Source organism: Bicyclus anynana, chromosome 21 (genome assembly GCF_947172395.1).
Source record: "Bicyclus anynana chromosome 21, ilBicAnyn1.1, whole genome shotgun sequence".
Lineage (NCBI taxonomy): Eukaryota > Metazoa > Arthropoda > Insecta > Lepidoptera > Nymphalidae > Bicyclus > Bicyclus anynana.
Window position 1 is genome coordinate 8,216,586 of NC_069103.1, and position 288,358 is coordinate 8,504,943.

Below are 288,358 nucleotides of genomic sequence, written 5' to 3' on the forward strand. Positions count from 1 at the left end.
GTCCTACGAAGTGGAAGAGATTTATATTTAGGTACTTACATTATAGACAAAGCAAATCAAAGCATACACATATTTTATTCTGAGAAAATAAGGGTTTTTATTTCACTTTACAAAGATTTTAACATATCACACCGATATCACTCAAAAACCTTCTACCGTTACAACGAACAAAGAAAATGGTTTATTTTTATTATCATCGTACAGAACACAAAGGTCGACACGAGGCCTCGCTGACATAATATCACACAGATTCGAATGATAAAAAAAACTCTACAACAGAAACTGACGTCGAAAAAAACCTTAAATCTCAAGCGATTCACAATAAACCTAACAAATGAACAACATTATTGTTGCCACCGAAAAAATGATTGTTTATTTAATAATGGCCCTTATTAATTATGCAATAGAGACTTTGTTGTAACATTTAATAGATGAGTAAGTGTAAATATTGGTTTGTAAACGAGGTTTGATGACTTGTAAAGATTTTGAATGGTCGTTATCGAAGTGTTTGGACGTGGTGAAGCCCGGTAGCATGGTGGGTAACAAGATGAATGGAGTGACACATTAAATCAATAAATGAATATATAAAAAGCGCCCACACGTGGGGTTGGTTTCCATTTTAACAGTATTTTAATTTCTGTACAAGCCAAGCGATTTAGCGTTTCGATACGATACCGTATAGAAACCGTCAAAAGTATGGATAGAATAAAGTTTTATCACTTCTAAGTAAGCCTGGCTTTTATCTTAAACTGCATCGTCACTTAACATCAAGTGAGGTCGCAGTCAAGGCTCAACATGTGATTCAATAAAAAAGTAATACAACCACTAATAACCTATAGACTCGCAACACATAACAATTTTACCTATGTGAGCATAAGAGCTAAGCTAATTACCTTCGCCTCCACGTACACAAGCGTACTCATCGTAGTATTGCGATGTGTCAAGTGCTCCCATTTCGGGGCACATAAAACGACTTACGAATCCTGCGACTGCACACTATCTATGTGTTATAAATCTATGAATACAACTTATACAGAGGACAGATTTTTTGTTTTCAGACGCACCGAAGTCTGGAGAGTCGGAAGTTAAGTCTAGTTAGTTAACTCTACTTACACTAACAAAAAAATAATACATTTACATAGAAGTCTGACTCATCTTTTAGGTTTAGATGAGACTCATCTCATACCATGTCGGTAAGGCATGTCATTCTAATTTTGAATGGTAATAATTTGCCTGAACTGGTCGTCCATCAGATGGACGTGGAAACAAATAACTTTTTTTTAAATCAAAATAGACATTTCAATACTAAATGGACTTCATTCAGTAGTTTCAGAGTGATACATATAGAAAATGCTAGTTTCTACCTTACTTGTGTATTTTTAATATTTGTGTACTATTAATGTGATAATGTCATGATTAAACATTGGATATTCTTAATAAAACAAACAATAAAACTGATACAATGAATTTGTTCAGTCCTATATAGTCGACACCAAAAGAGGGTAGGATAAAAAAAAGTGGACCAACAAACCTCCTCGCAACATGCAGAATCATAATTTGCATTCAAAACTGTTAGCACAATGCGGTCCTCGATTTATGCACACTCAAAGCGACTGCTCTAAAATTACTACATATTTGAAATCACTTTTATGTCGACAAAGTGACGTGTGTCAATGTACCCGAGTCATCAGTTCCCAGTAGAAATGGCCAGTGGGTCAGTCGAGTGGTTAGGTTTATGGCCGCTGTAAACCACCCGCGATGCCTTCGGCTGTGACGTCACTCGGGACACTGTAGAAGGCTTCTTTCATTATATTGTATTACCACTTTTGATCTTAGTGTTTTTTTTTTTTTAAAAGATAGGTATCTTATGCAGTTTGTATGACTGCGGTTGGAAGAACTTTCAGTTTTATTTAATAGTATTTTTTATATGTACTATTTTTTTTATTTCCAAATGTATTGTAGTTGCAAATTTTGTCTAAATAATTCACAAAAATTTTTCAGGAATCAAACGCATCTAATTAAAAGTAAAAACAAAATCATCTATTAACGACTAATTTTCACTCCAGTTTTTAATCTGTATGAGCCCCGACCATAATATCATCATTATCAGACCTCATAATCATCAGCTTGTTCTTAATGGACTTAATCTATTCTAATATTTAAGGCTGAAAAGTTTGTTTGTTTGTTTGATTGAATGCGCTAATCTCAGGAACTACTGGTTCGATTTGAAAAATTATTTTTATTTCAATGTTAGATAGCCCATTTATCGAGGCAAGCTATAGGCTATATATTATCCCCTTTTTCCCACGGGAACGGGAACCACTCGGGTAAAACCATGCGGTGTCAGCTAGTAATTAATAAATACAAGGCATAGACACAGTGGAGGAGGTATGGAAGCTTAGATAACTATAGTGATGAGCTACATCGCACTGTTCCAAAGGTTATTGAGCTTATAATAATTATATTGCTTGATATTGTACCGATCACTATCCGGGATCATCGATTTAACGTACTCTCCTAATAAACTCTTCCGTAATAAACTATCTAACGAAATTAACTAATTTCCAAAGTGATTATTATCTCTCAGAGGTAAAAATAAGAGGGCATCGATGAAGTCTACAATTCAAACTAAAATCCAATTATTAGTGTCGTGGCAATTCGGTCCATTGTCTCTTCTTTCCTATTTGAGAATCATTTGTTTTCATTTGCATTATATTTAATTTAAACAGGCTTATGCCATGTTTAAAATAAATTTAATATAAGCAAGTTAAATTGAAGAAGTAGAAGTTTTAAAGTTGTTCTAACAAACATGCGGTAGTATACTACAAAGTCCCCAAAAACAGAATTAATTTATAAGATTAGCACTCGTGTCAAACGTTGTTATAACATGGAAACAACTTTAGCGTTTCCTCTCCGCGGCATTGGGGTCCATTAACATTAGTTTCGCAGTTTCGCCGATACCTTTAAACAAATTAACACCACGCCGTGTTAACCCTTTTGTTACTTTATGGTTTTATGAATGTCATTGTAAGTTAAGGTAACCCGGCGACTGGAGATAAGCCTTGCGCAATGCCGACAAAAGTGAAAATATTCGATAGTAAAAGTTAAATGATAAATATTTTTGTTTTTAGGGTTCCCTACCGCAAAATTATAACTACCCGCTTTTAGACTAAATAAGTACCTAATTTATTAGGTATTATAAAAACTATTAATTTATACTCATAGATGTAAGTAATACTTTATTAATTAATGTATTTCTCAAATAAGCGAATTTTATGTAATTCTTCTGAGAAATAAAGATCTTAAAAGGAATAAAATGTTCGTTGGATCACTATGTTGTCTGTATGATTGTCTGTCCGTTTATCTATATCTGTCGTTTGTCAAGACCCTTGTCTGTAGGACCTACACAGTAGCTCTATTTCTACAATGTTATTACTGTAATTCGGCACTATGTTTGTCTATGATTAGCCTCTATCTCTCTTTGTCTAAAACCATATTGAAGATAAAGAGATACAGAGTACAACATTGTTACTGTAACTCAACACTGTTACTCACGAATTCATCTCTATCTCTCTCCTTCTACAACCATAATAAAGATAAAGAAAGATAGAGATGCTTTCGAAACTCACTTAATCGAATTCTAAAAACATAATTAAATTATAGCGCTAGTCTACAGACCCTTGAATCAAAAATAGTATTTATAAAGTACATCATTCAAGTACCTAAAAATTTATCCGGAACCCATAGTGGGCGAGTCTAAATCGCACTTCTCCGGCTTTTTGTTACAATATCGACCTCATAGCGCCAGGTATTTTTAGGTATTGTTTAGACCGGAAGGGTTAAGCCTTTTTAATATTATCTACTATTGTGTTCATGGGAATTTTTATGACAATGTGTTAATTCCATAGTGCAAAGTCTTTAAGGTAGATTAATGCCTATTTAGTTACATGTTGTTGGTTTTAAAGTAAAAATGTAAATATAAATAAAGTGTTAAGTAATATTTTACTAATATACCTACTAGGATACTAATGTTGAATTGAAAAAATATGATAAATTTTGAGTCTTGTACTTATTATCGTTATAAGCAGTTAAAAAAATTTAGAACGTTTCAAATTACCTAATCCTTTCCAACTACCTGCTAATATTATAGACGGGAAAGTTTGTACGGATGTTTGTTACTCTTTAACGCCGCAACTACTGAACCGATTTGGCTGAAATTTTAAACGAAGATAGACAATACCCTGGATTAACACATAGGCTACTTTTCATCCCGGAAAATCAATGGTTTCCACGGGATTTGTGAAAAATAGAAGTCACGGGCGTCCGCTAGTAAACCATAATTTGTTTTGGAAATCTTTTAAATTAAAATCGATGTGTCTGAAGAATCATGTCTGAAGTGTGAATAAAAAACATTAATTTTTGTAAACTTAATTTTATTTAACTCTGGAACTAACAGATGATATCATAAGTGACCTATCTAGGTCCGAGTAAAACATTCATATGTATTTATCGCTACAAGAATGAATTTAGCATTACTAATTATGTTTACATAAAAAATGGGCGTTCGGCAAACGTATGTGAAATACGAGTAGATAAATATCTTTTTAACTTATTAATTATATTTTTTTTTAATTTTCTTGCCATTACATCATTAATACTATTAGATACACCATTTAGTTATTCTAGTATAATATTGAAGTGCAATTGATTTGGAAATTAAAGTATATATAATCTACACTAATATTATAAAGCTAAAAGATTTGTATGCGGGTGAAAATGAAAGGTTCTGCTATTATTTAATAAAATGGTACAAAATACGTATCAAACTTGTAATTTTTATAGGAATAATTAGCTTATTTCCAAAAGTTAAATATCTTTTCTTTTTTTATTCTTTACAAGTTAGCCCTAGACTAGAATCTCACCTGATGGCAAGTGATGATGCAATCTAAGATAAAAGCGAGCTAACTTGTTAAGAGTAGGATGAAAATCCACACTCCTGTCGGTTTCTGCACGATATCGTACCGGAACGCTAAATCGATACGTGTTTGTCGGTAGGGTGGTAACTAGCCATGGCCTCCAAGCAGCTAAAATAACACACCAATACTCGCAGGGCATGCAAAAACCACTTCAAACATGTTAAGATAGCGTAGGTGCTGTTAGCCTAAAACCTGATTACAAGGAGTTACTTATATTACACAAAATTTTGAAGTTTTTTACTCTGTGGCTAAAACCAGCATGACTTTAGAGAGACCGTAAACTCAAAGAGTAGTTGTAGATAATTATGTACTCTACTAGTTGAGATCTACTGTATGAACTGGATCTGCGAATATTCTGTGATATTATTTCGTCGTCATCAACCCATATTCAGCTCACTGCTGAGCTCAAGTCTCCTCTCAGAATGAGAGGGGTTAGGCCAATAGTCCACCACGCTGGCCCAATGCGGATTGGCAGACTTCACACACGCAGAGAATGAAGATAATTCTCTGGTATGCAGGTTTCCTCACGATGTTTTCCTTCACCGATTGAGACACGTGATATTTAATTTCTTAAAATGCACACAACTGAAAAGTTGGAGGTGCATGCCCCGGACCGGATTCGAACCCACACCCTCCGGAATCGGAGGCAGAGGTCATATCCACTGGGCTATCACGGCCTTCTCCACTGGGCTATCACGGCCTTCTGTTACTTCTGTTGTTGTGATATTGTTTACAATATTCATTTTTGTTTCATCAAAAACAGTTTAAATATTTGATGGAAGTAGGCACATTTTGCAACAGTTAATAATGAAAAAAAATAGATAATTTATTTACCTATTCTTCGCAAAAGTCAGACATATCCAAGAAACAACGATTTTTAGACTGCAGAAAATTCCTACGTTTTATTTATTCTTTAGGATTTTTTGACTCTAAACATTTATTGTTCAATTTGTAATGTGTAAAATGAAATGATTTGTAAACTAAATCATCGTTTAATTATTACTCATAATTTAATTCCCGTTGATTTTGCGTGAAAAGGTAACAAAGATATAGATTTCATACTTAATTTATTATGAAACACGGCTAAAACTCACGTGATGCAACGTCGTACAACCTATGTCTGACTTAGTTTTGCATACTCCGAAGTAAAATCACGTGAGTTTTAAACATTTTTCATAATAAAATATTATGTATAATACTTACGATCGTTTTAAGTAGAAAATTTCAAACTTAGGTATAAAATTTTAACTTATCTGACATTAACAATTAGATCATCACATTTCCGCGATTGCGATGTTTCACTTCAGGACACTCTGATCTGAAGCTTTTTTTCTTACTAATTGCAGAAATATTTGTATTTTTCAAAAAAAAACATGTGCACAATTTTAATAATAGGCAACAAACAAACAATAAAACTATTTCTGTTGACACTCTACAAATAGACATGACTATTTGCAAGCCCACAATTACTAATAATATGTGAGCATGTGGGCACTCAAATGTCCTGCAGCGGGAGAGTTGTTTTTTTTTTATTATAAATTTTTAATAGTGTTTTGTTTTATATTAAAAATATTGTTAAAAATTAAAAAAAAGGATAAACAAATAAATGAAGGATAAGCATGTACATGTTATAAAATTTGAAAAATCTGTCCTCACTAAAACCTACCTAAAAGTACCTACTGGTATATTTACCATCTACTTAAATACGAAAAACAATTTAATTACTAATAATAACGATGTTTTGTCTGAGAGGTATAATTATGGGTTTTAATGACGGTATTTTTAAAATATTTTTTAGTTAAATCGCTAAAAAGATGAGAGCTCAAAACACAGTACCTACTATTTTTGCAACAACGTAATTTTGAGGATCTCAAAATGTGTAACCTTCATTAAATCTTCATAAACTGTAGAGTGACAAACTTGAAAAAGCTTTAACCTAATTAAATAAAATTTCAATTAAATTCAATAAAGCTTCGGCCTTAACTTTCACAAACTTGAATTTGTGCTTTAAAAAGTGACTTGATGATTTATCCCAATTTCCTTACTTATGCACTGCTGTATCCAAAAAATCTGATTGAATTATTTATTGTCCCTAACTTTCTAAATTAGAAAATTTGAGACTTACAATTACAATTTAAGCATTTTTTTTAATTTAATTCCGTGTTAGTTACCGTATCTGATCTTTAACTTAAAAACATTTATAAATAAGTGTTTAACAGGTAATTTTGCTTGTTTGTTACGCTTTCACGCCCTTACTACTCAACCAAACATCGTGATGTTTTTATATATAAACGTTTTATGGAATAGATGAGAAACCTTTACCTTTGGTCAAGAAAGTGTTATACATCTCCCGAGGAAATAATAATAACTTCTAAATAATAAATATTATTTGATAAAATACCAAAGCTTCCAAACGACTGCCTTGAGGTCACCATTGACGGTCAATTGTTCTCACGTTTCTGAAAAGCAAACGGCAGTACCACGCGGCATACTATAGAAGTCATGTACGCAGTGACCAACACACGATCAATTATATGGGTGCTACAGAAACGTGAGAATAATTGACAGTTTGTGGCTAGCGTTAAATAAAGACTATTCGTTAAAAAATGAATTTTACACCACGACGTTCATAACCAGAAGGAGGCCACATCTGCAAGGTTGTTTACGACTAATTCAAGGCGATTCACTTTAACAGACGTAGGTATTTAAGACGTAGGTATGTATAATGTACATACTATTAAGTATATTTAATTTAGTATACTGACACTAACCTGCGAACGACACGAAACCGATTATTACATTTTTAAGACGTGCGCATATAAACTAGTAGAATAAAAGAGTAAATAGGATTTTAAGAAGTTTTTTCTTTCAAAATCTGATTTGGTAATCTTCGTAGCACTTATTCATATTCAAAAATTATTTTGATTAAAACGAAAAACGTATAGTGTGCAAGATTTTTTAAATATCGGTTCATTATTTTAACACTAATTCTGATTCAACTGTCTTTTGACACTTCGATATTTGTAAGGGTAACATAACAAGCATACAAATCTAGAACTAGTAGTTTGTATTTAAATTTATTGAATTTTCGCTCTAACCTATTACCGTAGCACGTAAAGAATTATAGCCCTCACAAAAGTTGTCTTAACCAATCACAGCGCTTGCAGTAATATAATGCGACTGAAACGAATAGTCCAATCAGCATGCGTTGTTCATTTGTGCAAAAACGCAAGTAAAATTTATGTGTGCTTATCAATTCGTGACGATTTTTAAAAACACAATTCCATATTGGTAAAATTTTGCCCATTTCATTTTTAAAAAACAGGATAAGAATCATGTCGAGTCGAGTCAGGACGATGTCATAAAGAATTTTCAGATTACTGGAAATAAAATGCGAAAATAATAGTCTAGTTTAACCCACGATTCTTTATTTTAATATAAACAATATATCTATATTTCCCTAATCAAACTTAAACATAATAATATCATGTCATATTATGTTTATTTTACTATTTTAGAAAGAAATTCATGTTATGTTCGAATGCATTCAAATAAATTTAATTAATTATATGGTGTTCGTAAATAAAATAACAAATAAATTACTAAATTAATAAATAATTATATTTTTCTCATAATTACACGCGAAATACGACTCACATACGTTTGCCAAATATAATATCATAACATTAAAGATGCTAAATTGACACTTGCATATAAATATATATTTCAATGGAATGTGCAGAAGCATAGATAGGTACCCTCTTTACACCAAAACACCATTATTTAGAAGATATATCTTAAAGTATTTATATGTACAAACTTAATCAAACTCCTAAATGCGATGGTCATAGGATAATTTCGTTTTTCTCCTATCTATTCATTATAATTACCTATTGCCTATATTTATTTATACACATTTGTTACACAGACATTGCACTGTTCATTTATTTCGATATGAAATCACTTCTAGCGCATTCTTATACCAAATCTTTAAAAATAAAATAAAATGTACTTATGAATATATATTTACAATAAAATAAGCGACATTAAATAATAGTATCTCATCTTGTGCAAAAGGAACGGTATAAAATTTCATTTACTATTTAAATACATATTTTATTTTATGTTAAACAACTTTTTAATTTATTTTTTTCAGTGAAGTAAAATTTTCTTTACTTTGTTATTAAGCAAGTATTATACAATATATTATCTACAAAATATAATATTTAAGATGAATGGGTAAAGAACAATCCAAGTAAAATAATATTGCCACTATATTAAGTTAATATTTTGTTTATGTTTAAACAAAAGATTTCAACGCGCGCACGTTGCATTTATCGGAATAGGAAATTATGATAAGGGCGATATCGATCGTTTTATCGCCGCGATTACGAGCATTATGTCACACGATGCGATCATTGTTTTGGGCGGAAAAGCTTTGTTTATTATGCTGATTATGGTAAGTTTTAAGTTTATCCCAAAATAAATTCAAGAAGATGAGATCGAAGAAGCTTCATCGCAACATTTCTCGCTATAAAATTTTAGGTCAGTAAGCACTTTTAAAACGAGTATTTCATGATTATTTCTAATAAGATTTGGTATACGAATGGTTATCAGTTCAGAGGACTCGCGAGAACACCGTCGGTGGAGTCCCACAGTTCGAGTTAGGCCTAACTTAGCCGCCGCCCGCCGTCGAGTGACTACCTACTGATCAAAATTATCACACGACGGATCAAAATCATTAAAAATATGTACACAATATACATCGGGCGGGCGGCGTATCACAAGAACACAACACGCTCACGTGAGTCCGGGCGGCGAGGCGGGCGCGCCTACGCCAGCGGGTACTGTCACAAGGGCGGCTGCGCGTGGTGATGGTGGTGGTACAGCGACGACTGGTAGTAGTTGTCGGCGGGCGCGTGCCCGTAGCCGTAGTTCACGTCGTACATCTTCAGCTCGGCCTTAGAGTCGGCGCCCGGCAGCAGGCGCGTGATGCTGAAGGGGTGCGTGGCGGGCGCGTACCCCGCCGGCTCCTGCTTCAGGTGCGCGTAGTGCTCCAGCGCCAGCGGCGTGTGCTCCGGCAGGCACAGCTCGGGCGCGTGCAGCTGCGCCAGCAGCTCGTCGCGCATCTCCTTGTCCTCGGGCGGCGGCTTGTCGTGCGCCAGCTCGCGCTTGTCGTGCCCGTGGTGCGTGTGCGCCGCCTTCTGCGCCTGCCTGATCGTTTCTTTCTTCTCGTCTTTGAACCGCTTCTGGCGCCGCAAGAAGCAGCCGTTCTCGAACATGTTCCCGCTGTCCGGATGCAGCGTCCAGAAGGAACCCTTCCCCGGCTTGTCCGGCGTCCGCGGCACCTTCACGAAGCAGTCGTTGAACGACAGCGAGTGCCGTATCGAGTTCTGCCAGCGCTGCTGGTTCTGGCGGTAGAACGGGAACAAATCCATGATGAACTGGTAGATCTCGGACAGCGTGAGCATGCGCGACGGGTTGTTCTGGATCGCCATGGTGATGAGCGAGATGTAGGAGTAGGGCGGCTTGGCGTGCGTGTAGGAGCGGCGGTACGTCTTGTCGTTGCGCGCGCGCTGCAGCGCCGACGTGGGCGACGCGGCCTCCTGCTCGCGCGGCAGGCTGCCGTAGGGCGCGCCGCCGCCCATGCACGACGCCATGGTGCTGGGCGGCGAGTAGCCCACGCCGGGGGAGCCCATGCACGAGCCGCCGGCCACCATGTTGTTGGCGTACAGGTTGGGGTAGGGCTGCGCCGGCATGCAGCCCATGCCGTTGACGTAGGGCGGCGCGAGCCCCGGCGACAGCGACGAGAGCGCGGCGGACGTCGGCACGTCGCCGTACGACAGCTTCTGCGAGATCATGGCTAGCGCATCACCCGCGCGTGCACGCCGGCCAGGGCAAACACTCGCACTGATTGAAAGAGTAAATAGAGGCCGGGGGCCCGCGCGCCCCTCCACCGGGGGCCGGGGGCGTGGCCGCGCGCCGCCGGCCCCCTGCGCGCGCACCGCCCCCCGCGCCCCTGCGCCGCCCGCCCGCTAATAATACCGCAGCTCCGAGAGATAAAAACATGGAATAATCATAAGTGCGTTAGCGGCGACGTGTAGTTGTGTGAAGCTCGAGCCGACGCCGACGGCGCGGTACCACTGCAGCATACAATTAGCTTTAATTGACGTTTTTGTGTTTAAGTGCTCAAGTTATATCCATACACAAGCCATTCCGATATTTTAATGACTCTGTTTGTTAGGAAAATTCGACGTTTTAAAGCTCTACGTTGAGCGTCTCGTGAAAACTTACGGACGACCTAATTGTATTCGGTTGGCACGTCTAATTATTGTGATTATTTCTTATAAAAAAACAGGTTCTAAGGTACCTAAGTCAGGTCTATATACATATATCAAGCCTATTTTACGAGTAGAGTATTAGGTTTAATATACTGAGCGTATAGGCCGATTTAATTGCCTATGCTACGTTTAATAGTATTTTAATGCGTACGTATAGTAGCAGTAAAGTAGTAGCATGTACTTTGTAGATTAGTAAGTATCTACAACAATACAAATAACAATCCATCTAATTACCTTGTAGGCCCAATGGTTAGCCTATCTCACTTCGGATCACGAGTCCTGAGTAAGCTTTGAAATACCGAGCTTTTTTTTCTTCTAAGAATTTTTCAGTAAAAGTTCTCAGCCCGGAGCCGGAGCCCGGCAAGTTGGGTGATGTTACATCCCCGTGTCTCAGAGAGCACGTTATACAGTTAGTCACACTCGTCATTATTATTAACATCCGATAGATAGTGATTGCTAAAGAGTTGTCTCCCTAAGCCCGCTTAACCACATTTCAGCAGCGTGGTTGATCTATAAGCATCATATAGGGGGGGCCCTTTAGAGGAAGCCAGATCTTGTAGTAGGCCTTTAAAAATAGGCTGATAATGATAATGAGTACCCATCTATATTAAACTTAACTAGTATGTACTTTCTTAGCCATATAGGTACGTAAGTAAATATTGGATGTTGAGGCTACACATCAACCACAACTATACCTATACTAGAAATTAGATAGGTACCTATTTACCTAGAATAAGTAGGTAGGATACTTTTTAATAAGTAGGTAGATAGGTACTTGCTACTTAAATTATTAATTTCGTATGTTATGTTTTCCACACTAAGATTGATAATGATACCCATTTTGATGATTTTTTCTATAGGAATAGAAAGAAAGAAAGAAAAATGCGTTTATTTCAAAATTATGCCACACATCACAATATCTCCAGTACACCATGACAAATGAATAGAACCTTGAAGAAGGAGATACGCTACTTTTGGTTGTAAATATAAAACTTGGAAGCTGAGAAAAATTGAGGAGGAAAATTCAAGTAAAAATACACTATCCAATTCTGCAGGCTAATTCACTAATTTTGACGTATCATCATCATTATTGGCAACCGATATTCACCTCACTGTTGAGCAGGAGTCTCCTCTAAGGATAAGGGGGCCTTAGTCCACCACGCTAGCCCAATGCGGATTGGCAGACTTCACACACCTAGAGAATTGAGAAAATTCTCAGGTATGAGGATTTCCTCACGATGACGTGTTATAGGTACATATACGAAATTGAGATTCTATTTAATAAAAATAGTATAGGCAGATGACATTCCTCAATTGATTTGATGTTTATTTTAATAGATTGATAACCAAAATAGTGAATAGGCCACCTGAACCTGAAATAGGCATCAAGTCTTTGACGAATTCCACACGAACTACATTAGTATTTTTATAAAAAAAAAACTCTTTCCAAGGTTAAAAAAACCTACTGAAAACCGAGAAGTGCTGAGGTCAGTAACTGCCCCTTGATCTATTTTATGTCTTTTACTTGGTTGGAGTCTAGAAGGGACTTCCAAAATGCATGGCTAATTCTGGCTAAATCTTGTACTTTTAAAAAGCATAGCTGATTGTTTATTAGAAAAATATAGGTAAGTATATATTTGTCACAAATAACTGAATAGTTAGGTAAGTAACTGTACCAATAATGATGTTTACCAAAATCAACAAGGATCGTTAAATTAAGCTCCTAACAAACAACTTAATTTGTTTACTCGAACGAAGCACAAAAATACATTACAATGTTCCTTTAATGTTACACACTTTATCTGCTTAACGATTTTCTTAATGACGCCACATTAGTAGATCTTATATAACAAGTTGTGCCCCGCGGTTTTACTAGCGTAGATCCTGTTCTATAGGGATACAAATAGCCGAGGACTATTCCAGATTATAATGATGGTTTTAAAGAGCAACTCTTGAGTTTATTGGCTTTTCTCGGCAAAATTTGCCTTCCGGACCGTGGTAGAGTCTCAATAAACATTCAAAACTAAAGTTAGGTAGGTAGGCCTAAATGACATTTGCTCTGTTCACGTGAAATTCTGTTTTTACAAATCACGCAGGAACCATACATTTTTCCGAGATAAAAAGTAGGTTAGGTATGCTCCATGTTCCAGTTTATCTGTAATATTAGTATGGATTTCTGAATAAGACACAGTCGTGCTCTCTGCCTTGCAGTGGGTCAAATGGTTACCGTGTTGAGTTAGGGGTACCGGGTTCGAGTCCTAGTTCTAGTCGAGGAGTCGGGTTCGATAATATCGTAATTTTCTTTTTTCCAAGAAGTTCTTAATAGCCACTAGCACAAAGCTGGTGATTTTACATCCCCGTGCGTCGAGGAGTAGGTACTTACGTTAAGTTATTGGACCCAGAAAAGCATCACCCCAAGTTTAACTATCTGTGTTGCAAATTCCATTATTTTATAAGAAATCCCTGAATGAAGTAAAAGCCCTGAAGTGAAAGTGTATAAAAAGTAACCTATGTGTAACTTATGCTGTTTTTTATACACTTTCATACCTATTAGGTTTTTTTCATTTTATAACTTTTTCAGCCAAAGATTACCAAAACTTTTTTATATTTTATTTTGGTACTAGATTACTTTATTTTGGTATGTCATATACCAAAATAAAGTATGAAAACAAATGAATAGGCTACTTGAAAATTTTTGAAAAATGTCTTGAATTGTTCATTATTGGCCTATTAGATCGTAAAATATCGTGTTTTTGTGGCTTGAATAATCTACATATACCTACTAATATTATAAAGCTGAAGAGTTTGTTTGTTTGGTTGAACGCGCTAATCTCAGCAATTGGAAAAATTCTTTGAGTTTTAGATATCCCATTTATCGAGGAAGGCTATATTATATTTTATCCCCGTATTCTAGCGGGAATGGGAACCACACGAGTGAAACCGCGCGGCGTCTACTAGTCGACTTATAAAAGTTATGAGTTACAATTACCATATTGAGGAATAGAACCCTGGACCGATCAGAAAGTCACAACTGCACCAGAGAAGTTATCACAACTGCACCCAATGAGTTTTATCTACTAAAGAGAAATACACTCCCAAGTACAGGCAACCCGATACCGGATCCGAGCTAATGGGCGATCCGTGTATGAGTAGGTACCCTCATGTAACGCGATGCATTGCCTCTATACATACCCACTTACAATAAGGCTGTCTACAGACTTGGACTCTTTTTTTTAAGAATAGAGTAAATTGGAAAAAATGAAGATCAAATTGTCACAACATCCCGTTTATTACTAGGTAATTCCTTTCACAAAATATTGTCTAGAAGTTATTGCTTTAGCAATAAAGCCGCCATTGAAATTTATTAGTTGGGAAGAAAATTATCGTAACTAACTGCTTACTATTATAGCAGATCCAACACTAAGTTTGTAAATCTGAAATTTGGAACGTCGACATAAGATAGTTCTTAAGAAATTGATGTTTCAAAAATTCATATTAGTGTGTAGAGGAGTGCGAATCGCGAAGCTGAAGTGGCATTGGGCAGGCCACATAGTTCGAAGAGCCGATGGACGTTGGGGTCTCAAAGTGGATCGAGGTGGATCGAGGATATCAAGCGGGTTGCAGGGAGCCGCTGGATGCTGGCGGCTCGTGAGCGTTGTGCTTTGAGGTCCGTGCAAGAGGCCTATGTCCAGCAGTGGACGTCTATCGGCTGATAAGGTAAGGTAAGGTGTAGAGGATGCAAAATTTTGTTAAACTAATACACATTAAAATCGTGACACGTATCTATCAGGATTTTTATGTGATTGTGATTTATATTTGTTAAGGGTCTGAAGCACTTATTCTATAATTTCCGTGAGGAAGTACGTACGTTAAGACATCGGATCCAGATCATTATCACCGCAAGTAGAACTATTACGAAACACTCGAATGTGTGAGTTCGTCTCTATCCCTCTGTATCTATAATATCGTGTTAGACTGATATAGATAGAGAAGAATTTGTCTTACTCATACTCATACTGGATGGACGTTGGGGTCCCCAAGGTGCTGGCGATCCCGCACCGGAAAGCGCAGTGTTGGTCGGCACCCCACTAGGTGGACCGAAGACATCAAGCGGGTTGCAGGGAGCTGCAAGATGCTGGCGGCTCGAGACCGTTTTGTTTGAATGTCCATGCAAGAAGCCTATGTCCAGCAGTGGACGTCTATCGGCTGATAGTGATGATGATGATGATGATACTCATACTGTCGACTATAAAAACGTCTTTACAGAGTAACTTAAGGCAATTAAATAATATTATAAAATTATAGGTATGTTCAATTCTAGACATGTGAGTGTGACACTCACAAAAAAGTGAATAAGTTTGTAGGAAGCCTTATTATATTCATTCGTATTGTATGTCCATTTACCTACTCCCCGATGCATTTGTGAAAGATTGGAGGCCCATTTGACCACTTTACTGTATATCATAATCATATCTAATGTTTATTTATAATGTACTTCAAGTTTAATTAATGGTTCAAAGGGCTGGTAAAAAAAATATTCGAGTAGGTTCTCAATCTCGAGAGGCAGGCACCTCATAAGATATCAGTTATGTGCATTTAAAAAAAATTAAATATCACGTGTCTCAAACGGAAAAGGAAAATCATTGTGAGGAAACCTGAGAATTTTCTCAATTCTCTATGTGTGTGAAGTCTGCCAATCCGCATTGGGCCAGCGTGGTGGACTAACCCCTCTCACTCTGAGAGGAGACTCGTGCTCAATAGTTAGCTAAATATGTGTTGATAACGAATGAATCCTTAGGGTAAGCAGTGCATTTTTGCATCTTTGAAGTACATGCCACTGCATTCCTAGTACCTACTTACGGTAGCTTATTACCTACGGAGTTTGGACCGTGGTTTGGGAGGTAATAGGTTTCAAGGATGCAGATTGTCCAAGTCGGTAGTAAAGTAGCAAAGTACGTTTTAGGTAAGTATCCTATCATTATCTTGATGTTTTAATATTATTAAATATAAGTAATGTTTTTATCATCATCATAATTAACAGCCGATGCGTCCACAGCCGTACATAGATAGGCCTCTTGCATGGACTTGGAACAAAACGGAGTCGAGCCGCCAGCATCCAGCGGCTCCCTGCAACCTGCTTGATGTCTTCGACTGGTCGACTACCCAACTAGGTGGACCTAGTTGGGTAGTCGACCAGCACCTTGGGACCCCAACGTCCATCAGTGACTTTGGTTCGTCTGCGGATCTACTCATTTTTGAATCGATCACGCAGAGAAACTACAAGCATAGCTCGCTCCATCGCTCGGCATCCATAGGCAGGTTATACAAAAGACCGAAGAATATAACCAGCAACTTTGCTTGTGGACTATGAGAATGCTTTCGATTCGGTAAATACCTGGGCTGCGCTGAGGTCTTTGCAGATATGCCGAATTGATTATAGATAAGTAATGTTTTAGAAATCATAATCATCATCATCATTATCAACCCTTATTCGGCTCACTGCTGAGCTCGAGTATCCTCTCAGGATGACAATCAAAAGAAGAAGAAAGGGTCACTGGCAGAGATCTCTTATAAGTGTTTCCTCTCCACTGTTTTTCTTTTTTTTACTTTTGTGACTAATATTGGTACTAAATAAATTAAAAAAAAAGAATCCCAATGCGGATTGGCAGACTTTACTCACGCAGAGAATTAAGAAAATTCTCTGGTATGCAGGTTTCCTCACGATGTTTTTTTTTCACCGTTTCAGACACGTGATATTTAGTTTTTCTTAAAATGCACACAACTGAAAAGTTTAAGGTGCACGCCCCGGACCAGATTCGAACCAACACCCTTCGGAATCGGAGGTAGAGGTCATATCCACTAGGCTATCACGAAGGCGCTTTTAGGAATAGAAAAATAAAAAGTTTCTAAGTTCCATATCCCCACTCTAAGTATCCAGGCCTGGTGTTATATTGGGCTAACGGCTGATAAAGATGATGATAAAAAAATAAAGAATTAGCAAAACATGTTATTAGGAATTTAAATATCACGTGTCTCAAACGGTGAAGGAAAACATCGTGAGGAAACCTGCACACCAGAGAATTTTCTTAATTCTCTGCGTGTGTGAAGTCTGCCAATCCGCATTGGGCCAGCGCGGTGGACAATTGGCCTTACCCCTCTCATTCTGAGAGGAGACTCGAGCTCAGCAGTGAGCCGAATATGGGTTGATGTCGATATCCCCACTCCTTTAAGCATCCAGGCCTGGTCTTATATTTGGCTAACGGCTGATAAAGATGGTGATAAAAAAAATAAAGAATTAGCAAAACATGATAGGTCTATACTGTTGTAGTTTGTTGCTGATTACGCGGCCCGGTTGCTAATTAGCATTGTTTGAGTCTCAAGACGTGGATCGCTGGCTGTTTGCCTCATTAACTGTTTTGTTTACTTCTGATAACTCTTACTTTGCTACCCAGTACCCTCCGTCACAAACACCGAGCGAGTGTTGAAATAACTTAAATTGGCTTCTACTTTACAAACCACTCTCGAAAGGATTCACAAACATCATTCAAGAAAAAGAGTAACTCCTACAACTTAAGCGTAAAATATAATAGTATATTTAAACATAGATTTATGAATTCAAAGCTATTTTTGACTGACCTATAACGTAAGTTAGAGAAATCCTTTCTTACTCTATGTGATGTATTAATTTCAACAGATTTTTTAATATATTTTGCATTTTATTACAAGACTAGCTGACTGTGTTGTACTAGCTGACGCCGCGCGGTTTCACCCGCGTGGTTCGCGTTCCCGTAGGAATATTGGGATAATATATAGCCTATAGCCTTCCTCGATAAATAGGCTATCTAACCCTGAAAGATCAAATCGGACCAGTAGTTCCTGAGATTAGCGCGTTCAATCAAACTCTTCACCTTTATAATTTAGAATATTAGTATAGATTAAAACATTTAATTTTATTACACGGTAATAACATTTAATTTACTCATCTCAAATAGTTAGACACCGAATAGTCTCAAATATAACTTAACCGGAAATCGAACCCGGAACCTAGTCATTACAATGTAATACAAAAATATTCATATAAGCTGTGTGTGTAGCAAAAGAAAGTCTTATCTATAATCTCATTAAAACCATAAACCTAACACCTTAACAATCCATAGACAAAGGCGCATAGAACAATAGGATGAACCTGACAGCACTACGATAAGCTCAAGCCCAGGTAATGTAAGCCGGAGCACAACACTACGATCACGTAAAGCCGCCCATTCATGAAGTTGTCACTTTTGTGGTGATCGAGCTGAAATTGACGTGAGAACTCGCACTGGCGACCGCTGACGTGTTTAGTGCAAAAAGTGCTCAATAACTTGACCGATGACTTTGTTTTTTTTTTAACGGACTTCAAAAAAAGAGGAGCTTCTCAATTCGACGCGTATGTTTTTGTTTTTTTTTTGTGTGTTGCCTCATAACTTCGTCATTTATTAACCAATTTCGAAAATTATTGTTTTGTTTGAAAGAGTATACTTTCAGATTGGCCCTATTTAATTTCCATGAATATCGGTGTAGTAATTTTGTGTTAATATCAAAATAACTTAAATTATAAGACAGTCTTTGAAGTCGGTTCCAGTTTTTTGTTAAAAGGAATATTTCTTATTATGGCATCGCAGTATTTGCATACCAATAGCCAGTCCTCAAGTTTATTACTATTTTTATCAAATCATTTGATTAGAGCGAAATTGGTCAAATATAGTCCATCGTCCATCAATGGCTTAGTCTTAATAGCTCATAAGTAAAGCGGTCGGACTCATCAGCGAAGGGTGATGATGATGTGGGTGAGAGTGGTTCGATCTTCGTCCCGTTCGGTCTATTGTCGTACCCACTCCTAATACAGTCTTTTCCGACTAGTTGGAGGAAAATGGGAGTATTGGTCATATTTATAAATATATATTTTTTTTAAAAAAGAATATTTGCCATAACTTTTAGATATGACCAATATTCCCATTCCTCTCCAACTAGTCGGGAAAGACTATGCTAGGAGTGGGTACGTCAATAGACCAACGGGGCGGGGATCGAACCACCACCGATATCCGACCGCTCTCACCGTTGAGCTATTGAGGCTCAATATGGCTAATATTTTTTATAAAAAAATGTTCGTTAGTCAGTCATAACCTAATCGTAAGTCATGTCATACTTTAGTACGGCGAAGTACACCGATAAAATAGAATGAATCACTCCACACACTCCTACTCAACCTACACTTCACACTTCACACTTCACTTGTTCACCTTTACAGAACTATATTGAATAAAATGCATTCTACTTTAAGCAATGCAGCATTTCAATGAAAATAAAACGAGAGCGACGTATTCGGCTCATTGTTGAGCACGAGTCACCACTGGCCAAATACGGATCGACAGACTATATTTATAAGCGTTGCGCGTTAAAATTTGTGTGATATACCTATACAAAGGCGTTTGACTTTTGTACGAAGTTTTATGTTTTTATGTGATTTTGGTAGGTATCGTATGCCGACTAAACTTTACCAACCCCCTCAACCCTATCTATCCATAAAAAGTCCCGCATTAATTTTTTCAGAAAGTTGGCCGCCTTATCTATACTAATATTATAAAGAGTTTGTTTGTTTGATTGAACGCGCTAATCTCAGAAACTACTGGTCCGATTTGAAAAATTCTTTCAGTGTTAGATATTTTATCCCCGTATTCCTACGTGAACGGGAACCGCGCGGGTGAAACCGCGTGGCGTCAGCTAATATTTATTATAGGTACCTACCAGCGGCGATGAGTTCATTCAAGCCGATTCCCGTCGGGTTACCTTTAAAAATCCATGAATTTTTACTGTATCTAGATATATGAGAAACCGGAGTTTGTATCACACTGTAACTCATACAGTATACACAAACGGCAGGATGGCTTACTTTCATCTAAATTCCATTCTTCGCTACTGGTACCTAATATAATTTTACTTTGTATCCCATAATCAGCGGAGTGTATTATTATAGAATATTGTAAAATTTAGCTGATTCCGAGCTGAGTCAGTCAACACTTAAGTTAATGGAAGGCGCGGGAGTGTTAATATCGTTTGTACGTATTTACAACTCCTTTTTGGATCGATCCTTATATGGGAAGGCTCAGTGTGGTCTGTGGAGACATTTAAAACAAATACATTTAATGTGGCTCATATTCTTTTAAAAATTAACGTGGCGCTGTACCAAGTCAGGTGGTTAACATTAGGAAGGTGTATACCATTCTTGGACTACTATACTTAGAGGAACAATTATCCGCCAGTTTTAATATGATGCGAGTATATAAAAATGGGCGGATAATTGTGACTCTGACTACCTATACGAGAGTTCTGCTGGCCTATTCACCTGTGTGGTATCTACCAGAAAGAACCGAATGACATTTTTACATAGAATAGTTATCAATTTCGTATAATATTTCATTTATCACATATTATAAAGATAGTGAATTAGCCTGTAGTTAGGTTATATAAAGTGTTTTTTTTTTAATGAAATCTTTAAAAAGTAGAGTTCATGATTATTCTACTCATGGTTTTGTTTTGTTTTTGTAGGGTTAAAATTTAATTAACATTAGTTAAATTAATTTAAAATCAAAACAAAAGAAACTCTCTTCTAGAGCTTGAAATTATATTTCATCCCCGCTTTACTTACTACACAGACAAACTTTTAGATCAATAGTGAAAAGTGAAAAAACACGAGACAACAATCCTAACTATACGTTTTAATAAATATAAATTAAACGCGTTTTTTTTCCTAAATTTTTCGTCAAAAGTGTCACACTCAAAAATATTGTTACGAATTTGATAAAAATAAACAAACTTAAACTTGGAGTTTTTTTTGTAGTTACTCACGGACCCGTGTTACCGTGGTTTTGACGGAATGTTATTTCATTATCGTATGAAAAGGTAAAGGAAACAAGCTCTTAACTCCGAGGTGGAAGGGTAGGCGGGGGGAGGGGGAGGCTTTCATCGTACCTGTGCGCAGGCGCATCGTACCTGACCTAGGAAAACATTGTGCGTTGAGAATAGGAAGGATAGGACATGTCCATACAATAATTATCGCCAATACAAATCTACACTAAAACTATAACGTTTAAAGATTTGTATGTAACGAAAAATTCAAAACTACTTAGTGAAATTGTTTCAATTACAGAATGCTCAGGGAGCATTAACAGTAACATAGATTATATTTTATCCCCGTATTTCCACGAAATTGATTTATTAATCTATGTATTTAAATTATAAATAAGATAAAATTTGTAACTTTAATATACCTATTTACTTATATAAATAAATCACAAACGAGTAGATATTACTAAATTGACATAAAGACATAAAATAAAATTAGATTGTCATACATATTAAAAATTGTATAATTTATTGTTATTAAAATAAAGGCTATTATTATTATTATACCACGAAGTTAAAATAAAAACAAATTATTAAAAAAATATTACCCCCACGAAATGAAGGGGCTATGTTCGACTAGCCCTTGCAAGACCTGCCAAGTGTTTCTCTGTTTATAGGCGACGGTTTTTCACCTATATTTGTTTTTTTTCATGCAAGCGGTAGAATATTTGCTTGGTCTGTGAATAATTGTATTAATTAACACTTAAACCTACATCTACTTTCAATGGTTCTTTTTACATCATTCAACAGTAAATACTTGTTTACTCGTTGACCTTTTACCATTGCGCACTAGACTATTTTTACACCTATCAGTACTTATTACGACACTCACATATGGCATTAACGGAGTAATAAGTAAAAAATATGAACAAAACGTACATGTACAGTGTGTACAGTGCTAAATAAGTATTATAATTTCAAAGTCAAAAGAACAAGTTTGCATTTGCAGCATTAGATTTGTATAAAAAAATATAATTTTCATTAATGTTTTATTTAGGAACATTTTTAATGTTAATTGACAAAAAAAAATATTAAAAAGTACGATATTGATTATTAAAATCGATTAATAAAAATATAGAACTTTATTTTTTTAATCGATTAAACCCATTCGCAATACATTTCTGTTTTAAATACGAAAACTAATGTTGATTAAAAAAAATAAGTTAAAAATGAATGGAATGGATGGAAATAAAGAACATGTCCAAAGGCATATCCACGTTCACCTTTACGTGCGGTTATGAGTTTGATATTTTCATATTTTGGTGGTATTTTTTGTGACACGCTAAGTGGCACGATGGGACCACCCACGGCGATGGAAAACCTGGTTTTTATCCCGACACCTTACGGTGGTGGTGGAAATATGGATTTGATTTAATTTACTAGGTCGACTTGAGAGTTTGGCGGGAAAATCATAGGATGATTTGCTGTATTTTAGAGTTTTATTGCTTAAGTAGAATGCTTTTTACTTAATATCTGTACTAATATTATAAAGCTGAAGAGTTTGTTTGTTTGTTTGATTGAACACGCTAATCTCAGGAACTACTGGTCCGATTTGAAAAATTCTTTCAGTGTTAGATAGCCCACTTATCGAGGAAGGCTATAGGCTATATATCATCTCCGTATTCCTACGGGAACGAGTACTGCGCGGGTAAAACCACGCGGCGTCAGCTAGTAATTACCTATGTAAATGTGAATATTTTAAGTGATCAATTCTATTTTCTCGGTGGAATATTGACGGCCTCCGTGGGGCAGTGGTATGCGCGGTGGATTTACACGACGGAGGTCCTGGGTTCGATCGCAGGTTTGGCCGATTGAGATTTTCTTAACTGGTCCAGATCTGGCTAGTGGGAGGCTTCGGCCGTGGCTAGTTACCACCCTACCGGCAAAGACGTACCGTCAAGCGATTTAGCGTTCCAGTACGATGCCGAGTAGAAATCGAAAGGGGTGTGGATTTTCATCCTCTTCTTAATAAGTTAGCCACTTCCATCTTAGATTGCAGCACCCCTTACCATCGGGTGACATTGTAGTTAAGGGCTAACATGTAAAGAATAAAAAGAAGTTCAAGGGAAGTGAAAAGAGTCTTAATGGTACATTTAGGTTTACCTTAACTTAATGGAAATTTTATTTTTGTTTTAAATTTTACCAAAAAAATAAAAGTTTAGGAAGTATTTTCAAAACAGACTCTTTGTCGAGTATCAATAAAAAAGGCCTTGGCATTTTTAAAACTATGTTACAGACGAAATGTGAAATTATTGCAGTGAGCAATATTACCTATTTACATACAATTTTATTATTTAAGTCTCATTTAAATATGGATATAAGCACATGCGTAAATTGAATTATTATTTAATTCAATCAGATAGTTACCATATTAATTAAATATGTTTTGAAATTACATTTATGATATTATTACATTCAAGGTTATTGCAAATTCTATTCATGTCTATCAATGTCATATGTTTACATTTTATCCATTTCAAACAAAAATAAACCCCGTCCATTCGCTTATAAGTTACGATGCCACAAACATACAGCCAAACTAAGAGACATGTCAATTGTCGAATAAGTTACAACCTCTATTTTACGGGTTAAAAATGAATTTAATGTGTACTTATAGTTTTGACGTAATGTCGTACTGCATCAGCCACTGTAGCCCAGTGACACGTTGATTTTCTTTCTACAATCGCAAACGCTTCGAAAAGTAGAAAAATGTATGCAAATGGCAGATCTTGATCACGTGACCTATCGATAGCAAATGTCATTTCCATACCTTTTTCTAGTTATCGAAACGTTTGCGATTGTAGAAAGAGAATCGCCGTGCCACTTGGCTAAAGGGGCAGGGCTTTGAATAGTCAAACGTCGATTTCGTAAAATTGAGTTTCCACCTTTCTCTGATAGAGTTTGCTTTTGTCTGATTGCATCAGAATTGAAGTTTCAAGGTTTGGCAGTTGAAATAACCTACGCTCAGGGATATTTCGGCTTTTTATCTATAACACAATACAATGATGACCATTTTATAGCAGCACAAGCGGATGCCCGCGACTTCCCGCGTGACAATCGATGTAAACTTTCAACCCCTATTTTGCACCCTTCTATTTATATTTTTGCAAGTTTTTTAAAGTATAATAAATAGATTTAAGATGAACTAACTACATCAACTAATTTTACATTTACAAATGTACCTTGAAATCTGAAATCTGAATTTCCATACAAACTTTCTACCCCTAGTTCACCCCTTTTTGAATTTATTTTCGCGACAAAAAGTATCCTATACCCATCTTCGTATCATGGCATCAAATTTATCGAGCCAAGTTTCATTTGAATTTATTCAGTAGTTTCAGTGTGATGTTCGGTAATAAAAAAGACGGACTGTCAGACAGACAGGCAGACAGACAAAAAATAACAAAAAAGTGTTTTGTCAGTATCGATCATATTATAAAGCTCTCCAACAAAATCTTTCAAAATATTCGACTTTCAAAATATTAAATTTCATCACCTCATTTCTATTATAGACTAGCTGACACCGCGCGGTTTCACCCCCCGTTCCCGGAGAAATACGGAGATAATTTTATATCCTTGATAAATGGGCTATCTAAAACTGAAAGAATTTTTTAAATCGGACCTTTAGCTCCTGAGATTAGCGCGTTCAAGCAAACAAAAAAACTCTTTAGCTTTATAATATTAGTAGTTCTAGATAGCAAATAGATAGGTAGGTACTTACTATCTGTTCAAAATTAACATAGTTAGTTATTGTTCTTTTTTTTTTTATTCTTTACAAGTTAGCCCTTAACTACAATCTCACCTGATGGTAAGTGATGATGCAGTCTAAGATAGAAGCGGGCTAACTTGTTAGGAGGAGGATTAAATCCACACCCCTTTCGGTTTCTACACGGCATCGTACCGGAACGCTAAATCGCTTGGCGGTACGTCTTTGCCGGTAGGGTGGTAACTAGCCACGGCCGAAGCCTCCCACCAGCCAGACCTGGACAAATTAAGAAAATCTGCCCAATCGGGGATCGAACCCAGGACCTCCGTTTTGTAAATCCACCACGCATACCAACGCGCCACGAAGGCCGTCAAAAAATGTTCTCACAGAAATAAACGAGATTTTACTTTAAAATATTTCCACATTCAGACATTATCCATAATATCTGATTACCCATATATCCAGTAACACGCGCGTATAATTTAATAGTCATTACAGCGTATACAAATAATTGCCGTGCCGTATAGTGGCCCTCTCGGCACTGTACATACTCCACACAAGCACCACTCGCTAGGTATACGAATGTACACACAACACTATATTGTTTATGTTTTTTGGTGAACTAAATTTTTTTTTTTTTAATTTAGTAAACGTGGCGCAAAAATTACGATACGGTTATGGTTTTATTATTTTTCTTTCCCTGGAGAATAGAATATTCTTATAAATACCTAGGTTTTGCACTTTATAGGTGCAAAAATATCTACTACCTACCCTCAGTACGGACGGCTTCTGTGTGCTCGTGGCGTTCGAGCCACATCTCTTGTGTAATTCTTTATGAGTTACTTGGGATAGGCGGGAGAGTGACTTGAATGGAAAAGGGGAGTGTTTGTTAACAGTCCTTTTCCAAGGTACCTTTAACCCTACACACAACGTTCACAAGTGCGTGACTTCACTCAAGGTCATTGTCTGCCATTCTAGGGTCTTATTTTGGTTACAGTTTGTATTGTTAATTTGTTAATTGTCCTGACAAATGTTGTGAATCATAACCTTTGTTTGACATTAGTTTTCTTATTTTTGTAATCTGCTAATAATTGGAGAAGGGTTTTGCATTTTGTACAGTTGTCTATAGTGCTTACTCTAGTTGAAAACCTTGTGGATGCCATTATCTAGATACCTAGGTCCTAGTTATAAATAAATAATAATTATACTAACTATACGGGGTCCAAAGTGCTGAAATGGCCTCGCACTAGGAAACCCAATGTTGGTCGACCCCCACCAGGTGGACCGACGACATCAAGCGAGTCGCAGGGATTCGCTGGATGCAGGGGGCTGAGGATCTTGATGTTTGGAACTCCCTACAAAAGGCTTATGTCCTGCAGTGGACGTCCATCGGCTGATATGACTGACTGAAATATAGGCACAATTATCCGCCCTCTTTAATATGACGCGAGTATATTAAAATGGGCGGATAATAGTGCCTCTGAGTATATTTTACAGCTCTGGGAATCGAACCCACGGCCGTGTGTGGAGAAAGCAGGGTCACCCGAGAGTAACAAACATCCATAACCTTACAATACCTCTGTATCTGGCCTTCATTGATTACAGTAAGGCCTTCGACAGTATCAGCCATTGTTCGATATGGAATGCCTTACGATGCTCAAATGCAAATCAAAAATATATTAACATCTTAAAATATATATATACAAACAGTACAAGTAAGGTCAAACTGGAAAAAAGAGGAGAAAAGATAAAAATAGAAAGAGGAGTTAGACAGGGAGACCCCTTGTCACCAAAGCTTTTCATCGCTGTACTCGAAAATATATTCAAGAAGCTAGACTGGTCAAACAAGGGGATGTTAATAAACGGGTGCTATCTAAATCATTTAAGGTTCGCAGACGACATAGTCATAATAGCTGAAACCTCTAAAGACCTAGAAGAAATGATGAGATCACTTGATGATGAAAGTTCCAAAATTGGCTTGGAAATGAATGTAAGCAAAACAAAGATAATGACTAATAGCCATAAAAGGCACATTGAAATAAAAGGAAATAATATGGAATATGTAAACGAGTACCTATATCTGGGGAAACAGCTAAACTCATTTAACAAGTTCAATAACGAAGATGAAATAACAAGAAGAATCAACATAACTTGGAAAAAATTTTGGTCACAGAAAGAAGTCCTTAAAGGAAATTACGACATGCATTTGAAAAAAGTAGTTTTCGATTCGTGTCTTTTACCATGCTTACTATACGGTTGCCAGACCTGGATATTTACAAACAAAACAAAACAACAAATTAAATGTACTCAGAGAGCAATGGAAAGAAGCATGTTGAAGATTAGGAAAATTCATAAAGTGAAGAATGTGACCATCAGACAAAAAACTAAAGTGGCCGATGCTCTTAGCCATGCACTCACACTTAAATGGAAATGGGCCGGCCACATCTCAAGATATGTAGACAAAAGATGGACTAATGAAGCAACACGATGGAAAGGTCCATTAGGAAAAAGAAATGTAGGGAGACCAATCCGACGGTGGGCTGATGATATCATTCAGATAGCCGGAAACGAATGGATGAAATCTGGCAAAGACAGGGAGTTGTGGAAGAAGATGGAGGAGGCCTTTACCCTTTCAGGGGTCCATATTTAATAAGAACTTACTAACTAATATTACTAACATAATTTAAGAAAACTTGCTAACAGACTACTAACAACTTTTGAAATGTAATTTAGATATGTAAATTTAGATATGTAAAAACGGCTTATTTATTTATTTATTTATTATAACCTTACAAACTTTCACGTTTAGAATAAGTATGATTTAAAAAATTACCAAAGGAATCAATCACACGGGGCGCTTAAATGTGGGTTGGCCTTTAATTTAGCAACAAATTCATGGGTACAGTACACTAATTTTAAATAAAACAAAACATCAACTCGTAAACAGCCAAAAATTACAAAGCGAAATACCTATAGGCAATACAATTGAGCTACCAAGTGCTTTTATGCCCAAGTATTGTAACTACTGTTTTGGCTATAGACAGTTTTTGCGTACAATAAGTCTCCCACACACGCGAGGCCCTCTTAAAACACGTGACCGCGTGTGCGTAGGTACTTTAAAAACAATTAAAGTTATGCTATGGACCTCCGTATTCGGGTGGTGTTACATGGTGCTTACAATATTAATAATCTTTTTTAAACCGACATCAATGACGTATACAAGTTATTTTGAATCTAACAGCAGAAAAAGCTGAAACCGGTAAGTGGCTCAAGTATGCCTCTCTGACAGAGAGTTACATATTTGTACCTTTTGCCTTTTGTGGAGACCCTTGGGCCATGGAGTCGCAGTGCCAAAAAATTTTACCGAATAATTTCACCGCGACTGGTGACAGAAGGGCTGGCTCATTTTTTGCGCAAAGGATCAGCCTGGCTGTCCAGCGCAACAAATGCAGCCAGTATTATTGCCACCATTCCACGTGGGCATGATTTGTATAGTTATTACTATTAGGATAAGTTAGCTTAAGCTCCACATTGTATTCTTTCTTAATAAAAAAAAAATTCTAACACAAAATTAGTAAACCAATTTGCATGAAAATGAAATGGGACCAATCTAAAAGTATACCAAATCCTTCAAACAAAAATAGAATTTTCAAAATTGGCCAATAAATGACGAATTTATGAGGTAAATACATTTAAAAAATCATACGCGTTAAAATGAGAACCTCCTCCTTTTTTTGAAGTCGGTTGAAAAGAAAGTTTTTATTACTTGCATTCTTCCAGCTGTCAGACATTAAATGAAATCTTACCTTATAATATTAATTTACATTTAGTTATACCTTGTCCTATACAATTACTAGTAATGACTGTGATAAGAGAAAAACAGATTGTCTGCTAGCCCACTATTTTAAGGAACAAGTTGAAAAATAAATCATTTGCACCATTCCACGTATATATATGAGTATAGTTAATGAGTAAGATATATGACTTGTTTATGACAATGGTTCAGTTAAAATTAGATCTAAAAGAAAAATGTTATAATTTTTTTACTAATTTTGAGAGATGTTTAGTAATAGAAATAACTTTAGTTCATACATCACAGCTTTTAACACCGCCATGTAACCCCGACAAAAATCCCGTTTGGCAACCAGCAAAACCGAGCATGACATAATCCCGTACAAGTGGCTGCCTCAAGCGATGGCTGGGAACTCTGCGACCCTTGCGCGAGCGGGGCTTAAGGTACCAGCGAGGGTTAGCTGTGAGACCCCGGCCCATTGATATTATACCTACTGCAAATGATTTTTCTGGGCGAACACAGAATATCTGCCAAGAGAAATTCTAGCTCACAAACTCGATTGTGAGCTAGAATTTCTCTTTATTTGTTATACATAAGACGTCTGCGATTTCTTCCGCATCGAATTCTAAGACAACCCAGATGGAATATTTAGTCTATAATCTTCGTGATGAGAATGAAAATTGATGCAGAAATGTTTTTTATTCAGACAATAATTAACTAGCGAGCGACGTTTAAAAATAATGGTTTTTTAACCGACTTCCAAAAGAACGTAGAACACGTTCGGCTGTATGTATGTTTTTATTTTATTTTTATGTATGTTTAAATAATATTTTTGAAATTTGTTAAAAAACGATCGATGAACGATTAATTTTATTATTTTTTGGATATTTTCTGTAGTTTAATTATTGATTGAACTAATTAAAAAAAATACGAAATCAAGCTTAGAAATAGTATTTTTATTAAATTGTATCTTAGTTAATTATATATCAGTGGCGTAAATCTCTGAGATTGGAATATTTATCAGCCAAAATGCGGAATTAATTAGCAATAGCCCGGGGATAGCGTATCGCTAATCCACAGTGTTTTGTGGTTATGAGGTACGAATGCTTGCGTCGTGCTGGTCTCGGCTTAGGGGTTGTAAAACTGTTATTCATGGGGATGAATCGCTTTTTTATTACGACATCTATACTTGCATACTAATCTATACTAATATTATAAATGCAAAATTTTTTACAGGGCAATTTTTTGTCATTGAGTTATCTTAAAGAAAGAAAAATAATTATTGCACTTAAAGCTTCATCTACAAAACAAATAAAACATTATTTATATAAATTTATTTATTTATTTTATTTATTTATTATTCAACAAACAACACATTGAAATTAAGCCTAACCATAGTGCAACACAAACCACAGTTGGTTTTACTGTGCACTGGTTATTATTGCATAATACAATATTTAGGAACAAACATTAGCATTAAAGTACGTTGGTAATTTATTTCGTAGTATTTAACAAAAATCAGATCTTTAAAATCATAATTACAGCAGCTACAGCATTGAAAAAACTGATTTAATATAGAAATTTTTGAAAAATCAAAAAAAAAAAATATAACTTGGCTACCCTAGGGATTTTTGGAAAACTATTCAAATCTGTTGTAGATAATTAGGTGATGTAACTACCATTTGTGTTTTATCCATTAATTATGGGACATCCTGTATTTGTATAATAAACATGCGATTTATACAGAAGAGGGTGAAATAAGGGTCGAAAGTTTACATCTATTTACGAAGTCGCGGTTGTCCGCGAGTATAAAATAAAGTTCAATTGCAATCAACTGATAGAAATAATGTTATATAATTAACTAGCGGACCATGGATTTTTCCGGATTTTTCATGGAAAAGTAGCCTATGTGTTAATCCAAAGTGAAATCTATTTCCATTCCAAATTTCAGCCAAATCGAGGAACAAACATAAACACACACAAACTTTCGCCTTTAAAATATTAGTGTGATAGCGGACCCGGCCAAGGTTCGCTTTTACTTATGTGCACATCTTCCCTACCCCTATCTTACCCTACTTCCTACCTAAACCTATCCAACCTTACTGTACCCCTACTTTAAAGGTACAATTAGGAAAGTCATACATTGATTTTAATTTTACACAATGGTTAAGGCAGCGCATGCGATTAAGTCTGTTTAGGAGGAGTTTCGGTCCGACCTGTATGACAAAAACTGTGATAACTCTGCTAATATATGTGATACCAATATAAAATATAGCCTATAGCACTTCTCGATAACGTAGCATTCTACTGGTGAAAGAATTTTTGAAATTAGATCAGTAGTTCCGAAGATTTCCCCTTTCATAGAATGTTTCAAACTTACAAACTTTACCTCTTTATATTATTAGTATAGATTATTGTTATTCTGTTAAGCCTGTCACGAGATGGCGCTTTAACATTTTATATCGCGCTTCAAAAGTTTTTATCGAATACCTATAAAGAGCGGCTGACCAAACCTCGAGATTAAGCGTGATCTGGACCCATAACCTGTTGCTAATAACAATTAGCGAAATTTTTGATACAGATATCCTTTCCTTTTGGTATCTGTTCTAGTGATCAGTATAAAATTATTGATACATATTACAAATCGTAATACTATAGCTATACGAGCTTTATTGATACTTGAAGACTAAAGTATCTAATATCAAATAGTAAAAACATTAAGTTTGACGTCGAAATTGATTTGAATATTATGTAAATTGAAAATTCTTTACCACCGGTCCGGAAGACAGATCCTGATGAGAATGAGAGCCGGCAAGAAACTCAACAGTTGCTCTTCTTACAAAATAAAACAAATTGACAATTAGTTAAAATCATTACAATTTCTTTTATTTTTACTTCTTGTGTGAAGGCACAGAAAACATATAATTATATACAAGGTGAAGGAGCTGAAGGATTCCAAATATCTTTATAATTAAAAAATGTATTGAAGGGAGGGGGTCGTGTATAGCAGAGTGTGCGGGTATGCGGGGGGCGAGGGGGAGGAGTGCACGGTAGCCGCGGCGGGCGTTAAGTGGCTCTCGCAGTAAAATCATCATAAACTTGTGTCTTGCTATAAGTGCACAGGTGAACGGGATTTTAGATATATTTAACTACTTCTTAATACAATGTTTTTATGAGACTTTTTGGGACATTATTTTTTATTCTTTACAAGGTAGCCCTTTAGAATCTTATCTGATAGTCAGTGATGATGCAATCTAAGAAGGAAGCGGGCTAACTCTTTATGAGGAGGATGAAAATCCACACTCCGTTCGGTTTCTACACGACATCGCTCCGGAACGCTAAATCGTTTAGCGGTACGTCTTTCCTGGTAGGGTGGTAACTCTTTAACTATTACTAAAGCGATTTCGCTGAAATTTGAAATGGAAATAGATTTTACTCTGGATTAACACAAGACCGAAAAAATCCATGGATTTGCGTAAACCGGTTTATTTTGATGGTATGAATGTTTGTTACTCTTTCACGCTTCGGCTACTGAACCAAAACACCTGAAATTTGAAGTAGGAATAGATTATAGTCTGGATTAACACATAGGTTACTTTTTATCCCGGAAAATCTATGGTTCCCGAGGGATTTGTGAAAAACTAAATTCCACGCGTACGAAGTCGCGGGCGCCCGCTTGTAAGTCCATAATAATAATCAAATATAATTACTTACAAAAACAAATATTCTCAGGACTTTTGTAAAGTAAATAAGATTCGAAAATTTCAAAAGCAATCAAATATTTTTAACGTTGATTTAGATAAAAACAATAGCATAATGTGTTTTCCATTATAGTAAATTGAAATGAGATTTTGTATCCTTGGCTTAGAAGAACCAAAAGGACTGGTCACGTTGTGACATTTATGAGATATTAAGATAAGTAACACGCATAAGAGTGAGAGCGTTTTTGTCTACATTTATTAAAACGTAGAGTCACAGCTCACACATGTCTCTAGACCAGCTGATTTTTAACGAATTTTGAAATCCAGGAATAGAAAATATTTCGATTTTCTATTAAATAACGTATTAAAAAATATATTCTAAGTCGTTTAAAAGAAAACTATTTTAAAATATTTATTTAAAACTACCAATTGAAACTTTCACTTGTGTAAATGGGAATGACCAGCTGGATTATTCACTATTTTGGTATTTATCATCAACTTACCTAAAATAAACATCAAATCAATTGACAAAATGTCATCTACATATTGCGTGATATCCACCAGTAAGCGTCGGATGACATTTGTTACATAGAATCTCAATTTCATTTAAGTCAACTAGCGTACGTCAAAGATAGTGAATTAGGCTGCTGATGTCAAATCAAAGTCGTTTATTATAGTTTATCAGCCAAGTGACTCTGTTACCAGGCCAGGAAGTAAAAATCTATCAAAACAGTTTGCAAGAAAGACTTTTTCACTTTTTCAATTTCAAAACAACAATTTCTATTTCTCACAAATAAGTATTTATCATATCTACGAGTAGGTATAGTCAGAGGATTAATTCTAGTCAGTAAAATGACTAGTGCAACTGTCACTGAAATGTTATTTTACTAGTAAAATGACATTTGACACTTGTCAAATTTATATTAATTGTGTAAGTGCTTGATTAATGTAGATGTTCCAAAATGTCCTGCGCCTGTACTGGACCACCCGAGCTCAAGTATTCTTAGACTTTTCTAGTTCATTCTTCTGGCTACTTTGAGTTATATTAAAAAAAATATCGAGTGTTTTTTAACAAAAACCAAATTTAAAATGAAATATCACATATCATTCAATCATTAGTTTTAAGGAGGGTTTATAGAATTGGAAAATAATTCAATTAAAAAAGTTTACTCTCCACGTGCGTATAACACTACGAAAATAAAAGAGTTATTTAAGTCTTTCATTAACCATTTTTGTGGTGAGTAGGTAATTCACTACTAAGTTTCATTGTAATTAGCTTTTATTGAATTATAAACAAAGTAATTAGCTTAAATAAATAAACTTATATTCTTCAAGAAACTAAGTAGGTACTAATAGGTATAATAGTTGTAAGAAAATATAAGTAAGTCTATTTGAAGACTAAGTTCCTATACCTACCTATATACATATCTATAGTACTGTTTTTATACGTGACGATTTTTGCCCTTCACTCCACCGTGAGCCGCTTAAAAGAACTTCGTTCCAAAAAAAAAAAACACACCTACGAAAGGCTCAAAAACACAACTCTTCTCCTTGCAGACGTATAAAAATCACAAGCTCCTCAATCTCCTAAAATGGGTTGTTTGTTTTGGCTGACCATATAATCAACCCTTGATAAGCGACTAAGAAATCCATAGACGTTTGTGTTGGCAATTAAATGGGGGCAGAACTAACAGATCGTGTGTGGTCCATTCTGTAGCGGGGTGTGAATCAACTTACCTATGCGAAGTGATGTCAATTTGACAAGATTTTTTTGGTGTTTCAAATGGATTTGGATTTCATTTATGTTTGGTTTAATAGCGATTTTGTTTTTTTCATTACCTTAGCTGATATTATTTGTTTTTTATGTAGATAGATTTTTGTTTAGAATTGAGTGATTTAGTTTAGAATTTCGATGATATTCATTGATGGTTATGAGGTTTAATACATGAGTAGGTAGTTTTTATTAGTAGGTATCTTCTTTATAGCTTTTGGTCCAGAACTCATCTGACACCATACCCAACTTATGTGGGTGGTTTGAGGTTGATTAATTCCAACTCTTTTTAACAAGAAAAAAAACTGTTTGTGGTGTGCGCGGTGGATTTAAAAGACTGAGGTCCTGGGTTCGATCCCCAGCTGGGCCGATTGAGGTTTTCTTAATTGGTCCAGGTCTGGCTGGTGGGAGGCTTGGGCCGTGGCTAGTTACCACCCTACCGACGAAGACGGTGCCGCCAAGCGATTTAGCGTGTAGAAACCGGAAGGGGCGTGGATTTTCATCCTCCTCCTAACAAGTTACCCTGGTTCCATCTTCGATTTCATCATCACTTACCATCAGGTGAGATTGTAATCAAGGTCTAACTTGCAAAGAATAAAAAAAACATCCATAAAAATTTTTTATAGAGCTATTCAACGCCATCTCACATTATGGGATAGTAAAGTTAAACCAACTTCATCCCTAATTTACATGCACGGAAAGTAACCCCAAAACAAATTATTATTGGTACTACTTTCTCAACGTACTGTTCATAGGTTTTGCTAAATTACCTACAGCTTTTTGTACTAATAGTCTAATAGTCTCCGAGCTAAACCACGAACAAACGGAAATGGCGAAACTTTATGGGTTCCCAGTTGACTACGGGGCCTTTAAAAGGGAAATAATTATATTAAATGATTTTCAAAAAAAGCGATTCGTCATATTATACCTATTTATTAATGAAATTAAGTCCAAATAAAAAGTAATAAAAGAAACGCGTGGCCGGCACCGCGCGCTCTCTTCAATCGTTACGTATGAGCGATTCCTCAATTGAAACCACACTACGAATACACAACATATTTTATAAAACTAAAAAGAAATTGCATATCACAATAATAATAAAGTTCATTATCGCGCAATATTTTGCTTCAATTGTGGGAACACTGCGGTTCTGGCAACATTATCGGTAAAAAGGGTCATGCAAGTAATTGAACTGCAATTTGTTTATGCTAGGGACTTAAAGAGATAATGGACAACGCTTTGATTAAAATTGAAGAGCCTTGATTGATTTTCCCATGGAAACTCTCCGAATGATTATAAATATTTAACTACTTTCATTTTTAATTTATGGTTGATAAATTTAGAAAATAATTTATTAATTTTTTTGACTATTAAAATAGCAATGATTTATTACAGGTAAGTAGGTATCCAAGTTTGATATAAATGTTTCATTAAATGTCTCCAAGATATATAGGTACACAACGCAATTCTCTGATGATATGAAGAACATGGAGTTATGTACTCATAACTATGAGTGCTAACATCATTTCTTTTCCTAAGTAACTTTACTTTTTATTTAATAGGTGAAGTAATAAGCATACAGAAACGCATCAAAATTATAAAAAAACCTATAACCTATTAATCGCATCAATAATCACATTACAAGGTACAATTTACGACCGTTACGAATCTCTTTAAACCAACCACCTGGCAAGCTAAGCACATTACAGTACCATCACGCTCATCCCTCATATAACAATACCTGGACCCTCTCGATCCCACACAACCCTAAACTGCTCGTAAAAATATTATTATAATTACATGCGCGCGTTCGGACTTCCGCAATTTTTTTTTGTAGGGTAGAATCCTACTAAAATGCGGCTAACTGCGTGTTGTTAGATTCTAATTTGTCAAGGAAGTTATAATGCTTGTAATTACAAACGAAAGTAACGAATATTATAGAACATAAATTAATCTTTAATTTAACTTAGTAATAGGTTAGTAGTTTGGATAAACACATTTTATTTTATTATTATTTTATTAACCATGATTTTAGTTACCTACTCTATTTTTAATTTTTTAGTAGGTAACTAAGAAATGTACCTGTACCGACTCGTAAATCTATGAATGTACCTAATGTTATTTAGAGAAAAGACATCTGCGTTGTCTTGAATTATTTATTTATGCAACAAGTACCTAGGTAATATAAGTTTTTTTTTCAAACTGAGAAATAACTAAAAACTTTGCTTATGTATTTATTTCACATTCATCATACATGAAGTATTTAAAAAAGGAAAATACACACTCATGACCTATCTAACCATCAATTACTTAAAAATTACAATGTGTGACTTAGCAGCTTTTAAATTATTCGATGGCAGTATAACTGTCAGTTTGACGTGAGCTTTTTAGTGTTGCCAGTATTAATATGTAATTTGCCGGGATGGGTATTTTGATAAGCGAGGGTGAGTGATTGATTAAATAAGTGTGCGAGGCAGATAGGTGGTGTTTAATGTGCGAATGATAATGACGCGATCGTATCGCTTAGCCGAAACCATGCTTCCTCGCCTACTTGTGTGAATAGGGACATTTTTAAGGGCGTATGACAAAGTAAAATGGTGATGTTTGATTTGTAATAATCAGATTTAATGTTGAATATTGGCAGAGAACTAACTTCCAACTTCGAGTTGAGAACTTCTTAGAAGGAAGAAAGGTCAATATTTCATACTCTACAACCAGATGCCTTGGTGGTCCAAGACTCGAAACAACCGACAATGCTTCCCAGGTAACACAATCACAAGCTATACAGCGTCTTCGCCGGCGAAGACGAGGTCCCCGATATCTAACGTCACCCGGACGTGGGTTTTCTAACTCACGATCTTGGGGGCGTCCGGACTGATTCACTCAGGTCACGGTTACCTCCTCCAGAATGGCCCTCTAAGCCGAGGTCCGAGTCTCATAGGAGACGCCCTTAGAGAGCCGTTCCGTCCTCTATCTTTCTTTCAGCCTTCGGGTCACATCAGGCGATGCTTCTGCGCTCGCCCAACACCCCCGGTGACGCCGTAGTGGTTCCACAGGGAGCTATCGGCACCTACTCAGACAGGAAAAAAAAAAAAAAAAAAACGAAAACTCGAACATAGAGGCACCTACTATTGTTTATTTAAAATAATGCCAATTCGGTACACAGCCCGCTTTGTCGGAAAGCAGACCTCCTATTGCCCTATTGGGAAATCTTTTTTTTTGTTCTATTATCCTATATACTATAATAGCATATATACTGGGAAATCTTACGATCAGAAAAAAATAATAGCTAAGTAGGTATAGTAACTAGAAAGATATAAAAAAGTTATTACCTACATTTTTTTCCCGCATCGGATTTCAAAAATAGAATACAGAGTTTACCCTACTAATCAATATTAAAACAACGATTATAATAATTTAATGAAGAGAGTCAGACGATACCCGTAGCGCGACGCATCGCCCACCGCACAGGTGCGCTTAATCAAATTATACAAATTGCAACATACAATATTCATCACGTAGGGATGTGCCGACTGCTGCTTGTCGACGATACTCAAGGGGCAGTAAGACACCACATCATAATTTCTCTCCACCGAATGTTAGCTGAGGTTATTCTAATATTGAGACATACGGCGGAGATATAGGGTAATTCCAGGATAGATGCCCCAGTGGGATAGATGACTTGATTTGTATTTCATTATGTTAGGAGCACTGTAGGAGGAAAATTTTACTGTAAGTAACGAGTCCTCCCCCTGCAAACCTTAGTGTCGGGAGGAATTTCGACCGGAGTCCATGCGCTTCGTCTGTGTGAGTAAAAATCATCCGCGGTGAGACGACAAAAGGCGCCAAAATAAGATTCGTAAATACTTTCAACAGTGTATTTTTTCTCCCGCTTATAATGTCTATTTTTTTTCTATTTGTCTGCTTGCATTGAAGATTAGCCTATGTATACTGATAGATTTTATAGTAATTGAAACCCATCTTTTGTTTTTATTGATAAGGGCATCTATCCCCTACAAAAAGTATAGTTGCCCCGTTTTTTATTAGGATAGATGCCCCTAAGGGCAACTATCCCCAACTGTTTATTATAAGTGTTGTGTTGTTGCAGGAGAGCAAAATGCCTCGTAAATATAAAAGAAAACAGGGTGTTGTACTTCGTACTGTAACCTAGACCGAAGATAGTAAGCTAGCAGCGTTTAAAGAGATGAAAAAAGGAGAGAAAGGCGTAAATAAGATTTCTAGAATATAAGGAATACAATCTAAAATATTAAGATGAAGATTTGCTATTAATGGCAAAAATAAATTGACATTAAGTACCTATATTATAACTTATTTTCAAAATTACTGTATTTTTACTGTTGTTTTTAATTTGATTTACTTTTACTTTGTACTGTATTGCATCATATAATTTTAGTTACTGTATGGCATAATTATTACTGAAAAACAATATATATCCAGCATTTATTTTTATTTATTTCAGGAAAACATCCTATGATAACGAAAAACGACTCGTGGCTCTTACATTCAAATTAGGAGAAGCTGGATTTTCACCGGACTGAACACCAATACGTCAGTTAGCATACCAGTTCGCTAAAAAGCTAAAGCATAACTTTGACGAAGATGGCCAAGAAATGAAAATAAAAGTTATATAAAACACCATAAAGACTGATTATAATAATATAGTTCTTTCATTTCAGAACAAACCAATCACAATGTTTAAACTAAGTCGTCGGTCCCCACTAGGGGCACCTATCCTCGGAAGTTTTTTCATGATAAGTCATCTATCCGCCACAGTAGGCGTCTATCCCATTTTTCAGAGGTCCAAAGAAATACAATTTACACAAAATCTACACAGTCTATATCAGAACGATTCAGATAATATAGAACATTAAGAAATATATTTAATATCTCCCAAAGAACGCAATGCTCTAAGATTCTAAATTTCGGAGTTATTTGGCATTTTCGAAAAGTGGGGTATCTATCCTGGACTTACCCTAGCTAGAACTAGAGCAAGTTGAAAAGGCAGCGTAGTTAAACTAAAAGTGGTCGTCGGTGACATCCATCATAACGTTAATTTAAACGAGCTGCATACTTTAAGCCTTGCCAGACAACAAATCTAATGCTAGACAACCAATAACGCAATGGAAACTCAAAATGATCACCTATTAATTAACCCACAGAGTAGGTACAATATATACCTATTTATACCTACAATCATCAGGTTATAATCGCGCATATCTTGAAAATAAATGTACGTACAGTTGATTACTAGTAGTAATAATCAAAAATACTGCTGTGTAAATTAGGTGACAGGTATGGTATACCTACTTACTTAATTGCAGGTAACCAAGGCAGCAGGTACCTACCTACCAACACTGGCGAAAAGACACCTAGGTACTAGATGCTGTTTATCGAGCAGATGTCGACACGGACGTTCCCATCACTATAGACAATCGACAAGTGTGATTAATTCATGTTCAATAATGAGGTCGAGCTTTTTAGCTCGCCGCGCCCGCCATTGATTTGTGCCCAATTTGTCGCTCTGCGGTGTCCTGAATATTTGATCTGTCTGCGTAACGTTACATTTACTTAATTATTTAAATTATAAGTGGGAAACGCCGCGGCTGCGTTGTGCGGTACAGTATTTCTTTTTATGTTATTTCCCATTCAAATGTTTGCTTCCACTAATAGATGAGGGTAAATGATTGTTTTAGGGAAGCGTATACTCGTATTAATATAATTATTAACCTAAGGTTTTGCTTTCACAAGTCGTGATTTCAGTAAAGTAGAAGCCAACCTTTATAAATAAAAAGGTAGCTTAAGTAGGTACTATTTTTCTCGTAAGTATAAGCAGCCAAGCCCGCTAATCCGAATTGACGCAGTGTGGTGGTCTAAGCTCCATATCCCATATTCTGAGCCTGGTAGGGAGGCGCCGTTAAAATAGGCTGATGATTGATAGCCAACATATGGGGGGGGGGGGGGGGGCAAGATTATAATTTTTCATGAGTGGCAACATTATGAAACCCTAATGTCATGGCTTAGGTACGTAGTAACTAATATCTAGCTCCAACCAGCTCGTGAAGTTATTAAAAAGGAGATATTAATAGCCCACCTTCCTTTTACATGATGATGTCATCAAGAGTATTATGGAGCCTTATGTTTGACAAAATTACTAGAGAAACTTGCCATTTTCATTAAGGCACGCTGTAAACAAAATCGCAGAAGAACAAATAATTATGTTTGATTTGGTGAAAAGGGTTTTCTGTTGGTAATGACTTCTACCACAGGTCCGGAAATAAGATCTACCAGCCGACAATAAATTGAAAATGCCTCGCTTTCGGTCTAGTTCTTTATAGACCTCAATAATCATGAAGAAACTTTTTTTTTCACATGACCAAATATCCAATCTTCCGATACCAAACACTGATATTAAAAAAAATAGTATTACCTTGTCAAGTATTCCCACACGTCCGCGCGGAAGTTCCCACCCATCACGCGAGATGGCGCGCGCGGCGGCACGTGTCACTTGCCCTTGCTCATTTACTCGATGTTTTTATTGAAATCGCTCAAAATAATGGAAACAATGCGTACCCCTCGCACTCACGAATAAATAACAAGGGTTAAAAACCAATTGAACCTCATTATTCACGCGTTTTCAATATGTTTGCGTTACATTCCTTCCTTTTCCTATTGTTATACAAAGTAAAGTAGGTACTTATAACCTTGAAACCTTAATAGCCGAACCGTTGAGAGGTTTTGGACTAAATGAAAAAAACATGGATTTTTTTACCTGCTACTTATTGTTTTACTAGATTATTTTTATTATAGTATAGTTAATTACTCGTAGTTGACGAAACAAGCCGTTGGCTAATCAACTTGAAGTGGAAACATCACTTAGCAAAGCAACTTCCTAACACACGTCCATGTAGGAAGTGTGTTTGGAAGTTGCTTGCTTGCATCATCATGCTACTCAAAATCACGACCTTTTAACGGCAGCTACCGAAGGGCCCATAACCTAAAATATTGAATTAAAGGCTTTAAACCCTAAGGCTATAAATTAAATATATTATTGAAAAATAATTATACGGACAAAATTGTTAGAGCACAATTCAAAGTGGTAAGTATAGAGAGAATTGTGGCATTCCTGCCTGGCTGAAGAAATAAGTATGACAGTACTATTTCACTTTCTAAGGGTGCTTTTCCACCACAGATGTGCTACGTTACGTTGCTATGGATGCGTTTGATATCGACCAATCATAATCATTGGTGCACATAGCTTGGCACTGGTTCAAACGGATTCAACTAAGAAATGTTTTTTATATGGAAGGATGCGTACTTTGGATGAGCGCTATAGATGCCTGCTATCGATATATCGCATACTCGTAGCTCGAGCTGCGCATCTTTCTCGCGCAGCTACATAGCTTAGTATTGGTGGAAACGGTCACATACTTTCATAGCGTAGGTTCCACATCTTCGCAGCATAGGTGCATAGCGCATTTCTGGTGGTAAAACACCCTTAACCATGGAACCATAGAGGGGTAGGGTTATAAATTAGACAAATAGATACATTCGTAATGATTTATTAAAACCTTACACCAGTCATTGTTCGTATATAATTACAAATTGTGACAATCAAATTAATTAAAACAATAATTATGGTAATAATTGAGTATTATAAAATGTTCTGTGCACATTAATTATATTGATACATATATGTGCAATAAATATTGCTCACGTAACAGAATTAAACTTAAGGAGACCATTCGAAAGGCTAGCATTAACATGAAGCAAATATTTATTTTTCCGTACTATTTCACCGCGGCTTGTTGTCTCGACTGGTGACAGAAGGGCTGGCTCATTTTTTGCGCAAAGGATCAGCCTGGCTGTCCAGCGCGGAAATGCAGCCAGTATTCTTGCCACCATTCCACGTGGGCATGATTTGTATAGTTATTAGGATAAGTTAGCTTAAGTTCCTTATTGTATTCTTTCTCAATAAAAAAAAAAAAAAGCAAAAGATTTATTAACTTTATTTACGAGTAGGTAAAACCAGGAAAAACATCAATCAATATCTATTAAACTGCATAATATGCATCAGAAAAAAAAAGATTTTAACATATTAATATATTTTATCACATTATTGCACTATGCAATATTTCACTAGTTTTTTTTTATTTTCCGTAGCATAATGTTTATGAATGTTTTTCTACATGATATGATCGATTTCATTTGGGCCAATCCTATTTATTGTGTGGATTGGTCAGTCGAAAAAGGCGAGCACCTCACTACATACCTACAATTTGTTATTGTAGTAGTGGTGTGTATGAATGAACACAAGTAAATTTCAATAAATTTTCACACTATTCAGCGTGACGTCATGTCTTAACAATAAATTGAACAAAATGTTAAAATTAATTGACATCCATCAGTATTAGTACCGAACTAAGTAAAATAATGAAAAAATTAACAACTTGAAAAAACATTACAATTTGATGTAAAGTCAGGCAATGAAATAACATTTCAAACTGGTTTTTTTAAAATATATTTTCTACCAAATCAAGACACATTGACTTTGATTTTCAATAAAAATAGAAATATCAAATCTGTCTAAACTAAACGAAGACAACCAAAATTTTTAAATAAAATAAATAATTATGTAATTCGACAGACTTAAATCACCTAAAAATTAGTACAAGCACACTGATATTTAAAGCAAATACAATAGTAGCAAAGAATGGCACAAGTACACGTCCCGGCAGATAAATTGAACAATTTTAAAGGATATTTTGAATGACTTTTTTTAATATAACCAATATTCCCATTTCCCTCCAACTAGTCGGAAAAGTCTGTTGTAGGAGTGAATACGACACTAATTCAGCGGGAGGGGATCGAACCAGAACTTCTTAGTGATGAGTCGGGCCCCTTTACCGTGGAGCTGATGAGGCGTTTGCAGTAATTTTACTATTGTAAAATTTTCCTCAAAGTAGTTTAGTATATTTCAAAGATTATATTGTCTATTTACCGTGACAAGTGGATCAGACAAGGAAGACGAATATTGTTTGTTGTGAGATATAGTTTAAGAACTATTAAAAATGAAGTATATTTTTTTTAGTTTTAATAAAAATTCCATTTTTATTTCAAAGTTCTGCATTTTGAAACTTGTTAAAAAGCGATATATATTGTAGTAAATTGCTAAAACTTAACTTGGATGTCAAATTGTGTTCAAGTTATTTGCCGGGTGTTATACGTAACAGCTTTTTACAACTTTATATTATGGGCGGACATGATTACATATAAGGCACCGTCATTTAGTATATTACACAGTATACAATAGTTATTGACTTATTGATAAGTATACAATGCTATTTAGTTGAAATATTTATATTAAAATGTTTTGAAACATGAGTAATCCATAGAGTAGGTAATCGCACCATAAATTTCAAATAAACGTAGCTGTTATTTTTGAGATAACTTTAATTGAAATAATTTAAAAAAAAATAGGTAAATATAATGTACTTATAATAAAATCAAAGTTAAATATTAATTTATATTGTGTTAATAATTTAATAAAAACTAAATCACTACAACTTACAATTAATTTTACATTTGGTATATCTTTAATGGGTAATGTAATAAATTAGTAAAATCAGTCTAGACTATGTGACGTCGGTGGTTAGGTTAGAAATATTACAGGGCATGCGTTGACTCTTGAGAATATAATCTATACTAATAGAAAGCTGAAGTTTCTTAGTTTGGTTAAAAGCGCTAAAATCGGAAATTTATTTTGAATTGAATTCAATATTTTTCGTGTTATAGCTTGGCAAGTTCGTTCGTAACACCCCCGATGGTCCGCGCGTTGTGTAGCGATAAATGAGAAATCCACGAGTGTTGCACCTCACTTCCCCGCACGCACAATTTCACACCCAAAAGAATACGCTACGACCAATAGGAGCAGAATATTAGTGATAAATGTGGAAAAAACAAACAAAAAATATAACTTTTGAGTGATTCCGCTGCGTATTTTGCGTAAACGGTAAAAGTTACGCAAAAATCATGTGTGACAGCTTTGTTCACATTTAAAATTTCAAAAAAAAGTCTGCGACAAGATATGTTTAATTTTTCAAGGTTGAGGTTTATCAAGTGTTTTTACGCGGACGAAGTCGCACGCGTCTGCAAGCGAACAAAATAAATAAATAGTCGATACGATTAATAGTTTCAATGTAAAAGCAGACAGAAATACTTATTATCGAGACAAATGTTACGATGCAAATAACGAATATTTTTATTTACATCCTTAACTTTATTATATAAAAAAAATTGTCGCTTTACACTTTCGGCGTGCTACCGAACCTTTCGCGTAATTTATTGTCTCCAATATAAAATTTAAACAACGCTTATAAGTAGTTGGACAAACATCAATAACTAGACACTATTTGAGTATTTAGACAAGGTATTAGACAGCAAATATTCACACTTTATAGGTACGAAAAATAATAACAATATATGTACTGACATAATAATAACAATATATGTATATACAAAATGAAGTAGGTATACAAAATAAAGATACATATATTAAGTACAGTCCAAGATCCGATTTGAAATGACCGTCACACATCTGTTATGTAGTATCAAATGTTGCAAGTAAAATATTGCAATCTCCCTAAAAACTCCTGGCCAAATTATGATTTGGTAATAATAGTTAATTTTTGGGAACTTACTCGCAATATATTTTTTAGGTTTGTTTTTATTCTTTACAATAGCCCTTGACTACAATCTCACCTGATGATCAGTGATGATGCAATCTAAGATGGAAGCGTGCTAACTTGTTGGGAGGATGAAAATCCACACCCCTTTCGGTTTCTAGACGGTATCGTACCGACACGCTAAATCGCTTGGCGGGTACATCTTTGCCGGTAGGGTGGTAATTAGCAACGGCCGAAGCCTCCCACCAGCCAAACCTGGACCAATTAAGAAAACCTCAATCGGCCTAGCCGGGGATCGAACCCAGGACCTCCGTCTTGTAAATCCACCGCGAACACCACTGCGCCACGGAGGCCGTCAAAAATTTAGTATCACCTATCTAGATCTTTTCTAATTCGGATTCAGTCCCATATATGTGGCATAGCCAGAAATTTTTCAAGTCTGTCCTCAGAACTAACCATAGCAAATGCTCTACCATTGTTAACCATTAATATATGTCTAAGTACTTTAAAAACAATATTTTTATCCACAGACAAACAAGGACATTAAAAACTTCAAGTCGAGATAATACCGGTGACCGTAAAACCGTTCTCTCTCAGCAATAATATAACAAGTATTGACAAATAAACGCGGCCTTTGAGACAACATTGACAGAAGTGTCGTTAAGCTGGAGGCACATTGTTAACGATATCGTTGTTTTTTTTTTCAAAAAGTAAAACTTTTTTTCTTCATACAGAAAATTCTATTATTACCTGCTAACGTGTGTAATAATAAAGACTAAATTACTTCTTTTAATTTAAATTACATATTTAAATTATTTTTGAATGAAAAAGAATATCACAATAGGGATGATGACAGTTTTTTAAAATTGTATAAGTATAAATTAGGAGTATGCTAATAGTAAAGTAATTTTGTAGTAATTTTGTAGAAGTAACAGGATATCTGCGATCATTACTTTCGGAGCAACAGGAATTTAAAGGGTCACATTTGCGGCATTAGCACGGATCCCTGAAAAACGCCCCATACAAAATGGCACGTATTAATGACGTCGTAAATCATAATGATCGTTAGATGTGTATGGGCGGTCAAACAAAATTACAAATGTCCTTGTTATTTATGCGTTTATGTTATAAGTTCATATATTGAAAAATGTCACGTTTAATGTAAGGAAGCTAAACCTGTATGAATTTTCATCTAATTACGATAAAATATTTTTAATAGATTTTGAAATTTTATAATCTTATTTATTTTGCAAAAATCCAGACAATATTTGCTTTTAACGTATAAATTAGTTAACATTGACCTTATTTTGATTTTCAAACCTAGTCATCATCCCCATTGTATTTTACTTAAAAAAAAAACATTGTAATGAATTTATCTACTAATGAGCCCAAGATGGAATTTTCAGTAGCTTTTCAGTGCGATGTTACATATTTCACTGCATAGACTAGACACAGAGTGAATGGGTTAGATGTCAAATATAAATAATTAATTTACACATGATTAAGAGTTAGGAGATACTATATAAGTTTATAACAACAGTAAGATATTGTCGGATTAAAAATCACAGATAAAAAAATTCGTTAATTAATTCCACTTAAGTACCTAACCCAGTGCTTACTTGCTAAATCTCAATTGAGAGATAAAACACACATAAAATTATTATTTTAAAGTAAAAGACGGCACTAACGTGAGAAAATAATAATAATTAAAACATATCAATTCCCACTTCTTAATGTATTAATGAATATATATTGTAAAATTACAAAAAATTAAACAATCACATCTGAGATTCCACACAACACACTGCAATAGTCACTCGACGAATTAAATATTCTTAATTATATGTCTTATTAATATAATTAATTATTAATTAGTAATTTCACAACAGTTAGCACAACTCAAACTTACACAAATACGCGGCAAAAATATCAATCGTAGACCTAATAAGTGAGTATGGTGTTCTCACATAGGTAAAATATCGTAGACTTAAATCTAAGAGCTGGGTGTTATTACACCCACACGATTTACATATAGTATCGATGATTGCGTTTGAGTTTTTATTTTTCTAGAAATCGTACTGTCAATATTTTTTTTATAATAATAACTAATAAGTCATTGTCTAAGCAGAAGATTGCTGGTAGAAGATAACTGTTATGTGTTATGTTAAATAAGTTTGTAAAATAATGATAAATAAAAAAATTAAATCTTGGCTGAGTTTGTTGTGGGTTCTTCTCAGACCAAGGCGCATTTGGAACCCTAGTAACTTTAATATTAAGTTTGCGAATGATTATTATCACCATTATCTTAAGTTTAATATTATTACATGACGTTTCGAAAGAGCTTGTAAACTAAGCCTATTTGCAATAAATGAATTTTGACTTTGACTTAGACTTTATGTATTCAGGATGTCCCGTAAATAGTACTTACGACATACTTTAAGATGATCAAGGCCTACCAAAATAACGAAATAGATGTTAGCCGAAATTTTACGGTTTATAAGTTACATATTGATTTTTCTACAATCCCTACCTTCAGTGCAATTTAGTTAACTAAGTTTACAATACTATGGGTGTAATAACACCCCAGCATAACACGATTATTATATAACTTAATCAATCAGTCCGATTTACTAAATCTGTATCGCACAGACTTGAGGAAGTCAGAAATGACGTAGCATATAACATGCCCCAATTCCATTCGCTACAAATCTGTGACGGGTCCAAAAACGACCGTCGAGTTGGCTGTCGTGTTGTTCAAGTTGTTTGTCAAGTTGTTGGGCAAGTTTGTCAAGTTGTTGGTGGAATTGTTGGTCGAGTTGCTAATGCGGCGAATGCGCGCGTCGGGTTCGTTGTCGCTGGGCAGTGAGTCCGGACCGTTGGTTATCTGGAGGCCGTTGAATTTGGAACGCAGCTGGGTCACTAGGCGTTCGAGTCTGCAAGTGAGGTTAGCCTTAAGATATATACTCAGAGGCACAATTATCCGCCCACTTTAATATACTCGCGTCATATTAAGTTGAGTATAGTTAAGTAATTTTTAATTAATGAGCCGCAGGTAGGCATTACTTTGTCGTTGGAAAGTATTATGTAAAGCCGATTCCGAAGAGTGTGGGTTCGAACCCGGTCCGGGCATGCACCTCCAACTATTCAGTTGTGTGCATTTTAAGAAATTATATATCACGTGTCTCTAACGGTGAACGAAAAACATCGTGAGGAAACCTATATACCAGAGAATTTTCTTAATTATCTGTGTGTGTGAAGTCTGCCAATGCGTGTTGGGCCATGCGTGGTGGACTATTGGCTTAACCCCTCTCATTCTGATGATGTAAAGCAATAATCTTTAAAATGCGTGCCACCGTTGGTTTAACGTGAGCTGTCTATCAATCGGAATATGTCATTCCCACACATTTTTTAGTTTTCAAAGCGTTAGCGTTTGTAGAAAAATAATTGTTGAGTAACTTGGCTATAGGCCCTGTTGGCCCATTCACTAATTTGGTCTTTATTAACAACCTATTAAATAAAACATCATATCAAATAACCACCGCATGTTTGGTATTCCTTAAATTCCATTGTTAACAAAAATCACAATGTCAACCGGGCCACGGTAATGTCATCTACCTACTCTATGATATTCACTAGGGTTGTCAGGATGACATTTTATCCCTGTAATCTCAGTTTCGGTCAGTTAGCATTAAATATATAAAAGGAAATCATGTGAAATAAGAATTACTAACAATAGATAGCAATAACATTATGACAAACTTAGTAAATTGGCCTGCAGGTCATGTTTCATGAAGTATATAATAAATAGATATACCTATAATAAAGGCATCAACACACTCACTTAAGGGCGTGCTCCTCTGCGTTTATCTTGGCTCTGCGCGCGTCCGCTAAGTCTTTGCGCAGACGCAGTCTTTCACACTCGGCGTCTTCCGCAGAACCGTTCAAGCGAACTTCATTGGGGTCGAACCTACAGGTAGACATATAATGTGTTAGAGCATGCGACAAACTTCAAGTCCGGTCTGAGACTGCGCAGTACACTAAAACATAATAGCTGCGCGCTACGGCATATAGAGTTCTTTTCATGAAAGATGTTCTGCAGCTAAAACCAGCGCCTTACACAAATGACAATAAGACCGCCATTAAGACATTAGCGCCGCGTCTACGAGACTTGTTTCATGAAAAGGACTTTAGTAATGCCAGGCCAGGTTTAGTAATGTTTTCTTATACAGTACTAGGGCAAACAGTGTGAAATATTTCAAACATTTTTGCATTACGTAATGTGGCTGAATATTTAAAAAGTTATGTGTTGATGTATTGTTAGTCCAATCAATGACGAACGCACTTCTTTATTATTCTGTGAACAAGGTACACGAACATCGCCGCGCGTTAAATCTAGTAGTAAGTACTTATTTTTTATTAGAAGACAACCCTAACGTTGTTTGAGTAGATTTAATAAAAATAAAAACTGTAGGTAAATAAAACGGCTTGCTAATAATTTTGTTCGAACTGAATTGCGCCGTATTGTGTCGTAGCGAGAGTCGCTATTTATTTTATTGACGTTGCGGAGTGAATCTTCTGTACTTGTACATATGTTTTCTGTGGTAATGTCAGAGTGGACTAGAACTTTGCATGGTATACCTGTTTTTGTTTTTTTTATACAAACCTGACCCAGAAAATGTTGTTTTGACGTATAAAGTTATTTCAAAGAAAAATATAAAGCATTTTACGACCTGGGGCTGTAGCCACTGCACTGTAGCCATGTGGTACGTCGATTCTCTTTCTGCAAATGCCAACGATTCGAAAACTAATTCGATCGATAACTTGATCACGTGACCTGACGATAGCAAATGTCATTCCCATAGGTAGGTATATTTTTTAGTTTTCGAAGCGTTAGCGTTTCTAGAAGGAGAATCGTACTGCCACGTGGCTACAGCCCCTGTTTTATACAAAAAAAAACATACAAAACGCATTTACCGTATACTGTTATTAGTGTCTCCGTTCGCATTTACCGTATACTGTTATTAGTGTCTCACAAGCACAGCCTGCCCCGCATGCTGAACATTTGTTTGTAGAAGTGATTTTTTCTAATCTCAAACTGCTTCTTGGAGTTTATTATAACCCTAGCCTGTCTATTGACTTTTTTCCACAATTCGAGGTATTATTAGATAGTTTTGTTCCACTATATAAGCATTCGATTATAATGGGTGACTTTAATACTTGCCTTATAAAAAATGACTCTCGCGCCACACGTCTAAAATCTATAGTACAGGCGGCTAATTTGCACCTTCTTCCTCTGTCCGCGACTCACTATTTTCCAAACTGTTCCCCATCACTTCTTGACATTATTCTCGTTTCTTCTAGTGATCATGTGGCTAAGCATGGCCAATGCCCTGCCGATGCCTTTTCATATCATGATTTACTTTATCTATCTTATAAGATCCGCCCCCCTAAAGCAAAATCAAGAATTCTTCTCCAGCGTAATTTTGGTGGTATGGATTTGGATCGTCTGAGGGATGATGCTGCGAATTTAAACTGGGATGATATTCGTGTTGGATCGAATATAGACGAACAAGTAGAGATTTTTAACTCCCTTTTAATTAAATTGTATGACCGTCATGCTCCAATTCGTCCAGTCAGAATCAGGCATCTTCCTGCTCCTTGGCTTACTGAGGAGATCAAAACCATACAACACAAAAAAATGTTGCAAAGTCCAAGTTAAAATCAAAGGACACGGAGGCTTACCGGCATAAATATAAAGTTATTCGGAATCAGTGTAACAGGTTGTGTAGAGATATGCAACGACGCCATATTCATAAATCCATACTCGAAGAGGAAGACTCTGGTAGAGTATGGAAGTTTCTCAAATCTCTGGGAGTTGGGAAAGCAAATAGGAACAACCATACTAGTAATGTTAATTTAAACCAGCTTAATCAGCACTTTTCCTCATCTTGTACCATTGATAGTACTATAAAAAGTAATACAATAAATCATATTTCTGCTTTGCCCACTCCCGACGATCCAGCTTTTATCTTTAGTCAAATCGACTGTAGTGATGTTAAGAGAAGTATCTTGGAAGTCAACTCTGATGCTGTTGGAACTGATTGCATTAGTCGTAAAATGATCATACCTCTCCTTGAACTTCTAATCCCTGTAATTTCTTTCATTTTCAATAATTCCATTCTTACTGGTGTTTTTCCAACATCTTGGAAAAGGGCACACGTGATTCCAATTCCTAAAAAACCTAATCCCTCGAGCTTCTCTGATTATCGGCCTATATCAATTCTCCCATTCCTGTCAAAAGTCTTTGAACGTATAGTTCATAGACAACTAACTCTTTTCATGTCTCGGTGTAACCTTTTCAACCCATTTCAATCTGGTTTTCGTTCCGGTCATAGCACGACTACTGCTTTAGTTAAAATAACTGATGATATCCGCTCTGGTATGGATAACCAGTGTGTGACAATCCTGACACTGTTAGACTTCAGCAATGCTTTCAATAACGTTGATTACGATCTACTTTTGACCATTATGCGTTCTCTTAACATATCTCCTTCAGTCATTGACTGGTTTCATAGTTACTTGCATGGACGCCAGCAGCGTATACGAGTTGAAGATTCACACTCCGACTGGTGTTCAGTGAGTGCTGGTGTACCACAAGGTGGCGTGTTGTCTCCTCTCTTGTTTTCAATTTTTATTAGTACAATAACTCTAAATTTATCTTCTTTCTACCACTTGTACGCTGATGACCTTCAATTGTATGCCCAAGCTAAAATAGAAGACTTACCCCTTAAAATTAATTCAATGAATAAAGATTTACAGGGAATTGTTGAGTGGGGTAGATCTTATGGTCTGCAGGTAAATGCTTCTAAAACACAGGTCATCATTATAGGCAGTCACAAACAAATTGCCCGTATTAACTGGACAACACTTCCTTGTGTTGTTTTTGATGGAGTTCAACTACCATTTAGCGATACAGTACGAAATCTAGGTGTTGTATTTGATAAATATCTCTCCTGGGTCCCTCAGGTTAGCGAAGTGAGCAGGAAGATGTTTGCAGCAGTACATTCTTTGCGACGTCTCAGTAACTTCCTGCCTATACCTACTAAAATTACGTTGGCTCAATCTCTCCTTTTACCAATTCTTGATTATGCTGATACTTGCTATCTAGATTTAACTACTGAGCAATTTAATAAACTTGAGCGTATTCAAAATCTCTGCATTCGGTTCATATTTGGACTTCGAAAATATGACCACATTTCTGAATTTCGGACTAAGCTCAAGTGGCTTCCGATTCGTCTTCGCAGGAATACTCATATTCTGTCTCTTTTATACTCTATTCTTTTCCATCACTATACTCCTTTTTATCTGAAAGAACGGTTTGAGTTTCTTAGTGATACTCACTGTCGTTCACTCCGTTCTGACGATAACCTTATCTTAAAAATTCCCACTCATAGTACTTCTTTTTTCTCTAGATCCTTTGCTGTCGAATCCGTAAGGCTGTGGAACTCTCTCCCTCCTGATATAAGACGTGCGAAATCTTTACCAATATTCAAGGGGCTCATTGGTAAACATTACTTTCCACCTTAAATTTTGTATATTTTTTTTTTTTTTTTTTTAATAATTATCGTCATGGTTTGTTGTGTTTATGACATGTTTATATATATTTTTTTACATGTTTATACATTTATATTTATTATTTATATATCTATATTTATATATATACTCGTATACGTATGTATAAATATTGTAAATATACAATTTGTATTATATGGTATATGTATCGTATTGTATATTATATATGTTGATATTTCTTAGTATTTTGTTACATAAGTATTTAACTATTTTTCTTTTTTATGCGTTATTTTCTTTTATATATTACTTCTGTACACCCTAGCCTATATCTTTATAATTTTTATTATTAGTTTCTTCGTTAGGTTGCCTGGAAGAGATCGCTTTTTAGCGATAAGGCCGCCTATTGTGCATTTTTCTTTCTTTCCATTATTTTTCTGTATCGTATGTTTCTGTGTGGTGTACAATAAAGTATATTTTCATTTCATTTCATTTACAAAACTTAACAAATACGCGAAAGTCTAGCGAAGGTATGTTATGGAATAGGGAATTGATTTAATTTGCTATATATTTTGCTTAAAACTTAAGTTACCCAGTGGCGAGCCTAAAGACGCGAAGTTCGTCCTCCAGTTTGAGAATCCGGTCCATCATGCGCCGCTTGTCCGCTTCTGAAGCACGCAGAGAGCTCTGAAACAACAACACGATAAAGGCGCCTTCACATAAAGAACTGATGGGATTTAGATTAACATGGTAACTCGGTGTCTTTCGAACAGCTTCCGTAAGACACCGATTATCGATTCTATAGAAACGGTTTTTATAAACGCGTAAGATCGTTGATCTTATACCTACTTCGACAACGTCTAGCGAGGCAGGTCCCTTAACATAATTTGTCTTGAGGTTTCAAATTCGTGATAGTGGATATGACCTCTACCATCGATTAGGAGGGCGTAAGTTCGAATCCGGTCCGGGGCACGCACCTCCCTCCAATTTTTCGGTTCGGTTGGTTCTCAAATAGTGAAGGAAAAACATCGTGAGGAAACCTGCATACCTGAGAATTTTCTCAATTCTCTACGTGTGTGAAGGCTGCCAACCCGCATTGGAACAGCGTGGTGAACTAAGGTCTAACCTTTCTCATTCTGAAAGGAGACTCGTGCTCAACAGTGAGCTAAATATGGATTGTTAATGAGGTCACAACAACCATTACTGTGGAAAAATGCTTCTACTCGTAGTAGCTGGATTATTCGACGCGTAAGTGACCCCACTTAATAGATATTTTCTTGTAAAGCCAGCGTTCAAGTCAAGAGTAAAAGCTCGAGTAAGCGCCCGTAGCGTTAATATATTCGTAGACACGGCCGGGGAGTGCTGACCGCGTGCATCTTTTAACGTCCTACAGAATAGATATGGGGCCTACAATTTGCACTTAAAAGGACATCTATACTAATATTATAAAGAGGTAAAGTTTGTGAGGTTGTAGGTAACAGTAGCGAAGATTGAAATTTTCGTAGGTAACCCGTCCATGTAGTTTTTTAGTCTGAATGTGTTATTTATTTATTTATTAAGGAAAATCAACCGCTAATCCATTAAATTCATGCTTACATTTAATTACATTGATAAATTAGGTTAATGCTTAGCTATTAAAAGATTTCCACAACTTTTACAATTTTTGGATATTATGTACACTTCTTAGTTATAGATATCCATTAATTCATAGGTACAACAAACTCTAAGATATCAAGTATATACTATACATAGAGAAAACAATTATAATCTAATTCACAAAAGTAATAAGTAATTTAATTTATAGGTACAATATCTTACAAGTTTGGCACGAGAAGTCCAAATACTATTTTAAGTAAAATTATAATTAAAATTAAGAATAATTAAATTTAAAAATGTCAGTTATATAATATGATTAAAAGATAAAAATGATAAAAATGTCAAATGGTACAATTCAGGTTGCAAATAAAACAAAAAAATACAATTGAAAAAAAAAACAAAAAAAAGAAATTAAGAATTAAATAATAAAAATGTAAAAAAAAAAATACGATCAATAGTTAAAAATTATAAGCTGAGTACATCATCATCATTCATCATTATCAGACGATGGAAGTCCACTGCTGGACATAGGCATGGACCTGAGTATCTAGACATGGAGCTGAGTACCTACGTTAAATTATTTACGTCCGTAAAACTCGTGGAATTTTATAAGGTAACCCGATTGGAATCGGGTTGTTTGGAACCATCGCCCCTGGTAGGTAATCTCTGGCTTTACTAAAGCGATTTTGAAAAAGCTTTTATCACTAGAGAAACACGTTGTCTATAAGTGTTACAGGCTACATTTTATCTCCGTGAGAATACGGGAACGGGAACTAAGCGAGTGAATCTGCGAGGCATCGTTTAGCCTCTGATAAGAAATTAAATATCACGTGTCTCAATCGGTGAAGGAAAACATCGTGAGGAAACCTGCATACCAGAGAATTATCTTCATTCTCTGCGTGTGTGAAGTCTGCCAATCCGCATTGGGCCAGCGTGGTGGACTATTGGCCTAACCCCTCTCATTCTGAGAGGAGACTCGAGCTCAGCAGTGAGCCGAATATGGGTTGATGACGACGATGGGAAATTGGCACACAAAATTTTATCCAATTTAGGAAATATAAAACCCTTAATTAAGCCTAATTGAGATTCGCACTTTTGATCTGTCATTATGTAGGTAAATATACCAGATAAGTCATTTGTTTCATTTCTTCTTTGTTTTGGCCGTACGCAACTTTTTTAACCCTTGAGCTCCCAGACATTTTTTTTAATAAGCGCGACGTCTAGCTGGTAGCTTATGAATTAATTGTTCAAAGATCAATAGGTAATACCAATATCTTATAGCTAAAGATTTTAAATACTACTTAGATATGTTACTAGCGCGTCGAAACAGAGGCGCACAAAAGTGGCTAATTGTCTTAATTTCATTTAAGTTGTAAACAACGATGGTTATTTAAACAAATAATAATTAATATTGTCTACAATGTCGGGTTGTATGTTCAGGAAGCGTAAAAACTATCTATACTCGCATCAGTGGCGTGCACGCCATAGATGCATAAACACAATGCATACCCTGACGATTCGTTACATACCTGTATTGGAGGAGGAATTTTCCGTTTCGTACAATTTGTACCTATAGTGCATACCCTAGTTAAAGCCCTTGTGCATGCCACTGACTTGCATAAATATAAAATGTAAGTGAACACAAAATTGTGCATGTGTGCTCAGCTGAGTAGCTAAATTCGGATCAATTTTTGCGGTGGTTTTGTATGCACGTCGTAAATTTTTAAACTATTGCATAGCTTCTATCGCGGGCCTTGAGCGCGGGGACCGAATCTAGAAATTCCGTAACGAAAAAACCTCACGCTCCCCACTCCGACGGGCACGGGGGTGTGGCTTGAAGGCCGTGCATCGTCTAACGTCGTTTCAGCTCGGCAGTCTTCGACACGGCGTTGTGTGCGTGCGATTAGACGTACTGTACGACTCTACGAAACTCGCACGAATCGAGACGAGCTGCTCCGAAATCGGACGAATACATAAGCAGCTGTTTATGAGAAAGTATATAGGTGTATAGGTATTTATGTACAATAATTATAATTATAATTGCACAAGTTGATACAAAATGCTATGCAAATAGCTTTACCGCGGCAGTGCCAGAGTGTCACTCGGTTTTTGCTTAAAGCACACTTCTAGTTGCTACGTTGTTAGGGATGTTCGAGATTCGCGATTCTAGATCGATAGATCTAATAGTTTTTTTATACCGTGATAAGTTAGGGTCTTTGGAGGAGAACCTAAGGATAATTTTAATTTTATTTTTTATTTTATTTTATTGAGGGCTTACAAACACATCATAGTACACAATCATATTATCATATTAGTAATATAAATAAAAATTATAACTATGACACCAGCTTCGGAAACCACAGATTACAATACTATAAAGTAGACTACTACGTACCTAAATACTTTATACAAAATTATTACAAACAAATTAAAAAAAAAAAAAGTTAAAATAATAAGTGAATAAAAAAAATAGATGAAAGAAAAGACTAAAGACTAAAACTAAATTATTATTGAAGCACTCATTGTAAGATTGCGTCATTCTATATAATGGAGAACGTTTGCCCGCATTTGTACGGCAGTTGGTGGTAGCAAAGAGCTGATGCGTTCGAACACTTCGCATTCGAGCCCTGAGTGGTACTTTGTAACAAATTTTGCGCGTTAGGGCTACACAATCGTACTTATTATTACATAAATCATACAAGAGCATGACTTCGAGTTGCTTTCGTCTACACTTTAAGCCTAGTATATTCCGGAAAAATTTATGATTCCTGCGGCATTTGTCAGAATTTCACAGCTAACGGAGTCGCGGGCATCCGCTAGTTTACCATATACGCAGTCGCAGGTTCTTGTATAGTGCGGATATTTAACCACAAGACCTGGGAGGCTATTCTGTAACGATATTTTTATTACTTCGACAGTGTGAGCTTCTAACTCATATCTATCGCTCTCTGTCTATAGTATCATGTTAGACAGAGAGAGATAGAGGTGAATTCGAGTTATACAGAACATAATTACAGAATAGGCCGCCTGGCCTAGCGACGTGTCACAGAGATTCAGCAAACACGCTCGGTCACGTCCACAACATTTCTCTGGGAAAGCGTTTCCTGTAACCGCACGTGTACGGACAACTATAGTACGCGCGTTAACAACTGAGTCTTAGGGCCATAAATCATTTCTCTATATCTATCTCGCTTGCACTTATGGGTCTTATGGAGCCGTCTAGTGAAGGGTGTAACAATGAAAGACATATTATCGATAAGTAAAGTTTATTATCGTATCTTGTTCACAAAATTATCTTCTCTTCTTCCAAGCCACATCCTCTTTCTTGCATGGTTTTGATTAATCCATGTTTCGTCTAGATAGAAACGTGGTCGCTGATCGTTAGTTCTTCTAAGTAAATCCAATTTCCTTAAAAAGTCCATTCTAGCACAAACAATATCAGTTCTTTCCATTAAATATTTACGTCCTTCGCTATTTTTCTTATACTGGAACCCAACCTCCTTCAGTAGTATTCTCATTGAAGTGTTGCCGCATTTAAAATCGGGTAATTGTTCACGGAATTTTTCTAAAATTTTCGCCACGGATGGATACTCTCCATTCTCATAAAATGAAGCTACAGTTCGCTTCAACACACTTTTATCAAAATCGTCAATATTAGTGACGGTTTGTGGTTTCTTAAAATTTGTTCTTGGTATACAGGTACTGCCTGATTGTGATACTTCCGTCTTGATTCGGTCCACTGTCGCTCTGCTCACACCACAAACAAATGCGGCCATTTCACGTGGTTTGTTGAAATTTAGAGAAGCCACTTTATTCGGATCACTTTTCAATTCATTGAGAAACAGGAATACGTTGTGAATCAGTGTTCGAGCTTGAGGGCTAATATCGCCATGTAATTTCTTCAGATCAACGTTAGAAAATAAAGTATCCATAGTGCGCAACGAGTAACACATGAATGTATTTATTTAATTGCAGTAAACACATTTATAGCAAAAAAAATACGCAATGCAATTACATTAGAAACCGACCAATCAGAATCGTCCAAATCATTATTGACTCATCATTAGCACGTGCGCAGGTAGCCGTTTATCGATAATTAGGGTGCGCAGGTAGGCGCGCTGCACATTCCTATCTTTTTTGACTTTTATGACCGGACGACTCAGATGATAACGCGCATACTATAAAACTAAACGTAATGGATACCATCAGTGCATCCGGTGGTTATCGAGAGAAAGCAATGTGGAAGATGACTATTATAAAATTTCAAAATCTTTTAAAAATATAAGATTTTTATATTAATAAAAGATATCGTTAATAGTGTTTTGTATTATTTATTATATTATAATGAAAAAAAAGGTAAACAAATAAATTAGAGAAAAAACAAAAAAGAGATCGTAATTAGATGAAAATTCATACAGTTTTAGCTCCCTTACATTAAATGTGACATTTTTCAATACATGAACTATAGACATAAACGCAAAAATAAGAATTATATTAGTAATTTTGTTCAAACGCCCGTACAAATCTAACGATCATTATGCACCTACGACGTCATTAAATTGGAGGAGGATGAAAATCCACACCCCTTTCGGTTTCTACACGACATCGTACCGGAACGCAAATCGCTTGGCGGTACGTCTTTGTCGATAGGGTTATAACTTCGGCCACGGCCGAAGCCTCCCGCCAGCCAGATCTGGATCAATAAAGAAATCCTCAATCGCCGGGGATCGAACGAAACGAACGAAAGTATCAAGCTTTTTTTTTCAACATTTGCACAATACATTGCCGGCTACAAGCGTAATAGTGTCTGGTTTGCTACGTATTTTAATTATAAGTATGGCAATGCATCTTTTCTCAGTATGGGATTTTGTGAATGCCGTGAACCCTTTACACAGTTTATGCGTCCAATGTTAGACACATCGGCCGTAGCTAAAGCTAACACGCAGAATACAATTCCCAAGCGCTAACTTGTTTGTTTAGCACTTAGCTCGCATAGCAACATTAGCCGGCGGTGCTAAGCGCGCGTTTTTGCACGTCAATTAACTTATTACTATCGGTACGTTGAAGGTATGACGCTAATTCAACGCGCAAATGCTTCGCTGCTTTTACGTCCGCCCGTATTTGGTTAGAGCGTGATTATCGCGAGGGACTTCAGATCGGTTTGGAATAATTGAGGTATATAGATACCTGTCTATACTCCTTGAGGTACCTACAGATACCTACATATACCAGTATAGAGGGAAGGTATTAATAATTAATATATATTCAAACTAGAGCTGTAATAGCCCAGTGGATATGACCTCTGCCCCCGATTCCGGAAGCTGTGGGTTCGAATCCAGCCCGGGGCATGCACCTCCAACTTTTCAGTTGCGTGCATTTTAAGAAATTAAATATTACGTGTCTCAAACGGTGAAGGAAAAACATCGTGAGGAAACCTGCATACCAGAGAATTTTCTTAATTTTCTGTGTATGTGAAGTCTGCCAAGCCTATGATATTCACAAATAACATGGCTTTCTAGCGGTAAAAGAATTGTCAAGTTTGTATTAATATTAATAAGTTTGTTTGGATGTTTGTTTGAATGTTTCCTACTCTTTAACGCCGCAAATACTGAAGCTATTTGGCTGAAATTTGGAATGGAAATACATTTTACTCTAAATTAACACATAGGTTTATCCCAAAAATTCCACGGTTTCCCGAGATTTGCGTAAACTGATGATTTTGATGATATGAATGTTTGTTACTCTTTAACGCCTCAACTACTGAACCGAATTAGCTGAAAATTGGTATTAAGATATATTATAGCCTGGATATAACACATATACTACTTTTTATCCCGGAAAAACGGCCTCTGTGGCGCAGTGGTAAGCGCGGTGGATTTACACGGGAGGTCCTGGGTTCGATCCCCGGCTGAGCCGATTGAGGTTTTCTTAATAATTGGTCCAGGTCTGGCTGGTGGGAGGCTTCGGCCGTGGTTAGTTACCACCCTACCGACAAAGACGTACCGCCAAGCTATTAAGCGTTCCGGTACGATGTCGTGTAGAAACCGAAAGGGGTGTGGATTTTCATCCTCCTCCTAACAAGTTAGTCCGCTTCCATCTTATATTGCATCATAACTTACCATCAAGTAAGATTGTAATCAAGGGCTAACTTGAAAAGAATAAAATAAAAAAAAATAAAAATTCATGGTTTTCGAGGGATTTGTGATAAACTAAATTCCACGCAGACGAAGTCGCGGGCGTCCGCTAGTTAGGTAATATAACAGTGGTAATAACCTTATATGTTGTTATAGCGAACGATATCATAAGTCAGTCGCACGTACGAGCGGGCGGCCCGGTGACGTCACGCAGGGGTGGCGCCTGCACGCCGCATCCACTCACATCTGCCAATATTTACCCAGCGCCCCTCCCTACGCACCCGTTCATATTTCAAATGCTAGGGGGATGGTAAAGACTACAAAATACCGGGTGAACCGGTCCGACTGTTACACAGAACCGTAATAAATCATAATGATGAACATTTTTTCATTTGTGCAATAAAAATTAAAAAAAAAACAATTAATTATTAGATGTAATTATCACGAATATAAATATGAATGGCTTATCGTGACACGTGTAAGACAATGTCTCTACGATCTACATAAATAAATGAAGAAATAAACCAACACCTTAGAAAATTAGTCAACTATTAAGAAAAATGAACGCAAAGTAAAAATGGTAATGTTGTCAAATCAATGTATGAATTGATATTATTAATGAGAAATGAAATCTGCTAGTTCTTTAGGTTGTCACACCTAAACTAGTAATCGAATTTTGTTATTGAATGTTGGCATTCAGAAATAAGATTGAATCTCGTAGTATTATGTCCGTATGGGCCAAAACGAACAGTTGTTTGTGATAATCTACGAAATTTTCGGAAGTTTTAATATGATATACATATGCATTATAAATTAATTTATGATCTACTTATTTATGTGGCTGCCAATCAATGGCTTTCTTATAAACGGGGTTTGACGTCACTGCTTTCCTCTGAATTACATTATACTTTAAATAATTTAACAATGATTTTCTGCTTACATGCTGACGTTCCTTTACTTTTACACACAAATGCCTTTGTTTTGTCACTTTACTACTACATCTAAAGCCTTTTTTAAAAAATAGAATATCTATAATGATTTTCATCAAAATTTCATAGGATTAAAGCTTAGAACAACTTTTGTTTTATTAAGATAATTTATAACCCAGAAAACACGACGATGAATCCGCAACCAACACAAAGGTATAAAACTAAAAAAACACCTCTAACGGAATGTAATGTTACGCGTCGGTGTAACAGGCGGCCCCGTCAAACTATTGGATCGTACGAATGCCCTCGTATTCGAATGAATCGATGCGTTTCGCTCTTTACCGACTCACGGTGATTTTATAATCCGCAGTGCGAGCGGGTGCGCCCCGCCCCGCCGCGCCTCACCCCCCCGCGCACCATAATCGAATAACTTGAATACGATTATTTAATAGAGACATTCGCAGATAAACAAGCAACAACGAATATGCGATGTAGGCACACGATAGAAGTAAAAATACTTTTTTTATAATCCTTCACAGTTAATAGAGAGTTTTAACTACCAATAAAACTTACCTATTATTTTTTCATCAATGTCCGGAATCCATCTTGAGAGAAGCACTCATCTTTCCTTGCCGGATGTCAGCTAAAATCACCTCTCCGATGGTGGCGCCCCCTTGCCGCAACCTAATACCTATGTACAAGTGACCGTAGCGAGCCGAGTGAATGTTCGCCATTATTATACTCATGATGCACCAGGTAGGCCTTACCTGGATTCCGGACATTGATGAAAAAATAATAGGTAAGTTTTATTGGTAGTTAAAACTCTCTATTATTTGTTTCGTATCAATGTCCGGAATCCATCTTGAGTGAAGTGTTTGTTATCACCTGGTGCTCGCAAGGTTGACGCTTTAATGTGAATTATACTGAAAAGTATTTTTGAATAAATGAAAATTCTCAATTTTGAAGAACAAATATACTCTTAATATGTATGTTAAGGAATTTGATAGTGGCCTAGGTAATCCAGTTATGTATACCTATTTTGGAATTCATAACCAGTGATTTTCTAGAATTCTAGATGTTAGTAATTAAATCTGACTTCCAAATCCGTCCGAATTTCTAGAAATGGATAGAATCTGATGAAAGATTTGCTTTACAGATCTTGTAAAACAATTTTATTTAACCTATTATTGTTCAAGATGCATGCGTAACATAGCTCCTAGTATTATTAAATTAGTTATGTTTTGTCATTCAGTTACAGCAATACAAAGCAGTTGCTTAAACCCATAAACCATACTTGGATTTTTTACCGATTATATTTCAAAACTCTATATGAATTGCTTCTTAATGATACTCTGCACTTTCCAGTGTCCAAATATGTTAGCCAACAGTGACACGCCCAGGAACTAGGATATGTACCTATAAATAATCTACTTACCACAACCCATCAGACAGATTGTGCCACATCAAAATGTAATTTATTATCATTAGATTCATCATTCTGGCGATAAATGAATTTTAATTACTTTTATTTAAATAATAGACCTCACTGTAGCAGCATGGTGGATTCAAGCTCCATATCCCATAAGTAGGCAGGCCCGGCTGATTATGATGACAGTAAATGAGTCCGGTAGAAGCGAATCCTTTGCATGTATGAGGTGCACGTCACTGCTGTTCATTGTACTAGTATCTTGATTGATAAAATTATGACAATCCATGTTCAACGGTGAAGAAGCCCTTGCTAAGCTGGGTGTAGAAATTATTGATTTTGTCAGGATCATGTGAAACTATATAATACGGTGGTAAGTTTAGGATACCAGTTTAACTTCTCTTCCGATACTGAAATAGCTTTGGGTATCGATACCAACGTGAAGAAGCATTAATATAAGCCCATCTCACCTACTAGTCAAATTTGTAAATTTTTTATATTAGGTACCGATTTCTGTATTGGCATACTTTTGTCATCCAAGACAGATAGCAAACTATTTGTCCAACATTGTAGAATATAAATTCAATGGTTTGTGGGATACACCATTTCTTTACATCTGCCTCAAACTGGCTTTATCATATGATTGTAGCGCCGGCTGGATATTGATAACTGCTGCCCTTGATCAGGTCAATGGATCAACATTTCTAGTCACGCTAAATCGGTGAGGCTCAGTAATTATAATCTTGAATCACTGGGGCATGTGCATCTGTTTGTTTTGTGGTGTGTGTGTGATCGCCATATTTAAAAAATTAAAATTTAATAGCTTTCCGCTCGAAATGACTGGAATGATTCCGGTGGCCGTGTACGATGAGGTTTGGTGGAAGAGACAACCAGTTGTGCTTCTTTAGTACACATAACGTGTTGTTGTGTATAAGGCTTACTAGTCCTGATCATCTGCTCTCGAAAGGCTATTCAGCATGAGTAGTTCCTACACAAGACGCTTGTTTTGGGCGTGTCTCACACTTGAAATAATATAGCTGTCGCACGTCAAAAAGAAAAATCATTCTGACTAAGTTTGCTGACTCGAGAGGACAACTCTGTATTAAACCCGTCCAGGAAATATTGAGCTATTATATAAATATTTTATTTGTCTAATTTTGTTAGGACCTGATGTGACTGCTAGATAACTCTGTTCTATTTATATAAGCAATCCACGTATCGGTTATAGATCTGAAGAAGCATCTAAGCACTTTGCAATCGACAATGCTGATAAAATATCGCAGTACATTTTCTTGTGGTGTGCGTACCATGCGAGTCATTCGTCCAAGACATCGTGAATTTCATGTCATTGAATTGCGTTTTCAATCCACATCTGAAAGCCAATATGAGTGTGTGTTGGCATGGCCAATAGGTGTTTTGCCATGTGTTCTATAGGTATTCTTGACCTATTAATCTATATCTGGGCACAACGGTATAGGAATAGTCGCCCTGCTCCACCTATGTTGACTTATCGGCAGCAGTCGGTTGTAGTATTGCATTGTCCAACTGTGTAGCCTGCTTATCCGTCCTAGGCAGTGCAACAGGCGTGTTGTAAACGTAACCTGTTGACTTAGCTGCTCGAAGGACTGTGGCCCAACACACACAGGTCGCAAAGGTCAGCCTCTCTTTAAGAGATTGATATTTGTCAGAGAGACCACCTACGACTAAGAAGCTGTTGCTGAAGCGCTGTTGCGTAGCGTTAAGCACTTCGACTCCGACAAGGGGACTTTGCGTTGCGTCTTGCGTCCCAGTTTGCCAAGAAACTTGAGGCAAAGTATCGGAGTCAGCACAGACTTCTCGGAGTTGGTTATTCATTCTAATGTTTACAGTCCTTATTGTGAAAGGGTCAGTCCAGTCCATATGAGATTAGCATTGCTTTACCTCTTACGTTTAAGAAGATGTCGCTCAAGTGTCTTGCATAGCGTTATGCACATACGCTTTTGCGTAGCGTTAAGCACTTCGACTCCGACAAGGGGACTTGGCGTTGCGTCTTGCGTCCCAGTTTGCCAAGAAACTTGAGGCAAAGTATCGGAGTCAGCACAGACTTCTCGGAGTTGGTTATCCATTCTAATGTTTACAGTCCTTATTGTGAAAGGGTCAGTCCAGTCCACATGAGATTAGCATTGCTTTACCTCTTACGTTTAAGAAGATGTCGCTCAAGTGTCTTGCATAGCGTTAAGCACATACGACTCCTACAAAGACTTTACATTGCTTGTATCCAAGTTATGCCGACAATCCCGAGGTATTGTGTCAGTACCAGGACTGACTTACAGTCTAAGTCTAAAGGGTGTATTCTAGAAAAGGTACACTTGTTCCTCGATTTCTTGGAATCGTGCCACCCAATTCGTTGTTATTGCAAAGGTTTTTAGGTGCTTATAGACCGAATGTCAATTAGGCCAGCTGAAGTAGCTGCTGTTTGTCTAAACTTCAGTGCTAATCGAGCCTTAGAAATATGCGGTGCAAAATTGGTTGCATAGGCGAAAGCGGTTTTTCTCTTTCCATCAGTTGCGTTCAGTTAAGTCAAGTTTAGGATTGGTCGGAATGTTTGGTTCAGTCTTGGTACCAAAACCAAAATGGACAAAGCTGTGTTGCGCCAGTTCTAAAATAAACATTACGTATACCTGTGTAGCAAAAGTTAATAGGTATTGAGTATAATTACACAGTGTACGTTTTATTTCTGAAACGCTGCATGAGTAGAAACTAAAACTGAAATAGGTATACGATATGGTCTGAAGATATGAACACCATTTAAAAATGTCTGATGGTCCACATGTAATGTAATGTTTTCGTTACGTTAGCTTGAATTATCGGTAAGTATAATAGATGTTGTTCTTGAAATGTCACGATGAAGAAACAAGACAGTTTTGCTCTGTTTCTGGAACTAAGTGTATCAAGGGTAAGTTTTTTAGCCACCCCCCCCCCCCCCCCTTGTTTTGAAATCGCTTTGCACTTGGGAGGAATTTTATACAAAACATCATATTTAAAATTTTCATTTCACGTAAAAATAAATTGATAAAATCATTTCACCTACCATTGTTTTGTACTTGTATGTATAGATGACCTTTCGGAGTAATAAGTCTAAAGTCTACTAATATTTGTCACGCTTTCTTGTAAAACAACTATTTCGCAAGTTAAGAAGTTTTACAAAGCTGCGAAAGAACATTCCAGTATATTTGAATGCAATTCTTTCACAATTATGTACCTCTGAATGAATGAATGAAGAATGATAAAATGTGGGTACCCACATTTTTCTTTTAAGTGAAGAAAAGTCGTAACAAAGGGAAAATTAACAATATATAGTTTATCAATACTCGTATTTAAAACGATGTTTGAATAAATTCATGAGGTTTATGACTCGCTTTAGTAAATAGATTCCTATAAAGTTGCAACAATTTCGTACTAATTTGCAGCCAAGATCAATCGTTACTACCGTCGCTTTGTCTGTAATTGTACACGTATTTTCACTATTTCTATTCATAGGATTTGTTGAAAATGTGACGTGTTGTAATAAAATTTAAACTGTACGTAACTCACGGTTTGCAAAGCCTTACATGCTCTGCTCTTTACTTCTCGTAGGATCACAGCCACCGCTGCCGCTGGAACTCGACGATGGAGAACGTGCATGTTTTAATTTCACTTTTAACAAAATCACTTACGTTCTCCATTTTCGGAGAGGTTTATTCACACAGAAAATATAAAATGTGCACCTAATATGTAGGTATAAATTGTTTTTTCCGTGATCACAATGGCTGACATGTGAACGGCGTGAAAAAACGACGCTTAATGGCGAACATTCACTCGGCTCGCTACGGTCACTTGTACATAGGTATTAGGTTGCGGCAAGGGGGCGCCACCATCGGAGAGGTGATTTTAGCTGACATCCGGCAAGGAAAGATGAGTGCTTCTCTCAAGATGGATTCCGGACATTGATACGAAACAAATAATAATTTAATTTTTGTCTAGTCTTTTCATATAGGTATAAGGAAATGGAAAATGTTGAATGATGATAATATAGTCGGATTGGTTTACTGGATCTTCACTAGGTAGGTATAACTGACGATCGTTTTTTCTACAAAAAAGTTCCTCCCAAATAATAACATAATTGTTACTATATATTGATACTATAATTTACCTACTTTCTTTTAAATTTAGTAGGTAGGTACTATCTTTGTGTCAGGCGTTAAAAAGTGTGGCGCGCTAGAGTACATTTTGTGTTACGCTCTGCCGGGCTAGCATGGGCAAGGGATAAAATTTTTATCCACCCATTATATCCACTGACTAAGGATATAAATCCACCCGTCATAGCATGACCACAAGGGAAAGACAAATTAATCCCCGATTGACATTACGCGTGGAGATCTTTTCCTCGACTATGGCATATGGAGTGGATAAAATGATATACTTTGGGACTTTTGACATTTAAACGCGATAAATTTATCCCTGTGAAGTTGATGTGGGGATAAAACTTTACTTAAAAAAACAATTATGTCTCGCATGTTTTGGTCTTTAACAATTGCTTCGCAATATGGGGTAGAGTAGGGGTAGGGTAGCGGTAGGGTAGGGGTGGGGTAGGGGTGGGGGTGGTGTAGGGGTGGGGTAGGGGGGGTGGGGGGTGGGGTAGGGTTGGTGTAGGGGTGGGGGAGGGGTGGGGTAGGGGTGGGGGTGGGGTAGGGGTGTGGTAGGGGGTGTGGTGGCGGGGGGGGTTAGGGGCGGGGTAGGGTTGGGGTAGGGGGGTAGGGGTGGGGTAGGGTAGGGGGGGGTGGCGGGGGGGGGGGGGTAGGGGGGGGTAGGGTAGGGGTAGGGTAGGGCAGGGGTAGGGTAGGGTAGGGGTAGGGTAGGGGTAGGGCAGGGTTAGAGGTAAAGAAGGGTAGAGTAGGGATAGAGAACAAGTGCACTTATGTCAAAACGAAGCTTGACCGGGTCCGCTAGTATGATAGATACTATAGATACCTACTACAAACCACCGCAAAAAACAATCACCAAACAAAACAATGCCAACAGAAAACAGATAAATAATATGCACAAAAAAACCAAATATTATCAAATTTACGTTTATTTCGGACTATTAATATACCTAATGCCAATTTATAAGATATATACAAATGGGTTGACAAGTCTTTCCCTCCGTTTATCCACCGGGAATATTATATCCACCGACGTGCCCATGCGCGGTGAGTGGATAAAACGAGTGTGGGGGATAAACGTTTTATCCTCTCCCCGTGGATAAATTTCTCCCTTGCCCGTGCTAGCCCTGCTGGTAGAATAAGAATCATGGGTAGCGTAGGTAAAGGCACTCAATGATGTCTCTTCTTAATAGAGCCGGTATCTATACCTACTCATTGATCTATACATGAATGCTGAACTCCGTCCGTGTTAGGAGGTTGACGAAGTTTGGAGATTGGTGGCTTTGGAAGGTTTCAAGTTCAAGCCTAATTAAACTAATTAAAAATCTGAAAAATCAGTTTTTAAAAAAAATCAATCTGTCAAAAAACCAATAAGTAAATTTTTTGATTGATTGATTGATATATTGCAAACCGTCTGTCAAGAGGACTCGTTACATTAAGTACCTATTGAAGTAGGAACGTTCCATTACGTGTACCTTTAGTGCCTACCACACACAGTCTAGCTCCAGGCCGAAGACCTTTACTAAATTGCAAGATACGGAACTTAAGGAGTAAAGGAGTAATTCAAAGCCCCGGCTCGAGGTGAACCACCACAATCGGCGGAGTGATAAATTTTTGTATAGTATCTCTGGCAAACAGTCGCGCACAAGAAGGTGCAACACCAAAGAGCTTATCTAGACAAAGGTAGCCGCTACCCCTGCCCCCCACCCCTCAATTGAACTAGCCCGGAGAAGCTCAATAACTTCTATAAAATCTCACAAATATTTGCAATTGAGCAACTGCTGCCCAAAGTAGGTAAACCCGGTTTTCCCTCCTCTACATCCTCTACATCCATATCCAGCCCTGATAGCCATAAAGAGCCACATCTAATCTGTAACATACGTAACCAATAACTCAAAGCCCCAGCTCGCGGCTAGCCACCACAATTAGCGGAGTGATAAATTTTTTAACTAAGCATCATCACAGTGCGTCAGTAGTTTCGCGGCAAAACACTCGCGCACAAGAAGAAGTTGTGACGTCAAAGAGATTATCCAGACAAAGGTAGCCGTAGGTAGTCTATTGATCTATGCCTAAGAGACTCAATAACCTCAATAAAATCTCCAATCTCCTCTCTACATAGAGCCCTGACAACCATAAAGGCCCACACCTAAACTGTAACATACGGAACCAATAACTCAAAGCCCCGGCTCACAGTCAGCCACCACAATCGGCGGAGTGATAAATTTTTGAACTACGCATCACCAGAGTGCGTCGGTAGTTTCGCGGGCAAACACTCGCGCACAAGAACAAGGTGTGACGCCAAAGAGCTTACCTGACAAAAAGGCATCCGCAACCCCCCAAAATTCTGCTACCCTATTTAGCCCCCCCCCCCATGATTTACCCCTGCGAAACAACACCCTAAGCCCTAACTAAGCAAAACCCGGTTATCCTTCCCCTAGATCCAGCCCTGAAAGATATTTATAAACTGCAAGATGCGGAACCAATAACTCAAAGCCTCAACTCGCAGTTAGCCACCACAATCGGCGGAGTGATAAATTTTTGAATTACGCATCACCAGAGTGCGTCGGTAGTTTCGCGGGCAAACACTCGCGCACAAGAAGAAGGTGTGACGCCAAAGAGCTTGAGTGCACTCGACGACCACCCAGCGCGCGTGTAAATAAACTTTAATAGCGCCGAATCGAAAAAACGCAAAAAAATACGTGTCGATGTGTTGATGTGTAGATATGTTTTTATATGTGTGTGTGTTTGTGTTGTGGGTGGGGAAGGAAAAGTGCAAGTGACGTGCACTAAAATCTTTCTAATGTATCTAAAGGAGGAATTCTTGTATTTAAGTAGGTGTGTGTATTTTGAGATCTGAAAACGGGGTGACAATAAATTCATCTATAAAATCATCATTATTAGTCACCCATTTTCGCCTCACTGTTGGGCTCGAGTCTCAGAATGAGAGGGGTTAGGCCATAGTCCACCACGCTGGTCCAATGCGGATTGGCAGACTTCACATACGTAGAATCCGAAATCAGAGGCAGAGGTTTGGGCTCTGGGCTATCACGGCTACATACATCTATATACAAAACAAGATATGTGTATGCTAAATACATAAGCCTTTGTACATTTGTACGTTTTGTAAATATAATATATAAAGGTAAGTAATACAAAAAAAAATCCCCACACATTAAGTCCCCTATAGCGTTTGCCAGTCTTTCAGAACACTGAAACATTGGATCAAATATTGTTACCTTTTTCCAACCGATTTCCATCATTGAATGTGAGAAATCGTAAGAAAGGTTTGATTTATAATTAAGGTTTCATGTAACTTGACAGAAAAAATGTTGATTATTGTTGAAAATACCGGAAAATAACATGCAGATTGCGTGTTTTGTGCGCGTCTTAGGTGCGTACCCTACATAGATTTATTATTACATCTCAATTGGGTCTTAGATCTCTACATCTAAAAAGAATACCTAAACTCGCACTGCTACCCCTGTTACACCAGGATGGGTTATTTTAATATGCTTAAAATAATATTCTAGTTAAAAACAATATTAACAATATTTAAAAAAAATATATAATATCTATGACGCTATTAATATGGAACAGCGCCATCTATCCAAGTAAACAAAGACTAACTCAACAAATTTACGCAAACTTCGTGTAGATGGCGCTATATAACAACACTTCAAGCATGCAACGGTCGCAGCGTTGTAGGCTTTGGCGGAGCGCAACTGTTTTATAATATCGCCCGGAAAGTATTATAGATGGCGTTGGTTCAAACAGTTAAATGCAATGTCTATCTTTAACAAAGTCAGAAATTCACTATCACTGCGAAGTCAGTTTTAATATTCAAACTTCCAAAAATAAAGAAACAATAATCAAATCTTACCCTGATTTCTTCAAGAGTCCTCTCCGCAAGTTTAACCTCAGCAGACGCCAGGCCGTTCTGAAAGAGAATGCATGGTTAAAAGATTGTAAGAAACAAAAACTATGGAAAGATAAATTTGCTACAACCAAACATTTTGTTTTAGGGTTCTGTTTTAGGCTCTGAAACTACTAAACCGATATGAAAACTTCATTCGCTCGAAGCTACACTATCCTATCCCAAAGTGCTGTATTATTTTATCCGGGAACGCGAACCACGCGGCGTCTGCTAATATAGTATTATAAAGCTGCAGAGTTTGTGATTGATTGAACGCGCTAATCTCAGGAACTACTGGTCCGATTTGAAAAATTATTTCCATGTTAGATAGCCCATTTATCGAGGAAGGCTACAGGCTATATTTTATCCCTTTAATCCTACGGGAATGGGAACTACGTGGGTGAAACCGCGCGGCATCTACTAGTATCATATTTTTAAATTTTTTGACTTTTCTAACTATAGTTTTAAAGTGGTTGTAAATTAAGCCTACTTGAATTAACTGAATTTTGAATTACTTAAGTATGGATTTATGAAAAGGTACAATTAATATATAGTTTGGCAACTTCGTTCGTAACACTACCGATGGTACGCGCGGGGCGGGGGGCCTGTAGCGATGAATGAAAAATCCACGACTGATGCACCTCACCTCCCCGCACGCACGATTTTACACGCGCAGTCTTCCCCCCGTCGCCCGCATATCATGGGAGTGTCATCAACGAACTTGCCAAACTATAGTAAACAAACTTAATTTAAGCTAATTTTGAAAACAATAAATATAAGATTGGATCTGCCGTTTCAAGTGTTGTTACTATCTAAGCAGATAATTACGTTTATGTGATAATACCTACTTATCTTCGCATATCAAGGCCTTTGCAGCAACCTTGTTGTGCTGAACTTAGATGAATCGATATCCAATACGACTTTGTAATATCGCATTAATAGGAGCTAGTTTCACTTCGAGTGGTCGAAATTCAACACTAGTTCATATATTTTTTTATGAGTACCTACAGATGATGATGTTTTAATTGCAGTTAATAAGAAGAATTGAAGGAAAAATTGATGCAGCTGCATAGCTCACAATAATTTATCTATTATACATAATAAGTAGGTGTATATAACAAATAACTATGGTTGTTAGTACGTAAGACTTAAATTCAATAACAACCTAATGAAGATGAATAGGTAAATATTCTTTATATTTTGTTCACTCTTATCTGCATAACAAAACAAACAAAAATAAAAACGAACAAAATAAAATAAAGATCAACGCTACTCCTTTGACTGATTTAGAAAAAAAAGTATCCCATTCCCAGAATAGCGAGAATCTCGAAAAATAATTTTGCATGGGAATAGTCACTTTAATTTACTTTTTATAGACAGACAGAATCCTTCAAACTTCGTACCACTCACTCGAAATGCTATCAAGGCTCACAGAAAGACATCGCCGATCATATTTTATAAATAGTTTAAAAAAAAACAATCAAAATTCGTTTATTTTAAATATAGGCTTAGAGTCATCTCCGCAAGTTTAGCCTCAGCTGATGCTAGGCCCTTCTGAAAGAGAATGCTTGGTTAAAATTGATTGATTGTAACAAACAAAAATTATGGAAAGATAAATTTGTAACAACCCAAGATTATGTTTTAGGGTTCTGTTTTAGGCTCTGAACTACTTTTTAAGTATAGGCTTAGTTTACAAGCATTTTTGAAACGTCAAGTTTGACTGTTTGTAAAGACTTTACCACCAGTTCAAAAGACAGGTTCTGCTGAGAAGAGCCAGTAAGAAAGTCAACAGTTGCAGTTACAGTAGTTATTTATTCATTGAAATTGGCATTGACATCATAGCCTTAGAAGTATAGATCGATACAAGTATTTGTCCTAGATTTGCTACGTTTTACCGCAATACACATTGAAAGTAAAATTAACTAAAGAAATATTTCTTTCCAACAGCAATATAAATGTGAAAAATGGGACAAGTTCTACGCAATAGAGGATTGTGGTGCTCCACGGTATTAAAATGAAGCAAAGTATCTAGATCATCATACCATTTAAATTAATTTAGGTAAACTTCTGTATAAATAAAAGAACAAAACAGCTTTTAGAGAAGTCATGATTAAAATGTCGTTATAGTTTACATATTTTTACATTTTATAACTCTTAAAACTATGATAATTATGACCATGAATTTTAGGATTTCAGTTTAGGGAACAATATACCTACACTTTAAATTTGACATGTATTAGATGTAGGTTTTGAAAGGGACTGGCTTAGTCGAGTAACAAACGTTTGTATGGTTTAGATTTTGGCGAATGTTTGGCTTGCTTTATTCGTTCACGCACAGTAAGCATCCTTAATAACAAATACTCATCGTATTCTTTTTAGAACTTGGCTGGTACACTGCCGTGTCTAGACTCTAGATACGGCTGGTACACTGCCGTGTCTAGACTCTAGATACTCTCCTCGAGTTTTCGTGGTGCCACGTGCTGTATTGGTGAAATGTAAAGAGAAGAGTTGACATTCTTGGACCAACGCCAAAATATTTTCCTACAGACTGTCGCTTGTTTTTTATGTACTTTCATAATGTACAATGTACATGTGCATGTTGCTTGTCAGCTTTTCATTAAATAGCGATAAATATAGGCTATGTTACGTCACACAGGTCTTCTTTGTATCTACGTGCGTCCAAGCACTGCTTGCTTGAGACCTTTTTGTACACCTTAACTATTACAGTTACTGTTAGAAAAGTTGGATCAATAAAGAATTTTATTATTGAAGTGATAACGTGAAACCGCTACGTTTGACACTTGCAATTGACAGAGCGAATATTGGACTGATTTTACGACGATGTTTTGAAATTCACGTTGTTGCTGTCCAAATGTTCTTCACACCTCTCCCATGATAGAGAATTATTAATTAAATTCAATAATTAATTAGAGAAACTATTTAAATTATCACTTTTTTCGAGCGTCCCGTTTTTATTTCGTTATATTATTATGACTATTGCGAACTCTTCTAATCACGTGAAAATTTCAAACACAACACTGGGCCACGTGTATAAGCGTATCGCCACAAGGGCCGTTATCTTTTGGAAAAGAAAAGTACTATATGACTGTCTACTTAAATATTTTTAAATAGTGATACACAAAAAATAGTCTGGCTGTGGGCTCTTCTTGCACTAATGCGCATTTGGCACCCTTGTAAATTTAATTATAATTTTCGATTATTTTACTATTTGATAATATTACCTGACATTTCAGAAGTGCTTGTAAACTAAGCCTAATCGAAATAGATGAATTTTGATTTTGACTTTGACCTTTAATGTGCGGTCATAAACCGACAATAACGCCATCATTAATAGATTTTGTGCAATAATGTTTAGTTTATTGATTGTGTTTTGTGTTGTTCATAGATAACATGTCGGGCAGGGAAAGTGAGTGTTTATGCATGCTGAAAGGATGGCGCGACTAATTTCCGTAAAGAGTAGGGATTTAGAGACGGGTATAGATCGGTTGGCGGAAACAACTTGCGATATAAGGAGTCGTCATACAGTCGGCTTCAGTATGCTCATGGAAAAGGGAGCGTTTGTTAACAGTCAAGGGCGCACTAAACCCTACACACAGCGTTTACAAGTGCGTGAATTCACTCAAGGTCATTCTCTGCCATTCTAGGGTCTTATTTTGGTTACAGTGATATGTTAATAAAGTTGTCCTGACAAATATTGTGAATTATAACCTTTGTTCGATATTTCTTTTAATTTTTTTAAATCCACTTTTGAAAAATTCTTCTAAAAATACAATCACTGTCGTCGCAGCTACCCGTCATGTCACAATAGCCCATCGTATAGAGCCATTACAAGAAAATGAAAGTTTAATTTGTCTCTTACAGTGCGTTCCATTTAAACGAGACCTAACTGGAGCTTACGAAAATAAATGCGGAAGTGTGTGCTCCACTTTCGAGAGCTATCTGCGAGAGCGATCTTCACTAACTTTACATAATAATGTGACAATAGCAATGATAGTTATGCTCTATTGACTATTGTTTGTGTCTATGAGCCTAAATATTTTGATACTGTGGCCTTTTATCATCATATCCCTGACCTTATTCCACTTAAGTGGGGTCAGCTTGCAAATCTATTCCACTCGGTTCTATCATAATTCGACTTATCTTCCACTCCTTTTACACACTGTTAAATATGACGAATTTTAGGACTATATCATAGGATAAATATACAATAGTGATTATTAGACGAAGTAGTTTTTATAGTAGTAGAGTGTTCTGTGACAAGACTTCTAGTTCCCATTCCCGTTTGAATACGGGTATAAAATAGCCTATTTCTGATAATGTAGTCCTCCATTGCCAAATAATCTTTCAAATCGCTCTATTACTTTTTGCACCTGTAAAATTTAAACAAACAGATAATATGAAATGAAATGAAATGAAATTTCTAGTGTTAACACCCCACAATATACACAAAATCTCTTTATGACATCTTGGACGTCCTTAACCCTACACCATCGGACAAGTCGGGGAATCTGCTCGGGCTTTTCACTCTGCCACACGATGGACCCGGCACCCTCACGGTGATTACATGGAATGCTAAGATATTTCGTCTTAAGCAAACAAGTATTAGACAACTTCGTTCGTAACACTCCCAATGGTCCGCGCGAACCGACTGATGCACCTCACTTCCCCGCACGCACGATTACACACCCACGCAGTCTTTCCCCCCGTCGCCCGCATAGCCCGGGAATGTCATCAACGAACTTGCCAGACTACAGATCACGTACGTCAGTCCTCTCCAGCACCAAGGCGCGCAGGCGAGCGTACATGGCCTCCTCACGCATGCGCGCCGCGTCGCGTATCTCGCGCACCAAGTCCGTGACGAACCCCGGGGAGTACTGGCCGCCCATACCTGGGGAATACGACAATTGTTAACAAACTCTTATAATACTCGTACGGACGCACGCTCTTAGACCTCTTTAATCGGGTCTATTGCGAAATCATATAAACATAGTTCGTAGAGCCGATAGACGTAGGGGTCCCAAAGTGCTGGAATGGCGACCCGCACTAGTAAGCGCGGTGTTGGCCGACCCCCTACCAGGTGGACTGACGACATCGAAGTTCGACATCGACAAAAAAGGCAGGGATTCGATGGATGCAGGTGGCTCAGTATCGTGATGTTTGGAAGTCCTTACAAAAGGCCTATGTCCTGCAGTGGACGTCCATTGGCTGATATGATGATTGCGAAATCCGTTCTTCGACTACCCATACTACTACCATTATTTTACTTGACCCGTACCAGTATACAACATGGTCCCGGCGTAGCGTAATAGTGTCTGGTTTGCTACGTATTTTACGTATGCCGCTTCAGGATTTTTTTCTCAGTGTATAGACACCTCCCTGCCAAATTTCATCTTTGTACGTCAACCGTCAAGATTTCGTGATGACCTTTCGCATTTATATATTAAGAATTAGTTACATTTGTTAAAAACAGGTTTTTGTACTGGAATTTCATTATGTATTCCGAAACAGAGGCATATTGCTTGTACATTGTTCAATTGTGAATATGTAAATTGAATTGTACGTAATCATCACACTAATATTATAAAGGCGAAAGTTTGTGTGTAAGTGTGTATGTTTGTTCCTCCTTTACGCTGCGTCTATTGTAGTAATTAGACTGATATTTTGAATGTAAATAGAATTTACTCTGGATTAACACATAGGCTACTTTTAATCCTTGAAAAATCCATGGTCCCCGCGGGATTTGTGAAAATCCCACGCGGACGAAGTCGCGGGCGTGCGCTACTACAAAAAAAAAAACATAACTAAAATACAATGTAAAACAATCCGATTACTGTTGCGGCTTTAGCTTCAGGGCCAAAGCGACGTTGGTCAGAGCTCCTGAGTAAGGATATTCGCCGATTTAAAGTATTGATTGAACCTTTTGTATCCATCCATAAAAGTTAGTGGATTTTAGGTATAACTAGCTGACGTCGCGCGGTTTTACTCGCTTGGTTTCCGTAGAAATACGGGGATAAATAACCTATAGCCTTCCTCGATAAATGGGCTATCTAACACTGAAAGAATTTATCAAATCGGACCAGTAGTTCCTGACAAACAAACAAGATTCCATTTAATGACACTACTGTTATTATTACGCAAAATAGCTATGATAGACATAGGGACAGACTGAACAGGATAGGATCCTGGAAGGGTTCCGTTTTTTTTATATTGTTATATACGGAACTCTAAAAGAAAAAGATAACTTCGGACTTGAAACTTTGTTAACTAACTCGAATAAATGTCTGGCATAATTTCATAATCATTAACAGTTAGCTACAGTTAGATATAAAATCGATCAAAATTAATGAACCGTGAGGACTTTTCCCTTGCTCTGTAATTATTGCTAACGGTTTACGCGCCGCGTGTAATTACAATTAGTAATTATAAGTATTCTTTGTTTACCGCAAACTTTGTAGTTAGCAGTAAACAAGCAACAAAATAAAATAAAGGTTAACGACTTAAATCAAAATTTAAATTAACTAAAAATATTTCCGTAATTTAAAAGCGCCTAGCAACAAAGATTTTCTACTATAGATATGTTCACATAACAACGTGCATACAAATTATCACGTACAAAAAGTGATCCGAATTTAGCTATTCCACTAAGCGCACACATGCCATATTTTACGTTTACTTATATTATACATATATTATGTATATCTATTGTTTTTAAGTACTCTTCTTGAACCCACAACTCGATATTGTAGACAATATTTACGTATTATTTGTTAAAATAAATTTTTGTTGTTTATGACGCGACTAAATGTTATTAAGACAGTTAGCCACCTTTGACCGCCTCAGTTTCGTCGCGCTAGTAAAATATCTATAGTATACAATCTTTGACTAGCACAGTCCACTGACAATATTTAAGTTGGTAGATTTCCATTAAAGAAATTGTTGATACACATTTTGTTAATAATGAAATAATGTGAATCTTTAAGATTATAGCTTAAACTCCTTCGCACACAAAATAATAAAGTCAATAAAGTAGGGTAAGGCTGCCTACGGACTTGCCATGGCGTAAGTCGTACCCTGGCAATATGACAGTATTTCCTACGGGACTGCCTTATTTTACTGCCTTTATGTGTATGTGTGAGAACCCTAAGATTTCTTCAGTAAGTGGCATACTACCACAGCTGATGACCTCAGAACATTACCTACTATGAATAATATATTGAATAAATACATTAAAATGAGTAAGAAGTAAGTTGATTATTTCATAGACGACTCTTGTATAGTTTGCAAGTACATTAACTTTAAACGACAATAATATTAATTACTCTGGGTTGAGCTTTTAATCCATGCGAATTTTTAGTAAGTACTTAATTACTATTTTTTAAACTTACTTTTTATTTATTCATATAAAATATAAATAATGCAACTAATCATGCAAGAAAGATACAAATGTAAATACCTGCACCTTCATGCATTTAATTAATATGACCAGCTCGACCCTTTTGGCTCTAACACGCATATTTTCAGCTGATGTGTGGTGACCTTCTAACTTATGCAGTTATACAATTTTAGTCTCAAAGCTGATATAAATAAAAGCTTGAATCGCGAGAACAAAACGCAGCGGACGTCATAGCGTGGTTCGCTGTAACGCCGAGGTTATCTGTCTGGGTCGGGCGAAGCACGCAACTTTAATGTACTTAGAAGAAGATAAGATGGCTTTGCATAATGGGTAGACTTAATAAAACGGCCCTAATTATGATTAGTTTCAGCTTGAGAAAAATTATATAGAAAGACTTGCATAGACCATTGTCTGTATTCGATTTGTAAAAGAATTACCTACATGACTCGAGATTTTTTAACCATCGGGAGCAACCCAATAAGCTTAACTTGAGTACATCGTCCTCGACCCCCCCCCCCCCCCCCGTCGATGTACTTAAGTTAAGCTTGTTGCGTTGCTCTTATCGATGATTAAAACATCTCGAGTCATGTAATTCTTTTAGTCATATTTCCTAGATTTCCTGTACTATAGGTCACTTTGAGAAAAACCTTTATTATCGTTACGACGACCAGGACTTTCTTTTAGGGAATTTTAAGCTTTGATCAAGCAGACACAGGTTAAGAACCTTAGGGTGATCATACTTAACAACAGAAACATGCTTTTCAAGGCACAGTGTTCTAGCAACATCAAGTTTCTAACAGATTATTGAGATTAAACATATGTTTGATGTTTAACTAATTTTGCTGTCAATTTCTAAACACAGCCTACCAATACGTAATCAATTATTGCAAGAAATCATCCTTCTACGTAGACGTACAAAAAATCTATTAATAGCAAGTACCTACATATGAGAATACCTTCTAATGATAGACAGACTACAGTGTGATTATACAATGAGTGATATAGAAATATGAATGAAAATGTGTCGATGCCAATCGCGCGGATACTCTGAGAGCTGGTAGACATTTCTAAAGATGTAATTGAGATTATTGAGGGATTTTGTACAACTTGTTCTATGTTTGTTTCACTTTCTTTACATCATTCATACAAAAATACAGATTTCGTTATTAGTCTTAGGGTGCTTTTCCAACAGAGATGTGCTATGCAGCTATGCTGTGAAGATGAGAAATCTTCGCTACAAAAATATGTGATAGTTTCTGCTCGAAAAACATGCACCACTCGAGCTACGAGTATGCGATGACGGTCCTTCCATATAAAAACATAACTTGTTGGATCCGTTACCACCAGTGCTAAGCTATGTGCACCAATGAATATGATTGGTGGATATCAAACGCATCCATAGCAACGTAGCGTAGCGTAGGTGGAAAAGCGCCCTTAGTCAGTTCATCGATTAGTCACTTAAAATAAGAATGAATTGATTGTTAAGACTTTACCATTGATGTTTGTAGCAGGGCCCATGCTGTTTGGTCCCTTTGGAAAGTAACCATTATGCTGGCGAACCGCGTCTAGTTCAGCTGAAAATAAAAATTAAATTTTTAAAATTCTAAAGGTTTTCAGGCGGTTGATTCAACCTTGCATTGAGCTATTGAATGTCTGTCTGTACCTTCGTCCATGTGGATTTCCGTTTATATATAAGCAATTTCATTAAACAAAGCCTTAAATGCAATTGCCAGCATCAATTGTTTTTTTTTTTATACTTTACAGTTTATGCAATAAGCCAAAAAATATTCACCTTTTGAGGCGTATACTTTTTGTAGACATGGTAAAACATCATCCTGCAATGCCCTCTTTAAAATCATAAGATATTGAGTTGCATTGTTTTTTTGGGCATGTAACTTGATGAGTTTGGTGTCATTGAGTCATGCAATGTGTAGGCGACACAATATTTAAATGTAACAATATGACCTTATTTCTGGTGTGGGTTGCAAGGTTAACACCTGATCCTAAAGCTTTTGTTTGAAAAAATATATCACTAAGTATATTATTTTCAACAGTGGTTATGCAATTTTTGAACAGCATAGCTATTCTTTAATGAGTGTGTCTTGCCTGTTATGACGTATGGAGCGGAAACGTGGACACTGACGATTGGCCTTATCCACAAATTTAAAGTCGCTCAGCGAGCTATGGAAAGGGCTATGTTAGGAGTCTCTCTGAAGGATAAAATCCGGAACGAGGAAATCCATAGGAGAATGAAAATAATTGATGTAGCCCAAAGAATTAGCAAACTGAAGTGGCAGTGGGCGGGCCATATCTGTCGTAGAACAGATGGCCGCTGGGGCAGACGTGTTCTGGAGTGGAGACCGCGTACTAGCAAACGCAGTGTAGGACGCCCTCCAGCTAGATGGTCCGACGACATCAAGAAGGTAGTGGGAAGTGGCTGGATGAGGAAGGCGGAGGATCGTGTGTGGTGGCGCGCTCTCGGAAAGGCCTATGTCCAGCAGTGGACGAATACAGGCTGTTGATTGATAGCTATTCTGTGAACAGCCTTGATTGATGTTGAAATACAACATTTTATTTAATAATCCTTTCTTTACAAGGTTCACAAGTGCAAGAACTTTTAACTGCAGGTATAATGTATAAAAATCTTATGGCAAAATGATTGTGGATTCCCCCAAAATGGGTCTACAGATGTTAATAATTGATTTGGTTATTTATACTTATAACAGACCCGGTCAAGCTTCACTTTGAGTTATGTGCACTTCTTCCCTGTCCCTACTCTACACTACTCTACCCCTACCTTACCCTGACCCTACCCTACCCTGCCCCTACCCTACCCCTACCCCTTGACTCTTAAATGTTTGTATGGGAAATAGAAAAGGTTTGTATTTATGGTTTTCCCGGCAATTATTCTCATTATCTCACCTTTTAAACCTTCCCTATACCTCCACGAACTTTTCAAGACCAAGATATGATAAATCTGTTCAGCTGTTCTCGAGTTTTAGCAAGACTAACAACCAGCAATTCATTTTTATATATATAGATAGTATAAAGAAGGTTAAAAAGTATTTTTCACCCTCCTATCCCCATCTGCTTTTTCTAATAGTGATTTAGTATATGAAAGAAATTTTTATAAATGAATCTTCAAACATCAAGGAAATACAAAAATTCATGTATCCATAACCACCCATGAGTGAAGAGTTGTACATAAAACAGTTAATTGTACAGAAATTATAGCATTCCTTTCCATCATGCTTTAATTGACATATTAGCACTTATCCAATAGCAATTGATGAATTAAACATTTGCTTCACTATGAAACTATACTTGGGTTTTACTTTCACAATTTTTTTAAAGACCATTTTTATACATTGCTGGATTCATATTTGATGTGTGAACCATTACAATGTCCAAATGTGTGTTGTTAACTAAATAATAATATCAGTAAAAAATAATAATATCAGTTTTGGACTAGTTTAATTTCAGTTTTATTACGTAGAAATACAGGGATAATATATAGCCTATAGCCTTCCTCAATAAATGGGCTATCTAACACTGAAAGAATCTTTCAAATCAGACCAGTAGTTCCTGAGATTAGTTCAGCAGTAGCTCTTCAGATTAATAATATTAGTATAGATACACTAGCTTACTAGCTTTGTTTATTGCTTGAATTTAGGTACTCATGCACCAGATTGAAGATCTGCAGTGAATTCAGGTAACGGCTGAGAGCTGTCGTTTTTGATTAGACTATAATAATAATAAATGTAAATTTTGCTCACCAAGCCGATCAAACTGATTCATATAGACCGGCTAGAAGAGAACTGTTAAAGAGGATATGCTCAGAAGCAGATGGAAGCTCTAAAAGCATAGTGGGTACTCCACTAGGACTACATACCATTAGTTTAATAGCAATTGTCAGCATATGGCAGATTATGGAATCGGAGTTGTCACTATGCATGCAGGAAAGAGCATTCCAACAGTCTGTTTTAAATGCTATAAAAATCTGTTCTACTCTTTGAGCTGGTCTGTGTGAACGGACACTTGAAGGTTACTTTCAAAGAACTCTTCAATTTGTGCTCTATATTACTCCTGCTAAACACTAAACTTGTTAGGAACAAGTTTACTGTTTCAAAATACAAATTTTGTTTATAAAAAAAAACAAATCACTTCAGGCAAAAGGAAGTAAAGGAGTAATCCCAGAACTTAATACCATGACTTCTGGACAGTAAGTTTCTAACTCAATCTGATGTAAAAACCATCACCAGCTAATTTTGTAAGCAAATAAATTGTAATGGAGTAAAGTAACTAGAAGAGCAACTAATCAATATCTGCCAGGGATCAGGAACTGAGGGAAAACATTGGAGGCCTTTGGGCAAAGTGATAATCAAACAAATACTTATAGTTAAAGGCTAAAGATTAAAATTTTTTATAATTATTAAGGAAATGAATATTCAACTTACCTCTCATCTCCTGTAAATCCTTATTCAGTCTGTCATTAGCCATTTTGAGTGCAGATATTTGATCTAACAAGCAAGCCAGCAAACGACCGCCCACCTGACTCCCAGACAACCCTGAACCAGATTCAGAACCAGACTCAATATCACCATTAGCAGGCTGAGCTACATCTGGTAGGCCTCCGACACAGGGGTCACTGAATCTCCGAGCTTGGCTAGCATCGTCTTTATCATTTTGCGTATCACTGTTGGAGTTGGTGTCAGCCATAGACGTGACTATCGGCGGGAGGCTAGTGAAGTCCTGACTGTCTGTAAAGTTCTTTGGCTGCAAATAATTGTTTTGACTCGTAGGTGTGGCGTCTGCGGGCGTACTGGACACCTCTTCGGCTTTATTCTCGCTCCGACGTCGAGGTCGCGGTCTTTGTACCTGCACCCCCTTATTTTCATTCTGTATAACGCGATAGTCGGAGTAAGGTGGCAGTGGCATCATAGGATTGTAGTATGTAGGCAGAGATGGCAACGATAGTGGCTCCGAACCATAAATATTGTATTTGTAACTATCGTATCCCGGAGAAAATTGTGAACCCGGCCATATCGTATCCCTGACCGTAGGTCCGACAAACGAGTCGTACATTTCCGAACTGGGTGTTGTTTCTTGTATGTGGCTCATAGTTCTGTCGAGCCACTTCGATAAGTAGGACCCACGGCTGCCGCGAGACTTTTTCCGCTTTCCACCGGAACCGTTGTTGTTGGATGGCAATTTGCCATCCGATTGTTTTGGTGTGGAAGCCATGAATGTGCAGAAATATGACCACTTACAGACAAATGTAGCACTTTAATCTCATCACAGCAAATAGATTATTTAGTTATAATTTATTGCAATTACACTAATGAGCACATAATATTGGGATTGTATAAATTATTTTACGCTAACGGCTCCACAGTCCACTGCACCACATAAATTCGTTTACAAACTGACATTTTTTGTCAAATGTCAGCAATGACAGTTGAACTTCTTGTCAATGTCTGCCTTTGAATGTCTCCGTCTATGGTCATATGTTATTATTTTTAGAGGGAAAACTTTTAGACAAGTGGGAAAAACAATTTGTTTCTTACGAATTTACTTACCTCCTTAGACCATCTTACCTCTCTTGAAATTATGGACAATACTCAAAATTCAAACGAAATACATTTATAAGTTCTTCATACAAAATCCTAGCTAAAATACAAACCTTATTCATTTTCCTTATCTTCTTTAAATATTAATTCTTTTTAAAACGCCATCTTATTTTGTCATCAATAATTTTAGTGTACTGTTGCTTTAAGAAAATGTTGATAGATGGCGCCTTCAGGCTCCACCCGAACTTTACAGTCATTTTTTGATAAAGAGTTTTAAGTGAGAGAGTAAACAACATATAAACAAAAATAAATAAACATGCGTTTTCATACTTTGTTTAAATAATTTTTTGTTTGTGAATACATAATACTACCTATATTATAAGTATTAAACTCAGTTATTCCAGTATTTGCACTACAATTTTGAGAATTTACTCCGATTTTTTTTTATTTGGCGGGCGGTTTCAATCTCTTATAGTCAAACTCTACCTATGTAATACTAAATTGTACAATTACATTTAAAATTAATATGATATTATAAGGTTGTAGAACTATGCCTTATTTCAGTTAGGACAGTTCAGTTTTTGCCGCCTGATGGATGTTTAATTTTGCCATCTTCGACGACGACCTCTAAAATTCGATAGTTACCATAGTAAGACTATAAAATTGTACTGTTTAGTATGTACAGTAGATGTGAAATATTAAAATTTTCAAGAAAACCTTCTTCATCAAAAAGTCTTAAGTTTTGTAAGGCTAACTTTTTATGCCAATTTTTGCTGCCCCAGGAAATCTGACGCCCTAGGCTCCCGCCACCTACGTAGCCTGCTAAATCCGCCACTGGTTAGACAAAAAAAATAAAACAACAATTAGGTATAGACAGAAATTTAATCTCAAAATATATAAAAGAATTTGATTTATATTGTATTTACAACACACATTTTTGTCCGAATAGAAATAAAAATACTTAATATATTCTCAATATTAGTAAATTTACAAGATTTTTTTAAAATTGTTGAGAAGATAGACGTAATCTATGGCACAGCGGCTTTCATTCAAGACACAAACATTTTTAACTTTCAAATAAGTAATATAAAGTAAAGGGAAAGGAGAGTGGCAGTATGATTTTTATTTTAAAACAAATACTAAAATAATAATTATATTACTTATACTTAAAAACATGTTACTTAATTATAATGCATTTTCGCGATACTTGGACTTTATATCAACTTATTTAACGCATTTTTCTAGTTAAAAAAAAAAAACTTTTAACTATAGTACTCTTGTTCCATACCGATACTTAAAAGTATGTCAGCCAAGTTCGGGAAATGTATATTGGAGCTCCTGGCACTATTTGGGTACACGAATGAATTTCATTTTTTTTAACAAAACTCGCCAGGTTGTTCAATAAGTGATGTTCGTAGAACGTTGTCACCACATTCTACTAATTGCACTTTACCTACTTATTTTACTTTCTTAAAATGTCAAAAAATTGAATGAATTTTCAAGGAAAACAAGTGTACCTACAATGTTAATTAATAGATATATCTAATTAAATCCAACTAATATTATGTATTAATAAAAACTAATTTATACGTGTAGTTACGTACATAAACTATCGAGATTTTAATAATAATTAAAAAAAACAATTGCATATAATGACGTTCGTGTCATTCTTGTGTGACGAGTAAACATACATTGTACTTGATTGTGTACATGACATAAACGATTTTATAGCGTCATATTTCTTTTTTTTGCTGGCAACTCAACACATACATATACATATGCTTGTGTGTGTCTATGACGAAAGAAGAGTCATCGCTCTGAAAATAACATCTTACATTCATAGATAAATGTGAGGTGGTGCCAGGTAAAAATTCAAATTTAGTGTTTGTACAAATGAAAGTTCTTTATGTTAGTTTAATATAAACCTTCATATTTAGGGCAGATGAGTTATTTTACTATTCTCAATTGTACGAGTTTATGTATTTTTCGAAAAAAATGTAAAAAAAATATACTGGACCAAACCACACATTTAATAAAATACGATACGCTGTTACAGTATTTTTTTCTATTAATTTAAGAAACATGCCAACAAAAAAATTAATAGTTTGTGGATTCTAAGCACTGTCAAATTTTTGGTCAGGTAAAAACTGCATCTTTTACATCTTTGCCTTACAGAATAACACCTTTAGTTTCTCATCAGTTTCATTCTTCATGGAGATAAACTGAAATAAATATAAGGTACATTTATTCGAGTTAAGGTACCTCTGTATATTAACCCCACAAGAGACGATTTTGATAATACCATATAAAGCCCGACGTACACTGGCGGCACAGCACGGTAAACCTTTTTTCATTGATGAATAATACAAAAAATAAAGTGTGTGTCAGCTCCGACGCACAAATGGAGTTTACTCTTTCAGATCGTCTTTCTAATGTCTACGGTGGAAGGTGCGCAGACTAAGTTGCGCACAAAAAAAGTAACGCTGACATTCGTTCATCGAATTTAACTGCCCACATTTTTTTCATACTGGGGGCTACATATGAAAAATCGATTTTTAAAGAGTAAACTCAAAAAAAAAAATCCTCAAAGTTCCTCAGTGAAATTTCAATTTTTTGTCATTCCTACTATAAATTTATAATTTTATTTATGTTCGTTACATGAGAACACGTTGCAGTGTCGTGCCGTCAATTGGCGTAGGCCCTTATACTACCGAGAACTCACGCATAGTTATAGTTATTCTATTTCAGGAAGACGGTTTGATTTTGAATGTCAGCACATGCGTGTTTGTAAACTAAAAGAACATCAGAGGGCCTAGTGGTTTGATACTGTTACCGTCACGTAACGTAAACGCGAATTTCTAAGGAATTGAAACAGCGCCATCTAGTGGCACTACTGCACAACTGTTTCAATCTATAATATAAAAATGAATCGCAAAATGCGTTGGTAAGCGCATAACTCATAAACGCCTGGACCAATTTGGTCAATTTTTTTTTTAAATTGTTCGTTGAAGTTCTAGGATAGTTTTTACAGCGAGCAAAATTCGAATAATTGCCGGAAAAACCATAAAAATAGCCCTTTTCTTTTTCCCATACAAATGTTTTTTAACTAAAACGTAGTCAATTTGAGCTTTATTGTTATTGTATAAAGTTCATATTAATAATAATTAGAAAACGGGGTAGGGGTAGGGTAGGTAGGGTAGGGGTAGGGTAGGGTAGGGGTAGAGTAGGGGTAGGGTAGGAGTAGGGTATGGGTAGGGTAGGGGTAGGGTAGGGGTAGTTGAAAGTTTACATCGAGTTTCACGCGGACGAAGACGCGGGCATCCGCTAGTTCCATATAAAATTTGCGAAAACGTCAACGTGATAGTAACAGTATGAAAATATTGAAAACTCCCACTAGGCACACAGAACAGACGAACACATTGATATATTTTTAGAGTGACATTAGAACCCGTTTACCAAATAGGTAACCGTAGATACGGACTCTAAGCTGCTATGCTAACGCTCTTTCAAACGAAAATAGAATACTATACTTATTAGAATAGTCAAATATTTTTTTTTTGTCATTAGACAACTGAATATGATTCTTTGGAGGTTAGAGGTAAAGAAACCCATCTCGTGAGGTTATTTTGCTAAAAAAAGCATCTGCTTGTAAGATTATATAATTCAAAATTCAACCAGAATTAGTATCACGAAGTACGAATTTAGGAAATGTAAATTAAGTGTAAGTATTTTGAGATCGACATTTAATTAAGAAAGGGTAGAACTGTAATTAAAGGACATGGTCAATTTCAGATCACATTCTAAACACTCATCCATTTTATCTTTTTAATTTAACACATTTTAACGGACACTTTTTCGTACAGAGATGATTTTCCTCACATCTACCCTCTATTATAGATCATTAATTTGGCCAAGCAAAAGTTGCATAATTAGTTCCTTACTTCTAGCTGAGTATAATAAATTTTGATCATAATACAATAAAATAAACATTTGCATTTGATATCGTATACTAAAATAGTCAAATTCTTAACATATTAAATTTAAATTATAATAACATTTTTAATAATAATAATAAAAACTAATATTTTATATTTTTCTTCAAACATTTGTGTGTATATTTTAGTTTTACAATTATAATTCTTAAAGCCAAAATTCAGGAAGTACTGCAATAATAAAAAAATGTTGGTGAAAATATATAAATTGTAACTAATATGGAAGTGACTTATTTAGTTTTCCTTTTCTGTGAAATAATGGGGTGTGATAACTAAATTAAAATCGGTTAAAGTTCTAAGCGTTCAAATATTTCCGAAAATTATGACGTCTTATGTTTATTATTAAGTTAACTTATTTGAATAAACATCTATTACACAATTAAGTGATAGAACTCACCCAAACGTACCCCTGCAAAAAATTTAAACGCTTATGCCCTTTTAATAATAATTTTATCAAAATTGCATTCACTTTCGAGATTAGTTATAAATAATCAACATCTCTATCCGGCCAAAAAAGATATTTAACCGTGATTGTAAAGTCACTTACACTTAAGTTACACCCATACCTACATTATTAATATACAAAATAATATGTATAATATATAACATACTTGTATACTCTTAAGACATTTTTCACGCTAAGTCACATCAATTTATCACCGAGGATTCCACACCAAAAATCGATTTATATGCTTAAACGCAAGCCACACTGCGATCTAAGCTAAATTAGTTTTAGCCCTCGACTACAATCTCAACTGATGGATAATTGATGATGCAATCTAAGATAGAAGCGGGCTTACTTGTTAGGAAGAGGATAAAAATCCACACCCCTTTCGATTACTACAAGACATCGTGCCGGAACGCTAAATCGCTTGGCGATACGTACGTGTGTTCGGATAGGACGCATGGTTGCCAATGAGTTGGGTAGCATAACACAGACACGTCTCAGATCTGTCCATATTGATGGACAAGGACGACAGAGCGACAAAGCTTAGCTTACTGCCGCTTGACAAGCTACAGGCGAGTTTTTCAGCGCAGATTGGGTGCGGCTATCAGCATCATTCCGTCAACTATTCGTCTTTACGATTTAGCTTAGCTTACGGTCCGATAGTTACTAAAATAAGGCTTAATCGCGGTGTGGCGTGAGTTTTACTTACACTAATAAGATATCTAGATTCTATAAAATTCATCAAAAAAAGTTAACAATCGCATGACTCGGTTATACACAAACCTAACCTAAATTGACAAATATATAAAACAATATACTGATATCTTCAGGGAAAATAAAGACAATAGTTTTAGATCTATTACAAGAAGGTTTTGTGTGTAACCGAATTAGCACTAACTAGCTCCATATTTTGTAACTTTTTTGACATTTGCCATTGTGTCAATTTTTTTTTTTGTATGCTGGCAATAAGGACTATTCGCGTCTTACGTTCAGTTGACTACTTATATATAAAGATACAATATGTGGAAGCAGATCTATGTTATTAAAAAAATAATAAAGGTCGATTGCGCTGCGATCATAAAATACGTTGGCTTTCAAAGGTAACTATGAGGACAGAGCGTGGAATCCTTTTGGATTGTTTAATTTTTGACCCTGCATTCGTTCGAGTGATTCCTTTTGAACAGAAACGCTTGAAATCTTTTTCCACGTAGTGGCACATGGCGAAGTCAGCTAGGACTTTTTGTTGGTTGAGTTTTAATTGTTTTTGTTAGCACTTCGTGCTAGTTAACAGAAGAAGAACCTTAAGAAAGTCCACTATGGAAAGCCTTGCCAATAAAATACATAATAATATATTCAATCTTCCTTTGAGTTAGGTAAAAGGTATTAAATTTAGTAGAATTTGTGCTCAAATGAATGAAAATTATGTATTCCGTGAAATTAAATAATGCGTCTAAAGTTTATAAAGGAAAGACCTTAGGCTTAACCACTTGCCACTCATATTGGAATGTTTGTGCGAAGTTGTGAATAAAATAGAGTTCTATGAATTCCTAACATATTAAGATGCGAGAATTTCATCGGAAATACTAATACAGTATTCAAATCCTCCCACAATCACCCAACGGAAACGAGAAATCACTCTTCAATCGTACACCCATTCGAAATGCTTAGCCTAATTTAACATCATCAAATGCTGTGAGCAAGTCGCTTGTGTCTTGCAGCATTTCCGAATCACCCCAGAAGTCAGTGGAAGTCAGCGGTATGTTTGAGTCGAGGATCATCTCCGTCGCCTGCATTGGGAAGCTGGGACTCGACTGCATCTTGTTATTGAGGTATGGATCATAGCCTTGCATGACTCCGGATGGTGAGAGAAGTCTACCCGGGCTGTACATTTGGTAACTGCCAGCTGGTGACAAGGATTGGGGAGTGGAATAGGGGCTTAACACGCGATCCTTTTGCGCCGGACTCAATGCGGGACTGTAAGACGGTGTCTTGGGGCTCGGCGGTATTGAATACATTGGACTTCCTATATTTAAACTGAGTGGAGACATAGGGCTTATTACTGTGCGTATAATATTGCCGCTAGGTATTGGTGTATTGGCACGCATCATGTTGTTCGGCGTCGATTGTATGATGTTGATGACAGGGATCGGGATGTTCTTGTTGTTGATGTTGGCGAATGTTTGATAGTTGTTGTTGTTGCGCAGTTGCTGACGGTTCTGTTTCTTCGCTTGCTGTTCTTTGTCCTGTAAAACACAAAGTAAAATGTTGGTGATTTTGTATGTATTGTTCATTACATAATGTATATTTGAAAAAAGGCGAGCGATGCACATTGATACGGAAGATGTGTACGAAGACACTTTAAGGATAATGAAGTATTTGCTTTAACCTTGAAGCTCGACTGACCGCGGCGATGTTGGTTATTTTGGATTAACTTACATACCTAATTCAATCAACGAAAACGTGTTGAAAAGTAAACTGAAACAACAATCTTTACCGCCGTATCCAATTTATTAAAAATATTGATACATGATATTTCTCTAAGTAGTTAGTTCCTTTAATATATTTCGCTAATTTGGCATTCCTATTTAATTTATTACCTGGTAAGTTGTCTTACATGATGCGTTTACTAAATAGTTCGAAATCGTATAGGATATCAAGTTTTAAAAGGTATAAAATCTTAGACGACAACATTATTTCAGTACTGCTGCAGAAGTTTAAGAGAGGTCAACAACTTACAGAATAATAATCAAGAAACTATCAAATATCAAGTGTCTAAGTTCATGCAAATGACACCCAAGTCCCTGAGCGTAGCATCCCTATAATGTAGATAGGTACTATTGATTTACATTAAAAATCTAGTTTTGGCTTTATGATAAAAAAAAGCAAAAGCAAAAATTAGATTTTTTATAAAATAAATCGCTGAACTCAAATAATTTGTGGCAGGACATTCGCCAGAATACTACTTTTTTTGACGGCCTCTGTGGCGCAGTGGTATGTGGATTTACAAGACGGAGGACCTGGGTTCGATTACCGGCTGGGTCAGGTCCAGGTCTGGCTGGTGGGAGGCTTTGGCCGTGGCTAGTTACCACCCTACCGGCAAAGACGTACCGCCAAACGGTTTAGCGTCCCGGTAACAACGATGAAGGTGTAGAAACCGAAAGGAGTGTGGATTTTCATCCTCCTCCTAACAAGTTAGCCGGCTTCCATCTTAGATTGCATCATCACTTACCATCAGGTGAGATTGTAGTCAAGGGCTAACTTGTAAAGAATAAAAAAAAACTACTCTTTCAATTTTAATTACTTGACAAGTTATTGCTTTATTCACTTCTATATGCGAAGAGATAAAGCCCAGAAGTGGGATATCTTTATGCTGGTCTACATTATACTAAAAAAAATCATGATCATTAGTAACAGTTACAGTTTTTACCTATATAAGTTACTCCGACAAACTCTCATAAGTACCGAATTTTATTGACTATATCAGGATCCTAAGCTACAGTATCTATCCACAATCTGTTGGTGAATTATTTAGCATCGTTATTACTCAGAAAGGTCGTAACCATATTCGGCAAAATGACTACGATGCTTAGTAACTAATGCTAGCTAGCCACTCACCATCCAATATGCATGATGTCATACACATCGCGACCAATACACGATCAGTTTTATGGGTGTCCTGCCGTTAACGCTGCAGGCACGTAAACTTATTGGATAGTGAGTGGCTAGCTAGCACTACTCACAGATTATTAATAGATAAATTGATTTTTATGTGATTGTCATGTCTTGATAACGAGGTATTATGAGTCTCATGATATAATTTAAAAGTAAGTAATTTTACTTATTGCGCTAATCAATGTTAGCTTTCTCAACTATTGATCATGAAGTCCAAAGTTCGATTTCCTAGTAAAGCCAACAAAAAGAAAGTTTAAGTTTATCTTTCAAGAAGTTCTCAGTAGGAGTCTGGGGTAGAAGTGGTTTAGGGAGAGAGGCAGTGGTAGTAAGCCTTTGACCTACCCTTTGTTTTTTATTTGTGGCATCAGCTATACTTTATATTATAAAGCTGAAGAATTTATTTGTTTTACGCTCTAATCTCAGGAACTACTGGGCTGATTTGAAAAATTATTTCTGTGTAAAGTAGCCCATTTATCGAGGAAGGCTATAGGTTATACTTAATCCACGTATTCCACGGGAACGGGAACCACGCGGGTGATATCGTGCGGCGTCAGCTAGTATAAAACAGAAGTAGTAGTTTTTGTACTATTCAATTACAAACTGTCGCAAGTTTTGACACCCACTTGGGTGCCATTTGCGTGTAAACTTACCTACAAACTTTATCTCGGTTAGTTTCTTAATTAATGTTTTGTAAGTCGTTGACCTCTCAAAGATATGTATCGTTCTGTAGACGTCTGAATATTCTTATACAACCATAGCATTTACTTTGTGTGCAATTAAATAGATAAGGGAAACTAGACCTGACTTTTTACGTGCTCTAATAAAGGCAAAGGTATCTCTTTACCACGTTTTTTCTTATCTCACCTTAGATCGTTTTAAAGGAAAAGAACGAATCGATTCTTAGTTTTTAGAATAAAACCACATCTATACTAATATTATTAAGCTAAAGAGTTTGTTTGTTTGTTTGGTTGAACGCGCTAATCTCAGGAACTACTGGTCCGATTTGAAAAATTCTTTCAGTGTTAGATAGCCCATTTATCGAGGAAGGTTATAGACGTATATAATATCCCCGTATTACTGGATTATAACGGGAACCACGCGGCGTCAGCTAGTAATTTGTAGATTAGAAACCTCAATAGCTCAACGGTAATGTGCCCTATGGTAAAAAGCCCTTTGATTAATATATGTACCTACTTAACCTTCACTGTAAATTGTCCATTTTTTAAGTTCTATCCAAATCGGATCAGTAATTTATGCGTAGTTTACAGACATACAATTAGACATTCCATACATACGGGTCGAATTCAGAACCTCAATTATTGCAGACGGTTAAAAACATACCAACAGTTCGTTTCATGTAGGATGGTGCGGGTGACAGTTCATTTCACACTCTTGAAAGTTTGCAGCGATTCACGATAATAGTACGTAATAAGAACATCATACAGGCGACTGTCACCGTACCCATGCTATCTGAAAGACACTTGCTGTTAAAATACCTTGACCTTCAGTGGAAATTTATCGAAACCTTTTAAGTTGGCTTATCTTCAATCGATTGCAGAGTTCAAAAATGGCATCTGATACGTGCATTATAACTGATAACCTGTCAAATACGGTCAAGTATAGTTAGCTTGACCTTAGTATACAGGTTAATTGGCCAAGTAAAGGTTTACTACGAAAGCATATTTTTAATTAGTATAAAATTAATAATGATAGGATAAAAATAGATACCTATTAAGATTTTATCTGTGTAAAGGTCTATTCAGATACGTGATAGGGGTTAGGTTTAGAATTGAGTTGATGCTTTTAACTAAAGACCAGTACTAGTAAAGCTTTATATGACAGCGCTCGTCTGAAGAGGTACTACCACCATCTTTATTTTTACCTCCAAACAGCATTACTGTGTCGCGGTCTGAAGGGTATTACCGGTAAAGTTACAGGCACATGAGGCCTAACACATATTCTAATATATAAAATTCTCGTGTCGCGGTGTTCGAACTTGAACTCCTCCGAAACGGCTCGACCGATTTTGATGAAATTTTTTGTGCATATTCAGTAGGTCTGAGAATCGGCCAACATCTATTTTTCAAACCCCTAAATCCTAGGATAGGGTAGTGGTAGGGTAGGGGTATGGTATAGGGATAGGGTAGGGGTAGGGTAGCGGTAGGGTAGGGGTAGGGTAGGGGTAGGGTAGGGGTAGGGGTAGGAGTATGGTAGTGTAAGGTAGGGATAGGGAAGAAGTGCAAATAAATAAATTAATAAGTCAAAGCGAAGCTTGAGCGAGTCCGCTAGTAATAATATAATATGCCTCAAGCTGATCGTCACAGGTACATACTACAATCATTCTCTGTCACTTGTTTACGTACATCTATGCAGGAGGCATATACGGTGGGGGGGGGGATTGTATGGGCTAGAATGGCCCTGTGCCCACCTTCGGATTTTGGGCACCCGATATGGAATGATACTAATAATAGACTTGATGTCAGGGTCCAGGCCCGCCCAAGGAAAGTCCTAGATACGCCAATGATGCTAAACCTACTAAAGTTTGTTGTGATATTATATAGCTGACGCCGCGCGGTTTCACCCGCGTAGTTCTCGTTCCCGTAGGAGTACGTGGATAATATATAGCCTTCCTCGATAAATGGGCTATCTAACACTGAAAGAATTCTTCAAATCGGACCAGTACTTCCTGAGATTAGCGCGTTCAATGAAACAAACATACTCTTCAGCTTTATATATTAGTATAGAGTATAGATATAATTGCCTAATAACACTGAAAAGTATAAATACAAAAATAACAGTTCGAATGCGTTAATACTTGGTATTGTATAATTTTAGTAAGCAGATTTTCTCCGTCCCTGACCGAAGTAATGATCACAATGTCTGAATAGACCTTAATCATTTAAATATAGTATGATAATCATGTAGTTATCGATATGTGTAAATATTATCTAAGCATACAATTTACGTATTCAACCACTTATTACACATTCCCCCTCTAAGTTTTTTAAATTCGCATTTAAAAAACTGCTAAAGAGATTTCTACTTGAAAAGCAGATTGAATTCCAACATCATGTGGCGGAGTTTTCTTTCTTATAGGTAAATAACTGTATAAGAATTGCATAAATTTGTAAATACCTTTGTATATATGATATAATTTTATTTTTAATATTTTTTCTTCTCACGTTGTTATTTTTTAGTATGGTATTTTATTGTTTTTCCCTTTTTATTTTAGTTAATTGTAATGTACTATTTTAAGTTTAAGTTATTATTATTGTTTATTTTAGTTAATAAGGTTGTTGTGTGCTGTGTTTGTGGCGGCATCTGGTCAACGGTTCCAACTGAAAACCAGCGCTGCATGCTCTTTTTATTTAAAGAGTATGCAGCATTATGCTGAGTTGGATCCGTTTACTGGGTTGTGCCACACATCGCAGGATATTGTTCAAGAACAAATTGTGTTGTGTGGCATAATTCACTAATAAAGCTTTTTTTCTTTCTTCTTCTTTCTTTCTTTCTTATGAACTTTATTATGAGGAAAACTTGACTCGCACGCTGACTAAAGACTATCACTTATGTATTGTCATCAATTTTATTATACCTACTATACTAACATTACGGAACTACTAAGGAATCCGGAATTCAACAATGTTTTTAGTATAGTATAGGTATAGTAGTAGTTTTACCTATGCAACATCTCTTCGCAATTAAAAACAGCAATCAGATGTTTTTTTTTTTTCATTTTAATTCTAGTAAGGCTTAGGTATTTGTAACCTTAGTAGCTGATTTAATATTACCGAGATATTTTATTCTAAGGAAAATGCATTTTATAAAACAATTTTTTTAAAGGCTATTGACTAACAATTGGCATGTATTTGCATTAGATTAATATTCTCTTCAATGATTAGAAATATAAAACTATTATTTTTTATATATAAAACACCAAGGGGTGATAGTTCGATCCCGCCCCGTTGGTCTATTGTCGTCCCTACTCCTTTACTACATACAGCCTTTCCCGATTATTCCCGAATATTGGCCATATTTAAAAGATATGGCAAATATTCTTTAAAAAAAAATTATGGTCCTTTTATTATGGAAGCTAAGGCTTGATTTACCTACTTGATGATAAGAGCACGTTCCACTAAGCAATTCTAATGATCACGCCTATGGACAGTTTTTGTGGATGCTGCAGTACTAATTCAGACGTTCTGTGTGCCTAGTGGGAGTTTTCAATATTTTCATACTGTTACTATCGCGTTGACGTAAACGCGAATTATGGAATTAATATATGGAATTGAAAAAGTTGTGCAGTAGTACCACTAGATGGCGCTGTTTCAATTCCTTAGAAATTCGTTTACGTTAACGCGATAGTAACAGTATCAAACTGCCACTAGGCCCTCTGGTCGCTTAGTGGAACGTAGCCACAGTCTATGGTAGACCATACTAAAATACCTATTTACTCTCATTGAATCGTCATAAAAATCAACACGTTGGCATTGAAAAACTTTATTTGTTCTTGGTTAAAGCGAAATACTTCATTGGGATTCAGGGAAGGTGAGGGAAGGGGTAAATAAAATCAATGTGCACCATTTTCGCCGATTCTCATTTCTTTTAATATCGTAAATTTTGTTCATATTTTGTGTTAAGGTTAATTCGTCCAGGAAAAATACGTCGCCGACTCAAAGAAGAATATAAATTTGAATAACAACGATGATATTTCTACATACATATTATATAATATTTTTAAGACTCTTAGTTATATTATCTTAATATTTTGTATATTTATTTAAAAATTGTCTATGACAACTATTACAAAGCACGTCAGCGGGTTATGCTGTATAATTCTTGAACATGTATTATTCCAAATATGAATTGGCCACGATGTTTGCTGTACTATAAAATTGTTATAGCTTTTAGGATCGATCCCCAAAAATCCAAAAAATAGTTTCTCAAAATATTAGTCTCTCACTGAACAACTTTTGAAAATGACAAGTACGATATCACATAAACTGTTGACACAGCAGACAGTGTACGTTGTAAACACGATCGAGCAACCGACAAAAATGTTACAGCATAAACTCCGCCTGATATTTCATTCGAGTATTCCGTAGCTGCTTAAATATTTCTTAACTACAAAGTAAAAAAAATCGATGCAACACTAGCACAAAAGAATACTAAACAGTTTAAACGCTACGAATGTCAAATACACATCTACTATGTACATTGTACACGGCGAACAAAACTATCAACAACACAACAGCTATATTTCGTTTACTAGATTGTACTTTGTTCGGTATGGCAGTGACAACAGTAAATTTTAAATAACTAGAATACCGTGTCTACAGACTGCCTAAAACTATCCTCTTTCTCTAATATAAACTCTGAATAAATTTACACAACGACCGGTACTAGAATCTCTAAACCGTCAGCAGTCTTATCTATTTCAACGTAATAAAGAAATAACAAAGAGAACTTACTAAAACTTAACACTACAACGAATAAATAGCGACGATCATAGAAAATAGTAAACTCTACGAATCTAACATAATTATAGAAACATAAGACCGGAGTGCGCGGCAAAATCATCGCGTACAACTTAACAACTACGCCTAGAAATAGTTTAATAGTTCATAACCACATCGATATGCGCACGTTGGAACTTAGCACTAGAATACAACTAAAACAATTGCTTAGTATGTGTAATGCGAGACACACACTAACACACCTACAAACAAAACATCAAGTCTGAATTCTGTCGCAGAACATAACCTAATTTAAACCGGTCATATTTAGAAACATACGACTAAGATTTAAACCTCAATTTTCTTCAAAGTAAAGTAGACCAAATTACTATTATTTAGTTCTTTTACTTTGAAGAAAATTAAGGTTTAAATCTTAATCCACATTTATAAATATGGCGGAACGAGTGTTCATCTACCGTCGACAACCTACTTTTTTAATCCGACAATTGCATTGCCTCATCAAACTTATCTGCATCGGTATTTATTGTCATAGGAATATTATTATTTTCAAATAAATCATTTTGTTATCGGAAAATGGTAGTACAAACGGTAGTAATATCACAAATATTGACGGCACTGGTAATATAAAATTCGTATTCGATCCAGAACATGTAGGGATGGCACCGTTTAATCACTACGACGTATAGACCGATCACTGGACGTGCAATATCACAGTTATCACATAAAACAGTCCACGGCATTAGGCTTTCGCTTTTTGACGGGGCCGGCACTGCACCATGCAGATGTAGCCGGCGTCCACGTCACATCCGCTCACCAGGAGGTTCATGAGGACGCTCGAGGACTGCGTACTGGCAGCCGGCACTGCTGGGGAGGGACTACGCTTCACACGCTTCGCAGTGGGCTCCTCTTCCTGCTTCATCAGTCTCTTTACGCCTGTGTCCCATGAAGATATACTTCTGCTCGGCATGAGACCTAAAAAGTGATCATAATTATTAAAAATATCTTTATTAAAATTTAGTAGTCAACATTCTCTATTAGTAGACACTTACTTGGATCTGAATAAATATTTGTTATAAGGTCTTGCGGAGGTGGACCCGTAGGGGTTGCTGCCAGAAGACGCTGCAGTGCTGGTGACGAAGTTTGCACTTCCGACGGCTGCGGCTTCGCTTGGCTGACACTGTCCGGAAGCACCCCCCACATAACCGCCGGTTCCAGTAATGGAAGCTGATCGGTGGTAGGGATGAACGGTGAATTTCCATCGTCGATGTCATTATCTGATCGGTTACTGTCGAACGCATCCAACGAAAGTTCCGTTAACAGTGAAGACTGTTCGCACGATGATTCGGTTTCCTAAAACAATCAATATATTGATAATAGCTGCAGACAATTTTAACAGTATGCGTTATTGAAAGAACACAAATTAAAGAAACAAACCTGTGGGTCAGGCGATGACAGTAAAGAGTCGGCAATCAAAGAGTCTACAGGAGATCCATTAGCCAGATCATCGCCAAGTAAGCTACAGTAGTTGTCGTTTAACATAAAATCGTCAAACAACTCAAAAGGACTGTTCTCCAGGGGAATACAAGTGTCACCAGCCGTTGGCGCTAAATGTGTCAGATCATCCGGCTCTTCCTTAAGCACTGAAAAAATAACAAGTTGAAGGTAAATTCTAGTCACACTAATTTAACAGTACAAAACAAGCTACGGATACCTAAGCTTTTGCTGTTCAAGTGCCACTCACTTGTAAGTCCGTCGTTGCCAGAAAACGTGAGAAATCCTTTGTTCATCTCTTTCTCTCTGGGCACAAATATTTGCTCTGTAACAGGTATGGGGCGTTCCTCCTCTGGGACTACTATGCCCACGATGGCGCCGTTTGGTGCGTCAGAGGCTACACAGATTTGTGGAATGGCGGGTGCTGGCGCTATCTTTGCCACTACCGGCTTCAGATCTGCGTGCTGCACCTGGTGTGCAGCAAACACCTCATCTTTGTACTCGATACCGCTGTAACCAAACAAACAAGAACATGGTAATCGGTCAAAACACAAACGAACACATGGTCCACCGTTGCAGTCTTGAATAATATGTGATGTGTCATGTGACATAGTTGCAATAGTGTTAATTGTATGTGCAAAGATGCATATGCTAATAGAAAAACACAAGTCTTGACTAACTATAATTGCCGCTGTAAGTTATGTAAAGACCCGACTAATAAGCATACAATAACTCAAGGCCTAGAAAATAATAGTCAATTAAATCCCTCCTTTCTAAGATTTGTATTTTTAAAAAGCACATTAATTAATTGACTTAAAGAGTATTATTTTTCTTAAAATTAAATACATACCAACCAAATATATAAAATACAGCTATCGAAAGTTGAAGTAAACGTAGTAAATAAGATAAATGATAGCTATAAATTTCGATTAGTAGACGGCAGGGGAAAAATTACATTCTCACGTATATCGCTCCTAAGCTGTTCTAATAGAAACACACGTATATGAAATATAGATGCGACTAGAAACCACCAGTTATATTTTAATCAAGAAGAGTTATAAAATAAAAGAACAATTTAAAACTCGTTGCATTTCAATAAGCAAAATTGATGTAACAAACGGTAACGTGTACTCTGTCACACTGCCAGTATTAATTTGAATAAACATAAATACAACGAATCGATAGCAATGCTGCTCCACATAGTTAAGTGCATATAACAAAGTACGGGATTAATTAATAAAAGTCAAGCCACGACGATAACCCGCGGATGGTCCCTCAGGGGTATATTTGCGTCAATGGCGTCAATACAATTGCAAAACGTCAAAACTACAAATCTAAAGATAAACTAATGTTGTTGACAGCAAACTAGGGTTCAAGTTTTCATGAACTCAATCGATTAATTATAACTTAATAACGGAATTATTTCCTTCATTTTATAACTCTGCTACATAAACATTATAAGTTGATTCTGCAGCCAATATTAAACTTATATTATTAGATATTTAACCGACTAAAACATTATTTGGATTTGGACAAAGATATGGCTTACATACAGCTTCTAAAAGCGCATCAAAAAAGTTCAATACGGAAGTGTACACATATTGCCAGTTATTAAGTAATTGCCATGACGTAACATAGCAAACGTTGCCAAAAGCCGATTCATCCTGAGCCAGACATAAATCGTAAGAGGGTGTGTTTTGGTCGTTGCATCTACACCGTATTTCGAAAGTGAATCCGTTAGAGGGGTATAGTTGAATAGGAGGATCGAAAGTTCGAGGGAGATGTACAGATGGTAGTAAGTCCGACCTTGTTAACGACCTTGCCTCTCACCCCCTGCCCACATCCTCCATAATTCCTTTGAAGCGGCCATTCACCAGGATGGTAGTGAAACTTGGTGCGCGCGCAGACTACCACGCGGTGTATCCCGTATCGATTGCCGGCTAGATTGTTATCCGACGTCCTGTCTAACAAGCCTATAGAGAAATGCCACTTCGTCTGCCTTTGCCTCGTAAAAAAGAACTACTATTACAAACAGACTTTCAAATTGTTCTGTACATCAATATGTATAAGATTGTATTCGAAGACACTACAAAAAATAATAAAGAAACTTAAATTGAAATAGATTTCAATACTAAAGGAACTCGTAAGTTAAAGATTTACCAAAACAAATAACAGTTCTCGAAAGAGTTGAGTAAGATCAAAGCAGCTGTTCTGCCCCTGACCTTGGCCGTGATACCACTGAACGGGCATCGCAATTCAACAATTATATCTACACGGTCGAGGGCATCCGTTTGACGTCATGTCATTATGTCAAAATTTGTTACAAGACGCTATGTTACATTAAAAGTTTGTAATTTACGTTCTTTTAATATTTCAGCTTCAAGAATACTATGGAAATATAATATTAGTAATAGGTATTTTGTTTCTTTAAAGTTTGTAAGTAATACATTACGGCTTTTATTTAGGACATTTTTTACACCCAATTACTCGTACTTATTTGTTTACCATATAAAGGAGGTGTAAGTGATTTTAACAAAGATTTATGCAAAGCATAATTCTTATCGGCCCAATATTTTTAATTTCTTTAACTCGCTTAAGATATTATTAAGAAAATTAATAAAACAAAGAAATTAATATAATTTAAAGTTGTAAAATACAATAGGACAATCAAAAAATATCGGTATGTTACAAGGCCTTACTAGATAAACTTTCACAAATTACAATAAACAAAAAAGAAGTTCCTTATTGAATGTAGCACAATAAATTTAAAGCCAATCAATTAAGTTTGAAACTCAAACTCGAAATTGTAGGTATGACGATAATGAAAATAGATTGTGGTAATCGCAGATATTTATCAAAAGACTTATTTTACCGGTAAAAACGTGCGAATGGGCCACATCGCTAGACTATCAAAGCGCTCGTGGCACAACAGACGATATTACGATAAATACGAGTATTTACGCATCAAATCAAGGTCGCACTGATAACATACACCATTACATCGTTGAAGAATCGCAGAAATGTATTAAGAAAGGCAAAATTGATAGACATTTGTTTGTAGTTTGAAAAAAAGAAAAGAAAATTGGTTTATTGGACACACACAGACAATACATAGAAGACTCAAAAAAAAAAGAAAACATATATTAAAAAAAGGCAACTAAAATTACAAGATATTAAATATACCAAAATGGTCGCCACTCAGCATGTGCTACATGAGTATATGAATTTAGAAAGCTGAATTGATTTAAATCATTAATAATACAAATATAAGTAACGATTGCGAGTAACCTGTTGTTCTTTCAACAGATGATAATCAAAATAGTCCCATATTTCAAGCAGACAAGAAATAATAGATAGTAATATAAGCAATAGTTAAAGTTAAAGTTAAAGTTAAAAAGTATGTACTACCTACTTTTTATTTAGACAGATTTTTGATCGCGATTTAAAATGATGTCGTTGAATACGGAGAAGCTGTTTAATTAGGTACGTCTTAAATGTAGAACGACTTTTTTTCTGATATTTTTTGTATGGTCAACATGCCAAAGACAAGTTTGTTGACTTTCAATATTCTCGGTAATCAAAAGCAATTTTTTAATTGGTATTTGACGACGGTAAGAGCACTCATAATTTTGAATCTAATTATATGGATTTGTAACAATATATTAATCTATGAATAGTTATTAACATTTTTTTTTATTTGATATTTGAGTATAATATAATTTTATATCGAAATTAATTGTACTGATTTGTTTCAAATCTACAAGTATAGTATTTTTTATTTGGTATTTGAATATAGTAAGAGCATTTGTAATTTCGTATCGAATATATTAATGATTTGTTTCAAATTTACAAATATAAGCAATTTTTAATTTTTTTTTGTAATTACGTATCGAATTTAATACTGATTTGTTTTAAATCTACAAATGTAAGCAATTTTTTGTTTGGCATTTGATTACAGTAGGAGCATTAATAATTTTAAATCATATTTAAAACTGATTTGTTTTAAATCTACGAATATTAATTTTTATCTAGTACCCATCACGTATAACTACAACCAATTTAGCATTTTAAATGTCTCATGTTTATGCATGAGATCAGAGCCTCTTTCCCACAGATTGAATTCAATATAAATGATTAGAGAGATGAAGTATCGGTCTGCCAGCGGCGTGGCTGTGCGAACGGCGCGGGAGTCAAGGCCGGGCCTGTGGCGCGGTTATGTAACGGCGGCCTGAGGACAGCGGGGGACGCAGGCCGCTAATATTAGCACATCTCAAAAACAAGACAACACTAACTCAGTATCAGTACACAAGCCAACTGCACCGATGTAACTCGTATTATAACTAGAAGGTACAAAGAATAAGAAATAAAATATCACACACACTGATACCAGCAAAAACGTTACGCGATATTAGAATTCTATTGTCGTATTGCAAATACAAACAATCTACGATTACAATAAGTACGTACGTATGCATTATGATCGAACATCAACTTGCAAATTTTACACTCCGACATGATAAATCGAGGAAAATAAATAATGCAGTCACCGCTCGTACCTATACGAGCAAACAAATATTAGCGACGCCTATGAACATTATTTTGAATTGCTACACTGTATTTATACGTGCGAAGTTTAACTAAATACCGCCCTACTTTAATTGTGTTTCTATTAGCACTATTACGACACATTCACGGTATCACTAGCACTGTCACAAACGTATTCCGCTGATGCTTACCATTGTGCGAAAAGAAGTCCCGCAGTTGGACAAAGTTTATGCGAGAGACGTGCGTGCGGAGGTTACGGAGCGAACAGCTGATCGAGATCGAGTGTTTCGGAGGGCCGGCACTCGGCAGGGTGGCATGGGGTGTACGCTTGGCGTGAAGTCCGTGGCGCGAGTGATACGCTCGCCGAGTGCCGGCGACGACGGCGCATTCGAGAGACTCGTGACGCGACCAAACTAAACACGCTGCACACTCCGACAACGTAACCCGATGATAAATTTTCGAGGGTTGCCGCTTCGTTCATTCGGTAGCCACGCGGGTAGATAACAGAGTTCGCGATCCACCGGTGATCTGATGCTAATAGCGATCACGGACAGGTTAGGCCGAAATCATTTTACCGACGAGTGATAGTCACATGGTGTTTATGGCGGGGATTGTTATTGTAGTAGGCCGATAAGCGTTGCAACTATTTACCGCAACGACCTCGATAAGTGATGAGTAAGCTAACTCCGATAGTAATTATATACTTAGCAACAGACCTATTTATATTACCAACATATTACTTATGTAATTGATGCAGAAAGTAAGCTATTTTGGGACCGGTGAATCCTGAAAGGGTCGATGAACGAGTAAAATTAGCAGTATGAGAGCAAAAATTTAAAATAGAAGAAAACTTTCCAGTACGTCTTTAAAAATAAGTCATCAGTTTGTATTGTGGCCAGATAAAAATATCTAATGTTACAGTGAACTAATAAAATCGAGTTGATTTAATTCTTGTTTAAAGATATAGCTACGCGTTAAATTAAGAATTGTTGTAAATAAACTATAAACTACGCGAATAAAACCGCGGGTGTCACATAAGTACCTAAATAATATTTTCATACTTATTGGAAAAATAAACGACATAGACAATTAGAAATTAATATAGAATCAGAATAAATTCACACGCAATATACATTATATTATAATACATGAGATGATAATAACAATTGTTATGCAAATTATGTTGTATTTAAAATACATAATAACAGTGATGCTAATAAATGTTGTAAACTGGATTATGTTTAAACCTAACATCTTATTACAAAATAAATATTAACGAACATGCAAAGAAGCTTCAAGTGTTCAAGCATCAAAAAAGACCCAATTCTCCAATACTTCACACTTCCAACCAAACGAACAGTTCTAGCAAAAGATAGAACTCGAATATTTAAATGGGTAATTGAATGGGTAAACTTGAATGGCTATTCAATGATATTCAAAGTTAAAATTGCATGACTGGTAACAACACATATTTTACTATATAAACCAACAAGTATATACCTAGTCTTGAATATAATATCTTATCTAAATATAAAGTGAATCATCTTGCAACACTAATCGATGACTGACAAAATAAACACTAACAGACATACTGAAAAAAATACACACACATAATTCACTCATAAAGATTACATTAATTAGATCATCCGTTTTAGTAACCCTAACTAGTATAGACTAGGTCATACCGACACTGGAATCTAACCAAAAAAGTCTTACGAAACCGAAATTGACTGACAAAATAAACATGAATCATCATACTCATATTGTATAGTACGGAAAAGCTTAACTATTATTGAAACAAAAAATAGAACCAACCATTTTTAATCAATCATCAAATAATACCTTAACAAAAATAAAGTCTTACAAATTGACAGATAAAATAAACGTTAAACATCATACTTATGCTTAAAAGCACATAGAAGCTTCAGTATTATTCAAAGATAAAATAGAACCACTGGTAGCAATCCATCTTTTATCAATCCATCAAGTATAGACTGGGTCATACGATATTGTTGGGGTCGCCTTGTTCCACAATTCAGCCGCGAAATGCGATCCGTTGCGCTAATGGACCCTGATGTACTCACACTGACTGGAAACAAATTTAGACCTTGTGAGCTTGATTTGTGACTAGGTACGGAGCCAAAAATAATGAATTATTTCGATATGGCTAAAACAGAGATTTTTGCTACATACGTTAAGATTTTTTTGAATTATGAAATTAAAACCATAGCATATTTGAATATAATTTGGTTTATAATTCCATCAACAATGCCTAAATAGATCAAAAAATTTAAGGATAACGTAATGATGAAGTTCATTATATTACTTAGATTAAATTAAAATTGTTTCGATAACGCTCCAAAAATTACGATTTATATTTTTTTATTTAAAGCTAACCGTTTCCCAGAATTAGTTGCTACGCTGCTAAAAGTTTTTAAATCTTTAGAAGAAACATATATACCTTTCCTTAAAATGTTTTAAAATAAACTAGTATTTAGATTAATCCCTTCCTAAACGCACTTTCACATGCAACGCAGTTTTCAATTATTTTAAATCAACACAATACCGATAGGATATGGCACTAAATTTTGATTTATGACACTCCTGTTTACACTGAGAGGTACGGCACAGTAACTGATGGTCCTTCAAGACCATAGACATGCGCGGTGCGTCACTGCTAAGTATGATGAAAGCGCTTGTAACTGGTCGAGACATGACGAAATGTTGGGGTAAATTTCCGAAAAATATCGCTATTTCATGCAGGGATACCCTTTCACTTGTCTACAATAATTTGAAAACAAACATAAGGTCAGGTGACGAGGAAGTAAGTCGAATTGAGCTTGTCTAGAAAATGTCTTGTGCCTTAACAAGGTTATTAGTATTTTTCAATATTGAATGGTGCTCAAATCGTATTTGGCACGAAATACCGCCGATCCGGAAGGGAAATCCATCTTATTTATACGGAATTTGATAGTGATTTGAAGATAAGCTAGTTTTGGGAAGAGTTATATGTAACCACTCTAATAGAGTTTAAATTTCGTTTGCAACAAGTTCTTTCCTCTACAATTCAGACAGTTGCATAATATAAGATTCACTTCGCGAACTGCGAATCATTATGCCATTAGGGCCGCGGGTCCGTTCATTGACCCGTAGCTCCACCCCCATTTTGGTCCTGCTCAGAACATACTACGTGACTTTAACAACGTTCAACAATCTCGAGTTACATCACCTGTATTGCTTGCAGCAAATCTTGTAGTGAGAATGTAGTTTCATTAAGGAATACACTACAAGTTGCTAGTTCTTGCTGCTAATGAGTCAGAGTTTTATATTTAAATGTAATTTATTACCTACGGTTATTTCGATGATTTCCTCCAGTAAAATGTACTGAGTAGTTAAGGAAATAACCTATATGTATCTAATATTATAAATGAACTAAGGCTTTGAAATCGATTTCGTAATGACTTAACCGGAACAAGAATGTGCAAGTATCAAATGAAAAGTTCCAAGAATAACAAACTACATATTTAATGCAAAATAAGGTGTCATTTTCATGTAAACTTTGTAAATTGCAGAAAAGCAAAAATATGTATTAGTTCATTTTTATTTTTTTTAATTTGACGATAGTTTCTCTGATTGCAATACTAATTTTTTGATCAGCATTTAGCGACACGGGATAAGTGAAAGTTCAATGTGGCTCGAGGTATCTTTGCTATTGAATTTGTGAGCAATAAAGAAAAAAATGCTTAATTCTATACCCTATTGGCTAAATAGAGTTTACGTGACTGTGTACACGAATTTATCACCCAATACGAGGAATAGGCGTCAATATCAACTAGCAAGTCTGTGTCAAATAAAAGTGATCGCGACTACCCACACGTATCCCAGTTCAGCCAGCCAGCCATGAGTTTTCCAGTCACGAGACCAAACAACGGTACCGTTTTTTCATTTCTAAACGAGTTTTACAGACCAGTATTATGAAGTTTACTGTGATTCAGGATCACAATCTTGCCAGTTTGTCTTGCCACTTACTTGTCACGTAGTAGTTTTTATAAACCTTACTCCTTTTTTTGTCTTTTAAATTATAATATGACAGACGGTAAATACACAATTATTTGATACTATATAAGAGTTTTTAATTAGTCTAAGTAATGAAGACAGCAGAAAATATTTTGGTTTTCTTGGAAATATAAATCTTTATGAACGAGTATTATTTATGCCCGTCACCCAATAGGATTAGTTATAACAAGACAAGTGAACGGTATTTGACTTAAGGCATTACTGTAATCCAATTTCCAAAGACTTGTAGTTTCACACTGAAACAATTGTCATCCGGTATCATGGATGAACAAACACAGTTAACTTTTGTGTGTTTCATGGTTTCAACTTAGGAACTAGTTATTGTCCGCTGATCGTTTTCTCTACTCTAAGCGAAGAGTTATTTTGTTTAAGGATATTCTTATCTCCTTATCAACCTTATACTTCTGTACGCCAGACAACGGGTCTGAAAAATATGATGATCTATCTATAGTAATACAAAGCAGAAGATTTAGTATGTATGTATGTTTGATTGTATGAATGGGTTAGTCCCTGGAAGCAGTTACTAGTCAGATTGAAAAAAGTAACTGTATATAATACCCAGATTAAGGAGGAGTGACAGACTTACTTTAAAGGCCGGGAGGACAAAAGTCTGTTCTTTTCTATAAAATTCGAAGGGTAAATAAAGGGTTTATGTTTTGAAAAGACTACGGAAGACTGGTTTACCAGTTTCAGAGCTTATGGTTATATCACATCAGTGCTTCAGTATATTTTGATTTTGTGGGAAAATTCCACCGACTGACATTTTTGCCAGCCACTAATAGCAAAGTTATGCATTCTGCCACTCCCGGTGTAAGTAAATCTTCAATTTACATATGGTGAAGAAACATAGTGACCTCTTTATAAATGTATGTGATAGGTATAAATGCAAAAACTTATATACAGGGTGATTCGGTCTTTAGTGCGGATATTTTTTTTCGTGGTTCTGTATCATTAATAGAATATAAATCTACAAACAATTCGATACATTTAATGTAATTTTTTTTTTTATTTATGTCTCTAAAATAACAAAATAATGTACATATTATTACTAAACAAGATATATTCAGCTTAAAAGTGATCTGGTGACGTCCTTTAGGTATCAAACGAAAATAAAATAAACGCACAATAGGGTGACCCTAAAATTCTGATCAAAAGTAAATAACTTTAGCTAACGATAATTTTGTTATTTTTAAATTAAAAAAAAAAAGAAAAAATACGTGATCATTAAATTTTGTTTATGTACAAAATATAAAAATATCCGCACTAAAAAAATTTTCTTCCTGTATAAGGACAGACTGGTATTATTCGTATACCCAATACGGGGTTTTACCTTAAAAAATAGTTACGCCATGGGCATTAACTTCATAACAAACTACCTCCAGCGTTACGTCAACAACCACTAAAGCAATTTATAAAATCTTTTGCCGTGATTATTACATGTTTATAAGGTAAATTTTATATTAACTTCATTAATTATTTTTTCTTTATAAAGAATGTTTTTAGCTAATATAAACTTAACATTGTCGTAATTGTTAAAAGTTATTGTAATGTTAATGTACTTGACAAGGTTGTTTGTGATTATATTTTATTTTTTGCATGCAAGAAATGGTGGGACACATTGTACCTACTTGTTATATGATATTAATTTACCTATTCAATTAAAAATGATTTTGGAGCTGAACAAACAAACAAACTACCTTCACATCTAAAATATTTATAAGTAGTGCATAACGATGGTTTCGTAACTCGACAGTATGAGTCTCGAATTTATCTATCTCTATCTAGCTAAACTGCTAGGGTATCGTGTCAGATAGGGAGAGATAGAAACTAAATCTAAATTCACACTGTCGAGTTATAGAATACTCATTAAAAAACATCAAACCAATATCACAAAGCTATTAATTCCTACGGATTTAGGTATAATGTGCATTACCACACGAATAAACCGTGCTACAATGACTTTTTTTTAATTTTAACAAAAATAAGAGACAAAAAAAAACATCAGTCGGTTAAAAATCTAGGAGGCCACGCCGATACAAAATCGATAAGGCTATACCTAATGTCAATTACATGTATATTTTACCAAAAAGAAAAAGTATTGTATGCCACTGCACGTAGCCAATGGCTTTCATTATATGACAGTGGCATACGCTATTCAACTCGACGGCGTGAGTTTCGAATTCGTCTCTATCTGTCTCGGTCTAACGCAATAACATACATAGAGAGAGATAAAGACGAATTCTCAACTCACACTGTCGAGTTACATACAATATAGCACAACATTATGTATATTTATTATTTTCAGCATTAAGACCAATTTATCTACATAATATATTTTTTTTAATGCTCGAATAAAGTAGGCATACCGATGATCGCGTCATTAGTTACAGTGAACTTGGACTGCACAATGATTGATAAAAATGTGTAACGTTATTATTATATGAATCGATAAAACCGGGGTGAATGACCTCACTCTTGGTATTTAGTAGTCGCCAGCCGTAACAAAATATTTTATTAATGATGTGCTGTAAACTTACATCACGCCATCATCACGCGACACACTTGGTCTACTTATAAATAAAAACTCAATGTCTAGAACGCCATTTTATTAGTTTATAGTTGACTACTCTTTGGCCGCTAGTCTGCTCGCCTGAGTTTTGAGTTGCCAGCTTGCTTCGAATTTTGCTTGATTGGGGTAGGTTTACAAACCATCCATCAAAATAGGGTAGTTGACTCATATCGAACTTAATATAAACGATATTAATTTCGTGCAGTACTAGATAACTAGTAATAGATACTAATTAACGAAAGTTAAGGGTAAGATTTCCTATAAAACTTAATTTAAAAATCATGTATTTTTTAAAATTTTCTAAACCGTAAAAAACGCTGTCGTCCCTTTTGTGACGTCACAATGTTACTTGATGTACTAAACGTCAAACTAATTGTTAACTAACATTTTTGTCAAACGGTCTGTTTGTAATGACGTCATGAAACAGTTGAAATCTAAACCATCATGGCCGACAGGCGTTTTGGCTCGTATTGTCAAAAAAATATTTAATAATTAAAATTTTCTCACTCAGTGTCGTCTCAGAAAAATATGATAATTCTTTTTCAATCTAGTAGAACAATTTAAGACCTTTAAAAAGAAATGTCAACTAGCCTATTATTGTCACCGTACCAAACAGTCAGACCAAATATTTTTCAAGATTAGGTATTATTAATGAAATCTTGCTGATCAAAAATTTTTTTTCTCGTCTTTTTCACGATTAACTACAGTGACTACGTATGACCAACGAGATAATCTCGAGATTAATAACTCATTTTTTCATATTTCCGTAAAAATCTCAAAAACTACGGATAATATGCTTTTTTTTGTTATTTAAATGCATATTGTTCAGGGAATTTAAAGAAAAGAAAGGAAAACAATTCCAGAATATTTGTATTAGATAAAGATACAGAGAGCACGATCAAAATATCCCTAATATGCTTTCAAGGTCTCGGGAGACAAGTGGGTGTCTAACTTCGTAATAGGCTCGCTGACGTCACAGCCATTGACCCTCTTCCTGGCCCATTAATACCACATCACTCATAAATAATAATCAAGTGTCAATGTCATCAATAAAGGAATCAAAATAGATGTGACAAGAGGACACTGATGAATGTTTGAAATTATTCATGTATTTCTGGGATCTTTTATGCTAAGCTGTCGTTTGTTTTGTTTAATTAAATTGAACTTCTCCAATAATGTTCAAAGGAATGTTAATTTGAAAAGTAATTCATGTAATATATTTAAGGCTTCGATAGCTGAAACAAAGTGAGTAAAAATAAAAATCTGACTCGCATTTTTTTTTTATTATTTTACAAGTTAGCCCTTGACTACAATCTCACCTGATGGTAAGTAATGATGCAATCTAATATGGAAGCGGGCTGACTTGTTAGGAGGAGGATGAAAATCCACACCCCGTATTGTATTGTATTCTACCGGAACGCTAAATCGATTGGCGGTATGTCTTTGTCGATAGGGTGGTAACTAACCACGGCCGAAGCCTCCCACCAGCCAAAGTAAAGGTGATGGGGCCGGACACCACACAAGTGTCTTTCCCGAATTATTAGAGGAACAGGAATATTGGTCATATTTGAAAGATATTGCAAATATTAAAAAAAAAACACATTACACAATATACATGTTACATTGATTTTATTAATGTTTATTTAAAAAGTTACATGAAATTCCATGACATAGCTAAGATGTTTCAAATGAGAAAAGCTAATAAAAAAGATTGTTATAAAGTAACATAAAAGAGAGTAATGGGAGAACTATATTAAACTATAACTGTATTAAATAATGAATTATTCATGCAAAATGTGAGCACCAGTGTATCGAATGAAAACAAAGATGTAATGGATTGCATAGAAGTTTTCAAGAATAATTTCAGCGGTGCACTGTTCTAACCAGGGCCGGACCGTGAGTTTGTTGCGATTTCGTCTAATACTATTTAAAGGCTCGACTAATTAACCAACTTTGTTGGACATAGGTCGACGCCTAAGGGACAGGGGCCACGATATACCTACGCGCTGGTGAGTACCTGGTTCAAAGGTTGTCAATTGCTATACAAAGAGGCAATGCCGCCAGCCTTATGGGCACCTTAGGGCCAGGTTAGAGGCGGGCTTTTTACGAGGCGAAAGCTGATTTATGATGACATTTATATATAGCCAAAAAAAATTGTAAGTAGTATATTAATTAACTATTTTTTTTAAATCTCTTTTAGATGATATTCTCTCTCCAATCAAATAGATTTATGGTTCATTTTAAGTTTCCGACTTTACCTATCATAACATAGTCTGACATTACAAAAATGCTTGTAAACTAAACCTACTTGAAATAAATCAATTTAAAATTTAAATTTTTGTTATAGACTCACTTTTGTTATAGATTTTTTTTTCAGAAATCCCATAGGAACTTGATTTTTTCGGGAAAAAAGTAGCCGAAATGTGACTGAGTAACCTCATTTATCTTACCGTGTAAATGTTATTCAAATATTGTAATCCGTCCCAGAGATTAGCCTGAATAAACATACATACAACAATTTTGATTGATTTGTGTTTTAGTAATTGTGTAGAAAAAACTATTGTGTAGAAAATACAGTTATTCTGAAATACCAGTCATATTACCAATACCATTTTAATTATAAAGGTTTTCAAATGTTTATAATTTCATCAATTTATTTTTCTATTTCTATATTATGGCCGAGTTAATCATAAATGCCGCTATGTAGTGTATTTTCTACGAGTTATTCATAATGTTAGATTATATTATCGTAGATGTATAGCTCCGTCCCTGGTTCTAGCCGCAAACGGGACAATAACCGCAGAACACCCACGTTCCCATTCAGTTTGAAACGAAAACTGCAGTGCTCCACTTGGAGTAGGAGGAAGGAGGGGTGAACGACCGAGGGGGGAGGGTTCTATGCACTCTTGCAACCGACCGACGTGCTCTGCCTCAATGTAGATGGCGGACAAGAATTTCGCTTTCGTTACATAACTACAGGGGAGCTACAAGTTTTAAATAAAGCAACGCACGTAAATTTAGATCCAACATGGAAAGGTTAAATATTTTTTATGTCAGTGAAAAAAATTCATAGTTTGAGGAATGTTTTTCAGACAAAATGGTTGGTTTGGATGTTATCTAGTTACCCATTGCGTTATCTATATCTATAATAATATTTTAATAAAGAGGTGAAGTTCGAGGTGTTGATTTTGAAAATTCTTTTAACTCTAGAAATCCACGTTATTTGTGAATGGCATAGGCTATATTTTATCCTAGTATTCACCCGGTAACGGAAACTACGCGGGTTAAGCCACGGAGCTTAGGCTGGTCGTCTATATACAGGGTGATTTGGTCTTTAGTGCGGATATTTTTTTTCGTGGTTCTGTATCATTAATAGAATATAAATCTACAAACAGTTCGATACATTTTATGTAATTTTTTTTTTTAATTTATGTCTCTAAAATAACAAAATAATGTACATATTATTACTAAACAAGATATATTCAGCTTAAAAGTGATCTGGTGACGTCCTTTAGGTATCAAACGAAAATAAAATAAACGCACAATAGGGTGACCCTAAAATTCTGTTCAAAAGTAAATAACTTTAGCTAACGATAATTTTGTTATTTTTGAGTTAAAAAAAAAAGAAAAAATACGTGATCATTAAATTTTGTTTATGTGAAGTCTGCCTAAACAACCTTAATACGTAGTTCATTTTATATTCTGTCTGCCTTATAAGGACTTACACTAATTAGCTACCTACGCTATTTTATTCTGTCTCTTTAGTATAAAATAGAATATATTTATCGTGCTCAATCTACGTGAGTTTATTACTTTCTGGCAGCAACTTACGTAAGCCAATATATCATATAAAATATGTATTTTTATGATATAAAATTACTTTTAAATTATTACCTTACTTATAACCGAAACTTTTATGAGACGAATATGATAACTACCTTTGGGAGCATAGTCATGAAAGGAAATATGTCCTCAAAAAAAACATCATTTATTTCCGATCGATGAAAAAGATTTCTTAGTTAGGATGTCGTAAAAGAGTTTTGGCTTTTTGCGAGCAATAATCTAACCAAAATAAACAGAATAGAATGTGATTATAGTTGTGTTAGTTATTACAAAGGAGATGGTTCAAAATTGAATGGAGCCCAGGATCAGTCATTGTACCCTGGCGGAAATAAAAGAAAATATTTGTTTTAACTATTTTTTATTATACAAATCTACGAATTTACTTTAATTCTTTCGTAATAATATTCATTCCCAAGAAATGTAACACTAATATGAGTAATAATGGCGGATTGATGACGTTTTCAATGCAGTAGTCGATTTGACGTTTGCTGTCAATTGTCATGTCATAGTTGTTTTAAGGGCGCCATCTTGATATATCTCAAAAACTTGGGTTTAAATTTTATTTATTTCTTTTTATTTAGTTAGATTTATTCACTTATTTAGATAATAGTAGAATCCTTGTATTTTTTTAATTTTGATACGGGAAGAGTGGACCCATCTCCTTTGGTTTAAAACAAAGCGGGGTAATTTCTTTTCAGACTGATTTTGGAAGTTTGTTAAAAATTAATTTTGTTTGTAATTTAAAGTCTCTGGATTTCATACAGTGCGCAAAAACTGATTTCCAATGAAAACATGCATAGAGTATCTGTTGTTCGAACCTAGACGCGATCGGGTTCTTATAATAGACGTCGAGCTGGTAGCCTTTCGAACGCAATTTATACAATGTATACGATCTCGTATATAATTGCATTGACCCACATATGAGAAAATAAACATGTGTAACTGTAACGCACGATTTCGCTCAGGTGTTATCCAGTAACTTACTCGTATGTGTGTCTTAGGGTCATGGGCTTAGTGTATCCGGATAAAGTTTTCTTAAGTCAGGCGTGTAATGCAAGTTAATGATATACTCGCTACTACAGTTTGCCGTTACTGTTTTATTTGGCTAATTTTGACGGCCTCCGTGGCGCAGTGGTATGCGCGATGGATTTACAAAACGGAGGACCTGGGATCGATCCCCGGTTGGGCCAATTGAGATTTTCTTAATTGGTCCAGGTCTGGCTGGTGGGAGGCTTCGGCCGTGGCTAGTTACCACCCTAACGACAAAGACGTACCGCCAAGCAATTTAGCGTTCCGGTATGATGTCGTGTAGAAACCGAAAAGGGGTGTGGATTTTCATCCTCCTAACAAGTTAGCCCGCTTCCATCTTAGACTGCATCATCACTTACCATCAAGTGAGATTGTAGTCAAGGGCTAACTTGTAAATAATAATATAAAAAAATGGTTTGTATAAGTCTGCCTTTCGAACAAGTGGTACAGTCACCAAAAATAGATAGTAATTCTTAGATGGTTGACCTAACTTATATGTTTTTTAGGGTTATGGGCTTAGGTAACCAGATAAAGTTATATTAACACAAAGTCAGGCGTGTAATTCAAGTTAATGATATAACTAAGTCCGCTATTACTGTTTTGTTAGGCTAATGGGTTTGTATAAGTCTGCCTTTCGAACAAGTAGTACAGTCGCCAAAAATAGATATTAATTCATAGATGGATTGACCTATCCTAGTGTTATGGGCTTAGTTAACCGGATAAAATTCTATTAACACAGAGTCAGGCGTGTAATTCAAGTTAATGATATACTTGCTACTACAGTTTGCCGTTACTGTTTGGTTTGTCTAATTGGATTGTATAAGTCTGCCTTTCGAATTAGCGGTACAGTCCCCAAAAAAAGATAGTAATTCCTAGATGGGTTGACCTAACTCAGGCGTGTAATTCAAGTTAATGATACGTATACTCGTATCTGAGTTTGCCGTTACAATTTCGTTTGGCTAATTGGTTTTATAAATCTGCCTTTCGAACAAGTGGTACAGTCGCCAAAACTAGATAGTAATCCTTAGAGTCATGGGCTTAGTGTGTCCAAATAAAGTTCTATTACCTGAATATCTGGCGTGTAATTCAAGTTAATGTTATGTTAAGTGGAAGAGACAGTGAAAACAGACATTAATTCTTAGAAAGGTTGTTCTAGATAACATAAAAAATTTAAATCATTTGATGTAATAGATTGAGAGTTCTCGATTCATTGCAGCGCTGCCAGATCGATTGGCGCTACATACAAGTGTTGAAGTGTTTGTATGACGCGGCAACAATGACTGTCCAAGTTCAAGACCGTCGAACACATCCAATACCAATCCGAAGAGGAGTAAGACAGGGTGATGTTATATCCCCGAAACTCTTTACTTGTGCTCTCGAAGACGTGTTCAAGGTTTTGGACTGGAAAAGTCGGGGCGTCAACATAAACGGAGAATACATTTCACACTTGCGTTTTGCGGACGACATAGTAATATTGGCAGAATCGCTGCAAGATCTTGAGAAAATGCTGACCGACCTTAGCCATTCCTCCAGACAAGTGGGTTTAGTGGTGAACATGGATAAAACTAAAATCATGCTCAATGAGCACGTCATCACGATGCCCATAATTATCGATAATGCCAGCATCGAAGTTGTTCAGGAATACAACTACCTCGGTCAAATGATACAACTAGGTAGGAATAACTTCGACAAGGAAGCTGACAGAAGAATTCAGCTTGGTTGGGCAGCATTTGGGAAATTGCGTCGGGTCTTCAATTCGTCAATACCCCAAAGCCTGAAGACAAAAGTCTTTAATGAGTGTGTCTTGCCTGTTATGACGTATGGAGCGGAAACGTGGACACTGACTATTGGCCTTATCCACAAATTTAAAGTCGCTCAGCGAGCTATGGAAAGGGCTATGTTAGGAGTCTCTCTGAAGGATAAAATCCGGAACGAGGAAATCCGTAGGAGAACGAAAATAATTGATGTAGCCCAAAGAATTAGCAAACTGAAGTGGCAGTGGGCGGGCCATATCTGTCGTAGAACAGATGGCCGCTGGGGCAGACGTGTTCTGGAGTGGAGACCGCGTACTAGCAAACGCAGTGTAGGACGCCCTCCAGCTAGATGGTCCGACGACATCAAGAAGGTAGTGGGAAGTGGCTGGATGAGGAAGGCGGAGGATCGTGTGTGGTGGCGCGCTCTCGGAAAGGCCTATGTCCAGCAGTGGACGAATACAGGCTGTTGATGATGAATAGATTGAAGTCACAAAAGCGAGTTATACTTTTACAGTAGGTGCAAAATTAACAGAGTTAAGTGCATGTATGACTTGGATTTTAAAATTCGAATTAATATAAATCTAATCAAACAGCAAATATACGACAATAATAGTTGAAACAAGTTGCATAGTATGCGGTAAAATAGCAACCACAATAAAGTTATCAAATTCTGACTTGTCTTGATGCATGAAACTCGTAGTAAAACGTATTTTTCTGACCTTGCTTCTAAGTAAATACTAAATAGACTTTTTGTAGGAGAGAGTAATTTCACGATCAATAGCTGTGATACGTATCTGGTAAACCTCCGAAGGTCGCGCCGATGTTCATTAGCATAACAATACAATCGTTATCATCTCGCGGTAAGGAAACGCTGTTATTTATTATACGAGGAGCATAAACGTACTCTTCGAAGGCATTTGTGATTTATGCTTATATTTATTACTTTCTACCACGATTGTTCAATTTCATAGAATCATTTTAATCTTTAAAAATTATGCTCCTTATATTATGTAAATGCAACAGCATCTGTCTTCTATAAATGCATTCACATTAAGCGCCTGTTATAGACCAGACCTTCGTGACTTTATAAAATAAAGCCTAAGGTTTGCCAGCTCGTGCTCCTAAGTATTTTGACAGTGTATTTACATGACGGAGGTCCAGGGTTCGATTCCCAGCTGGGCTGATTGAGATCTTCTTAGTTGATACAGGTCTGGCTGGTGGAAGGCTTCGGGCGTGGCTAATTACCATCATACCGGCAAGATGCACCGCCAAGCGATTTAGTGTTCCGGTACAATATCGTGTAGAAACCGAAAAGGGTGTAGATTTCCATCCTAAGCCTAACAAGTTAGCCCATTCACTCACCATCATGTACGATTGTAGTCAAGGGCTAACTGAACTAACTTGAATTGAATAAAAAAAATGCATAAACAGCATCTCTCTTCTATAAATGCATTTACAATGATCGCCTGTCATAACCAGAGCTTTGTAATTTTATAAAAGTATAAAGTTTGTCTGCTCGTACTATTAAACTCGCTCCTACTATTAAAATACTAGATTTACGTGGTGGATTTTGGGGTGCGAGGTAGCAGGTGTCAAGGAATCAGTCACTCAGACAGGTCTCTATCTATAACCTTTTAACCATTGTAGGAGCTTAGACTGACAAACTCAGCTTTTACAAAATGGCGATGTGGCTATCATACTCTTAGTCCGGTTTTGCACGAAATATTCGAGTTTGTATTTCAGTTTAGATTGCTTTATCTATCAAATATTTTGATAATTTATTAATTTTCATTTCTCTCTCGCCTCTCCCAAAATAGCAATGTCGATCAATAATTCGAACAATTTCGTCTGCAAATTCCGTCTAGAATTCCTTTGTCCGTTTCGCAAGTGGGCAGTTTCACTGCTCGTAAATCGATAGATTAGAATGAGAAAGTCCCTTCTAATATACTTTTAGTCGCTATATGACAAACTTTATCACTATGAATAATATCGGCCATAACAGCTGGACATATACTAGGAAGTGACTTCTAAAAACCACGATCCTGAGCTGGCTATATTAATCTTTTTCTATGATCCTTTCCATTGGGGTATTATTTGCATTTAGTGTATTGTAGGGGGACAACCGTAGTTTTGGTGGTTTTGCGGGTGCCATTTCCACATGTGCCCCGCCCATTGAAAATTCAGCTTAACGAATCGTCGAGCAATCACATTAATGGTTGGTTTGGTTTGGATCATCTAATTCCAGATGAACTTAGATGATCCAATCCGCGAGAGTTGAAAAAAAAAGTAGCAAGCAAGACTTTTAGCAACCCAAAAATGTTTATCTTGATAAAACGTTTAAAATTATGATACTTAATATGGGACATTAGATTTTCAGAGTAATAAAGACAGGAACAGTATTATAACTAGCATCATTTTCAATTTAACTGGATTGAATATGCGAATTACAGAATTTTAAAGCATATTATAAACTAAGGTCTATGCAACTGGATCGAATATCGACACTAAAAAACATCGTCGTTTCATAGTGGTACGTAGCAGTACCTATAAATAAAATATTAGGTTTCACTGAAGCTAGGTCTCAAAATACATCAAAATGCAACTCGTAAAATCCAGTCAGCACTGTCGCTGAAGAACCATCAGATATGAAATTAATTACAAGGAATACAATGGCAAATAACCTCCGGCTAGCTCAGAGGGAGACGTGCCTAAACACGCAATGCTTGCAAGGAAGCAGGACCCTATATGGAGCGTCTATTAATTCACCCATTAGCCAACGTTATCGAAATCTATGAAAGCAAATTCTGTGCGGATTTTAGCCAATGCATTCACTATTTTAAAATTTGAAATTGATATGCGTCTCGTGAGAAATGCAGGCAGGGTAGAGGGTAGTGTGGACGGCATCGCGATTGGGGAAATGCGTCGATACGCACTACAATATCTAAAGTGAGGTACGATCGCGATCAAAAATGAATGTGTGGGTACGTCCCTCATAAAATTAAAATAAACCAAAACCGTGATTACAATACCGCAATTGAATCTACCTGCCATACCTGTATCATACATATGTATGAAATTCCACGATTTTAGCTGTGTTTTTGACGAGGGTTTAAAACATTTTCATGTTGGTAGGTGCTATGCTATTTCTACGCCACGAAATATTTTAATAATAAATTTAAATGTACAGTGTTTTCAATATTACTGAAATAGTGGATAAAATTCAGTTGAAACCATATGGTGTTCTAATTCATGATTAATTAAAAAAATATATATACTTTTTCTTTTTAAGTTCAAGAAATTCCTTAATCCTACGCCCATTGGTCACAAGTCCAGGGCTCTGCACGGAAATTTTCTATATACACCGCGATGGACGCGGTAAATCCATGGAATGCCAAGATATTCGTCCCGTTATTGGTGAGCAAGTACCTATATCGTATTCATACACCAAGTAACCCATTGCAAATGCATTGAGTGAATTTCATTGACATGAAATGACATAGTAGTTCATGGTCTGTAGCGCCAAAGTCATCAGCATTTTGTAATGCACCACATGATAATGACTTTGTTTGCTTTAGATTGCTTTTTTGTGTTTGAATTAGAAAGCACAAGAGCTAACGTTATTACAAAACTAGCCGACGACGACACTCACAAATAAATGCATCACAAAAGACGCTGTGGCAGTGGCAAAGAATTTTCAAAATCGATTCTGTAGATCCAGAGATATCCCCTTACAACACCACAAACCTTACTATTTTATAATATTAAGTACTCGTAGATTACGTTAATTTATTTTAGGCGTCCGTGCACTGTGTGTAAATGACATCACAGTACGGTTGTCCAGTGTAGATTGCTATGAAAATTTCATAATTACATGTAAATTCTTATAATTTGAATAGATCTTAAAAGTGCTCTAGTCATGAGTTTTATTAAGAAATTCATAGTGAAATTGCAGCCCCTAAGCTATTACAAGGGATGATACGCAAATTTGGAGCCAACATCAATATTGCACCAAGGAAGGGGAATTATGGAAAGTCAGCAAATATTCCTTAAATTTAAATTTTAAAATTATTATGCACTTATAATTTAAGACCATGTTTATAATTTTGTCTGCTAGTTAGGTTGGTACTTGTATATTACAGAAATGCAGGACAAAAATCTAATACATTTTTTCTACAAGATTTACAGTTACTTCTTTTCTTGCAGTGAAGAGGAACTTAAATTTAAAATTAATAACTTACAACACCCTTTATTAATTCCAAGGGAGTTTTTAAATTTTTGGAAGCAACCAAACTAATTTAAACCAAAATAAACTGAGTTTATAATTGTGTTATTGCCAATTTGGCTTACAACTAAGCGGGGCAATTCCTTTTCAGACTGACTTTGGAAGTTTGTTAAGTATTTTGGAACTTTAAATTGTTAGGTCTCCAAGTAAAGTGTTTACTACGTAAATATACTTAAGTGGTTAAAATATAATTTTCTTTCTAATTTAAAGTTTCAAGGTTTTAAGCTCTACTTGAAGAATCAGTTAGAACAGTTTGACCAATTATATATGGCAGATTATTATAAGTTTATTTCGAGGTTATACATACCAATAGTATCCCTGTATTTCCGTCCCTGAGAAAGGGAACTATGCGCCTGAAACCGTGAGGCGTCAAATATATTTGAGCCGGATATACTACCTATAAAACGACGAGATTGTCGATATTTCATAAAAGTTATATATATAGTTGTCATAATTTTGCAATGTATTAACAACGTAACTATATAATACGCATTAATACAATTGCTTTACTGGTTAAGGTCTGCCACTAAATTCTCTCCAGTTCTGCACCTTCGGGCTTTCATATATCACTCTTTAATTATTGAATGTGCATAAATACTTGCTAACTTCCCCACATTTCTGATGTCGATTATAGGTTTCTTTCCAATGCTTGTACTTGTGTATTTTATAGCCTTCAGGTACGTCATAGATCGCCATTAACATCGACCGTAAACGGTAATCAACATAGCGAGGCGCCCCACCTTACAAGTCACTTTGATAACAGAATTTCATACGTTACTTTTTCCATTAGCACCTGCAGGGTCATTATGTAACTCGGTGAACGCTTTAAAATCACAGTCACGACAACAAATGACAGCGATTTTTCGTTTTTGCGATCATGTAACACACATCTCCCACCGAAATGACGTCATCTTGGATCGTTCTCTGTCACGGTCACTTGTAGGGATTTATCCAAGTTATAACGCAGTTTTTACGTATCGATAGTCAGTTTAAGCGATTATGTAAGCCTAGTGATCATACAACTGGGTGACACAGAAGTTGTCAAAGTCAATCGCTATAGAAACTAATACCGAGCAGTGTTTTAATAAAGTTTACTTGACGCCTGTGATTCAATAATTACAAATAAAAGTACTTTTAGGATTTTTTTGAATTTTGTACTATACCTTGTAAGTAAGGTATTAGTTTGTAAGTCAATAAAATCAGAATTAGAAAAGTTTTTCATGTAAAATATGACGAAAGTTGAGAATATATAGTAGGTACCTACCTACATACTTATTTCATAAAGCAGAATTACAGTTTTAGAGTTAGTTGAAGTGATTTTAATTAATTGTGTTATTTTTGTAGTGTTTACCGACATTGCCATGTACAATACAATGCATGTAGCATTTGTATTGTACGCGGAAACGGAACGAAAAAGATGTCTTTGTCGAGTTCATTGCAAAACTTTCGTGTCGCGATACCAGCAGGTTTTAGAAGAAATACAAAGTCTTTGAACAACTGCTGTTCGCAATGAATTAGAGATAAGTAAGTTATATGAATGAATGAAGGAATTTTCTTCATTCTCTGCGTTGAGCAAGTGACGTGGACTATGGGCCTAACCCCTCTCATTCTGAGAGGAGACTCGAGCTCAGCAGTGAGCCAAATATGGTATTTTTATATGGTGAGCTTCCATCATAGGATAAGTTGGTTTAAGATTTGGAGTAGGCTTATTCAGTACTAGCAGACACACCATAGTTTGACCGGTGTAGTTCCCGTTCCTGTGGGAATATGGGGTAGCACAGAGTAATACGGGCTATATTTTATAGCCTATATTACTCTGTGCTGTAGCTTACCAATGGTGAAAGATTTTTTATAATCAGTCCAGTAGTATTTGTGTTAGATTGTAAGAAACAAATAATATTATCTAAAGATCGGTCACTGTCATCCTAAGAACCTAAATTAAACCATTGAATATTATTTACAGGTCTTGGCAGCTTTAAACTTTTATGCCAATGGATCATACAAATGGCTTTGTGATGGCTAAGGCATCTTTTAGCAAATGCCTACATGAAGTCGCTGACGCTCCTGAATACCCCAGCTGTTTAAAAAAAATGTGTTAAGTTCCCTTTGCATTAAACACAAAATCATTATAAATAAGTAAATATGAAACTAACTTATAGCACAGTATGAAACTAACATAACCTATTCATTATATTTTTAGTTTTTTTTTTCTAAGACTCAACTAATTTGTGTTCACTACCACACTGAATCTTTCATAGGTTGATTTTGCATAAAAACTTATTTGCAAAATGAGATTGATTATTGATTGAGATTAATAAATAATACACAGAGTGCTTATTCATATCACAGGATGTTACTGTAAATAGACATATACCCAGGTGCTTAATCTAGATTAACATCTACTTACAGATTTATGAAAAAATTTGGATTGCCCGGGTATTAGGGCGGATTGATTGCACCCATGTGACAATAGTTCGGCCTACAAGCCAAGAGCTACTAGGAGGCTAACAATTAGAATTGAATAAAAGCATGGTACCTCCTTTTATTTAAACATTAACTTATTTATATATTGTCAATTAATATTTCAGATATGTGATGCCAATCTAATAATAACATAGTGGATGCTCAATTTGGTGGTGCATCTTATGACTTGTACATATGGAACCAGTGCAATAAGACCACTTGAGGAAAACCTGCCCAATAGGGACCGCTGTTGGTTGTTAGGTAAGCTGTTGCTTAGATATAACTGTCAGTTAATGAAACTACAGGATCCAAATCTAAATTATGAAACTGTTACTTTTATGTAGGCAAAATACATAATACATTGCAATACACACTTCAATTCTTTCAGGTGACCAATGTTTGCATGATGACCCCCATCTTGGGAGCTGCTCCTAGATCCCATGAAGATATGGAGACAACATTGCTGTGTCAGAAATACGGTGGAGCCTTGTAGTTGGGTGCATATTGTAAAATGTTTCCTCACTCCAAAACCATGAACTCTGGTTTCCTAAACCCTCAAGCTATGCAGCCGAAGGAGGAGACTTATCACAGGTCAGTATATTATATACCTACTTTATAAGAACTTGTTGGGCAGTACCATGTATACCTACATTATGATTTATTTTTCTAGGAGAATCACTAATAATTTTGAAGAAGTGAAGAGCTTAACAATGTTTCAACCAACACCTAAAGAAGCTTTCACTTGGCTGTTAGATCAAGGGCTGGATACAGAAAACAGTAATCCTTGTGATGGCAGTATTGTCCAAGGATTCCTCACCATGATACCAAGTTGCTAGAACCCTCAAGCTATGCAGACAAAGGACTGGATATATTTTTTCGTGACCAAGCCTTCTGTATAATTATTTATACTTAAACCATACAAAGCACTATCTAGCCCCAAAGTAGGCATACAGAGTAGCTTGTGTTGTGGGTACTAAGATAGTTGATATTATAATATTCATTTACATTTATATACTACCTATAAATACTTATATAATGTATAAATACACACACACTGGAAAAAACCCATGCTCTTCACACAAATATTTTCCAGGTGTGGGAATCGAACCCATGACCGTGGATGCAGGAGCACTACTTACTGCGCCACGCGTATGAGTTTTTATTTTGAAGCAAATTATTAAAGTTGATAATTCAAATTGTAGTCATGTTTTTAATTAATCTATAATTAATTTTTAATTTACATTTTTGTTAAATATTTACCTATACTTCAGTCTATTTTTGTTAGAGGGGGTACCTATATGTGTAAGTAGGGTCGTTTCTTGATTAAATTAAACTAAAGAATGAAAGATATATATTATAACAAAATTTGTCAACAACAATATATCAAGTCTGAATAAAAAATACACAAGTAAATATATTTTTTATTTTTAAGTAATAGATGTTACACAAATATAGAGTATCTACTTTAACTACCTGGCCCTACCTGCTTAACATTAAACAACATTGTTTTTAATCAAATCATTATTTATTTATTTCCTACAATGTGGTAGGTACATGTTTTGTTCTTAAAATTATTGAATTGTATAGATAAACAACTAATGTAGTATTCAATTTTTTCTTTTACAATTACTTAAATAATCATCATCATCATCATCATCATCATCATCATCATCATCATTATAAACACATATTCGGCTCACTGCTGAGCTCGAGTCTCCCCCAGTAAGAGGGGTTAGTGCCTACCCGCACTCGGGAGACCCCGCACTGGAAAGCGTGGTTGGTCGGTTGGTTGGATGTTCGCGGCTCAAGGTCGTTGTGCTTGAAGGTCTATGTAAGAGGCCTATGTCCAGCAGTGGACGTCTATCGGCTGATAAGGTAAGGGAAGGCCAATGCCTAACCCCTCTCATTCTGACAGGAGCCGAATATGGGCCAGCATATTTGGATTACATTGGCAGACATCACATATGCAGAGAATTAAGAGAATTCTCTGGTATGCAGGTTTCCTCACGATGTTTTCCTTCACTGTTTGAGACACGTGATATTTAGTTTCTTAAAATGCACACAACTGAAAAGTTGGAGGTGCGTGCCCCGGAACGGGTTCGAACCCACACCCTCCGGAATTGGAGGCAGAGGTCACATTCACTGGGCTATTAGGGATAATAATAATAGTTAAATAATATTTCCTCCTAATAATAGATAATAAAACATATTTTGATGTGCAATTTTACAATAAATTTTTTATCTAATACTATGTAATACTGAAATTAACCAAATGATAATAATCATATTCTTTATATACAGTGATGTCATAATTAACTATATTAAATTAAAATGAAATTATATTTGACAATTTTCTCTCATATGCAATGTCATTATTGATAATAATCTTATAAAAAATCTGTTCATTAAATGTTTGTTTAGTTCTTTCTTCATGAATCGTTCATAGAGATGAAGGATTCAGAATCACCAATTTTTTCAAGGTGTTTTGCACCTCAATGGTGACCAGCGACATGGAGACTTCCATAGTCAGTCCCTGGCACTCAAAGCTTAGAGCCCACATCTTCATGTTGATCTGAAATGTAGAAAATATTTTTTTATTACATGAACTACATATGCCCCCGGTTTCTTTAAGTAGATCTCATTCCTGTGGGAATATTGAGATAAGAAATGGCCTATGTATTATATCTTGATTAAGAGTTTATATAAATGACAAATCTAGGGGGGGGTTAATTGATATATTTATACCTCAGGTATATTACTTGGTTCTACAATATATTTCTGTGAGATGGTGATAACAAAAATAATACTTTGTTGTATTTATGTTGAGCTTCTTTTCAGACGAAGAATGTTTGTGATCCTTTAGTTTCAGGTTAATGAATATTGTTATCATAAACAATACATTATTGTAAATGATAGCAATATTCATTATATGTGATATTTAACAAATCAAAATGTGCAATATTTATTAAGCTGAACATGTACATAATAAAAGAAAATATAAAGTACAAATTATTATTTGAATTAGCAATTATTATCATTAAGAATTACATACACTGGATTAGGTAATACTATTCATTCATTCATGATTAGACCAATAGTCCACCACTCTGACCCAAAGCGGATTAGCAGACTTCACATAAGCAGAGAATTAAGAGAATTATCTGGTATGCAGGTTTCCTCACGATGTTTTCCTTCACCATTTGATACATGTGATATTTAATATCTTAAAATGTACACAACTGAAAAGTTGGAGCTGCATGCCCCGGACTGGATACAAACCCACACCCTCTGGAATCTGAGGCAGAGGTTACATCCACTGGGCTATTGCTGTGCTTATGGACCTATATCCCTGGCAAACCCTCTAGTCTATACTCTGCAGCAACTGGGCTTTTATGGGATTAAACTGAGCTCTTTTGTTTTTTGATTTGCCTTATATTTTATCCAGTTTTGTAGGAGATACATATACTTGTAGGATTTAACTTAACTATATATTGTAATTGAAATTTGAATTAATTATTTTAAGTGGCTAGCCTCAATCATCATAAAAAAATTACTAATCAAGGTAGGATTTTATATTTAGCCTTAATGTAACTAAAACAAACACCTACAAATACAAACAATTCTAATACATCTGCATAATGAGACAAAGTTTGATTTTGATTATTTGTCTTGTACTTAATGCTTAGAACTTAAAGGTTACATGGTGCAGGTATAGTTGTGGTTTAAAAAGGCTTTTAATGCAATATGCTAGTCACAAAACCAAGTATTATGTTAAACTTATAATAGAAAATCATGAATTTCAATTGAATATAATTACTATCTGATGCTCGACAGTTCCACCTGCATAGTTCTCACTCTCTTGGGACTACAGAGATAAAATATAGCCTATTACACTCGCAAGTTATGTGAGTTTCTATTGGTGAAAGAATTTTCGAAATCGGATTAGTAGATCCAGAGATTACCCCCTACAATATCAAAAATTTCCTCTCATCCTCTTTAAAATAATAATATAGAATATAGATATGTGATAACTTACACAACGCCACTGGCAGACGCGAACACGGAAGGTTTATTTAGTAGCCTGACTTTCCAAAGGCCCTCCAAAACAACCCATCGCCAAGTTTGATCCAAGCCAAGGCGATCATTGAGTTTCCCGGACATCTTTAGTTGCAAGCGATGAACTTTAATAAACAAAACACTATACAATATACTTTACATATTATCACAACGACCATTAAATTAATCATAGGCAGACGATAAAACTTTGAAGAACTTTCGTGTAGATAATGTTTTATGTAAAAGTGGCCGTTTACTTTGATAAATTAACTATTAACACTAATAAAAATGTATACGATAAAATGATTAATTAATTACTTCTATTGAAAACAAAAAACTAGCAGTAGCAAGTACTTTGATCCAACGAAACCAATTTTTTTATTAATATTTTGATACGGCTTTGTTTACCAACAAAGAAACTATGGCACTTCACTTCACCACAGACAAACAGCAAAATCAAGTATAATGCGTATATGTGCAAAAGTATGCCGCACCTGTAGTAAGAAGTACCGGGAAAGGGTGTATTTTATTTAGTCGCATAATGTCGATAAAATTTTGCGCCTAGAACGATATCACTAGGCATTGTGGCTGTCTTTTGTCTTACATAATCGGAATTGCAAAAACACTCTAGTGTTCAATTTAGCTTTGCGTTACACAGTTAGAAGTGATACGTCGAGATACATAATCAGCCTGCTGGCCTGCGTGGAACAGTTTTACGTAAAACCATAAACTTATTACCTTACAATGTTATAAACGAACAAAGCACTACATCTAGGTTTACCTGGATAGATTTTATTTTCAAAGTCAACAACAATATATTGTTAAATATACCTACTTACTCGTCATAATTCATGCTAATATTTAGTAATATTAATATTATAAATACGAAAGTAAATATGTATGTCTGTCTGTTACTTTTTCACTGCTGAACCATTGAACAGATTTAGATGAGTTCAAAGATAATTTGTACCTTGAAGCAGAACATGGGCTTCTTTTTGTACTGAAAACATGCATGGTTCCCGCGAGATTTGTAAAAATGTAATCGCGGGCGTCGAATGAAAAACAAAAACGAGAATTTTATTAACTCTGTTCTTTAAATGAATATATGTCAATACTGAGCTAGATCAAGGGGAAAATAAATAATTCATAGTAAATCAAACAATATCAGTTATTCAACATGCAAATTATGTTGAACATACCAGTATTTTCTAAGACGTTGTATTTTTAATTTACTGTGTCAAACTTGATATAATAAACCTGGATGACCTTGATAAAGCAGATTTAAAAAAAGTGGGAATACTACATTTGTACAAAGACAGTGACATTTGCTAAATCGACCTATCATTTCGTAATATTCACTAAAAATCCTTAAACGAGAAAGTTAAAATAAGTCCAAGCTATAATAATAGTATGTTAGTACATTACGTAACTGTAGTCAATTATACTGCTAGTGGATGTTAATGATGATCATATGAAACGGATCAAACGACTGAGAGGAAATGAGCAAAATCTTAAATTGTCCTACCCACACAGCGCAATAACAATAACAAACCTACGTGATAAGTAATATACGTGAAAACCAAGAACACATGCATTTTATCGAACAAATAAGAAAATAGAATAATTCTCAAATTATACGTTTTATAAACAAGCTTTTACATAAATAAGCTGCGATAAACTAATATAAGCTTGATTGATTGATCTACTATAGACTTTTTGAATGAGATAATATAGATGATAGACTACCACCAGTTCGGAAGGCAAGACAGTATATTATTATAGTCAGGAAGTGATTCTATTCATACAGCCTCTAATTTGCTTCCCCTTTTCTTCACTTTCTGAACTCTAGTTTAATAAGTTTTGGCCCTTAGTTTCACACCACTTGTTTAGTTGAGTCGATATGATAACGTCGAAATGTGTTAACTTGATGCACGGCTTAGTGTTAGGTTTACTTTCGTAAGGGAATTTCTTAATTCGGTCGCCACGCTCAAAGCCCACGATTAAAGCTATGCAATAGCTTAATACGCTATATAATTTAAAAAAAATACTAGCTATAGAAAAATTGTACAGTGCTACTACATAATGCGTTAGGATTTACTGGTAGGCATGATTTGCTATCAAGATATTATATAAGTGGCAATAATTTCCTATTACGCGTAATGAATTAATATATAGCGGGGCCTAGTAACTATTTCAACCCGAGATAACCCATGGCATCGGTTGCAAGTTACATCAAACGCCATTATGCATTAGTCGTTATCTAAAGTCAACAAAACAATAGATAAGATAAATTTTCCTCCGGCTCAATCATAAATAGATTTCGATAAGGCATTCAATGTTGTGTAGCTCGTTGATTGCATTACGTATACCATACGCTAGATATCGATTGCGACTTCGTTTGTATAGATTTCTTCGTTATAAACCCTAGGAAAATGAAAGATTTTTAAATCTCTTCGAATTTTATTTTATTATACACAATGATACGTAGATCGTATAAACGTTTGGGGTATATTGTGATAATGATGTTTGAACGAACCAAGTCCGACTGTAATGTGCTTTTCAGTGTTGGGTTCGGGTTTGAGGTTCTTATAGTACAAGATATACGGATCTTAGATACTGCTTTCCAAAGGGCGCTGCAGAAATTGTTTGTGAAAAACGAAAACAATTTCATACTTTTTCAATTATATGGGTCCGTCGTGGGTCTATAAAACATAAAAATATAAAATAATAAATAAATGAAAAAAATTATTAACCAAAAATAGATACAAAAATACAAGTATTTGATTGCCTGTGGTCCCCACACTGATTACACAAAAATAATCAATCTGGAGGTTAGTTTTAAATGCCTATCAAATTTTAAACTTAATTGCATTGAATAGATTTAAAACACAAGAACATTGACTTAATAGATAGCTAATAATACTATAATAGACAAAATCCCTTATTTGATAAAACTGCACAAGTATAAACGTTGAATTACAAAAGTATAGGGACATGCACATTTTGTATTATTAGCATCAGGATTGCATATTGAAACCGCAAATAGGGATACAATATATTGGGAATTTTATATGGAAACCTGAAAATAGTGTCCATAAACAGGAAAATTCAGACCTACATGAATATATACTTAACACGTAAAGGTCCAATACGAGTCAGATAGCATATAAATTGCGAGTACCTTCGATGCTTGACTCTTGTTACATAGGTAGGTACAGTTTTTGTGATTTTCTACACTTAACACAACCTAACTAATATTAAGACGTCAGTAAATCTGAAAATTGCACGTCATCAAATAGAAAAGTAACGTTGTGAGTAAACTTCGTAAAACGACACCAGTAAATATGATTATTTTCAAGCCACTGTTGAATTAATAATATTTTTTTCCTGTTCCTAATATAAGATAGGCGTGTTGAAACTGAAAGAGCTTCAGCAAAGCACATTATATCAGCATTTTATAACTCATTAAATGTAAAATAATTATTTTAAATAATAAATACAGGGCAAAAATTACACAGTCAGAACTTCACGGAATTCCCACATATAGATGATTGCAAAAAAGAAAATACGATGAAAACAAATGTAGTGGAAACATATGTTTTGAGTAGTACACCGATAATCGATATGTCTGAATGGTACGAAGTTCACTTTAAGACATTCGAAAGTTTCAAAATTTTCATTATTAAGCTTAAAGTGAAAAGATTAGGTTAATTAATATTGGCATACAATTAGAACCAGTTACGTACGATGTCGTCCGTCTGTCTTACTCTAAATAAACAAACATGAAGGAAGTGGAAGTGCTGGCGTGCATGACACGTTTTTCGTGTCAGCTTGTTGTTGCCAATTATCATTTTGTCACTTACATAAACAATATGTTTGTATTACGTATGTATTTGTATTACGTTCTCAACAGTTTCCAATAATTTCACATGTTAACTGCATGTTTTACACACATTTAATGCAATGTTATATTGTTAATTAGTCCATAATATGGTCCATACTATGGCAATGTTATATTGTTAATTAGTCCATAATAACTAGTTTTCAGTCATTTACTGTTTTCGTAATACTATTTGTCCTTGTATCTACGTCATCAATCATCACTGACTTCTATTCCATGGTAAACAATAGCTATAATATTACAGAACATTATTATAGATGGTAAATAAACATACATCCTCTAAGTTGGCACAGTTTACTATTCAAAAATTAATGTAGAAGGAAGGTGTTTATTCGATTAAACATTATTGTATCTTGTAGAACTTTAACTAACTAGTATTCAGATTAATATGCGTTAAACTTTAGATCGTTAAAATGACAGCTACTAAAAAAAGCAATGACCGCTATCATCGTACGAGTACGAGGTATATTCTTACGAAATAGTATTCAATTCGCGAAACTTAAGAACATTTATTACAAGCTAAGCATACCTACCTATAATTTAATGATTTTTAAGCTTTACTACGGTATAGTAGTAATTAACCTTATACTTTTTTATATATATGTAGATAGATATGCGCATTAAAATACCAGAAACTCGTAAAAATATGTGCAATACAACTGTTAAGCTAATAACACTGACTTTATAAAGGCGAAAGTTCGTGTGTGTGCTCAAATTCTATCGCAATCACACACCATTCCCCATTATCATCCATTTATTTCTGGATATAACTAAGATTCTTATATCTTTAACTAAGCAAACAGCTTGTGATAAGCCAATTCGGCTGTAATTTGTATTCGAGATAGGGGATACGCTGTATTTATACATAGGCTACATTTTCCCCGAAAAATTCTATGGTTTCCGCGGGATTAGTGAAAATAATAATTTCACGCGAACGGAGTCGCGGTCATCCGCTAGTATCACACCAACGTACAAATGAATGTTTTAACAACCGAGATATGGTATGAAGAGTGACAATAAAACTCCACAACACAAATACTTTCCCAAAGATCTAGAATTTTATTAGTATATTAAATTTTTATAGCGCAAGGCTACCTTAGCCACGAGCCAGACTGTTAATACGCCATTAAAATGACAATTAAAATATACACATAGACATACTCCTACATAAATCCACAGTAATATTAGATATGCATATATTAATCTATATATGTATAGGTATTTAAAATAGATGTAAGTATCATATCTATCTAATATTATAAGGCTGAAGAGTTTGTTTGTTTGATTGAACGCGCTAATCTCAGGAACTACTAGTCCGATTAGAAAAATTCTTTCAGTGTTAGATAGCCCATTTATCGAGGAAGGCTATAGGCTATATATTATCCCCGTATTCCTATGGGAATGAGAACCATGCGGGCGAAACCGCGCGGCGTCAGCTAGTCGTTGATAAAAAAATAATTACAATATTATTTAAGGATCTAGCCATAATCTCGAAAAACACAATGTATTTTTTTTCGCACGACTTCTATCAGCTAGTTTTAAATATATTTACACGTCTACGTTAATTTCGTTCATCATAAACCCTACAGTTTACATTAGTATAAAAATATATATGACGAATAAAATTAAACGGAGTATCACCATAAACAATGTTTTTAAGGTGTTACTTATATAAATTAGGTTTACGACTTGGACGCAAAAAAGTTTTCGCATTATTTTTGTTTTGCCAACAATTTTGATTCAAACAAACAGTTTTATAGTTATGAAACATTTAATTTTATTTATATCTGTTTATTCACTACAACAATATGAAATAAAAACATAATAGCTAAAAGAATAGCACAGATTCCAACATTTAAATAACTATTCTATTTGTGAAATTGAATACTTATTGTCTATTACCCATTCTACGACCGTTTAGCTTCAGATGATTTAATTATTATAATGTTTTTATACTAAGTTCTAAGTACTAAGAGTCACACAGCGGGCGATGGAAAGAGCTATATTATGAGTATATTATCTGTGTGATCGAATCAGAAGTGAGGAGATTCGCAGAAAAACCAAAGTCACCGACAATAGCTCAACGAGTTGCGAAACTGAAGTGGCAATGGGCGGGGCACATAGTTCAAAGAACCGATGGACGTTGGGGTCCCAAAGTGCTGGAATGGCGACCCCGCACTAGTAAGCGCAGTGTTGGCCGACCCCCCACCAGGTGGACTGACGACATCAAGCGAGTCGCAGGGATTCGCTGGATGCAGGTGGCTCAGTATCGTGATGTTTGGAAGTTCCTATAAAAGGCCTATGTCCTGCAGTGGACGTCCATCCGCTGATATGATGATGATGATGAATGTTTTTATTTTGTTATTTTCCGTGAAATACTGATAAATACAGTTTTTATGAAATTATATGCCTTTTTACAATTTTGACCAGAATAACAGTTTAGTACATTCTTTATGCTTTATATTAACCGTAATTTTTTTATTGTAATTGTAAAAGGCAGAGCTACCAAATATGAAAAATTCACCCAAAAGCTCGAAATACCCAAACGTTTCCAGAAGCCGCGCCGTGCGGTTGCATACATTCTAAGTTATAAGAGCCCTCTGACCGTGCAAATGCTGAAATTTTGATTCAAGTCTTAACTCAAAATACTGTTTATTCAAATAGGTAGGTACCAGGTAGCTAACTTAGGCAGCTCCTGTGTGTCTCTTTTAAGTAGTGTTCAATTTCGGTTTCGGTTTCGGCCGAGTTTCGGCCAAAATAGGCCGAAACTTTTGCCGAAACCGACCTCACGCTCGCCTAACTTTGTATGTCGCGGCAACGCTTTGAGCGGACGCTCCCGGCCCCTGATCCGAAATTGTCGTGCGCCATTCGGATGTAGCAACGACGCCCAACGCAAACATTCTTTAGAGGTTATGTTTTCATGGAACTGTTTTTTTAATTCTCCTATGTACAAATACACAACAAAGTATTAAGTAATAAGATTTCAAAATACCAATACTTAGTATTTAAAACAGTAACAATTAGTGATTTGATAATTGATAACTGATCGGCCAGAAAACGAGTTTTGGTTGGACTCTACTTTTAAGCAAGAATTCGTCATTTTATGATCTCAGAAGCGATAGAATAAAGAATCAAAAATACATACTTATATACTAATTCAATTAAATTTTTTCTAGCTTTCTTTTTTGTGCTAAATATATTTCATCAAATACCAAAAAACAAAAATAAACGACAAAAATAAAAACATTTTTGTACAGTAACTTCAAACTAAGATTGTAAGGTTTCTTAACATTTTCAGGTTAAAAAGAAACCCACAACAAACTTAGAGGGTGGAATCTTCCCAACAGCATTTCGAAATAAAACAACAAAAGAAAAGAGTTTTATAGAGACAATAACAGACGGGGGTTGTTTTAGGAAAAATATTTTTGTTGTTAATTTGGAGTTGATATAGTAAAAAAGAAACAACGTCATAAAAAAGTTGTTTATTAAAAAGTTGATGCTAAGAAGCCTGAAATATGTGTAATTTTTCTAAAGCAACGCTAATTGCCTTAAAAACAAATAATGACGTAGTTTGATATGATGTTCATTATTTACGAGATTGTACGGGTTCATTTGGTTGGTTTACGTAAAGCGTTTCTAAGAAACTTTTAGTGGGTATTTAATAGAATTTAAATTTACGAAATTGTACCTACCTAATACTAAGTAGACAAATGTTTTTATCCATTGTAAGACAAACAAAATATTATGTAATAGTTTTTCTAGTCTTCTTTAAAACTGACGAATACCACCGACATCTGACAACGAGAATATACGAATACATACATATTATTGTATACGTTTCGAAATGTCTGTAAAATGGCGTATGAATTATAAAAAAGAATATTTAAGAAATCTAAAATTAAATCTAAATTTACAAGGGAAATATGAAACAATTTACAACACCTTATCCCACTTAAGTGGGGTTGGAAAAATATGTCAATCTTTTCCATTCGTTTCTATTACTCGTCAACTCATCATCCACTCCTTTTACACACATGTCCTCTTTCACACAATCCAACCATCTCTTCTTTGGCCTTCCTCTCCTCTTATGACCTTCCACTTGCACATTCAACATTTTTCTAGTAATATGACTTTCCTCTCTACGCATTACATGTCCATACCAAGCTAACCTTCTACTCCTCAATTTTTCTGTCTCACACATGTATATGGTTGGACAAAATAACAAAAAGTTCCTTCGTTCAAAGAAATCATAGAGACCGAACTAGAGGTTGTCGCAGAAAATGAAAGTAATAAAAGTGGGCAAAAAGGCTTAGCGGCGGTCCCAAATCACCCCAATGACCACCCGTAGGGCAAATTGTTACATAAGAAGCCGCAGTGTGAGATCAAACGGATTACTCTACCTCGCTTTATTGCCTCAGGGGTCTAAGACTTTACGAGATCACGAGTGGAACAGATAAAGATAACAATTTAAACAGAAAAATTTAACAGGCCCACTGTTTTTGTGTAAAATGTTATCTTTGCGTAATTTAAATTTCCTCGGTAGGGACCGATACAGTTTCGTAATTACCTATCTAGCTTGAAACGCATTTTCTGGTATTAACGTATCTTGGCAAAACTTTATTCTTCCTTAATGATTCAAAGTCACGTAAAGTAGTCAATAGGCTTTTATAACCTAGGACTTGGAATGCATTTTTTACTTTCTTTCATTAAGGTTTATGGTATGTAATGTACAGCATTTCGCCATCTAAAATTCTTAAATGAGGTATAATAAAGATTACATAAAAAATACAATAAATGTTTACGGTCATTATATTAGAATTTAGTTTCAGTTACTCATATAATTAAAAAAATAATAATTAAAATGAAATTGCGCGATTACGCTTCATGATAATGACTTTCTTAATTAAAGCCTCCGTCTTCGCGCCTACAAATTGCATGGCTCAATCTCTTTACCAAGTCATAATTTATATTCCTCTACTCAATTAACATTTGTTATAAATTAAATTATTTCTATCATTGTGTGTCATTCAAACATTATTACTGCAAACGGTAGACCACAATTACAATAAAATTAAATGTCCAATATTAAAAATAAATTTTACTTACCATTTTTACGTTTAAACTTTTGTAATAAAGCAAATTTTAAATTATAGCGTCGCAATGATGAAGTAGAAAACCCTGAAAAACACACGTGATTGATATTTCATATGCTTGATTTAGACTTAAAACTAATCCTACCTGATGACGTAGTTGACGCATATCACGCTGATCGGCTTCTGTTGTTTGTCGGTGATGACAGTCGCCTGGCTCTGGACCCAGGCGTAGCCGCCAGACTTCGCGAGGAAGCGATACTGCCCCGTCTCGCATTGTCCTTTTGAGAACACTGCAGAATAAGAATGATTTATTAATAAATTAAAAAACAAACAATCTATTGTTGGTAAGCGCATAACTCAACAACGCCTGGACCAATTTGGTCAATTTTTTTTAATTGTTCGTTGAAGTTCTAGGATGGTTTTTACACCGAGAAAAATTCGAATAATTGCCGAAAAAACCATAAAAATAGCCCTTTTCTTTTTCCCATACAAATGTTTTTTAACTAAAACGTAGTCAATTTGAGCTTCATTGTTATTGTATAAAGTTCATATTAATAATAATTAGAAAACGGGGTAGGGTAGGGGTAGGGTAGGGTAGGGGTAGAGTAGGGTAGGGGTAGAGGTAGGGTAGGGGTAGGGTAGGGGTAGTTGAAAGTTTACATCGAGTTTCACGCGGACGAAATCGCGGGCATCCGCTAGTTCTTAATATAAATTCTTTAATATGTAGCTTCAAAAGTATTTGCCAAGACAAATGAGCCTAAACTCTGAAGATTTCATAGTCACCGAAGATATATACCCCTGAGTCCAATCGAACATTAAGAAATGGTTCCAAATTACATGAAGCTTCAAAGATATGATCCATAGAACATAGTAATTACCCAAGTTTAACACAAATAAAAATTCGTGTTAATTCCGCTCAACTTTCATATAAAATAACACAGGTGTTAGTTGTACGTATCCTCACAAACAATAAGAAACCGGCAATTTGATGAGATACTTTATTATTTTAAACATTGATTCTAATCAGTTCATTCGAAGATAAGTAAAACTTTTCCTATAATTAAAACTTCAGAGCAAAAATGAAAGACAGTGAGATAATATCAAACCTGTTCTTTGAAAAGAGCAAATTGAAACGAGAGTTTGTTCCAAGATTGAATGTGAAATAAAATGCCCTCATTCAATCATTCTTTTAATCTTTCAAGTAAACTCGGGTTGGCGTTAATTAAGCACAATCGTATTGATTAATCGTGAAATCACAAAATCTTAAAAAAAAAAGTTTGTTACAAATTCGTTAGGTAAAGTACTTTAGTTGTAATATAGTTCTGATAAATGGTACCTTTTTTGACTTAATGATCTCTAAAGTAACCATGGCCATAATCAAGCCGTGACAAAATTTTATTATCCAGCTTCACTGTATTTGCGAGTGTCAGAAAATATTATATTACATAATATAATATTATCAGACTCTCGCAATTTTCTCGCATTTATGTATATTTTATGACAAAGTAACTTTAATGACCCGTAGGTGTATTGTTATATAATGGCACATTTTTTTTGTAAAGAGCTTTTATTAGGAAAGCAGTTCTTAGAAAAAAAAAAGAAATGTCCCACAATGGAGAAAGAATGAACAAGTATGTACAAAGCAAAATTTTAATGACTTTGGAACTCTTGATTAACTTTCGGAATTGTTAAGCCTTTTAGACGGTTGGGATGCTTTTACAGCTTGACTACCTAAAATAGTGTTTGTAAAAAATCTATTACTATCTATATCAGATGAAAATATTATCTGCCGAATGTGTGAATGATTTGTTTTGTCTTTAATCTAAAAACTTTTTAACATTGCAACAATATGTTTTAACGAAGTCATCATCTTTTTTTCTTTTTTATTCTTTACAAGTTAGCCCTTGACTACAATCTCACCTGATGGTAAGTGATGATGCAGTCTAAGATGGAAGCGGGCTAACTTGTTAGGAGGAGGATGAAAATCCCCTTCGGTTTCTACACGGCATCGTACCGGAACGCTAAATCGCTTGGCGGTACGTCTTTGCCGGTATTTACTACATACTCGTCATACTGCATCAACATCGTAACACTAGTAGCAAAATCGCGTGACTACGGTAAAGTATAGTTCTGAGCACAATATAAAGGCAATCAAATTAGGTTGAGTGGTCATCGGTTTCCTCCATTCAAAGTGCAATGGCTTTATTGAAGGCTTTCTAGACCGTAGAAATAGTATACTAACAAACATAAAATCTAACGATTCAGGATTTCGTGAAACAGTAGGAGTATAATTGAGCAAAGTGCAAAGCCCTGCTGATTCGAACAGTAAATATCAAGAAAGTTGGTCAAGTAAATAATGGTTATATTAGTAACTAGCGGACCCGGTCAAGCTTCGTTTTGACATAAGTGCACTTATTCTCTATCCCTACTCTACCCTTCTATACCTCTACCCCTACCCTACCCCTACCGCTTGACTCTTAAACGTTTGTATGGGAAATAGAAAAGGGCATTTTTAGGGTTTTCCCGGAAATTATTTGATTTTTTCTCACCTTTTAAACCTTCCCTATACCTCCACGAACATTTCAAGACCAAGATAAGATAAATCCGTTAAGCCGTTCTCGAGTTTTAGCGAGACTAACGAACAGCAATTCATTTTTATATATATGTATAGATGAGCCAAAACGTATAATTTAACTTTAAGTTTCTAATCAGAAATAACATTATAGCTGATCTAAGTGTGCGATCATATTTTATTATTATTTCATCAATTAAAATTATTAGCAATATTTTAATTTTCCGTATAATAATTGTTCAAAATTCAAGTCAAGCTAAAAGGATAGTCTCTTAAATTACACGATACATTATTAATTATCATTTAATTATCTAGTTTTTAGATTCCAAGCAGTTCGTTCTCGAATTATGTAATAGGTCTGATTACGTCGTCAAGAATATCTCTATCAAAGTAGTCTCCTTCAGAAACGTCTCTTCATGTCAATCCAATAGTACATACATATTTAGATTCGTTACATTCCTTTAAATCTAGATAGCTAGATACTACTAAGTGGTCCATTATCTCGATTAAAAAAGAAAAGAGGGAAAAACAACACGGAATAATTTATACACTTGTTTGCTTCGGATACTGTCGCTAACCGCTCAGTTGGCATGGAACCAAACAATTTAAGGTTAACATTGGTGCTTCAATGTGATTCAGAAAGGTATGAGATTCCCTTTCTTTCTCTTTTGCTTTCGAAAGTTAGTCGGCTGTAAATAGCACGCGAATTTCAGTACAAGTTGAGACAGAGCATGACCCTTTTTCAAATCGGTATCATGACTTAATGTTGTCTTCAATGCAAACAATTTCTACGTATATACATTTCAAAGATGAATTCTTAAGTGAATATTGTGTTAGTATATTTATTTAAGAGCCGTGATAGCCCAGTGGATATGACCTCTGCCTCCGATTCCGGAGGGTGTGGGTTCCAATCCGGTCCGGGCCATGCACCTCCAACTTTTCAGTTGTGTGCATTTTAAGAAATTAAATATCACGTGTCTCAAACGGTGAAGGAAAACATCGTAAGGAGTCCTGTATACCAGGGAATTTTGTTAATTCTCTGCGTGTGTGAAGTCTGCTAATCCGCATTGGGCCAGCGTGGTGGTCTATTGGCCTAACCCCTCATTCTGAGAGGAGACTTGAGCTCAGCAGTGAGTCGAATATGGGTTGATAAAGATATTTATTTATTTATAATAAAGTGTTAATTGTGAGTTATATTTATTTTATAGCCTTTTCAACTGAGTATCTCGTAAAATAATTACTGGTACAAATAGTAAATATTAAAGTTTGCGCAGTCGTGTTTGTTCATTACAGATATTTTAGAGATTTAAAGATAACCAAAAAATATGTGCATTATATATTTAAACATTAATCTTAGGAAAAACCGTTATCGGACTGACACATTCCATTACTACACGTAATCTCATATTTTTTTATTGATTGCATGGTAACAAAAAATTAGATCAACTTTCGACCGACTGTGTAGCATAGCAAGACAAAAATTAAGTTTTTGTGTATGAACTTATTTCGGGTAATAAGAAAGCTAAACAATATATTGAAATAAAGTATGTCAAGTGTTTTAAGCGAATACCACAAAAAACGTTAATTAATTTCCAACAATAAATACCAGGTTTATTTTTATAACCAAGGATTTTAGATATCTGAATATTAACTATCTACAAGCACAGTGAAAAGAGTTTCTCTTCATTCATGTTGTTATTTCTTCCTTACTTGATCATGTAAGGGGAAGACCTCTTCTATTGAGTTTAATTTAAATTAGCAAGAATTCATCATCATCATCATCATTGTCAGCCGATGGACGTCCACTGCTGGACATAGGCCTCTTGCATGGACTTCCAAACAAAACGGTCTCGAGCCGCCAGCATCCAGCGGCTCCCTGCAACCCGCTTGATGTCTTCGGTCCACCTAGTGGGGGGTCGACAAACACTGCGCTTTCCGGTGCGGGGTCGCCATTCCAGCACCTTGGGACCCCAACGTCCATCGGCTCTTCGAACTATGTGGCCTGCCCACTGCCACTTCAGCTTCGCGATTCGCTGAGCTATGTCAGTGACTTTAGTTTGTCTGCGGATCTCCTCATTTCTGATTCGATCACGCAGAGAAACCCCAAGCATAACCCCAAGCATAGCAAGAATTACATTATTGTAATATGTGCGAACGCATTCGGGAAACTTCGCGACATCTTTCATCCGAAATTCCTCAGTGCCTGAAGTCAAAAGTCTTCGAACAGTGCGTTTTGACAGTGACCTATGGTTCCGAGACTTGGTCTCTAACTATGGGCTCATAAGAAGGCTCAGAGTCGCACAGCGGGCGATGGAACGAGCTATGTTAGGAGTATCTCTGCGTGATCGAATCAGAAATGAGAAGATCCGCAGAAGAACCAAAGACACCGACATAGCTCAACGAGCTGCGAAGGTGAAGTGGCAATGGGCGGGGCACATAGTTCGAAAAGCCGATGGACGTTGGGGTCAAATGATGGAATGGTGACCCCGCACTAGTAACCGCAGTGTTGGTCGACCCCCACCAGGTGGGCTGGCGACATCAAGCGAGACGCAGGAATTCGCTGGAAGTCCCTACAAAAGGCCTATGTCCTGCAGTGGACGTCCATCGGCTAATATGATGAGGATGTGTGTGTGCGAACTAAAATCAACCTTTCTGACATTAAATTAAATAATAATATTTCTAGCATTGATTTCACCGAGTCAAATTTAATCTATAAAACACCGAACATGTAATCGGAAATTTATCAATATACTCGTATATGATAAACTGTAGATAAATAAATAAACGTATATGTTCAACTCGAAGATAAAATCGAGTGTTTTTATCTACTGTGTCATTACTGTCACTTCACAGAGCTACGAGTAATTTTAAATAACGAATTGAACACTTCTAGGACACCGAAGGTTGCGAAGCATGAACCTTAATGGGAGACCTATGTAAATAGATTTAAAAACCTTTAGAGAGGTGAACATAGAGTAGAATGCTCCGTATAAGTTGGACGACAAAAGTTTAGGCACTGAGATTTTTTCCCAAATGCAGAAGAAAACCAAGCTAGTTAGAACCATCAAGCAATGGAAGATCTCGTACTTGAGACATGAATTTTACCACTCAATGTTTTAATAACTACGAATATCCCAAATGATTTTGGCTCGTAAGAACAAACCTCATAAATGTGACATTTATAGCTTGTAAAGTGATAATAACGATCACATAACATGAATTATTTTGCATCGTTGATGGCAAACAAATTGTATCCATTTAGAACATGAAAGAATGAAGCGTATAAACGTTATAAATATTTATCAAAATGCAAGGCCTGTGTCATCGTAACGCAAATGCAAAATTAGGTCAAATACTGAAATACTGTATGAAATGCCAGCGACTTGCAGTTTACTGATGGTATGCGAAAACAACTACGTATTATTGATGTAATAAATAGCAGTGTAATTTAACATTACAAACCTATTTTTTAATGTTTCCTTTTAGACGACCATTTCTTTGTACAGACGTTTTTATTCTGTGGTGTGATTCCGCTATTTTATACTCTCCGATGTAATAGTTCGTCTATATATAGACTTTGAACTTTATTTCTATGGGATGCTAAAAATAAAAAGTCACTAACAATGTAGTTGCTATAGAAATGAGCGATGTCACATCGCTGTAACCTTACAGAATGCAGGGGCTGTTTACACCTTAAAACCTTATAATATCAGTGTTGGATTAACTGAAAGCATGTGCGAGAACGAAACGACCTGATAATTCTGGTCGTCAATGATAGAGCAAACATAGAACAAATGTTTCTACAGTGGTTTAAGTCTCCGACGTATTAGGAAGTTTGGAATTGTAAACTACTTACCTAATTGAACTGCCTGATTTTGAATGCAATCAAATGGAATGATACTAAGTCTTTCTAACACGATATTACAGATAAAAACGGTAAAAGAAAAACATCGTGAGGAAGCCTGCATACCGGAGAATTTTCTTAATTCTCTGCGTATGTGAAGTCTGCCCATCCGCATTGGGCCAGTGTGGTGGACTATTGGCCTAACCTCTCTCATTCGGAGCTCCTCTCCTCTCAGCAGTGAGCCGAATATGGGTTAATAATGATGATGATTACAGATAAAGAGAGATAGAGATCTAAACTCGCACTGTCGATTGCATTGATCGATAAAGGACAGCGACACAGAAAAGTGTTTAGGCGTAAACCAGCGCTTGGTTAGGTTAATAAGTTTCTTAGAGCACGTAACACGTTCAAATATGATATTCTTTATGAGATAAGAGAGTAACGCTGAATTGAGTTCACCGAGGTCCGAGACCGGAATATCGACATTAGCTGTTCAGACAACATGTCATGGTGTTGGAAATGAATATTATTGTCTAGTAGAGGAATGCCATACACGAAAAGTTGGCCGCGACATTGTTATTGCGGCGCCATTTTGTTTACTTTGGCTAGTTACTAGTTGCTTTTCAAAATCTATCTACATGTGGTGTTTGGCCACGGTACATTAGCAACATTGTTGTTGATAATTTATTTACATTACAACATTATGAACATTGCTATACACATATGTACATAAACCTTTTTAAAATTTCACGTAGAAATAACACTAACATTTTGTGTTTAATGTAAAAAAACGTGTGCGTTTGTATGTATTTAACACTGAATACGAATATTAATAACTCAATAATGTAATGGGCCTTGATCTTTGAATAATGTTACTTTTTTTTTTATTATTGTTTACAAGTTAGCCCTTGACTACAATCTCACCTGATGGTAAGTGATGATGTAGTCTTAGTTGGAAGCGGGCTAACTTGTAAGGAGGAGGATGAAAATCCACACCCCTTTCGGTTTCTACACGGCATCGTACCGGAACGCTAAATCGCTTGGCGGTACGTCTTTGCCGGTAGGGTGGTAACTAACCACGGCCGTAGCCTCCCACCAGCCGAAAAAACAATTGTTTAGAATACGAATATTAATAACTCAATAATGTAGTGGGCCTTGATCTTTGAATAATGTTACTTGAAAATACATCAGTATTTAAGGAACAAAACTTAAATAAAAAATCTTTAAGTACTTATAAAATTGCCAAAGTGTCGTAAAATAAATAACTTCAATCAGTAGCTTGCCGCTATAAACAGTTTTATCGCTTTCCCTAAGGTGTGACGTCACAGTACAGGTTACGTACTATAACGCAACCTGTGAACAGTACACGCACCCTATCAGATACAGTGTTCTACTAGGAGGAGTCTTACAAGACCCTTATAATCCATTGCGTTTCGGTTTCCTTACGTTCTTCCAGCTCTAGGGGTCGACGCAAGCCAAAACTGACTGGGGCTCCCTTAGACCTCTCCATGACGTTACTGACGATCTCATGTCATCTTAAGTAAACTAAATCTATACTAATATTATAAAGAGGTAAAGCTTGTGAGGTTGTAGGGTAATTTATGGATGAACTAATCCGATTATGAAAATTCTTCTAGCAATAGAAAACCACGTTATTTGTGAGTGTCATTATACACAGCACAAACAAACAAACTCTTTAGCTTTATAATATTAGTATAGACTAATATTATAAATCTAAAGAGTTTGTTTGTTTGTTTGATTGAACGCGTTCTCTCAGGAACTACTATTCCTCCAATTCTGGTCCAATTTGAAAAATTGGACCAGAATTGGAGGAATTTAGTTTTTCACAAATCCCTCGAGAACCATGGATTTATCCCGGATAAAAAGTAGCCTATCTGTTAATCCAGGCTAATATATATCTCAATACCAAATTTCAGCTAATTCCGTTCAGTAGTCGAGGCGTGAAAGAGTAACAAACATTCATATCATCAAAATCATCAGTTTTCGCAAATCTCGGGAAATCATGTGTTAATCCAGAGTAAAAACTATTTCCATTCCAAATTTCAGCCAAATCGCTTCAGTAGTAGCGGCGTTAAAGAGTAACAAACACCCATCAAACATCCAAACATCCATATAAACTTTCGCGTTTATAATATTAGTATCAATTAGTATCAATGTCAAATATTTGTCTTGTCAGTTAACTAGATCGTAGGCTTTAGCGCTAACCTCTGAGTTAGATGACCAATTGGCCAGTAACAGAAAAGACACACACTGTGTTACTTTATGTTTGTCTTTTCTTTTGTGTGTTAAAGCTACCGTGGCAAAACAGCTTAATACCGAAGTTATGTAAAACAAATAAATTTCTTAGGCGCCTCTAGGGTAGGTAATATCTCAGGCTGAGACAGGCAACAAAACGATAAACGTTCCACAGTTCCAATTGTTTGGGACTTTTACCAGTTTATGCCCCCTCTTCACTTTTTCCAACACGTTGGTCAGTACGTTGGCCAATACGTTGGCCAAGATAAGCTGGTTTGACTTCTATAAAATTAATATAAACAATATTAACTAGTATAGAACTCAGACTATAAAGTAGTTCCGAAACATACCAATTTTAATAAAAATCTAAACTCAAGTTAAAATGATTTTTCCAAACGCCAGAAACACTGTCATTTCGTAACGCCATAGTTTTTAACCGACTTCCAAAAAAGAGGAGATTCTCAGTTCGGCTGTATGTATATTTTTTTTTCTGTCTGTCCAGTAATATTTTTTAGTAATCTAAACAAACATATTATACGCCGCACGCGTCAAACCGATTGACTCAGTTTTCTTGGGATCTCGTTAAATACAGAGATGGTAATTAGAATACTATACTTTTAGTGTAAATATTACAATCATGGATTTTAATTAAAAAAAAACTGAAAGACGAAAACTGAGAGGTAAACAAAATTTGTTTGACGCAATGACACAGATAATCTATGACGTGACTATGATTAAACAAAAATTTAATTTAAAATTAAAATTTGGGAGTACTTACCTATTCAAGTCTCAAAAACATACTATAAATTTTTACTATCTACGTAATACAACGATAATGAACAATTAAGACCTTTTTAAAAAGTTTCAAATAGCCTATTGTGATAGTTTCAAAACACTAATAATAATAGTAATTTTTTTTTATAAAATTTTAATGTTTTGTATTTTATATTTATAATGACATTGTTAAAAATTAAAAAAAAAGAACTAATAAATAAATGACAGAGTACATAAATAGTCATAATGTTGCCCAGGTTTTGGCCAATACATTGGCCAGCGTGTTGGTCAAAGTGAAGAGCGGGCTTTATGCACAAAATGTAGCTGCCACCCAACAAAGAGGCATAGAAACTCAAAGCAATATTGCCCTTATCTGTACGAATTCGTTACGGTTCGGAAAAAGGAAAATAAAACATTCAAAGATAGGATGAAAATGCGAACAAAACGCAATGGACCGAAATTCGTCAATAAATTTAGGTCAATTAAGAGTGATTCGCGAACGCTAAATGATAGGATATAAAGGTCATTTCGGGTGCACCTACCCGAAATGACCTTTATATCCTATTCTTCATCGATTTCTGCGAAATTGCCGCTATGTCGTTATGTTACCGTCTCCCCAACTGACTAATTTGTTAAATTACATAGTTAAGAGAATCCTAATATTTAAAGCTCCTATTCTCTAGTTTAACGACAACTTAGGTGTTGTATTTTCCGCTTTCGTCAATTGGGATAAGATGATACATGGCTTATATCAAGCCGAATTTACTTAGAAATAACACAAAATTATACCTAATTTAATGTAAACCAAAATACTCGCATATTTTGGCTATATATAGTTTTTTCGAAATGAATTTTGACGGCGTAGGGCGAAAGAAATTGAGTCTTCTTTATAATGATTTTAATGAAATACATATATACTATCAGAAAACATTCTCTTTACAAATTGTGAATACCTAACAAAATATTATTTTAGTATGTGCGTGTCAACTGAAATAAAACCCGTCAACAGATGGCGCTGTATCAATTTATATCGCGCTTCAAATGTTTCTACCGAATACCTACTATTGACCATACCCAAATCAATGAACTGAATTGCCTTAGTACTATGATACCACTGTAATATAATTTTTGAAACAGATACCCTTTCGGTATCTGTAATATAAAGACTCGACACATCACAACAGATCAGTGATCACAATCAAATTCCAAATAACGAGTGGTCAGTGACAAGGTGAACTACATGAACGAATTAAAAGACCACTTTAGTACATAATATTACTGTGACCTAAGTCTCCTTAATAACTTAAAATCTATAACCCATAAACACATGAAATTTGGTTAATTTTATTAATTTTCATTAGCAAACTCAAAATGCAAAATCTCAAATTTCATAACTACAGCTCAAACAGATATTAACATCTAATATTTAAAATGATATACCTATATACAGAAAATACTGTTCTGTTAAAATACTGTACAAACTGTTTCTACACACTACTTCTAACACTTCTAAATGTGCCAAAAGGTTTCTTCAGAAAAAATCAATAGTAAGAGAACTATTGATTTTTTCTGAAAAACAGTGTTAAAATTTTGTTGTTATAAAGCGAATGGTGCACACGACTCGGTGCTGATGTTAAAAATACAATAATTGATTGCAACAAGCCCGCGGGATACGGAATAAGACTGCAGCGAAATGTAACACACGATAATAATATATTACAGCAATTGCCAAAAAACTATTTCAATGCGTCTGAAACATACTTCTCATCAAAAAAAAATACGAAACAGTCCGTAAGTTCAGGCGGAGTGTTTCGATTTTTATTGATGAGAAGTACAGTTTTAAAATAAATAAACTAGTGAAATTTATTGTTTAAAATCCTTTATAGATTGTTTATAGTTTTGCTTTTTTTTTTTTTTTTAGTTTTGCTTAAATTTCAGACAGATTTCCGATGGTGATTCGAAAATCGCGATCAAGACGCCAAAATTTCTGACCATTTTCTTAGCTTTTATTACCTACGAATATTTCTGTTTTATAAGAAGGGTCAGACTTACACAGCGGGCATAATAACAAAGCTATGCTAGAAGTATATTTGCGTGATCGAACCAGGAATCGGAGATCCGCAGAAGAACCAAAGTCACCGACATAATATCTCATCTAGTCGCGAAGCTGCAGTGGCAATTTGTTGCTCAAGCGTTAGCAGTGCGGGGTCGCCATTCTAGCACCTTGGGATCCCAACTTCCATCGCATCTTCGAACTATGTGCTCTGCCCATATCCACTTCAGCGTAGCGACTCGTTGAGCTGACTTAGATTTTTGATTTAATCGCAATAATAAAATATATCTGACCTATATCATACGAGTAGGTACATTGGACACACAAAATCCGAGAAAGGCCGGCAATAAATCCCCGGGGAAACAATTGCTAGCGGTCGTAAAACTCACCGCTTGTTATCTCTGCTAGGACAGCGATGCTGTCAACATTTACCATGTTGTTACTACTCGTATCTAGTAGTGATTTTATTCTAACGATCGACTATCGGTCTTCCTATAGCATATACGAGTACCTACTATAGAGACACAACAGAGGTCTTTTTAGGATTCCTAATCTAAAATAGAAAAAACGGTACCCTTACAATCACTTTCAGTATGTCTGTATGTCTGTCAACTTGATAACTGCCCGCATACACGAAATAAGTGGTCTTGAAAGACATATAGATACAGGTTATCTATCTAAATATATGTCTGTCAAGACCTGACCTGGCAGTGAGCCGTAAAAAAACGCTACCTAAAGATTGTCTATAAAAATACAGTGTAGGTTCTGTACTGTAAATCAGAAATGTTCCTACTATATAAACCTAAAATCTTATTCGACTTTTTGAACAACAACAAGGCGCAATAACACAAACCCACTCAGAGTTATTTACTCGGTAAATCGGCCATGTTACGCCGACTAAGTAAAAGTCCGCCGCGTGAATTTCAATTCCTCTTAATGCTATTCTTGAGTGTTGAGATTTTCGCAGTGGAATGAGAGAGCGCCCTTAAGAAATCTCAAGGCTAAAATACAAAACTCGAGATTTAGTACAATATGTTCAGTTTTTTAGTTATTTCAAGCTTTTATTTAACTTGCCGTTAGAAGTCTTACATATAAGATTACTTACGTCTAAGATTTGAAATGTAAACAAGTAGGTATGACATGTGTATTGTGTAGGTATGTCAAATCTCGGATGCTGTTTATTTTTCAAAAAGGGAATGTCCATCCCTGGCCCAGACTTACCCTAAACACCCAGCAATTTATTTGTATCTAAAAAGATCTTAATATTTCTACTTTAATAATGAAATCATTACTTTATCAAAAAAAGTTTGCTACATTGTTTTACGACATTTTTAATTCATCTTTAACTTGTCCACAACGAGGACAAGCAAGATCAATGACCATAAAGCCCGAGCTTTACGGTTTTTTTCTTTTTTCGTTTTCTTGTTTGTTAAGCTTGTTGGTAACAGAAAAACATAATACGAAAAAAATAATTATATAATGATTTATTTATTTTGCTATCATCCGCGAAAATTCGGCGAACCCATGCGACAACGTCACCCAGGTCCGACAAAATACTCTCTACGTACGTTTCACCCCGAAACCGGAGCATCCTCAGGAGATGTTGACTCTACAACGTGCAATTGCAAAGTGTCGTTTTCGACCTTTGCTTCGTCTTTTATAGACCAAAAAGTAGGTGGGGCAAGAGGTGGGCGTTGCCAAGATACTCATAATATAAGCGATTTATCTCGCATCGCATTCAAACATTTTTATTAGTGGTGACTTCGATAACTCAATTTGTTCATTTAATAAGGTAATTCCTGACTTATTATGTTTTATTATTTCTAATTGTTCCAAAACGCATAGTCGTAGGCCTTTATTGCAAGTGTGTAAAATGTCATACCTATGATTATCTGCCAGCTTATGGCCAGTATCTAGGAGATGCTTTGCAAAGTGCGACCTTTGTGGACGGTCATTTCGAACAGCTTCGGAAATCCGCTGTTCGAAATAAAGGCCTACGACTATGCGTTTTGGAACAATTAGAAATAATAAAACATAATAAGTCAGGAATTACCTTATTAAATGAACAAATTGAGTTATCGAAGTCACCACTAATAAAAATGTTTGAATGCGATGCGAGATAAATCGCTTATATTATGAGTATCTTGGCAACGCCCACCTCTTGCCCCACCTTTTTGGTCTATAAAAGACGAAGCAAAGGTCGAAAACGACACTTTGCAATTGCACGTTGTAGAGTCAACATCTCCTGAGGATGCTCCGGTTTCGGGGTGAAACGTACGTAGAGAGTATTTTGTCGGACCTGGGTGACGTTGTCGCATGGGTTCGCCGAATTTTCGCGGATGATAGCAAAATAAATAAATCATTATATAATCATGATGAACTTCCGCAAAGTAACGCCTGCTTCTATCCAATACGAAAAAAATAATACAACTTTTAATATTCGCCGCTTCGGTATACCGGCGAACATTTTGCCCTAGAAGAGTGATGAAATAAAGTATTTTTCTTCAAAAAACATACTTTTATTAAGCCAATTATTTAACCAGATTCTTATTTATACATCATATTATTGTTCATATACTTTTATACGGGGATATACCTGGGTTCCCTAGGCCGACGTTGTATGGGTAGGTGGGTATTCCTCTTTACTTTTACTTTATTGTAATAAGTGAACACTGACTGTTTTTTATACCACTGTAATCAAAACCACAGTAACAGAAATCAATTCTTGTTTTAGATAGGAGAGAGTGGTTTAGTTAAATAGAAATCGTATTATCTTTCGATTGCTCCACCAATTTCATTACCGGAAAAGTTCGAGGGTCCATTTCCCTTTTTAGCTTTTAACAAGAACAGCGCGCGAATGGAAAGCTTTTTGTTAATCTAAATGGGGTTAACATAATGCCGAAACAATACCGTTATTTTGGTCGTGCTTATGTAAACCAACTGCTGATAAATATATTGAATAAAACTTATCCGTTTAGGCAACAGTAAAAACCATTTAGCACTTCTTCAACGATATCCCCACCTACCTACACCCCACTTAAAAAAATGTTAATTAATTTATATATATATATATATATATATTATTGTTTGTTTGTATGTGTATTAATAGCATTGTTTGTTTGTATGTCCGCGATTTATAACATTGTTAAGCTACTAATCCGATTGGTTACTCGCGTAAGAAAGATTGGATGTCTCTAGGTATATAGGTATAGGTATCTGGTTTCGAGATCCTGAAGGTAATGTTTTTCCATAGTTAATACACTGCCTTATGTACTACTCGTACATAGTAGTCTACATTGGGTGAAGATACCAACAACACATTGGGCAAAACAGAAACAAAAACATTCCAACTCCTTGTCACCCCAAGTCCGATCGTCTATTGCTACTGAGTACCAAATAAAGTTTTATTTATTTATTATTATTATACATAAATAATAGATATCTAATGAAATAAAGCCTAAAAAAGTGCAATATAAACCACAAATGGTTTATATTAAAACCATAACACAGTATATAATGTATATAATTGTATATTAATATTATAATATCAACTATCTTAGCACCCATAACACAAGCTACTCTGTATGCTTACTTTGGGGCTAGATAGTGATGTGTATTGTTTAAGTATATATTTATATTTATATATTTATATTTAATAATTTAATTTAATTTAATAGAAAAGACAGTTGAATATATGTATAACAGAGGCTTGAATTCCACCTCTGGAGTTTTCAAGGTCCACAACATTGAATATAATCTCGAGGTTTACGAGATGATATCCCGAAAAGGATCAGGTTAATTTGAATAAACCTATTGGGACAGGAATGTGGATAATGCCACCCGTGTCCGGGTGGGCACGTTTTATATTATCTAGCACTCATTTCACACACAATGGTGGAAAAATGTTGACCAAGTGCGACCAAATAAAGGAGTTTTTTGGTTGTCAGTTTACGTTTATACTTGTACCACATTCTATTTGACATTAAGTAATGGTATTAACTATTCTAATCTGTAATGCATTGACCTCTTATAATAAAAGGACGCACAATCAGTAGAAAAATTGACATTTTTATAAATTATTGGTAAAGAAAATTATACATAAAGGCCTTTATATATAGTTCAATATTCAATAAAATCCTATTCAGATTCAGAGCAAACTCAACCTTATAGATTAGAGTTTAAGGTTGTATTTGCAAATGTGACAACTTGAATTGAGTGCCAAGAAGTTGTGTTTGGCACTCATTGAGTGAGGACGTTGTTTGGTCGCTGATTGTCCATCCACTTTTTAATAGGAGACCGATGCTGTAATGTTATAAAATAATACACGTAATGAATATTCACTGTCACTTGACTGAGATAGAGACGATACAGAGTTCGAGATCTATACATATCACAAAGGTGCCTTTTTTTCTTTTACACTCAGGATCTATAGGTATTTATCACAAGGTTCCCTTTTTTTTTATACCCGAAACCTGTATCATAATTAACACTAACACTATATGACAAAATTAGAACATTTTTTACCAATTATATAAGAAAGTATTCTTTTTTTCCAAGACACTTTGGGGTGTAAAAATCTTCCTACTTTTGAACCCAACATTGATATCTTAAGAACAGCTAACTGATTTTTATAATCTTTCATAAAAATTGATTGATTTGTCTTCGCCTCGAATAACAGAATAACTAATAAAACATTGAAAAATAGTAGCAAATTCATCCCTACATTCGTCCATACAAACATACGAGTATATAATATTAGTAGAATTAACCTAAACAAATAAATACTTCTTCACTAACATTCAAAATGTTTGACAGAACACTATGCATTCATGAATTGCATGCCACTTCTATCCAATAGTTAACCGTTCCCAACAATAAGTACCGTGGTATCGAATAGGATTCATCCCTACATTCGTCCATACAAACATACGAGTATATAATATTAGTAGAATTAACCTAAACAAATAAATACTTCTTCACTAACATTCAAAATGTTTGACAGAACACTATGCATTCATGAATTGCATGCCACTTCTATCCATTAGTTAACCGTTCCCAACAATAAGTACCGTGGTATCGAATAGGATTCTCGGAACGATGCCAGTAAAGAGATCACGAGATCTTACGAGCGGTGCGGAAACGTTCATTTCCGCACGGGCTATTATGGCGTCGTACTGGGAATATATTATTATGGGTCATTTATTTGTGAAACTTGTTCAAAGAGGTTCCATACCATTTGATAAACCTCAAAAGAAGAATTTGCTTACTAAAGTAGGAGTGGGCCCGGTCAAAGGCAAAAGTGGTTGGATGGCATTAGAGAGTGGAACATGCACTATAACTACAGTATTTCTTGATTTTTTACCAACAAACAAATTAAAAATGGGGGTATAAATCACTAGTCATTTCACTACTAATAATAATTATGATTATTATTATGAGTGAAATGGAATATAATAAATATAATACTTAGACCTTGCTCACGAGATTACCGCCATGTGGAATGTTGAGTCAACTAGCGAAAAGCTTCGACCAACACCTTAAGAAGCTTTCGCTTAACTGTTGGATCAAGAGTCGGATACAAAAGGCAGTGATTCTTGAGACGGCGCGTATTGTGAGGAGGTTCCTCACTCTGGAGCCCTGACCACCGGTTGCTTGGACACTCAAATGTCCCGCAGCGGGAGGGTGAATTTTTTTTATAAATTTTTAATAATGTTTTGTATTTTATACTTATATTGTTAAAAATTTAAAAAAAAGAAGTAATAAATAAATTAAAGAAAAAACATGATTAACTTGTTCTTAAATTAATGAAAATAAATTTGATTAATAAGCTTAGAACAATTAGTTATTTAACACTTTATAAACAAACCATACATAATTTAAAATAAATAAGTTATGAAATCAAACAAAATTGAAGTTTGCTCTATTTAAATAATGTCCAACAACAAGATCGTTAATATACTCAAAGCCACAATTATCCGCCCTCTTTAATATGACGTGAGTATATTAAAATGGTCGGATAACAATAGTGCCTCTGATTATATATTATGCGTAATAGAAAGCTCGCGACGTTAATGCTAATGCTGCAATCCGGCATATCCGCCGAATATTTGAAAATGAATCAGACAATATTATTAGGTATATGTGAATCTATTTATAAACAGCGGTAATTTCCCGTTCAAGTTCAAGGTGGCGAGGCGAAGCGGAACGTTCGGAATGTGGATTTATGAAAATTCCTGAATTCTTATTTTAATACACGCCCAAAATTGGTATTTGTGGAGACATCGGAGGGTGGCTTTTGTCCAATTGAACGACGTCGCCCAGTCTGGAATAGCTAGAGTTATTCACTCGACCTAGAAACGAATGCGCGATATAAGCGATACCTTTATAGATAGGCATTAGGCGCACAGAACTTTAATTTGCTATTTTTTCAAGAATGTTTTCAAAGAAGACATTCCTGTAAACAATTATATTTATTTCTTAAAACGAGATTTAATAAATAATTTATTATACTAATACAAGAATGCGCCTGATGTCGATTAAATCGGTCAAATATTGGGGCGTCTAGGACGTAAGTAAACAAAAGTTGTAAGCAATGTCATATAGGAGCGTTTAAAATAAATCACGCCCTTTATTACATCATGCAATCATATATTAAAAGTGTCGTGACCTCGAATTTCAGAATACATAGGTACTTTCATCTTTCTTTTGTCATACATATAGAATTTAGTTTGCGTATTGTTTACAAGAGCAATATTTTAGATTATAAATTGTTAATACGACGTTATAGCCCAGTGGATATGACCTCTGTCTCCGATTCGTAGGGCGTAGGTTCGAATACGGTCCGGGGCATGCACCTCAAAATTCAGAAATTACATTTTAAGAAATTAAATATCGCGTGTCTCCAACGAACGAAAAACATAGTGAGGAAACTTGCATACCTGAGAGTTATTTACGTGTCAAGCCTGCTAATCCGCATTGGGCCAGCGTGGTAGACTATTGGCCTGAGCTCTCTCATTCTGAGAGGGGACATGTGCTCAGCAGTGAGCCGGATATGGGTTGATAATGAATGAATTAATGATGTTAATACAGCAAAAATTGCTTACTTCATAAAATAATAATAAATACAAAACTCCTATAGCTTTCAAACTAAAATGTTTGCTCGCTACCCGTGAAGTACTTATTCAAAGTCCTATCGAAAAAACAACTAAATAAGAACCGAGTAGGCACCTAGAGGACATAGCAAATAATCATTAACGAACCCAAATATTTGTACTCAATGCTGTCTGTCTACGGAAGCTTAGCGATGCTTAGACGCCAGATTCCTTTTCCGATCCTCGTCAAATATTTGATAAGGGAAAAAATTCTTCGCCTCCGACATTAAAGCATACCTATAGCTGGGTACATAAATATGTATAACTACAGCCAGTATGTGGTACTGCGCTACTGTCCATTCTGCCGGACCCAGGACTTGAACCCCGGACTTTATAATTCCAAGGTCACTGGATCGACGAGGCCTATTTACAAATCAATACACATCATCATTATCAACCCATATTCGGCTCACTGCTGAGCTCGAGTCTCCTCTAACAATGAAAGGGGTTAGGCCAATAGTCCACCACGCTGGCCCAATGCCGATGTTTTTCCTTCACCGTTTGAGTCACGTGATATTTAATTTCTTAAAATGCACACAACTGAGAAGTAGGAGGTGCATGCCCCGGCACGGATTCGAACCCACCCCCTTCGGAATCGGAGGCAGAGGTCATATCCACTGGGCTATCACGGCTAATCAATTCTGCCTGTCAATACACATACCTAAATAAAATACATACTAATATTATAAAGCTGAAGAGTTGATTGTTTGAACGCGCTAATGTCATTAATTACTGGTCCGATTTGAAAAATTCTTTCAGTGTCAGATAGCCCATATATCGAGGAAGGCTATAAACTATATTATCCCCGTATTGTTACGGGAACGGGAACCACACGAGTGAAACCACGCGCGGTCAGCTAGTTTTAAAATAACTGAGATTTCTCAGGTGCTTAGAGTTATTTACACGAACGAACTTTTTAAATCGTTTCTTTCTTTTTAATATTGTCTCGTCTTTAAATCTTTTTAATATCGTCTGTATGTCTGTCCAGCCTAATCTATCGACCGATTTTAATGGGACTTTCGTTAGAAGATGGAGAAGGCAACTTTTTGGAATTCCTCTAGGATCGGGATGAGAAAAACAAATGATGACCGCAAAATCTAAATAAGTAAGAAATAACATTTTTCTATAAATTACACAAAACTTACACAACAATCATCTAGTATAAAATAAAAACAATTAAAAATGCATTGTGTGAGGCAACAATTGCAGAGTGCGATCAAGTTTAACGATATATTAAATTGTGTTTTTTGGCAACCAGGCTGGATTCCTAGATAGGTGGCGGTCACGCTGGTTTTATTTAGCCGACGACAATGTCACCACTACAGCCCCCTTAGCCAAGTGGCACGTCGTATCTCTTTCTATGATCGTAAACGCTTCGAAAACTAGAAAAATGTATGGGAATGACTGATCTTGATCACGTGACCTGTCGATAGCAAATGTCATTCCCATACATTTTTCTAGTTTTCGAAGCGTTAGCGATCGTAGAAAGAGATTCGACGTGCCACTTGGCTAGGGGGGCTGGTTATCATTTGGTACACACGTGATTCCGAGTGAGTTACGTTCTCGTGATATCTTAAAATCTTTTGTTTTTAACGACTCTACTCATTCAATGGTATGAAATCATACTTTTTTATACTTCTGTGTAAACGGCACATTTTCAGCGAGAAAATTACGATTAGAGGTAGTAGTAAACAATGTTTTTGTTTTTTACGAACATCCGAAGTATTTTTTAGTAAGTATAAAGAATATAACATTGTTCAAACTGTTTAGTTTGATGAAAAATTAATGTTTTAAAAAAATACTGCAGTACCTATAAGATATAACTATCAACGAGGCGCGTATTTCCAGATTTATCATTATTATCATTCTCAACATATTGTAAGGGCCCACTACAAGGACAAGCCTCCCTCCGTATAGGAGAGGAAGTTTGCAACTTAGACCCACCTCGCTGCATCAATACGGATTGACGGGCAGGGAGGATCACAGATTGCCAACCCCGCACTTTGATAAGTGCTAGGTGGTGGCTAGGTGCGTGGTGGATCACAACTCCAAATACAACTCCAATAAGTACAGGTCTCAACCTTTATTGGATCATTCAAAATATGGTGAAAAATATGATAATGGTGATGCAGCATTGTGAATAGTCAATATAGTAAATATTCATTTATTTCAATTAGGCTTAGTTTACAAGCACTTTCGAAAAGTCAGGTAATATTATAAGATAATGATTGGTGTTGAGTCTTACAGTGGAATTCAAAGACGTTGTAGGGGCACCCCCTGGGGATCATTCAGCCGCTAAGTGTCGAATTCTCAAACAAATAAAGGTTGAATTCGACACTCAGCGTCTGAATGATCTCCTGGGGGTGCCCCTACAACGTCTATGAATTCGACTGTTAGCTCCATATCCCCTTTTCTGTAAGGAGGGAGGCTTGGTCCTGTAGATGGTCGTTAAAAAAGGCCAACAATGAAGAAGACATATACACTCAACGCAGTGTCTGTTCGCGTTTTGACTAGCAAATGATCCTTGAAACGTATTCATTCCCACAAATAGATCTTACATAATTGAAAGCGAACATGGTGTAATTCCATTCACCAGGCACAGCTGTGGACGACGTTATGAGACGCAAAGGCCTTGGCCGTGACCTACACATCGATTATCAATAAATATGCATGAAATAAAGTGTCATAGGTCTAGTGGTAGTATTTAGCTTCGGATCTTGACGTCTTGGTATCGAGCCTGAAGCCTGAGCCTTGGATTTGCTTGCCACTTTAAGCCGACAGTCTCGATCAATATTATTATATTTTACATCTGATAGCTCAGAATACACAAAAGCTATCTGTATTCCTCTGATAGTAGTTATAAAAAAACATCCCGCTAATCCGCATTTTTTTTTGTTCTTAATAAACTTGCGCTTATGAATATTATTTAAACAAATACATACCACGATAAAACGACGAGATTTTTAATGTCGTTATTTCGACCCAGTTGCATGGATCGTGGTCACGACTGGCTGGCAAACTTGCGCTTGACTACAAACATGCTTGGTGGAAAGCAATGATGAGGTCTAGGTTGAAGAGCGCTTGTCTAGAAAATACCTATTCACTCTTGCCTTAAAGGTGCACAAATCAATAATTAGTGTTAGGAGAATCTGAGGGTTCCCTGTAACGATGTTTCTCTCAATAAGTTCAAAGTTTTTATTAAACGTAAGCTTATAGAAAAGTGTCGATGATTACGTGAATGACAAAATTGCTTGGAAATGAAATGTATTACATGACAGGCTACTTATATACCTATTGTTAAATGGTGATAAACTAAAAAAGGATCAACCTGGCTGAGTTTGTTGTGGGCTCTTCTCGGACCAAGGCGTTTTTGGAACCCTCGACACTTTAATTTTAAGTTTTCGAATAATTATTATCACCATTATCTTAAATTTAATATTACCTGACGTTTCGAAAGAGCTTGTAAACTAAGCCTATTTGAAATAAATGAATTTTGACTTTTGACTTTTGACGAAATTGTCAATCGATCGAAAATCTAAAAATGTTAACATATCCTATCCTAATGTGCTTAAAGATGTTCGAAAAATACTATTGTTTACAATATTTTTCAATATTAACTACTATACATATAATTGACCTTCGAAGTATTGATCAGAGTAATAAACAATAAGTAGGTACACCAATCAAGATGTTTATTTATTTATAGTTGATTGATCTAAACATCCTGATGACAAGTGCCTTACCTTTTTATAAGAGGAGGTTAGAGAAAATCAAACCATAGTCGTATTCAAAAACTATTACAGTAGACCACTTACTAAGTAATTTTAAGATCAATTACTGTTATTATTTTTTTAAATAAAAAAAATATATATTACTTACTAGCTAAATTAATATTAACTATATTCTGTATACTAGGTATGCACCCAAAGATAACGATGCTAGTAATTATAACACTGCTCATAAAAAGCCTGGGAACATTAACTTCGTTACAACGTGGGTGTAAGCGGTATCCACTTAACCACTTTAATTAAAGGTAGATTAGACTTTCCGCAATTTTTGTACGAATAACGTAAAATATAATAAAATTGGAGAATGAAACATCTCATACCAAGATTTTTTACTTGGAATAGTGTTTGACAGGAATGGCACCGGCTACCGGCAAAGACGTACCGCCAAGCGATTTAGGGTTCCGGTACGATGTCGTGAAGAAACCGAAAGGTGTGTGAATTTTCATCCTCCACCTAACAAGTTAGCCCGCTTCCATCTCAGACTGCATCATCACTTACCACCGGGTGAGGTTGTAATCAAGGGCTAACTTGTAAAGAATAAAAAAAAATGGGTTTTATTTTATTTTAGATGACGTCCCTCAGTTTCAAAGTTCTGCGTAGTTCCCTTTTCTGTGGAGATACGGGGATAAAATATAGTCTATGTTACTCATTATAACATCAGGCATCTGCCAGTGAAAATACATATGTCAAAATTGGTCCAGCCGTTTCAGAGATTAGGGAAGAATTTTTGGAAATAAGTACCGCATATACATATATGCATTTAGTGAAAAAGAACAAACAGGCACTTATTTATTATTAAACCATTAATTTTCCTCAGTATTTAATTTCATCCGAATAAACAATAAAATAATAACCGTAACATTCAGTTGTACAATAAAAATACTTATTACAGTGGAGGTCACGGTCTCGAAAACAATTGTTATCCCAATTCCCAACCGCCCCCTGTCTCCCCTGACGTTATTAGACAAAATGAAACGAGCACAAAAGCCTAAAACATAAATTTTGATCAACGCTGTGCTGACAAAGTGTAATTGTTTGATAAGACGCTCGAGTAAAAGCGAATTGCAAAAACAAATCATACTAAGTAGGTAAATACAAATAATATACCATTTAAAGAATTTTAAGGAAGTGAAGGAAAACATCTTGAGAAAACCTGCAGACCAGAGAATTTTCTTAATCCTCTGCGTGTGTGAAGTTTGCCAATCCGCATTGGGTCAGCGTGGTGGACTATTGGCCTAACCCCTCTCATTCTGAGAGAAGACGAGCTCAGCAGTGAGCCGAATATGGGTTGATAACGACGATACCACTTTAACACACGAAAGGAGTATATGTACAATGTATTTGGCTATAGTATATTTTTCAAATACATAAACCGAATTAAGTTAAGAATTAAGTTATATTTTCAATAGAAATCTGTTTTAGTAGAGAATGTCTGCACGCTAAAAATTATAAATCATTTTATCTATACTAATATTATAAGAAGGTAAAGTTTGTGATGTAGAGGGTAATCTCTGGATCTTAATCTATAATAATCTAATATGTGAATATCACGGGCTATATATTATAAAGCGAATATTTTTTTGAAAAAGTCATAATTCTAGCTAAACAAGTCGCAACCAAATCATAGAAAAATACCCGAAAAAAACTATAAAACGTCGTTTCATGTAGGATGGTGCGGGTGACAGTTCGTTTCACTCTTGAAAGTTTACCGCGATTCACTATATACTCGTATGTGTATTATGAACGTCATACAAACGACTGTCACCGTACCCATGCTATCTGAAAAACACTAGCAGATCATAATTATTTCATTGCCCGTACCTTAATATTTTAATATGAAGATACCTCATCTAGCAACAAGTATGAATGTATTATGAAGATAAGTACCACACCCAGCTATGTAGGTAAAGCCGTAAGAGTCAGTGTAGTAGAAAATTACTTGTAAACCTGGGAGATTAGACATCCGCTGCGGACGCGTTTATGTACTAACATCACATATTTACTTGGGGATAAAGGATCATTTATATAAATGAGGTAAAACATTTAGGTATTTCCTTTCGTGGAGGATTAAGCGAGTAATTATTTTTACAACATTACGTACCTAAGCGTAACTAATGTACGAGTAACTTCCAACTCGTATAATATTGTAAATTCAAGAGTATCCCTGTATGTTTTCTTTAAAGATACTGAGGAAATTTTCATGTTATTATATTAGAGATAGGACAAAGGATATTTTTATAATTCGTCAATTATTATATATCAAGATTAATTTTATTTATGTTAACTTGGAACATTCAATACAATTTAATTGTCTATGGATTATCTAAACCTGTGTGTCAACTTTCATCATACGATTGTTTATGAATATAAATTTATTACATGCGGTGTTGCGTATTTTGCATATAAAGCCTATTTTTTTTTATCCAGAAAGAAAACAATAGGAACTCTAGCTAACTTATCTAATATATAAAATTCTCGTGTCACAGTTTTCGTTGCCATACCTACTCCTCCGAAACGGCTTGACCGATTTTGATAACACTTTTTGTGCTTATCCGGTATCTATGAGAATAGGCCAACATCTATTTTTTATACCCCTCAGGGTAGGGTAGGGGTAGGGTAGGGGCAGGGTAGAGGTAGTTGAAAGTTTACATCGAGTTTCACGCGGACGAAGTCGCGGGCGTCCGCTAGTATTAATTAATAACTATACAAATCATGCCCACGTGGAATGGTGACAAGAATACTGGCTGCATTGACGCGTTGGACAGCAAGGCTGATCCTTATGATCGTAACTTTATTAAGAATCAAATTGCTAGGTAGTTACCTTCTTTATAACAGATGAAAAAAAAGTAAGCAAAGCTAAGGCACATTATCATTCAAGTGTGTCATAGTCACATTTGTCGGCAATTTGTTCGCGCGTCGTGTTTACTCAAGCGGCAAGCCAATATTTTACATGACAGTACGAACGCTGATGCCCTACACTCCCTAGGTACTTACCTTTCATGTAAGGTAATAACAAATTTGCGTGTAACTACAGATTGTAAGTTGTAACTACGTAATATTGTAGCTAGTAAATTGATATGGGCGTATTTTACATTTTAGGATTTTTTCAGACTTTGGATGCTGGGTTTTCTGATGTATGGTATGGTTGATAAATGTAAGGTACTACTTAGATATTTTAAGAAATTACATAGAGAAAGTAATTTTCATGTGTTTCAAATGATTTCGTTTAAAAAATCAGAGTTCCCGTATGGTCATTTTAAAACTTAAATTTACCTTAACTGCGGCCGTTAGTATATTATAGGAACTGAAACTTCAAAGAAAAATAATAACATTTCACAAAACTTTTGCACTTTCTCACAACCTCTGACACAGTTGATAACAGTGGCTGTATCCACTGTATCCACAAAATTCTTTTATTTTAAGTAAGCCTACTTGAAATAACGATAAACGACATCAAGCGAGTCGCAGGGATTCGCTGGATGCAGGCGGATCGTGATGTTTGGAAGTCCCTACAAAAGGCCATGTCCTGCAATGGAAGGGAGTAGGGTTTCCAGGTCACCAAAATTAAAAGCTGGTCAGTCCAGTCAGTTTGACATTTGGGCAGAAAGGCCAGACAGCCTAAGTACATATATTATTAAGGGTTTTGTGTACATCTGTATTTTTGTATATGTTGATGTAAAATCACCATAAATTTTGTTTCCACAGAAACTCGTCGTTCGCTCGTTTGCATAGAAAAACCTAACCATGTCCAGCTTTATCCAGACACCTGGCAACACTAATCGGGAGATATTATGATGACGAAGATGACAACTTGAAATAAAGTTTAGAAACTTCAAGGCCTATTTGTAGAGTCTAACACCGAAACATAATCACAATCTATTCTGATTGCGTAGAGAATCCATCCTACAAAGCTTATCATGTGTGCCACAAAGCTAAACCACCCATAAAGCTTTCTCGTGTGTACTATTACAGGATTTACAGGTTACCGGGACGCGTGCGGTGCGTGCGTGGAATAAGGAAGTTAGATATACGCTTTTAACAGTGAACGTCGCAGATTTTGGGTTCAGAAATTCACGCAAAATGAGAGACTTGTGGCAAACAAATAGGTAACTTTAAATAGTTAAAAAAAAAAAAACTAAAAAAACACTTTTTTTTATTCTTTAAAGTTAGCCCTTGACTACAATCTCACCTGATGGTAAGTGATGATGCAGTCTAAGATGGAAGCGGGCTAACTTGTTAGGAGGAGGATGAAAATCCACACCCCTTTCGGTTTCTACACGGCATCGTACCGAAACGCTAAATCGCTTTGCGGTACGTCTTTGCCGGTAGAGTGGTAACTAGCCACGGCCGAAACCTCAAACCAGCCAGACCTGGACAAATTAAGAAAATCTCAATCTGCACAGCCGGGGATCGAACCCAGGACCTCCGTTTTGTAAATCCATCGCGCATACCACTGCGCCACGGAGGCCGTCAAACGCTTTTAGACACGCTTTTAGAACGTATTAAAAATTACAAATATTGAATTTAAGTCACGTGACTATTTTTTTCGTATTCCTGACAGCAAACCCTTTCACATGATATCCATGTCATGGGAGTGGATTTCAAACAGTCAGTCCGCCATCTCGGGGAGGTCGCCATATTGGATTTGTAATGACGTTTATTAGCCAGTCATGTATTATCATCAGAACTCAGAGCGTGTGCAAAATTTCATCTTAATCGAAGACCGGGAAGTGGGTCAAATTAAGCTTCCAAGATTTGATTTTCTTACATACATTACAAGTTACAAGTGAAGCTAATATAAGCGTGTTAAAAAAACATACAGCCGAACGTAGAACCTACTCCTTTTTGGAAGTCGGATAAAATGGTTGAATTTATAGTTTGAAAGACGAAACACTCTTCAGACGCTAATGTGTATATGTACTAATTAGGTACCTATTTATTTTATAATTGTTATTTACTGCTCTGATCTGAGCCGTGATAGCCCAGTGGATATGACCTCTGCCTCTGATTCCGGAGGGTGTGGCTTCGAATCCGGTCGGGGCATGCACCTCTAACTTTTCAGTTGTGTGCATTTTAAGAAATTAAATATCACGTGTCTCAATCGGTAAAGGAAAACATCGTGAGGAAACCTGCACACCAGAGAATTTCTTAATTCTCTGCGTGTGTGAAGTCTGCCAATCCGCATTGGGCCAGCGTGGCGGACTATTGGCCTAACCCCTCTCATTCTGAGAGGAGACTCGAGCTCAGCAGTGAGCCGTATATGGGTTGATAAGGATGGAAGGATGGGATGTTGGTATAATATTAGTAAATTATGTACTTGAAATTAATTGCTTTTATTAATGGATGTGTTAATCTCATATGTAAATTACTTCGCAATATCTACGTATGTAAGAAATGAACCTTGACGTCAGCGAGTTCTATTTTAGGGCAGTCATTTAGCTATACTTACACAACGAAAAACAATAGCATCATGCGACGACAAAAATATTTTCGACTGTTATCTACAGGGTTTATCAATTAGGTACTTAAACACAAATGATAACGAACTATACCTACCGCTCTTGTTTCCATAATACTCTGACGAAACGCGATGTGAAATTTTGTCTGAATAGTTGTGGTTAATAAATCTCTATTTCTCTATAGTTGACGGAACAAATATATAATCCAACTTATGTTGATCTTTTGATGGTGAGAGAATTGATTTGAGGTTAACTGGAAAAGCTATCGCCTATAATAAGAGATGTTAAACAGAAACGCTTTGTAGTGCTACAAAACCTTTTGACGGCCTCTGTGATATACTACTTTTTATCCCGGGTAAATCCATGGTTCCCGCGGGATTTGTGAAAAACTGAATTCCACGCGGACGAAGTCGCGGGCGTCCGCTAGTTTATAATAAGATTTCTAACACGACCAGCCGTCAAATTGTATACCGATCTACTTTTTATCATTATCTATGGATTTGAATAACCCCTTTCAAATAGCATCAATATTAAAAAAAAATCGCTGTCATATACATAATACATATCTACGAATCGAATAGAGAAAAAATGTATTAGTTTTTTAAAAATCAATGTTTTTTCATACTGTTGATAAATGCAACGCGAGTTTTAAATTTCAAAGCAATGCATATGCACCGCAGATGATGGCGGATGGCCAAACTGAAAAACAAAATGGTCTCTAAAATAAATATCGTGTGCTACTAGTGTTATTGCGTTCAAGTACAGAGCCGCCGAGTTATGTTACTGTATGTAATGCCAAGTAATAATATCAGAGTTATATCATTGTTAACTCTAGTATCATACATCTAACTCCGTGACGGCCTCCGTGGCGCAGTGGTATGCGCGGTGGATTTACAAGACGGAGGTCCTGGGTTCTATCCCCGGCTGGGCAGATTGAGGTTTTCTTAATTGGTTCAGGTCTGGCTGGTGGGAGGCTTCGGCCGTGGCTAGTTACCACCCTACAAAGACGTACCGCCAAGCGATTTAGCGTTCCGGTACGATGTCGTGTAGAAACCGAAAGGGGTGTGGATTTTCTTCCTCCTCCTAACAAGTTAGCCCGCTTCCATCTTAGACTGCATCATCACTTACCATCAGGTGTGATTGTAGTCAAGGGCTGACTTGTAAAGAATATAAAAAAAAAAGCTTTTTTTTTTATTCTTTACAAGTGATGATGCAATCTAAGATGGAAGCGGGCTAACTTGTTCGGAGGAGGACGAAAATCCACACTCCTTTCGGTTCCTACAAGGCATCGGTCCGGAACGCTAAATCGCTTGGCGGTGCGTCTTTGCCGGTAGGGTGGTAACTAGTCACGGCCGAAGTCTCTCAGACCTGGACCAATTAAGAAAACCTCAATCGGTCCAGCCGGGGATAGAACCCAGGATCTCTGTCTTGTAAATCCACCGCGCATACCACTGCGCCACGAAGGCCGTCAAAATCTAACTACCGTTATGTCAAATATTTTAGTAATAGTTTTTCGAAAACAATTAAACAACAACAACTAATCTGTCGCGGATCAAACTCAAAACTTCTCGATTTTGTTAAAATATTTAATTTTCGCATTCGTTCATTCTATATTTCTATCCCTGGAGTATGGTTTTACCTAAATAAGGGATATATCTTATTTTTAATCAGAATGACTTTTCTTTTTTTCACAAACAGACAAAAAAAGCCGTAACAATTTGTAAGCAAAATTTCGCATACATTCGTCAAAACGAAACATACAAACAAAAACTCACCTAAATGTATGTAGGTATAGTTACATATTTTTCTATTCTATTTCCCTAAACGATATTATATAGCACTAGCCGACGTCCCGAGGTTTCACCCGCTTAGTACCGGTTCCAGTGAGAATACGGGGATAAAATATGACACACACAAATAACGTAGGTATATCAAGAGATTACCCCCTACCTCAGACCAATTATTGTATAGAACCTGCCTCGCTAGACGTTACTTTTCTGTCAAAGTATATGATCAACGATCTAATGCGATTATAAAAACTGTCTCTATACTATCGATGTTAAATTGTTGTAATCGTGTTCGTCGATTAAAGAGCTCCGTAAAAATACCTATTTGTGTAATTGAATTGTGTAAAAAACGGGCAAAAACTTCTAGTTTAGTATAAGATATATACCAAATCTAAGCTCGTTTTCTTCAGAAAATGACAGACAATTTTGTTCGTGACTATGAGTGCGATACAGGTCCTTCTATAATTGCCCCCTACAATAAAACAACACAATAGTAAGTACTGATTATAAGCTTACATGTAATTTAGACGTATACCTAAGTAGCACCTATTATCATAGTACCTAACACCATTATAAACAAGTTAAGCTTAGTACCGAGTGGATACTATCATTAATTACGGTGACATTACGGCTATTGATGGCTTATATCTTAGATAAACAAATGCTGATACGTCCACATAGCAATAAGTCTTTCGTCGAGTTCCTAGCATACCATCTCGATGGTCGAATGTCGACGGTCTTGCGTAAATAGAAACTCTATTTTCTATACAAGTGCTGCCATCTATTAGCTGTATGTGGCATTCTTTCGGCGGTTACAGACGACCGTGATTGTTTACAAAATTTTTAGCAAGATGGCGCTATCCGAGAAACATTTCAAATTAATTCCACAAAGGAGTATATACTTGAATGAGTTTTTTTTAAGTAGTTTACTATTTTTTTTAGTTCCGACTGTAGACTCATGTCTTGGCTGCACACTGGTACAACGAGCACGAGGTTTTTAACTGGGGTAGGGTAGGGGACTAGACATATGAATTATAAACTGGAAACTTCTTTAATATTGACTTATAATGCATCTGCAGGGTAGTCAGTGCATTTTTGCATGTATGTCATGTCTCATCTGACATGAGTTAAGACAAAATAACGACGCGCATGACCTGTCAGAAACCCAATCTCTGAGTCGGACTTGAAGTAGAGTGCGGCAGCTAATTCCTGAACTAACATTGACAGCGCCTTACACAAATGACAAAATGACACCATTACCAAATGACAATGAGCGCCATTAAGACATTAGCGTCTGGGGGACTTCTTTTATGAAAAGGACTTTATGTTCGACTACGTACTAAAATCTCCACCATTCACCAACTTCCCTTCCCTGTACCACTGTATGCATTAATTATGCTTTTTTTAAATATATTTTTATTTGACGGCCTCCGTGGCGCAGTGGTATGCGCGGTGGTTTTCAAGATGGAGGTCCTGGGTTCGATCCCCGGCTGGGCCGATTGAGGTTTTCTTAATTGGTCCAGGTCTGGCTGGTGTCAGGCTCCGGCCGTGGCTAGTTACCACCCTACCGACAAAGACGCACCGCCAAGCGATTTAGCGTTCTGATACGATGTCGTGTAGAAACCAAAAGGAGTGCATGGATTTCATCCTACTCCTAACAAGCTCGCTTTCATCTTAGATTGCATCATCACTCACCATCAGGTGAGATTGTAGTCAAGGGCTAACTTGTAGAGAATTAAAAAAAAATTAAACATTAATTTCATATTATTATAAGAAAAACGACTTACATGATTTGAATTGTTGCGCCAAAGCAGCGCAGTCCGCCGCGTGGTGGTAGTCGTACAACGAACGACCAACCAAGTCGTCGAATTCGAATCCAAGGCTGTTTAACAACCTGCAACAATAAAGAAAATTTAGGTTTTATCTAAATAACTAGCAGACGCCACGCGGTTTCACCCGCGTAGTTCTCGTTCCTGTGAGAATATGGGGATAAAATATAGCACTCGGGGATAATGGAGCTTCCCAACTGTGAAAAGATTTTTCAAATCGTTTCAGTAGTTTCAGAGCCTATTCAATGCAAAGAAACATTCTAACAATCAAATTGTATAGATAATTTTCAGCCTATTTTAATGACCTACTTCAGGGCAAGTGCTTATAACAGAGCGATATGGAGCTAAGACCCGCCACGCTGCTACAATGTGGGTGCAACTACCCCGTGCCTGAGCACTTTGGACTGAGAATTAATACTTGAAATTTCTAGAAAGAAAAACTCAGTATTTCATACCTCGACCTAATAGGTCTCGAACCCAGGACCCTGTGACGCGATACAACACAGACTAACAACTGCACCATACATAACATACGAGTTAAAAAATATGAGAACATACAACAATATAATATAGATACAGTTAAAATATCCTACATCAATTACTTAAGTTATTAATTTTAATTGAATTTAAATTTAATAACTTTAAGGTTTAGGTTATAAATATGAAAACAAACAGATGAAGTTTCATAACTCATAAAAATATGTATAATAACAAAAAATAAGTCCACTTGACCTTGGCTATCCTAAATATTTTTAAAGTCATACAGATAATAAACTTATGTAATTTCTCGAATTTATAGAAATTATCTTACTGGAATAAACAAAAGGTCTTCTATCCATTGCACATAATTTATTCAATATCTGAATAAAATAAAAACAAAGCAGATTATTTGTGGCAATTATTAAAAAACTTTAATGATTCCAAAGGTCATTCCCAATGTGACCTGAAGTCCTTATGTTTAGGTTATGTTTACCGGTAACTCGACAGTTAACCTTGAATGACCTATTGCCATTTAAATCACACCTTTCACTAACATATGTATCCACTCACACGAACTAACCGAATTCTTACGCTAAAATTAAGTTTATCTTTTAAGATTTTGAATTTAGAACTTACAGCTTTCAAAAAACCCCGCCACATCCCGAATTCGCTCCCAAAAATATAATCAAATCAATAACTCAAACTGTAAAACAACACAAGCACAAAACACCATAAGATATTCACAGGGACACTGCACTTTCCATAATATCACCACAATTCCAACATCCGTGCATTATCGCGTATTCTACAAGACACAAGTACAAAACCGCGAAATCACATCGTTTAACCTACAAAATACATTTGAAGGTGATATTTTTGTTGATATTACACCGCCAAGTTGAGTGGAGCGACGCGAAGGTCGCGCTATGGCGGTGCGAGGGCTACCTAAATTTGGCCAGGTAATACAAAATGCTCTATTGTTGTTCAGCGGCATCTTGTGGCGCGTCCGGGAACTGCTATGTGACATTAATGGTTTGTTTACCGCCGTAAAACGCTAACAGGTAGGCAATAAAAATTTGTTCAGACGTATCCTTGAACTGATTCTAGTTTTAGACACAACGTTGTTCAAGCTATGGTTACTAAGAATCATAATTTCACATTGATTAAACCTTAAACTGTACTAATTTTATGGTACTTTTAAAATGGTACAAACATTATATAATTTTTAAATTATTAGGTATTAACGGTTCTACCATACTCCATACATAGATATTACCGTAAGCTTGTTCCTCCTTTTCATTATACCACAGAATAGTAAACACTGAGACGCCGTGAACAATGGCATCCTTTTCTTGTCGACATCCAGTCAACCAGCACGAAACATTTTGCATCAACTTTTCTAATAAGAACTGCCAAGATGTGGAGTGCCCTTCCTTCTTCCTGTGTTCACTGACACCAATGACACATATGATTTGAGCACCTTTAAGGCAAGTGCGAATAGGTATGATCTATGCAAGGACCTTAGACCTCAACATCGCTTTCTAGGCTTTGTAGTCATACGCAAGCCAAAAAAAAATTCATGAATGGGGGTGGACCTACAATTCTTTTAGTAAAATATACCTACCCTTAGTCAGTGTAAATATACTTCATGTTCTAGCTGTGAGGAAGTGAATGAAGTGGTGAGGAAAGTCATACTGTTATACATAGCGGTGCCTCGATGTTCGAGGGTTGCGTTATCGGTCGGCCTACTGCCACCAATGCACCCGTGTTGTTACACTTCTTTACCTCTTTAAACTGAGAGTTGGTGTCTTGTAAACTTCATGTCCAAGCTGTGTTTGGTGAGGAAAGTCATGCTGTTGAGCGGTGTCTCGATGTTGGAGGGATGCGGTAACGGCCGGCCCACTGCCACCAATGCACCCGTGTTGTTAGACTTCTTTACCTCTTTGAACTTACAGTTGGTGTCTTGATCCTTGGTTTTACAGGTTCTAGTATAAGTAACGGAAAGTTAATACATACCCCTCGTCAGTGTAAGTAAACTTCATGTCCAAGCTGTGTTTGGTGAAAAAAGTCATGCTGTTGAGCGGTGTCTCGATGTTGGAGGGGTGCGGTATTGACCAGCCCATTGCCACCGACGCACCCGTGTTGCTACACTTCTTTACCTCTGAAAACCCAGAGTCGGTGTCTTGTTCTCTGGTTTGATCGGTTTAAATACACTAATGGGAAGTTAAAAAAATACATACCTTTCGATGCGGCACCGGCCGGCACCCTCGTTACTGCATTTCTCGTCTTCTTTTTTATTTTCTTCAGACTCAGAGTAGGTGTCTTGATCCTTAGTTTTATCGAATTAAGTACTAACGGGAGGTTAATACATACCCTTCGTCAGTGTAAGTAAACTTCATGTCCAAGCTGTGTTTGGTGAGGAAAGTCATGCTGTTGAGCGGTGTCTCGATGTTGGAGGGATGCGGTATCGGCCGGCCCACTGCCACCAATGCACCCGTGTTACTGCATTTCTTGTCTTCTTTCTTATCTTCTTCAGACTCGGAGTTGGTGTCCTGATCGTTGGTTTTATCTTCGCTTGGCGTTAACATGTGGCCAGTCATGTGGATCACCTGTAAATAAAGAATAGATTACTTTCGTAAAACAATTTAACTTATTACAGGCGATTGCGTCAGGAGGAGGGTATTGTTTTTCGAGCGTATGTATGTGAATTTTTATGGCACGCCATACACCCCAAACGGCTGGACAGTTTTTGACATATGAGGTGTCATTCAGTTTGTCAGAACTGTGGTAGTGACATAGGCTATATAAATTTTCAAAATAGCGCATATAAATGAAAAAAAAGGTGTTTGTTTTTCGTACCCTAACAATATGGGTAAGGCCGTAAAAATACCATATACGTCATACGTAACAATTATATCGGGACCATCGAAGTAACATTTTCTAGCAAAAATGTATTCAAGTGTTTTAAGTATTTACTGTTATTTATTCAACACTTTTCTATTACTTTTAAGTTCTAACCAGGTAATCGTCATATGGAACAGTTTTATCAACAATTATTGCCCGGCGCACTGACCGATCGACTAGCATATCAGGTCTATTGCCACATTATACCTGTCAGTGATAATCGTTCGGTCACAGTAGAGCAGTAGTTTGTGGCGGCATCTGGTCAACGGTTCCAACTGAAAACCAGCGCTGCATGCTCTTTTTATTTAAAGAGTATGTAGAATTATGCTGAGTTGGACTACTGTTGGATACTGGGTTGTGCCACACATCGCAGGATATTGTTAAAGTACAAATTGTGTTGTGTGGCATAATTCTCTAATAAAGCTTTTTTCTTTCTTCTACTTTCTTTCTTTCTCTATTTTCAAGAACCTGTGATAGGTCGTACTATTGTAGGGCATCTCAAAATCGCTAAGGACATACTAAAGAACAATCTGTTGGTGGATTAACCTGGCTACTTGATTTTGTTAGTAGTATGTTGTTTGCAAGTATTTGCCGTTAACAAGATAAGAACACCCGGACACAATATGCCTGAGGAACGCTCGTCAATTTTCGGCAAGCCGCATTGGAGTAGCGTGCTGTATTTAAGCTCTAGATCCCGTCACCTATAAGGAGCAAGGCCTAGCTATATAATGGGCTGTTAAAATAGGCTGGTTATAATGATGAATGATGAAGTGCGTATATAATAAACAGATATGAAGATAATATGCCGGAAGGATATTCAAGTACGCACTAGAAATGAGGAAGAAAAACGCTCGCACGTATTTGTAAGATTTACTTTATCATATTGATTATGATATGCCAAAGGATTTTCACAGATAAAATTTACACTAATATTATGAAAAGGTACTTTTTGAGGTTGTAGGGGGTAATATTTGAATCTACTGTACCAATTTCGAAAAATATTTTACCAATACATAGTTTTGTACCTACACGTTATTTGTAGGTGTCGGTACAGGAACTGCGCTGGTGAAATCGCGGAGCGTCCACAATATAAATGTGAATGTGAGTTTGTTTATTTGTTACTGTTTCACGTCTACTTAGCTGATTTTTAAACATATTTAACAAAAGGAAAGCTACTACTACTAGTTATTATTACTAGCGAGTAACACAGGCTATTTATACCCGTATTACCACGAGGATAGAATGTTCGCAAGCGAAATTTGTATTTGTATATCCAAAAATATATTGTAACTTTTCTCAAACAACACCAATTACCCTCTACAGGACCTGCCTCACTAGAGTTTACCCCTTTGTCAAACCTATATGATCATGAACAAAAGTGTTCATACAAACAAATCTATAGAATCGATATCTCATTGTGTTCAAATTAACGATTTAAAATGTATACGGGATAATATATTTATTGCAGTTAAATATTTTCAAAGTGTGAATTTACTTCGTTCCCCCAAAAACGACAATTTTGTTGGTAAAGGGGAATGCCCATCCTTACTTATTCATATCTAAAAAATCTTGATAGTCCTACTATAATAATGAAATCATTACTTTATCAAAAAAAGTTTGCTACAACGTTTTACGACATTTTCAATTCACCTTTAATTTGTCCACCACGGGGACAAGCTAAGATCGTTGACTATACAGCCTGTGTGTTACGATATGTTTTGAGGAGTTATGATTGCTTTGTTTGGTCGTTTTCTTATTTGTTATGCTTGTTGATAACAGAAAAAAAACAGCCTTTAATGTTACTAATTAATTAACCAGATCCTTATTTATCACATCACATTATCATCTCCATATACTTTTATACGGGGGCATACCTGGGTTCCCTGGGCCGACGTTGTATGGACTTGAGGTAACTGGTATGAGGTTTTAGCACAATTCTTCCTATTATTATCATCATCTGTTTCCAATAAATCGCATGACATAATTCAATTTAATTTTAGTTTAAATAACAACTTAATCATAATGACGAATCACTTTTGGACCGAGAGACTGACAGACATACTTCATTGTAGGATAACTTAAAGCTCCTAACATAGTATGACAGTCGCGTGGCGTGGTTGGTAGTTCCTGCTTTCTGCATCCGCGTCCTTGGGTTCAATTCGATCACCGGTTGCTTGGGTTGAATTTATTTTTATAATTTTTGACGTCTTATAATAGGGATGATAACAGTTTTTTAAATTGTATATAAATTAAGAGTATGCTAATAGTAAAGCAATTTTGGAAAGAAACAGGGTATCTGCGATCATTACTTTCGGCGCCGCGGATCCCTGAAAAACGCCCCATTCAAAATGGCACGAACTAATGACGTCGTAAGTAATGTAATGATCGTTAGATTTGTATGTGCGCTCAAACAAAACTAATAATATCTTTATTATTTGTGCGTTTATGTTTATAGTTTATTTATTTAAAAAATGTCACATTTAATGTAAGGAAGCTAAAACTGTATGAATTTTCATCTAATTACGATAAAAGATTTTTAATAGATTTTGAAATTTTATAATCTCATTTATTTTGCAAATATCCAGACAATCTGTGCTTTTTATGTTTAAATTAGTTAACATTGACCTTATTTACCCGAAAGTATCATAAAATCAACATATTCAAACCTAGTCATCATCCCCATTCAACGAAGCACACTCAAAAAAGATGACGTCATGCGTCGTTCCCTCGCTCTAGGGTTGCCAACTTTTTTTACAAGAAATAAAGTCTATTCTGGTCTATGAAGATTATTAAACAGTATTTTAGAAAAACGAACATTTTCTTTTGAAAAATGCAAAGATGCCATCAGTATTTTGTTATTACGTTGTCACGTTCAACTATCGTCAGTAAACCGACTTTACAGACAACCGATATTTTTACAGTGTTTTGTAATATATTTTGTATTTTATTAACAATATTAAAAATAAAAACAAAAATACAAATAAGTAAATGAGATATTAAAAAAACAGTTGTGTCAATAATTTCGAAAAGACTAATAACCTCAATTAACAATCAAGGTTTCTACTAACATAGAACAGATTCTAACTAAACGTTATTTTGTGCGTTAAAAACATTTTCTAGGTCATCTGTTGTTCAAGTATTTGAAATACACACGTGTTCTGGGCTAATTGTGTTTATGTACTCCACAAAACACTGCGCCATTCTTAGAACCCTGCAAGCGGTGGTGACGTCACGTAATGATCCTAACCATTTTACTAATGGGCACATACATATTTTTTTATAGCAATCGATTTTTTAGTAAGTAAGATCCTAAATATAAAAAAAATATATGAGTTAGAAAAACACATAGCATAGCATTGTGGTCAGATAATAATTTTGCTATACTAACACACCTTCTTATCGTCTGTCTGTCTATCCGTCTGTCAAGACTCAAGAAATCTCGGGAACGCTTAGAGGCATCGAGTTGAAATTTAACCTATATCCTACCAGGTCTACAGTCCCTTGAAGCTTTTTGAAAACCAAATTTCTACGATTACAAAAAAAACAGCTAAGTATATATGCCGCAAAAAAACGTATATTTCGACACTCTTAAGGGAATCTAAATTAATACTTCCGCTGACCTAGAACTATGAATTTTGGTATTTGAAAAAAGTGTTGGTAGCGGGGACGATATGTCTAAAACTAACATTTGTAATTTTATTGTAAAATTAATTTTTATTAAGGCGTAGCAACAGGTCTCGTCTACCGTCGTTCCCGGGGCATAAGGACTCGCGGATCTCGTTGTGATCGTACGGAAAAAATGAACGTTCCTCCCTTTGCTAGTGATCGTGCACTTGAGGTCTCGTCTACCGTCGCTCCCCGAGCGTAAAAACTCCGGATCTCGTTGTGATCGCAGGAGCGAGTTACGTATATTTGTATATATTTTTTTAGTGTTGTAAATATACCTTGTGGGAAGCAGACTTGAGATGCATTTTCCTCCCTTTGCAAGTGAGCGTGCACTTGAGACGTTGCAACAGGTCTCGTCTACCTTCGTTCCCGGGGCGTAAGGACTCGCGGATTTCGTCATAATCGTACGCATGAGAGACGTACTCGTACACATATATGTGAAATATATTTTTTTTTAATTGTGTAAATCTACCTTGTAGGAAGCAGGCTTGAGATGCACGTTCCTCCCTTTGCAAGTGAGCGTACACTTGAGACGTTGCAGCAGGTCTCGTCTACCTTCGTTCCCGGGTCGTAAGGACTCACGGATTTCGTCATGATCGTACGGATGAGAGACGTACTCGTACACATATATGTTAATTAATTATTTTTTTTAGTTGTGTAAATCTACCTTGTAGGAAGCAGACTTGAGATGCACGTTCCTCCCTTTGCTAGTGAGCGTGCACTTGAGACGCAGCAGCAGGTCTCGTTTGCCGTCGTTCCCGGAGCGTAAGGACTCGCGGATCTCGTCGTGATCGCACGGATGGCTGAATTCGAACACGCTTTGCCCCATTATCTCCAACTGAAACGTGGTATAGAAGGCTATAATATAGAAGTGGTATTGTCGAAAGCGCAGTGTTTGTCGACTCCCCACTAGGTGGACTGAGGACATCATACGGGTTGCAGGGAGCCGCTGGATGCTAACGGCTCGAGACCGTATTGTTTGGAAGTCCATGCATGAGGCCTATGTCCAGCAGTGGACGTCCATCGGCTCGATTTAAGTCATTAGGTACCTACATCTTCTTTAATGGTGGAAAATGTAGAGGCCACAGAGTAGATCTCCAACCCGATGGTGGGATCTACTGAAAGAAAAAGTTTCCCACACCTTTTATACAGCCGCCCTCCGTGGCACAGTGGTATGCGCGGTGAATTTACAAGACGGAGGTCCTGGGTTCGATCTCCGGCTGGAGTGATTGAAATTTTCTTAATTGGTCCAGGTCTGGCTAGGTACAAAGACGTACCGCCAAGCGATTTAGTGTTCCGGTACAATGTTGTGCAGAATCCGAAAGGGGTGTGGATTTTCATCCTCCTACTAGCAAGTTAGTCCGCTTCCATCTTAGATTGCATCATCACTTACTATCAGGTGAGATTGTAGTACAGTTCTAACTTGTAAAAATAAAAAAAAACAGCCGTCCAAATGGCCAGGGACCGTACACGATAGAGGAGCATTGTATATAAAAGGATTCGCTAAAGATCTTTTATTCAACGACATTTTGAAATATTATTTAATACTAGCAGACGCCGTGCAGTATCACCCGCGTGGTTCCCGTTCCCGTAGGAATACCGGGATAAAATATTGCCTATAGCCTTCCTCGATAAATGGGCTATCTAACCCTGAAAGAATTTTTCAAATCGGACCAGTGGTTCCTGAGATTAGCGCGTTCAATCAATCAAACAAACAAACAAACAAACAAACTCTTCAGCTTTATAATATTAGTATAGATTCATTTTCAATGCTATATCTTAGGAGGTAATTATTCCTGATGGATTGTTTTCATACAATTATGTTCACCCTTCTGTTTTCATTACTTTCAATGTCGAATTCATAATCATTGGTAATCGTCACCAGGCAATTGTAAGCGGCTGGTAATAATTGCTTAGTAACGATAATGTTTTTTTGTTCCAGTGCATATATCTTCAGACTATAGAGCTTTAGGTCTTGGATTCGAGTTCTGAATCGGGCTATGAAATATGAAAGTATGATCCATGAAACTCTTAGTATATATTCTAAATATATACTAGGCTATGGTACAAATTTTGAATAGAAGAAATTTGTACGTATATTGCAAAACAACATTTCTCGTGTCAGCTAGTTACATAATACTTTTTTAAAACAATTGACATCGTTACGTAGGTACAGAGACCTACTTTATTTGCAAGTAAAATTAATTATAATTACCTCCACGATTTCTATTTCAATACGGTATGAAAAGAAAATTTTTATAAAAGATATGACTCATACATTTACAAAATGTTATTTATTATATTGTTTACTGTTTTATCATATTAAAATAATATACATACAGGCATAGTGACAGATACTGTAATCGAAATTCGACCGTTATTTTATTGACTTTCTTTTGTTAGATCTCTATAATCTTTGTAACATTATAATTTATGTTTATATACTGTCATGCGAAAAAATTAAAAAATTAATGAATTAAAAAAATATCATACAGCGAAGTAATTTGTTTCATAAATAATTAACATGGATTTAATTGGACGTATTTATAACTATTCAAAATGGAAATTTTGCTCTCAAAAAATCTAAATATACAGTAAGCTCGGGAGTATTTCCCATAACTAGGTACAAGGTGTTGACGGGTCGGACGGGAGGAAGGTTAATAATTTTTTAACTAAAAATTTAAACTTTTTATGGTTTCATACAAAGTAATTCAAATAATTCTAACTATCCATGTAACACACGCCTTTATCTATCCTTGCATTTTAAAATACGTCAAACTTGGCTACTTATAATTATTATAAGGATGAAGTATAAGGGACACATTTTAAGATCTATTTAAAGAAATATTATTCACCCCGAAAATATTAATTTTAGAACACATGTTCCTTGAACATTTTTAAATAATTTTCGGTAAAGAATATAACCCCAGACCCCGAGTTATGGGAAATACTCCCAAGCACCCTGTATAAATGCGAAAGGTCATTCATCACGAAATCTCAAAAACTATTTGACATATAGAGATGAAATTTGGCAGGGAGGTAGTTTATAGTTAGTAGACGTCCGCTAAGAACGGATTTTTCAAGAGGGTCGGATTACGGTCTAAGGGCGGACGAAGTCGCGGGCGTCCGCTAGTAAATCAATATATAGCAAATGTTACTTCCTGATAATGTAGCTTTATTTTGGTGAAAGATTTTATTAATCGGTCCACTAATTTCTGAGTTTATTCGTTACGTTTATAAAAATACAAATATTTCTTCTTTCTAGGTAATAAGCAGATAGATTATTTTTGATATGTTTAACAATATTACGATCAGTTATGGATATTGGATTGGAGTCTTGGAATTCCCAAATGAATGCAAACGCACACATTGACGCAATGCATATTATTAATTCGCAGCCATCGTACCGTTTTGAGAATACTAAATTTGAAGAACAAATAAACCAGCAACGTTGCGGTTGGCATACAAAAAATATTCTGGCAAGATACCGTTTTCTAACAAGCTCAAGAAAATTCATTAGATATTCGCTTTAGTTTCCGGTTTTTTTTCATTTCGAAGTACATACATACAACCGGCACTACTATTTACTATTAGCTATATTACCGATTGTGAGCCGAGATAGCCCAGTGGATATGACCTCTGCCTCCGATACCGGAGGATGTGGGTTCGAATCTGGTCAGAGGCATGCACCTCCAACCTTTCAGTTGTGTGAATTTTAAGAAATTAAATATCACGTGTGATCGATCACACTAACGGTGAAGAAAAACATCGTAAGGAAACCTGTACACCAGAGAATTTTCTTAATTCTCTGCGTGTGTGAAGTTTGCCAATCCGCATTGGGCCAGCGTGGTGGACTATTGGTCTAACCCCTCTCATTCTGAGAGGAGACTCGAGCTCAGCAGTGAGCCGAATATGGGTTCATAACGAACGAATATTACCGACAAAAAAGTGTAGTTTGGTTTCAATTGTCGTCTCGTAATAAAATTGATAAGTGAAAAATGGTGCAAGGTCTTCATTATGACAGCAATTAATTATGTAATTATGTGAATAACCTAAAGTTAGCTTGGAAAATAATCAGGATCCCCAAAATTATTTAGATACCCTTAATGCACGCCAATGACGGTCAATTATTCTCACGTTTCTGCAGCACCCACGACTATAACTGATCGTGTATTGGTCGCTGCGTGCATGACGGCTCGACTTATGAAACGTCTTCTATAAAAATAATTGACCGTCAATGGCTGACATAACATTGCAACGCAATGTAGGTACTTATAACGCATTATTTTGCTGTGCTATTAAAAACTTCCACGCGTCCACACGTCACGTGTAAGTATATCAGTCGTTTACATATAATCGTTTCCAAAAGCTGACAAACCTATTATTATCGAGCAGTTTCCTACTGTATGCATTATTTTATTTTATGTTTGTTGATTCTGTGCTAGCATGCACGTTCAAGTGATTATGCAACAGAATGTAAGCCTACTATATGATTCTCCAATATTTATCCCACAAAACCGGCAAGACGTGTCGTGTAGAAACCGAAAGGGATGTAGATTTTCATCCTCCTAACAAGTTAGCCCGCGTACATCTTAGATTGCATCATCACTTATTATCAGGTGAAATTGTAGTCAAGGGCTAACTTGTAAGAATAATAAAAAACAACACAGCCGTCCAAATGGCCAGGGACCGTACGTAGGTGAGATTGTAGTACAATGTAAAACATTAAAAAAAGTAAAAAAAAACATTTTCATGTAACGTAATGCTAAGGCAAATGCACATTGCTTGCACTGTAAAGAAGTCATGTGATTCTCGAGGAGAGCTAAGCTTTTAACTCTACACGTCTATAGCTAACTCTTTCCAACTCAATCAAAGCGTACAATGTTCTGCATGAGTCCTGATTCCACAACCGCATCGAAATTTACAACCGTTCGAGAGTTACAATTCCACAAACACGCACACAGACAGACATCGATGTCAAAATTAAAACACACCTTTTGCGTAGGGGGTAAAAATATAAGCCATATCATGGGATAATTTGTAATTGGATATCAGACTGCTAGATGCAAATAAGGAAACTGGAATGTAGAGGGGTGCCGTGGTATTCTTAACACCGGATGTCATCTTACAAAGTTACGAGTATAGGCGTGACCTTATACAGCAATAGAACGTCAACGAAACGATACTAAGCTGGACATAAATATACTAGTAGGTAGATAACATAATCTACTATATAAAAATAAGTCGGGTTTTCCTTCCTGACGCTATAACTCCAGAACGCACAAACCGATTTCCACGGTTTTGCATTCGTTGGAAAGGTCTCGGGCCCCGTGAGGTTTATAGCAAAGAAAATTCAGGAAAAATTTCAACGTAGGGTAGGGGTAGGCTAGGGGTAGGCTAGGGGTAGGGTAGAGGTAGTTGAAAGTTTACATCGAGTTTTACGCGGAAGAAGTCGCGGGCGTCCGCTAGTACTGAGTATAAATGATAAATTGTGTTTAACAAATTAAGATCCTAATGATCATAAGCATCAACGAAAAATAAATATAATACTGACGATGAAGCTCCGAAAGTATTACAATGGAAAGCCAAACTATCAGCGATTAGTTAACATAGAATATGGTATATCTCAGAGAAATGTCAATGATAATACCGATCATGGATATAAAAAGCGTAGTTTAAGTAGGTACTTTATGTTCCCGGTGAGGTCTCATTTAGTCAGCCATTGACGGTCAATAATTATTCTTACATTTCTGCAGCGCAAACGGCAGCGGAGACGTTTCATAAGTCGCGCCGTCATGCACGCAGCGACCAAAACTCGATCAATTATAGTAGTGGGTGCTGAAGAACCGTGAGAATGATTGACCGTCAATGGCGTGCAGTAAGGAACCTACGGCACATAAACAATCAAAAAAAAAAGACCCCAATATCTCAGGACCCTTACTAAATAAAAAGCTCTTCTCTAATTTAAAGGAAAGTTTACCTGTGAAACTCCGAGATGCTCTGAAATATCTCAGGACCCTTACTAAATAAAAAGCTCTTCTCTAATTTAAAGGAAAGTTTACCTGTGAAACTCCGAGATGCTCTGAAATATTCTCGCTGCAATAGACGATGTCGCCTTGCTGTGACAACACAAGGACGAACCCGTCCAGAGCGTTCATGTATGACAGCTCTGACTGCACCTCCTCTAAGCCTTTAGGGCTTTGCAGTTTCGGCGCTTCTTTGTCCTCGGGCACTGGAAGAAGAAATAATACAGCTATTAAATCTATAACTACTAATAATTTGCAGAGTTAAAGTTTCTGAGGTCGTAGGGGCTAATCTGGATTAATCTCTGGATTTGCTGAACCAATAGCTCAACGGTAAGAGCGGTTGAATTCATCACCGAGGGGTGGTGGTTCAATCCTCACCCCGTTGGTCTATTGTCGTATCCACTTCTAGCACAGTCTTTCAAAAATAAATGAAAGGAACTCTCAGTTCATTTCATTTAAGGCAATTTTAGTAAAGGGACTGGACTCGTCACCGAAGGGTTGTGGACTTGTGGTTCGATCCCCGCCCACATCTATTACCGCATTCACTCTTAATATGATTGTATATAGCTTCGCAATTTCGTTCGTAACACTCTCGATGGTCCACACATCCATGGCGATGCAATGCCCCGCTTCATACCCACGCAAGTAGGTCTATCTACGAAATCTACGAATACATTCACCTTATCCCATGGCAAAATATGTCAATCTCCTCCATTCGTCTATATTACTCGTTAACTCACCACACTCACCACGCACTCCCTTTTACACACATATACTACATGGCACTCCAACATCAATGACATCTCCTCTTTGACCTTCCACTTGCAAATTCAACATTCTTCTGGTAATATGACCTTCATTACATCTCCATACCAAGCCTACATGTATGCATAAAATTTATGAGAAAAAACACGCAACGTTAATAAATTAAAGGATATACTCGTAGTCTATTATGAATACAAACTCACTGTGAAGCCAACAGGAGACTAACAAATAGGTCATACCATGTGTATGAATGTACTACTTCTTTCTATTTTTGTGCGTGTTACCAAAAGACATGAAAGCGTGTGGAGCGTATTTCAGTCACGTGTTTATGTTGACATCGCTATTGTTTTATAATTACTGATGTATTGTGGCGTAATTAGTACTAAGTTGACTACTTACCCAAATGAAATACCTACTCGTCGGCGTGAAATTCAGTTTCACAAATCCAAATTTTGACGGCCACCGTGGCGCAGTGGTATGCGCGGTGGATATACAAGACGGAGGTCCTGGGTTCGATCCCCGGCTGGGCAGATTAAGATTTTCTTAATTTGTCCAGGTCTGGCTGGTGGGAGGCTTCGGCCGTGGCTAGTTACCACCCTACCGGCAAAGACGTACCGCCAAGCGATTTAGCGTTTCGGTACGATGCCGTGTAGACACCGAAAGGGGTGTGGATTTTCATCCTCCTCCTAACAAGTTAGCCCGCTTCCATCTTAGACTGCATCATCACTTACCATCAGGTGAGATTGTAGTCAAGGGCTAACTTGTAAAGAATAAAAAAAACAATCCTGCTGGAACTATGGATTTTTACGGTATAAAGAGCCTACGTGGTAATATAGGGTATAAACTATTTCCCAAGAATTGTTGAAAAAGAGAAACCCAGTCTCAATACAAACTCGGGCCCAAATTATACAAATAATACAGAGCTGATATTTGGCCATAAATTTGGACAGTTAAAGAAAACTCACGAGGCCAATTTATAAAGAAATCTATATTTGCCTAATAAGTTAAATTACTTGTTACAGGTGGGCAATAGTTCGTACCTTTTAAACATAAAATTAATTGCATTGTCTGTGTCTAACTGAAAGGACTTTTAAAAAGGAGGTGACTAACTAGACACATCTAATCAAATCAAGATTATAATGATATTTGACAATGACATCTCATTCATTGACTTTGACATTGACAGCCCGCGTTTGCAAAGACAACTGACAATCAGTGGAATACGCATCAAAGAGGATATATAATCACTAAGTTTGGTGTGAAAATAATGAAATCAGCTTATTTCCCCTGTTAGGGAATATTATTTCGGCTTAGATGGAGCCATCTAGTAATATACACGATTTTTAGTACATTTTTTATTTCTATGTCGTTCTAAAAAGTGGGCCCAATTTCAGACATTTCATTTCAGCCAAATCGGTTCGAAAGTTTCAACACATTCACGAAATAATATTCCTGACAGATTGTCGGTCTATGAATGCGCTCAGTGTCAGTTTATGTACACGTGAGCTTTGTACCTTTGTATCAATGAAAGGTAAATGATACTACCAAATCTCTACCCCAGTGGAAAGTATTTCTATTTAAAGGAAAGGTAAATAATTAGTAAAATTGAAACATAACAAATGAGGGTATTCACACAAATAACCGTCGAATTGACAATTATGAATCACCTAAGAACTACCCACTTAGCAATACTTTCGAGGAAAACATCTCGCATTTGTTTACTATTCCCTCTTTTTAACTGCGAGACGAATTTGTTTGTCAGACATTTATATGTAAATCTGCGTTGTAAGTAAACTGAGCTTCCCAATTTAAAACTGGTGTTGATGACGTCAAAATGCGGTTTCAAAGCTTGCATTGTAAAGTGGGGAGTGACGCGTGCCAAAGTTCTAAATAAGTCGGAAGTTGTGGTTGCATACATAAGGAAAATCTTGCAATTTGCACATGTCTGGCGCTATAACTTAAACATATTCAAGAGAAGAGCGAATACTTCTATTATAGCATGCGCGTTCTAGTATGTACCTCATCATTGCTTTCATTCCATCAATCATGATTGATTGATTCAGCGTCAGGCACTAAAGACACGAATGAGTCTAACGGCTTATAGCTCTAATGGTAAATTTAAGTCAGTAACGAGTCGATGGAGAGAGCTAAAACAACTCGATCAAATTAAAAAATAAAGCTTATAACTATAACCCGACTACATGAAAAGTGGTCTAAAAAGAACGAAACAAGAAATTTTTTCTGATAGAAATTAAGAAATGACTACGGTAGAGAAATAGTCGCACCCATTATACATATTATGTTTATGGTGTCTTTCCCCAAAAATATAATTCATCATCATCATTATCATCATCCATCATCTACTTGTCCTGACCTCACATGTTACAATGTGACATCTTTTTCTATTCACCTCTTTTAGATACGCTCTTATTTTACACACTCAAACCATCTCTTCTTTGATCTTCCTCTCCTCTTGCAATTTTATCATTATTTTTGTAATGTAACTTTCATCTCTCCGCATCACTATCTAAGTAACTGTTACTCTTCAACTTTTCTATCACAAATGCCACTTTTAGACTTCATCAAGAAATATAAGTCGGAATTTAAAATACGTAGCTAATAAGTAGAAATTACAAACAGCGATCTGTAAGTACAGCTGTAAATATATAAGGAAAAACCGGTTTTACCGTCAAATAATTTTTTTATAATATCAATAATCCTGATAATTTTTTTGTCAAATAAGTAAGTACTTCGAACAGTCTATATCTGGCTATCTGTGACACCTATCATTTTGTTATCAGCAAATCATTGATGACTATTGCCTAATATCCAAAACGAGATAAGTAAAACGGTAAATGACTCAACTCTACATATTTAGGCGCTAAAGCAGACAGAGTTTGTTAAGAAAAATGTAGGATTCCTGTGGGATTTTTAAATCTCTAATTTTTGAGTTAATTTGCGGGAAATCTTACCTGTACTAGGTATTTTAAAAATCACCAAAATCCATCTTAGTTTGCATCGTTACTTAACATCTTAACTTAAGGACTAACTTGGCATTGATAAACAAAATTGGCCTTAATTGATCTTAAGTATTAACCCTCTGCTCGCGTCCAGGGTGTGATTCCGCTATTTTAAACTCGTCGATGTAATATTCGCCTATAATAAATTTTGTTAGTTTTGCGTATACTGTATAGGATACTCACGCGTCGACACGACGTCTCGCACTCAAAGATATGCAATCGGGAGCCGCATGGCACAAGTCCTTGTTTAACTATTCCACCTCCACATTCTTAACCGGCAACGACGTGTAACAACCGTCAGAAGTATCTGTCTTACAAGGATGCCCGCTTCCATCGTATACTGCATCGTCACTTAACATCAGGAGAGAGTCAAGAGCTAATTTGTCATTAATAAAAAAAAAACTCCGGCTGCCATTTGGCTTCGACTGGACCTAGCATTAGCCTAACAGTCTGCTCTCTTCCAGAGTAGACTCGAAGTTTTGCGTATACTGTATAGGATACTCACACATGGACACGACGTCTCGCACTCGAAGGTATGAGATCGCGAGGCGCATGACAGAGGCCTTATCCAACTGTTCCACCTCCTCCTTCTTGGCAGGCAGCGCCGCAGTCAGCTCGGAGAAGATCTGCATCTCTTTGGTGCGGCGGCACCGGGCGGCGACGCGGGATTTCTCTTTGCGTTTCTCATTGTTCCTGAAAATAATGATAAATCTAATAATACTGAGAAATCTATACAAAAAACTAAAATGCAATACAAATTAATCAAGCCCAATCACAAGATAGCTACTTTTCATCACTCAAAAGGTTTGTAGCTAGGCGCGGTTCTTACGATTTTTGAAAGTTCCCCTCGATTTCTCCAGGATCTCATCATCAGATCCTGACATAATTATTATGGGACCAACTGGAAAGCGTACCCTCTCAAACGAAAAAAGAAATTTTTCAAATCGGATTAGGCGTCTTCGAGTAATCGGTGAACATACATAAAAAAAAAAGTTTCCGACGAATTGATAACCTCCCCCTTTTTTTGAAGTCGATTAAAAAAGGAATTATTTTTATTGCATTTTAATGTTGTAATTAAGGATATCTACTCCTAATAGGTTTTGAGGTAAAACGCAGAGACTTTTTGGCGGATCTGGATATACACTAATTCTTTTTCGTTAAGGAAAATTTTGGATTATTTGTTGGATTATGGTTTATACTACCATACAATAAGTAGAGTCCCTCTGCTTAGAACAGTTTATTTACATAATCGTATTATCTCAACCCAGTTACATAGGGATCATGGTCGCGCAGAGACAATCGCACTGTATTAATTTATAGTTAACACGAACATATTAAGCTTTACATAGATGATAACGATAATTGAAACATATCTATCATAACAGAAATATGAAAATTTGTGTATTATAAACTACCTATCTCAAAATCTTTCGTGCACTAAATATGTGCGTACAGAATACCTATTTAAAATAAAAACATATATATATATATATATATATACGGTCGCATTGAGAAACCTCCTCCTTTTTTTGAAGTCGGTTGAAAAGACTGATCGAACCCATGACCCCGTGATGTAAATCTACCGCGCATACCACTGCGCCACGGAGGAAGTCAATAAGAGTTTCATCGGATGTCAAGCCGATAGCGCTGAAGGCTACTTATTATTTTATGGATGGGCTTATTGGATGGTGGGTGGCTAGCATTAGGTAGTTTAATTGTGAAAGCACCAACATACCTACGTAAACGTTGATTCAATGTAAGGAGACAAACACTATTCCCGTCGGAGAAACTAACCATTCTTAGCACACAAAGGAGATATTCCTGAATTAAGCAAACATTGGCAGGGAACTTAAGACAATGATACTAGTAACGGGATCAGAAATAGACACAAGGACAAACAGTCTAACAGTAACAGTTGGACAAACAGACAACAACTACAGACAGACTGGAAATACCAATGATATATTAAAACAATTAAAAAACAAATTCAAAAGCTCTAAAAATATAGAGACAGACTGATATGTTGTTGTAGGGACGATGAGTCCTACATGTACGTTGTAATAAATATGGAAAAGGCTTTTGTTTCGTCCAATCTATAAATCATAGTTTAAACCGACCGATTAGTAGTAGTAGTCGACTGCTTGAGGCTACTTATGTCAAAACAAGCTTCAATCGCATGATCAAAGCAACTGAATGAAGATAAACTTTATTTAAGAAATGTATTTATATTTAAACATTATAAAAAGTATTAGTGAACTTTTCAATGATAAAAAATCATCGAACTCAATGCACAAGTGGTCCGGTTTATCAACATCTGCAGTTTATATGGGAGCTTTTGTGTGTTTTGCACCATCATTATCAACCCATATTCGGCTCACTGCTGAGCTCCAGTCTCCTCTCAGGGTGAGAGGGGTTAGGCCAATAGTCTTCCACGCAAGCCCAATGCGGATTTTACAGACTTAACACGCAGAAAATTGAGAAAATTATCTGGTATTCAGGTTCCCTCACGATGTTCTTCCATCACCGTTTGAGACACGTGATATTTAATTTTTTAATATGCACACAACTGAAAAGTTGGAGGTGCATGCCCCGGACCGGATTCGAACCCACACCCTTCTGAATCGGAGGCAGAGGTCATAGCCACTGAGCTATCATGGCTCTTATGTGTTTTGTGTTTTATTTTTTTGCATAGAGCCCCCCTTAAACATTACGTAATACAGTGTTAAGTAATCTATTCTAAAGGGTAAAAACGTAGGACTGTCTCGTTTTATCTATAACTCAAAGGATAAGAGACATAGATATTTCTAGGGATTTTCCCACCCTGTTGTATCAAACGGCTTCCCTTAATACCCATAACACATTGTTTCTAGTTTGCGCATTTTTGTTAAAATTCATCAATACCTTTTAGTCACCGCACATAGTTTATCTCCGACAACATTAAGCTCAGGCACTCCGGGCAAACACATTTTTCAGACGAACACTTTCGACGAAAATTCGGTCATTTATTTATTTCACAGTATCACTAAATAAGAACAAATTATTTTATTAGCTTTTATTTGAAACCCATAATACACAAACAAATAACTCATTAGTCACAAGTCAACTCGTTTCCAAATCACAAAACAGTATGGCGAGTACGGAAAGTTGATTTATTCCATTAATTTGTCATTAGGCCCGAAGCAACGGTAGGTACCTTTTATCAGCTGCTCTAAATAGCATACTAATATATTTAACAACAAATACGTAAACTGAGTACGATATAGATTTATTTAAAAGTAAGTACTCAAATCACTAAATTAATTATTATACTGTCTCCTACTTGCAAAAATAATCGTGTGGATATGTCTATAATGGCTTCACAATTAAACATTATGCCAGCTACTCACCATCAAATAAGTCCGCGTGTTTGAAGCGCGAACGGTAGGGCATCCTGCCGTTTGTCGTTCGCATTGTGCATGACATCATGACATCATGCAGATCGCTACCAACACACGATCAGTTTTGTCGGATGCCCTGCCGTTAGAGCTGTAGGCACGTGGACTTATTGGATGGTGAGTGACTATAGTTATTAATCATCACCTGTGGATGATCCGGCTTTGAAGTGAAACTTAAGTAGAGGCTTTCTATCGGGTCTGAGTAACGTTGCCGCTAGAATCCGTCCATTTTTCGCGGAAAATACCAAAATAAATTAACTGTTCCGTATTCATGACAAATTTCCGCAATGTAAAGCATGCTAAATTGAATGTAATATATATCTATACTAATCTATATCTATACTAATATTATAAAGAGGTAAAGTTTGTAAGTTTGTAAGTTTGTCACATTTTTTAAATGGGGTAATCTTCGGAACTACTGGTCCGATTTTAAAAATTCTTTCACCAGTAGAATGCTACATTATCGGGGAGTGCTATAGGCTATTTTATATTGGTATCATATATATTAGTCGAGTTATCACAGTTTTTGTCGTACAGGTCGGACTGAAAATCCTCTTAAACAGACTTATTCGCATGCGCTGCCTTAACTATTGTGTAAAATTGAAATTAATGTATGGAGACTTTATGTATCTTTAAAAGTTCTACAAAAAAGTCCGCGACACCATATATCTATCTTCTATATATTAGCAGATATAGTACCTTTTGTATTTTAAAAATTATTAATTTTATATACTTAGGTTTACGTCATTATTTATACAACTAAACTTTAATCCTTATTAAAATAAATTATTTAATAATCACAAGGATATTATGGAGATAAGATTTGCCCTTTACAGTATGTTAATTACTTAAATAGTTTCGGAGATAATACAAAATTTCTAAAAGACGCGGAAATTCCGCTAAATGACGCCCGGCGCTTTCATTTACGTATTTCCCGTTCCCGTGTGAATATGGGGATCAAACATAGCCTATGACACTCGCAAATAACGTAGCTTTCTATTGGTAAAACAATTTTCCAAATCGGTCCAGTAGATCCAGAGATTACCTCCTACAACCACACGAACTTTACCTCTTTATATTATTAGCATAGAAGTCTCTATTTCTCTTGGTCATACCACCACTCTCGAAGGACTGGACCGATTTTGCTAAGGGTAGGAGTAAGATAGAGAAGTTACAGGGTAGGGTAGGGTACGGGTAGGGAAGCGTAGGGGTAGGTTTAGGGCCGGGTTTAGGGTAGTGGTAGGGTAGGGGCAGAGGTAGGGTAGTGGTAGGGTAGAGGTACGGGTAGGATAGGGAAGTGGTAGGGTATGGGTAGGATAGGCGTGAGATAGGGGTACGGGTGGGATAGGGGTAGGAAAGGGATAGTGTACGGGGAGGGTAGGGGTAGGATGGGGGTAGGGTGTAGGTAAGGTATATAAGGGTAGGGTAGGGTAGGGATAGGGTAGATGTAGGGTTTGGGTAGGGTAGGGTAAGGGTTACGCGGACGAAGTCGCGGGCGTCCGCTAGTACCTACATAAATATAAATAAAATTGATATCTGCCTTTGATTTCAAAATAATTATATTTTATCAAGTGTTTATAGCACAGTGGATGTTTTATCAAATGCCGTGATAGCCCAGTGGTCCGGGGCACTTGCATGCACCTCTAACTTTTCAATTGTGTGCATTTTAAGAAATTTCACGTGTGTCTCAAACGGTGAAGGAAAAACCTGCATACCAGAGAATTTACTTAATTCTCTGCGTGTGTGATGTCTGCCAATCCGCATTGGGCCAGCGTGGTGGACTATTGGCCTAACCCCTCTCATTCGAAAAGGAGGCTCGAGCTCAACAGTGAGCCGAATATGGGTTGATAATGATGATGATGATGACGATGATGAAGCACTTCATCATCGTATAATTATTAACACGATACTGAAGCACAAACGCACTTTTTTTTTATTTATTGTCGGTCTGTATGTCTTTCTGTTTGTCCAGGCTTACTACTTTCACTGGAAATTATAAGAGGTTATGGCGTAATGTATCTTTATATCTCGAAAAATCTATGGTTCTGGTTTTGATTTATAAAAAACCGTACTTCCCGTGGAAGTCTTTGGCGTCCTTTAGTAGTATTATTATATTTATGTTGTCGTTTACCAGTAATCTGTGGGTAGAACGTTAATATTGTGCCAAATATTATTCAACTACATAAAAAAATTGCAAGAAAAGTAGTAAATCCATCATGAATCATTGTATGTAACTGAGAATAAAGCTAGCTATCATTTTAGTTTTAGAATCGCCTTGAGGACGAATAAAAGCATTGATAGATGTTCCCATTCCAGTTACTAAAGGTTTTTGCCCTGTTTCTTCAGCGTAGAGTGATCATTTTGAACATGTAACATACTATTTATATATCTATGGCAAAACCACTTTCGAATCATTTATCTATTCCTACTAATAGGTATAAATAAAGCGTGTAAAGAGGTAAGTTTGTTGGATAATCTCTTGATTTACTAGAATGTGTTTGAAAAATTATTTTACTAATGGAAAGCTACATTATCAGCTAATAACATATTTTATATAAAGCTATATTTTATCCCCGTATACCTACGGGAAAAGGAACTACGAAGGTAAAACAGCAGGTCGCCTGCTAGTAATAAATAAAATACTACCTACAATACTAAAACTATTCAATGTTGTTAAGTGGTTAGGTGTCAGGTACCTACACTTGCTGTGGTTTGCTGAGATCAACAGGCTAGTTGCCACATTTTTGAAAGAGTCTTAATAAAATTAAGCTTTATAAGAAATCCTTAACTTTTTTCAATTTCGTTATTCATTATTCAATGTACTATTCGAAATTAATATTGTTTAAATTAAACTCGATATGAGTCGACTACCCTATTGAGAAGTTTTACAATATATTTAACGCACTTTAGAGGTAAATCTTCATTTCAAAAATAACTTAATTATAACTTAATTAAAGTCAATTTATTTCTTGTAAATAAAAAAGTGCTATCTTAAATATAATTTGTAGTAATTCACAAAAAAAAAGAATCAATGAAGCCGGTTGAATGTCGTGATTCGTCTGGCTCATAACGTAATTATAAAAACTATTTATTATTTCTGCTAGTTGTTATCTTATCTCATTCTATGTGATGAATAAAGGATTATTTTCAAGGTTTAAAATTATTACAACAATCTAAACGTAAATTGTATTAAACGTGCGAAGTAATTTTTCTTGCATTTTACCGTTTTTACATCGACGTAATTAATGCTGCTACAGGTAATGGTTACGATAATTATCGTATGTATACTTGTTAAAATTCCTCCCGTTTTTTTACCGTTGACGATATATTTTTCCTCAGTGCATCCCACTTCGATATATCCGTCCTTATCGGCCTTCGGTTGCGTGTTTTATCGTTCCCGAAACTAGTTCACGTCGACATCTGTAACCTGTTATATAAAACGAGAGCCTGCAACTGCCAGAAATACTTCATTTTCATTATTATCAACCCATATTCGGCTCACTGATGAGCACAAGTCTTCTCTCATAATGAGAGGGGTTAGGCCAAAAGTCCACAATGCGGATTGGTAGACTTTACACACGCAGAGAATTAAGAAAATTCTCAGGTATGCAGGTTTCTTTACGATGTTTTTCCTTCACCGTTGGAGACACGCAATATTTAATTTCTAAAAATTGCCCCGAACATGCGTTTCAAAAGTGCTTTTAAACTAAGTCTTCTTAAAATAAATGAATTTTGAGTTTTTTATTTTAAATCATTTGAATTTTGAAGGCGTGTGTGTAAAAGGAGTGGATGATAAGTTAATGAATGATAGAATGATAGATATAATAGATAGATAGATGAAGATACGAATGGAAGAGAGTGGCATAATTTGCCGACCCCACTCAATTGGGATAAGGTAAAGTAGATGATGACTTACCTAAGGTATGAGAATATGACAAACTTACAACTTTAAAAAAATGAGGCATATCTGGCTATAACAAGCTTATAGTCCAATACTGTTACGTGTGTTTTGTTCTCAATACATCAGCGTTTTCCAACATGTTTATGTTTAATACAAGTTGCTGTTGCACTTCTGCGATCGCCACGTGTTTTATAGTAAGCATTTTTATCAGAAAATAGATTATTTTTCATGACTAACAGAATACGTATACTGTCTTTGTTTTTTTTTTGGCTTTTAAGTAAAAAATTAAAATGTGATTTATTGCACACGACACAGAAAACAGAAACAGGATACAAAATAATACGAAAAAATCACATATAGGTCGACCGATTGAAAAGTTGCAATTTTTAAAGATTAGTAGGTAGATATTTTTGGTCCTGCTCGGTCGTAGTCATGCCTTTTTCTCTTGGAGTTTTATTTTATTTAAGTGATGGAAGTTTCATACTTGTACATCATAGTATATCATATATGTTTCATACATAGATTGAAGAGTGTAAAGCATCGTGCATCCTCAGAATAGAGTTCTGCGAGGGGATACTCTGACACCAATTATTTTCCTATTGTATAGAAACTGTAGGTTCCATTATGGAACCGCAGCAGCTTCACCGAGATGATATTACGACTCAAAGTGTCAAGAATTCTTTACTATTATTGCTATTAATAAGCTATCCGTGAAGCCACACCATTCGAACCATTAGTATCTTTTCAATCACTTATTAATAAATAAAAAGCTAACAATGGAAAATTTGCCTGATAACATTAAATAAAATGAAACAAAATACACCTACATAGCCATATTTTTCTACCATAAAACCATATAAGTCCCACAGTCGACACAATGCTCAGCAGGTAGCAAAGTCTCATTAGTCAGATCACGTCCGAGGGGCTCTGCGTCAATAGCGAACATAACAGGCCATTCGATAGACATTACCCTTTCAATGTTGTGATCCATCAATTGATTCTAAGCCGTTTTATCGGGCGCAGTTGCATTCATATCGATACATCAATAAATAAGCGGAAAAAAGTCGGCGGTGCATTTCTAATCTATGACTGATAAGATTAATGCAACTTTCATTGATATGCTTATCTGATTGTTTATATTGATACTAAACTACCAAATAGGAAATTTTTAAAAGATAATAAATATCATATTGAGACGAATTCAATTCAGCGCCGAAAAGTGACAGAAAAAGGAAGCTAGAATTCCTTAAGTCACTGAATATTTCTTACAGGTATCTGATAGATATTCAATTCACAATAGCAGATGATTTTGATAAATAAAATGTTTCTATTTCAAACACTGCAAAAGTCATCAAAGATTTTGTTAAATCAGAACACAAAAAACAAAATACATTAAAATAGTCTAAAATTACGTGTAAAGATAATAAGCGACGAAATAGTAATTTGTAATATTAAAAAAGCAACCCAAAGCAAAATAAACAAAGCGCTCCTAAAACAGCAACTGTAGAATATTCGGTGACTTTTTATGAAAAGGACAAATAAACGAACAAAAAACAAAGAGGATAGTTAGTTTATTGTCATGACACAAAAACTTAGACGCCACACATTCATTGAAACAAAGACCTCGACAGTCATGAATTTAGATAGAATAAAGAGATGGAGATGATGATAAAAAACGTCTTCGGATTGGCTTATCAGATCTTCGTGGTATATAGCTAAGTTTTCATCTCAATCAAGTCCGCTTTAAAAAAAACTGCACCAATAGACATAGGTACACGCAAACACAAAGATATTTAAATGACAATCATCACCTTTACAATATTCTCAGTAGAAAATCAGATATTTACTCTTGTTTGTGTTCTTTTTACAGATTTGTGTATTACCGAATCAGAAACATAATTTATAGACTGTTTATAACGTATTTTATAACGTACATCGATCACAGTTTAATAGAAAACAGAATTAATTTTCCTTGTCTGGTGTAATAAACAACTAACAGCTCAAAATATTTTGCACAGACTATAAAGATGGTGGAATGAATAAACGGGACAGCTTTTTTGCTGTACGCTTCGATTTGTGAAGTACAAAAGGCTAAAACGGAAAAAAAGCAATGCTGTTCTAACGTGTCTTATAGAAGTTCTCTGCAATCGCAGTTTAAGATCCCACTGGGCATTCCACTAATACGTTGGTCTGGCCCATAATCTATACGGATGTGAAGCCTGAACAATAAACGATGACACCAGGAAACGTAAAGAAGCGTTCGAGATGTAGGTAGTGACAAATTTCGAAGTTCTGCGACGCGGCAATCAGAAGCGCGAACTTATGACCTTTTGACTTAGAGCGTCAAGATGAGAAAAGTCGCATATCTGGGGCATACAGCACGAGAGATATGAGCTTCTACAACTCATCTTAATGAACAAAGTTGCCGATAGAAGAGGCGTTGGTAAATAAGTCTTGGTTGGCGAAAAATAAGTCTTGGTTGAGGAACATTAGAGAGGACCGTGTCGCGCAAATATTTCCCCTCGCGAAAGATAGGGAGACTCCTCACTATCTTTCGCCATCTTATCAGAGAGGTACTCAAAGAAGAAGAAGAAAGACGATGGGGCGCACAGGACTTGGTTATCATATATTCCCGTCAAAATACTGAAAAGGGACACTGCCCTGAATGTCTCCCGTGGCAAACATTAGTAATCAAATAGACAATGTCTTCGCGTTTTTATCTTGACGCTTCCATCTGACTTAGGTACAACACAGTGTACCAGGTTGGCAAGGCAAGAAAAAATACTGAACAAGTCAGCATAATTTTTGTATTATTCTAATTTAATCGAATGGTCATATTGTGTTGATTTAGCGTATAATCCAAGATCAATACACAGACAATGTGGTATTAAGTATTATAGCGACAAACACCTTCACACCTTCCGACCCCGCAGCAATTACTTTTTTATGGCTGTTGACGTCGAGTTTTGTTTATATTGGAGAAAAACCTTGAGAATTTATTAGTTTCAATTAAATGTTAAATTTAAACTCAGTAAGATTCGTCTGTAGCGCACCTAATATTGATGTTCGAGTAACAAGTGAGTCAGTATAAAATACTGAACATGAAAATTTTATAATAGATGATCATTCTTCATCAAAGTTAATGTTTACAAAATTGTAACAGATAAAATATTGTAATATTGTTTATTCTGGCTACCGTATCTCGTAATCTCAGATAACAAGAGTTCTAAATACTCTAATTCAATTAACATAATACTTAAAGCATATTCAAAATACAAGCAGTCATTTTTATAACATCTTTATGGACGAAACTTTGGGGAGAAACAGAGAATTTTGAAAATTACTTTAACATTTGTTTACTTCGTGTAAAGAAATGATAAACCGATTAATGTCTTATTCGAATAATAAAATATGTTTTGATAAAAATTAATTGAAATCTACATAATTTTGAAAAGGAATTACGACGATTGTTATATTTGCACAAAAAAAAACTAAACTGTTTTGTGTTTTCTAAAATTAAAACGGCATGCTTTCTATCTATCTAACATACTTCCGTTTACACACACACACATATAATAACAGAAGAAACCATAACATTAAATATATATTTTATCTACTAAAATTGGGCAATGTGTGCCCAAACCGGGAGCATCTGCTAAACTATAGTACAATGACCATTCAACATATAATATTTGTAGGTATTTATATCGTTGCGTGACAGTAAGGAAAAATTGAACTCGATGTGAGGACCATTGTTGCACTGGAGTTACCTACAACGAAAAACCAGTATAGCACATGTGAAAGCTCAAAGGCCAATGGCCTCTCATTTTACGAAACCGACCCATTTCAATTTTAAATGGTTACAAAATATTTAACTTTATTAAAATACAACAAAATTATTACTTTAAAACCGAAACTAAATATCAAGTTTATAAAAATAAAGAAAGATTCAAATTTTTAAAGTTAAAATAATTTGTAAATGTATAATATAATATAGGAACAATTTTAAAACAAACACGACAAGGTCCCTAAAATCTGGAAACGCATTAGAATTCCAATTACAAAAGCATAAAAAATTCATAGTAAAGTGACTCCAAAGAATAAAAGTTTCTAGAAGTTGATGCTATAAAATTGACTATAAAATAACTAACTTGAAGTGATTTTATTAGAAAACTTCTGCCAATCTAGATTCTCGCTATTCAATTACGGTCACATAAATTCACAAACGTGTTCGCGTCACGGCGGTGGTTCAATTGTCGAGGACTATTATTTTTGCAATTACGACCAATTGCAAATCGCACGGTTGCCTCTGTATAAGATCACGTCCACTACGACGTATATTATATAATGTATATACATGGAAAATATCGGCATATACATATATAGATACAATATCAGAATCATAAACAAAGTTGAGTCGTGATAGCCCAGTGGTAATGACCTCTGCCTTCGATTCGGAACGCGTATATTCGAATCCGGTCTGGGGCATGCACCTCCAACTTTTCAATTATGTGCATTTTGAGAAATTAAATATCACTTGTCGTAAACGGTGAAGGAAAAACAACTGAGAATTTTCTTAATTCTTTACAAGTGTGAAGTCTACCAGTGAGCCGAATATGGGTATATAATGATAAAACAAAATTAACTACCTACTTGAAGCACTTAGTGTACCGTGCGAGACCACTAAAAGACCACTCACCAAAAGTAAATAAATATTATGACCTAACAAATGAACCAATTATAAATGGCAATGTGCTTAGTTTATAAGCAGCAGAAGTGGGTGCGAGAGGAATGTCAGCAAAATCTCTCGATAACCTTTTTAACGACTTCACTAGAACCGCGGAAAGTATTATGTACATATTAGAACGGCTGGCTCAAAGCTGCTGGCTCATATCAAATTTGGCGAGCGGAGAAGAGTACTATTAACTATATGTTTGTAGCTGGGCAGGAAAAATAACACCAGCGGAGAAGAGGAGTGTTAACTATTATTTTGTAGCTTGGCAGGAAGAACAACACGAGCGGAGAAGAGGAGTGTTAACTATTATTTTGTAGCTGGGCAGGAAGAACAACACCAGCGGACAAGAGGAGTGTTAACTATTATTTTGTAGCTGGGCAGGAAGAACAACACGAGCGGAGAAGAGGAGTGTTAACTATTATTTTGTAGCTGGGCAGGAAGAACAACACCAGCGGACAAGAGGAGTGTTAACTATTAATTTGTAGCTGGGCAGGAAGAACAACACGAGCGGAGAAGAGGAGTGTTAACTATTATTTTGTAGCTGGGCAGGAAGAACAACACGAGCGGAGAAGAGGAGTGTTAACTATTATTTTGTAGCTGGGCAGGAAGAACAACACCAGCGGACAAGAGGAGTGTTAACTATTAATTTGTAGCTGGGCAGGAAGAACAACACGAGCGGAGAAGAGGAGTGTTAACTATTATTTTGTAGCTGGGCAGGAAGAACAACACGAGCGGAGAAGAGGAGTGTTAACTATTATTTAGAACTTTTATTGCATGTAATCCAAGACGTCATCTGAGCAGATGCATAATTTGGTAGTTTATTTTATCTCGAAAAATCCACTAGTCCAATGTGACCATTAACCTCTTATAATAAAAGGACGCACAATCATGTAGAAAATTTCACTTAAAAACTGGCCTTGCTTAGACAGTTTTAGAATTATTGGTAAATTATACCTAAAGGAATTTAAATATAGTCCAATATTCAATAAAACCCCAAATTCAGAGCAAATTGAACCTTAAGGATTGAGTTCAACGTTGAATTTTCAAATGCGACTACTTGAGATGAGTGCCAAGAAATTGTGTTTGGCACTCAACGATTTTTTGTCGTTGATTGTGCATCCATTTTTTAATAAGAGATCGATGAATGTGACCTTAAATAATGAAGAAATCTTCTTGTTTAAAGAAGTCGAATCTTCGCATTCTTATATAAATAAATTACGTTAGATATGACTGGTGACTAATGCCAGTGATTGCTAAAACTATAGCATCCAATCATAGAGCTATGTATGACGCACTTATACAAATTTGTATGTCCCTCAGTTTGTGTCAACCTGACGAATGGCTGATCCTATCCCGTCTAGGTAAGACCGCGAATGAAGCATGGGGCGATTATGATACCAGCTAAAAAAGACTAGAAAATTTTCTAGTTTGATTGAGTGAACTAATAAATAAAGTACATTTATATGTCAATTGTTAACACTTTAACCAAGCGATTTATGCGGCACGATTTCGTGTACAAACCGAAAGAGGTGACGATTTTTCATTTCAGGTGAGATTGTAGTCAAGGGATAATTGGTAATGAATAAAAAAACTTTAAGAAAGATTCTCTATGACACACTCATAATTAGTGTGATCTTTTTTAATATTTTTTATAAAAGCTTTTACAATTATTAAAAAAGCAAAAGTTTGCGTGTATGTTTAAGGGTGTACCTATGTTTGTTACACCTTTACACATGTTTGTATGTTTGTCACAACTTCTGAACCGCTGGATTAATACCTACCTATAGGCATTTCATGCGATTTCATTCAGAGTCGAGGGCCGCCATAAGTTATTAATTTGTTAATAACAATAAAGTCTAAGTTCAGAGATCCTACTCGTACAAAGATAAAAACTTATTCCGAGAAAATCGATAAAGCACTTTAATCTCGGACTACGTAGATACTTCTTACGTATAAGTATGCAAATGACCAAGAGAAATCAATTACGAGCTAACCGGTTATTCCCGTCATTTCGCGGTAAAAATTTGGAAATTTACAATGTGTAAAATATATATAACCTCATTTTACAATTTTCCTCCTTAGCAACATTTTGTAGATTATATTCGTATATCCTCAATTTTAATATGTGGGCACGGTAGTGGCCCCGCCAGTGGGTTAATATGAATTTCGAATTTGGACGTTAATAAACCCTATTTATTAAAAGAAGGCTGAATGTTTGTCTTATGCATCTAGCATAGGTAGGTACTAGTAAGGTTCTCGATCGATATAATCAATCACATTTATAAAGTACCAAGAAATAAATATAGGTAATTTAAAAGGCAGTACAATTATAATAAATTCCAAGAATTTGTCTAGGAAACGGATAACTTAGGTAAACACGCACCTTTATCGGCACATGAAATTATTCATTTTAATAAAGCAAACATATATATTTATATTTGGACATATTCGATCACTAATTTTGTTTCCGATTGATTTAGGATATTAATAAAGCAGGAATAGAGAGGGATTAGGCCAATAGTCCACCACGCTGGCCCAATGCGGATTCGCAGACTTCACACACGCAGAGCATTGAGAAAATTCTTCTGTATGCAGGTTTCCTCACGATTTTTTTCCTTCACCGTTTGAGACACGTCATGATATTTAAATTCATAAAATGCATACAACTGAAAAGTTGGAGGTGCATGCCCTGGACCGGATTCGAACCCACACCCACCGGAATCGGAGGTAGACGTCATATACTTTATATGGTGCTCATAAAGTGGATTTTTAGTACTTGCGATTTTCATTGTCTGTGGTACATTAAATTGTTTAGGTGGGATTCATTATTTTGTTCACAAAAACCAAACTTTTGTTTACAATTTTAAAAAACGTTAAAAACTGAACCTACATTTTCCTTAATCATTAAATTTATAAGCAAGTCTATTATAATGTCGTTAAAAGTTAATTGATCTAAATGAGTATGAACTGGCATAATTTCCTATGAGTTGTTTTTAATGTGCACCTAGGTCTTACGATGATTAACTGGCTCAAACACCTACCATATTATTATCCTATAATGTTAAGGCACGTTGCATCAGAACAGTTAAAATAAAATAAATAAAGTTAAGTAAACGTGCTTGGGGTACATAAATAGTAACCCCGTGCCAAAAAGCTGATGTTGATCGACCCAATTCTAGTACAGACGGTTTCTATAACAAGATCTCCAAGACAGTTATAGACCAGCCAATGCATAAGTTTAAGAAATGAGTTAAAAACATTTACTTAGTCGAAGTTACTACACCATTGATGAGTTCCTTAATGATAAAGATGCTTTTAGGCCATTGGATCCGCTTCTACCTTCTCACAGGAAAAGAAAAGAAAGAAAGAAATTTTAATGATGTTAACAACCGAAATTATTGTAATATTATCTGATTTCTCTTTCAAAAGAGCAACTTTTGAGTTTCTTGCCGGCTCTTCTCAGGAGAACCTGCCTTCCGAACCGGTGGTATAGTCTTACAAATAGTCAAACTTGACATTCCAAAGTGCTTGTATACTAAGCCTACTTGAAATAAATGAATTTTGAATTTTCAGGATTGGATGCTGGTGCCTCGAGACTGTGGTATTTAAAAGTCTACTATGATTATGTCCGCCAGTGGGCATCACACGGTTGTTGATTATGATGAACCGAACAGTATTTCCATTGGAGATGAAACAGTTACAAAAAAACACTGTTTATAGTTTCCCCAACGGTTCGTGCATCGTCATCATGATGAATAAAAACAGACATAGCATGAATAAAGATGGATTCAAAACTAGACGGGAATATTCCTACAAAACTTCATGTTATTTATTTCACTATTATGGAAATCACTTAGTATGATTTAAATGTGGCTCCCAAGTTTCTATTTAGTGTGTCAGAACAAGAGAAAGGGACTGGAGAACAAAGCGATGGAGAAGATAGAGACAGAAAGGAAGAGAATGAGACAATGTTTTCTATTCCACTAAAGAAAAAAAACATTACAACTGCAACTGATTTAATAGTAAAGGATAAAGTATAAATATTTTTGATAAAGTTACCGATAAAAGAGCCTAACAATTAAGTAAAAATAACTAATAAAAGGACGTAGATAAAAAGTATTTTAACAACACAAAATGCTTCTGCCAACATTATCTATTATATAAAAGCGTTGCATTTGTGGAAGTTACAGTTTGTGCTAGATAAAATAATGTCCAGTTGTTATCAGCGTCGTTTTACGTACCTCATGTTGTTAAGAAGTGAGGTTATCATGTTATTACACGAGTTACATCCACCAACACACGGAGTCTTTAAGGATGATTAAGTTATCAACGCAAACACAGACGGAATGAACTGACAATTTTCCTCAAATAACGATGTTATTGTCCCGTGTCTGGAACTATATAAATAGTGCCTTTGACTAATTGCCACGGGATATTACATTTTGGTAATGGAGTGAAAAATCACAAGACGTTGAAATTTAAATATCTCACGTGGTTGTATCAGCTGATAAACATTGGGCGTCTGGCTTTCTTCCAGACTACTAGTATTAGTAATTGCATGAATATGTTAAAATTCTTAATGAAATAGCTATCACCAGATCTATAGATAACGCGAGTTTCATATCTCAATCTTTTTATGACCGTACGTCTTGACGATTAGTTCTAACGGTAAGAAATAGATATTCTCGTTATAAGTAATATTTCTTTATTTTACGAGAACCACAGGAATCGACGCTTAAAGCATATTTTACGGATTAAATTATCAGCGTCGAGGTTTTGAAATAATTCGAAGAAATCGAGGTTTAATGTTCAGCCAATAACGCAAACACAAAAACAAGCTAATCTAATTCACTGTAATAAAGAGACTATAAATTATTATAATCAATGTAATTATTAAATGCTAATAAGTATAAATATAATGATTAAAACATGTTTGAACAGGAGCGCTAATGCACTAAATTTTGTTAAATATTACTTCACACTCTCTCACTCTATAGTGTTAGTTAGTCTCGCTAAAACTCGAGAACGGCTGAGCGGATTTATCTCATCTTGGTCTTGAAATGTTCGTGGACGTATAGAGAAGGTTTAAAAGGTGAGAAAAATCATAATAATTGCCGGGAAAACCATAAAAACAACCGTTTTCTATTTCCCATACAAACATTTAAGAGTCAAGGGGTAGGGGTAGAGAGGGGTAGGGCAGGGGTAGAGTAGAGATAGGGAAGAAGTGCACATAAGTCAAAGCGAAGCTTGACCGTGTCCACTAGTATAGTATATAAATGTACTGCGTGAATCCCAATGTATACTATTATGTAAAAATCTTATACATTAGTCACAATGTACACCGTAATGGTCTGTACAATCACTTACTTAAGGCCCTATTAGAAAACTGACCTTAACCTATCCCTCCGCAGAAAGCTTGCATTATTTTATACACGATCCATCTAAAAAAACCAAAGGTGGAAACTTTGATCTCTATTATATTCTTGCAATGGTATACTACATACAATATGTACCACTTATCAATTTAATTAGTTAATCAATTTTGGTACAACAAAAATATTTTGTAGTCGCGAAGATATTATTATCAAATTATCAAGTACTCGCGCAGCAGTAATCGCGAGATGCATGAATTACCTCCGTGATAACTATAAGTGGTTTTACTTTTATTATATTTTCTTTAATATAAAGCAACATTGTAGATCTCGCGACGATAAGATAAATTCGTATGAACATATAGAATGTTTTTATCAATTCATTATTGACGCGAACAAAGTTGATTTCGTCCCAATAAAATAAAATAAGGTCAATGGGTATTTTAGGCAAGCAATAGATTATAATAATAGCAAATATTGATTGATCTAAAGGTGATAGAGGTATTTAATGATTCTATACTTACAATATTAACTTGAAAAATTCAAAGCTTATATTTACTTAATAAATGAAATTAAACCTTTATTAGGTTTAATTTCAATAACTTATAAAAATGTATAGTAGTACCTTTAGAAAATAAAAATCTTTAGATATATTATTTTTATTTCTTACTTATACTAATGGATATAAATAGTAGATTTTTTTGTATAAATTGTAACCATATTTATCTTAATTTTTGAAAGAAGTGTTCATTGAATATTGACATATCTTTTCTTAGTGGTTATGTCATAAAAACAATTGAGTGGCAAATATAGTTCTAAGGCAAGCAGAACTAACCCATAGAAATCTGAGAAATAACAACGGTAAAGCTGTTTCTATTACTTTATTATTTCTAATCAGAGTGCGATGAGTTTATTTTTATTCATTATATAGGCCAGCGCTTGGTTACAATGGTAAGCAATGATGCAGCCTATGAAGGAAAACCTAGGTGTATATTCACTCGTTACTTGAAGACCCATGTTGTAGGTGGTAGGAAAACGGAAGCTGGAAGGGTACTCCATAATTTAGCAACGCGACTCAGGAAAGGAGAGCCAAAACGCTTCGTACGAATCCAAGGGACATTAACTACGTATGCAAATTACTGAGATGCCTGGAAGTTCTGGATGATAAAAAGGTGAAAGGGGAACTAGTGATCGAAAAGTTTGTGGGCGCACTCTCAGAAATAAACCTTGTAGAAAACCGACAGGCAGGCAAATTTTCGGCGATGCTCCTTTGCAATTTTGCGTTAGTTAGGTAATGCTTCGTTACCGATGAATCTTATAGCTTGGTGATCCACTGAATCTAATCCATCCTATAAATGGAAGCAGTATTCCATGCACACACAAACCTTAGCTTGATATTAAAGCTATACCGGCGTGAAGTACTGATTAAGGATATCGAGCTTTTTACCAGCTGAGTCTGCCTTAAATTCAATGCATTCTCCTAAGTTGAGCTTGAAAGATATTGTTATTCCTAGAAGCTCAATACGGTCGGTGATCGGGACAGATGTATCTCGAAAAGTACGGGTCAGCTGATTCATGTTTTCACGATGAACAAACACGCCTGCGTTTTGGTAGCATTAAAATTGACTACAGTAGTAGAATTTGCGTTAAAAATTAACAAGAATTAACTAAAATATTTCATAGTAGCAAAACTTGTGCTAAATTATTGTATAATGATAGATTCTGTCTCACTGATAGATTCACATTAGATGGATTACCCTTTGGAACCAACGATCAGGTCATAATTAATGTTATCATAGTCAACTTATAGAAGTACAACTTGATAATGCAATTAAGATTTATGTAATTTATGATAATTTCCATGCGTAGTATTCCACGATGAAAAATAAGCCAACACAGACGATCTGAAATAACAAAACTGCATTTTTGAGGTAATGATGATAAACGCACGCTTGGTCATTCAAAACAATCAGAAGTTGATAGAAATAAAAACTACGTGTAGGACAATAAGGTTAAAGATAAACAAATACCTCCACCTGATACGTAATGTAAAAAATTTGAGCTAGAATAGAACTCACATGAAGTCTTCTAAATCAACTACATTTGTGTATTGGCATGCCTGACCATCGACGTTGTAACACATGCTGTTATAATCCCAGTCTGGTTTTTGGTGACAAGGTAGTGTCTGATACTCCTGTACTGGTTGAGTGTATATCACATTTGGATGTTCAGGCATTTGTTCGCAACGTAAGTTGGTCTGAAACTGGTGTACTGGTTGTGTATACGCCACATTCTGTTGATAGTATTGTTGTGGAGGCACATGATCCTGTATATAATTAGCTCTATTGAAGCACTGCACTGACAATTCACTATAGCCATTGTACATGTCGTAATTGCACAAATTGTTCACTGGCTGTCTAGCGCACTGACTGAGCATAGGACACTGCAAATTCCATCCTGTCTCTTCATAATTACCGACCACAGGACATCGCTGTGTTATGGGTTCCCCGTTCACGAACATAGTCGTTTGGTTTTGACATAAATAAATTATTAAAACAGTCCATCGGGCTACATAATCATCGGGCGACTGATAGCGGCAAAGATGTGCTTATCTTGCCGTTATAGCTGGCATGGTAGCAAAATTGATACCTAACTACACTTACTTGATAACGTAGCGTTGGATTAATTTCGAGTCTTCCTATCGAATGAAAATGATATAATGGTTCTCACTTTACATTATATTTCGGGAGTATGCGTCATGTTCGTTCGTAAGCATATTAAAGAGTAGGGACACAAAGGTAAGCTGAGCAGTTTACCTTTGTGTCCCTACTCTTAGACTTTACAACCAATAATTTCGATGAGAACACTTTGCATTGATTAACATGAGTTTTAAATTCATGAGTATTTTTAAGTTTGCCACTTCGCCTCTGCATCAGAAGTACCTACAAAGTCAAGAGATAAACTTTCAAATCAGTGATCACATCAGAGATGTTTCTGATTTGATCGTTTTTTTATATCTAAAGGAAAAAGTGTTATCTGGGATTAGTCACTCACAATATTGTGTTTCCCATTTCTGATATCTCATAGATTTGAAATACCTTCAAAGGTAATTATTATCCTGCTAAGGAGATGTATTTACTTACCTAATATTTAAATTAAATTTTACACAATATTATTCCATATTTTTGTTGTTACAAACCATAACAGGCGTTTTTGACAAATGCTGTATTTGTCATGCTGCTTATAATAACATGTTGTCTTTTTAACCGACTTCATAAAGGAGGAGGTTCTCAATTCTTTAGTAACCTATTAATATAAAGTACGCAAAAGTCGTGTGTATATCTTAGTTTAGATTGAGAACGTTGAAAAGGTATAGTCATCGTGTAAGTGCTGACAAATGTGACATTGATGGGTATTCTAATAATAGAGGTCAACTTTTCCTTCATATCTGAGGCTTATAGGCATAATCAATTTATTTTTATCAAGACACCTATCACTGTTAAGGCTGATAATCATCAATAGGAGTTACCTATTGTATAGGCATAACATTTGATAAGCAATACGTGTTTTGTTGAAACGATAGAAGATGCCGTGTGTACTTGACCATACAATCTCCTTTAAAAATATCAATATAAAAGTTCAAGAGTTCCAATGGTTATTTCATCTTGAAATAACCATTGAAATTCTTGAACTTTGCTTGAACTAATTTGTAATAGGTACAATAGGAAATTTAAAGTAACTTAATCTAATAATTATAGGTCTCTATAACTTAATCAAATCACGCCCACGTGGAATGGTGTCAAGAATGCTTGCATATGGCTGAATTTTCCCATTGGACAGCCCAGGCTGATTCTTAGCGCGAATAGAAATATATTCCTAATTAAAATGAAAATCCAATTTGTTACCAAAACATAAACCACCAAAATCCAATTTGTTACCAAAACATAACTTTTTTTTATTCTTTACAAATTAGCCTTTGACTACAATCTCACCTGATGGTAAGTGATGATACAGTCAAAGATGAAAGCGGGCTAACTTGTTAGGAGGAGGGTGAAAATCCACAACCCTTTCGGTTTCTACACGACTTACGACGTACGACGCTAAATCGCTTGCCGGTACATCTTTGCCGGTAGGGTGGTAATCAGCCAGACCTGGACCAATTAAGAAAATCTCAATCGGGCCAGCTGGGGTTCGAACCCAGGCCGTCAAACTCCATCGTGCGACATGTTAGTGAATTTATAGAAATGCTAATTTTTAAGTATTAAATTTATTTCGAAGTAGGTAACTAATTCTACGTGTAAGTATAACCACATTGTATTAAAATTGTTGTAATGATACCGTCTTGTTGTAATTAATGTCATTAAATGTGTTTTTATTGTAACTAATTTGTTTACGTTTTCACATAGATAAAAATGAATTATCCGAGCAAAGTTTAAAAAAAAATACTTGTTTACTGATCAAATGACTAAGACATTGTTAAGATTGCGGGGCAAAGTACTAAAAACCGCATCGAATTCGAGACAGACAGACATGGACATCAAACTTAAAACACACCAACCTTTATATTAATTGATTATGAAACACGGCTAAAACTCACGTGATATTACGTCGGAGTATGCCCGACTAGTTTCGAACCCATACGGGGCCCTTAGTCATGAGCTGGTTCAGTTTGGATCGTGCCGCGATGCAAGAACCAGCTCATGACTAAGGGCCCCGTATGGGTTCGAAACTAGTCGGGCATACTCCGACGTAATATCACGTGAGTTTTAGCCGTGTTTCATAATCAATTAATATGAATAACCTCAACTTTAGGTTATTGACGATTATTGACAATTATTCTCAAGTTTCTGAAAAGCTAACGGCAGCACCCACACGGCATACTATAGAACTCATTTACGCAGTGACCAACACACGATCAATTATAGTCGTGGGTGCTGCAGAAACGTGAGAATAATTGACCGTAATATGGCTAGCATTAGCATATCGCTCAACTTTAGGAACATCTTTTGTGCCTCCACGCTCGTGTTTCAAGTAGTTGTAGGATAGAGAAATATTCATAGCGACAGATATCTACTGTGACAGTACCTACTTCCCGGGAAGACCTCTATCACAAAACATTACACAGAAAAACTAAATTAGACGCCAACTGATAAGTACCTGTTAAGTAAATTTTAAAACTATTAAATTTATTATATTAAATTTATTATACTATTAAATGTATAAAAATTACCTATACAGATACTTTATAAAACTAAGACTACGATAATTGCGGATTAAAAAAATCAGATATAATAAATATAAATAGTTAACATAACGAAGAAATTTATAAATATCAAATGTAAATCTCTATGAATACAATGGCGATATTTCATAATTTTTATTTACATTTGATATAAGTAGTTGCCTACTTACAGTACAGTAAAATAGAATTAAGCTGAATGAAAGATTTGTTTACAATTGAATAAAAGATGGTATTATGATGGCTCTCATAAGCCAAAAAGATTTTATAAAGATAGAGAAATGAAAACAAGATGTATTAATGAAAAAAGATATGACAAATATTCTTTGAAAAAAAAAAATGTATGATTTTTCAGCTCATTTGATGTCATACCTAGTGATGAAACTTAATATATAGATGGGTCGGTCCGTTGATCAAGTAGCCCTTGGATATTTAGGTAAGTATATGTATGTCGGAGGATTAGATAATAATAGCGCCATCTTACATTCATTAGAGTAAATAATTTGTTTGCGATATCTGTTAGAAACGTCAAAGTACGTGTCGTTTATCTGTCAGTTGTTTATCTGTGGACATCTGTCAATTGACGATCTCTGAAAGAGCACGCAGTAGCTGTCTAGTTTATTTAGTTGAACGCTCGAGCTGGATTTAGTCAGTTGAGCAGTGAGTCAGTTTATCCATATAGTCAGGCCATTGCATTGTTAGTCACTCGGCTGGGAGGCAACACGAGCGGGGAAGGAGAGCGTTACCTAGTTTTAAAGGGATACCTTAACCCTACTACTATCGGTCGCCAGTCCGATATCCGCTCGTGGTTGACCCTTGCCATAAGACAGTTTATCCTGGGTTTCCATCTGATAGTATCAGCGGTATTCCTAATCAATATTTTAGTCAGAGGGTAGAACTGTAATAGTAAATCTAGTTATCATTCCAATAGTAATATAATAAACTAAACAGCAGTCTATTAAATTTATAACCAATATTGTTTAATCTAACTTTTGTTTTTATTTAGGAAATAAATATTTATTAAGGATCATACTACTCAAACTTCGGGGAATCGGAAATAATAGTAAATAAACCAACAATCAAACTTATAAAATACAAATTGCTGAACTGATTTTTGTAGAATAGACAAATAAATTCAAGTAGTAACCTTGTCGGACAATTTTTAGGCATTTTTTCTATCGGACTCACCAAAGTATCGAAGATGGTTTGGAAGCAAAACGCCTCACCATGGTTTGCCTTGTTCATGAATGTCACATAGACAACGTTTGATATTGAGTATCATCATCATTGAGGTCATCATCATCATCATTATCAGCCGATGAACGTCGACGACTACATACTACTATACTGGACATAGGCCTCGTGCATGGACTTCCAAACACAACGGTTTCGAGCTGCCACCATCCAGCGGCTCTCTACAACCCGCTTGATGTCCTTGGTACACCTAGTGGGGGGTCTACAAACACTGCGCTTTCCGGTGCGGGGTCGCCATTCCAGCAACTTGGGACCCCAACGTCCAGTATGTTCATTGTTCATGAATAAATATTGTATTCCCGGGCCCAAAGACCTATTCGGGAAGTACCTATCAAGGTATATAAGAGCCTGTTTCATCACCTCCTGGTTCCTTTAAAGAACCTTCTTCAAAGTGATCAATAGGTAGAGAATATTATAATGTTATTTTTCCCTTTCAGCGTGACAACGTCTTATAATTCGATGAAGCTATCTGCACACTCGAAAAAAGATGACGTCATGCGTCGTTCCCTCTCTAGGGTTGCCAACTTTTTTTACAAGAAATAAGTATATTCTGATCTATGAAAATTATTAAGTATTTTATTTTAGAAAAACGAACATTTTCTTTTGAAAAATGCAACGATTCCATTAGTATAGTTCTTATGACGTTGTCACGTTCAACTATCGTCAGTAAACCAACTTTGCAGACAACCGTTTTTGTTGACAACAGATTTTGTTGTTTCATAATTTGGTGCACATTGTCTTTTTGTCTGTCACTTGACAAAACTTAAAGGCTATCCAACGCCTATATGAAGATGGCGAAACAGGTAGTGTAGTTTAATAATAAATTACAATATACACAAATATTTATTGCATTGTCAAAACAACATTAACATTAAGTAGTAACAATTAAGAACCAGTTTACCGTACGAGTAGGTTGGTTCTAATTCGACGTGAACATCGTCGGCCGAACTATTAAGTTCAATGAACCGTGTAGAACATTCTGGAACTTCATAGCATATTATATGCAGTTGATAATATCGTCTGTATGGTCATTTGTTATCCCTAACTGTTAGCTAATAAAATGTATCCATTTCGTTATAAAGTTAAAGTAAACGTTAAAGATGTTTTGGAATTCTCTAGATGATTGTTACCTACAATTTTAAGGAGTTGAAACTTTTTGGAATGACAAATAGAAAGTTTTTATTTTATAGTTTGTCCGCAATCACAGATTAAACAGATAGAGGAACACGACGGTGTCGTAGCAGCTCTAAATACAAAATTCAAAAATAATACATTCTCGAGTCAGTACGACTCTAAGCGTCGCACCTTCAATATTATTCAAGAAAAATGGCGTCTAAGTTTTTAAATATTTTAAAAACTATTCACAAAAACTAACTAATGGTAATTATTGATTATTATTATATTCGTTGACGTAATCGTTGTTAGTGTTAAATATTGAAATACAAATTATGAAAAAAGTCTGTACATGCGGATGTTAAGGTGACGCGTGACATTTGATTTAAGGGTTTCACCGGCTTCATCACGCTGCTTGTAAAGACTCAATCTGGATTATTTCTTTATTCTGTGTCCGCAATATAACAATTAGCCCTGCTGAAGTTAAGAGATGCAGTATAACATGTTGCGCGCTAATTCGGAAGGGATTTTTCAATTAAGTCTTAACATTTTATGTTTTCTCTGTGGTCTTCTAATACGTCTTTGGAGAGTAATAACCAGAACTTTCACACCAGGATGAAATGAAACCAAAGCGTATACTATTTTACTATTTTATTATTTCTAGAAGTTATACCAATTTGTATCATCTTTGATTGATTTGTTTTGTTATAATATTTAAGTTGTCTCTACCCAAAATAGCAAAATAACTGAAAAATTGAAGAAAAAAAATTATGAGAATAATATTTTTCTCATATATCTTCAACAGACATATAAGACGTATATTTTAGTACTAGCTCACGCCGCGCGGTTTCACCCGCGTGGTTCCCGTTTCCGTAGAAATACGGGGATAATAAATGGCCTTCCTCGATAAATGGGCTATCTAACACTGAAAGAATTTTTCAAAACGGACCAGTAGTTCCTGAGATTAGCGCGTTCAACCAAACCAAACCAAACAAAACTCTTCAGCTTTATAATATTAGTATACATTTCATGGATTCACAGTGCGGGCATCCCATCGCGCGGCAGAGAGAAAAACTCCGAGCAGAGTCCTGGACTGCGAATGGGTGCAGTAGGGTTAAGGAATTCCTTGACAAATATCTCCCCCTCTCCCTTCTCTGCTCGCATTGTGCTCCCCACCTAACCAAATTTGGTGAGATCCTACTAGAGTAGGTACTAGAGAGAGACGAATATCTTAGCATTCCATGGATTCACCGAGTGGGCATCCCATCGCGCGGCAGAGAGAAAAACTCCAAGCAGTGTCCTGAACTGCGACCAATGGGTGTAGTAGAGTTAAGGAATTCCTTGACAAATATCTTCCCCTCTCAATTCTCTGCTCGCATTGTACTCCCCACGTAACCAAATTTAGTGAGATCCTACTAGAGTAGTCACTAGTCAATTCAAATTGTAGAATTTTATGTATTTGAGAGTATTTCCGTAAGGACAACGTCTATCGGGTCGACTAATAAAACCAAAGCGACAATCGTTTATCCAGTGACCAGACCAGCAGTTAAAGTGAGACAATCCTCAATGCTATTTCCATTTGACCTCATTCAGCATTGGCCAGGGATCTGACATTACGCAACAAAAACTACGGAGTGTTTACAAACATTTCCGTCATCAAATCCATTCACACCTGTTAAAAGAACAAAAAAATGTTTACGCTCTGCCCTTTGTTATTTATTGGGCAAGAATACTAACGACCTGTTGCTTCAATCGATCGGATGAATCTAATTGTCTACATCTATACCTACTAATGATAGCCATCCACCATCCAATAAGCTCACATGCCTGCGGCGCTAACGGCTTGACATCCTATAAAACAATGTCTCTACTTTAATAAGAGTGTAGTCTATAGTGTGTCTCTACTTTCAATTTCATTAATTAACAAAAATTTTGATGGGGCAATACATGGAACACAAAAAATAATTCCTTTCTGTCTCTTCGCGCTAATCTCCGGAACTAACTAAAAACGCATTTTCATCTTTCACGGATAGATAAGTAAAATGAAGTAGAGAAATATCTTTGGAAAAAAAACAAAAACGTTATGTAGGTAATTTTTAACCGAGTTCAAAAAAAAGGAGGGTCTCAATTCGAGTCTGTTATGCCTTATGGACATTCTTTGAGAAAAAATATAAATTTCTCACACAGTCCTGAAATTAAAGTAAACGCACAAGATTTCTATGTTATTTATCAAGTTTCATAATCTATGGTACCGTAAGGTAGATAACGTCCTCCAAAACTGACATTAACAAAAACTGTTTGGTATAAACTAGTTCATTTTATAACCACTCCGTAAAATAACAGCGAACATCAATTAAAAAGTTATGTACGTATCTGGATATAACCTCTGCCTTCGATTTGAAGGGCGTTCGAATCCGGTCCGGGGCATGCACCTCCCAACTTTTCAGGTATGTGCATTTTAAGAAATTTATTTAATTTATCATGTCTCAAAACGGTGAAGGAAAAATATCGTGAGGAAACCTGCATACCAGAGAATTTTCTTAGTGATATTCATTCACCCGCTGAGTGTCAAACTCTCAAACAAATAGAGGTTAAATTCGACACTCAGCGGCTGAATGATACCCTGGGGGTGCACCTACAACGTCTATGAATTCCACTGTTAATTCTCTACGTGTGTAAAGTCTGCCAATCCGCTTGGGCCAGCGTGGTGGACTATTACCCTTATCTCTCATTCTGAGAGGAGACTCTTGCTCAACAATGAGCAGAATATGGGTTGTTGATGATGATGACATAAAATAATATTTCATTTGTAAATTAAATATCACGTGTCTCAAATGACGAAGGAAAAATATCGTGAGGAAACCTGCATACCTGAGAAATTTCTTAGTGGTATTCATAAACGTTATAGGGGCACCCCCAGGGGATCAATCACCCGCTGAGTGTCAAACTTTCAGCGGCTGAATGATACCCTGGGGATGCCCCTACAATGTCTATGAATTCCACTGTTGATTCTTTACGTGTGTAAAGTCTGCCAATCCGCTTGGGCCAGCGTGGTAGACTATTACCCTAATCTCTCATTCTGAGAGAAGAATCTTGCTCAACAATGAGCCGCTTAGGAGTTGTTGGTGATGGTAACATAAAATAATATGTCATTTGTAGGTATATATTAAATATACTGATGCATATTTTAGATTTATCAGGATATTTTTACGTTTAAACTGCAAATAAACAGTGACATCAACATCCAGAATAGCCGGTGTCAATGAACTCTGATTATATTGATTGCAACTATGTATGGCCGACAAATACATGTTTATTATATTTAGGCACCCCATTTAAGTATTTTAATAATAAATAGTGATAAACGCAAAAAACTTCTAGGCTATTCTGTAACGATATGTTTATAACTCGCAAGTGCGAGTTTCCAATTTACCTCTATCTCTCTCTGTTTAACACGATACTGTAGAATGAGAAAGATAGCGGTGAATTCGAAACTCGCACTTGCGAGTTATACAAAACATCGTTAGAGATTAGCCATGCTGTAATGGATAGATGTTGCAAAAATACATGTTTGTTTTAGAGCTTGGCAAGTACGTTGATGACACTCCCATGATATGCGGGCGACGGGAAGAAAGGACTGCGCGAGTGTGAAGTCGTGCGCGCGGGGCAGAAGGAACCCACCTCCCGGCCCGCACTGACCATCATCGCGCTGACCGAATTTGCCAAGCTATAGTTAATGGATTAAGCAAAGGGTCCACCTGATGTTATGTGGAAAACATTTGCTTAACCATTTAGATGGCACACACATTATCTTCTACTTTTTTTCTATATTTATTTTGTAAAGGGTTAGGGGTTCTTAAGGCCCCTCCTAGTCTAAATATCCGTATTAGAAACGACCTTTACCCATCTGTATCTAAATGACGTCCAAAACATATTGCGAGTAATTTGCCTCAAAAACTCCTAGTCAAACTATCATTAATAAAAGTTTCATCAGAAAATTTTTAGGCATCCTACTCCCAATATATTTTATAACGTGCTAAATTTTATTTAAAACACTTTTCATCCATTAAACAGATGGGTGAAGGTCGTTTCTAGTTCGTATCTTTAACTATTCTTCTTTAAGTGTTACGTAATGGCCCCTAGTTACTGATGACCCCTTATATAATCCAAGTATTTTAAGATCGTTGAGTGGTAATCCAATTTACGCTGACATCTCTAATGCAGGGATTAACAGCAAATGGGTCAAACAGTGTGTCGAGGGATTAGGATTTTAAAAACATAATAAATTATTATTATTAGCCATAAGATAGCTGTAATGGTATCATCATCATTAACAACCCATATTCGACTCACTGTTGAGCACGAGTCGCTTCTCAGAATGAGAGGGGTTAGGCCTTAGTCTACCAATCTAATGAAGAATAAACATTATAAAGATATAGGGTTATAGGGTGACAAATAATAGAGAAAAGGATAAAACCCACAGTACCTAACCTAACCTAAAACCTATAAAACCTAAGTAAAAAATAATAACTTATGTTTTAACCTACAAAGTTAAAACATAAGTTGATTGCTTAACATTTAAGATACCTATATGTTATACCTATAAAAAAAATATCGTCATAATCGCTAACAAGATTATCAACAATCAAATCAATAATTACTATTTTAGAGGTTATAAAAGGATAAATAAATAAAATGGTTGCAAGATTGTTTGGGATAATCCATGTTCTACCTATATAATTAGTATTATTAATTACTATAAGGTATATTATGTGTTTTACAACTTCAACAAGTATGGGTATCAAATTATAAAATTATTTAATGGTCAAATTAACGTACTAAAGAGAGCCGTGATAGCTCAGTGGATATGACCTCTGCCTCCGATTCCGGAAGGTGTGGTGGGTTCGAATCCGGTCCGAGGCATGCACCTCCAACTTTTCAGTTGTGTGCATTTTAAGATATTAAATATTACGTGTCTCAAACGGTGAAGGAAAAACATTGTGAGGAAACCTGCATACCAGAGAATTTTCCTAATTCTCTGCGTGTGTGATGTCCGCCAATCCGCATTGGGCCAGCGTGGTGAACTATTGGCCTAACCCCTTTGATTCTGAGAGGAGACTCGAACTCAGCAGCTCGAGCAGCAGTGAGCCGAATATGGGTTGATAATGATGAATGGTCAAATTCGCGGTAAGCGCAACCTTAAATGAACATGCTCCAATCGTTATCAAATTTATAGATGTGACGCACATTGATAATGATAAATTCAATCATAAATATAAATACAATAGGATACGGTAGGTACCTGATCTTTTTGGTACAAAAACTGGGAGTAGGTACCTAACTATGAGATAAGGGAGACAACACATCTTTCAATTAACACGCAAACTTATTTCATATTCCGCACAAGGACTCGAACCAAGACCACCGTTATCCAAACAGGATACCTGAACTGAACAAAGAGGTAAAATCCTAATCTATTTTCTTTTCTACACAAACTACTTATATAATTACATTATTTTGAGTAAAATTGTTAGTACAATTAATTTGCATTATAAACCATGCAATAACTAGCTGCAATATAGTATTTAATTAAATTTATCATTCACAACCCATATTCAACTCACTGTTGAGTACAAGTCTGCACTCAGAATAAGAACAGTTTGGCTACTAAGCTACCACCACGCTGGCCCAATGCCAGATAGGCGAACTTCAGACATGTAAGAATCAAGAAAATTCTCCAGTATGCAGGTATGCAGGTTTCCTCATGATATTTTTCCTTCAGCGGTTGATACACGTGATGTTTAATTTTTTAAAATGCACATAATTCAAAAGTTGAAGGTGCATGCCCCAGACCGGTTTCAAACCTATGCCCTCCGAATAGAAGGCAGAGGTCATATCCGCTCGGTTATCATGGCTTGATCCATGATTAAAACATAGCAGCTATTTAAATGCAAGTGAACAGGAAGATACCTATCCTACATATACCTACATATTATATCTAAATACCTATTACAGAATTTGTAAATCCCCGTTGATGGAGTAAAACCGAGTTGTTATGATGAGAATATTTCCAAGGAATAACACAAATCCATGTTTACACTCAAAATTATTTCCTCATAATATGACGCCTTGTATTAAATGTGCTTTTATCTGAAGTCTTGTTAGTTACACTATTTATAACTCAGGAACGGCTGGACAGATTATGATGATACATGTTATGATTTGTGAGATCCATTTCCACTCCAAATAAATATTAGAACATCTTAAATTTATGAAGAAAATCCTTTCATGATTTTCATGATAAATTTTTTATAGAACTCGAGAACTTTCATCATTCTGTAATGAGCCTTTCCCCATATAGGAAAGAGAATATAGAGCATAGACCCACAACACAAAGCGGGTCCCAATATTCCCTAAGAAATTTAAGTGCTATGTGAAAAATATATACATATAACTAGAAATGAAACAAACAATAAATGACTATAAAATAACACAATTATTTAAATATATTCTACTGTAAATGGCTGTTATTTTATTTAATACAAATGAACTTTGGTCTTAAGAGATGAGATAGAAAAGTTATGTAACCAGTCACATAAGAATGATTGTCTGATACTCTCAAATCTGCTTAAGTATTTTAAAGTTCAGACCACTCCAAAACAATGTTTTACTACTTTAAATGTCCACTTAGCCATCAATACATATAATGGAAGTGAAAGTATTTATTTTGTACTAGCGGACGCCCGCGACTTCGTCCGCGTAAAAGTCGTTGTAAACTTTCAACTACCCCTATCCTACCCTACCCCTACCCCTACCCTACCCCTACCCTACCTTCTTCATTTATTCCCCCCCCGCGAGTCGCATCGAGCGCGGCAACCGTTACACAAAAATAAGCCATATAGCATGAATAAGTATTCACGCGCGATGGCTTAGCGTATTTCTTGTATAACTTTGGTGTTTCTTTACCGATTTTTATGATTCTTTTTTTATTGAATAGGTAATAATGTTAACCTTTTTAACCTAGGAATGAGTGATGAGTGTTATAAACATAAGAGTAGACAAATATAATTAAAAAGCTCCGAACTGCTAAGCTATCGGGAGTTACACGTGTTATTGTAAGTCAACCATAAAAGATAGACATATATATGCTGTTATGTTTTTATAGAGAATTTTAAGGAAAACATTTCCGTCATTCATGATTTCTATGTAGCTTTAACCATTAAAGCTGTACACTCGACGGAAGCTTAAAAAATTGAGTAACATCTCCCGTTTTCTCAACATTTCCCTTCACTGCTCTGCTCCTATTGATCGTAGCGTAATAAAAAGTATACTATAACCTGCCCAGGAGTATGTAGAATAATTGTACCAAGTTTCGTTAAAATCCATCCAGTAGTTTTTGTTTCTATAAAGAACATACAGACAGACAGACAGACAGACAGACAGACAGACAGACAGACAGACAAAAATTTTACTGATTGCATTTTTGGCATCAGTATCGATCACTAATCACCCCCTGATAGTTATTTTGGAAATATATTTCATGTACAGAATTGACCTCTCTACAGATTTATTATAAGTATAGATGGCAAACCACTTTCACACCTGATCTATAAAACCACATTGTTGGTTCTTGTACTTTTTCTCATATTTTCTGCAAAAACTAGACACAAGTAAGTACAACCTGAGTCTAGTGAAGAGGAAGTCAAAGTATGTATTAATTTTAACCATGTAGTTAGTGGCTATGTAAGGAAAAAGTTAAGTGAGGCAGACAAAACCTCATTATTTGAGATATTGCAACAAACCCATAATGTTCTAGGGGGTAAAGTAGAAGTCTACTCTGAAAACAAAATGTTTGCTGCACAATGTACAAAAAAATAACTCTGTGGGATAAAAATAGATTGGTGTTTCAATGTCGGAACAAACAAGAAGTTTTGCTCATACTATACTCATACCAGTGAGCCTGTATCATGACACAAGTACAAAGTGGAAAATACCTCCCTGAGGATTGATCACTTGTCTTGTTGTTGTAGATGCACCTCGAAAAATACAAGTGGAATATAACACTTATTGCCTCACCAGATGCCACCTCTCAAGTTACAAATACATTTTATATATATCAAGCAGTTTATGATGTACAATAAGATGCTAGAATGTAACCAAGTCGCTACAATTTAGATAAGTTATATTACTAATTGGTTTCTCAGTGGTATTGTATATCTAAGAGCTGTGGTAGCTCAGTGGATAATTACGACCTCTGTCTTAGATTCAGAGGGTGTAGGTTTAAATCCAGTGTAAGACATGCAGCTCCAACATTTCAGTTACATGCATTTTAAAAAATATTGTAAGGAAACCTGCACATGCAAATATGCAAGTATGCCAATCCACATTGGGCCAGAATGGTGGACAATTAAATTAATCCCTCTTCTTCTATGAGCCTTGTACTCAGCTGTGAGCTGAATATGGGTTAACTTGTTAATGATGAAACTATCTGTACCAAACATTTGCCAGGGGATGTAAATTGTTATCGCCCAAGCTTTACTTAATTTCATAAATCATCATCATAGATTCTAATATGTTACATAATTTAGCCTCTTATTCTATACATATTACCTTATTTAGAGCAATATTTAAACCTTTGTGTTACCATAGCTCCAAATATGGATGTTACTTATTTCCTTTTATAAATGTTACCATTGTAATTATTATCTTTTAACTATGCATAACGAAGGTATAACTGCCTTGTTGGTTCAACCTTAACCTCAGCCTCAATAACCTTGGTTGGTTGTTGGTTGTTTGCCTGTGGTTTCATATAAAGAGGTCAGGCAATAAAATACTGAGTCTTTCTTTCATTTTAGACATTTTCAGGCCAAAATAGGGAAGTTTTTTGTTTCAACCTCATGCTTTGGAGAGGATGTTAAGCCATTGGTCTCATCTTTATCATTAACATTTGATAGCAATTGTTGAATATTAATTTACCATAAAACACAGCTACAACTCACATGATACATTTGAGTATCCACAACCAGTTTAGAAATTCGAAAAGTAAAATAGATAGTTGAATAATCAAAATAATAGTCAAACAAGCAAAAGAGGGGATTTTTGCAGTTACTCGAGCGTGGCAGATGAACATAAGGGAGTATATCTTGCACGTTGCTTAGTACCTCCACTAAGTATGAGCCCTAATATTAGTGGGTATGTTTAGGGCCAACCAAAAAAAAACTAACTTCAGAAATACCCAACCAGCATATCAGATTAAGATAAGGTAGGTGAGTTGATAGCTAAACAGTGTGCATTTCGAAAATCTGACGATTTGACCATAACATAATGGAATGGGAGGGTTCCAAAGTTACAAAATAAAACCCTTATTTTTCTGTTATTGAGACACGAATGCGATTCATTTTTAACTAATTTTGAATGAACTAATCTCCTGAATAGGTCATGTTTTTTGAGGATTTCAGTAAGCCGAAGTAAGAATTTGAAATTGAGAAATTGTCTTTATAGTTTGTAGTTTTTTTCGCCACCACTGAAAGCATAAAAAGTATACAACCATTTATTCTTTCTATCATCTAATCTACCAAATCTAATAGATTTCAATGACGCCCTAGCGTCTCGGGCTTTAGCAACCCGGGCTCCCCTACTATTAGTTTTGTAATAATTTAGCACATATTTTTTTTATCAGTTATCACCACAAGCCTGCCAGACATTGGAGCAGTGTCGTGCACAAACATTCATATGCACTCTTATTTACGGAGAGAGGAATGGCCCTGCATAGGCATTACAATAGATAGAGAGATATATACAATAGATAGAGAGATATATACAATTGATAGAGATAGAGGGTCATTACAATAATGGTCAAAAAATTATAATAGCTCATAGCTTGATTTTTTTTTCTCTTTCAGAGATCAGTCTCTGGACCATAATCCGATCATTTAATTGAATTGCATTCAATTCAAAATAATCAAGAAAAATGCAAATGAATAACAAGTGGTAAAGTAATATTTCTACAATAAAAATATCAAAAGAAAAACCAAGAAAATAAAAAAATGCTGTAAAATCCATACAAACAACTTTTTTTACCAATGACAAACTTTATCAATGATTACGTAGATACGTTGACTGACTTTATTAGACGAAGTTTTTTTAATACAGTGTCATCATCCACAAGTAAAACACATAACAGCTTATTTAATTAGTGGTACTTAAGTGATTTAATTAACAAATGACATGTAAATTAAAGAGAAAGTTTATCAGGGACGTTTGATCGCTATAGTTACAGGAAAGTCTATTGGTAAGGTTATGTTTAAACAATGTTCATAAAACAAGCCTATATCTATAAAATTCTCAAAATATATTTGAAATTAAGCGGGACTTACCTTCTTTTTTGACTTGTGGGCTTTGGGGCCATTTCTGATTTTAACATAATGTCACTATTATGAAACTTCGCGATATGGGCACAATCTTAGAACACTGCTAAGGAGAGTAACATATCGCTTTTAACGATTTTTAATATGGATTTGTTCTGTTAACAGTCACAATTTTATTTCACAAATCACAATTTAGGTCATTTTATAGATGCACTACACAAACAAAATACACTTTGTTGTCGTGAACTTGCACAGTGGTAAAACCATAGAGCAGATTTGATTATAGATTATAGGGATTCATTTTGAAGAACAACCCAAGACAAGATAGAAGAACAGCAGGTGTTAACAGCTGTCAAAATATTAATACCCACATCGAAATTCAAAGGAAGTATAACATCGCAAGTTGGAAATGTAATGTCATTTTATTTCAAAATAAAATTAAACATATAATATCGTTTACATAGAAACACATTAAAAGCAACAATACAATGAAAATATAAGTGGTTAAAAGTTAACATATCATATTATTATACTCGAAATTAAAAGACTTAACACTATTTGCTCAGACTAAATATATAAGGACTTGTATAGCACCCCAACTCTCTAACAAAATTACATGTTTTTGAGGTAAACACACACATCGAAAATATTTTTAACCAATAAAATGTGTTTTTATGGCATATTATTATATCCATTGTCTGGCGTTTTTTGTAGTGAACGAGGTTAACTCACACTTTGAAAATGTTTAAATAATTTGTGCTCTTACTACACACAACTATAAATTTGACTACACACAACTGTCAAATTTATGACAGACTGAAAAACACATCGCTCAGACTATCCAAAGAATATTCGATATTATATATTCGATATAATTATATATATTCGATTGATGTTTTACTGTTCCGTCAGAAGAATTGACTCTTTTTAGTTTTTATGCCATTCAACTTCACAAACTTTTAGGGAGATCAATACGACTAAAACGATAACAACAATGATACATCGATTCTATAGAAACAATTTTTCTATAGAAACGTCTAGCGAGGCAGACCCCTATTTATTTCGTCTGAGACTATTTGCTTGCCTGCTTGCACATTAATACAAACACACACACAATTATAATGCACACAGATATATTTCGTTTTTATTCTTGTCTTGGTTAATATGTAGCTGATCTATTTATATTAATTATAGAAATATTGAACTGTAGAATAGCAAATTAGTGGAAAACTTTTTCCCTGTAAACTTTGCATTATTCTATTTTACTTGTACATAGTAACATTGTTACTATAGTTAGTCTTTAATATTTATGGTTCCTAAACGAATAGACTAGAACCGAAGGCTTTGTTAATTTCAATTTTTTTATCTAGATGGCGCAAAATTTAATTTTCCGGTTTCTGTTAATTTAAATTTAGAATATTTAGAATCAATGAGTTTAATTTGTGTGCGTGCCTAGGTAATAGCTATCATTTAATACGATTTATTTGGGATTTTTTATTAACATGTCTGTAGATTTTCTATTGCCTGAACCTGCCTTTCTGCTTCCTAAATCTGTGGCAGAATCTACAAATTTTAACTTTTTAAAAATGAAATCTAGTTGAAATAAACGAATTTTGATTATCGTAAGCGTATCGTGTAAATATTTTTTATAGGAAAATATTTGATTGTTTGTTTGTATTTTAAAGGCTCCGAAACTACTAAACCGATTTGAAAAATTCTTTCACTGTTGGGAAGCTTTTTTTATTCTTTACAAATTGGCCCTTGACTACAATCTCACCTTGTATTCAAGCTAAGATGAAAGCGGGCTCTCTTGTTAGAAGAGGGATGAAAATTCACACTCCTTTCTGTTTCTATATGATTAAGTATAATATTTTCTTCAACAGTCAAATTTATTCTTTTTCTTAGGGGTTCATTAGTTGATAAGGGTTCGCTGTTACTTGGAAATTTTAACAGGGGTTTGTGGAGCCGAAAGTTTGAAAAACCCTTGTCTAAATATTGAGCCTTAATAGCCTAGTGGATATGACCTCTGCTTCCGATTCTGGAGGGTGTGGGTTCGAATCCCGTCCGGGGCATGCACCTCCAACTTTTCAGTTGTGTGCATTTTAAAAAATGAAATATCACGTGTCTCAAACGGTGAAGGAAAACATCGTGAGCAAACCTGCATACCAGAGAATTTCCTTTACTCTCTGCGTGTGTGAAGTCTGCAAATCCGCATTATTGGGCTAAGCCCCTCTCATTATGAGAGGAGACTCGAGCTCAGCAGTGAGCTGAATATGGGCTACTAACGAAATATTGTATAATATTATTTCACTCAAAACATTGGTGAATAATGAACTTTACTACGAGTAATATGTATACATAATATCGCCCACTATTCTCAGTTCTCATAAGTTACATTGTGAGATTATTTTAGTCAATTTATCAATGCAACATTCTTAGATTATTGTTATTCATATCGATGATCGATGGGTAAACAGCATGCTATTGTTCCAAATTGCTTTGTGCACCATTTGTAATGGCGTCCTTATCTCTCGACCAGGTAGAGATATTGGGAAATTCTACCTACTTACCTGACGAATGACGATCATAAGAAAAATAAAACAATAAGCTATAAAGGTAGGTTAACAATTTTTTTTTTCTCTATATGTTTGTCCATTTTTTTTTTTATTTTTAACAATGTTATTAATACAAAATTTAACACAAAACACTACTTAGAAAAAATTTATAAAAAATAATAATTATATTATTATTTTGACGGCCTCCGTAGCGCAATGGTATGCGCAGTGGACTTACGAGACGGAGGTCGTGCGTTCGATCCCCGGCTGGGCCGATTGAGGTTTTCTTAATTGTTCCAGGTCTGGCTGGTGGGAGGCTTTGGCCGTGGCTAGTTACCGACAAAGACGTACCGCCAAGCGATTTAACGTTATCGTACTATGTCGTGTAGAAACCGAGAGGGGCGTGGATTTTCCTCCTCCTCCTAACAAGTTAGACCACTTCAATTTTAGATTGCGTCATCACTTACCATCAGGTGAGTTTGTAGTCAAGGGCTAAGTTGTAAAAAAAATACCCAAACCACTGTACCGATTTAAAAAATTATTTTACTATTGGGATGCTACACATAATTGACTAGCAATCGCCGCGTGGTTTCATCCGCGTGGTTCCCGTTCCCGTAGGAATACGGATCCCCGTATTCCTAGGGGAACGGGAAAGCTTTTGCTAGTCAATTTTGAATTAGGTACACCGCCTATTAACGTAGGTATTCAAATGACTGGTCATGGAAATACAGCTACAGAGCTTAATTATTTCTTTTAAGTTATTTTTAGTAGAAATTCTCAGCACGAAGTTGGAAAGTTGGTGTTTACACCCCCGTGCCTCGGAGAGCACGTTAAGCTGTCGGTCTTGGACACTGTCATTATCGTCTGGTAGTGGCCGTTAATTTAACCTTATCGCCTTAATACCGCCAACCGAGATTGGAACAGTATGGTGGGTCTATGTTCCATATCCATATCTCTTATAAGGAGGGAGACCTGGCCTTGTAGTGAGCCGTAAAATAGGTTGATAATGATGATTGAAATTAGTATGTATGGTAATCATAATTTTATGGTAGTCAAAATCATCATTACGTCCACTGCAGGACTTAAGCCATATTATGTAGGGACTTAAAAACACCATAATTCTGAGCAGTGGCGTTGCGTGCCTTGGAGGGGCCCTGTATCAAAATTAGTTGGGGGGCCCAGTAGATGATCGGCAAATCCCGCGAAATTTCGAGTTTTAGATTTACCACTAACTTTTTCACCACAAATTGGTACCAAAATGTTATATTTTTTGGAGATCGAGTGTGGGACCATTGAAATATTGTATTGTATATAGTTTGGGGCCCCGTATCATTGATATAGCTGATACGGCGGTAGCTACGCCCCTGATTCTGAGCCGCCTGCATCCAGCGACAAGGTATGGTAGTAGTAGAGCATAAATGAATAGTTTCCCACCGACCACCCGGGCGTACACGTCGCCCAGTTTGCGGACGACACCGCACTGTACGCGACGGCAGTAAACCGGGTCCACATTAGAGCCCGCCTCCAGAAGGCGGTAAACATTATAGGTAAATGGTTCCGCCTTTGGCGTATAGAAGTCAACCCAGAGAAAAGCGCAGCCGTGCTTTTCACCGGCAAAGCGGTCTCCCGTCTCAAGTCCGGACTCAAAGAAGTCTCCCTTTACGGAGCACCCATCCCCTGGCAACGTACTGCCAAGTACCTAGGCGTTACCTTCGATAACCGCATGAGCTTCTCCATGCACGTTAACAAAGCGAGAAAAAAGGCCGCATACGTAATGCACCGCCTTTACGCTATGATAAATAAGAAAAGTAAATTGTCCCTCCGCTCAAAGCTAACGCTTTATAAAACTACGATCCGTCCGATCTTAACCTACGCTAGTGTAGTGTTTGCCCACCGTCCCAAAGCGACCCTTAGGCCGCTTCAAACCCTACAGAATCGTTTTCTGCGTCAAATCACGGGCGCGCCGTGGTTTTTACGCAATAATGACCTCCATAGAGATCTAGAATTACCGACAATAGCTAAGTACATGAAACAGCTCTCTCAAAACTATTTTGACAGAGCTGCCATCCATCCCAACCAACTAGTGGTTGAGGCCTGCAATTACACTCCCAACCTAAACGCTAACTGCAAGCAGAGGCGTCCCAAGAACGTCCTTTACGATCCAGACGATGACATAACAACCGACAATGCTTCCCAGGTAACACAATCACAAGCTACACAGCGTCTTCGCCGGCGAAGACGAGGTCCCCGATATCTAACGTCACCCGGACGTGGGTTTTCTAACTCACGATCTTGGGGGCGTCCGGACTGATTCACTCAGGTCACGGTTACCTCCTCCAGAATGGCCTTCTAAGCCGAGGTCCGAGTCTCATAGGAGACGCCCTTAGAGAGCCGTTCCGTCCTCTATCTTTCTTTCAGCCTTCGGGTCACATCAGGCGATGCTTCTGCGCTCGCCCAACCCCCCCGGTGACGCCGTAGTGGTTCCGCAGGGAGCTATCGGCACCTACTCAGACAGAAAAAAAAAAAAAAAAAAAAATGAATAGTAGAATGTACGTGGGTATAGTACCATAAACTTTACAGACCCGGTGGCCAAAACTGGAACTAACGTCCCGAAGGTCGAGGTACCACGTAAAATCAAAATCATCTGCAATAGCACATAATGGGGATGATGACTAGGTTTGAATATATTGATTTTTATGATACATTCGGGTAAATCAGGTCAATGTTAACTATATGATATTTGCAAAATAAATAAGATTATAAAATTTCAAAATCCACTAAAAATATTTTATCGTAATTAGATAAAAAATCATACAGTTTTTAGCTTCCTTACATTAAAGGTGACATTTTTAATATATGAACTATAAACATAAACGCAGAAATAACAAAGATATTAGTATTTTTGTTTAAACGCCCATACAAATCTAACGATCATTAATTGCCTATCTACGTCGTCGAATATGACGTCATAAGTTCGTAACATTTTGTATGGGGCGTTTTTCAGGGATCTGCGGCAGCGCCGCAAATCTGACCCTTTAAATCCTAGCCCCGAAAGTAATGATCGCAGATACCCTGTTACTTTTACAAAATTGCTTTACTATTTGCATACTCTTAATTTATATACAATTTAAAAAACTGTCATCATCCCTATTGTATTGTCTAACTTTTATGATAAACTCTACATATTATACCTTTTTGTAGTCGGTAAGTATTTAAAGAATATTTGCCATACCTGTTTTTAATTAAGAGCTATATCCACTATTAACGTTCCTCTCCAATTAGTAGGATATACTGTTAGAATTGGGTACGACAATAGTCCAATGGGTGGGGATCGAACTTTCGATGTTGAGTCCCGCCCATTATCGTGGAGATATTGATGCTTCAATATTAAATTAACGCGTTCGCTGCGTCACTGATTTTTCAGTACTTTACCAATACAATACGAGGTTTTTTGACCTCGTACTAAAACTTTTGTGACGTGGTACGAGGTTAATTGACCTCGTACCGTGCAACACGAGGTTAATTGACCTCGTACCGTGCAATACGGGGTTTTTTGACCTCGCACTAAAACTGTGGTGTGGTACGAGGTTAATTGACCTTGTACCGCAGTGAACGTGTTAAAATACGAGTCAAACTCCCTCATTACCACGACGTATTGCAATATAGAATACCTGCGCCCCGGTCGAAGAAATGACTGTTTGAAGAGCCTTTTATCGTGCAATACCGTTTTAATTATGCTGTATTTCGAAAACCTTTCGATTCGTATAAGAGGCTGACTACTGACTTAAACTTACATACCCAAAGTATTTTTATTATTAATTTCTCTATACTAAGTTCCCTACCTCAAAGTTTTATTTAACCCTAGCGAATGCCCGCGACTTCGTCCGCGTAAGACACGATGTAAACTTTTAACTACCCCTACCCTACCCCTACCCCGTTTTCTAATTATTATTAATAAGAACTTTATACAATAACAATAAAGCTCAAATTGACAACGTTTTAGTTAGAAAACATTTGTATTGGAAAAAGAAAAGGGCTATTTTCATGGTTTTTCCGACAATTATTTGAATTTTTCTCGCCGTAAAAACCATCCTAGAACTTAAACGAACATTTTAAAAAAGTATTGGCCCAGGATAATTTTCAACCCATATTCGGCTCACTGCTAAGCTTGAGTCTCCTCTCAGAATGACAGGGGTTAAGCCAATAGATCACCACGCTGGCCCAATGCGGATTGGCAGACTTCACACACGCAGAGAATTAAGAAAATCCTCTGGTAAGCAGGTTTCTTCAGGATGTTTTTCCTTCACCTTTCGAGACACGTGATATTTAATTTCTTAAAATGCACACAACTGAAAAGTTGGAGGTGCATGCCCCGGACCGGATTTGACCCGTGATAGCTCAGTGGATTCTTATGTATTGTATAGTTTAGATAGTAGTGGGGCGCCATTTTTTATTTGCACCAGGACTCTTGGTTACCTAGCTACGTCACTGTTCATATGGTTCTAACTTGAATCTCGTTTACTTTATTCATTTTATGACAGTACAATCTTTTAATGATTTGAATGACAATAGATTTTAACCACTGGGATTATGGAGGCGGGAGGTGGGAATTACTGAACAATGCAGATCAATCAATCTTTAATCTTGTGATCGTAAATTATGATCTTGTTCTTTGTTAATACTAGCCGACGCCTCGATGTTTCACTCGCGTAGTTCCCGTTTCTGTGAGAGTACGGGGATAAAATATAGCTTTCGACACTCACAAATAACGTGGCTTTCTAGTGGTAAAAGTACATTCAAAATCGGTTTGTTTAAAAAAAAATGCCTCTTGACTGAATTCTTAAATTGTGAAACGATCATTTCAATGAGAGATTACTACCCTTGGTACTACCAAGTACTTACCTAGGTAGTTAGATTGAAAAGACGCCTTTGCCACAGTTTGTAGTGTTATGTTAGGGATGTCGTCATAGCTTTCCTTGATAGACGGACTATTCAACAAAAAAATATTCAGTTCTAACCAAGTACATAATTCTCGAAATTAGCACTTTCAACTAAACAAACGAACAATCTCTTCAGCTTTATAATATTAGATAAAGAGACCTGAATTATTAAAAATCCTTGTCTAGGTTTGCCACAATCTATATTTTCATAACAATACTAAAGACATGTAACACTTAATGTTATTAGAAAAAAGTTCCTTTTCCGGAGCACGGAGCAATTTTTTTTTTTAATTTTTCTGGTCGGGGTTTTATTTGTTGTTGTTGTATTAATTCTTTTATCATTCAGAAAAGTGAGAAAACATAGTACTTAGTACTTATATACAAATACCCAAATTAAGTACAAAATTAATAAATTATGTAGGAAAATACTACCTACCTTGAATTAATTAATAAAAAATATAAAATTTTTAATAAATTTATATTTTTTGTTGGTACATATTATTACATCAGTGTAACTGAGGCTTAAGACGGGCATGCGCTAACGTGACCATACATCCAGGTTTGATCGGGACAGTCCCGATCAGTAAGTTTGACTTCGAGTGTGGGAACATTGAAATATTGTAGTATGTATTTCGGGGCCCTCTTTAGTTCAGGAGCCCCGTGTACGATACATACGGCGGATGATACGGCTGATACGACGGTAGCTACGCCCCTGATTCTGAGCCTCCTGCATCCAACGACAAGGTATGTAAACTCCATAGTTGCGTACCTAAGGTAGCATGACTTCTATCTCTTCTTTCATCTTACTAACAAACACCCGCGTCTGCGTTGCCTTGGAATTCAGTTTTACACAAATCCTGCATGTGAAACGATATATTATGTTCTCTTTCAAGGTCCATTTATCAATAGTTTACCAATATTCATCTAAATCAGTTAGCGGCTTAGTCGTGAAAAGTAACAGACAGACAGACATACTTTCGCATATTGATATGGCTTTGTATAGATTAGGTCTGGATCAGAGTTTCCCAAACTTTTTTTTTCCGTGTTGGGTAGACCCCCTACTTATTTGATATTGATTTTCTGTATCCTACAACTTACACAATTTTATAAACATATATAATATTTTTTTTACTTCATAGTTACTTTTAAAATAATGTATATGTTTTGATATTATAAGATAATACGATGTAAGAAATAGGTACTATCAGTGTATGTGTTATGATCCACTATTGTGGAAACCATTTTCATTTAATGGACCCCCCAATTTATTTTCGCTGACATAGACCCCATGCAGTTTGTCATAGACCCCTAGGAAAGATATAGACAGGTCGATATAGACCATTTTGGGAATCACTGGTCTGGATGAAGGGCTGGCACAGGCTCTTGTTCTATTTGACCGCTCGGCGTCCCGTTTTGAGGAGCAATCAAATGGTCATCTTAGCCCACGCCTAAGGCCAGTGTATACGAAGCTATATTTAAATCGTTACAACCAAACGCCGATGATTTAACCACATAGCGGCGCCTTTGTCAACAACACTGTCGATAACAAACAAGGTATTGTGTAACGACCTTTCGTACACGTAAGCTTCTATAATGAGGCGTCATTATAAAAATCGTTTTTGTTTACCTACCCGTAATTTTGTGGTTATTAAATGTCTGTTTAAAAAAAATTTTTTTTTGTTTCGTGTTTAACTTCGGATTTGGTATTCCAATTTAGATTATTAACTCCTCTACGCAATTATTTGAAATTATTGTTAGTTGTTATTAGATGATTCGAATTATATTTTCGTAAGTAAAAAATGTAAATATTCAATAATACAAGCATACCTATACCTCCTCCCATTATCCCTGCACGACATCGTACCGGAACGCTAAATCGCTTGGCGTTACATATTTGCCGCTAGGGTGGTAACTAGCCACGGCTAATGCCTCTCACCAGCCAAACCTGGACCAATTAATCGGCCCAGCCGGGAATCTAAGACCTCCGTCTTGTAAATTCAGCGCGTATACCATTGCGCCACGGAGACCGTCAAAATTCTTACTCGATTCTCTATCTAATATTTTTAAAATATCCGAATGAAGAACAGTTCTCACCGACGGAGAGAACTCAGTGTTTCAGTGAGTTTCAGTGGTGTGCACAAGGCTCTCAATTAGAGTAGGCACTGTACAAAATGGATATTTCCTTCTCCTAAACGGTTTAGTAACGAATCCTAGGGGAGGCAGTATGTCGATAGCAAATGTCATTCCCATACATTTTTCTAGTTTTCGAAGCGTTTGCGATCGTAGAAAGAGAATCGACGTGCCACTTGGCTACAGGGGCAGAACTGACGTTGTATGGGCTGGTGGGCATTCCCCTTTCACATTATTAAAATGGCGAATCTACGTATCTTTTTACGTATTATTCAGATATTAAACAGATAGTCACTCCAAATACAAAATTCAAAACGAATACATTCTCGAATCAGTACGACAAGAAGCGTCGCATCAGAATTTTTCAATATCATTCAAGAAAAATGGTGTCTTATGTTTTTAAACATTTATTTTTAAAACTAGTCACAAAAACTAAAGAAATTGGATGAAGTATTTTTTTATTGGTAATTGTTGTTAGTGTTAAATTTTTAAATACAAGCGGATGTCGAACACTCTGGATCTATTCTTTAATCTGTGACTCTATTCTTTTATCACACTTCACACTAATCATATATTATTATAAAGGCGAAAGTTTGTGTGTAAGTGTGTAAGTATGTTTGTTCCTCTTTTACGCTGCGGCTACTGAAGCGATTTGGCTGAAATTTGGAATGGAAATAGATTTTATTAATACATAGGCTACTTTTCATCCCTGAAAAATCCATGGTTCCCGCGGTATTTGTGAAAAACTGAATTCCACGCGGACGAAGTCGCAAGCGTCCGCTAGTTATTAATATAAGTATTTATACCAGTCAGGCAGTCATTAGATACGTACTTGTTATTCCAAACCAGCTGAGCACACTTATCGATACGAACCAGCTGTTTGATTGTCCTTGGCTATTTGAAGAGCAGGAGGGAACCAAGCATGACTAATGACTAATGATGCGTGTGAATGTACTTTTCAACGTGATGTTTGCTAATGAGGTCAATGGGAAGTATATTAATGAGGTCAATAGGAAAAGTCCTTTTAGCCGACTCAAACGGGATTATCAAAATAAGAAAACTAATGTCGAACAAAGGTTATGATTCACAACATTTGTCAGGACAACTTAATTAACAAATCAAACTATAACCAAAATAAGACCCCAGAATGGCAGAGAATGACCTTGAGTGAAGTCACGCACTTGTGAACAATGTGTGTAGGGTTAAAGGATCCTTTGACTGATATCAAGCACTCCCCTTTTCCACTCAAGTCACTCTCCCCGCCTATCCCAAGTAACCCATAGAGAATTACACAACAAGAGACGTGGACAGCTCGAACGCCACGAGCACAATGAAGCCGTCCATACCGCAAGTCGTTGCAACGCGGCGATAACAGTCCTGTTTTCATTATTGAAGGAAGAAGCGTTATCAACCTTGTCCATCAATATCCCTTCAATTAAATTAAATTTCCCTTCCTTTCAATCAGTCGACTGCTACTAAACTATCGTCTTGTTGTTGAAGGTCTGCGGGCCTCGCTCCCTTGCTCTTTCTATTGCTAAAGCATTTTCTATGTTCTATGCTAATTACACACACACAGGCATTGTTGAAAATGGAAGAAGCAAGGTTAAGGGAGATATTATACAAATGTCGTAGCAAGTGAAAGCTGCCTACATCTACGAAACTTAGGCATGATGATTTATACATTTATATTAATATACAGAGTACAGATGTACGAGTATAATAGTGTTTATAAAAATCGCATTATAGTTCGTTATTATGCTATGAGTGTTTTTGTTTTTTGTCCATTAGTCTGTCAATCGATATATTTCACAGCTTACTTCACAATTAATATTTACGTAGGTATAACAACTATTCCCTCAATTACCATTTTCTAAACTTTTACCAACACAAATAATAATTTGCATTAAGTATTTATTATGCAAATTAATTGCTTTGAGTTTTGAATTATATTTTACAAATTACAATTTATGTTTACGGACCAACAGTTTAAATTCGTTATCGTCGGTTAGAATTTAGCAATCATAACGTTTGTACAGCTAAAAGCATGTGAAGACTAAAGAAAGAGGATAGACGGAAAATATTTTATTAGGCATCTGGCATGATAACTGCTTGGTTGTTTGATAAAGGGCGATACTTTGTAGACTGTTGCTTGCATGCCCTGCGAAGTATTGTTCTGTTTATAAGCGATGGTTTTGTATTTGCGATGGGCCATTTCTATACAAAATGGATTACAAAATCAACAACAATCGTTTGCAAATTACTAATGTAGCTCTTCTGCTATCAGCTAGAGACAAGTCTTATATTTTTTAAATCGTATTTGCAATAATATTAATATAAAAAATAACGAGTAGATAAAACAAAATTTAACTAAACTAGATTCGGCCAATTAGGTGTAATCGGCCAAATAGTGTATCAGTTACAGTGAGCGCTAACTTGATGTTAAAAAAAATTGTGAAGGCCTATGCATCCTACTTTTTGTACTTATTCATTTCTGAGGCTAAAGCCTGGAACATCAATGTTAATGGTAATCCAATAACATGAATGTTAAGGGATTTTTTTCACTTCTGAACCAGTTTGAAATCCGTTTTGTAGATTTGTAACCCATGGCATTAATGCTGAGCTGCAAGCTTTTTGGTGTCACATACAGTCATATAATATGTAAAATAAGAAGCACTTTTGGTAACACTAAAGTGAAAAAGTGTATTTTCTTTCTTACCTTCCGTAAGAAGGTTTATTAATAAGTTACCAGTACGTAACGTAAAAAATAAATAATTTATTTATGACATTCATTGTGTGTATAAACAGGCAGTCTCCGTTCTGTAAATCCACCACGCATATCACTGCGCTACGGAGGTCGTCAATATCTAAATACATAAAACTCACTCCAAAAACTCTAAAGGTGTAGTTTCTACATTTTTAAGAAGAAAGAATAATTTACACTAAGCCGTATGATAGTTCAAAACTGTCTATTTTTCCTGTAGTCTGTGATCTCATGTCATAGACTCATAGAGGCACGTTAATTAATTTCTGTGTGGTATTGCCCCGGGAAAGTCGTTGTTTATGGTCACTGGTAGTTTAACGACTTCACAATTGTTAATGGATACTAAAATTTTATTTTCATCTCATATAAATGGGCAGTTACATTAATGGCTTCATTGAACCAAAATTCTGGATGTGATGCTATAATAGTTTAGATTGGATAGTTTTCATTTTATTCAATGACATGAAATTACTAATGTATTTCATTTGTCCTTTTTTTAAATTTTAACAATGCTATTAATGCAAATTATAATATAAAATAATATTGAAAATTTATAAATAAAATCAACCCTTAGGAACCTCTTCACAATACGCGCCGTCTCAAGAATCACTGCCTTCTGTATCCTACTCTTGATTCAACAGTTAAGTGAAAGCTTCTTACTGATGTTGGTCGAAGTCGAAGCTTTTCGCTTTAAGACCATTGACTTAAACAACTATCCGAAAAATGATAAGAGTATGAACAATAATTCACAATATCGTACTAACATTATAAACCCGAAAAAAAAATATGGATGTATGTTTGCTTGGATGTTAGTTAAACTCTACTCTTCAACGCCGCTAATTCTGAATCGAATCACCTGAAATTTGAAGTAGAGATAGATTATAGTATGGATTAACACATAGGCTACTTTTTATCCCGGAAAAAGCCATGGTTCCCGAGGGATTTGTGAAAATCTGAATTCCACGCGGACGAAGTCGCGGGCGTCCGCTAGTAATATAACTGCTAGGAACATTTATCATAAAGTAATAATAGTTCAAGAGAAGGTGGGCCTCTACCACTTAGCAGAAATCGTATCTACTATATTCAATCATAGAAATTACCAATTTTATCCCGGTGATTTCTTATTAACGAAATATACCTTTCTGTGTTTTGTAGGGTATGAGGACAATACGCATTATTACAAGAATCCTTATTGAATCTTGAATCAGAAATATATCTACAGAATACAGAAGGTATTCACACAATGGTCGACCTTGCCGCAATATTATTAAATATTAGGTACTTTCCTAAGTTGGTTCAGTAGGTACATATTATAATGAAATACATATTTTTAACTTTAACAAGCACTTCGATTCTCACAACTGGAAAATAGTTTTTACGCATTTGACGGTCTCCGTGGCGCAGTGGTATGCGCGGTGGATTTACTAGACGGAGGTCCTGGGTTCGATACCCGGATGGGCCGTTTAAGGTTTTCTTAATTGTTTCAGGTCTGGCTTGTGATAGGCTTCGGCCGTGGCTTGTTACCACAATTACCGGCAAAGACGTACCGTCAAGCGATTTAGCGTTCCGGTACGATGTCGTGTAGAAACCGAAAGGGGTAAGGATTTTCATCCTCCTCCTATCAAGTTAGCCCGCTTCCATCTTAGATTGCATCATCACCTACCATCAGGTGAAATTGTAGCTCAGTGCTAACTTGTAAATAATAAAAAATGGGTGTTTTTCAAATAGCGAACTACGAGTACCTAAACCTGGCTGAGTTTGTTGTGGGCTCTTCTAGGACCAAGGCGCGTTTGGAACCCTCGTAACTTTATGTTTTAAGTTTTCGACTAATTATTATCACCATTTTCTTAAGTATATAATTACCTGACGTTTCAAAAGAGCTTGTTAACTAGGCCTATTTGAAATAAATGAATATTGATTAATTTAATGATATGGTAGGTTGTAGTATTCCATTTTCCACCTTTGATGTTTCTACAAGTCCACAAAGCGGCTCTTTATAATTCAATCAACAGGTTTGGCAATTAAAAGTTACGCTTTAGATAATAATGACTTCAGTATAAGATAAAACCGCATGTAGAGTTGAGTTTTTGATAACTATTCATGACGCTTGTATCGCTTTTAGTGCCGTTAGATATTACTGCTGCTAAACTAGTTTCTTTACAATTACAGGCTACTCATAAATCTAATTATAGTTCGGCTCATTATTTATTTCTGCCAATCAGATACCATAGGTCAAGTTAGGCATGAAATAACCAGTTTTCCTTTCTCCCAAAAAAAAAATAGGACCCAAAATTTGTAAAACTGATGATCTGAGAGCACTAGTTAATTATTTTATCGGTACGGTGAATATTAACCTTTGACAGAAATAAACAATCAAATCCCGCCAATCGGCATTGAAGCAGCATGCTGCGTGGTGGGTCTAAGCTTAATCTACGAATATACTAATACTAGCTGGTTCTTGTTCCCGTAGGATTACGGGGATAATATATAACCTATAACCTTCCTCGATAAATGGGTTGTCTAACACTGAAAGAATTTTTCAAATCGGATCAGTGGTTCCTGAGATTAGCGCGTTCAATCAAACAAACAAACTAACTTTTCAGCTTAATAATATAAGTATAGATTAAATATGTCACTAGCGCTGACAACTGAATGTATAAAACAGCTATATCTTTTTTATATTAAAAAAAAATAAAGCTTATTGGCTTTATTTTTTAATATTCCTAATACTGTTCAAGTGTATTGCTTGTCTATTGATGATAATATTATTGTTTATTTGCTTGTCTACGTTTTGATTCTCAGTAATTTTAATGCATTTGAGGGACCTGTTGATCCAAGTAACAGCGCGGTAAGAGATAAAAACAAACTATTTATTTATTTCCCCATCGGTGCATCAATGACTGTCTAGGTGGCCGGTGGAAAAATAATTATCTTACGTTACCGCCTCTCGAATATTTTTTATCTCATCCTGCTCTCAAATTACTGTGAGAAACAGATAGGCTATCGTGCACTTTGATGCGACTTTTTTTTCTATTATAACGTACCTACGTAGGTACCTTTGATACAATCCATTTTTTTTTATTTATTAGTCCTTTTTTTTATTTGTAACAAAACAACACTTTTAAAAATTAAAAAAAAAATCTACCCTCCTGTTGCGGGACATTTGAGTGCCCAAGCAACCGGTGGTCAGGGCTCCAGAGTGAGGAACCTCCTCACAATACTTGCCGTCTCAAGAATCACTGCCTTTTGTATCCGACTCTTGATCCAACAGTTAAGCGAAAGCTTCTTAAGGTGTTGGTCGAAGCTTTTTTTATTATTACGTACGTAGATAAGTATATTCTCGTTGCTTCATTCGATTTAAACACAAAGATTATAAACTATTAAATATGTCACTGCTGGTGTAAGTTTGTAATAAATAAATAAAAAAATAGCCCGTTTGTGTTTTGATTTTGGTATCGTGTAAGTATAAGCACTTGATAAATAACAATCATATTATTTTAAAATCACATACTGACATCAATTTCATTTATATTATGCGCATAGCAACCAAAGAGAGTCTTTACAAACTGCGTGCTGAAGCCGGTGCAACCCATAAAAAAAACAAAAGTCACGCGTCTTCTTGACATTCGCATATACAAACTTTTTTCATACATTGTATTTCAAAATTTAAATCTAACAAAAATTACGTAAACTAATATGATAATCAATAGTTTTTGTGGACAGTTTTTAAAATATTTAAAAACATAAGACGCCATTTTTCTTGAATAATATTAAAAGTTAATGATGCGACGCTTCGTGTCGTAATGACTTGAGAATGTATTCGTTTTTGAATACCGTATTTGGAGCGGCTACGACAACGTCGTGTACTGTACTCTCCAACTGTATATTATCGATTAATCTGTGATAATAAGTAGTTTATTACGTTACTTCCTTTAATTATGTCATTTTACACAATAGGTTCTAAAGCACTAAACTAAGACATTTTAATTGAAACGTTAAGGAAACAGCTATTGTATTAGTTTAAACTTACTTTCTCAATTACTCTCGACCCGAGAAGCCAGTGAAGCTTGACCCTTTCTTACCCCTTTGAAACAACAACGCCCGGAGTTATTTCTCAGACCCCAATATCTCAACGGTTAAAAAGGTAGACCCCAATCCAAATAACCTTGGAAAGCCCAACCCGATGCCTAAATGACAATTCATATATTTTTAGCTTCATTACATTTTAATTTTAATTTTTAATTATAATATGAAGTACTAGCGAACGCGACTTCGTACTCGTGGAATACAGTTTTTCACAATTCCCGCGGAAACTATGGATTTTTCTGGGATGAAAAGTAGCCTATGTGTTAATCCAGAGTAAAATCTATTTTTATTTCAAATTTCAGCTAAATAGCTTTAGTAGCCGCAGCGTAAAGGAGGAACAAACATACACACTTGCACACAAACTTTCGCATTTATAATATTAGTGTGATAAACTTATAAGGACAAATAACAAAGATGTTTATGTAATTTTGTTTGAACGCTCATACACGTTTATTGACTTTCTCTGCAGAATTGAGAATAGATCGAGAAGAAATTGTGTAGAAGTTCTTCGAAAGAACCAGAAGTAGCCTTCTATTCGGACATTTTTAACGAATTGATTCTTACACAATAGCTTATACAATATAACTTATACATATAATAGACTTTTCAAATATTATATAATTCTTACATTTAAAACTTTTCGTATATTTCGTGCTTCTTTACTATCTGTAGGTCTCTTTGCCAATTGGCAAAAGCATCCTCTAACCTACCCCATTCTGACACTCTAAAGCTGATCTCTCTCTGTCTTTCAAATTAATGGTCGCTAGTCCAAGTTTTTACAGCAACCTGCCTAATATCATCTTTCCCTCTTTTTTGTTGCTTTGCTCTGTTTCTTTTTCCTTCCCTTGGATACCATTTTGCTACACTTGTCCTTTCCTTTTCTCAGTATCCTAGTTTTCAGTACGACATCGGAAACTACCAGTAGGTACTCTTAATTTATATAAAATTTAAAAAATTGTCAGCATCCCTATCCAGTATGAATGCAGCCTTATGAATATATTAACGGAGTAAAGAGCGTCAAACGTCATTAGAGAGGCGATTTGTTTATTTTCCCAATTAACATTGAAATGAAGCAGCGTTTACATTTTATTCGATTTTTAACTACAAGCCGAACTTGTGTGTAGTCTAGGAGCTATGTAAAACAAAACAATCTTCATTTGGGACATGATATTATGGTAATTGAAACATTTAGGTAATTAGAAGTTAATTGGAATTGGAATTATTAATAATTACTTTGGATATTATGTAAATTTATACTAATATTAAATGCGAAAACTTTGTAGGAATTTTCAACATTTCAATTTATGAATACATAAATATTGCGATCCAAAAAAATTTGAAATTCCTCAAAATTTTTTACGGCCATAGTAACGGGACGCTAATTCATTTTAAGATATACTTACAAAGCCTCAATAGCTCAGTGGTAAAGGGGCCGCAGTCATCACCGAGGGGTGATGGTTCGTTCCCTGCCCGCTGGTCTATTGTCGTACTCCTAACAGTCTTTTCCGACTAATTGGAGTATATTTTAAAGATATGACAAGTATTCTTTTATAAAAAAATACCTTTAAACAAAACAAAAAAAACTTACTCCATCGTTCTAAAAAAAGTCACAGCCGCAGTAGCCGGGTGCGCTACCAGAATCAAATTAATGTCACAAGTTCGATTCTTGGGTTTGGCCTATTATAGTAGGTACTCGTAGGTACCCATTCCTAGCACAAGCTTCGCTTAGTTGATGGATGTGAGGTATTTTGTTTAAACAATAATTCTGCCATTCAAAAACTTCTACAAGCTCTTTGCCTATAACGCACTGTATAATGCATCTGCTTTTATGGAATAGTAATGGACACACAGATTGCTTCATTAAAGAGCAAATCTCGTTTGAAATGTCGTATTTTAGTTATTTTATTGCTTCAGTGTTTACAATTTGTACGTTTGTTAAAGGAATGAGTCAACTGTAAATCATTGTATATGTCACCGGAAAGTAACAAGATCCGTAAGTTTATCAATTTACTAGGAAGTTTATAAACTTTCGAAGGATTCTAAACGGGAGATAAATTGTATTATTTTACGTCCACATTTTCATAAATTGATAAGTTACTGAACTCACTCGTAAAATAATAAGTAAGCAATAATCAAACGCTACGCGCGATCTGATTGGTTGACTGTCACGTGTTACTTCTCCTTTCTCAGAATGGACAGAGGAAAAAATTAAAAATGTTATTAAAATGATAGAAAATTATAATAAAGCTGAAGTTTTGGGAAGTCGGCCCACAGACAAAGAATACTATCACGCCAAAAAGTATGACATAATATTTTGATAATAAAGCCTTTTGTATTACACAATTTCTGTCGTTTTATTTAAATAGAGTAAAGTAGTGTTCATTCGTATGTTTTGTAATAGTATTCCTGTATTTTACCTAGTAGCTGTTAAATAGCTTATTGAAATTGATAATAGCAAACTCAACTCACTACATCCGTGCCAGAGAGTAACCAGGCATTGTTGCTTCCAATTTATAGTTTGTCAAGTCTGATTGTACCAAAGTCTATGGACACAAGCATTGCCACTATGAACATTGACCAATCAGAGAGCAGTGTGTTATTTTACGAATTCAAAGATGCGTATATTTAAAAGAGTTTATGTGATTGGTCGAACCATATAAAATCTTACGAATAGATATCCGTTAGTTTATAAAGTTACCGTGTGAAGTCGGAAATTGATAAATTTACGAAAATGTGGACGTAAAATAATATAATTTATCTCCTGTTTAGAATCCTTCGAAAGTTTATAAACTTCCTAGTAAATTGATAAACTTACGGATCTTGTTTTTTTCCGGTGACATATATAAATAGTTCTACAGATAGATACTATAATGGAGAGTGGAAATCGAATGTCTGTACCTACATAATTTTAAGATAGAGTGATAAATAACAATATGTAGTAAGACTTACAATATTAATTCATTTACACAATTACAATTTTACCTGACGTATATTTATGATTAAACTTACCGTTTTGCTGAAAATCGCGAAAAACTATTTTTTTAATCTTTGACCTTGAATAATTTTTTTTTTCCTTTCCTTACAGGGGAAACTTCTCCTTACTTAACTGTAACTTAAGGGAAACTTTCAAATTTTATTTTTATTCATATTTTAAACAATCTTACTGATTTTCAGCATGTTGGGAATTTATGTAACTTTACCCTTATTATACATACATAATAATAATTTCTTTCTCTCATTTATTTAATTGTCCTTTTTTAAATTTTAAACCATGTTATTAAATTGAATATAATACAGAATACTATTGAAAATCCTACTAATATTATAAATGTGAAAGTTTGTTACTCTTTAAGTGACGGGAACAAATTTTAATAAATAACGATTTTTACACAATCAACCCTTTTTGGAACGAAAATAGCAATTGTAGCGAAGTGTTTAAAAATAATCGACTAATGTCTTACATCTTTAGAATTCTTATTAAATGAACATGTTTTTAAGCTGAATGTACAACGTTGCCTAATACATTTTTTTTTTCGATGTGACCGTTAAAAGTATAAGCAAAAAAAACGTTAAACATAAAAAAATAATCAGTCTCGTTTTTTGGAAAAAAGTTACTTTGCTAAAAGTTACTAGTTAAAAAAAATTAAACTTTCATTACTTAAACGATTTATTCAAAAATGATTGCCAAGTATAAAATCAACGAATAAGTAATTTTTCAGCAAATGAAGATATTTCACTGAAGGGATTTTTGTATTTTGTACAAAAATCAATATAACTTAAAAACCGTTAGATTTCGACGAGCATATATTGCGTTTTTTCTGTATGCCTTGATGATCTGACATCAACCTGTAGTATGTCGTAATATTTACGGGACAACCCTGTATATCTTTATGATATAAAACAAACGCAAGGCAAAAGTGTGCCACAAAGATAAGAGTATTTATTTATCATAAAATTATACAATTATAAGAAAGAACATAAATATATTCAAATCTAAAAGTTACAGACAGTCAGTACCCTATCCTTATGACAGCATGTCTGTCTGTAACCCTTAAAAAGAAAGGGTGTACAGCTCAGCATATGCCGTGCACTACGTACAAGTATAATATACACGGCGCTGATTTTCAATTAAGGTTAGTACTAAAATATAGCGCTTACTATATATATATAGTTAACATACAGTAAAATATGCAACATAATTTATAAAAAAATCACTTTATTCACTACAGTCACACTATAAATTACTAATATCGAAATTGTAAGAGAATAATTACATTTGTGATACAAATATCAATAATACCAATGAATAAGTCGATATTTACAGGGAATATTCTTAAAACACTGTATTTTGGGTTCTGGTTCTCGACATACGCCAATATTTCGTAGATTTGCTGACGTATGTCCTTATCTGAAAAGATAAAAACTTTTGCATGTAGGTAGTTCATTTAATTTGCATCTATTGCAAAATTCATTTCAAATTAAATTAATATACAAATATATATGTCGGCGAAAAACAACATGCAACGAACTACGTCATCGCCGAACGATTCCGAACGGCGAAAACACGTGACTAACTATAAGCTCCCCACTAAAACCTCAATATAAAGGCACGCGCTGCAGCGACAGGAGCACCGAGACCCGTGAGGGTCTGCGTGGATGATCTCTCGTAGTCAGGGGCATTCGTAGTCGTGCTCATAATACATTGTAATCTTTGGTCGTTCTGTCATACAGCACGGACCTCTCTGTGACGTCGTTACGCTGCTAGATAATTAAACGAAGTTTACCAAGCACTAGTGAAGTTTTCTTTGCAATCTAATACTAGCATGAGCAATGGTCAAGATGCCGACAATTGTGACGTCAACAATGCTGATGTCACTCTTTTTAAAAACACCTCGGAAACTCATGCTCCGTTATATATAATGTCTAATAGGTAGACGGAAGTATTTAGTATAATTTCTGAACAAATGCGTTGTCTGAGATTTATTCATTAGGTACCTATTAATGTAAATCTGTAAAATATTTGTAATCTTTGGAAGAACTCTCAAGGTCAGAATGTGTACTTAAAAAAGCTCAGTAATTTAAGATAGTACCAATCTAAAGGTACGGAGCCTGTTTCGTAAAGTATTTGGAGAAAGTTTTTGGTAACTGGTGGGTCTAATTAAAAATATTGTAGATAACATATTATTAGGTGAATGCGAGGCACATACGCTTTTATTGAAATTGTCAATAAAGTAGTCAGTGGCGCATTTACCCTAAAGCCCAGTAGGCCCGGGTTTAATGCTGCCAGATGTAGGGGCGAAAAATGTGGGTATCATCATTATCAACCGTGTTTAATTCGACTCACTGCTGAGCTCGAGTCTCCTCTCAGAATGAGAGTGGTTAGGCCTATAGTCCACCACACTGGCCCAATGCGGATTGGCAGACTTCATACACGCAGAGAATTAAGAAAATTCTTTGTTTTGCAGGTTTCCTCACGATGTTTTCCTTCACTGTTTGATATGAATGACCGTGATATTTAATTTCTTAAAATGCACACAACTGAAAAGTTGGAGGTGCATGTCCAGGACTGGATTTGAACCCACACCCTCCGTAATCGGAGGCAGTGGTCATTTAGGTTGATAATGATGAGGTCACACATCACAGTATCCTTACTACATAAGTCACCACATTAATACTGTATTAAATTACCTTTGTTTTTCAGCAACAACTTTCCAAGGATAGTTTTAAGCCTGTCGCATTCATAGAGCAACATTTCTCCAATCAATGCTGGCGCACACAAGGTTATATTGTTCAATACCCCTTCCAATATACTACTTTGAACTACTTGTAGGTTATTCTGAAAATGTTGAAAGTTAGATACTGGTAGGTCTAAAAAAGCTTCATAACAAATTTATTGAATAAAAATCTATCATTAGGTAAGAATTAGTATTATATAATTTATTGTACAGTAATGTTACGGAGAACCCTATTGTTAGAGCCATAGGGTTCATAATCGCTGGCCCATGTCAGGTTGTTTACCTTTAATTGGAGATAATTAGTTTTAAAGACAACACGCGTATAGACGGTAATAGAACTATCTCAAGCCTGTTCGGCGGGTATAAATATGCGATTGCGACCGACTCGACGCTCGGGGCAGTTAACTTCGAAACGGAGTGAAGTGAACAATAAATGATACAAGCGATACAATTGAACTATAGTGAACTCGGCTACGATTTTTGGACTACGAATTGCCTACGTTTGGAAGTGTGTATTGATAAGGAGTAGAGTAAAGTCTTATACGAGTCACCAGGTGTTTAATTCCAAATCCTCGAACCCTAGTTCGTAACAATACTTCTTATCAATAAAATCGAAACAGTCCGCCTGAACAGTACATGCAGACTGTTTCGATTTTTTTGTGTGTATCTGGTATATATAATTGTATAATTTATAATTTATACTAGATATAACCCGTGCACATTAACTTGACATCTAGCTACTAAACACATCCATACAAACACAAACATCATTCGAGCCAGGTGTCAAGTTAATCTGCACGAGCTGTATGTATAATAATTATATTTTTATACACCACCCGCAATATTTCAGTGTAATACTTTCAAAGATTTTATACTATCTTTTTTATTAAGATTGTCTGAAATGAAACGATAAGGCAGCTTTTTTGTATCATACACCTTATTTTCTTATTTGTTTGTTATGTTGTTTGTTTCCTTGTTTTGTGGTGTATAGCTAAAATATACAGGGTGTCCCGTAATTAATGAATAAAACGCAAATGGCAGATAGGTACACCACCTAATTATCTAAAACTAATTTGAATAGTCTTCCAAAAATCCCTAGGGTGACCAAGTAATATGATTTCGTATTTTACAAAAATTTCTATCTTGAATTAGTTTTTCAATACTGCAACCTGCTGGATTTAAGATTTTGAAGATCTGATTTTTGTTAAACATTACGGATTAAATTATCAATGTTCTGTAATGCCATTTTTGTAAATAATGTTTTATTTGTTTCGTACAAGAAGCATTATATGCAATAAATATTTTTCTTTCATTAAGATGACCAAATTAAAAAGAAATTGTCGTGTAAAAAAAAATTTACACTTATCGAGATTTGTAAAATTGTATAAAACTGGTGTCTAATCTTTGTATTTAGAAAGTTGCTAGTAAAAATGTATAGGAGGTGCTAAATTTTCAATACAAGAAAAAAATTTATAAGAAAAAAATTATTCCGACTCTCCGGAATCGGAATTATTTGAGATGTGAAAAGATAAAATGTTTTTTTTTTTTTAGTTAAAAACAAAATAATAATATGCAGTTCGACTCCATAAGTGGACTTGTCAACACCTTGAAGTTATGGGAAATACAACATATATATATTAGGTATTTATAAAACGGTAAGTGGCAGAATTACTTCAATTTATAATCCAGCACTGGTATTATAAGATTCAAACAAGCCATTTTGTGCCTATTAAACAGGTGACTTAGTGGGTACCTACATGTAATATTATATTTCACATTATAATGTAACTTAAAATACTTACAACATTAACCAATCTCACTATGCCAAAATAAATGCTGCAGATGGATTTTGCAATATTAAGAATTATGTTTAAAAACATCTGAAAATTCATCTTGAAGAATTATTTAGTTTATTAATAACAACATAATATATTTATGCTACATTATTTATATTTATACAGAATAACCACTTAAATCCATTATTTGTTCCAAAATCCAAAGTAAAAAATGTTTATGACATCGACTTAATTTACCAATAATATGCATTACTGTTAAAAAGCTCTGGAATATGGTACTACGATAAGAAATATAAGTATGTCGGAGGATTAGATAGTAGCGCCTTCTTACATTAATTAGAGTAACTAATTAGGTGGCGATATACATAGTGTCGTTTATCTGTCAGTTGTTTGTCTGTGGACATCTGTCAGTTGACGATCTCAGAGAGAGCTCTCGGTAGATTTCAAGTTGTTTCAGTTGAATGCTTTAGCTGGATCTAGTCAGTTTAGCAAAGAGTGAAGGAATTGCACTGTTTTACTTGGCTGGAAGGCAACACGAGCGAGGAGGGAGAGTATTGGCTAGATGTAAAAGACGTCTTTAATCCTGCTACTAGCGGTTGCCAGCCCGTAATCTCGCTCGTGCTTGACTACCTGCCCTATGATAGATGGTTTACATATGATAGTATCAGCGCAGTACATGATATTGTAGTTAGATGAATATTGTAGTTAGATGGTAGAACTGTATTAGTAAGTAAAGCGCTCGTTCCGATTCCGATAATGTTCCTTTGTGTATCTGCCATCCTTGACACGTAAAACTTAGAACTTGCTCTGAGGCTACGGCTTCTCCGTTATTAGAAGTACAATTTAGTCTGCTCCACCGACATGTACCTACTTACCTAATTAAAAAAAATAACATAATATAAGCGTATTAATAAATCGTGGCTATAGTTGTGTAAGAGTAGAAAGTATTAGTTATAAATTATAGATACATATTTACCTGAATTCGCCAGTATTTGTTCTCATTGAAATTGTGCAACATAATTCTGTATGTGTATACAAACTTCCACAATTTTCTGTTCATAATGTCAACGGAGCTCATGTCTGTGTTACAATCCGTTTCTAATTTGTGAACTAAGAATTTTATTCGTGACATCATGTATTCAAACATAATAGAATTAATCAACTGACTCAAATAAATGGACATAACGTGCAAAGTGCTTATGATTATTGTAATTTTATAAATAAATCCGGAATAGGTAATGTAGTAAATTATTTGAGAAACAAATTTTATAAATAAGATAATAGAGAAAAGGAATTGTGTAATCTTTAATTTAAAATCGTTCGGAATACCCATTACTATATCAATCGTTTTCATATTTGAATGAAATTTCGTAAATGCTTCATCCTTTGAGAAAAGATTTATTAATATATTTCCGGCCAATTGAATACATACGATCGGTGCATACGTTCTCGATCCGATATCCGTAGGATGCGTAATACAGTATTTTACTGCATTTAAAATGCAAAGCGAACAAAAACACAAACAATAAAGTTTAGACAGTGCACGATATAATTTCGATTTGAACACGTCACTGTAAAATCCAAAAATAAGTCTTATAATCATTATAGTTTTAACCGAAAATATTAATTTTAACATTTTGAATTTATCCGCCATTTCTGTAAGTTAAAAGTAATAAGTTTTCAACAGGTTCAGGTTTTAATGGAACAGAAATGACGCATTAATAACTTAAGCGAAGTGCAATACATAGTTTTGTTGATAAAAGTAATCAGTTGACGTACCTTTGTAAATGTGGTATTAAATCAATCAACCTTCAATTAATTGAAGTGGCTGAAAAGGCATTTTATATTACATTTTGTGTCATAAATAATACAATCTATTTTAAACAACCATATTTATACGTATATGTATGTAATTATATTTCTACATTACTGATCGTGTCATTTCATCAATCATTCAGGTTCACAAAAAGGCTATGGGCACTTTTGATATTGGCTTACATTATGTATATATCAGAATTATATTAAAATACTAGCTGAAGCCGCACGGTTTCACCCGTATGGTTCCCGTTTTCGTAGGAATATGGGGGAGAATACATAGCTTACAGCCTTTCTCTATAAAAGGGCTATCTAACACTAAAAGTAAAAGGATTTTTCAATTCGGAACAGTAGTTTCTGAGATTAGCGCGTTCATTCAGACAAACAAGCTCTTCAGCTTTATAATATTAGTATAGATTATGGAATTATTTGTTCTCGTGAAGTTTAGTTTATACTAAATCCTACGGGAACGGTGAACCATAGATTTTTTCCAGGATAAGAAGCATCCTATACCTACTTTGCTCAATAATCTCTTTAATCTACCAGTGAAAGTCCCGTTTAAATCGATTCTGTCATTCCAGAGACTAGCCCGGACAAACAGACAGACAGACAGACAAAATTTTTTAAATGGCTCGATTGTTAAAGCTTGATCGTGTAAATAAGCGCATGAGAAAACACATTTATCTTGAATTTACTGACACACATCAATTTTATTTATATACTACTAACGAAAGCCTACAACTTTGTCCGCGTGAAAACCGGTGTAAACTTTCAGCCTCTATTTAAATTTTCGCATCTTTTATATAAAAATAATAAAAAGTGTACTAATTATTTTACTCAAGACATGAACTATTTATATTTAAAAATAAGTGTAGAATTTTGAAAAATCATTCATAATAATATGTTCTCAAATCATGCCAAGTTTTATTAGATTCAGTAGTTTCAGCGTGATGCCCATTCAACGAAAAGACCGACTGACAGACAAACAGACAAAGAAAGAATTATTGGATTCAGTATCGATCATATACGAGTACCTAATACCCTCCAACAAAGTATCATTAATGGACCTGTTACAGTTTTATTATTTGTTTTGATACAATGTGGTCCAACTAAATAGACTGCCAATTAGTAAATAATAATTGGACGCCACAGTGTCCCGTTGTGAGGGTGGCAACGGAAGATTTCTTCGTGTTCGATAGATGTAGCACATTCCCCTTTGTTCCCCTTCATTTCCTGTACCTGTACAATTTTTCAAATTTTATACTTTAAAAAGATATTTCTATTTGTTTGTGTAGATTAAAAAAATCTTGAAAAATCAACCGACTTTAGAAAACGGAGTTGCTGGACATAGGCCTCTTGCATGGACATCCAAGCACAACGATCTCGAGCCGCCAGCATCCAGCGGCTCCCTGAAACTCACTTGAACTCCTCGTTCTACCTAGTGGGGGTTGGCACTGCGCTTTCCGGTGCGGGGTCGCCATTCCTTGGGACCCCAACGTCCAAAGCACCAAAGATACATAATATTCCTCACGATGTTTTACCTCAAACGTTTGAGACACGTGGTAGATATCTAATTTCTTAAAATGCAGATAACTGAAACGTTGGAGGTGCATTTGTAAAGAAGTTTGAAAATCAGCCCAAATAAAACCCAAAAATGCCCAAACAAATAAATAACCGAGAACCTCTTTTTCGAAGTCGGTTAATGATTAATTGCTGTTTGTATTCCTTGAAATTCCAAATGGATATACCGTCTTGAACAATTTTTATTACGTTTATTTTTCTCCTCCTATTGTACCTATTATTATTTTTACCTACATGGATACAAAAAAAAATGACAAGGAAACGAAATGATACGAAAAATAGGTTGATGATGACGTAATGTCTACATATATGTTGGAAGTGTCACCACAATATTGTATGATGGTTCAGGGTGTCATATTGTGCCCGGCAACTTGCATTAGCTGCTTCACTGATTTCCCTGTACACTAATTAAATTACGCATTCATCTTGGGCTGGCACACTTGCTAATATCTCAACACTGTGCCTCGTTTTGAATTTGTATACTTATACACTACAATGATTTTATACTACAAATCATTGATAGTTTGTACAACAAACAACTAATAATAGAATATAACAACCCATTGTAATTATTCTAGAAAGTTAAAAAGAAAATAAATGCTAATTTCAAGTATTAGGAATGTATTTATCATGATCACAACGGTTTCGCGCATATAAAAATTGACGTATAAGATATTTTTTCTTTTTTTTTTCATGTTTTTTATGATGGTGATTTGTTAGATGGTGATGAAACCGGAAGTTAGATTCACTGGGACTATCCTAGTGACCATAGCCAAGTCGTCTAAACATGAAAAAGTCACACCAAAAAGGTCACACAAAAGCAAAAAAAACCTAATGTTTCTCAGTAAGCGGAATGCGGATGATGTACCTACTTACTTCAATGGTTGTGATTTAAAAACCAAACTATTTGTTAAACGATTTTTGTGAAAATTATATACGACTAGCGGATGCCCGCGACTTCGTGCACGTGAAATTTAGTTTTTCGCAAATCTTGCAAAAACCGTAATTTTTTCAGGTTATAAAGCTGTATTATCTATCTCCATTTAAAATTTCAGCCCAATTGGTTCTGTAGTTGCGGCGTTCAAGAGTAACATACATCCATACAAACCTTCTTGTTTATAATATTAGTAGGATAATGTGGATATATCCTTTTAATTATAAAACTAAATCGGTTGATAACGTATGAGGTAGCAAACTTAAATGAAAAGTACGCGACGTAATGGAGAACTTTTTAATTTTTTGAAGACAAAAAAAATAAACGAAGTATTTATTTGCAAGTATTTATTTAAAAGTTATACGAGAAAAAATATTTACAACACAACTAAACTGAACTACTTATCGCAATTCTAAAAAGCTGTATAATAAGGAATGCCAATTTTAAGTAAATACACACAGATTTAATTAACCCTAATTTTTATTTTCTAACCTAACCTAACCTAACTTTAGATTTGACAAAATTATACTTATACCTAATTAAAAATAACAACATGTTACTAATAAAAGAACAGTGTTTAAAATTAAGTGTTTCAAAAATTTAAGAAACGCACTGGCCGATTCCTATTTTCGAAAGTTCCCCTTGATCAATTTCTCCAGGATTCCATCATCCGATCCTGGGTTCCTTGTCAAGGTAACCCTCAAAACATCTACTTTCCAACAAAAAAAGAATTATCAGAATCAGAGGCAATTTGATTCATTTATTTCAGTTATTTTCATTTTAACACAAAATTACTGAACGGGCTTTCAAATCTCTATACTAAAGTAAAGTAAACTCTTTCAAACAAAAAATTTTTTTTTTAAATTGGTTAATAAATGATGAAGTTATGAGGTAACAATCATTAAAAAAAACATACACGTCGAATTGAGAACCTTCTCCTTTTTTTTGAAGTTGGTTATAAAGTAGCACACTGTTTTGTAGCATAAGTTATTATACCGCTATATTATTTTTTACTTTCATTTAATTGTTTCTCCTCTTTAAAATTTTTAACAATGTTATACATGCAAAATATACAAAACACTATTAAAAAATTATAAAAAAAATTTAACCTTCCCTCTGCGGGACATTTGAGTGCCCAAACAACCGGTGGTCAGGGCGCCAGACTGAGAAACCTCCTCACAATAAGCGCCGTCTCAAGAATCACTGCCTTCTGTATCCGACTCTGATCCAACAGTTAAGTGAAAGCTTCTTAAGGTGTCGGTCGAAGCTTTTCGCTATAAGACCATTGAACAACTATCGGAACAATAATAGTTGACTCAACATTCCACATGGAGGTAATCTATCGCTATATTATTATTATTAATAATTATATTATTTTTAGTCTAGATAGGCTCCCACACGACCATGATATCTGTGATGATAACAAAATATGGTCAAAGAAAGGGGTATAGTTGATTAATATTGGAATTGTAAAAGAATGATTACGTAGCTGATACAAATATTTACAATAGCAAGAAATAAGTCAATATTTACGGGGAATATTCTCCACACACTGTATTTTGGATTTTGATTCTCGATGTACTCTAATATTTCAAAAATTTGTTGTTGTACATACTTCTCTGAAAAAATAAAAGGTTGCATTATGAGTAAAATATAGATTTTTCTAGTACAGCTAGTGTTTTTAGGATTGTCTAAATTCCGCTAATAAAGGTGTTGATAATTTGTATAAAAAAATAAAAATTAGCCATTTTCAAATTATTGAAAGTATATTTAAGAATTGGTATTTTGAAGATCGATTATAAAACAGCGTTTCAAGAATTTCAAAGATTTCACCTTTTTGGTTAATATTTTTTTTATGAAAGTTTAAAAAGTTAGTGGCTATCGTTAAAATGGTTAAAAAGAGGATGAAATCTCATTTTGATTTTCTCTGTCTACTTTTAAGACTTTTTCGCGGACTATGTTGCCGGGGTCAGATATTAAATTATTATCTATACTAATATTATATAGAGGTAAAGTTTTTTGTATTCTAGGGGGTAATTCTTGAATTTACAGAACCGATCTTAAAAATTCTTTTACCACTAGAAAGCCACGTTATTTATGTCTCCTTGACATCCTTACGGGAACAGGAACTACGTGGGAGAAATCGCGGGCCTCGCGTCTGCTAGTAATATATATCCATACTAATATTATAAAGCTGAAGACTTTGTTTGTTTGAACGCGCTAATCTCAGGAACTACTGGTCCGATTTGAAAAATTCATCAGTGTTTGTAAAGGAAGGTTATAGGCTATATATTATCCCGTTCGTTATTTTACTTCTGTTACCTTATCGTTACCTTACCTCTGGTGTTCTGCAACAGTTTCCCGAGGGTAGCATTAAGTCTGTCGTATTCATCGATCAACATTTCTGCTAAGAACGCTGGCGTACACAAGATTATATCACTTAGAACACCTTCCATTATGCCATTTTGTACTATCATCATGTCATTCTGCAAAAATATTAAATTCTATATAACTATCACTAGACAATAATTAAAGTTAGATTTTAAGAATTTAATATCACGTGTCTCAAACGGTGAAAGAAAACATCGTGAGGAAACCTGCATACATGAGAATTTTCTCAATTCTCTACGTGTGGGATGTCTGCCAATCAGCACTTAGCCAGCGTGGTGGACTAAGGCCTAGCCCCTTTTATTCTGAGAGGAGACTCGTACCGAATATGGGCTGTTAATGGATGATGATGATAAGACATTAATAATGTAATGAAGGCTGAAACTCAAAGTCAAAAATAGAGTCGGTGAGAAGTAGATACATGTGTAGTAGGTAATCTATGGGCATAGGATATTTCCTATAACTTTATAATGAACGTCTCAGGAAGAAATCACCGAAATCTAAAATGTTCGTTGGTATAGGCGTCTAAAAAAAATTTTTTTAAACAATCATGGACAAATCACTTACATTATCAATCGCTTTTATTACGTTAAAGTAAACACAGCAGATGGATTTAGCGATATTAAAAAGTGTGTTAATAAACATCTGAAAAGTAACAGAATAATAAATATTGAAAATAGTTAATGAATATACTTACACATTTGATAGAAATAAAATAGTAAATAAGCTGTAAATAATTGATCAGAATCATAGCAACAACTGTAAATGGCTATAAATGATGTTATAGTTAAAGTACCAACTAGAAACCGTAAAGAAATATTCACCTGAATTTTCCAAGATTTATTCTCACTGAAATTGTGCAGCATAATTTTGTACGTGTACACAAACTTTCTCAATCTAATGTTTATAATTTCAACGGAGACAGTTTCAGAGTTACAATCTGTGTCTAATTTGTCAACCAAAAATTTTATTCGTGACAACATATATTCGAACATCATAGAATTGGTCAAATGAAAGAAATATGTGGACGTTACATGGACGACATTGAAGAGTTCTTTTATTTTAAAAAGGTTCCCGATATTGTTGTGATGAGAAAGTATTTGAGATGTATATTTTGTTAGAAGGACAATAAAAAATATAAATTGTGTAATTTTTAATTTAACATCGTTCGGGAAACCCATTATTTTATCAATTGTTTTCATATTTGTACAAAATTTAACAAATTCTTCATCCTTTGTACAAAGATTTATTGATATATTTAGAACCAAATGTATAGCGAGGAGCGGGCCGAATATTAATCGTCCAAAATCTAGATGATCCGCATAAAAATCTATGACTACATTGAAAATGCATGCCACACAGAAACCTATACAATAAAGTTTCGACAGTATACGATATATAGTTTTCGATTTGAATACATCACTGTAAATTCCAAAAATAAGTCTTATTATCATTATAGTTTTAAAAGAAGATATGGATTGATGTAATGATTTAAAATATTTCTCCGACATATTTACAAAAAATGTACGTTTCAGTAAGACGGCAAATGACGCAGTAATCTCTCAATATACATTATTTGTGATTACAATCGCTGTGAGTTAATCAATCTTCAATTTAATATAGTGGCCTGAAGTACGTTAAGAACTATTATTTTTGTTGTCAGTGTCATAAATCACAAAATATCTATGCACATAAATTAAATTAATGCGTATGTTTGTAATTTTGAAATAACGTCTTTACATGCAAAAAATCAATGTTTACAGGAAGTCTCTTTTTGTTGAGCGAACTTTCGTTTGGTGCTTCTTCTTCTTAGAGTGCCTCTCCATTACTGAAGGTCGGCGGTCAGCTTTCTAAACTATATTTGGTGCTTCTGTATCTGTATATATAGTAAAATTCTGTTTTTTTTTTCGATTTCTGACTCCAATAGTTACAAAATAATGGACACATTTTGTTCAAACGCCACCACCATTGTGATTCTAAAAACCCGTTTTATAGTAAATAGTTTCGGTACATAAACGGTAATTTTAGTATTTTTAGTTAATAAAAAAGTAACTTGTACTACAAAATATGAAAAATTCCAAAAATCTTCTTCCTAGACACTTATTTTAATAAATCAAATTTTTAAACTTTTATCTGTCTTTTTTAGTTTTTTTCGGTTTGAGGTACAGAGCCCTAAAAAGCGGAAGTTTAATCAGTGGAATTAGTATAGGCATTATTAAAAAAAAAGTGGGAAATATTTATTTTTATTACTTATTTACTTAATTTATTTATGACATGAAAACAAACGCAAGGCGAAAATTGTGCTTACAACACATTAATATTATCTAATTCCTCTACTTAGGTATTTTATTTTAAAAATACACACGAAAAGCTTACTATTAGATTTAATACAGTAAAATATGCAATATATTATTTTTTCAGACAAATTAACTTTGGGTTAACTAATATCGAAATTGTAAGAGAATAATTACGTTTGTAATACAAATATTTATAATACCAAGAAATAAGTTAATATTAACGGGGAATATTCTTAAAACACTGTATTTTGGATTTTGTTCCTCGATATACACCACTATTTTGTAAATTTCATGTAGTATGTCTTTATCTGAAAAGATAAAAACATTTATTACACACTAGCTGACGCCGCGCGGTTTCACCCGCGTGGTTCCCGTTCCCGTAGGAATGGGGATAATATATAGCTTATATAGGGGGGGCTTATATAGGGGGTGTAAGGGGGAGACTAGTACCAGTCAGTCTCCCCAACTGCCAACCTCACCTGCTCATGGTGCACCCTGCAGATGGACCGACGAGGCTCTGGCGACCGACAAATGGCGGTATATCCATTCACAATGGCTAGATTTTCAAATGGCACAGGCCGGTGTCGGGCAGCAGTGACACTGGTGCGAGAAATCTGGGCCTGCGCTGATCAACCCGCATGCCCAGCGTGGTCAGTATCGGGCAAACCTTTGTAGATGGACCAACAAACTAAAACACAGCCCCTAGTCCCCGGCAGCCCCGCTATTCCTGGCTCTGGCAGCGGTTACGGTAACGGCGGGGCAAGGGGTGTTAAGAATCTCCGGCAGAGATTCCGCTGCCAACCCCGACGACTAGACCTGGCAACATATAACGCACGCACTTTGAGGTCCGACGAAAAGGTCATCGAGCTGGAAGAAGTTATGAGCAAGTTGCACTGGGATGTCATAGGATTGTCTGAAGTCCGAAGAGAGGGGGAGGGCTCGATAATCCTTGAATCCGGCAACATGCTCTACTACCGGGAGGGCGACCAACAGTCCCAGGGTGGTGTCGGATTTATCGTTCACAAGTCCCTCGTGAACAATGTTGTAAAAGTCGAGAGTGTGTCGAGCAGGGTAGCGTTCCTGGTCCTCCGAATTACCAAACGGTATTCGTTGAAGGTTATACAGGTCTACGCACCGACCTCGACACATCCCGACGAGGAGGTTGAGGTGTTGTATTAGGATATTTCTAAAGCCATACATGCCTCAAACTCTTATTACAATGTTGTGATGGGGGATTTTAACGCAAAGTTGGGCGAACGTAGCGGTTCAGAGTTGAAAGTGGGACGATTTGGATATGGGCAACGGAACGACAGGGGCCAAATGTTGGCTGACTTCATGGAGAAGGAGGGCCTCTTTATGATGAACTCCTTCTTCAAGAAGCCACCACACAGGAAATGGACCTGGATGAGCCCCGATGGTTCCACGAAAAATGAGATTGACTTCATATTGTCTACCAGACGGCAAATATTCAACGATGTTTCTGTGATCCATAGGGTGAAAACCGGTAGCGATCACCGAATAGTTAGAGGCACGTTGAATATCAACGTTCAGCTGGAACGGTATCGACTGGTGAAGTCTACGCTCCGACCTACTCGTGTCCATATTCAAGACCCCGAGTCTTTTCAACTAGAACTGCAGAACCGCTTTGATTGCCTAGCAAATTGCGAAACTGTGGACGATCTGAACAACAGGTTCGTGGAAACTGTCCATTCCGTTGGGTCTAAGTTCTATAAGACCCAGCGTACGAAAAGAACCAAAAAGTTCTCGGACCAAACACTTAAACTCATGGAAGAGAGGCAAGAAATGAGATTACAGTCTTCAGTACCGACAAATCAGTAGACAGATCTCTAAGTCGCAAACCAGCGACTTGCGAAACTTCAATACCGAGCGTATTAAAAATGCGATTGAAAGCAATCGAGGCTCGAAAGTTTTCGCCAGAGATCTGTTTATTGGACAGAGGCAGCTGACGCGTTTGAAGACCGAACACGGTAATCTGATTTCTTCCAAGCCCGAGTTATTAAGTGAGGTCGAGAAGTTCTATGGACAGCTATACACGACTACTCAGCAGCCTGTTGCCAATTTGGCTAAAGACCCCAGAGCCAAGTTGACCCGACACTATACCGAAGATATCCCGGACGTCAGCCTATACGAGATTAGTGTGGCTCTCAAACACCTGAAGAACAATAAGGCGCCAGGTGAGGACGGAATCACAGCAGATCTCCTGAAAGCGGGCGGAAAACCGATCCTTAAAGTCCTTCAGCGATTGTTCAATTCCGTCATTCACGAGGGCACAACGCCTGAGGCGTGGCATAGGAGCGTGGTGGTTCTTTTCTTCAAAAAAGGTGACAACACCTTGCTGAAGAATTACAGACCCATCTCGCTGCTGAGCCATGTTTACAAATTGTTCTCGATAGTCATTACGAATCGTCTCGCTAATAGGTTTGACGACTTCCAGCCTCCCGAACAAGCCGGTTTCCGAAAAGGCTTTAGTACCATAGACCACATCCATACGCTGCGGCAGGTTATACAGAAGACTCACGAGTATAACCTGCCACTTTGCTTAGCGTTTGTGGATTATGAGAAAGCCTTCGATTCGGTGGAAACCTGGGCTGTGCTAAGGTCATTGCAGAGATGCCGAATTGATTACAGGTATATCCAAGCGTTGAAGTGCTTGTACAAAAACGCCACTATGTCAGTCCGTATTCAGGATCAGACTACGAGGCCAATCCAGTTGCAGCGAGGAGTGCGTCAGGGAGATGTGATCTCTTCGAAGCTATTTACCGCCGCATTGGAAGACGTCTTTAAGCTTCTGGACTGGGGCGGACTTGGCATCAACATCAATGGCGAGTACATCACTCAACTGCGGTTCGCGGACGATGTAGTCATCATGGCAGAGACTCTGGATGACCTTAGTACCATGCTCAATGACCTCAGCAGAGTTTCTCAACAGGTGGGCCTAAAAATGAACATGGCCAAAACGAAAGTAATGTGTAATGCTCATGTATCGCTCCACCCAGTTATAGTTGAGAACGCTGCACTCGAAATTGTAGACGAATACATATACCTAGGACATATGATCCAGTTAGGTAGATCCAATTTCGAAAAAGAGGTGAACCGTCGAATCCAACTCGGTTGGGCTGCATTCGGGAAGCTTCGAGACATCTTTTCGTCCGAAATTCCTCAGTGCCTGAAGACGAAAGTCTTCGAACAGTGCGTGTTGCCAGTGATGACCTATGGTTCCGAGACTTGGTCGCTAACTATGGATCTCATAAGAAGGCTCAGAGTCACACAGCGGGCGATGGAACGAGCTATGTTAGGAGTATCTCTGCGTGATCGAATCAGAAATGAAGAGATCCGCAGAAGAACCAAAGTCACCGACATAGCTCAACGAGTTGCGAAGCTGAAGTGGCAATGGGCGGGGCACGGGGTTCGAAGAGCCGATGGACGTTGGGGTCCCAAAGTGCTGGACGTTATATCACAAGTCCATAAGGGGTTCGACTTATGACACGACAATATTATTCTGTGTGTGCAGGGGACCTAAAATTAGAGCTTCAATAGCTCAACGGTAAGTAGCGGTCGGACTAATCACCGAGGGGTGGTGGTTCGATCCCCGCCCCGTCGGTCTATTGTCGTACCCACTGCTAATACAGTCTTTCTCGACTAGTTGGAGGGGAATGGGAATATTGGTTATATTAAAAAAAAAGATATGGCAAATATTCTTTAAAAAAAAACCTTTTTTTTCCAGCAACAACTTCCCGAGGATAGTCTTAAGCCTGTCGTATTCATCGAGCAACATTTCTCCAATCAATGCTGGCACACACAAGGTTATATTGCTTAAAACACCTTCTAGTATACCACTTTGAACTACTTCTGGGTTAATCTGAAAATAATATAAATTACTCGTAGCTATAAAAAGGTTTCGTAACAAAAATATTGCATGAAAAATTAAAATCTTATGATTATCATCAAACATTAGGTAAGAAAAAAATATTATTATAAAAACAAAAAACCCGATTGCTTAATGAACTAAAAAGAGAAAAACAAGTAGGTATCATAATATCTGTATAAAGTTCTAGTAAGTAAGTAAAACTTAGTAAGATTGTTAGATTTATATGGGTGTTCAAAAAAAATTACAAATATCTATGTTATTTGTGCGTTTAATTAAAAATGTCACATTGAATGTAAGGAAGCACAAAATCATGAATTTTCATCTAATTACGATAGAAGAGTTTTAATTGATTTTGAAATTATGTAATCTTATTTATTTTACAATCATCCAATATCTGGGTTTTACGTCCACCGTCTATTTTTGTAGGAGCAGAAACTGTTAAAAATAATCTACTTTGAAGATCAGATTTTTTTTCATGAACATTAATGTCAAAATACTTACATCATTAACCAACATCACTATGGCAAAGTATACACAGCAAATGGATTTTGCAATATCAAGAATTGTGTTGAAAAACATCTGAAAAGTTATATTGATGAATTATATAGCACCAGCTGCAGCTCTTGAAGAATAAGAATGTATACGCAATTTCATTTTAATCTTTTTTCCAAACAAACAAAGCGTATAGTACTTGTTGTGCTTACTGTGCCGTGGGAGACTAACATTCCGAAGGACCACAATATAAATGTGAATAAATATTATGACCTAACAAATGAACTAACTAAAAATGGCTATGTAGTTAGTCTGTACGTTTATTTCGTTATTTTCATTTAAACACAAAATCACTAAACCCATTTTCTTGAAAATTAAGTGGGATCAATCTGGAATTTCTTTCAAATAAAAAAAGAATATGTTAAATTTGTCAAAATCGGTTAAAAATGGCGATTAAGTCGGTTAAAAATGCATTTTACTTTAAGCAATAATACTCTAAAAGCAGCAAACCATAGAAAATATAACGAGAGCTACAATCTACTATTCTCCCGCCAAACTCCCCAAAAATACTAGGTAAATATTTACCTGAATTCGCCAGGATTTGTTCTCATTGAAATTGTGTAACACAATTCTGTACGAGCAAACAAACTGCCTCAATTTTCTGTTTAAAATGTCAACGGAGCTAATGTCTGTGTTACAATCTGTTTCTAATTTGTCAATCAAGAATTTTATTCGTGACATCATGTATTCAAACATAATAGAATGAACCAACTGACTCAAATAAATGGATATAACATGCAAAGTGCTAATGATTTTTGTTATTTTAGAATAATCAAAACCGGAATTATCTAAGCAATAAAATATTTGAGATATAAATTTTATAAATAAGCTAATAGCGAAAAAGTAATGTGAAATTTTTAATTTAAAATCCTTCGGGATACCCATTACTTTATCAATCGTTTTCATGTTTGAATTAAATTTTATAAATGCTTCATCTTTTGTAAACAGATTTATTAATATATTTCCGACCAATTGTACAACAACGAACGATCCGTATAACACTCCTCCGATATCCATAGGATTTGCAATACAGTATCGTATCATATTTAGAGCGCAAAACGTACAAAAGCACAAACAATAAAGCTTAGTCATCGTACGATATAATTTCGATTTGAACACATCACTGTAAATACCAAATAAAAGTCTTATTATCATTATAGTTTTGATAGAAAATATTAATTTTACCAACATTTTTAATTTATCAGACATTTTTGTAAGTAAAAAGAAATATTTATAGTTTTCAACAGGTTCAGGTTTTCATAGAACACAAATGACGCATTAATAGCTTAAGTGAAGTGCAGTTCATAGTATTTTTGATTACACTGATCAGTAAATGTACCTTTGAAATGGATTAAATCAATCAATTTTTAATTTATAAAAGTGATGGCACTTAAGCACAAATTATTGTTACAAGAAGGTATAATCGATCGATCATAAGCAGCAGGTAAATTATAATTATTATTTATTCATATTTATATACTGATCGCGGCATTTCGATAACCCAAAGGTACCTACTATCACAAAACGGTACCTTAACGTAGAGGCATTTTTGGTATCGGCTTGTATATATTTTGTGTTTTTTTAACTGACTTTAAAAAAAGGAGAAGGTTATCAATTCGTCGAAATCTTTTTTTTTGTATGTTCACCGATTACTCGAAGACGTCTAAACCGATTTGAATTTTTTTTTGTTTCAAAGGGTTTGCTTTCCATTTCGTCCCATTGTAATCATTTTATGATCTGATGATAGAATCCTGGAGAAATCGAGGTCATCGTTTGAATATTATAAGGACAACATTAACAAACGTACTAGACGTTTGTTAATGTTTTTATTAAGTATTTTAAAACTCTACAATTCAAAGAAGGTCTGATGTCGATCTGAGGATGGAGCCGAACACAGACGAGGGAACTCCTCACCGATTTACAGAAGTTACCTTGTGATTGGACTTAATTAATTTTTATCGATGAAAACTTTAAATCTAGGTGTGTTGTGCCTGTCATTAGGGGTCTGGTGATGGAGACGAGGGACTTTATTGGAACTCAAATTCAAATTCAAATTCAAAATTCATTTATTTCAAGTAGGCTCAGTTTACAAGCACTTTTGACACGTCAGTTGACTATTTGTAAAGATTCTACCACCGGTTCGGAAGGCAGGTTCTGCTGAGAAGATACCGGCAAGAAACTCAACAGTTGCTCTTTTGAAAAAGTCATACAGTATTACAATTTACATTTGATAACAATTAAATTACAATTTCTTATAGTTTTATTTCCTGTGTGAAGGTGGAAGCTGATCCAATGGCCTCCAAGCACCTTTGTCGTTAAGGAACTCATCAATAGTGTAGTAACCTCGACTAAGTAAATGTTTTTTAACACATTGCTTAAAGTTGTGCATTGGCAAGTCCATCACAGTCTTGGGGATCTTGTTATAGAAGAGTACACCCAAACCCACAAAAGATTTTTTAACTCTTTGGAGACGATATGCAGAAATAACTAACTTATGCCCGTGTCTAGTAAGACGTGGGTTTAGATCTCCTTTTCGTTTGTACAAATTAATATTTTGTCTTACATAAACTATACTGTTATATATATACTGACAGGCTACTGTTAAAATGCCTATTTCTTTAAACTTTTGACGAAGGGACTCGCGTGATTTTAGTTGATATATTGCTCGAATTGCTCTTTTTTGAAGTACAAATATAGAATGTATATCAGCAGCCTTGCCCCACAACAAAATACCGTAAGACATTACGCTGTGAAAGTACGCAAAATAAACAAGTCTAGCTGTATCAACATCAGTAAACTGTCTTATTTTTCTCACTGCAAAAGCAGCTGAGCTGAGTTTACCTGACAGTTTTTCTATATGAGCACCCCACTGAAGTTTAGAATCCAAGGTCACTCCCAGGAAAACTGTGGAATTCTCTATTTCTAGTGTTTCACCATTGATCATTATAGACTTATCTAATTTTATAACATTTGGTAATGAAAACTCAATACATTTAGTTTTCTTTGCATTTAAAAGTAAGTTGTTAACAGTGAACCAATGCGACACATGCGATATGGCACGGTTTACATCGTCGGAATTATCTTTACTTCTGTCACTCTTAAAAATTAGGGATGTGTCGTCAGCAAACAGTACTATCTCACAGATGCCGCTAACATGGTGTGGTAAATCGTTTATGTACACTAGGAATAGAAAAGGACCCAGAATTGAACCCTGTGGGACGCCCATTGTGTTAGAAAAACCGCGAGACTTTGAATCATTTATGCATACCTTTTGTGTTCTATCACTAAGATAAGAGGCGATGAGATCAAGTGCAACACTTTTTATGCCATAGTGGCTTAACTTAAGTAAAAGAATGTTATGGTCAACACAATCGAATGCTTTGGACAAATCACAAAATACACCAATAGCATTCTTAGCATTTTCCCATGCATCATATATATGTTTTAAAAGTTTAGCACCTGCATCAGTTGTACTGCGACCTTTAGTAAAACCATACTGTTCAGGGTGAAATAAATTATTTAAATTAAAATGACTTAAAAGTTGATTTAAAATGATTTTTTCAAAAACCTTACTAAGTGTTGGCAGTATTGTAATTGGTCTATAATTATTAACATCAGTTTTGTCACCTGATTTAAAAAGTGGTAACAGTTTGCCATGTTTCATTAGGTTCGGAAAGATACCCAAATCCACGCATTCATTAAAAATAATAGCTAAGTGGGAATATGACATCAATGATGTTAGATATTACTTTCACTGACATGCCCCACATGTCTCCAGTTCTTTTTAATTTTAACAGTTTAAAAGTTTTTTTAATGTCTGATACAGTTATATGATGAAATTCAAAAAGAACGTTGCACTCTTTAACATGGCCTCTTAATATCCTCTGGGCTTCCGTAGCAGAAGAGTCCAGTGAATCTGTTAACAAGATAGGAACATTCTGGAAAAAGTCTTCAAAGGCATTAACAACCTCGTTATCGGTGTTTATCTTTTTATCATTGACAATTAATTCAAAACTCATATCACGTGGTCTAATTTTGCCTGATTCTTTATTAATTAAGTTCCAGGTTGTTTGTACCTTGTTTTCAGATTTTATTATTCTATCTTTGATGTGTAATGATTTTGCAAGAATACAAACACGTTTGAAAATTTTTGAATAGTTTTTTACATGTTCTAAATATGTTCGCGTTTGATTATACTGTTTCTCCTCGTACAACTCGTACAATCTGTCTCTACTTTTGTAAATGCCTACAGTAGCCCATTCGCTAAACTTTAATTTTTGAGTAACATTAATACGTTTAAAGTTAAAAATTTTACAAAACTCTTTGTCTATTGTCTTGAACAGTGTACCAAATAGCCTGTCTGGGTGACTATTTTCAAATGAAAGACTTGGAATTTTTGAAGAAATTATGCTTTTAAATCGCTCTAATTTACCTTCAGTTATCGGCCTATACTTGATCCATTGGTTGCTATTGGATTTATTGTTTAAAATAGTTATTATTTGACCACTATGATCAGAGCCTAATTTATTTATTATCATCTTTTTTTCAATCACACAATTGTAAAATATATTATCCAGACATGTCCCTGAAGTAGCCGTTATCCTAGTAGGTTCATTAAAAGCATGAGTCAAATCAAAACATTTGAATAAGTTAAGAAATCTAACAGACTTTGAGTTTTCTGTTAGAATATCAACATTAAAATCGCCACAAATCAGTATTTGTTTGGAAGATGTGCACAAACGTCTCATTACATCCTCCATTACCTCTTCAAATTGATCAAAGTCAGCAGGAGGGGGTCGGTACACGCATACTATAACAATTCGTTCCAACTCCACACAAGATAGTTCAACAATGCATTCCACAGAAAGACTAACTATGTCTTTTCTATCCTTGTATTTTAGGTTATTAAGTAAGAGTATTAAAGAGCCACCATGTCCAGCCCTTCTGGAGAATACACTTGACAATGAAAAATTTTTAATATCAAGTACTGATAGTTGTGATTTTGTGAGCCAGTGTTCCGTAATACATAAGATGTGTATATTGAATTTCTCTACAAATAGTTCAACTTCTAATTCCTTGCCGTTGATGCTCTGTATATTTTGGTGTACAATGTTAAAGTTACAGTGCACCTCCGTTGTCATATTTTCTAGTTTAAAGAATTTTTAATTGTAACAGTACTAGGATTGGTACTGCAGTCATATATAGAAATATTTGTACTCCCCAACGGTTTACAGTAGCTATCTTGTGATTGGGCTTGATTAATTTGTATTGATGAGAACTTTACATCTTGATGTGTTGTGACTGTCATTAGGGGTCTGGTAATGGAGACGAAAGACAGCAAAGTGAGCCCCCTTACAGTTTCAGTAGCTATCTTGTGATTGGGCTTGATTAGTTTTAATTGATAAGAACTTTACATCTAGATTGGGTCGTGACTGTCAACACAAACAAAGAAGATTTAGAATATTCATTTTCGTAAGGGTAAACGGGTGATGATGTAAAGATTAAAGTAGTATTTTTAAATTTGATTTGGTTGATTGTACGTAATAAGAAAAATAAGTGTAACAAGTGAAAGCAAATAACATCGTGGTTTTATAATCAAAATGTTTAATATGGTTTTACACTTATAACATGTTATCACTAAAAATACTAAAATAAAAAAAAATAATAAAAAAATACAACCAACTTCAAAATCACAAAAATGTTTCTACTAAACGAAAAATTGAAAAATAACATCCTATGTGCTACCTTCTGATCAATATGAAGGCGGTACCAAATTTGTGATGTATTACTTCAAGCCGTTTAAACCATAAAGACTTAAGATTTTCAGGAACGGCTTTAACCGAGGCATTCTAACTTAAAAAAAAAACTTATTAATTAATCGTCATTGTCATGAAATCCGGCGCTCTCTGGTACCCTGGCTAGAGAGTATGAAATCTGTTACGACATCAAGCGATGTCGATTCGCTGGATGCAGGCGGCTCAGGATCGTGATGTTCGGAGGTCCCAACAAAAGGCATATGTCCTGCAGTGGACATCCATCGGTTGATATGATGATGATGATACATTAGGGACATTATATAGATTAAGTTAAAAAAGTGAAATGCTTTACCGCGATAATAAATTATTTTAACACAAGATTAATGTCCTTTATCTAAACGGCCTTTTAATGCGTCTTATATATTACCAAATTACTTTTACAAATTTCAAGAAAATCGGCTTTTTCACAAATAGATAGATAGATTTTTCCGGGATAAAAGTAGCTAAGGTATATATGTATATAGGTATAAGATCTTCAGTTGCTCAACAACCTCCCCTATCTTCCATTGGAAGACTTCGGTTCTCAGATTTTGTCCACACAACTACGTCCAGCAGGGTTATTATGTAACTCGGTGTACCATTCAAACAATCAGTCAGTAGGTTAATAGTCCTGGTGGACTAGATATCCTGGCCCAATACGGATTGGCAGATTTCACACACGTAGAGGCTGGAGAATAGAGAATTATGATTATTCTAAAACATCGTGAGAAAACCTGTACACCTGAGATTTTTTTTTTATTTCTTTTTTTTTTATTCTGGCATAAAACAGTCATTACAATAAGAGGTTTTACAATAAAAATATTACTTAGAATATATACTATGCACAAAAATTAAGGGAGCAGAAAAAAAATCCAAATTTTTGGGGGATTTTCAACAGGCTGTAACTTATACAAAAATGGTCGTACAGCAAAAAAATAAAAAGCAAATTGTAGCTCTAAGTGTTTAGTTTTTGGATCTGAGTTTGAAAATTTTTTTTTGAAAATATTTTTCGAGTAATCATAAGAAAACCACCGAAAAAAAAATTTTCGAAATTTTTTTGGTTTTTTTTTTTAATCTACGGACGTGGAAAAATTTTTTTCGACTCAACCTCCATATGGACCGGATAGCTTGTTTATTCAAATTTAATTTCGTTTTTTTTAAATCTCGATACGAGCATTTCTCGCTGAGATATCGATGTTTGAATGGAAAAAGATCATTTTGTCTTTGATTACCAATATCTCAGCAACCAATGATTGCACAGAAATTTTGAGGTTGGTTTCAAAAACTTAATTAAACTCTCTACAAGGATTGGCAATTGAATTTTGAAAAAAAAATTTTTTTTCAATCATTACATGAATTTGAAAAAGCATCCAAAAAAGGGCTTTTTGTCGTTTTTTGGAAAATCAAGCGCCCAATCAAAAATATTGCGGAAACCACTGACGTTAAGTGTGCTTTTTACTGTTCAATATACCCACAAAAACCCTACAAAGTTTCAATTCAATCCAGCCAACCGTTTTTTTTTCCCACTTGATCGAATTTTTGAAAAAATTAAAGGAGCAAGAATTTCGTTCTGAAAATGTCATAATTTACGCTTTTGTGCTTGCGCACGTGTATGTGTGTGGTTTTGTCAGAGATTGAGACCCTGTGGTTCGTCACTTCCACACACACACACACACACACACATACATCTTCGGAGAGTGAGTTTGGAGTCACAAAATACTGTGGAACACACACATACACGTGCGCAAGCACAAAAGCGTAAATTATGACATTTTCAGAGCGAAATTCTTGCTCCTTTAATTTTTTCAAAAATTCGATCAAGTGGGAAAAAAAAAACGGTTGGCTGGATTGAATTGAAACTTTGTAGGGTTTTTGTGGGTATATTGAACAGTAAAAAGCACACTTAACGTCAGTGGTTTCCGCAATATTTTTGATTGGGCGCTTGATTTTCCAAAAAACGACAAAAAGCCCTTTTTTGGATGCTTTTTCAAATTCATGTAATGATTGAAAAAAAATTTTTTTTTCAAAATTCAATTGCCAATCCTTGTAGAGAGTTTAATTAAGTTTTTGAAACCAACCTCAAAATTTCTGTGCGATCATTGATTGCTGAGATATTGGTAATCAAAGACAAAATGATCTTTTTCCATTCAAACATCGATATCTCAGCGAGAAATGCTCGTATCGAGATTTAAAAAAAACGAAATTAAATTTGAATAAATAAGCTATCCGGTCCATATGGAGGTTGAGTCGAAAAAAATTTTTCCACGTCCGTAGATTAAAAAAAAAAACCAAAAAAATTTCGAAAATTTTTTTTTCGGTGGTTTTCTTATGATTACTCGAAAAATATTTTCAAAAAAAAATTTTCAAACTCAGATCCAAAAACTAAACACTTAGAGCTACAATTTGCTTTTTATTTTTTTGCTGTACGACCATTTTTGTATAAGTTACAGCCTGTTGAAAATCCCCCAAAAATTTGGATTTTTTTTCTGCTCCCTTAATTTTTGTGCATAGTATAGACAATACAGATTCACACAGACAGCAGATCAATTTTAATGTATAGGTATAGGAAATACCCATAACTATAGGTATTTCCTCAAACACAGCTTCTTAATATTATCTAGCGAACTAAAAAACAAGTCCAAATCAAAGAATTCATTATTGTAAAAATGCATAGCACGATTAACGTAACAGTTGCGTATGTATTTCTCTGCGTGTGTGAAGTCTGCCAATCTGCATTTGGCAAGCGTGGTGGATTATTAGCCTAACACACCTTTCCTTCTGAAAGGAGACTCGTGCTTAACAATGAGCCGCATATGGGTTGTTATTTATGATTTTTAAACCATGATATCTACGACAATGTTGCAAACGGCGACATTCAGTCCGTGTTTTCAGAAGTTTGTGTTAAATTTTTATTAATAGGCACATTGTATGCAAGTTGTTCTGTTATATTGATTAGATAAAAAACACAAAAAATATTACTTTCGATGATTGAAAAGCTTTTTAATTCATTTTTGATTACCTATAATTTGTAGTAATTTCAGACTGTTAAACCACTTTGTATACGAAGTTAACAATATAAAAACATTCCACGTGGGTATGATTTAAGGATAGGTAGGATAATATAGGATTAGATAGGGTAAGTTCTTTTGGTAAGGTAGTAAACCTTCCTAAGCTACCCTGGTCGAAAGTCCAGTTTGCCTACCTGTATTGTTTTTCCTAAACCAACCGTTTAGGAAAAAAAATAGGCAAAGCTCAAAAAACTACTGAAAACTTCTGAGAACTTCGCGGTAATAACATTTAAATTATGAAAACTAAAACTATATGGATATGAGAATGTAAGATCCGATGAATAACTTGACCACGTGACATGTCGATTTAATTTCCGAAGCGTTTGCGATTGTAGAAAGAGAATCGACGTGCCACATGGCTACAGGCCCAGTTTATCGTTATAGCTTCTTGTTTCGAGCAATGCACGATGATTAGGTATACATATAGTTTTAAACTTCAGTAATGTCACTTGGGTAATGGGGATGATGACTAGGTTTGAATATATTGATTTTTATCATATATTCGGGTAAATAAGGTCAATGTTAACTAATTTAAATATAAAAAGCAAAGATTGTCTGGATATTTGCAAAATAAATAAGATAAAATTTTAAAATCTATTAAAAATCTTTTATCGTAATTGGATGAAAATTCTTACAGGTTCCTTACATTAAATGTGGCATTTTTCAATATATGAACTATGTTTGACCGCCCTTACAAATTTAACGATCATTATGTACCTACGACGTCATTAATTCGTACCTACCATTTTGTATGGGGCGTTTTTCAGGGATCCGAGGCAGCGCCGCAAATCTGACCCTTTAAATCCCGAAAGTAATGATCGCAGATACCCTGATACTTTTACAAAATTGCTTTACTATTAGCATACTCTTAATTTATACACAATTTAAAAACTGTCATCATCCCTATTGAAGATATACGGAACCCTCAGTGTACGAGTCAGAATCACATTTGGCCGATATATAAATACACATACGATAGTTCGGTCAGATTACTGACAGTGACAAGTATATTGTTGGTGGTTAAAAACTCATTACCTACTGTTGTACTTAATCCACTTGAAAAATATTTTTGGATAATATTTTATAGAACTTTAACCAAAGAACACTTATTATTTACTGTCCAGAAAATCGTTTAACTTCGTTTTCGCTTCCAAAAAAGATACAATGACCCAAAAAAGTGAATTTCCTTCTAATGAAGTACTACTGGACAATATATTAGTTGAAGAAACTCAAATGATTTTTTTGCCATTTAGTGCGATTCAGTGGTTGTATTGCTTGCCGAAATACAAAGTTTATAAAAAAATCTTATTCTTTAATAGCTTTACAATGAATATTTTACCATTATTTAGCATTGCTATAGTAATTTCCATTTGTATATACCGTATTTTATTTGTTAAGGAAGCGTCACATGTGTTCGTAATGTTTTCTTACGTTACGGACTTATTATTTTACAGTTCAGGTTTTATTATTACGTACATTTTAATTCTTTACAACAGAAAAATCAACGTGGCACTTGTGTTAAGTTTTCAGAGAAGTTTTAAAAAAATCAAATTAATTGGCGAATTTGAACCATTTACATTATTTACCGTTAAATCCTGGTTAGCCGTGTTTGCAATGATATCCTTTTATGTTTTAATCTGTTCAATTTATTACTTTAGTTTTGGGATATCATTTTGTCATATTTTCTTGTTATTTTTTGTTCTTCACTTTGATTTGAATATAATTTATGCCAGTCGCATGGTTAGTTTGATTGAAACGAATCTACATTTATGGATCACTGAGGTTACTAGATCTACACAGCTACTGACAGTTTGTTCAAGCGACCAAAATGTGGAGGCTTTAGAAAATCCAAGTCAAGGTAATTGAAAGTTGGGTATTTGACTAATCTATATATATAAAAGAAAGTCGTGTTAGTACTCGACTAATAACTCAAGAACGGCTGAACCGATTTAGCTGAAAATTGGCAGGAAGGTAGTTTAGAGCCAGGAGAAGGACATAGGATACTTTTTATCCCGTTCCCGTTACTTGACATGAAACGCACGGGGTAGGGTAGGGTAGAGTAGGGGTAGGTTGGGGTAGTGGTAGGGTAGGGGTAGTTGAAAGTTTACATCGAGTTTCACGCAGACGAAGTCGCGGGCGTCCGCTAGTTTTTAATATTTATTGATTTTATGAGACATTTTGGATATGTTTCAGATGGCGACTGTTTACACGAATTACAGAAAAATGAATGGCAACGATTATTAGAAGCGTACAGAAGAATTTTAGAAACCTACAATATCTACGGGAAAGCGTTCCATATTTTAGTAATTGTATTTAATTATTATCAACAACCCATATTCGGCTCACTGCTGAGCTCGAGTCTCCTCTCAGAATGAGAGGGATTAGGCCTTAGTCCACCACGCTGGCCCAATGCGGATTGGCAGACATCACACACGCAGAGAATTAAGAAAATTCTCTGGTATGCAGGTTTCCTCACGATGTTTTCCTTCACCGTTATTATTTTAGTAAAATTATAAATAGCTAGCCGACCAACGCCCTTCGTCCGAGAATTTTTGAGTCACTTCGCAAATTCGTTAAGTAGGTACATCGTGTAATTAATTACTTCTAGAAATATTGTTAATGTATTTTTTGTATTTTTCATAGATTTTACACCATGGAGTTACAACATTTTTCTATGCGCCAATATATGTGCAACTTACAATTGAAATAAACACTAAGAACATGTTGGGATTAGTAAGTATTATTGCAAGGCAAGGCAATGCTAGGAGCTAAATATAAATATAAGGTTTATATGGTAACTAGCTGACGCCCGCGACTTCGTCCGCGTGGAATTTAGTTTTTCACAATCTTTCGAGAACCATGGATTTTTACGGGATAAAAAGCAGAACTGAAGATTATAGTCTGAATTAACACATAGGTTAATTCAAACTATAATCTTCAGTTCTGTAGCCGAAAAGTGAAAGAGTAACAAATATTCATACTATCAAAATTATTAGGTTTGCCAAATTTCGGGAATCCGTGATTTTTTTCGGGATCAAAAGTAGCCTATATGTTAATCCAGAGTAAAATCTATTTCCATTCAAATTTCAGCCAAATCGGTTCTGTAGTTGCAGCGTTAAAGAGTAACAAACATCCAAACATCCATACTAACTTTGGCGTTTATAATATTAGTAGGATTGGTACATCGGATTATTTTCACGTATAGTTCAGCGTTGAGTTTCTCAATTCATCACAATTATGATCTCAAGTTGCTTGAACTTTAAGTTCGATATGAAAAGAATTAAGTTTATGAATACGGCCCCTATAGAGTTACTTAAATATTCTATTGTTAGGAGATAATATCTTAACAGCCTCCGTAGCGCAGTGGTATGCGCGGTGGATTTACAAGACGGAGGTCCTGGATTCTATCCCCGGCTGGGCAGATTGAGGTTTTCTTAATTGGTCCAGGTCTGGCTGGTGGGTGGCTTCGGCCTTGGCTAGTTACCACCCTATCGACAAAGACGTACCGCCAAGCGATTTAGCGTTCCGGTACGATGTCGTGTAGAAACCGAAAGGAGTGTGGATTTTCATCCTCCTCCTAACAAGTTAGCCCGCTTCCATCTTAGACTGCATCATCACTCATCATGAGGTGAGATTGTAGTCAAGGGCTTACTTGTAAAGAATAAAAAAAAATCTTATCTAATGGTTGATTTATTTTTCAGTCAGATACATATGCCAGAACTTTCGAATTGGTTATATGTCTGTGGATACTAAAGAATTTGATTTTGCAGTTTATAATAGGCTTCACGTGTCAATCTTTCTACACTGCAATTCAAAAGGCACACGTCATTTGTTTGAAATTAACAAATTTAACAAAGCATAATTCTGAGAGCGGTATGTTTTGTACTTATATATAACCTATCTACATAAACTTCAGTCAAGTCAGTTTCAACTCTGTTATTTTCCGTTGTAAAAAGAACTTCTGTGTAAAAAAAACTTCTAAATAGTGTGCCGTTAATGCAGTCATTACCAAGATACCAGTTTACCTACTCTTGCCTAAGAAAATGGCTCGTAACCACAGAGCATCATTCCCTGTTTTGACAGCAAGTTAGAGCAATTTATGCTCTCAAAAACAACAATATACTTTTAGTAGTATTAGAGAAATAAGTGACCGAGCTTACGTAGTTACAAAGTATCATGACTATAAACTTTCGTCTCAGAAAATGGCTCGAAGCCGCAGAGCATCATTCCCTGTTGTGACAGCAAGTTAGAGCAATTTATGCTCTCAACAGCAACAATATATTTTTAGTGGTATTAGAGCATTAAGTGACTGAGCTTACGTAGTTACAAAGTACCATGACTATCAACTCTCGCCTGAAAAAATTTCTCGTAACCACAGAGCATCAATCTCTGTTGTGACAGCAAGTTAGAGCTATTTATGCTCTCAACAACAACAACATATTTTAGTATTATTAGAGCATTAAGTGACCGAGCTTACGTAGTTACAAAGTACCATGACTATCAACTCTCGCCTGAAAAAATTTCTCGTAACCACAGAGCATCAATCTCTGTTGTGACAGCAAGTTAGAGCAATTTATGCTCTCAACAACAACAACATATTTTAGTATTATTAGAGCATTAAGTGACCGAGCTTACGTAGTTACAAAGTACCATGACTATCAACTGTCGCCTCAAAAAATGGCTCGTAACCACAGAGCATCAATCTCTGTTGAGACAGCAAATTAGAGCAATTTATGCTCTCAACAACAACAACATATTTTAGTAGTATTAGAGCATTAAGTGACCGAGTTTACGTAATTACAAAGTACCATGACTATCAACTGTCGGCTCAGAAAATGGCTCGTAACCGCAGAGCATCTTTCCCTGTTGTGACAGCAAGTTAGAGCAATTTATGCTCTCAACAACAACAACATATTTTTAGTAGTATTAGAGCATTAAGTGACCGAGCTTACGTACTTAATCAGTTACCAAGTACCATGACTATCAACTCTCGCCTCAGAAAATGGCTCGAAACCTCAGAACACCATTTCCTCTTGTAACAGCAACTTTAAGCAATTTATGCTCTCAACAACAACTGCATATCTTTAATAATTAAAAGCACCATTTTTTTCTGATTGTGTAAATGCTGTAGGTTACTTAGTGGGACTTCAACGGCGTCACCAAGGAGACCATTAAGAAAAGCAAGTTAATTAAACAAAGCTCTAAGTGATCAGTCACATAAAGCTGTACTGTACTTAAAGCTTGGGATTATATTAGACTATTAGAGTGTAACATTACCGCCTAGATTATTATATTTGCAGCAGAATTACTGATTTCAGGACTGAAAGGTAGGGTTTCGGGTAATTGGGTAATTACAGGCACATAAATACAGCTTAGCACCATTGCCTGTATAAAAATATGGCGGCACTGATATGTTATTACCGGCGATAACTTTCCACTTACCATCAGTATTAATATTGATATAAAAAACAATAAATGATATGTAATATGTATACATATATTTCATCCTACATTAATATGTATCTATAGTGAGCAATAAATTATGAAACAGTCTAGTATATAGTATTTAATTTTTCAGCAAAACGCGCTTGCAAGAACGTTCTACGTTTAAATTTTTGCACGTTCGAGAAGATGCAAGTCTGTCGGTTATACGTCGTGGACGCGGTCATGCCGCTGCGTCTGTTGGCTGAGATTTCCACGTACGTTGTCTTGGTGATACAAATGGCTCTGACAAAGTCATAGAGCTATATTAGATTGTAACTGTTTTTGTTGCACTTTGACATTTATGATGTATTAAATATTTGTTATAGAATTATATTCAGTGGGTAGATACTAATTAATAATATAGTAAGTAGGTAGCTTACGTGTTGGCACTCACGTATACGAGTATGTTCTAGGCTTTGTCAATCAGTTGTAAGCTAGTATTTTTTTTTTCAAGTAGGTAAACCTAAGTGGTAGTTTATGGATGTAAGGCAAAAACCAGTGCCTTGAAAAAAATTGAAAGATCATTGTGTTAGGTATTTTATAGCAATAAAGCAAATTAAGAAATAAAATTTATTAAACATTAGGTTATGTTAAGCTAAGTAAGATAAGTAATTAAGTATGTTTTAGATATATATAAGTAATATTGCAAATTATTTAACTATACATTGAATTATGTAGAAAATATAGGTTATTCATGTTAAGTATATCTTTTGTATTTTCTGTTTTATATTTACTAATGATTATTATATATTAAATAATGCATTAAATTAATTAGTAAAGTACCATATTAAAATAAGCTTAGTTGCGATTTTATTTATCATCATATACATATACCTACTAAATTTGTGTTTTTGTTTTGTAGCAGGTATAAATGACATTTTATCAACTGAAAAACATTTTCAAAAGTAATTTACAAATTAAAATTAGCCTTGAACGAATATAATTTAGTAGACTCTGACTCTGTCTGAGTGTAGTACGAGTTTCATGCCCAACCTCAGCAGAGTTTCCGAAAATTCTCAAAATCTTTTCATCTTTTTCTTCCAAAACTTTTCAGTATCTGAATAAAATGTTCGGACAGTGGGTCCTAGTGATGAGGTATTGTTACGAGATTAATCACAAACCATAGGCCACGTTAGAAGAAGCGCGTGATGGATCGAACTAGGTAGGTATCCGCCCAAGAACACAAAATTACCGACACGGTTCAATGCAAGCTGAAGTGGTAATAAATGTTGCAAGCAGAAGTGGCAAATAGTTCGAAGAGCTGATAGCTTTTCTAAAAACTGACGACTCCGCACCAGAAAGCACGCGCAGTGCTAGCCTGCCAGGACCGAAGACATCGAGAGGGTTATTCAAAGCCGATCTATTTGGAAGACTTTACAAGAAACCTATGTCCTGCATATATTATGTTCAGCCATAACCACGAAAGAGAGAGCGATATTTTTGATGATGATGATGAAGATGATGATGATGATGATGATGATCAATAGCACACTATTCTAAACAGGCAAGTTGAATAATTAATGCTTGTAACAATGTTGTATGACTGTTTTAACATAACTTGATTCTTATATTAGATAAAGATAATTTTAATATAATAGAAAGCTAGTAATGAGTTTCTGAGTAATTTTATGTAGGAGGCTAATCCACTTTGACGATAAAGTTAATGTAAACATGGTACACTACTAAATAACGCGTGTTGCGGATTATTTTACTTAAAAAAAATAATATTAATGAAAATAATATACTTTGGAGTTAACAGTTTATTGCTTAATAATGTTACCGTAAATACTAGACATCAAATATTGTGCAATTAATGTTAGTTACACATATAAGAAATGACTCAGAATCGCGCATTCCTTTGCAATGAACTTTTATATGATAATATATTGGATAGAGAAACGCAAAAGGTTTTTCTGCCCTTCAAAGCAATTCAGTGGCTGTTTTGCTTACCGAAATACAAGCTTTATGAAAACTTTCTATTGTTTAATAGCTTCACAGTGGACGTTTTATCGTTTTCTAGTGTCGTTTTAGTAACTTTGCTCTGCATATATCGTATTATCTTGTACAGTAACAACTCATCGCTGTACTTTTTTTGTTATTATATTACGGTCTTGGTATTTTACAGCGTGGGATTCTTGATAACTTATTCGTTAAATCTTTATTACCGAAAAATCAATGTGGAGCTAGTTTTGAACTTTCAGAGAATTTTGAATAATATAAACTTAACTGACAAATATAAATCTTTCAAAATGTTTACAACTTTATCTTGGTTGGGAATCTTTGTGTTTTTATTTTTTTACATTGCTATTTCCTTATATTTTAATGTATTTTGTAACGTATCATTGATTAATGTTTTCGAGATAGCAATTTCTATACATTTTGACTTAAATATTATTTATGCTAGTCGCATGATTGCTTTGATTAAAATATATTTAAACTTATGGATCTCCGAAATTACTTCCTTGACTACAAAACTACAAACAGTTTCTTCAATCGATGCCTTAGAAAATCAAAGACGTGGTAATTAAGACATTTATCATACTTTATCATTTAAAAAATTACAGTTTTGTAATATAAAAAAATATTTTAGTACATCCCAAGAAAAAGTACACAAATATAAAATGGCAATTTGAACCTTGCCAACTTGCACAAAATATGTAATGATATTCATGACTATTGAAATAAAAAATGGATTATATATTGATGTAATATCTATACTAATATTATAAAGCTGAAGAGTTTGTTTGTTTATTTGTTTGTTTCTTTGATTGAACGCGCTAATCTCAGAATACTGGTCCTATTTGAAAAATTCTTTTAGTGTTAGATAACCCATTTATCGAGGAATATATTATTATATTTTAATAATGATCAATGAATGTGCTTTTACAGATTCTGAAACCGAACAAGAAATACTTAGAAGTCAATGGATGCGTCTTTTCCAAGTTTATAATAACATTTTGGGAAGTTATGATCTCTTCAGAAAAGCATTTCAGATTTTGGTATTTAAATAAATAATATTTATTTATCTTTTAAATTAGCTTAACATTATACGAGTATTTACATATATAATCAAACATATAAATTAATAAATTATGTAGAATTATTATTATTTCAAAAAGAAAGTTTTAGTCAAGTCCTAAAATGGACGAACTAAAAAAAAGGCATGTGCCACTACAATGTTTTATTTTTTAATTAAATAATTATTTTTAGGTGTTATTCCATGTAGTGAAATCTTTTTTCTATGCACCATTACATGTACAACTTTCGATTGTACTATGCTCTAGGATTATTAAAATGGTAAGTACAAAGTACGGCCACATGTTGCTTAAAGCTAAGTTACACAAGAAGAGTGTTTCGAATGCGACAGACAATTTCACGCCAGTCAATAATATCATCGCGTTACTACTCTAATGCAATTATTGCCTACTGATACAGTCTTGAGTCACTGCGTGTGTAACCCTGTACCGAGTTTTTGGTTGGTGAAGCTAGACCAAACGTAGGAGCGTCGACTAAATAAACATAAAAGCAAGACGCGACGCAAGGCGAATTTTGACGTCGCTGCTACTGAGTTTTGCTATTTAAAAATCTTTCTCGCAACAATACTTACTACAAAATAATTTATTAAAATTTTACATCGCCACTTACAATTTATGCCTGAAAATTGTTTCCATTTTTACAATTCTTAAATCCAACAAGTAGTTCTTGCCTGTAGTGTAAACATTTTCGGAGATGTGAATCTGATCACGTATTCGAACTTTTCACATCGCATAATACAATCGCATTCTAATTATTGTCACCTGCACTCTCCTCGTGTAACTTAGCCTTTACATAAAAAACTACATTTTGAGATAGATCTGAAACAATTATTTATAAATGTAAGCAAAAAAGCACTCGTGTTTAATATGTATATTGGCTTGAGAATTTAAAGATAATAATGTATGTGCCTCTTTCGAGGAAGTGTAATGAAATATTTTTTTTTAAATTAGGTAGATTTGATATAATTTTTTTGTCTATTTTTAGTCACCTACAACAAATCTTTATTTTCAATGTGGTATAAGTGCACTGATACTGAAAGACATGGTTCTGCATTTTATAATAAGCTTCTCTTGTCAGGCTTTCTACACAACCATTGAAAAAGCATCTGCAATTTGTATGAACGTCAATGGTACTCACAGCCCTGCAAGCGGTAAGAATTATTCTGTAACTGTCACCACACAGTTGACAACAGTGGAATGACCACTGCCTCCGGAAGGTGTGGGTTCGAATCCGATCCTACTTTTCAGTTGTGTGCATTTTAAGAAATTAAATATCACGTGTCTCAAATGGTGAAGGAAACCTGCATACCAGAGAACTTTCTTAATTCTCTGCATGTGTGAAGTCTGCCAATCCGCATTGGGCCAACGTGATAGACTATTGCCTAACACCTCTCATTCTGAGAGGAGACTCGAGCTCAGCAGTGAGCCGAATATGGGTTAATAATGATGAATATTGTTAACATCAGTATGGTCATGAATAAATAATTTGTTCTTGGGCCCAAGGACTGTTTCTGTATAATTGTTACTCGAAGACTCGCCGACTTTATATACATTTGCATGTTTGTACCCATAATGAAAATAACTGTTCCACTATCTTTGGACTCCATCAGAATGAATCTAGATTTACATTTCTTAGCTGACTGACTAATACACAAGTAGGCGTATTTAAGCTTATCTAAATATCACCACTCTCAAAGCTTGTTTAAAATAAATAATAAAGCAGATAAGTGTGATAACATTGCTGTTCATCTTTCAGCAAAACGCGCTTGCAAGAACGTTCTACGTTTAAATTTTTGCACGTTCGAGAAGATGCAAGTCTGCCGGTTATACGTCGTGGACGCCGTCATGCCGCTGCGTCTGTTTGCAGAAATTTCTACTTATGTCATCTTGTTGATACAAATCGCACTCAAAAATCGTATTTGAAGCAATTTTTTCAACTACATATTTAGATTAACGTTAATGTTCTACATAATGTGACGTGACGGGTAGCAGCATCAGTGGTTGTACCATTATTTTGTGGTAGAGGAAACACCTCCAGCAGGTCCCAGGACTTGTGACTTTGAGAGTTAGGTTTAAGGAATCCCTTTAGAATGCATCAACACTCACCTTCCCTGCCCGACATGTTCTCAGTGCCCACACTAAACAATTTATGATAAACAATGGCAGCGTGACGGTGTCTACGCTGCCTAACAAACAACTGAGCTCAAGTTATCATATACCCTCTTATTTAGTTAGTTAATACCACCTGTAATCGAGGAACTTGTAAAAATAACTCATTATTATTGTATTATTCATACTAGACTAGATTAGTGTACTTGACGTAGTAGACGTTTAGACCAGTAAATCGGCACCCTTCAAAAGGCACTCTATAAGCAGCACCTAGACATAGAACAATAGTTGTAGTTAAGCCTTGGCGCAGGAGCTCAGCATTTCTCTAATAGAATAAATAGTTGACAAATAGACGTGGACGTGCAAGACACTAGTCACAAATTGACCCAACAATGGGGTAAGTTGTGTAGTAGTAAAGTTACAAACGACTTTTTCCACAAAATGTCCTATAAATACAAATTAAATATAAATGAACAAAAAATATTGTATGAATATATATTATATATATTTCCATACACATGATTAATCTTTTCAATTAAAATACTCAATAGTTTAGTAATCATCCTGAATGAAAAAAGGAAAAAGTGTTACAACTAACACCTCTCTCCCCTACTTGTGTACTTTTACAGTGAATTCATAGACGTTGTAGAAGCACCCCCAGGGGATCATTCACCCGCTGAGTGTCAAATTCTCAAACAAATAGAGGTTAAATTCGACACTCAGTGACTGAATGATCCCCTGGGAGTGCCCCTATAACGTCTATGAATTTCACTGTTAGTCTTTTATCTGTTAATTAAACCAAAAGTTTAGAAGTTTTTTTTTATAATAAGTATTTTGTAAATAGGTACCTATTATAAAATGTATTTACAACTAGAAGGCACGATAAAAATTAAATCTACAAAATAAAACATTTTTACTCTATTTTCGCATTTTCTTCTCCGATCCAGCAAAAAAATACTCGATAGTCGTTAGTCGTTATTACCATAATTGAATTAGGTACGCTACCTCGTAATTGGGGCGATGCGACGAGCTACGGCGCTCGATTACAATTTCCCTTGGCCCAACATAAAATTGGGATGGGTTTTGGTTAGCTAATTGCAACCATCTTAAATATGTTTACAACTTTTACTTTATGATTACTTCACTTAAACATTTTTCAAATCATTCAATCACAATCATTTTTTGACATATTACCTCAACCATTTTAAACTGTTAGATATGTTACTCATACGTGCCTACAAAATTACCGTAAAAAGTGATCCGAATTTAGCTACACCACTGAGCGCACATATGCACAATTTTGTCTTTAATTCCATTGTGCCAAAAAAAATTTCCGTACTATTTCACCGCGGCTTGTTGCCTCGACTGGTGACAGAAGGGCTGGCTCATTTTTTGCGCAAAGGATCAGCCTGGCTGTCCAGCGCGGAAATGCAGCCAGTATTCTTGCCACCATTCCACGTGGGCATGATTTGTATAGTTATTAGGATAAGTTAGCTTAAGTTCCTTATTGTATTCTTTCTCAATAAAAAAAAAAATTCCATTATATATTTATATTTATATAGTTTTTACACTTCCTGAAAAACAACTTGCATTGTAGACAATATTTAGGTATTAGGTATTTGTTTATATTTATAACTTTCGTAGTTTAATATGAAACCAAATGAAATTAAGACAATGGATAATGTTACTAGGTACGCAAAATTATTTGAAACTTCGTTACATACATAGTTTTTATTTATACAGATACACTAGTATTTGTTTTATTTAAAATACCAAATAGTTATGATTTTACATGCATTCAAAGGTCGTATAAATATCGACTCGAGGTCGCGATCTTGTACGTGACGTCATCTATAAGTACGAGACAGCCTATAGGCTTCCTAGATAAATGGGCTATCTTATACTGAAAGCATTTTTCAAATCGAACCAGTAGTTCCTGAGATTAGCGCGCTCAATCAACCAAACAAACAAACTCTTCAGCTTTATAATATAAGTATAGATAAAATATGTAAAAATGTTCTTGGTATTTAAAACATTCCTATAGACATTGAGCTGTTATTCATATCAATGGGTTTATTATAAGATGGCTCAGCCAATCAGCGAGCGATAGAGCTTGGAGTTTCCCTGCGTAATCAAATCAGAAATGAAGACTTAATGAGACACCGACATAGCTCAACGAGTCGCGAAGTTGGAGTTGTAGTGGAAGGATATATTTATTAAAAGATTTAATTAAAACGTTGCAGTGCTGACTGATTCACTAGACGAAACGAGGACATCAAGCGGGTTGCAAGGTGATGCTGGTGGCTCGAGACTGGTGTTTGGAAGTCTATAAAACCTATCTCCAGTAATGGACGTCCATCGGCTGGTTATGATGATGATGAATATTTCTACGATCTTCTGAGGCATTAGTGTGTGTTTTTAGTCATCGTCTGGGACTCCAGCCTTCTCATTTTTAAATCACTTGCAATAAAACACGACCGTAAATCAGCTTCGAGCGTACAATTTATTTGACTCGAGCAAACACCTGTATATGTTATTCCATTTTATTATATTGTTGGTACTGTTAAATCAAACAAGCCAATATTTGATCGTGAGAGGGTTATATAACAATGTTACCTTTACCCTTATAATTCCTTGATGAGGAGAAAATATGTTTCCGAAATTTCAATGGCCTTTGTACCCTACATATCCATTGAATGTATTCGCATGCATAATTTATTTCCTCTTGCAAATTTAACAATACCAATTCTGCTCACCCTCTTTGCCAAATTTTGACCGAATGGTAACTGATCTATCCACCTGTACCTGTAGGAAATATTGTATAATTTTCATATTTTTTTTCTTGCATAACCTCAGACCAATTACCATAGGATCTGCCTCGCTAAACCTCTCTCAAAAGTATATGATCACGATCTAAACGTTTTTATACAAACTGCGTCTAAATAATTGATTGTTTCATAGTGTTAAAATTACACGTGTGTGTATTACGATTTATATTTACCGTTGTGTGTAGTGTAAGGACACATGATATATTTATTATTGTAAATTATTTTCGATGTATGAGTTTACATCGGCCATCTCAAAAAACGACAGACAGTTTTGTTGGTGAATTTGAGTGCGATACAAGTACAAAGATAATTGGTCTGAGTGCTTGACTTATTGTAATTATGTAGTAGCTGCATCGTGGTTAGCATATTTGGTGTCTGATCAAGAGGTCCTGAGTTTGAGCCTTATTGGTACTGTGTAATAAAGAGTTTTTTTCTTTCTTTCATGAATCAGCAATGTTTCTTAGTCTGCTTTCTTGGGAAGTTGGTGGTGTCACCTGTGCCTAGGAGAGCATGTTGAACCGTCCCAGTTTGTTAAGTTTGTATTTGATAGTGATCATCAAAATCAACCTTAGCCCACCAATCCGCTTTGGACAAACGTGGTGGGTCTTTGCTCCATATCTTCTCTTTTATACGGATATATCAGTAGTGGATGGAAAAATTGGTTAATAATGATAATGGTGACGATGAAAATCAACGCAGTCAAGTTTTTTTTTTCATGAATATTTGCCATATCTTTTTAATATGACCAATATTCCCGCTCCCCTCCAACTAGTCGGAAAACGGGAAAGGCTGTGTTAAGAGTGGGTACAATAATGTACAATCAGCGGGCAGGGATCGAACTACGACCTCTCGGTGACAAAGCTTGTATTAAGGCTTGTCGACTTGCTGACGAAATATGTCGAAAGAAGTCACAAGATGAAATTATCCCATATTCGATCAAATAAAACGACTTATCTCTTAAATCGTGATTCTCTACCATTGTTGCCATCTTTCTCTTGACAGATGTAATTAATCTTTCCACATTTCGAGATTATCCGAAGGTCAATGAACTCACCTGTATCTTCAAAGCTAGTGTACGCCGGCCCTAACAGTTGTCATTAATTACTTATTTAAGAACTCATCACGACTAGCAACAATATTAATGATATGGGAAGCTCGCATCGGGCGTGATGTTGAATGCCATAATAGTTTCGACTAAGCCACCCACTGGAGGGTTTACATCGTTAAACATTCTGTACGCTTGTTTTGGGTCTGTCAGACCCATACCGGTAGGTACATGAGAATTGGTAAGGGTTATAGCTGTGGTTTTAGTTAGCTAATAACCTTTTTTATTTCAACATTGTTTTTTGAAAAATTACTGGATTCTATGTCAACGAGAAGATGGTACTTCTATGTTTTTGAATCACATAAAATTTTGTATTATTTTTATGACTTATGAACAAGTTTAGAAAGCTGTAACTGTAAAAATGAAGGACTTTCCATAGAATCTTTCAACCCCTATTTCAATTTTTATTTTAGAGTCAAAAAGTATCCTATGTTTTGCTCCAAGGTATCATCCACCAGCTCCACACTCCACACACACCACTCAAACACAACACACACAAACCACTCACAAACACATGCACTCTTGTATATGTCGTAAAAATCGTAGAGTCATTAATAAAAATATGGACAGAACCGCTGACCTAACCTTGGTCATCGGCTCTGCCAATTACAATAGGTATGCTATGCTTAACCTCACTAATCGCTTACACAATACTACTCTTAATTTTACTATTTTACCCTGGTAGTTGTGGTAGAGGAAGTACATCGAGCAAGTCCCAGGACTTGTGACCATTGGGTGTGGTTTAAAGGCGCCTTTTAATACTAGTAAACACTCACCAACCCTGCCCGACATGCTCTCCATGCCCACAGTAAACAATTTAAGATCAATAATTACTTCATCACGAAACATTATCGAACAAAATCACTAACGCGACAAGCAGCATGACGCCTCAAGCTGCTCAACAAAGAATTGAACCAATTAATAGCCCAAGTCACTAATCACTTTCCTTTTCTTAATAACACTACTTAACACTTCACTATTTCACTATACTTAACAAGTAGAAGACGATTATTCCATCTTAAAAACGCGATTAGAACTGAATTACTGAATCAGCAGACTACGGAGACAGACGGAGGCAGGATGCCTCACTAGAGTGAATACACAGTGACGGTACACGCGTACGCGCCATTTGGGACGCGATGCCATTGGATGAGAGTTACGTGATCTCCTATTGGTCGATCGCCGCCACGTTCGTTATGGTGGTAACGTTTTACAATCTTAATTACTTCAAGAGTAAATAATCAAAACCTAATTACATGAAAACTTGATTCTAAATTTATTAAATTAATTAACGTAGATTTTGCTGACCATTACGACAGCAAAATCTCAACACAGAACCTAAAGAGTTTCTTTTCTACTGCTGTCAACTGTCATCATTACTTGAGAGACCAATTATTAATCAAATCAAAACGGAACAGTATTTTGACTGCAAAATGATCAGACCACTAGATAACAAGTCGATTCGAAATAACCACAGAGCAAACATGACAACTATTAGGTCTGAGGCCATAGAGCCTTCAGTGAGCCAAGCTTCCCAGGCGACATATATTATTAATAATTTAGTATTAAATTTTTTTTTTTATAAATTTTTAATAATGTTTTGTATTTATATTGTTAAAAATTTAAAAAAAAAGAAGTAATAAATAAATGAGAGAAAAAAAAAATTTAGTATTAATGATTATTTATATCAAATATAGTCTACTATATATTATGGAAGAGCGGGGCCGCCCGTCACAAGTTACAGTAGTAATACTGCAAACTTAATGGGATGGTTCCAATCACAATATAACTGCTATGTTTGAAAATAATGTACTAATATGTTAAATCTTTGGAATAAATTCTATTAATTTCTATTAAAAAGCTGTTTATCCGTGAAAAGGTAACAGACAGACAGATAGACAAACTTACTTTCGCATTTATAATATTAGTATAGATGTACCTACGAGTACCTACATAACATAGGGATAAACGAACTGCATCGGCAAAGCGGCGCCTTACGCTAATTCTTCAATTTACGAAGATTGCTATAACCCTAATAGCTTCCAAGATATGCGAGAATTAATCAGTAACGAGCTATTCTCAAAATACATATTGCTTTAATCTTGAATAGACATTGAGATTAATTACTTTTTTAATTCCTTGTCGACTACGGAACCCTATAGTTTCGCCATGTTTATAATTATGTTTCATTTACCTATTTATATTTAAAAAAATCGGTTGTCTGCAAAGTCGGTTTACTAACGATAGCGAGCGAGCGAGTTATACTTTATATTTTGTAAAAAAAGTTGGCAACCCTAGAGCGAGGGAACGCATGACGTCATCTTTTTTCGAGTTTGCATCTGGCTTCATCGAATTTTATGACGTTGTCACGTCATAAATTGCATGTGGTGTTCATATTTACACGTACTAGAGTTTTAACCGACTTCCAAAAAGGAGGAGGTTCTACGTTCGGCTGTATGTATACTATGCACAAAAATTAAGGGAGCAGAAAAAAATCCAAATTTTTGGGGGATTTTCAACAGGCTGTAACTTATACAAAAATGGTCGTACAGCAAAAAAATAAAAAGCAAATTGTAGCTCTAAGTGTATAGTTTTTGGATCTGAGTTTGAAAATTTTTTTTTGAAAATATTTTTCGAGTAATCATAAGAAAACCACCGAAAAAAAAAATTTCAAAATTTTTTTGGGTTTTTTTTTTAATCTACGGACGTGAAAAAAATTTTTTCGACTCAACCTCCATATGGACCGGATAGCTTGTTTATTCAGATTTAATTTAGTTTTTTTTAAATCTCGATACGAGCATTTCTCGCTGAGATATCGATGTTTGAATGGAAAAAGATCATTTTGTCTTTGATTACGAAAATTAAGAATTTCGCTCTGAAAATGTCATAATTTTTATCAAAAATGAAATTTTTTTTTTTTTAATTTTTCTCTCAATTCTGTATTAGTGACTTGAAAAATTAAACAAAAAAAAATTATTACATTTTCAGAGCGAAATTCTTGCTCCTTTAATTTTTTAAAAAATTCGATCAAGTGGGAAAAAAAAACGGTTGGCTGGATTGAATTGAAACTTTGTAGGGTTTTTGTGGGTATATTGAACAGTAAAAGGCACACTTAACGTCAGTGGTTTCCGCAATATTTTTGATTGGTCGCTTGATTTTCCAAAAAACGACAAAAAGCCCTTTTTTGGATGCTTGTTCAAATTCATGTAATGATTGTAAAAATTTTTTTTTTTCAAAATTCAATTGCCTATCCTTGTAGAGATTTTATAACCAACCTCAAAATTTCTGTGCGATCATTGGTTGCTGAGATATTGGTAATCAAAGACAAAATGATCTTTTTCCATTCAAACATCGATATCTCAGCGAGAAATGCTCGTATCGAGATTTAAAAAAAACGAAATTAAATCTGAATAAACAAGCTATTCGGTCTATATGAAGGTTGAGTCGAAAAAGTTTTTTCCACGTCCGTAAATTTAAAAAAAAAACCCAAAAAAATTTCGAAAATTTTTTTTTCGGTGGTTTTTTTATGATTACTCGTAAAATATTTTCAAAAAAAAATTTTCAAACTCAGATCCAAAAAGATTTTTGCTGTACAACCATTTTTGTATAAGTTACAGCCTGTTGAAAATCCCCCAAAAATTTGAATTTTTTTTCTGCTCCCTTAATTTTTGTGCATAGTAATGTTTTTTTTTTTAATTAATTAATTTATTTATTTATTTATTTATTTAATGTATGTTCAGCGATAATTTCGTCATTTATGGACCGATTTTGAAAATTCTTTTTTTGTTTTGAAGGGTTTGATTCCAGGGTGGTCCCATTTTTTTCATGTCAGGATCTGATGATGGCATCATAGGCAAGATGTTATTTTTTGCTTTTTAGTTTAAGTTAATTTTTGAGTTTAAAGTCGGTTGAATTTTTATTATTAACATTATTTTCCTTGAACTTTTGTGTTAAATGTAATTATTTAATACAATTAAGAAACCAATAGATACCTACTTACCAAACCATCTAGAAACGCACTCTAATATACACACAAAATTTCGTCCAAATAGGTCCAGCTTTATAGGAAACGTAGATGAAACTTGTAAGTTTAATATTCCAGTGAAGATAGATTCAAGCAATAAGAATCTATACTAATATAATAAAGATGAAGAGTTTGTTTGTTTGTTTGTTTGTTTGTTTGTTTGATTGAACGCGCTAATCTCAGGAACTACTGGTCCGATTTGAAAAATTCTTTCTGTGTTAGATAGCCTATTTATCGAGGAAGGCTATAGGCTATATATTATCTCCATATTCCTACGGAAACGAGAACCACGCGGGTAGAACCGCGCGGCGTCAGCTAGTAAATTAATATAGGTCGTAAATCTTCAATTCGGCTTAGAAAATTCAATTTCATTTAGACATCTAGGTAAATCCAACGTCCCAGAGGTTTTCAAAAGTCAAATCCTGTTGATAAGAAAGGTTAGGTGACTGGTAATAATTTATTTTAGCCATTGCTCTTCCAAGTTTTGACCCAAGACGCTCCGGCGGCGGGAGATTAATGAGAGCGGTTAATAGGGTCTTGATGCTGCGTCAGGCGATATCCCGGTTTTTTATTACCCGCTAAAGAAAGTGTCGGTTATAGGTAAGTTGGGGTCAAAGACAATGATTTAGTATTCATTTTTAATACAGCAGCAGTCTAATTTAAGAGAAAAACTAAATTTTCGTTATTGGATAGCAGGCGTTACTTTGCGAAAGTTCATCATGATTATATAATGATTTATTTATTTTGCTATCATCCGCGAAAAGCCGACGAACCCATGCGACAACGTCACCCAGGTCGGACAAAATACTTTCTACGTACGTTTCACCCCGAAACCGGAGCATCCTCAGAAGATGTTGACTCTACAACGTGCAATTCGCGGATAATAGCAAAATAAATTAATCATTGTATAACAAACTGTTGTCAGTTTGAAATAAAATGTAGTTTGAAGATATTAAGAAATTATTAGTCGGAGGGTAGGGTAGTATTTTTATTTTTTTTGTCCGTCTTTGTCCGTATTTTTGTTGACCGGGCGTCACGCTGAAACTACTGAATGAATTCAAACAAAACTTCAACCACTTTTCAACTAGGCACGATTTGAGACCTTACGAAAACGAATACGAATAGGATACTTTTTGTTGCGAAAATTAAATCAGAAGGGGGGAGATGAAAGTTTGTATGGAAAGTCCTTCATTTTTAACCGACTTCAAAAAAAGGTTATCAATTCGTCGGAATCTTTTTTTTTTATGTATCACCGATTACTCGAAGACGCCTGAACCGATTTGAAAAATAATTTTTTTGTTTGAAATGTTTGTTTTCCAATTGGTCACATAGTAATCATGTCAGGATCTGATCATGGGATCCTGGAGAAATCGAGGGAAACTTTCGAATATTATAGGGGCAACTAGAGCGTTTTTTAATGTTTTCATTAAGTATAAAGCACTATAGTTCAATCGATCTGATGATGCACAGACGTGGGAACTCCTAAACGGTTTACAGTAGCTACCTTGTGTTTACATAACAATACACCACTAATATAACTTGGTACCGCCTTCAAGCTGATCAGAAGGTAGCACATAGTATGATGTTATTTATCGCTTTTTAGTTAGAAACATTTTTGTGATTTTGAAATCGGTTGTATTTTTTTATTATTTAAGTTAAAATTGTAAAACTTGGTATGTCTACTACTAGAAAAATACTAAAAATAATTCAGTCATTCAAGATTTTTCATAATTCTTTTTATAAAAATTTCTCTTTCTTTTTATTTTTTATAAAAAATTCATAACGATTTAAAGACACACTTCAACCTTTTAGGGGTTAAAAGGTTGAAGTGTGTTTTTAAATCGTTCACTTTTTGAGTTATATTTTTGTGGACTAATTAAATACAATTTGCGAATAGATAAATACAAGGGAGTGAAATAGGAGTTGAAAGTTTACATTGGTTTTAACGCCGACGAAGTCGCGGGCGTCCACTAGTTGACATATAAACGGAGGTACTAAAGCTCAAAACCATAGCCATTTAGTGCGAGGCACAGCCTCACACGTTTCTCAGACTGATGCCTCATAATGATACAGTACACGCTTATTTCGCTTAGGTCATGTAATGTTAAACGGCAATTAAGAAGCTCATTAGCCTAATGAGGTGTATTGTAATTAAGAAACGTGCGCTTGTGAGTTTTAGCAGTTTTAAGGTGACGATTTATATATGAGACTGGGGGAATTTAAATTTAATGGGATATATTTATTACTAGCGGACGCACACGGGTTCATACGAGTAGTTCTCGTTGGAATACGAAGATAAAATGTAGCATATTAACATGATGATGATGATGATGAAACATATAGATAGACGGCAAAAAAATAGTATATCTTTTTTTAAAAAAGTATATGTTTATTTGCATTTAGTGAAAACTGAAAAGCTAAGTATTTAAAATTATAAAAAGACACTTAATATATTTGTTGTTGGCTGAATAAATAAATGATCTTAAGAAAAAAAAATACACTACTTATCTTATATTAAGATACATAATGTCTAGGACAAATTCTTGACGAACTTCTTGAAAAATTAGGGTGTAAACCCACCAAATTCGAAAGACAAGACAATTTATTGAAAGAAAGAAATTCCAATATTTTATAGGCTCTAACTTTAAAATTTCAAACACTTTTTTTATTCTTTACATGTTAGCCCTTGACATTAATCTTACCAAATGGTAAATGATGATGCAATGGAAAAATAAATAAATGAATGGAGCGGATAGAAGCGGACTAACTTGTTAGGAGGAGGATGAGAATCCACACCCCTTTCGGTTTCTACACGACATCGTGCCGAAACGCTGAATCTCTTGGCGGTACGTCTTTGCCAGTAAGGTGGTAACTAGTCACGGCTGAAGCCTTCCACCAGCCAGACCTTAACCAATCAAGCCCCAATCTGTCGATTGGGGATCGAACCCAGGACATCTTGTAATTCCTCCGCGCATACCACTGCGCCAAAAACTGGATAATACTTAGCCTTATAGGTTTAACACTAATGAGCCTCATGATTAATGAGGCAATTGGTACTGTATCGAACATAGAAAACGCTTTAGGTACCTACCGAATCAAATGTCGCCCAAACCGGGAATCGAACAAGGGACATCGTTTCACACGGTATCTTATCACAACAACAAAACATGACACAAACTAAACGTCATTAGATCAACAGGTCAACTGAGTACCATTTCTCTCCTTTATACTAATAAATGAGATAAAATAACACATTCATATCTTTGTAACTAAATATCGAACATGTTTTACTTGTTGTTACGTGTTATTTATTAAGAAGCAAA

At 35.6% G+C, this 288,358-nt stretch overlaps 3 protein-coding genes and 2 long non-coding RNA genes across 13 annotated transcripts; 2 read left to right on the forward strand and 3 right to left on the reverse strand.

The window, feature by feature from the left end:
• Positions 1-8,382: 8,382 nt before the first annotated feature.
• On the reverse strand, positions 8,383-10,882 carry LOC112058387 (silk gland factor 1). Its single transcript, XM_024099181.2, has one exon. The coding sequence runs from the start codon at positions 10,835-10,837 to the stop codon at positions 9,827-9,829; it is 1,011 nt and encodes a 336-aa protein (XP_023954949.1). The 5' UTR covers positions 10,838-10,882; the 3' UTR covers positions 8,383-9,826.
• A 7,724-nt stretch (positions 10,883-18,606) lies between these two features.
• On the forward strand, positions 18,607-39,131 carry LOC128199277 (uncharacterized). Its single transcript, XR_008251929.1, has 3 exons — positions 18,607-18,743; positions 38,339-38,543; positions 38,711-39,131. It is a non-coding gene; the product is annotated as an uncharacterized LOC128199277 (long non-coding RNA).
• A 2,663-nt stretch (positions 39,132-41,794) lies between these two features.
• On the reverse strand, positions 41,795-83,521 carry LOC112058364 (uncharacterized). 2 transcript variants are annotated; one of them, XM_024099135.2, is made up of 7 exons: positions 82,535-83,520; positions 79,571-79,651; positions 75,448-75,572; positions 70,631-70,687; positions 53,095-53,189; positions 48,775-48,900; positions 41,795-47,866 (listed from the first exon to the last, which is right to left on the reverse strand). In XM_024099135.2, the coding sequence occupies exons 1-7, from the start codon at positions 83,319-83,321 to the stop codon at positions 47,635-47,637; spliced, it is 1,503 nt and encodes a 500-aa protein (XP_023954903.1). In that variant the 5' UTR covers positions 83,322-83,520; the 3' UTR covers positions 41,795-47,634. The 2 variants fall into 2 exon arrangements, with proteins under 2 accessions (XP_023954903.1, XP_052744106.1); XM_052888146.1 differs by having other exon boundaries at positions 47,731-47,866; positions 48,748-48,900; positions 82,535-83,521.
• A 989-nt stretch (positions 83,522-84,510) lies between these two features.
• Positions 84,511-220,411, reverse strand: LOC112058365 (hypoxia-inducible factor 1-alpha). Of its 2 annotated transcripts, none has more exons than XM_052888141.1 (12): positions 220,138-220,411; positions 185,219-185,406; positions 180,965-181,134; positions 175,570-175,740; positions 170,706-170,941; positions 167,811-167,917; positions 136,485-136,629; positions 98,978-99,237; positions 98,671-98,876; positions 98,286-98,586; positions 98,051-98,208; positions 84,511-90,330 (listed from the first exon to the last, which is right to left on the reverse strand). In XM_052888141.1, the coding sequence occupies exons 1-12, from the start codon at positions 220,182-220,184 to the stop codon at positions 89,752-89,754; spliced, it is 2,568 nt and encodes an 855-aa protein (XP_052744101.1). In that variant the 5' UTR covers positions 220,185-220,411; the 3' UTR covers positions 84,511-89,751. The 2 variants fall into 2 exon arrangements, with proteins under 2 accessions (XP_052744101.1, XP_052744100.1); XM_052888140.1 differs by lacking the exon at positions 220,138-220,411 and adding an exon at positions 187,615-187,771.
• LOC128199279 (uncharacterized) lies at positions 121,634-124,702 on the forward strand. 7 transcript variants are annotated; one of them, XR_008251932.1, is made up of 6 exons: positions 121,634-122,082; positions 122,171-122,350; positions 122,790-122,962; positions 123,415-123,550; positions 123,678-123,880; positions 123,960-124,702. It is a non-coding gene; the product is annotated as an uncharacterized LOC128199279 (long non-coding RNA). The 7 variants fall into 7 exon arrangements; XR_008251931.1 differs by having other exon boundaries at positions 121,634-122,078; XR_008251936.1 differs by having other exon boundaries at positions 121,634-121,992.
• Positions 220,412-288,358: the final 67,947 nt, after the last annotated feature.

Coding starts and splice junctions, on each gene's coding strand:
- LOC112058365 (XM_052888140.1), bottom strand. CDS start 187,679: ATGTGTTTGCCCGGAGTGCCTGAGCTTAATGTTGTCGGAGATAAACTA. Junction 98,877..98,977: donor TGGCAACGACGGACTTACAA/GTGAGTGGCACT, acceptor TTATTTTTTCAG/TGCTTAAGGAAGAGCCGGAT. Junction 90,331..98,050: donor GCGTCCTCATGAACCTCCTG/GTGAGCGGATGT, acceptor TGTGTTTTACAG/GACAAAGAACAGCAAGCGAA.
- LOC112058387 (XM_024099181.2), bottom strand. CDS start 10,837: ATGATCTCGCAGAAGCTGTCGTACGGCGACGTGCCGACGTCCGCCGCG.
- LOC112058364 (XM_024099135.2), bottom strand. CDS start 83,321: ATGGCTTCCACACCAAAACAATCGGATGGCAAATTGCCATCCAACAAC. Junction 53,190..70,630: donor GGACTCTTGAAGAAATCAGG/GTAAGATTTGAT, acceptor TTGTTGTTTCAG/AGCTCTCTGCGTGCTTCAGA. Junction 47,867..48,774: donor GCAGAGGAGCACGCCCTTAA/GTGAGTGTGTTG, acceptor CCTCACTTGCAG/ACTCGAACGCCTAGTGACCC.